We start from the raw sequence: 287,732 nt of genomic DNA on the forward strand, positions 1-287,732 counted from the left end.
TTTTTGTTATTAAGCGCGACGCTACACAGTGGTTCACCTGTGTTCTGCTGATTCTGGATATCGAAATCCGAATTTTTAGCGTTATATATCCTCAAATTTACCACTGAAGCACCAAGGGGCTTTATGAATTAATCTTTAAGTATTAAACGAAAATATCAATCACAATAAAGATGTCCAAAGATGAGTTCAAGAATTACATAATCAGGATTAATTCTTTTGTTAATAAATCAGTAAAAACAATGAAATGAAAACAAAACGTTATGAAGACCAGGATACGTAGAAGGAGCTGCTTTACATTTTATGTTAGTAACAAAATTTACTTTAATTTCAGGCGTTTATAGTAAATAGAGGGCAAATTACATGGATGTCAAATAATAGGTCATTTGAGAAAAATAATATCATAAATAAGAAAGCAATAAATTTCGTAAATGTTTTAAACAAAATGCTTAATAATGTATATATATATATTTTTTTAAAAACACAAAGCTTGATTCTGATTCTAAATTTGTACAGTTGTGTTGCGATTTTCTGATGATGAGCCAAGTTCCAATACGTCGACAGTTATTTTAGTTTCTAAGCTTGCGTTAAGTAGTGATTCAGAGTCGACTTCGCCATCTAGCAAACTATTTTACTCAGCGACTTCTAGTTGCAATTATGTTACTAAAATAAAATACAGTGTTAAAATTGCATGGATTTAAAGCCAAAGTCAGAAAACTATTAAATACCATCTATTAAGGTAAAATAAGAATGACAAAGTTATAACAAAAAACAGATAGCTTGCTGTGAGATACAGTGTGTAATGGACATCTAATATATCTCTTTTTTTAAACTTTTATAGTTTTTGTTATAACCGCAAGGGGACGTGACAATGAAACAAACTTATCTTTACTAATTACCCAAACTTGTAGCTCTAGATAATACTGCAAGAGGGCGCAATAATCAAACATAAAGCTATCTATTCTTACTAATTAACCCACACGCAATGTGTCTACCGTGGTCTCGTAGCGAATGAAAACGTGGTGGCTGTGATCTGTGCTGGTGATTGCGACCATGACGGATCGTTACGAATAAACCAATCTACTTTTGAATAGAAAGTGGTAAACCCTTCGAATCTGTGAAACCAGGTGATAGTGTGGGACCATCGCCTGTTACAGCAACCTTGTAGGAAGGATCGGAAGTGGTAGGTGATCTTTGATTGACAAAATATTGTGCAGTGTTAGCTAAGGGCTTCTGATCAGATGAGAGCCATTAGAAGTACTTAATATTATAAAGTAATACTTCGGATGTCTAAGATTTTTGTTGTTGCATTACTTCCATTTATTCAAGGTTGTGTGTTATTTGTATTACAGTCGAAGACTATCATTGAATTGTTTTATGTAAAGTTAGTAATTCTTCAAGTTCGTGTTGATCCTATGATTGGAATTGTATACTATTTGATATATAGCTACTGAGCAGATAACTATAGATTTAGATCATGTCTACATCATGTTTCAATTCAGATTAAAGAATTACAATAACTGTATAAAACTCGTACTCTACATATAATAATAATTTCTCAACTTCATTTGTTTTGAAAAACATCATCTTCAGGTTTTGGGAAGAGAGGAAATGCTACAAATAATATTTGTTACTTTGTATTTAAAACTAGTGTGTAGAAATCTTAAAAGAAAAAAAAAGTTTGCAAATAAGTCCGAGAGCTTTGTGACTTAGAGGCCGAGCGTGACCGAGTGTACTGTGATTGTGAATGCGATGTGTCTAAGGTTCGCGTCCCGTTACTGCAAAATCACACCCCTCACTTTGTGGCCAACAAATTCTACTATTTGATTTCAGTAGCCCAAGGATTTTCAGTAGATGATGTTTACTAGCTACCTTCCTTCTGTCTTTTAGTTCAAAATTAAAGACGGGTAGCTCATATAGCCCTTGTGTCGTATTGCACGGATTTCAGGAAGAAATAATATTCGATTTCATAAACCCAGAAATAAATAAATAACCATTATACACACATAAGTAAAAGAATCTAAATGTAAAGTTAATTCTAAAATTTTTCGCGTATTTAATTTACTTGTTTGTTTGTTTGTTTGTTTTGGAATTTCGCACAAAGCTACTCGAGGACTATCTGTGCTAGCCGTCCCTAATTTAGTAGTGTAAGACTAGAGGGAAGGCAGCTAGTCATCACCACCCACCGCCAACTCTTGGGCTACTCTTTTACCAACGAATAGTGGGATTGACCGTCACATTATAACGCCCCCACGAGGGCGAGCATGTTTGGCGCGACGTGGGCGCGAACCCGCGACCCTCGGATTACGAGTCGCACGCCTTACGCGCTTGGCCATGCCAGGCCCATTTAATTTACTATTCATGGCTTTGTCTCAAACAGGTAAAAGTCATATTTTGTAATGGTCTGTATAAGCCAAGTTCAGAGGATTTGGAGATTACGACAAAACACAACTTAACTTTTAAGTTAATTGTTCCTATAACTCTTGAATAGCGCAGATAGCCTTCGTGTAGCTTTGTGCGAAAGTCAAAAAAAAAAAAAACTCTTGAAAATCGTCAAGACACCAAACAGGGTTTTTATTTTTTATGTGTTTTCGCCCACAAAGTTCTAACTATGTACTTGTAATACATAATCACAGTTACAAATTTTTCAGGAGAGGTCTATCGATCGATGCTAGTGTCACAACATATATATTGCACTTTAAAGGCTTGTCTAGGCAGCAAGAGAATATTGTCCTCTTCGCGATTGGATGAGATTTATACTCGGGATAATGTGCGTAAATCAGCAACTTCGAGAGACAAATACTTACAGGTAACAGAAGAAACCAAACGTTAATTCTTTGATAGACTGTTTAGATTGTTTCATGATGAAACTTTCTAGAATGAACGGCAACTGCCTGTTGTGGAGACACAAATGTAGAAGACGACGTTTCGAGAGTCTTCCGCCTTTCGTTTTCAGTTTGTTTGTTTATTTGTTTGTTTTGGAATTTCGCACAAAGCTACTCGAGGACTATCTGTGCTAGCCGTCCCTAATTTAGTAGTGTAAGACTAGAGGGAAGGCAGCTAGTCATCACCACCCACCGCCCCAACTCTTGGGCTACTCTTTTACCAACGAATAGTGGGATTGACCGTAACATTATACGCTCCCACGGCTGGGAGGGCGAGCATGTTTTGGCGCGACTCGGGAGGGAACCCGCGACCCTCAGGTATTTTGTTTTCTATATGCTAATCGCTCGCTATTTTGTTATCTTTTATTAATTAACAAGTAGTTCGCCAATTTGATTGTATATGTCATTAATTTGTTTGAAAGTACACTGAAACAAAAGTCCCATAGTTGCTAACTATTTTACTCACAGACGTCTTTCATAATTCATTTTAAATAACGAAGTACGGGTATGTTTACTTATAATGCTTAATAAATAATAATGAATAATATGCTTTCGTTAATGGATTTTATAAATGCATGGACTGAGGGTTCACAATTTACGTAAAGAATACCCGTTATACGTGGTTTTCGATGACTTGAAAATTCAAGCGGATTTTCGGAAAATGTTATCGTTAATGAATAGTTTTGACATTCTATATAATAGTGGTTGTGTATGTGCTATACACTTGTTTGAAAGTACAAACCTACACAATCAGCTGTTTGCGCTGTATACTCTGTAGAAAATTGAACTTCGAATCATAGAGTTGTGAACCTTGAGAGTACCTTGAATTTCTTGTGATTGTATACAACAGTAATATCTAGAAATAACTTCTGTTTGATGTTTCCTTCTTAGTCTTTTACTTCAAAATGTTAAATAAAAGTGTTACCAGAAACATTCAGAGAGAAATTCAGTTATGTTTTATGAATGAACACGATATTTAAAAAAAAATTCGTTACGAGCAAATATATATATATATGTATGTATGATTTTTGCTGTAGGTTGCTGTAACAACCACAAAATTGATCCTAATTTTGCTCTTTTATGTCTTACGAGATCTTAGAAAAATGTTACATGAATCGAAACTAGTACATAAACTTATAATCTGAATGTTTTCAGAAGGTAGACTTTTCTTCGTCAAGCATAATCAAACGTAAAGTCCAATGCTTATTGATGAAGGATACCCACTTGTTGTGTGTTATTAATGATGTTTTTAAAAGAACAGAAGAGTTGGACTGCTCGAGTCCTACACGAACACTAGTAGTAACTCAAGGCAAAAACATGTTTAATATCCTTTCTTGGTACTATCAAAAGTTTTACTTCTGTAGCTACTTATAGCTCTCTCATTCTGTAACAGTTAATATATCGTACATTTTGCGCATGCTCTGTTTAACTGTCGACCGACTATTTTAAACAATGTATACGCATTTAGTGAACTATACGACAATGGAAAGGAGAGTTTGCCTTTGCCAACAGGGAGTTATAATGGCGTCATGTAACTTTTAAAATAAACTTCAGATAAAAGAGCAATTCCATTTTTGAAGATCACTGAGTAGTTTTCGTAGAAACTTATCCAGAACACAGCGAAATATTTTCGTTGATGAATAATTTTAATTTTCTCTCAAGCAAACTTACTGAATTTAACTAATCAAAACGGTGTCTGACGTTTTAATGATGCGATTTAGGTTCTTTGTGAGTGGCTTTCCTATTTCATCACAAACTAATTATTATCAAACGAATGTTCGACTGAGGCTAGCAAACAGCACAAAACCAAAACCTTTGATTTGATCAGAAGCTAAAAGTTTCTTTTGTACAAAAAAATATTATAATTTATTATACATATCATAAAGTGCTCCCTGCTACCGTGTTTTTTCCGATAATAAGACCTACCCATAAAATAAGACCTAGTGTGATTTTTGGGGATAGTTTTAATATAAGCCCTACCCTTAAAATAAGCCCTAGTTAAGAGTGGCAGGAAGAGGAAAGAAATAAAAAAAATTAATTTATTAATTAGTTTAATAGTTAGTTAATTAGTTTGTTTAAGTATTAATCAGTTAGTTTAATAATAGTTTATTTTAAATGGTTAGTTTAATAGTTTTACTTTGTAACTTCATTTTTTTAATATATCAAAATAAGACATCCCCCGAAAATAAGCCCTAGTGTCATATTTTGGAGTGAAAATTAATATAAGCCCTGTCTTATTTTCGGAGAAACACGGTAGTACAGCGATAAGTCTACGGATTTACAACGCTAAAATCATGGGTTCGATTCCCCTCGATGGGCTCAGCAGATAGCCCGATGTGGCTTTGCCATAAGAAAACACACATTATAAGGCATTAGTATTAGGCGTATCGCATTTTTAACATTAAATTATTTATTTACGCATTTAGTGTGCTTTTTTATTATCGTTTTTTTTTTCTACTTCAAGAAAAAGAATGTACAATCTTATTTCAACCATATTATGTCCGCCATATTTAATGCCGACGACACGTTTCGTTCAACCCAAAGCTCATCGGTATTGGTCGAACGAAATATTATTTGTATAAAACACAAACTGAGACACCCGTCCTACATTTGGGAATATAAGGATTGAATGTAAAGCTTGAAGTAATAAATTAAAAATCCGTATTTATATGTAAAATTTACTTTACAACTATTTTATTTCACACCTACATTATTCCACATTACATAAATGGTGTTATAATTCTTGTCCTGTGGTAACTTTATCACTTTTACTTACACCTCTCTACAGTCTCAGTGTTTGTTGATACTCTAACTCAAGGGTTCCCAACCTTTTGGCACTCGCGACCCCTTACCTAAAAGTTTGAAACCCATGTGACCCCCTACTTAGGGCTTACTATCAGCAGCTTAATTTTTCTTTTATTTTCTGTGAAGGAGAGGGAAAGAAACATCTAAAAAATATTTTAAAATTCTGTAATTATTTATTAGCAAATTAAATCACATTGGTCCAACCTGAATTCACAAAAAGAACATATATTTCTTAAAATAATATTAACATAGGTTTGAACAGCTATCCAACCCAGCTAGTGAGATGCCTGATGTTGCATTTCAGCAGCAAGCTTTGAAATTCGTGGCCGAGCGTTTGTTAGAGCCAGTCTCATGTCATCTCCAACATCCAATCTGTTCTTATTCTTTGTTTTTATATTGACAAGAGTGGAAAATCCTGCCTCACACAAGTAGGTAGAAGCAAATGGAACAATGACACGTAAAGCTATCATGCTGACTTTGGAGTATGACTGATACATAGCGCACCAGAACTGAGTCACGGATTTCACCTTGAAGAAATCACGAGCTGAAGAGTCGTTCCTTAGATCCAGAAATTCATCTTGGATCTCATCTGGGATGCTGGATACATCAAGTTCAGTACAAAATGGGTTCCTTACCAGGGCCTCCTGTTCCTGTGATAGCTTAGGGGAAGTAACGCTCGACTTCCTTTTCTGGAGACTGAAGATGCTCGGTAATCTCATCCTTGAAGAACTGATCCAGTTGGATCTGAGACTCATCCGTCACTCCACAAAGTTTTTCAAACATAGCGATGTTTCCAAGATTGGTTTTCCGACGCCAGTTCTGCAGTTTGGAAACAAAGGCCCGAAGACTATCTTGAAAAAGGAGAACATGTGTTTCCCTTCCTTGAAGCTTCAAATTGAGCTTGTTCAGCTGGTCAAAAATTTCGGCTAGGTACGCAACCCTTTTATCCCATGCTTCATCTTCGAAGTGAGCTACAAGATCTTTCCTTTCTTGAGTCTCCAGGAATAGCTTTATTTCATCTTTCATTTCAAAGACACGATTAATAACGTTTCCTTTCGACAACCAACGTATTGCTGTGTAGAAGAGAAGGACTTCGTGGTCAGCATTCATGTCTTTGCATAGTTCTTTGAATAGGCGAGTGTTGAGTGCTTGAGTCTTCACATAATTTACAATTTTGATTACAGATTCAAGCACTTCCTGCAGAGAGGCAGGGGAGAGTCTTACTGGCGAGAGCATATCGGTGAATCATGCAGTGGATGCCCTTTGCTTGAGGTGCTAGCTTCTTCACTCTCGACTGGAATCCTGATTTCGATCCCAGCATAGCCGTTGCCCCATCCGTACAAACCCCACACACGTTTTCCCATTGAAGATCTTCGTCTTGAAAAAAAGTTGAAACTTTTTCCATGACATCATCAGCTTTTGTTGTGGTTTCAAGTGCACTGCAGAATAAGAATTCGTCTTTGATGTCACCTGAATTAATGTATCTCACGAAGACAAGCAACTGAGAACATGAACTTACATCTGTTGACTCGTCAAGCTGAAAGGAGAACAAAGGGGAACCTTTGATTTCAGTCAAAACCTATTCATTCACATCCATAGACATTTTAGAAATGAGCCTCTGTATAGTATTATTTGACAGGGATACTTGCTGCATCTTCTTTGCACTGGCTTCTCCAAGAATAAGATTTACTGCTTTCATCATGCAGGGTTTAAGAAGTGTTTCTCCAATCGTGTGAGGCTTTTTTTGTTTAGCAATTTCGAATGCAATCTCATATGAAGCTTCCACCACGGCTGCACTGCTGCTGAAACGACCCACTTCTATCGATTCTTTGGCTTTTAAGACACCGTTCATGCCGTTTGAAGAAATCCAACCCTTCTTTGCGTGTTCTGGATGTTTTGTCTCGAGATGACGCTTGAGTTTTGATGGTTTCATTGACTATGCACTCAGGACAGCATGGCACAAAACACACTGTGCTTTCTCGATGCCGTCGTTGGCGAGCACAGTGGTGAAGCCAATGTTGAGGTAGCATTCTGAGTATCTGCGCCGTTTAGCCATGGACACAACTCACCTCTACTGCTTACTTATCGCCTTGTTAAAATAAAATAAAAATGTTGAATAATGAACTCTTTGGCAACTGTAGATCTTACACTGACTACTTGTGGGGGTGCAGGTAGAGTAATGATGGGGTAAGTATTGGGAGGGAAGGGAGCGTGGCCAGTCGCGCGATTCGTCATCCACCAATCAGCAACGGACATGTGACTCACGTGTCGACAGCGAGCACACACACACTTAATCACAGCTGAACAGACACACAAGCATACGTACATGCGCGTGCACTCACATACTCGCTACTCACTAGTACACACATACATATAGTTGCAGACACATACATATTCACACAGGCACATTCACTCACAGGCACGCATACATACACCCATAATATCACCTAATGACATTGAACTAAAGTAGCACACGTTTTGCTTTGCACCGAAACAAAAAAAAAAAAAAAAGTAAGAGCATGAAAATGTAATTGATGAAATAAAATTAATGTTATCCTAAGCTACTTCTAACAAGGCTACGCGACTCCCCTGCCAAGGCTTTGCGACCCCAAGGGGGTCGCGACCCACCGGTTGGGAACCCCTGCTCTAACTGCTTCTTGATAGATTATATTATAAATTCTTCCCTTTCTGGTCCAAAATAAAAATATTTCTTGATAATCCTACTCTTGAACACCTAACATAGGTCCCCAAGGGAGATGCAGAAAGCCTACGGATTTACAACGTTAGGGGTTCGATTACCCTTTGTGGACACAGAAGATAGCCCGATGTGGCTTTACTATAAGCAAAAACACACGTCCAATATAGAAATGGCCACCTGAAAAGCAAGGTATTTCAGATGTCGTCCTGTCACTTTGTGGATCTGAGCTTGTTCTTTGGTTGCCATTATTTTTCCGTGTCGAAAATGAGAACATTTGATATCTTCATTGTACAAACTCAAATTTGTCAAATAACAAAAACAAACTCAAAATCTTCTAGGAATAAGAATTGGTCCAGGATTGTAGAGTCATTAGCTAAACAAACATAGTTTTGCTGTGGGTGGGGCTGGGTAACAACTGTCCTATGACAAGCTTCTTGGTCTAATATATCAACCTCTCTATTTTTGTTGAGATTGATTCAACGACCACGGATTAGTTAGTGGATAAAAACACACAAACAATTTTGTTTTCTTTTCTACTTTTATAAGTGTAGATTTGTTATAATAACAGCTGTTATGATTCAAACGAAATGGATATGCTGACATAATCTGGTTTAAATAATACTGTATGCTATGTATGTAAAAACGACTGGTATAGGTAGAGAAAATTCTATGTAGAGGAGCGAACAACGTTTCGATCTTCTTCGGTCGTCGTCAGGTTCACAAAGAAAGAAAGAAGTAACTGACCGATAGCTGACCACGCATCACCGATTAATATTGTGCGCTCTTTTTGAAAACATCAACAAACGTGACTGGGCAAATAATATGGTGTTAAAAATATAACGGTCTAATAGTGTGTATTATTACAAGTATATTGAATTATAATAATTCTTCGTCAAGTTGTAAAGGCGTTCACATCATATTCTGTATGTGTTAACGTTTATAAAATAATTTCTATGTGTAATCTTGAAGGCAATAAATTAGTGTTTTAATATGATAAAAGCTGACATTTACTAATTATTTTTCATTCAAAGAGAAATGGTCTCTTTTGTTAATAACAGTATAGTCTAATATACTGACTATAATCTGAAAAGTAAAGAAAAGAGAAAAAGAAGAACAAAATCATCCATAAACAACGTTGGTATTCGTTCTTACGTTAGTACTGTTTCAATTACTTACCTGATACGTGTCTCAACGATAGGTTACAGTTCTAAAATCCTAAGTTCGTTTCCTTATGGTGGACACAGCAGATAGCTCATTGTGACTTTACTGTGAAACAAACGTAACTACTTGTTGTAAGCAAAAGTGCTGAAATAAACACTCGTTAAATAAGGCGGGAAGAGATTAAATCTCTGCCCGTGTTTCAACATTTTGTATAAAGTGAATAATTTGTCGTAATAGTAGGTTTTCAGTGCGCAATAAAACAGTTGTTTAGTACTAAAGACATAAATTGCACTGTAGAAATTCGTTCCCTCTCATTTGAACAAAATTTCTTACAAGTTTCATATTATGGGAGTAACTTTTTAGTAACTTTATAAAGTATTAATTGTAGCGCAAAATAATTGAATCTTAGATTTCAGAGGTACAATTTTCGACGTGAATTGCGACAGTACTTTTATGAAATATAGAAGTATATTGTTAGTGAATTGTTCTTACTTTTCATATGATTACATATTACGTTATATATTTTGCATTTTCAGCATGGAAGAACAATTAAATTTTAGTGCACATATAAAACAGTTTGTCTTGAATCATGTAACTTACCACAATTGCCATTTAAAATTAACTTAAGTTCTAATTGATCTACCTTTTTTGCTTTAACACTTTTTTTCGGATAAATGCATTCACAACCACCGCTTGCAATTTAATGATTTTGGAAAGTTTGTTTGTTTGGAATTAAGCATAAAGCTACACAATCGACTATCTATGCTCTGCCCACCACGGATATCGAAACCCGGTTTCTAGTGGTTTGAGTCCGGAGACATGCCGCTGTGTCATTGGGGGGCATATTGGAAATAATATGAATGATTGGCTTCATATATTATCGTTAGTCAGTATCAGTTTCTATTCATTATCAATTTTACTTCTGACAAATTTAAATTTTTTTAAAAATTGCTTACATATGTCAGAATCAAGATTAACACAGTGAATAATGTAGCTAATTTAATACACCAGTTTTACTAGAGCACGCAATGTCATATACATAATTAATAAAATAAAAGAACAGTAGTTAGTGGTGGGTAATTATATTATTATAATATAAACAGATTGTCAACAGCACGAATGTAAATAATAATAAATATATTTCTTAGTTTGAATTGTTTCTAGTGTAACATTAGGCTTGATGTTATCAAAGTCTAATAACAAGTGGTATGATGAAAATGTAAATATTGTCAATAATTATCATAAGAACACAAACATAAAGCATATTTAAACATAAAGGCAAGAGGTCAGCATTTCTCCCTTCAAGGTCATTCTTTCATATGCGGAAACAAGTTTTGAATCAGAATACTTTATGATTGAGGAAAGTTTTCGTTGGTATACCATCTAACTAAAAGTTGAAACTAACAACACACACTCAGGAAAAAACACTTGACACTTTTATAATTAACGTTAAACAAAGAATAACTGTTGGATAAACTTGATCAGTAGGTGCTAGGCTTATAGTTGTAAATGTTTGTAACATGTTTCAATATCCATCATTATAATTTGATCATGCAAAGAGATATCCCAAACTTACTTACGTAAGTTCCTAAAAATTTTAAACAGAAATGAACCTGCACCTGTTTTTGTTTTTCTTATACTCTAGAGAAGATAAAATTAAAGTAATTTATTCATGATTAATATTTTTAATAGGTGTCTTTCTTTTCTATTCTTTTCTATAATAAGTGGACTTTGTAATTAATACTTCTAAGGGTCTGAAACAGAGGAAAGGCAATCCTATACTAGAGCTTGGATCCAGAATTTCCAGTTCCTTTTATATGATTTAGAGATTTATTGTTAATCAACAGTTGCAAAAGGTGACACTAGCTCTGATTGGTTACTGTTAATTGGTTAATTTACCTAGTAGATGAGAGGTAATCTTGATAGACTCAATAGCCTTCAGTCATTCTGCCTATTTTTTATGTCTTTACATATATATATGTGTGTGTATTTCATTTGAATTCAGTTGAGGAAGAACCATAAAATGTGCATTTTTTTGTGTAATTAGGCATGATTAACCTGTAAATGTTAAACCAGTTCTTTATGTAAACTGATTGAGTTTATGTGATGTTTAACATTGTTATTTTTCAAAATTCTTTTAGTATTTTAAAAATATTTAATACCTTTCTTTACATCCAGTTACTTGGAATATATTTATATATAAAAAAAAGATGTTGAGTTCTCACCAAAGATTATTTAATAGTATTTGTATTTATTATATTTTTTTGCTTCTTAGGTACACACGGGTCAGATTTGTTCCTGGTGCCACACTAAATTTTGTATAGTTCTTAGGGTGTCATTGCACTGAATAATCCTTTCCTCTGTGTTCTTAAGTGTTAACTGTCCATAAAGTAAACTAGTGAGTAATGGAGTTGGCACATATGAAAACATGGCAAGAAGTTGTAGATCATTTCAATGCTGATCCTGAAAGAGGTCTCTCGGAAGATCAGTGCCAGAAATACCTTGATAAATATGGGCCTAATGGTGAGTTATTACTTAATGCTTTTATACATTCTGTATATGCTCACAAAGAATGTGCATGGATGTTATAATAACATAAGAATAAGCATGATAAGAGAAAACTAATTAGCTATTCAGTGAAACATCTTGCCCATGAAAATATCTACTGGTTGGAGATAAATGTTGTATACAACATTTAAACAGAGTTAACATTATAATACTGGCATCTAAATTACTTGATGGTTGCCAGAAAACATAACAGAAATCAGGTTTTGGTACTTACAGTAAGCAAAGCACAGACCAACTATTGTGTAGCTTGTGCTTTACAACAAATAAAACTATAATAATGGATTTTTTTTGTTTGTTTGTTTACAAGGTGTCATATTCTACTTCCTTTTGAGGAAGGATCTATATACATGTGGCTTACATGAGAAATATGTAAATATTTATTATTAGGTACACTTTATTTAAGTTAGTGTGACTGAACTCACTTTCAGTGCTGAATGTTTATAATGAATTGTGTATCTATCTTTCTTCATTCATTTTTTTTTTTTTTTAAAGTGATATATATAGAATATCTAATCTGTACAAGTTTTGGATGAATTTCCTTTTCAAGAAAAATTAAAGTCAACAAAAATGAAGAAATTTGAAAGTATGTTACTTGTATTTTCAACTATTAAACAAACCAATACTAATTTTTTTTAACTTATTAACATAACATATACATAAAAAAAATGCCAATAGGTCTTTAAAGGCTATTTGGCTATCCTTGCACATTAACTTTAGAGAACAGAAAAAAGTAAGTCCTCTCTTTATTTTCCACGAAAGCATTGGTTTTTTTCCTTTTAAAATCACATTGGTGATAGAAACTTATTCCATCAATCAGTCATCCTGTTAGAAAATTAAATCTCTTTTATCAGGAGCTTAACCTGTTTGTTTTTTTCAAACCTTAAAGTGGTGTCTTCTTGTCCTGTAATCTTGAGAATACTGTGCAAAGAATAATAAAGTTTAATAAAGTAGAAAGCTATACAACCTATATAATATCAATATTATTAATTTTGTCTTGCAGCAAAACCAGTCTCCCCCCCCCCTTTTTTTTTGCTGCTGCATTTGTTCAGCAAGATCATGGAAAAGAATAAGTTATGCTCATACTTGTTATCTCTGACAAAAACAAAATTATTTGATCTGTTAATTATACGTAATATGGTGACTTATGTACTGAAATTTGAACTTAAAGTTCATGAATAAATTGACTAAATTCTTCTTGTTAGGTACTGATGTCCTCTAAGGTGCTTCAACTAGCATCTGTCCTTTAAGATATTCTCTTATCAGTTTCTAGTTCCTGTTATAGACATCCTGGGCACAAAGAAGTACTTGTTAATCACAATACTGATCTTGTAGGCTGTTATATTTCTGTCAGGATTTGGACTAGCTGCTGCGATGATTCTTACACCACTATATATGATTGTGAACTGAAGGAAAGTAAATGGGTTCAAATTTTGAGTCAGACACATGTCAGGTTTACTTACATGAATATGTGCACAGCAGATGTTACTGAAACAGTGCATGGTTTAGACTGAAATACTTATCATTGTGTACAGTTTTAAATTAACAAAAATTAAGTACATATATTTCACATACATATGTGTTTCACAAAAAATTATCCACAAAATTAAGGTCATAATCCTTACAGGGAAACTGATCTATTACTAACTATTAAAACAAAACTTACAATAATGAGCTTCATTTCAGCAGTTGTTCTGCTTGACCCTTAAGTAGAACCAATACAGTTAAGTTTGTTAAAAATTCTGAGTAATTATTTAAACAAAAATAATTTAGATGAATTAGCTTGATGCTGCAGTTTTATTGTATCATCATATTGCAAAATTTTTTATGTGAATATTAAATAATTCTAACTTGATTCAGAAATTAATAAAACCTAAACATTGAAGCTTTGTTTTGCATCATACAAAGAATATACAAATTAACATAAAAGTTGTACAGGTTTTATCAAATGGCTTTGTCTTAAAAATACCAAAATTAGCAAAAGCTAAAGAACAGGCTTTAAAGATGAACCTTTTACATCATTATCAGTGTTTCTAATATGTAGATACTTAAATATATAATATAAAGCCCAAAATTATTCTGTTGTAGAAATGAATAATATCTATTTTTTCCTGTGAGTTACTAACAGACAAAACTTATTTTATTCAAATTATTGAAAAAAATTTGTTTCTTTATGATAACTTTTAAGAACTTTTTTATGTAAATATTGCAATAGTAGTGTTTATAGTTTTGCTTTATAATTATGTTGTTTTGAAATCATTAAATCAGATTATAAAACTACCCCAATTGGTCTTTTACCTCATCCTTTTGAATGGCATTGTAATGATCCTTGATAAGATTTATAGCCCATAAAGTTTATCTTTTTATTTCATAATATAAGAAAAATCCTTGATTGGTCATTTAACTTACAATATCACTTAAACATAATGCTATAAAACATCCTTGATTAGGCTTAGCCTGTAAAGCTTAGCCTTTTATATCATGCTGTAAAAATTATCTTTGATCAGTTGCTTGGTTCATGAAGTTAATTTGTTATATTGTAAGAACAATCTTTGATCAATCATTTAGTTTGTGTAGAGTACATTCAATTATGCAATGTACCCATCTGTCAGAAGAAAGACACATTTATAATCAAGTAAAAACCTTAAAACAGTTTAAATACCATCTCACTAAGCATATGTAGAGGAGATAAAAAAGATAATGGCATGTGATAAAGAAAACAATTACTTTTATAATAGGAACAAGTAACAAATGAGTTTTGATAGACTGATTATAAAAAAAGAACTATGGAAAGTGCCAATTATAAACACTTAAGCACAGTACAGAGTTGTTCTTGTACATTTATCATTTTACTTAGGTGTATTGTTAAAAAGCTAATACATAAATGGGGTAATAATCAGTGAATCATTAAACAAGTTTCATGTGGCTGGTAATAAGATGAGTTAATATTATGGGAATGCATGCATGTAATATGTGATAATAATTTGCATAATACTACTGAATTATGAAACTTTAATTTGGGTTCTGAACATTAAGAGTACTTTTGGGTTAACACTATGTGATGTAGGTTCATTATTTACATTTGTTCTTCTTATTTTTAATATCAATGAGAATAATATCCTGTAAAAACTCATGTTTCCTTAGCAAAATGGTTTTTGCTATCTAATGATTAAATTGTAAACTATTTTCTGTTAAACAGCTTGTTTAACCTATTGTGTACTGAGAGCAAGTCAAACACTAATTTTGACTTGGTTTTGGTATCCACACTCAGCTTCACTAAAGATCACTCATACATGATTTAAACAGAATGTTAATAAAACTTGGAGTCTTCTATTATACCTAACAGTTGAATATATATTTGTGAATCATGAAATAGAATGCACTTTTATTGATATGCATTTTGTCTGTTTTTTATTTCTTATTATATCAAGAGGGGTAAATTGAATTGGTTCTTAGGCAGACAGATAAAATGCAAGTCCTTATTTGTATAGTTTATGGATTTCAAAGATCAAACAGTAGGTTTTCACTTAATACAACAGATTATTTTTCCATACTTTGTGTGCATTTTAATATTTTATGGTTTATCATTATTTTTCTAACTATGAAAATCAATCAGAGAAAATTGAACATAATTATCCTTCAAGTTCACAGTACCAATCAACTTCCCATAATTTAAAAATTTCAAACTTTGTAAAAATAAATTAAAGAATTTTAAAGATATAACCAAGAAGTCCAGTCTAGCCACTGATATACAACAGTTCTTCAATAAATCTATCTCAAAATAACCAGTTAAAAGGAAACATGCAGGTTTTCAATATACACCAGTTATTAAGGGAACTACCCAAAAGAAAAATCAACTGATAGAGAAGTTACAAAAGCTCACACCATAAACACATATACACCAGTTATTCCCAAAATATTCAACCAAAACAGAAGCTACAAAAGTCCAGACTGTATATATATATATATATGTGTGTGTGAGTATTAGTTTGTTATAACCCGAAACAGGCCAAAACAAAAATAAAAAAAATGCTGCACTAATTGAAAGGATCCCAGGTTACAAACTATAATGTGGGATATAAAATGTACCCTAGGTTTTGGAGGTGACTGAAGAAATTGGACCTATATTGTAGTGGGGATACACCATCTATCAGTCTTAACCTCCATTTGCTAGTCTCATATAAATAAAAAATAAAGGAATAGCAAAGGAATTAATAGATATAGAAATTGGGAGAGCAAGATGTGAGTGCTCAAGCCCAGAACATCCCATATCTATATCACCCTTCACTGCCTGCAGACAGTTGTGGGAAGGTGATTGCTCTCCAAAGTAAAGGAGAAGAAAAATATTAATTGAAAAATAATAATAAGAAAAATAAGGTACTACCATTTGGGGGAAAATAAATTAAATAAACATACATCTTGGAATCAGCATTCCAACCCCCATTATGGTAGAAAGGCACTAATTGGTAATCCAGTGAACAAATTATACTAGCATGAAAGGTCCCATCCAGTTTTCTAAATTAACTAGTATAACTCCCAACCACCACCCATGCTTGAACATACTGTTAAGCCTAATGACGAGTATGAGCATCAAACTGCTTCAAAATATAATAATAAGTACTTAATGTTTGCCTAGTATACATATGCAAACTTTTAAAATCAGTCTGATGGGAGATCCATTCAACAGTTTAACCTAATAGCTCAGAAATGTAGGAGTTAGATTGAAATCATCATAGTGGTTAGTCTTTTAAGTATTTTCATATTGTTTTTATTCTATGTAAAATCAACTAGTCTCAAGAGTCTTTAGTTTTTAGTTACAATAGGAAAGGGTATTTGGATACTCTTTATATTTTATCAAAAAAATCCTGAAGGACTGTAGCATTAACATTTCTTCCTTTTCTTTATTAATTATTGATGTTTGGATGAGAAATAGTAATTTATCATTAAAATAGTTTCCAAAAATATACTATTCAAAAAAAGAAACGCAAAAGGCAAAATTTGAGACATTGTTAACAAGTTTATTCCGGGTAGTTCTGTATGACATATGTGAAACTTTGCACATTCACTACTGAACATTTAAAGTCTGCAAAGGCGAAGTCCACGCTCACTAGTTGAAGTTTAACGTCACTCAACGTCAATAACGAGTATGCCCCCCGCGAGCATCAATAACTGCTTGGCATTTCCTGCCCATGGAAGCGATGAGATGACGAATCACATTCTGTGGAATGGCTGTCCACTCAGCCTGCAAAGCTGCTGCAAGCTGAGGTAGAGTCTGCGGTTGAGGTTGTTGCCGTCGCAGACGTCGGTCCAACTCGTCCCAAAGATGTTCGATGGGGTTTAAATCTGGTGATCTGGAGGGCCAGGGAAGAACGTTGATGTTGTGGTCTCTCAAGAAGACAGTGGTGAGTCAGGCTGTGTGAGGACGGGCGTTGTCATGTTGAAAAACGTCGTTGACGTTCACCATGATGGGTTGCACATGGGGCCTAAGAATCTCGTCGACGGTTGCGTACGGTCTGATCGGAAATCCTATGCAGCCCTGGTATGGTTGAGGCAGTAGACATCGCAGTGGTGGTCCTATTCCGAAGGTGATGTAACCGAATGTAGCGATCTTGTGCGGGCGTGGTCACACAAGGTCTGCCAGATCGTGGACGGTCACGAGTTGATCCATGTTGTTGGTGACGATTCCATAGCCTTGTGATGGTGCTTGGGTGGACATTCACAGCTCTGGCAACATCCGATCGAGATTCGCCTGCTTCCAATCGACCAATGGCGTTGTTGCGTTGTGCTTCAGTCAGTCTTGGCGTAACTGTATTGCGTGTCGGTGGCTTAACACTGAGCTATGGAAACCGAGAACCCGTCACTTTTATAGGGATTTTGCACATGTTGCACTTGCAGAACATGCAGATCTCTCAAACAAATTTATTGGACACGAATGCGTTTTGGCGAAAAATCCGATGTTTTCCTCCGTTTTCAAAGTGCACAACTTTTATTGTCCTTTTGGTCTGACAGTCAGTGCCTTAACACGTGTAACATCACATACTCTGAGCTTGTAACATTATTACATACATTTCTCTTTAAAATAACAAAAATATCCCTTTTGTGTTTCTTTTTTTTGAAGAGTATATTTGTACAATAGCATATATATCTGATATCACCAGTTATGTCACTTCCTTCATTGCCCAACATTCATTAGCAATTTAAAGAAATAACTCATCTTTTAATATGAAATTAGATTAGAACATCAATAGATTGAATGTTAATACGATACTCATATGAGTCAAATGGTTGAATGGATACATTGTTATGTGTAAGCATATGCTTTCTCTGTGTGTTTACATTTCTTTTATATGTACATAGACAGTATAATAAAATCCTGTTGATTTTAGGTGTTGTGTGTGTGCAGAGATATCCTGTTTTTTTTTAGTATAAATGCATGCATAATGTAGTGTTCTGTTTGTTTTTCTTAACTGGTATAGATTTGTTTTAATTCTATATTATATTTCTAATTCCAGAATTACCTGCAGAAGAAGGTAGGAGTCACATTTTCTGGCTTTAGATGTATAGTAAATAATTACTTGTTTATTTTGTTTTAATTTAAATTAATATTTGAGTATTAACATGTGAAGAGCTTACAATAACGGTGTTTTAAAATCTGTAATATTTTTATTGTATATATATTAACATTATCGAATTAGGCAATAAATATTTTACTGTTGCATATGGAGCATGTAACCATCTACATTAATTATCATGTTTTAATTTATTTAAAAAGAATCATTTTTGGATACCTTTACTGGATTAGTACTGTGAATTTTGTAATAAAAATATACATGTAGTATCTATCAAAAAGTATACTAAAATTAAATCTATATTTGAAATTTAAAATAGTAGAAACAAAAATGCAGACTTTTGTTTTGTAAACCTACAAATTAACCAGAGAAAGAATTTTAATGCATGATGAATTTATACAAATTTTTATTTTTTAAAAAGAAAACTTTTTACAGATTATTTCATTTGCATAACTGTTTTACAGTTTCTTTGACAAATATATGTTGATGGATTTTTTGTCTTCCAGAATAATGTTCAAATTTTTTTCTATTTGAAATAAGAAAAACATATTATCTCTATATAGAATTTGAATCATATGTTATTATTTTCCAAACAATTATTGATTGCAACATTATCTGTTATACAATACTTTTTATCATGTCAGTACTAGTGAAGGAAACTTAAACAAATTTTGATTAGATAGTAAACTTAGGTTTATTTCACATTTGATTAAGTAATATTAAAATCTTTTTTAAAGTGTTGAAAAACAAGTTTTCATATTTAATTACTGTTGTGAACTGTAAAGAAATAAAAAAACATTAATTTTTCAATAGTATACAATAGTTTTACATACTTGGAAAAGGAAGCACATTATGGTAATGTAATAAGCAGGCAAACAATGACTTATAAGCATGATGATAAAGTGATTTATTTATGGTGGAACATACTACATGTTTCAACAGACAAATTTTCTGTCAAAAGCTGTAGTTAGTATGTTCTGCAATGAATAAATCATTTCATTATTCTTATAAATCGTTTTTGCTCAATTATTACTATTAATTAATAATGATGTATTAAATCTAAGGTCAACAGCAATTTTATTATTTGCATACTTAAGAGAATATTTCCACATAGGTGTGTTAAAAAAAGATGTTCCTTCATTATACAGGGAATGCTGAAAAAGTGTAGGGATTTTATATAGTTATATATTCTAAAGTATTAATGAAAAACATTGTATGTTTTATTTCAAATGAAGATTAAGAGTTCAGATTTTAATGATGAACAGATGGACAGTCCAACAACGTTCTCCTATTATTGAGTTTTATTTCAAAAATGTATGCTCCATCATTGCTGCTCAAAGGGCATACCATTAAGAAGTTGATGTTGATGTTGCTATTTCTGAACATGCCACCAATGGGAAGTTTGATTTCAATAAGATGAAGCAACAGCATGAGAAACAATGGCAGTGTTGTATGAACTATTCCCAAACAGGATAATTTGTTGGCAGCAGACTTCCTTTTGTGGAGTCACTTAAAGGGCCAAGTGTATATTAACAAACCATGGACACTACAGGATTTGAAAGATAACATAAAAATAGAAATTAATGATCTTACTTGTTATTCTTTGACCTGTGCAATAGAAGGTGTCACTCTTACAGTATGCATGCCAGTATATAGCAGTTCATGGTGTGCACCTACTAAACATTATTTTTCATATTTAATGGTTATGTGAAATCTTGTTGAGCTATAGTTTCATAAATAACACACAAATTATACCAACATATGTTGTTGTTATTATAGCACTTTTAAATTCCTACACTTCTTTTGGAAGACACTCTGTTCAATGGATTTACATAATTATAAGAAAAATTATCCCATTGAGCTTTTCCTCTTTTTAAATTAATATTTAATTATGTGTGAAAAAATTATTTATCTTCTGCTATTTTGTATAATTTAGTTTAAGATTATCCTTTTCTAGTTTTGTGCTACTTTTACATAATAAGAATTGGGTGTAAATTGTTACTTATTTCATAATTTAAGACATTTCAAGATAAATTTACAGCCTAATGATTTTTTTTTACAGGTAAACCATTATGGCAGCTTATTTTGGAACAGTTTGATGATCTTTTAGTAAAGATTTTACTTCTTGCTGCAGTGATATCTTTTGTAAGTGTCTTCTATTTTAATTTTGATGTTAGTTTAACCACCATCACCACTGTTGAAAATAAGCTGTGATTCTGTTACTGAGCTTTATGAAGTGCATCTATTTTGTATGTACAGCTGAATATATTTAGTTTATTCTAGATATATTATAACTGACTAATATAAGCATGTAAATTTATCAAAAACTAAAGCTGAATACAATAAATGAAAAAAATTAGCAAGTTTCACACAATTTATTGAAACTTGCTTGTCTTATAATATATGACAAGCACTGAAAAATCATGTTTACTAAAAAGTTATAATAATGAAAATAAGGAAACTATGAAATTATTTAAAATTACTGTTTTTAGCAAGGTAACTGCTTCCATAATTTGTTGTTGTTGTTGTGTTTTTTTACAGTACTTATCTGTGTCACTAATGCTATGTCATGCCAGAGTCTTGTACATATATTTCCAACATATTTGTTTCACACCTTAATTTAAAGTTTTCCTATCTACTTGAACAGAACCCTACATAAGTGTGTTAAATTTGTTTGAGAACTTGTTTTGTTTTTTTTTGTTTTTTTAAACTGTCAGACTGGTGTACATTAAACATTTATTAATCTTGATGAATGTGTTTCACAAACATGTTGTACTACTAGTAAAGTGTGTATATGAGTTTTGACATCATACAACAGGAAAAGAATGTTTGGGTGGATGACTGAAAGCTGGGAGATTACAGTGAAAGTCATGGGCATCGTTAACAGTACATGCATACTTGTGAGCTTTACAAGCAATGCAAAGAATAGTTGATTTCAGTAGTTTCATCTTCAGTGCAGGGTCCCGATAGTCTTCAGTTCATTGACATCAGGAGCATGCACAGGAATTAAATATTATTAGTGATACAGTAGTTGGCATCATCACTCTAAGAAAAGGATCTTAACATTTTATTAGTGCTATGCAAGAGTTGGAATCAGCTGTTCAAAACATAGATCTCAATTTTTTTAGTGCTATGCAGCAGTTGGCATCAAGAATCTGAGACAGGGATCTCAGTTTTATTTGTGATATGCAATGGTCAGCACTAGCCACATTTTAGCTTATTTTCCTATTGAGTGTGTTAGAATATCACTGGATTTGTACATTAACCCAGTGAAAAACAAAATTCATGTTCATGAAGGAATGAATATAGTCAAAGAAATAACTTATGTTCTTTCTGTTGTTACTATTTAAAGATGTAAATACACTTCATTGACAAGCTAAAATGTTTTCATTCTTTTCTATTGTACATTCACCTGATCATAAGTGTTTAAATTATATCATGCTTCAGTTTTACTGAAATAATTTCTTTTTACTTTTTATATTAGTTTATAGAAAATAATTTTTTCATCTTCTGTTTCATTATTCTTGTTATTATCATAGTCAAAATGAGATGGAAAGGGATGAAACTGAGAAAGACTGTTTGAGTGCAAGTTTATCTTGAAACTACAGGTGAAGGTCTAACCAGAATAACTAAAGTAGTTACTACAATGTATGTGTACGACATATAGCTCCATATTCTTACTGAACCACTGAACTCCTTTTGATGAACGTTATCTCGATATATCAATGTGATCTCCTTTTTCAAATTATAAAAATATAAATTTTCAGAAATTTGCTCTATTTTCAGCTCTGAGTCATTACATTTACAGTATGATATGAAATATTTATCTTGCTACTAAAAATTAATGTGCACAAAATTCATGTACAGACAGAATTTGGTTTCATGGAGGGGATCAGTGTTTGTGATTAGAAGAGGAGTAATATTCAAGTTTTCCTTGTTTCTTGTTATATCAGTTTAAAAGCAGTTTGCTGTAGTGATAAAATTTTTTTTCATCAAATAATTACATTTTATTGTAATATAAATATTAAAGATAACTTAACTACCAGTTATTTTATAACATTATGCTAATTAAAAATTTTAAAAAGTTACATAATTTTCCATTATTTTGATCTGAATAATTAAAGTTTAATGAATTGCTTGTTAATAAAAGGCTAAACTTCACATTAGTGATAAATCAAGAATAAAATTTAAAACAAAATTAAAAAACAGGTGTGTTGATGAGTGAAAACAGTAAGAAAAAACAATAGCATACTTAGAACAAATAAATATATGTTAACTAAAATATTTTTTGATGTTTTTATAGTATTATTTCATTTTTTTATTCATTTAACATGCATTTGTGGTCAACTTTATGTTTTTAATTTAATTTAGTTATTTAATGGGCTAGACACAAACCAGTGGTTTATATTTGAAACTATGAACTTGAGGATCCTTGGTTTATGTCCTATTACCACAAAGACTGTGCTTCTTACTTTGAGGCTGTGGACACGTTTTAAAACAAATGATCAAATATCACTATTCAGTCAGAGTTGGTAGTGGATGCTGTTTTACTACCTGCCTACTTGCTAGTCTATCATTTCAAAATTAGGGATGTGTAGCACAGATAGACTGTTTAGCGTATAGCAAATATACAAACAATGCTTCCATCTACTTGTCAATCTATTATCAGCAGTTTGTATTATTAGAGATGTCTCACAGTGTCTCTTCTTACAAGAATCTTGTGTTGTGAAGTGTGTTTTTCTCTGTCTTATTAACAGCAGTATGTATTTTTAGAAGTGTATTTTTACAGTGTCCAACATTACCAGCTGTCTGTGGTAGAGGAGAAACAAAACATTAAAATAATAAGATAGAATGAAGAAGCAAATCATTCATTGTATCTTGCTTCAGGTTATATATAACCCATATATAAATATGTATATTTCTTTGTACTATAAAATTAGTTATTCTTTAGTAGGCTTAAAAGTTTATTGACGCTTGTACGTGTACCTTATTTTAGAATAAAGTACGGGCGTTCTATTAGATATCAAAAATATGAATAATCTTGCCTGTCTTGTCATTTCTGTGTTTTGTAAGTCTTCCTATTTAAGAAGTGCCTTGAAAATTGATATCTGTCACTGAAGTAGTTTTAATCTTATTAATATAGTTGTTTACTTCGCAACTAAAGTACACCTGCTTGAGTTTGTTAATTTTATGAACTTTTGTGTTAGAGTCCTAACCAAAGATGCCATAATGTTCAGCATGCTAATTACAGTAATTAATTAATTGATATTTTTTAAAAATTTAGAATAAGCTTTAAATTTCACTGTTTGTTTATTTATTTATTTACAGTTTAGAATTTGTTTACTTTTAAGGTATCATTGCTAGACAGCGTTTGTAATACGGGAATTCGATTCCATCTAGTAACTAAATCAAACAGGAAAAACAATAATACGTTTAAACCTCGTCGTTTTATTGTCCTCTAGCCACGAAATCCAACAGGAAAATGCCCCCTCCCCTCCTAATGGCATAACGGTAAGTCTGTGGACTTATAACGCTAAAAACCGGATTTCGATACCCATAGTGGGCATAGCAGAGATAACCTATTATGTAACTTTATGCTTAATTGTAAACAAATAAAACAACACAAGAAAAAACGTTTTATACCTTAATATCATCATTCTCTTGCAAACATTTCTGTATAAATAACAATGTGCGTTTTATTAACTTACGCGAAGAGAATAGTTCAGTGTTCGATGAAAGCTCATTGTGCAACTTTAATTAATACAAACAACAACAATGTATTTAATTATTAAATAGTAAAGAGGTCTGCGCATTGCCCAGGAAAACATATAAAACGGTGAAAAATTCGCCATTTGCCGAGTGACTACATTCTACATTGAAAAGTGTATTGTATTGTATATAATGTTTATTTTCTGCTTATTTGGTTTTACAACAATGAATTGTTCGTTTCTAGTCTTAACTCGTCGACTAAGCCTATTATTTGTGTGATTCGAGATTACAGTGTATTCGGCAGTAGTCAGTGAGAACCTACATGTAAGCCTAAGTGTGTAATTATTTACCAGGGTCCATATATATATACCTGAGCGACCCAGTCTTTTCAATTCAATCCTCTTTCAATGTCAAAAGCTATTTAGACTGAATAGGTAAATATCCCCTCCCCTCTTTTTGTGGAACTTGTTACAAAGTAAGTATAGAAAAGTCAAATTATGTGAAAGTATTTGTCTAAACAGATTAGCCTCCTTAGTGGTAAGTCTGTGTGTATTTTTAATTTCTTTGTGAATTATTTGAACAATCCGTGAAAAATGTAAATATAAGTAAATGGCATGATAAACATAAATAGCATGTTGTGCAGTTTTAGATTATTATCAGGCCTTAAGTATTTGAATGGGAAGATACGTATTATGTTTGGTGTACATAACTTTTTATATTTAAACATGTATGTATATATATATATATGTTTCAACCTCGTTATCAAGGTTTTAATTAATATGTCATTATGTTATATTGATTAGACTGGTACAACCTAAACTGCTCCGTTAAAAAAACATAAAACTACTTTGAGTCGTAGTTACTGGTGTACTTTTCTGTGTTGGTTTCCTTTCAAACTTCCGGCCTTCCCTTCCGTTAACCCCAAGTTGTTTTACAGCTGGAGTCCGAGGGAAGAGTGATTAAGACTTAATTGTATGTATATTAACACAGCTCAACATATAAATAAAACAGGAAAACATTCATATATAAAAAAGAATATTATAGAAAATATGGTAGTGATATACGTGCTTGATGTGTGGTTTATTATTACTGGCCCTATACAACTCCATATATAAATTTCGTATCTAAATCTATAAAATACTGACATAACATAAATTTTCGAAGAGACACATACACGAGTGTTTACTTGGATATTATTACAGGTTTGTAATACACGCGATGTTGTTCTAGTATTCTGAGACTTCAAGGTCAATGGTTTATTAAAATACGTCGTGTAATAGAGAAGTTTGCTATTTACTGAGAATTTCTGTTAAAAAACTGTTCTTTTTCTCACAGTACAATGGGCTATCTGTAGACGTATCTTCACGAATCTAATTTACGGACTTCACATTATTTGGGCCTGGCATGGCCAGGTGGTTAAGGCAGTTGGCTCGTAATCCGAGGGTCGCGGGTTCGAATCCCCGTCACACGAAATATGCTCGCCCTTTCAGCCACGGGAGCGTCATAATGTGACGGTCAATCCCACTAATCGTTGGTGAAAGAGTAGCCCAAGAGTTAGCGGTGGTTGGTGATGACAAGCTGCATTCCCTCTAGCCTTACACTGCTAAATTAGGGACGGTTAGCGCAGATAGCCCTCATGTAGCTTTGCGCGAAATTAAAAAAACAAACAAAAAACACATTATTTGTTTGAAAACATACAGACGGAATAATTTCCAGAAGTCGAATATTTTACATGCGAGCTTCATATTTCTTGTTTTGTCGTCTGCCATATTCACTATGTAATCTTTCTTTACGCAAACAAAGTTGAAACTTATCAAGAGATACAAGAAATATTTATTATAGTTGTCATCTCGTATTACTGATTGCAGGTGGAAATTACTTAACATGTATTAGTAACTACAAGTTACATTTCATTTGTGTATTATGCACTTGTATGTAAGCAGTAGATAGAAAATGATCAATGTTCCCTCTAAGTTTTTCAATCCATGTGTGGAATAAATTTTTTGCATACTCGTATTAAGGCAATCTGTGGATGTGCGTCACTAGATTTTTTTTAAGGGTGGGTATTTTTAAACCATTGACCCTATGGGATCAACAGACTATTCTGCAATACTACCAGTTGGTTATTTGGGCATTAGGCCTATCGACTGAGCAGGTCATTAAGGCTGTAAACTGTTGCGACCCTTAACATTTACTGAGGATGTGTACGGCTATGGTTAGAACTTGGTATCTTGTATATTGTTGTTGTTTTTTTAAAGTCACACGTTATAGTTTGAACTTAATGTATTGCATGTTGTATTTTTTTATAGAAGTTCAAGCTATGAATTGATATATTGTATGTTTTTGTTTAACACAGGCATTAGCTTTATTTGAAGAAAATGATGGCCAGATCACAGCCTTTGTTGAACCATTCGTCATTCTCCTTATTCTTATTGCCAACGCAGTCGTCGGTGTGTGGCAGGTATGTGAATCATGTATATTCTTGGTGACGAGAATCATATATATGTCCAGAAAATTAAAATATATATATAATGATACCTGATTTTACAAAGAAAGCAATAGATCGCATGAGCACGTATGATCAAGTGGTTAGGTCGCTCGACTCGTAATCTGTGGGTCGTAGTTTCGAATTTCATCACAGAATAAAATTTCCTTTCAGTAGTAGGGACATTATAAAAGACAGTCCATCCCACTTTTTGTTACTAAAGAGTAACTCAAGAGTTGACAGTGGGTGATGTTGATTAGTTGCCTCTGTCTCTTATAAATTAGGGCTGGCTAGCGCAGATAACTCTCGAGTAGTTTTGTGCAGGACTTAATAAACAAACAAATACATGAGCAAGCTGCACATTTTATTAAAACAAGTTATTTATGATGAGTTATTCGTAACTCAAAAAACATTGAATTCCCAAAAGCATTTTTTTCTTTGACGGGAATTCACTTTTGTGTAACGTACCATAATTTTTATGTGACTCTTTTCGTTTCTTGTGTGTTGTTTGTTCTTTAACAAAGAGTGGTCAAAGAAATAAATGTAACCGCTTGTCAAATTAGTTGATTTAGTTATTTATCTTTAGCTGTTTAAGCTTCTGTTGTATTAAGATAAAATATTGTCACACAAAAAGTTAAAAGGAAAAAGGCTTTGGAAATATTGTACATGGAATAATCTAAAAGACAGATAACGAAGAAGAAACATGTTTACAAATACACGTAAAAAATATTTATTCATATAACTAATACTCCTTGAGTCCTTACTTATACTGGTCATCTTCTTTGTTAGAGACTAAGTGCAGTTGGGTATTGAAGCAGATTATAAGCACATCTCCACATAACAACAATCAGAATCATAATGAATAAATAATAATTATAAAAATAAATCATTAGTGTTAAATTGATAAATAATATTGTGTTATTCATCCTTAACTTAATTCTGGTATCTGAATAACTCGTATAAAATGTATAATAATAAAACTTCACCAGTTCTAGTTATTTTGCACTGTCCAGTTATTATTCATAAAATTTGATAACATAAGTAGCGTTTCAACTAATACAGTATTTCGTATTCCAGATGACCTTATGAGTCCTAGTACTCGGAGAAAGGTCTTGACACTGGATATAGCATATATGGTGTGGTTGACGTATTGCTATACATTTTTTACTTTCACTTTTAAAATCTTAGGTATGACACATAGTCAAATTAGAACAAAACCCTAGTGTGGTATCCAACAATGTCAGAATACCTTCACCAATAAATATTCCTATTATGTTTATTGCTAGGAAATAAAAGTAAATTGATACTAGTTTGTAAATATTCCTTTATCACTCCAGGAGAGCATGACTGTGAAAGAAGGCTGGTCAACAGTAAGTCCTTAAGAACAATCTTTGTGGTATGTAATCTTTACCTAAGTAAGAGGATTAACGTTTACAAAGAAATCACTAATTACAAGCAGAACACTAAGAAATTTTGGAAAAATTCCAGATTGTACATGATTAAAGATTTGTCGTTTACTAACTATGAAAAGGTTTCTTTTTTATTATTATTCTGACGTCACACACTAACTAGTCATTAGCCCAAAGAAAATAAAGTTACCCTTTTCCTTTAAGTGGGGAAGTGTGGCTTCATGCTTTTAACTTGGAATCAGATGGTCGCATGCTCAAGGCTGGTTCGCATCGTGCTGTTGTGTACTTGAGGAAGACATGCCGTATAAATCTATCCAGCTCTAGCTGTTAGCTGGGGATTAAACTATGATGGACTAGCAACCCATTCAGAAGGAATATATCACCATTCTCGTCCGCTTGTGCCAATTAAGCTGGAGTTTAACACCTCATTCTCTGTGCCATCTTGGCATTTTACCTTCACCCTTGACTTACTATATTGTACATAAAGGGGTACTATTCTGGGAAGCTGATGCACTGACTGTCGATAATACTTGACCTAGTTATGGACTGGTATATCACTAAGCACAATAATGGTTCATAATAGGGATTATAAGGAATTACACAAAAACCTAACAGAACATTCAGCAAAAAGCATCATAAGCAGTGAAAATTCAGCTAAAATAACACTTTAAAATCTTTACTATTGACTAATAAGGCTGTACACATTTTAAAATGTATGAAAAATACACATTAGATTTACAAGGAAAATCTGCTCAAAACGGCCCTTTTGTAATTATTGTTGTTATCACTTTATTGTTCTCGTAAATGTGGTGTTTTTTTTATCTTGATTTGTTTGCCAATAATTAATGTATTTGCGTTGCGTAAATCTGAAACATTGTATTAATAATAGGTTGAGGGATACATATAAATGGCGTTTCAACCAGAGTTTAAGTTAGGTTTCTCATGGATTAATGCCTATTGATTACATTTTAAAGAACAAAAAAAAATGCACCTCCATACCTAAGAAAATATTTATTTTTATCTGTGATATGTACAATATTAGCTCATTTCTGATCAATATATCGGTAATCTGTTACGATTTTAGTACATATTATTACACTATTAGCACTGTTTATTATAATAATATATCTAGATTTTCTGTCGAGTTAAAAGTGAACCATGGTTTCAGTGGCACTAGATAAGAGATTGGCATGTACTATGCACGAGTTGGTTGTAAGGCATTTGTAAAGACCCCCTATGTACATGGGTAACGTCCGTTTTTTTAAATAGTACAGTCGTTCACAAGAAGATTATGAAACACTTGATTTACTTGAACACGTGGCTTCTATTTCCCGCGGTCTGTCATGGCCTAGCGCGTTAAGGCGTGTGCTTCGCAATCTGAGGGTCGCAGGTTCGCGCTCGAGTCGCGCCAAACATGTTCGCCCTCCCAACCGTGGGGGCGTTATAATGTTACGGTCAATCCCACTATTCGTTGGTGAAAGAGTAGCCCAAGAGTTGGCGGTGGGTGGTGATGACTAGCTGCCTTCCCTCTAGTCTTACCTTACTAAATTAGGGACGGCTAGCACAGATAGCCCTCGAGTAGCTTTGTGCGAAATTCCAAAACAAACAAACAAACAAACAATCTATTTCTCCCTGATAGTTATGCTTGAGTTCTGAACAGTAACATATCTTCGAAAGGACGGAGCATGCGGTGAAGATGATGACATGGAATGATCACGTTTTGGAAGGCAATCCAGATAACTGGGACTTGGAAATCAGATTCCACGTACTTTGATCTTTTGTCTCTCTCTCTCTTCATGCATGTGTGTAAAAGGGGTCTAGCATCTCTGTAGTACATGAGTTTGAGAAGATTTACACTGTAAGTTGCTATGGAGAGTTATGAATTTAAATCAATTCTCATCGGTAACGGTATTTAAGTTAATAACCACGTTCTTTTCTAGTTTTCTTCTGCAATATACGTTTTAAAAAGGTACAATATCAGCCCCTGACTGCACAACAGTTAGTGTAAATTAGCAGTTTCGTTGACGTATTAACCAAGTTCTCAATTGTCGCTAAACCGGTGTTTATTATGGCTTGATTTATACAGATATACGCAATTTCTGTCCGATATGACGGAGTTCTAACAACATACAACTTTAGCCTCTGTGTGTATTATGTATTATAACGTGTATGCGGTTTCACTTGAGAATTCCTCTTATAATTTATTTGTTTTATATTAAGCATAAAACTACACAATGGGCTATCTATGTTTTGCCCACTATAAGTATAAAACCCAGATTTTTAGCGTTATAAGCGTTCAAATTTATCGTTGAGTCATCAAGGGGAGTTGTCTTATAAAGGAACCTCACTTTATTTATTCAATTTAAACATCACTATACAGGGCTACTGTTCTCATGCCACCATGCCTCTCTCTGGTTTTACACTTGCTCATCATTTCACGTTGTTTTTACAACAAATGAATATTACAATGATCATGTTAATGAGTCGATTGATCAGAATACCTATAATATCTCATAGAATGGATTAGTTTCGAATCAGACATTTCAAACAAGAACCAGACCGCTCATTGGTTTGCTTTAAACACTTTAGAAATCACATCACATGAAAGTAAAACTCTTAAGAACTTCTAATACATCTCAGAACGGCTGGTATGGGTATTAACAGTTTTATTGATAAGGAGAAAACAATGTTTCGACCTTCCTAGGTCATCTTCAGTTACCATTACCTAGGAAGGTCCAAAATTGTTCTCTCCTTACCAATAAAAGTGTTAATACCCATACCAGCCGTTCTGGAGATATATTTTTATTTCAAGTAGGTTTCTCCTTATCAAGAACGTCTAATTTTATCAAATTCTGTCTGTGGGGATGACTCACTGCGCCATCTATGGAGCCCGATATCACGTTTAAACAAAGCCAAAATTGCTAACCCTCCGGAAATAAACCCCTATTCTTCAATATAAGGTGTCAGGTGCATGCGGTGAGAACAATCAACCCCCACCTATCAAGCTATTCACCAAATGCCATGAAGTGTCTTTAATTTTGAATAGAGGTTCAAACAGTTTATATATTTATGGAGCATGTAACCTACCGAACGTTACATTATTTGTTTTACAAATGTGCCCATCGTATTATGCAGATAAAATTTAGAAGTATTGGTAATCAACTGGTGAACTTTGGCCGTATGGGATAGCATGTACAGATATCAAATTATGTGATATCAATTTAGATATTTGAGTAGATATTACATATTGCACAGCCTTCTGCCCAGACATTTTATTACTGTAAATAACAATTCATTTGATTTTGTAAAATATGGGAAACATCCTTATAAAACGAAAACAATGTAGTTCTATCAACGTTATTAGTGATATACACATAGCCTTTCAGTTTGGACATCAAAATACTTCTAGTGCTCCGCTGATACAGCAGTAAGTCTACGGAGTTACAACGCTAAAATCAGGGGCTCGCTTCCCCTCGGTGGACTCAGCAGACAGCCTGATGTGGCTTTACTATAAGAAAAAACACATAAAATACTTCTAATAAATAATTAAACTGCATTCATGCAGATTTGTGATTGACGATACGTCTTTGTTTTATTGTGTTCTATGGAGTATCAACAGTTAAGTTTACAGACTGAAAACACAAAAATTCAGGAAATGATTACCCTGCGATGAAAAGAGCTCAGATAGCTCATTATATAGCTTTAGGCTAAATCAACAATAAAAACATCGTTTTAACGATAGTTTTCTGTAAAACTTCTTGATTTATACTCGTGTGTGTGTGTGTGTGGGGGGGTTCTAACTTCAAGTTAAAGGATTTGAAAGGAAAATTATCGTAAATAAATGAATTACAAATGAGTGTTCAATGTTTCGGCCAAATGGTCAATAATGGTGAACAAAGAGAAATAATTTTTCAACAATTCGACTAAATTATCATGTTTTATTTTCCTTTTTAGATAATTTTCTTAAATATTTTGCAAAATATTATGTTTTTTTTTAAATTTAATAACTATAATGTAAAGTACTTACACTTGAATTTATTTCCAAAACATGCAAATTCATGTGCAACATGACGTTCTTTAAATTAATTATATGCTTATTTCACAGCAACATACCTTTGCCTACGTTCTTTAAATTAATTATATGGCAGATTAATCTATTTTGTACAGAACAACAAAGACTAAAACAAAGTTTCTATAGTATGGCCTCTAGATATTTCCGTGGTAATGAAAGCTAAACTCCCCCATTTTGTGTTGAAGTGTTTTCGGGATAATATCATGCATACAATAACATTCTGTAATAGTAAGCACGCTACTTTACTGTATAGCTAAGCCACTTTCAGGTATTTGTACTGAGAGTGTGTTTGTATAAATATATATATAAATACGTATTTAAACGCACTTGGTGAAATATGCGATAAGCGTAAATACAGTGCTCACTGGTCAGCGTTCCGGACTGTGGACCGAGATTTCATGGTTTGCATCCCACTAGCGCCCAAAAATCTCCAAAAGGCGATTTTAAGGTCGTAGGTGCGTTATAACTGTGAATAAAATCCACTATTTGATTGAAGTAGTTAGCGATAGAATGTGCTGTTGACTAGCTGCTGTCCCTGCAGGCTAGCACTTAAAAATTGGGGACAACTGGTGCAGATAACCCTCGAGTAGGTTTGTGCAAAATTCATGCAAATAAACCATGCAGAGGATTGTTATGTGATAGCTTTTGTGCAAGATTAAAATCACAAATATACCGTAAGATTTTAAAAAGAGATACTTGAGTGAAACATTAGTTCAAAGTTAGGAACGACCGCTGGGGTAGATATCCCTTTTATAGCTTTTTACGATTCTCAGAAAACAAACTAAAATTACGTTCTACCAATTCTGCAGGATAAAATTAATTTGAAACAAGCTTGTAAAATACATTAGAAACCCTAAGAGAAGGCGCATTTTTACGTGAATTATCGATTTATTAACCAGGTTTTCCCTCTTCTTTTGTAGATTAAAAAACAACAGCTTTGAATATAACCCCACCATCTGGTTGTGAAAGAATGTTGTAATTCATTTATTTACTCAGTAGTACTTCGAGCTGTAAAATATCATTGTTGCAAAAGTCTACTTATATAACTATACTTGCGTTAAGCGTAAAGAAAACTTATTATTCCAGGTTTAGCTACTATTTGTAGGAGCTAAGCATGATAAAGGGCATACTCCCGAAACGTAGCAAATAAATCATGTTTTAGTTATAGACATGTATTCTAAGTTTTTTTTATATATTTTAATATTTTTCCACATCTTAAACACAGTTAGCTGTGAGGCTCCATAACAATATTTCGCGAGTGGACATCGTCAACAGGTATGGCTATCGCTTCTTCTTTGTGGGTATTTGGGTATGTTGAATTTTTAAATACCCAGGAGGGTCGGGTGCACAAGACCTCTTCCACCATCCCTAGCTTTCATGTCGGCTACTATTATGTTGCTGTTGTAGTGCTTTTGGGCCAGAGTATCCCACAATACTCCGGCCCTTTTCAGGGCAATGTCCATGTATTGTTTTGATTTGTCTTTTTATCATCTATTTATTCTTTTTTCCTCTTTTATTCCATTTTCTTTTCTTTTTTTAACTTTTATTCTTATAAACGCATATATATATATACCGTAAATATAAATAACAGTTGAACAAACCAAATCAATTGGCAATTCTTAACAACTTCAACTGTCACAGTCACCAACAAGATCCATTAATTAAACATCAGTTTTTCTTTTGTTAATTTCAGTTTTTACTGATCTCGAGTACAGAATTTGAACCTAGGACCACTTTGCACTGCATGTGATTATTGTTTCAAATATCTGTTAGTCTGATTTTGCACAAAACTACTAGCCATTTATAATCCTAAAGTAATGGACGAGAGTGAAGACAGCTAATCAACACCACCTACCAACTTTTGCCACGAAATACAGAACTTAAGGGCAACAGTTCTGCAAGCTAGCCACTGAGGCGCGCTTGGCCCCTGCCCGCACGTAATTCTTCGGACGCTTGTGGATGTTGTGCTGGACCTTTTCCATTCGTTCTCCGTCTTCTCTCCGGCTCGTCGGCCCACTTCTCAGCTGTTTCCCGACGCTCCTCAATTAGGTACATAAAACTGTCAACTTCAAGGTCATTAGTGACCATTGCTCTTGATTAACAACCAACATGCCACTCCAATTCAATTAATTATTTTCGTGATCAGGTGACTAATTTATTCTTGCCTCGTGTGGGATGAAGAGAAACAATAGTTTCTGACCGCCCCTGGTTATTTTTCGTTCACCTTTGGGGAACGAAATTATAAATTAACCTAAATACCTATCCAGTATTTTCCTTTCCTTCCCTCTGTCAACTAAATGAAGGGCGAACACTTAACGCTCTCAAGTAGTCTGGTGCTTTGCAAGAAGTCAACTACCACACAGTTATCTTGGAGACAAGACTAATGATCGAAAATTGCAGGTGATGAATAGACGGCTTTTTTTTTTTATTATTATTTAGAAGGAAAAGGTGTAACAGATTTAAAGCTTACTGAAAACTTTCTGTGATAGCGTTTTCGTGTGTTAACAAAATTCTTCATAAAATGATAATTATGTTTGAACATTTTAACCTTTAGTTTGATTTACAACACCGTTTGTTGACAGTAGTTACAAGCTTTACTTACGCTACATTTTAAAACATCAAAATAACGGCACGTAGCAATGGAAAGTTTATTTGAACCACAGATGCATTATTTCTTTCCCTAAGATAAAACTTTAGCATTCCAGATTGTCATTCTGTATTTCCAACGTGTTGTTTTTAAAACTTTCCTTATATATACAAGTGTGCGTGTGTGTGTGTTTATATATATCCAGTTTCTATTTGGCACGATGATTAAGTCTTCAGCATTATCCAGTTGTTTTACAAATACCTTCCTTTTTTATTGACCTTTTCTTAGATTACACCTGGAAGAATACCTTGACCATATTTAGTGCCAAAACGCTTGAAGAGAAGCAATTTTTTAAGCTTGGCTTGACAACGATGCTATTTTTGCTCAATACCTCTGTTACTTGAATTAAACTCGGAACAGTCGCTTTTGTATAAAGATAATAGATAGTGCCCGTTTAGTCGTGATTGTCATTATAAATAATTAAAAAAAACAACAAGTTTTACAGTTTTAATGTTATGAAATAAATAACACATAAAAGTTAAAAACAGTAAAACTTGTTTATTATTGTTGTCTGCAATAGAGACGCCTGAGTGGTTTAGCTAGAAACTTTATAGCTTATAACACACGACAGTAGACACAGAACAGTTGCAGATTTGTACATAAAAGAATAAAAAATATATAGGATAGGCACAGCCACATTTTATTTGATACCTAAATTAAGAAAGAAAAACAGTGCTCGGGCTGTTGTCGTGACTTTAGTCAGTTTGAAAGTCAACTAGCAAACTATAGTATTTGTGTTTTACCATTTTGTGCCTATCCATTAAGAGTCGTTCCAAGGGTGGTACGAGTTATGCGCTCGCACAAAGCACTGATCCGTAAGAGGCAATAATTTGTCGACGCCGATTAGATTTTTCGAGGAGGGGCAGAATTTATATCTCGCACACGGCGCAATTAACAATCTATATGGCCCTTTCTCCATTTTTAAAGATTTATCGCACGATCTTTAAGGCGCTGGGTTCAAACAATTTAATAATATTAAGAATGTAATATATCAAGCAAAAACGTATATACAGCAATGAAGGTAGATAATACTGTTGGTTATTGATGAACAGTACCATTGAAATAATATTAAGGATATAAGTCTAATAAGATATAGAATTGCGAATATTATTCCACTGTTAACATGAATTCTTTATCGCGATTGGTTGAAAGTGTATCACGTAGTAAGAATCATTTTTTCTTTTTTTTTCTTTCAATGTTGCTTTTAAAGATGTGAAACAAATCACATCAGTATTACCCGATTGTCAAGGCTGTTGTCATGTGTATGCACGTCGTTGCATAACTTTTCAGACGACAGTTCTTTCACCTCAGTAAACCTCATTTAAACTTGACTGCAAACAATTTGCTCAAGTCCGTAAAGTGAATGTGAACGCACCTAAGGGTTAAGATTTCAGTTGCTCAGGGGTGGAGGGCTTCAAAGTCATTTAGGCAACAGAATTTTGTGTGCACTGAAAACATACTGATTCTTTTAGGCTTAATTTACACATAATATCGGAAATCTCATCATCATTTTAGGCCAATTTTGTTAAGTTAGACATGTATAAACATTATGTTTATTTACATGACGACATTCTGGTAGGCATTTGATAAATAAATAATTTCTAAATGTTAAACTTTAAGATTTATATGTAGGGTGTGGGCTAAATATACTCAGTAATTGCTAATTATTTTAGTAAAACTGAAAATAGAAGGGTAGAGCAGGAGAAAAAAATTACTGACAAGTGTTTTCTAGCAACAGATAATTTGTTATCCTTACAATCAAATCAGTAATTGGTCAATATAGTGCAACTACAAACGGGATAATATTATTGCTTAATAGAGAACAAGAATATTTGAATAAAGTTAGAAAAAAATAAACGTTCTTTACTCTGCAGATAACAATAAAATCAAGACACGTGCGGTCAAAATAACCTGAAGGATACTGTTATTAAAAGGAGTTATAGATTACCGATTTTCTATCTTCTGTAGCTACGATAATGGTAAAACAAGTTATCAGATATTTTTAGTGTATATGCTAGACTGGAATTTTATCTCCTATACCAAACTGCAAGACAGTCTATTAGAAAATGTACGAGATATAAAATCTCCAATTTTGATTGAATTTTTTCCTTTTTTTTTCGCAACGAAAGTACGGAAACTTTTGATGAAAAAACATACTTATGGATTTTTTTTTTAAATTTGATATACAGATCTTTACGACTTACAATTTGGTATCAAATATGGTCTAAATATAACCTATATGTGCAAAATTATTTAACATAAACCGCTGACATTTGACCAAACGTTTTGCGAACGCCTATGCTTAACGTCACGTGAACAATTGGTCTGAAATTTTTACTATAGTTTCACCTATGAGTAAAAGTGGACCGTTTCTAGATTTTGTCACTCGGATTAATAGGCTGATTTGGATTAGTAAAATTATAGGGTAGGGGTTCCTAAATTTTGCCAACCGGCGGAGACCATCTACTTCTTTACTGCATTAGCAAACCACCTGTCGTTAAAAATAATTCTTATGTGTGACTGATGTATCATATGCACCCCTGGATTAAAGCACGGGCATACCGGACTGAAACCCAGGGCCTCACACTAATTAGGGGAACTCAAACTATGATTATAAATGTATTGCACGTAGAGGTTCTGTATCGAGAGGGCCTCTATAAGTTGAAAAGCCTTAAACCAGTAAAACCCTTAATTCGGCCTTGATCATATGCGTATTTTATTACTTTTACAGCTTGATTCTAATTTTACGAAAAGTATAATGAAAATATATTTAACTATAGAAAATTAAAAAAACAAACAAATCTTACGATACTTTAGAGTGAAGGGTAATACTGCTTTACTGAAGCAATCTTGCGAATTTCTTGGTCATTGTGTGATAGTTTCAACGAAGATCCGGCTCCACGTTCATCTTATTTCTATACTTCGGATTTAAAAAAATTGTATTGTAGTATCATCGATTTTAACCCTCTCTCTCTTTTAGTTTTAAGAAATACTTTTTTGTTTCTCTCACATATCAATTGTAAACAATAATAGTTGTAAGTACTTACCTTGAGATGGTTTCTTAAATTTGAAGTGGAGTCTTTGGAAGCAAAAAGCGTTTATCCTCGTGGCAAACAGTTTGCATTGCACTTTTACATTTTCCCCTTCTTTTGTACCCCGCTGGTAGAGCGGTAAGTCTACGGATTTACAACGCTAAAATCAGGGGCCCGATTTCCCTCGGTGGACTCAGCAGGTAGCCCGAAGTGATTTTGCTATAAGAAAACGCACACACACATCCCCCCTCCCTTCTTTCAAAATAAGTAAACCGTTAAACTTCCACGACATGAAAGCCAATCTTGTGGGCTGTCTTTGTTGTGCCTACTGACCTAATAAAACTGAATTATTCACCCTTTATATCAGTGGTTCTTAACCTGGGGGTCGCTTGAAGTTTCTCGGGGTCACGGAAGGTTTGGGAATTATTGGGGAAATGACGGAGCACATTATAGTTTTGCCTGTAACTGCCCACCAATGAGAAACACGCTGAAGTGCGACAGTTGAACCGTGTCGAGATACTTGCTGCGCAACCACCTATCGAATTTTGAGTAAACATTTTTAAATATTACAACGTTTAGTTTTGTTTGTTTGTTTGTTTTGGAATTTCACACAAAGCTACTCGAGGGCTATCTGTGGTAGCCGTCCCTAATTTAGCACTGTAAGACTAGAGGGAAGGCAGCTAGTCATCACCACCCACCGCCAACTCTTGGGTTACTCTTTACCAACGAATAGTGGGATTGACCGTAACATTATACACCCCCACGGCTGGGAGGGCGAGCATGTTTAGCGCGACGCGGGCGCGAACCCGCGACCCTCGGATTACGAGTCGCACGCCTTACGCGCTAACAACGTTTAGAATTGCCTAAATTTTTAAAACTAGGTTTTGTTTGATGTTCAGTAATTCCATGGATTTTGCATTTGTTTAGCACTTGTAGCATTTATCAAGGTCATTTATTTGTAACATTTTTAATAAATTAGGATCTTTATATAGTTTTGTTTTATTATACTTTTACCCAAAGTTCACCATTACAAAAATTATTATAGGGGTCACGGTAATACCCTGGAGAGTCTCAGGGGATAAGACGATGAAAAAGGTTAAGAACCACTGCTTTATATAGACTGCATCAGTCCTTCGCTAGTACAACGATAAGACTACGGATTCACAACGCTAAAATCAGGGGTTCGATTCCCCTCGGTGGGTACAGCAGATGGCCCGATGTGGCTTTGCTATAAGAAAAACACACACAGTAGACTGCTTGAGGAGAGAGCTGGATACAATATTGCAAAGCACAACCTGTGAGCTCAAACAGATCCTCGCAGTTTCCAGCTACACCTGTTCTTTGTAAATTTTTTTATTTGTGCACATTTTTTTATATAAATTATCTAGAGGTAATCCTTAAAGTAAACTATAACTTTTGAAAAATATTAATAATCAGAATATACTTCTGACACAAGTAACCATAACGTATTCCGTGGTGATATATATTCCGTTACTTTCCAATGCCAATAGCAACTGTCACACAGCCGTGTAAAATTGGTTATAAACGAGAAAGGATTACAACATTATGAAATGATTATGTAAAAGCTGTATATTTATAATTTAAGGAACTTGTGAGTTAAGTTTACAAAGTATCGAACTCAGCTTTCGTAGTGGTATATCACAATATTAAGTCGAATAGTCGATTCCATTTTGGCCCGGCATGGCCAGGTGTATAAGGCACTCGACTCGTAATCTGAGGGACGCGGGTTCGAATCCCCGTCACATCAACTATGCTCGCCCTTTCAAAGGTGGGGGCATTATAATGGTACGATTAATGCCACTATTTGTTGGTAAAAGAGTAGCCCAAGAGTTGGCAATGAGTGGTGATGACTAGCTGCCTTCCCTCTAGTCCAGTGGTTTCCACCTAGGGGCGCGAGAGAGCGTTCCAGGATGTGCGAGATAACATTTGTTTTGACCACCTTCACCTTTATTCTTAAATAAATAATTACTGTGAGGGGTGCGAGAACATATTAAAAATTTTTAGGGGTGCGGGGCATAAAAAATGTTGGGAACCACTGCTCTAGTCTTGCACTACTAAATTAGGAACGGCTAGTGCAGATAGCCCTCCTGTAGTTTTACGCGAAATTCAAAACAAACACAAACAAACAAACAGAGTGTTTGTAAATATTGGAATTATTTCTCTTGTTCAGTTTGAGATGTATTTTGATTCAAACCGCCAGGTAATGTACCACGGAACGAATATAAACTTTTATATATGTAAATTTATGAAAAACATCATAGTGTTGGAAGTGGATCTTTTTACCTTGCATTGCCCCCCAGTCGCACAGTCGATTTGCAACGATTTTATCTGGGTTTCGATACATGTGATGGGCAAAGCACAGATATCCCATTGTGTAGCTTTGTGCTTAATTACAAACATCACCTTGCATATGTTATTAGAAGGTTCTAAGGTGCGTTATCTAGCGATTTGGTCAACGAACATCTCTAATTGATCGAAGAAAATCATTCCAGTATTGAAACACTCAATCCAGTAACGATACATTGCGATAAATATTTCAGTAATCTGCCTAGCAGAGAACGAAACAACGTCGAGAATCAAAGAGATTGTTGATTAGGTATTTAAAGCCAGTCATTAACGATACTTCTAAGTCCTTTCAGATGTGCTTAAATTTCGCCTCACTAGACATGTTTCATAGAAACCACTTACTAGGGGGCCTAGAGCCTCAAATAACTTTTTTGGTTGTAATTCCGGTTCCGAAAAACCAGTGGAATTTATCTGGGGGTCAGAATGGCCTAAGGTGAATAATATTAAATAAGAAGGAAACTGTTAATGTACATCAAATAATGAAGCTACACAAACTATATGATTTATATTTGCAGCTTAGAACTAGTGTTTACATTTAAATGAGCGTATTTATGTTAGGACGTAGCAGGAGGTAATTTGAGTTTTATTTATTTGTTTTATATCTAGTGTGTTTTAGTCATAACAACACAGAAACCACTGTACAAGATCTTATTCCAACTTTCTTTGTGTAAAACCTGAATGAAAAGGGTCCCGATCTTTTACTACTGATTAAGGAGGTACAGCCTTGTAGTTTATTTGTAAAAAAAAAAAAAAGTGATTGCTGTTTGATTTATGAGCTACTCCATTGTTAATAATCAGCAACTATTTACTGAAAGTGTTTCTTTGACAGTTTGAAAATAAAAGTTGATTAACATATAACTGTGTTGAAGTCATGTAAGAAACGTATTTTTACCCTAAATTATCTTATTTGAAACTATACAATTAAAAAGGATATTTTTGAACAAAAACTACTCAAGTAGCATTTTGAATAATCGAAGGTATTCGAAGTCCTGGGGATATTTGTTTACGTGACGAGATACTGGTTTTAAGTAAGTAGAAAAGCTTGTAGATTATCCGTTTATACTATAGCTAGTTACTCGTTCTAGTGTTTGTGTTTAGCCTCTGGGGGTTTATGAATAGAGCCTAACCAACCTTTACTCACTGAATCTTTTTAAAAGACGGTTTCGGTAGGAAGTGTTTGTCGACGTGAAATCTGTAGGCTTGTGTATAATAGCACAATGTTACAACCCTAATAATTCCCCTGTGTATATTCTCAATCATGACCATAATTCAGCTTCTTTCCATAAACAGGAAATTGAGTTTGGTGAAACTACACGTTTGTTTGTACAAGCCTACCATTATGATTATGTTTTCAGTTTAATCCTACTGAAATGTTTTCTTATGAATAAACGTAACATGTGCAGCGACCGTAGTCTCCATAATTTAAAGCAAGCATTATAAATAATAGGAAAACAAGACTTACAAAGGTTGTAAAGACAAATACAAATTTTTGCCTTTCTGATGCGTTATGAAAATTTCTCTTTGTTCAATGATTATTTTTAAATGCAAGTAACTGAATCTGCATAATTTCGTTATAGACGTTAATGTTATTATCCAAGATATGCTTTTATATATATACTTGTTTTGGTGGGCTGCTATCTGTAAATCATTTTGACTAGGATTACTATAGATGTTTCATGCTGTTTGTAACAATTTTGAGGCACTGTTTCAGGCTTCATACTGAGTCCTTTATCCTTTGTGAAATGGCAGGAGAAATATGTAACCTTTTTTTCTTTAACATTAACTAACAAGTTTCAGAGATAACTGTTGTTATCAACATGTAACTGGTTCTGAATTTAAAATTTATTAGAATAAGGTTTCTGAGTTTGTATCAGGTTTTAGAACTAATCATTTGGTTTTTAACCATGAAGGAAAGGAATGCTGAAAGTGCCATCGAAGCTCTTAAAGAATATGAACCTGAAATGGGCAAGGTCGTGCGAAGCAACAAGCAAGGTGTGCAGAAGATTCGGGCGAGAGACATTGTTCCTGGTGATATTGTAGAAATTTCAGGTGAGAATGATATTAGCACTGGGATGAAATATCTACACTTCTAGTTGTGCTGAATTGAGTATGATGGACATGGATTTGCTAAAGAATTAAAGTTCCATGCATTATAAGGTGTTTATTTTAAAATATATTACTAAATAGTTTTAGTATGTCATAATGCTTATATTAGTGTGTGAGATTTCAGGTTTCATTTGATGTTTTTGTTATGATGTGATTTTTAAAGGGTGAAACATATATCTGAAGAAAAAACTTTTTTATTTGCGGCATTATGGAAAAGGTTTTTATATCATCTCTTGCAGTTTGTTATGCCTTCTTTGGAAGGCTAAAAATTGTTGCACAGGCAAGTAATATGTGTTAGAGAATGGGGAGCATGGAAAAATATTGCATTTTTTATTAGCCTTTTGCTGATGATTAGAAAACAAATTGTACTTGCTAGATATTAGCATAAGCAGCAAATGTATTTTGGAGCTCAAGTGGCATCTTTTGCATTTTTACTTATTTGTCAAAAAGAAATGCCAAATTTAATAAAACCATAAACAATGTTAGTAGTTACAATCTCCCTTACATTTTTAGGCTGTACATGTTGTTTTACCAACTTTGGTTTTATTTTTTGAAGAACGACACTTTAATACTTTGTAAAAACAAAAACAAATGGGCACATGTCTCGAGTGACTCCTAGTTCTATCACCTGTGAATATGAGAATAGAAATGTTGATTTAGTAATTTATAGAAAAATATAATGTAAAAAGTCTCTTATATTTGTATTGTTATTTATGTATGTAAGCTCAAACCTCATCAATTATTGAATATAAACATTTGTTTATGTAAACATGTATGCGTGTATACAGAATGAGTCAAAAGCCTTGATTTTCCTATTTCAATTCAGATATGAAATATCAAAAAAACTCATTTTACCTCATACTGATAGTTTCCTATATAAAATTTAATTTATCTTGATTTGACCTTTATATTATAAAATTGCATCAGGTAACAAATGACGTTAATATACTTAATCATCCTAGTCGAGCAGATTTTAAATATTTCACAATTTCTTTGCAACAATAGGAAAAATCAGAACTTCTGACTCAACTGGTATATGTTTACTAGATGTGTCCAGTAATGAGTTATATATAATAAACATTTAATTTATAGAGATGTTATTTTTTATTTTTGAAATGGGAATATTTTGGGTACAGGTAAGTATCTAATTGTATTTTTCTAATTTAAATAATAATCACTCACTGAATCATTACTAAGTGTAGATGGTGTTCATGACATTCATAGGTGTTCTAACACCAGAACCATCCACAGAAGAGAACAAAGTTTGGGAACAGTCACACTAGTGTACTTCACCATCAAATGTCTTACATGAGTTAGATGGAAATTGTAATGCAGAACACGTATGAATAAATGAGAGTTAATGTCTCTCTCTTGCAAATTCTTATTGTAGTAGTGAAATATTTACTCTGTCTGTTCCCAGGGTTTTATTATCATACCGTATCCTGTTTTGTTGTCCAAACACCTGGCAACCAATATAAAATTACTCTGTATTTATTATTAATAGATTGTAAAGAAAATAGTTGAGTAAACTGTAGCAGTTATGTATACTTTTCTTTTCTCTCTCTTAACTGTACCAAAACTTATTGTAACAAATTTGTGAAGACATTCAACTTCTGTTTTTAATTTTTTTACTGTTTGTACATGTTTAGTTGGTGACAAAGTCCCAGCAGACATTAGGCTAATGAAGATCTTCTCAACAACTATACGGGTAGACCAGTCCATTTTGACAGGTAAATACATTAGGATTTGAGTGTCCAGAATGGCATTTAAAAATGTTTGCCTTTTGATAGAGTTTGATATGTAGTGCAGTTATTGCTAAAGTTTACTGGCCATTTAATCATAAAGAAATGTGGATTCAAGGTGAATGGGAACCTAGCAGCAAACATGATAAAAGTTATTTTAGCACAAAAGTTGTGTCTAAAGTGAAATTAAAAATGGAAAAATCATCCCTTTTCATTGAAACCTGATTTATTTCACCATGCAAATATATTTTATAGCCTTACAGATCATCTAACACAAGTTATCAATGTATTGAAAACCACTGGTTATATCATCATTTTAAGCTTTCTCTTTAATTGGCAGCTCTTCATTAAGCAGTGGTTGCATTATATTTTTTGTCAATGTCTTTTAAAATGTACATGCCAAAAGATGTTGATCTCATCTTCCAGGAGTTGAGTTCAAATATTTAATTACCATTTGTTTGCACAAAATGAAGTAATTTTGCTAAGATAAAATGCTTTTAATCACATACACATGACTGCATGTAACCTCATAACCTTTCAGGTTGAATCTGATAGTTGTCAAAATGTGGTTGCTCTGAACCATATATCAGTAAAGATTTATTCTTTGTCATGTATCTTAAGATATGTTATACCAGTAGTTAATTTATTGTGAAGTTTGAGACAATGAGCAGTCAATAAGTGTGTGTGCATGTTTTTTACTAATTTCCATTCAACCCAGAAGGCATAGAATTATTGTTTACTGATTTTATAAAAAATTGACTTGCTGTTTTGACTTATTTTCATATATATATGAAACACCTGTTCATTGATCATGAATATTCACCAGTTGTCTAAATAGATACAGACTTGGGACTAGATCTCACTTAAAAGTAATATGTCATATTAAAAATCAGTAACAAAGTAAAAAAAACAAAGCCAAGAAGGAAAAAAATGTTATTGTACACTTTAAAAAACATTAATAATATGTGTCTCAAATGGAGTTACACAAATCTAAAGTCAGAAGTTACAACACTCTGCAGTAGCAAAGATTTCAGTCAAACATCTGTAGTTCAAATGTTTGACATCAAGCCTTACTTTGAAAGAATCATAAAAGTTTTCTCTTTTTCTGCACTAACACTTTCTCAGTCTTGAAAGATTTAAAATGTACTTGACTTTATTATTGCATTTTTTTGACATCCAACTTACTTATTTTGCATCCAGGATGCAGACTTTTTTATTAATAAGATCATGGTATTGTACTGATTTCTTTTTGCAATAATACAGTTATTTGTAGCTTCAGCAGTTGAGTTTTCTGTGTCTCTGTAATTCTTTCTAAACAAATTAATTACAGATTGTTTGATTTATTTTATTTCATACACATAGGTTGTTTATTTTCACAATAATCAATTTTTTTTTTTGATTTGGTGGAGCCACAGTCAGTTCTCAGTTGTTTTATTAAAGTATTTTTTGCCACTAAAATTTGTTAAAAAACTAAAAGAGGTTTAGTATTTTTTTATACATTTACTTTTTTACTTTTTGCCAAAAATTTTATTGATTTTATTTTTAGTCCACTTTATTCCCTATAATATTATGAATTTATTGTATTTCTGTATAATTGTGTTTTTGTAATAATGGTTTTATGTATTTTATGTCCCATGCATGAACTAAAACTTGAACAATTATTGAACCTTAAAGAACCCAGTGCTGTGTTTGAAAAAACTTCTGTTTTCCAAAGATTTGTTAAATGTTTTGAGCTGTGTTATTTTTCTTGTATCTGAAATTTTTGTTTAAAAATTAACAATCCTAAGTTATACAATGATATCTTAGACAAGGTTAAGATTTGATTAGTTTGTCAGTTTACCTAAATGTCATTAGACCTGTAATGTATATCATTGAAAAAAATGAACAAAACTGTTAATGTATAGACAATACATATTACATATAACATTTCTATGAATAAGTTGTTTTTGTTTTTGCGGTTCTTGAATTGTGTGTATAAAATCATTTAAATGCTACATTCATTATTTGGTCCTTTAGGATTTTTTCAAGAAAGAGAGTGTATAATAATGATATTTTAACTATGTATGTAACCAGATGCTTATGTAAATAGCAGAGTTTCAACCAGTACTTTGTTTGTTTTATTGCAGCAAGCCTGGGCAAAATACATTGTCAGCAAAGGATATGGCAGATATTGTGTGTTTGAAATATTATATACCCTTGGAAAAACCTTAAAGTACACACACACACACACACAAGAATGTACTGTTTAAAAATTCAATAAGCTTAATACTGTTGTGTTATGATAACTATAATTTAAAATAATCATGCTTCACTGACTTAAAATAGCATTCACATCATATCAAGTTGTTATATTCAGTATGAACATTTGCACTGGTTAATAAACTTGTATTTTTATAACACTTTTGTGTGAAGATATTTTTTATGACACTTTCTCTCTTAATAGGTGAATCTGTGTCTGTGATTAAACATACAGAAGTTGTTCCAGACCCAAGGGCTGTTAACCAAGATAAGAAAAACATTCTTTTTTCAGTAAGTAACATTTTGATTTCTCCACTGCCTCATGATCATTTAATTTTCTAGTTATGTCACTTGCTGAAAGCTTTCATTTTTATAAGCATCTGTTAGAAATATTGGTAAGGTTCTTAATCATAGTGATTGTAAATTTAGTAATAATTTTGGTTTGAAACAGTTTTTTGTTTGTACTAATATCTTAATTAAATCTCTTGCAGGGTACTAATATTGCATCAGGAAAAGCTCGTGGAATTGTCATTGGAACTGGATTGGAAACTGCTATTGGTAAGTTTTTCAACTTGTTTATTAGCTTGTACAATAATAAATACAACACAAAGTGGAAAATTAAAATCTCTAATTTGTACTATCTAAAAGTATTTTGCAAATTTATAACCAATCTAAAATGTCTTACTAGAGGATTTAATAAAGTTATTTGGCATTTAGATTTTCTGTAGATTAAAGGAAGTTTACTTCCATTCATTTATTTTGGCCATGTACAGTGTAAATGATAATATAGTGTTTTCCATACATTAATGTTTCCATGCTATCTGATCACTTGCATTTGGATTACTGTATGTCCTCTAATTAATGCCCTCCTGGTTGCAGAGATCAACAGTCAGTACTGGTAATTGATTTTTTTCAACTGAACAATTATTTTTAACTTCACCAATTTTTAATACATCATGCCTTATTATGCCCTAATATATATATATAGGGCCAGTAACAAATGACAAATATTCATGTAAGTAGATCTGTTTATTAACTCTGGAATGAAATTGTATAATATTTAATTTTTTTTTTCATATTTGTCTACTTGAAATTACTTATATGGGTCAATTTTCAACTGCACACTAGGAAAACCTTTGATTCATGGTTGGATAATATAGTGCTTTCCACACATTAATGTCTCTATGCTGTCTTGTCAGGGACAGTTGGATAATATTGTTTTCTGTTCATTAGAGTTTTCATAGCTGGATAATATAGTGGCATTTATACATTAATACCTTCTTGCTACTTTGTCATTTATTTGGTCAAGGAGTAATTTATAAAAAGAAAAGAAGTGTTGTTTGAAAACCTTTGGACACCTGAATTTGTATGTGTGTTTGCAAGTTACTGGATAATCTACTTGTATACATTTAACCTATGATATCAGTACACTTGTCTAGTTTAGGTCTTCCACAAATGATGTAGTTTTTGTGAATATTACATGGTCTTTCTACTAAATTTCATTTTAGTGTACAAAAGGAATGATGAGTAAGTGAAGTGTTCATAGATACACACACACACACCAATCATCATATAATCAAAGAGTAAAGTTGTGTTATAGTAATTTTTTATAATTAAGCTCTGCAAGTGAACCATATCTGAAGCTATAAAGTGTGTGAATTTTGTTTTGTATTGATTCAAAGGATTGAGAGAAGTTCCTATTTTTTAATCATTGGATTTCTTTCTTGTTCATTCATATTCTAATTAGCTCTCTTTGTTATGTTTGGTTTCATACTGATATTCTTTATTTGTTACAGGTAAGATCAGAACAGAAATGTCTGAGACAGAAGAAGTAAAAACACCCTTGCAGCAGAAACTTGATGAATTTGGTGAACAGTTGTCCAAAGTGATCTCTGTAATCTGTGTTGCTGTGTGGGCTATTAATATTGGCCACTTCAATGATCCAGCTCATGGTGGATCATGGATCAAGGTAAGCTGCTAGTGGATCATTATTTCAACTACATATGACAACTGTTATGCTTCAGCATGATATAAGTAACCTTTGTTTACAATCTGTGACTTCTGAATGATTTGCTGATTTAACATTTATCTTTATTAGAATATTTATGTATGTTTGCTTTTAAATACTGTATAAATAAATTGCATTTTCTACCAGTCTGCTATTGATGCAACTGAAGATAATAAGTTTGAATGATAATCTCTATTTTGACTTTTTAGTGGTGTTCAAGTTTATCATGATAATGATGGGTAAGAAAATTTGAATTGTAGCTAAACTTTACCTGTTTTCTTACATTTACATTTTGCAACATCAGTATAACAGATGAGTATTATTTCAGTATTACCTTTATTTCAATTTGTGAAGTTAGTATTTAGGCAAAATGATTAAGTTTAAGATGTTAAAGTATTTTATATTAGGTTTTATTTTGAGATTATTACATTTTGGCTAGGCTTATTGAGATTCCAGTATTTCACTGTTTGTTAATTTTGAGAATCAAAATGTTTGAACAAGAACGTCACAGTGGAGGTTATCCAAAGCTACTGCAAAATACAGTTGCTTAAATGTTCTCATAATTGGCCTGATGCTATGATACCAGTGTAGTGTCACACACACACACACACACACACAATAAGTATATATAAGTGAATGTTACTTTAGCATATTTATACTGATTGAATCTGTTAACTCTTTTGCAACAGGCTCAGTATAACATACAGAAGTTTAGATACAGATTTGTACAAGTTAAGTATTTACCCTATAACTATTGATACAGTATGTGTACCTTCACAAAATTTGGCAGACATTTATTAAGGATTAGAAGTTTTTGTACACAAGAAATCAGACTTTTTAATGAAACATTTTTACTAAATATTTCTTTATGAAAATATCAAGTCTGTTTGGTTATTAGTACGAAGCTTCAAGCAGACTAAAGAAATAACCTATCTCCTTGAAATCTTAAATCAAAAGAATGTGCTATCCTTTTCACAGATTAAAATGACTGAGAAAATCACTAGGGGGACATTCTGAGCTCTCCATTAGTTATTCACATGTCATATATTGTAGTAAGAGTATATTTGGGACTATTTCTAAAATGGAAAGAGGTGAATGGGGTGACTGTGTTTGATTCAGTATATAAGCAATATCTTAGCAAAATAAAAATATATGGGGTTCTTATCTTATACTCTAGCTTGTTAGTATTAGTAATTTGAGCTCCTTATTTGTACGAAACTAGAGACTTGTTATTTTGACATCACAAACATCTAATTTTAACCAGTGCTGTATTCAACATACTACATGACTCACTAAAATCTATATTTAGGTGGGTTCTCTTAATATTTACTTTTAAAATAAGAAATCAACTCATATGTAATATTAAAGTTTGAATTATGTCTACAGTTTTATTCCAAACTTATTGATATAAATTCATAAAATAGTAGTTCAATAAAATTTTGACAACAAGTGAACAAACAAAATGACATGGCCTATGACTAGTGACCCATTGAAAAAGGGTTAAAGTGTAGTTTATGTAAGCTTTAGTTCATGATTTGTTTTTCATGTTAATTCAAAAGACTGTGTGATTAACTCTTTCAGAATGAGTGTCATTTTGTGTGCATGTCAGGACATTTTAGTGAGTTATATTCAAAATTTAATAAAACTACATTTTTGTCATGGAATATAAATAAACTTGGCATAAAACATAGATAATAATCCAACTTTTCACATTATATAACTTTTATAAGGCAATATAAAATTCCTCAATTTGTACCTTGTTTGAGAGTTGTGACATTTGCACTCAAGGTAACCTTTCTTCTCTAATTTATTTACTACCCTTCAATAAGTATGAAATTTAATCTAAGTTACTCATTATAATGTCATTGCTTAGGAAAAGAAGAATTTTTATGGCCTTCAATCTTATTTCATTACAAAACAATCAAATAGAAAATCAGACCCCTCTTGCCAGGTCTACCCATCACATTCTCTTTTTCAGAAATTGCCAATAGTTCTTTCTGATGTTTGATACTATATTATTTATAACCAATAGGCAGCTACGATTTTAATTTATTAAATTACATATTCTATTGTTTTCTGTAGAGAGAAATGTCTATTTTGCTCTCAGTTCAAACTATTTCTGTGAGAAACACACTGATGAATTTAACTGAAATTTTTGATGGTTATTGTCACAAAGATATAAAGCTAGAGCACTGTGATAATTATGGTACATTATCTGCTTTTAGCATGTTATTATTCTGTGTTCTTTGGTGTATTACATTATTAAATAAAACTTTATTTAGTACAGTAGTACCATAAGTATATTAAAAAAAATTAGTGTTAAGATGTTATTGACAATAGATGGTTAAAAAAATAAAAAGACCCAGATAAGTATTGTATTTCTTGGTTTTCATGTGTATTCTGTATTTATTATTATTATTATTATAATTAAATAGTAAAAATTGAAACCTTTTTAATCTAGACTGAAATAAAGAAATAACAATAATTTTTCTTGAGGTATCCTTATAAGTAGCCCTTGCATTATTTAAATTGATGAAGTGACATTAGCTGCAAGTTTGCCAACTGATTTTCAAAATTAATGGTGGGAATATTAATTTAGACACATTTCTATGAACAATAATACAAAATTTAAGTTCAAACTGATGCATATATTTACAAGTTTACAACTATTTAGGATAAACAGATATAGTTTCATGTTACAATTTATAGCTGTTCTAGCAATAAAAAATAGTATCCTAAATTTATTTTGATTTTTTATGGTCATTATGAGGTCAGTCAAATTGATGAACCTGATACGTACAGTTAGGGCAGAGAAAATAACTGATGAAATATAAAGTTTTATTGAAAAATGACATTTTATAGTTGTTCAGGAAGTTGTAGAGATTACACAGATGAAATTCGAAAATTTTCAGATGAAAAAAGTATTTTATAAGTAACCTGAAAATCATTTTTTCACATGACTAGTAAACAAAACTGCTCAATATATTTACAGAAAAATTTTTATTTAAAATGTTTAATGGAGAAATCTAATTGTTTTGTAATGTTTGCTGAAAGCTTGCCAAATTTTTCTGAAGATACACATATTGTATTAAAAGTTACAGTAGAGAAATTGTAATGAGTACAAAATGTTTGTGAACTCAGTTTATGTGACCAAACCTGCACAAAAAGAGTTTATCAATACATTCCTCTTTCATTTTTTTTCTATTTGATGTATTTCCATAAAACAATTCACATAGACATTGTTATTGCTTTTGGTTTATTTTTGTTTAGTAATTTTTTGGAAGGCATGAGTATAACCTGATGCTCTTATATTTTCTATTTAATTACAGGGGGCCATTTACTATTTCAAGATTGCTGTTGCTTTAGCTGTAGCTGCCATTCCAGAAGGTCTGCCTGCTGTTATTACAACATGTTTAGCATTAGGTAAGTGTTTTTCAGGAATAGCAGGCTCCTATACCATCATGGCATTAGTATGCTTTACACAGTATGGGTGATCTTTTATTCTCGCAAATTAGAACCCTGTATTTTAAACATTATGTATATAAGCCTGGATAAAGTAATGCATTAAATAATACATTATTAGTACATTCTGTTTCTTCTGTATGTATGTATTATTATTGAATTATCTTGAAGTTTCAAAGTCAGCAGTTATCAGCTAACTGTGATTAACTTCACCAGTAGCTTACAGACAAGTTTGTATCTCTAAGTTAACTTGTTTAAGATACTTTTAGTATAAAAAGTGTCATTCATATGCTTAAGCCCTAAAACCTTGGTTTTTGTTGTTTTAAGTAATTTATAGTTATGTGTTATGACAGGTCTTTTAAAGTTTTTGTGTATTTACTTTGGTACAAACTAAAGTCATGTGATAACAGGTTCATTACCTAACGATGTGGTAATTTACTTGTTTTAGTGCGAGCCGAGATCATGATATAACAGGCTTATTACCTGAAGATGTGATGATTTCTTTGTTTATTGCAAACCGAGGTCATAAGACAACAGACTTATTACCTAAAGATATGAGGATTTATTTTTTTGTTGTGGTGAAAAGTAGTGTTATGTTGTAACGGGTTTATATCTTTTTCTTTAAGATGTTGGCAAAATTTCATCTGGTAACAGACTTATTACCAGAATACTTTATTTTTCTGTTGTTAATGTTACAGATGTAGCACATTTGGATTAAAGTAACTTTTTTTTTATTTCTTCAGGTACACGAAGAATGGCCAAGAAGAATGCTATAGTGAGGTCACTGCCGTCTGTGGAGACCTTAGGTTGCACATCAGTCATTTGTTCAGACAAAACTGGAACATTAACTACAAACCAAATGTCAGTTAGTAGGGTGAGTTCACTAGAACTTCTGTGCTAGATTACTACTTTAACATAGAAGAATATTTTAAGATATTAGAACTTATTCTAAATGATATGTTCAACATAGATCATTTGGTATAAAATTTAATTTTTCTAAACACTTTACAAATATCAATAAAAAAGCTACCTCATTCAAAAATATAATTTTACCATTCATCTAAGATATTCCTTTTCTTAAAGACTAAGCTTTATTTCTACTGGGTTGTAAATAAATGTATAAATCTGTACTTACTGTTAATTTGGTGACATTCCAATTGGAAATCTGCCCTTCATTCTTGTTATAAGCTATGTCATTAAACCTGAAACTGCTGCTTAAAATCACAGCTTTTACTTTGGAAATGGGTATGACTTATCTGGAACTGAAAGAATATTTGTAACATTTTGCTTAGACACAAGTTCTTGGAACTTGATTCAAGTGACTCATAAACAAGCTATATATACATGTACTTTAAACATCAGCCAAAACACATCTACATTACACACGCTTGTTTCTTCATTATTGGCTGTAAAATTCAGGTATTGGTTTTGAGGTTTCTTTTGAAATAAAGGAATAAAACTTCAGATAATATAAAATTTTCTGTTATAAAATACTTGATAAAAGTAGATTCATTAAAATACAGTGATATTAAGTAGTTTAATTAAATTTTGAATGTAACTCTGTAATATATACAGAAAGGGTTTTAAAAGTGGTGTTGGTGCTAATTATAGGGTTGACACTTTTCTCTAACAATTAGAAAGATGGATTTTATACAACTGATCTATTGTTAGGATATCATATTGTCCCTAGTTAATGTTCCTGGGACATTGCAAATTGTAAGGGAGGTATGCTATTTATTGTATTCTTGCAGCTTCAGGTTCAATTTTTTTACAAGTTATTTGTTGATTTCAGTGCTAATAAGTGTGTGTTTGTTAATTTTTTTCTCAAATCAAAATTATGGTAATAAAAGTGGATTATATTTTGGATTACTATTGCTGTTTCACAAGGTAAGCTTTTTGTATTGCAGATAAAATGGGTATGGGCATTAAAACTTTAATGAAAATAAAGTACAAGAACAATGTTTTGATCTTCTTAGGTCATCTTCAGGTTAACAAAGACAGTTTGAAACTGACTGTTACTGAGCATGTGTCTTGGAACAAAAGTGTGAATGGGTACGAGATTGTAGGGGTATATCAGTTAGATGTTAGGTGATTAATATAGGTATAAAGGTGTTCTTTCAGGTTGGTTCAATTTTGGTTTGAGTTCTTGTATAAGTAGGGTTTCTTTGATTTTGCATTTGTTTCTTCCTCTAATTAATATTTTGGTATTTTCTATGATTATATTTTGTGTATTTGTTTTGGAGTTTGAATTTGGTTTTAATGGTAGTGAATTCCTCAAAACAGTATTTTAAAGAATTCTTACACGAACCCACCATCATATTTTCACAGAAAAGAAAACTAAAAGAACAATCTTACACAGAAAGATATTAAGTCTATAAACAACCTAAAACAAGACAACAATATTAAAATTCTAAAAGTAGATAAAAGCAACGCCATTTTAATAATGACAAAAAATCAGTACATTCATAAAATGAATAACATCCTATTAAATACAAACAAATTGAAACTAATACTCACAAATCCAACAAAAAAATACATGAAAAACTAACTAAATAAAATGCTATTACAATTGAAAAAATAACAACAAAATGTCAGAGAAACTTTATTCCTACCACAAGACCAACTCTCACGTGCCATAACTATATGACACCCTCAAACCTAGAAACCTGATTATCTACTACAACTCATAATGTTGTTCTATGAATTGTTCAATTACAATATTGGTAACACATAGTGTGAGCATTTTTCACATATGTAACATTATCTGACTCCTTTTTTTAAAGAATCTTCCAACTTTGAATGCATTCTGAATCAACTAAACTATAAAATTTTAATGGCCAGTTTTGGCGTAATATCACTTTTCAGTGAAGTCCCAACTTGCAAAGCGTGTAAAATAGCTTCAGAACTTTATATTCAAGACCTCAAACTATTAACACATATCCCAGTAGCCAGTTAGCAACCCTTTACTAAACTTTACTAACACCAAAACCTGTTTCATGTACAAGAACCAAAATTACATACAAATAAATGGTTAAGTATGGGCAGTCCAGTGTTCCTAGTTGTACCCAACATTTTCATGACGCAGATTGAATCTCAAGTGATCAATTCAGCCTTACACCCACCGCTATACTGGTACAGGTATGTTGACGATACATCTACTGGATTCACATCTACAAAACACACTTCTATAATCTCATACTCCTTCACACTCTTGTCCCCAAGTCAGTAATGGTTGGTTTCAAATTTTTTTGTTAACCTGAAGATGGCCTAAGATGGTAAGAATGTTGTTCTTGTACTTTAATTTAAATTTTTAAATCCCATACCAGGTGTTTCTGCAATACATTTTTGCTTTAAGTGGGTTTCTTGTCATCATGAAGATAACTTTTATAAAAGTACCAGGGGGAGGCAATAATTAGAAAGGGAGTATTAATTAGGGGCAAGATGGTATTTAAGTTTTTACCTCTTTCTATTCCTCAACAGTTCTTTATCATTAAAAATGCAGAAGATGAAAGTGTTAGCTTGCATGAATTTGAAGCAACAGGATCCACCTATGAACCCATTGGAGAAATGTGAGTTATAGATTGCAAATACTGTTTAACTGTCTGAGGTTTTAGCATACTAGATAAACTGGTAATAAAGTCAACCCTTTAACATTTCATGCTTCAATGCAGATTAATAAGAGCCTCATGAATATGGAATTTAAGCCAACTAATAGCTATTTAAAGTATTTACAGATATGTTTCACAAAATATGTATTAAATAAAGTTGGATGTAACATGATTCATATCATAATAGACATATAATGGGTACAAAAATCTAAATAACCACTATGGCATGTTCTTGTATTGGCTTACAAATATGTTATATACTATATATTATATTTCCATGGATTGAATTCCTCCTTTAAGTAGTTTAAATGAGACTGGAAAATAAAATGAAGGTAATACTAGATAAGACTATAATTGTTGGCACTATTACTATTAACTAAACATTGCTGTTGTTAAGTTGCTTTCTTACTTGATTCTTGGTTTCAGATCTCTTTGGTCAATTATGGTCCCAACTTCAATTTTAGTTTGTCAGAGATTGTCTTACTACTAAAGCTTGCTTGTTAAGAAACATAATTTATAACAAGGGCTGAGTATGTTACTATAAATTGATTTTGAATGTAAGAATAAGCATTTCACATGACAACCATACATAGTTCATATAAAGTCATTTTGGAAACTACATGTTTGAGAACTACACTTTGAATTATTTGTTGTAGTGTGATGGTACTGAAAACTGATCTCTTTTGGGAAGACTGTATAATAACCTTTTCCTCTGCAATATATTTATATACTCAGTTCATATGTTCAAGCTGGAGCTTTAGAAATTATAAGACGGATATCGCTTTTACTTAACAGCATTGGAAAACAAAGGAGTATAGATCAACTATGGGAACAAAGACCATCTAGAGAGAGACCTACAATAAGTACCACCCTGGCTTTGGTAAAAAAAATTGTTGCACTCTGTATTAGGTGAGAATCCATGAATACAAATGTCTATGGCAAAAGTTGTCCACATGCTCCAGGTAACAGTATGCAATGCAATCAAGTAGGATCTTCATCTGGAAAATTGATTGAAGTCATGTATAAAAAAGCTGTTTCCACATCATGTATATTCAGCCATTTCAACTGGAGAATGATATTGTTATACACACTATTTTATTTGAAAACAGGCTGGTTAAATTTCCAGATGCGAAACCCATATATTTTTGCAGGGTCAAGCTGTTGAAACAGTTATATAGTAACTGGATTGTGGAAATCAAGCAGAGAGCAGTAGCATGCCTTTGATGGGACATTATAACCTTATGATGAAACCTTTCAGAATAGAAGCTATACTGTAGGGCTGTTGTAAAGATGCAACTGTTTGTACAGACAGCATTAATGTTATCAGTCTGTGATATTTTCTATGCATTTGTATCATTTGCAAAATTGTTTATTGTGTGTCTCTTGTTTGCAATAATAAATATTCTTTTCCTGAAGAAAATATTTCTCATAGGTTGTGCTGTGTAGGCATTTAGGACGGACTAGCTTATATGGTAGTTCACAAAACTTAGCCACTGCTATAATAAACTGTGCTAGTAAAGCTTATACCCAATTGGATGAACTATCTAAATTAAGTAATATTCCTCTCTCTCCACAGTTTCAAAGATGGAAGTAAAGTTTGTTGCAGTGACTATGATGCTTTGTATGAGTTAGCTACTATTTGCACAATGTGCAATGACTCCAGTATAGACTTTAATGAGGTAAGAACATAAAGATTTTTGTTTTACTTTTATCTTGTACACACACATCATTATAGTTTATTATGTGACTTTAGTGTGTTTTTGTGAGATTATATAAATGAATTACTTTTTAAAACACAATTTTACAAAGTACAAATGATAAATTTTCTTTTTCATTATTTGTTTTGTTGTAAAATGTAGATGTAAAACTGATGTGGCTATGATCAGCTATGCAAATTAAATCTTATGTTAATCTCACTTACATACCTTAACAAAGACAATTTTCAAACACTTTTTATCCATCAGAATTTCATGATAGTGGAAGTACTTGTTGATAAAAAGAAAAAAAGAAAGAAATAACACTTCAGTATGTCAGTAGAGTAAAAAGCCTTTACTCCTTTGACAAGTTCATCCTCTAACTTGATAACTCTTTAATTTCCATTTAGTATTTTTCATTATTTTTTTCTTTTTTATTCCCCACTTACAGTACAAGCAGATGTTTGAAAAGGTGGGTGAAGCTACAGAGACAGCACTTGTCGTTCTTTCTGAAAAAATGAACCCCTTTAACTTTGAAAAGACAGGCCGAACTAAGAGAGATGCTGCTTTAGTTGTAAACCATGGTATCCAAGCTATGTGGAAGAAAGAATTTACTCTTGAGTTTTCTCGTGATCGCAAGTCGATGAGCTCATATTGCATCCCAGTCAAACCTGTTCGTCTTGGAGCAGGCTCTAAGATGTTCTGCAAGGTAGAGAAAAAAAATAATGACTTTTTCTTTTGCCACATTTGTTTTGAATCCAATCTGGTTCTTTAATGGTTTTGCACGAGAAAGTGCTATAACAATTTTGGTGGAGGATGTACAGTTCTTTTTTTTTTGATATCTAAATGTAGATACTAAAATGTTTTTAAAACACTGGGTTAAGATGGAAGTAGAATAAATTTTATGTATTTAGTTAACTATGATGAATTTATAACACTGTTTTATCCATATCGATACACTTGTTTTTTTGCCATGACAATTGAGGAGGGACCTTAAAGCCAGCAAATGAATCTTCTGAGACCAGTGTTTTAGTTGGATGTAATAAGTTATTTTAATATTTTATTAACTGGACAGACAGTCCAGTTATATAATTATCAAAGTTGGCCATTGCTTATATCATACATTTCTGGGTGATGTTAGTTGAAAACAACTTATTTACTTTTATAGGGTGCACCAGAAGGAGTGCTTGATAGATGTCATTTTGTGAGAATTGGAAGTAGTAAGATTCCTATGACCAGTGCCATCAAAAATAAAATTTTGGAACGCACTCGCCACTATGGTACTGGAAGAGATACTCTTCGTTGCCTGGCCTTAGCTACTATTGATGAGCCATGTAAACCAGAGGAAATGGATCTGGCAGACTCGACTAAGTTCTTCACATATGAGGTAATGTTTTTCCTTACACCTTTTGTATTGATATTTTTAGTTAGTTGTTACTCATTGTAAATGTTTTAGGTTTTGCAGGTACAAGCAGTGACATGTCCTCACCAATGAACTATGTTAAAGAGAGCTTTTTCTTGTACTTTTAAATTATAGATGTAGCAGTGAAATCCACTGTGTTGTTAGTCATTTTGATTTGGTACCTTACCTCCTTTCACATAAGTAGCTATTCTTGTTCAGTGCTGCCCTTTACATGAAAACATTTTTTGTGCTTGCCACAAGCCTTGAAGTTCCCACTCATCTGGATTTCACTGATTCCAATTAATTTTGTATGCAAATCATCATGCATACACCAGTAAGAGTGCGACAGACTGTTTTAACTCGTGACTCTCTCTATTCAGTTCTACCAAACTATCACTTCTCATTCGGCAGTACTCATGTTGTAACCTTTAGTTTGTACTCTTTTTAAGGGTTTTTTTTTCATATCTTTGTATTAATTTCTCTCAACAAGTTTACTATTTATTATACAATAGCAATATTTGTAGTTTCATGAGTTATTCCAAAGTAGAATTATTTTATATTTCTCCCAACTTATGGAATGTGTTACTTCATTACAAAAAAAACGTATTTATTTCTGCCAACACTGTCATGTTATTCATTTTGCATTACATATTCTATGTTACCACTTCAGAGGTTATATATTCTATCAGCACATTTACACAGGCCTCAGGTTGTGGTACTCCATGGAAAAACTTTTGGATTTACTTTTTCAATATGTTGATTGTCCAACAATCTGACCTTTCTTGGGCCTTACCTTGAGTTTGGTGGCCCACACATGTTGATGTATGGCCTGCCAGCTTTGGAAAGATAAGTCATTATAATTTTATGCATTTTGAATACTTTCAATATTATTAGCTGGGGTTCACACAAATTCCTTTTCTCAATATTTTAAATATTTATTGTTAGGTTAAGATTTTCATTATAGAGCTCAGTGATATCATTTGTCTTTCCCTGTTTGATTAGTCTTAAAATGTGTGTGTTATTTTTGGTTTACCTGTAGTTCTACTTATGGGTTAATTGCTAATTAAGTTTAGTATCTTGTTAGCTTATTATCTGCTCTTTTAACTTAGGTTTGCCTGTGGTTATACTTTCAAGTTAATTGATAGTTAGATTGTTTTCTTTTTTTTGCAAGACATAACACGTTTTACATATGCTTATTTCACTACACAATTTCTTACCATTAATTTAATTTATAATTTATATTTCTTACCCTTAATTTCCTTTCTGTGGGTCCTAAAGGGCTGGGATCTACCCTACATGCTCCCAATATTGCTTGCCATCCTTTTTATAACAGCTGAACCTATTTCAGATGGCCCAGATTTTGCCACTTTTCCTCCATCTTATCTTGGAGTGCATTCCAGACCACTACTGCAGAATCTGCTAGGTCTATCCAAGTTTTTTGTTTATTTGCAGTTCACACTATATTTTCCTTTTCTTCACATTGTTTTATGATGTTCCTTTTGCCTCTTGTAAGAGTGGGTACTTGCAAGTCTCACCTTTTACAGGCTTTACTTCTTTTTTGCTTTAGCTTATCATCAGACAGATTTTCTCCTTGATTTTATATCCTTCGGATCTTTATTAATCTTCTCCATTTTCTCCCTTACCTAGTTTTTCAGCTTCATGTTATTTTTCTATTCTCTTGCAGGTAAGTTTATCTTCCACTTACTTTCTTAGGTGTTTCACCTATATTTAAGAACTTTTGTGTGATATTTCCTTCTTCCTTCCATATTGGGCCATTTACCATTTTCAGTTCTTTTCCTCTACATATAATTTCTTTATTTTTTGGATCTTCATGTGTACAACACTGCTGTTTATTTAACATCCATTGCTAATAGGGACATAAGGTCAGATTGTTTTCTCCACAGGTTTATTTTTTATTTGCTATGCTCTGTTGAACTTTTTTTTTTAGTTACTGTAGTTGATTTTTGAGATGCTTTATTTTTTTACATCTCCAGCAACTTCCCATTCGTTAGTTGTCTTACCTACAGGTTTACTCAATTTGTCTTGTATACTCAATGCTGATTGAGGTTCTGGATCAATCAGCCCTGCCTCAATCAATTCTTGGGTTCTCTCCATTTTCTTATGTACATTTGGGCAGGCTGTTTCTGTATGTTTGGGGATGCCCTCGGAACATGTTCTTTTTTCCTCTTTCTTTAGATGCTATCTCAGATTTATTTCACCATGTGATTTGGTCCCAATTTCATGCCATGCCTTTTGGACTTGTGTCAATTGCATATGTTTTTGTGGAATGGTCTGCATTTTGAGAAATGGATATTTTTAAATGCCTCTCTATCTGGACCATCAATTTTCTTTCTTGAATTAATTCAAAGGAGTTTTCTGTTAGCCTTTCATTTATTTTCCTCTTACTTTTCATCCCTTCCTCTTTGCCTGTATGTGTTGATAGATGATCATATCCCCTACAACATTGGATTTACTGGTTCCTTTCACCTCTTCTGGATTACTTTTTTCCTGGATGCTCATTTCCAGAGGTTTAGTTATTCAAGAATAGATTTAAAGTTAAAAAGAGTCTTTGAAAAAGAGCCAGCTGATGTTACATATTTCAAAAATGCCCACGCCATGTATTTACCAAGATTGTAGTTGAATGATTCATAGGTTGACATTATGGGTCGTAGTGGACAATCGGATTTGTTATTTTAATTAAAGTTTTAATACCCATACCAGCCATCTTGAGAATACATTTTGGACTGTAATATTCATTGTTGGCAACAACCTGATCTCTGGTACTACTTTTTCACAATATTTTACTTATGTTTGAATTTTCTTATTTTAATCTGACAATGAAAGTATTAACCCTTACATGACGGGCCACAGGTCAAAGGCCATGTCATCATGTTTGTTGACTTACATTCAAAATTTTAATAAACTACTATTTTATGCATTTATGTAAGTAAGTTTGGAATCAAATTGTATATTATAATTCAAACTTTAATATTATATATGAGTTAATTTCTTAATTTAAAAGTAAATATTGAACAAACAAAACTAAATGTTGATTTTAATGAGACACATGGTATGTTGAATGCAGCACTGTTTAAAATTAGATGTTTGTAATGTAAACATACTAAGTTTTCAGTTTCATACAAGTTATGAAAAATTACTAATATCAAAAATCTAGAATATAAGATAAGAATGTCATATCTTTTTTTATTTAACTTAAATATGGCTTGTGTACTAAATCAAACACAGTAACCCTATTCACTTCTTTCCGTTTTTGAAACAGTCTCTTAAATGCACTTATTTCAGTACATGATATGTCAATAACAAATCAACAGCTTAAAACGTCCACCTAAAGGTTTTCTTATTTATTTTAATCTTTAAAAAGGTTATCACATTCTTTCAAACAAAGAATTCTAGAAGGTAAGTTGTGTTTTTAGTTTGCTCAAAGTTTCATATTTTTTAAAATCTAATTACATTTTAATTACTAAGCATAATAAATTGTAATGGAATTCTATGGTATCAGTTTAGTTATTTGTGATTTTTTGGTTATTCAACTGTACATATAGAAAAATTTGTTTGATATCCTCCACATGCAACATTTTAAAATGCTTAGTATCTTGTGTCCAGGAGCAACCAGATGCAAAGGTCATGGCGAGAAGAGATAATTGTTTGCTTTACTTCTTTATTTATTGTTCTGTATTTTAAGGAAATGAAGTTTAATAATTTATTTCTAAATAATAATAATCTATGTACATTTATAATGTATAATAATTGAAATGTGACTGTATATTACGAAATACTGGTGCACTAAAACAAGGCCAAGATAAGGAAGACTAAAGGTCAGTTTTATGTTATTGGATAGGAAACATGAGTGGACATGCACTATATCAATGCAAGTTACGTAATGTTAGCTAGACATCACTGGAAGGTCAATATAATAAAAAAAATAAAATAAATGTAGCATTATGAGACTTAAGCTACTTGGACTAAATGTGTAATTTTGTGTTTTAGTATGTAATAATTCTAGGATGAAAAATGTAAAAGTATTAATAAAACTTTTTTTTTGATCAGATGGATTTTGAAGTTTGTCTCAAACATGAACTTCATCTAATATCAGTCAGAAATCTTGTTTTAAGTTTTACTCATTTTGTAAGGCAGGAATTGTCTTGTTACCAAGTTAACAATTCATATGAATACTATAAACACTTTAATGTGTTGTGAGACTTACAAAATTCATTTTGTTTCCAGACTAACATGACATTTGTTGGAGTTGTAGGAATGTTGGATCCACCAAGGAAAGAAGTTTTTGATTCCATTGTTCGGTGTGCAAATGCTGGTATTCGAGTAATTGTTATTACTGGTGACAACAAGGTATGATTTTGTGTGTATGACACTTGTTTGTTTTTATAAGTGTTAATTGTTTTCAGTGTGTTGTATTCATTTCTTAAATGAAAATTGATATTTTGAAGTTATGTGGTAGCCATTTTTTGTTGTTGTAAAGTACAACAAATATTCAATAAAAAACAGATTTTCAGTGATGTTTGGAAGCAAAATCTTTGTAAAATACTGCTAAAAACTGTTTACCTGGTTAAGTGTTACTAGATACAGTTGTTTTGCTCATTATTTAATATATCATGTAATTATTTTTCTATTGTGTATTTTGATTTGCTTTTTTAAAGAGGATTCAGTATTGAGTTACAGAAGAGTAACATGTACAACAACAATACTCTCTTATATAATTTTTACCTATTTCCTGATCTTTGAAAAGGCTACAGCAGAAGCCATCTGTCGTAGAATTGGAGTGTTTGGTGAAAATGAAGACACTTCTGGCCTCTCTTACTCAGGTCGTGAGTTTGATGATCTTTCTCCTAATGAACAGCGACTAGCCTGTGCTCGAGCCAGACTTTTCTCCCGTGTGGAGCCAGCTCACAAAAGTAAAATCGTAGAGTTTCTTCAGGCAGATGGAGAGATCTCAGCTATGGTACACTAATACATGTTTTTTTTCTTTTTTTATAATTTGTACATTACATTTTAATTATCATAGAATGTATGGCTCATATAGCTGTACAGACTCGTTCAATTCATCACCAAAGTTGTATCAAAATTTATTATCCTCAAAGGCTTCATAAGTAAGAATTGATTTTACCAACAATAGTTTTATATACAATAGTCACAGGGTTATAAATGAAAAATATCTGTACTTAGACACAATTCATCATGTAATATTTGGAAAAGGCTAAGTTTAATAATTGTATGATTCCAGTGGGTTTGCCATTTGTAATTTTTACTAGTTAATCTGGTATTTTTATAGACTGGTGATGGTGTAAATGATGCCCCTGCCCTAAAGAAAGCTGAAATTGGTATTGCTATGGGTTCAGGAACTGCAGTTGCCAAATCAGCTGCAGAAATGGTATTGGCTGATGATAATTTTTCCACTATTGTAGCAGCTGTTGAAGAAGGAAGAGCCATTTATAACAACATGAAACAATTTATCCGTTACTTGATTTCATCAAACATTGGTGAAGTAGTGAGGTAAAAAGTTAACTGTACAAATGTCCCTGTCATAGTTAGGTAAAGTGCTAACTATCAATATATTTCTCTAATAATTTTACATTAATTGAAAGTAAAAAATGTCATAATGTTTCTCTGATAATTATGATGTAACAAAAAGTGTAAACTTATAATAAAGTTTTATGATAGTTTTCCAGTTTCATAGTATTATTAAAATATGTACTGTAAATATTTGTATTTTTTATGATTTCAAGTTTTGTATAGAAATTTTACTTGACTATGTCAGATAAATTATTTGTGAAAAAAAATTAATTACAGGAAAGAGTTCAATATTTTCTGAGTATGACTGACTGGAGGGGGTTTTAATATTTAACCAACCAAAATACATTACTGGTTAAAAATGTGTAAGCTGTTACTTTTCTATATTGATCAAATTTATATACAACAAAATTGTTATCTGTGTAATGCAATGAAAGAAATGCCTGTGAACTGTAGTAAACTTATATGTGCTTATGTTAGTAAGATGAGAATCATTTTCTTTACTAAAGTTGCTTCTTTGGGTACATGAAACTATATAAGAAAATTACTTATTTTTCAGACATTTTTTATTTTCTATTTATTTGTAATTGAATTAAATGACTGATAGTAAAACAATATCTATTATGTGTGTGTGTATGCATACACACACACACACACACACACACACATTTTAGTTATATCATTAGCACTGAAGAGACATATAAAGATTGCATTCTTTTGAGATTATAAACATATTAAACTGGTAATTTTTGGTTTTAGTATTTTCCTCACAGCTGCTTTGGGCCTACCCGAGGCTTTAATTCCTGTCCAACTACTCTGGGTGAACTTAGTTACTGATGGCCTTCCAGCCACAGCCCTTGGCTTCAACCCTCCCGATCTTGATATCATGGATCGTCCTCCTCGCAAGGCAGATGAAGGACTAATCTCTGGATGGCTATTTTTCCGTTACATGGCTATTGGAGGTAGATTGTTTTGTATTATTAATGTCTTGATTTGTTTAGCAACTTAATGTCAATTATAGTCAATATTAGAGTATTTTATGACAAAAGTCATACATGATATTCACATTTTTGTATGCTGCAAATTGAGTTTTGTTTAATTATTTCTGTACTTGGTTGTAGATAATTTCATCAACATAATGTGTAAAAATTATAGTAGTAGATTTAAAGGTGCTGTTAAAATTGTCAATACACAAGGCTCTTGTTAAAAAAATTTGTAATAATATTAAAAGGACCAGTGATAGTTTAAGATACATACAAAGTAATATCTAAACTTCTGTGAAGCATTGCATGGCATAAAAATTCTTGAGAATAAGGAAATGAAAGAGTTAAGCCTATCATTGTAGAATCCTAAATATACATCACGTAATAGAGAATGAAGTAGCATTTACTTCATATGAGAGATAGATGGTGTATCCTTATCTCTATTTTATTTCCCACTTCCACAAATAAGAAATAGTATAACTCTACCCTTGTTTTGTTCTTAATTATACAGCTTACATAGAGTGTATTCCTATGTCTCTTCATTTCTTAATATGTTTTCTGAATTTTGGGCATTTTAAATTATAACAGGTTTGTAGGTGTGATTTGTTAAGTTAAGGTGTATGGTGTTGACTTGTGTGATTATTAGAGGTGAAGATTTAAAATCTTTGTATTATCAATGATTTTAAAACACCTTTTGACTTAAGAATTGTTTTGAAAAATTTTGTCACTAGTGAACTAGCAGGATGTTAGAGAGATCAAATAAGAAACTTGTGAATAACTAATTAACAACTCAGAATGTCTCTCAGCCATTTTAATATGTGAAAAGGCTACCATATTCTTTTGATCCATGTGCTCAAGAAGGTAGGTTGTGTCTTTAGTCTGCTCAAAGTTTCATATTTTATAAAATATAAATACATCTTAGTTACTAAGTTTAATAAATTATAATGAAATTCTGTAGTATCAGTGTAGTTATTTATGCTTTTTTGATAATTCAACTGTAGAAACATATAACCTAAAAAAATTGTGTTTGATATCCTCCACATCTAAATTTTAAAAGTCTTAGCATCTTATGTCAAGCAACAACTAAGTATAAAAGTCATAGTGAGAAGAAATAATTATTTGCTTTACTTATTCATTTATTGTTCTTTATTTTAAGAAAAATCAGTTTAATAATTTTTTTCCAAATAATAATAATCTATATACATATATAATGTATGATAATTGAAATGTGACTGTATATTACAAAATACTAGTCCACTAAAACACAGCCAAGGCAGGGAAGACTAAAGGTCAGTTTTGTATTACTGGATATGTCACATGAGTGCACATGCACCACATAAATGCAAGTTATGTAATGCTAGCTATGCATGACTGGAAGGGTCTATGTAGTAAAAATAATAAATATATGTATAAATATACAGCATTATGAGCTACTTAGACTAAACATTTATATTTTCATGTTGTAATGTATAGTAATTCTATTACAAAAAATAATAATTTATACTTTTTCTAATTTTTCTCTTTGTGATGGTTACAAGGTTGGTTAAGTGACAGACCTCATATAGATAGAGTATAGAAAATAACAAAAAGAAACTTAATGAGAACAAACCTTTAATATGTATTTACAAGGTTTTAGAAATAATGCAAATAATATTTGAGATTTTTGGGATGAAGAATTTTTTTTTTAATCATAACATGAAAATACTTTGCACTCAGAGTAGTGACAAAATAAGTTTTATTTTCACTAATAAATCTTTAGCAAAAATATTTCATTAAAAAGTCTGTTTTTGTGTACACATAATACTTGTAATCTATGCTAAAAGTCTACCAATTTTGTGATGATACATGTGTTGTATGAAAAGCTATGGTGCAAATACTTAACGTGCAAATGTGTAGACAAACTTGTGTATATTATACCAAGCCCACAGCGAAAGGGTTAAACCACTGTTCTTATTTTTAGTTACCCAGTTTTGTATTGTGAATCATTCTGTTTATCTTGTCAACTGAGATATTTCCTTTAAATCACTGTTATTTGTAGTTATATGGTTGTTGAGTATTCTGTATGTATCTTTGTTGTTCATTTACACGTCACTGCTTAACCTTAGTTACAAGTGTTGACCTAGCAAATTGTATGAAGAAAGTATCATAAACACAACTCATTACATATGAGCTCTGAACCTTTTCATCCTGGTGGTGGATATTTTGTAAAACTTTGTAATTGGTACAAGATTTCACTCAACACTGTGATTCTGACCTCAGTGTTATTTCTAAAGTTAACCTCAAATAGTGTAAAACCAAGAATTAAACACACTATTATAACAGCCACTGAAACTTCAATTTAAATAGCTACAAAACAGGAACAAACAGATAAACAGTGGAAAATAGAATATGAATATATTATCTGTTAGCTGTGAAATTAAATGCTAAACAAGAATAGGAGTACATTGTGTTTCAGCTTTTAAATTACAAACTTGAAATGAGAAGGGATACATCATTTATCAGTTATGGAATTAGGAACTTGAAAAGGAGAACTATTCACTATCATTTATGGAGTTTGAAAATAAACAGGGATAGGGATGCACCATTTGGTAGATGTAAAATTGGAAATAAATAGAAGTCCATTTGTCATTGAAGAATTAAGAACTGGCTAAGGGTAGGCCATCTCAATGTAAAACTTGAAACTTGATACAGATAGCCCATCTATTAAAAGTGGAAGTAGGAAATTAATAGGGGTAGGCCATTTGTCATTGTTTATTTAGGAACTAGACAGGGAGAGCTAACTTATCATTGTAAAAGACAGCAGCCTATCTTTGTAAAAGGCTTCATTGAAATTCTGTCTAGTCAAAAGCACACCAGTGCTCTCTAATGTACAAAGATGATGGATTCTTAACACCCATTTCAACAGTGTTATTCCACATAAATCCATGTGTGTTACATCTAGCAATTTCACTAGTGTGCCTTCATTTTGTTCTCAATTTGCTTGAGGTATGCAGTAGTTCACAGGGTCCTTACTCTGTTGGAAAATGAAGGAGAATTAAAAGAAAAATTTAAACCAATCTAACATACTTGTTAATAATAGCACATATACACTGATTGAAAACAGTGGGAGGGCATATACCTATTCTGCTTTGTGCATTAAATGCCTATGCAACAGTTGAAAGGGACATATGACTGGAAACCAAATTTTTTGTTGGTTTCATTTTCAAATAGAAATATTTGTTGATTATGGTATGTATTGTTGTCTGTGGCATTTGGATGGTTTTTACCATTGATCTTTGTGTATCTTGACTCTCACCTGCTACAAGATGCTGAACTTGCTTACCACAGCTGGGTTATGACATGTTGCAAGTCATGGTTCTGGCTTCTCAAGTTGATCCATGCTACTTTGTTTTCATATTCCATTAGTACAAAAGATATTAACATTTTAGAAATTTTAAATTATCAATCTGCGTACATCTTTATGATCTGAGTGTATGAGTATTTGGCATCAGAAATATATGCTACACATCCTTCCCAAAAACAATCATTTTTTAGTAACATCATGCTACCTACAAAATGTCAAACAATGTGGAAAAGTATTTCTATTATATGCCATTTTGCCAGGAATTTGTATTGGCTGAGGTTGAAATGTAACTTGATTATTTGAATCTTGAAAGTTTTTTCAATATAATATACTCATTCCTCTGTACAACTCTGGCATTCATCAAAATTGTACAGACTACAAACTGATATTATTATCCCAGTGTTTTGAGTGACGTTCAACATCATCTGATGAATTTGAACATAAATACTTAGTCAAATATTTGCTTATTTCCATTGTGAAAAAGGTTGTAAAATAGACAAGTTTAAGTAGTAAAAGCTGTTTTAAATTGATAAATATAATGTTATAGAGCATATGTTTTAAATGAGGCACATGTTTAACTTTAAAAATGATTGAATGGTAGTATTCTTTACAATAATTATTTTGATAATTTGTTTATGTTAAAAAAAGTGGGTGAATGAATGGGTGGAGAGAAAACAAAGGGTGATGAATTATACATAAAGAAAGATGATTGAGTGAAATTAAATTTAAAAAGGTATGTGATTGGATGTAAAGAAAACAGAATGGTTGAGTTATTGATTTGAGAGAAAACAAAGTGAGTGGTTTGTTAGGTGGAGAAAAGACAAAGAGGGTTAGAAGACAAGTAGACAGAAAACATATGAAGCATATATAAAAGTTATTGAGTGTCAATAAAAGCTTGAAACTAGAAAAGTAGGGGTGCAGAAAAATTAATATCTTTGATTTATTGTAATTAAATTCACTGGATTTTAAAAGATAATAGATAACTTTTGCCATTCTCAGCTTATGTTGGTGCTGGGACAGTTGGTGCTGCTGCTTGGTGGTTTATGGTGGCTCATAATGGACCTCACATGAATTATTACCAACTGACTCACCATCTGAGCTGCCCTGGTAACCCAGAAAACTTTAAAGGAGTGGACTGTAATGTTTTCAATGACCCTCACCCTATGACCATGGCCTTATCTGTTTTGGTAACAATTGAAATGTTGAATGCTCTCAACAGGTAATAATATAGTTTCAAGAAGCATTAAACATTTGTAAGTGACTCATGCTGATCATTAATTGCATGATATACATATTTGTTTATTTAGTGAGTTATGTGTGATAATAAATTTCTGGAATAATCAATATTGATTATTAAATTATATTATCTTTTTGTCATAAATGCATAAACTGCATATTTTTACTAGACCAGTGACTTTAGAAAAATATTTTAATTATGGTTAGTAAGGATTATTTTATTTTTATATGCAAATATTGTGTACAGACAGCAGCTGTTTGACAATGCTTAATGAAGAAGATGTTTTAAATTACATATTGAGTCTTTATTATGATATTTTGTGACTACGTGTTCTGAATAATAACCAACAAATTGGTATGGTGAGTTGGATATTATTGGTGTTTGGCTGTAACAGATAGTTTTAATTTATTAGTTTATTATCTTAATGTTTCACGTGCTGTTGAGTTCAAGGTCTTTACTATTATTCAGATCAAATTTGTTTATCCTTCATCAAATCTGATTACCCAGAGTGGCAAAAGAGTTAGCAATGGATGCTAGCCTGTCAGTTGAAAATTAAAAACTACCATCTATAAATATTGTTTCTGTATTTACTTAATTTTCTGTACATTTCTTGAAGCTAATTCTTCTTTTTTGTTAATATTTTTTGAATAAAAGTAAGAATCTATTATTCAAGGAAAATTCTAGTTTTTATCAGGTAGAAATAATAATTAAATTTTATTTTTAATAAACAGTCTCTCAGAAAACCAGTCTCTTATTGCCATGCCTCCTTGGACCAACTTGTGGTTAGTGTCAGCAATTGCACTTTCCATGACCTTACACTTCATGATCTTATACATTGAAATCCTTTCAGTAAGTGCTGTCTTATTTTATGATCTTGTAAATTAACATCATTTTGGTAAGTGCCTTTATACTTCATGACTTTATATGTCAATTTCATTTTAGTATTAAAATACCTTCTTTATCCTTAACTTTACACTTCATGTCTTTATGCACTGGTACCCTTTCACTATTAAAATACCTTCTCCTCTAATGACACTTAATAATCTAATGCATTCACTACTGATATCATTTCACTATTAAAATGCATTCTCCCATCATTACTTTATTACTACTCCTTGATCATGTATATTGGTTTTCTCTTAGTAAATAAATTTTTCCATAGTTTCCTTCTTTTGTGATTGATTATGACACAAATCTGTAAAAAGTTAGTTGTTTTTTCTTCTAGTGAAAGATAATAGTTATTTCTGATATAAACTTAATATTCAAGACTTGTTATTAGATTATCTAGACAAAATTAGACTTGAATGAAAGAAAAAGGCAATAGCTAAGAAGTCTGATTCTTCTATTTATTTTACAATGAAAAAAGGCTGAAAGTTAGTATCATTTTATATTTTATTATTGTGGTGGTTTAATTGAGAATAACCTACACAAGTTATGAGCAATTTATTGAAAATATCATCTTTCTCATAGCTTTTACAACTGCAGAGCAAGTATCTTAACATCCTGAATCAGTGCACTATTTTACTTATTATTTTTAAACATATAGTTTATTTGTATGTTGTGTTTAGTTCAAAATTTTAACAACAAATCGTTTAACAATAATTTATTTAAACTTCACATAATACCTGGTATGGTAAATTATATTTTACCATTAATTATTTTATGTTGTTGTTAGCATAAAAGCAAACAACAGTTCTCCTAATTAATACATATTTGTACTGCAGACTTTCTGTTTACCAGTTTATATAAACCTTGTTTTACTTTCATGCTGTTTTTAATGAACTTCTTATCAACAGACCGTGTTCTCTGTGTGTCCACTGACAGTTGAAGAGTGGATGGCTGTCATGAAGATCTCTCTTCCTGTTGTTATCTTAGACGAGACAATGAAGTTTGTTGCTCGCAACTATATTGATGGTACAAAACCTTACTCTGAACTGCATTGGATTATTGCTTCTTGGGCATTGTTTGCTGCTGCCATGATCTACTCTCCTTTCTAACAATCCAAAGTGCCTCAAACCTTGACCCCTCTAAACTGCTGTGTTATCCATAGCTGAAAACTGCAAGATACACAATCCTGGTTTCAATTTTGAGCTACTACCTCAATTCCTTTTCCTCAAGAATGATGTCATCTTTTAACACCTACAATATCTATAGCTGAAACCTTAAACCTGCAAGAAAAACAAACTTGGTTTCAGTTCTCTTTTTGTAGCTACAACCCCAATTCTTTCTTCTCAAGACTGTTATTGAAAACTACAAGACATACAACCCTGGTTTAAATTTTGTTCTTCAGGCTTTTCTCTCAGTTCCTTTTCCTCAAGACTGTGATACTTCCTAACACATCCAATCTCTGTATCTGAAAATGACAAGACAGACAATCCTGGTCTCAGTTTTGCCTTGTTAACTACTGCTTCAGTTTCTTTATCTACAATGATATCTTTTCTTAACATCTACAATATCTGTAGTATAAAATACAAGATATAAAATCCTGGTTTCAGTTTTATCCTACCAGCAACTGCCTCAGTTCTTTTACCTTAAGACTGTGATAGCTCCTATTTAATACCTACAGTACCTGTAACTGAAAACTCTTAAATAAGTTACTTCAATTTTGTTTTGCCAGTATCTCTCTCATTTCCTCTACCCAAGTCTATGACATATTTTCTTTACATCTAAAGTACATGTAGCTGAAAACTACATGATGTAAAACTGTCTAATTTTGATTTTGAGTGTGATTTTATTTGTTGTTATATTATACATTTCAGTATATAAAATGGCTAATGAATCATTGTATTCCCTCTATATTGGCCATATTCCTGCTTGTATGTAGCAGACTTACTACACAATGCTTGTTGTCTGTTGTTTTCAGTCTTTGCTAATTTAAGTTCAATGCTTATGAGACTGAAAGTCTTGTATAAAATTCCCTGATTGTGCATTTATTTTCCTACTTTTTATACCAATTGTTTTCTCCTCTGTATTTACCTTTATTTTGTTTTCTATATTAATAGTTTTTCTGATATCCTATTGAAGATTGATAGTTTTATAGCACTTGTTTAAACAAGAACAGATTCCATGGCATGATTGATTGTGAGTTTTAGTGATTGATTTTGAAATAAGTTAAGCTCAAATTTCAGGATTTTTCTGTAGTTTCTGTAATAGATGAAAGATGTCTGAACATGGAAACAGATTTAAACCTTGATGCTCAAATTATCAGGAGGGGATTTTCTGTAAACTATATAATTTAAACATTTTTTACTGCATCCTAGTTTATTGCTGGGTATTGGTAACATTGTATGTTTTCAGCTATTTTTGTCTCGCTAACATAATAAAAAAAAATTGGAATCACTTTATTAGTTTTACAGTATATAACAAATTAAGTATTTCAAAACATTCTCATGTTGCCAGTATTACTCACAGATGCCATCATTTTTTATTCAGTATGTGTAATGGTACAATCAGTTATTTTTACTGGTAGAGCCTTGAAGAAAAACAACAGTAGCAAGAGTTACATTTCTCAATATACTGGATAACTATAGAACAGTGAAGTTGATTTCCCATGTAAATTTATATTATTAATTGCAGTAAGGATTGTTATTTACCTATAACAAAAATGTAAAACTTTACTTTTATCTCTGAAAAATTTCTTTCTGATTTTGGGAAATAATCATATTGACTTTCATTTTATACCTTTCTATTTTATGGAGTAATTTAAGTTAAACAGTATGAGTAAAGAGTTTGGTTAGTTCTCAGTATGAGTAAAGGTTTTGGTTATTTCTGTCCTCAGCAAGTTCTCCAAAAGACTCCTGTACTTGTTGTAACAAAATAATATGCTTTGAAGAAACCATGTTTTATTTTATAAATTTGCTATAGTCAATGATTTCATTTTATATTTCTGCTAATATTATTGTAGTGGCTATTAATATATTTTGTTATATTAACAGATGGAATAGTTCATTTGAAAATACCTTGCTGTTACTAGATATTCTTTTTAGGCTCACAAACAAAATGTCAGACTTTAGTCTAAGTATAATCAAAACATTCAAAGTTTCACTGTACACAGGGTATTGCAAAAAAAAATAAACAGAAAGAAACGCATGTCATTAGGAGATGGAGAAAAAACAGTTTGTTTCCTTTTGCTCAAAGGAATCTCTGTCGAAATAGAAAGGTGTTGTATAGTTTTTACCAATTGGACAAGTAACAGCAACTATTCTATGGCTAAGTAACATCATTTATTGCATTTTAATGAAAATTCAGGGTGTAATTTTGAAAATGTTTGTATTTCAGCAATTCTGGGTAGTGGTCATTATAGGTTCAATAACAGTTTGTTTTTTTTAACATTAAAGATAGGATATTAAGTATTTAGAATATAAAATAAATTACTTATGTTTGGGCAGAAGTTTGTTTTCATGCCCACAAGGAAGCTAAATATTAAGATTGACTATATGCTGAGAGAGGGAAAAATACTTTGATGTTTTATATAATTTCATGAGTTTAAGCAGCAACATAAAGTAATCACTACAGGGCCAAATAATATTATTTGCCTTTGTTGTTGTATTTTTGGAAAGAACTTAAATGTGTAGGTTTAAACTAACTTTTCACATTTAATCTTCTTATGTTTCAAGTATAGTCTGGCATTGGTTTCTATAATGATATGATGCAATTAAATACAACATTGAATTTATTATAATGAGTATTTACATTCATATCTGGTATTTAACAAAGAAAAGTAAAACCTATACAAAGAAAAACATATTTGATAATTTCAAGGCTATTTCAGTTTGTAGGAAATTGCATTAGATTATTATGATCCAGAACTTGCACATTATGCCAGGTAAGTCATATCAAAAGGTAGTGACCAAAAATTACTTTTTTTCTCTTTTAACATATATTTAGTGTTTTTTGTTTTTTAAAGAAAATTTTGTTGTTTGAAAAGCAAGAATGACCACGAAAGTGGAGGGGAATTTAATTTCTTTGGTTCTAAAAGGAAAAATTAATTTAAAGATTTTAAGAATGTGTTTGAGCAATTAACTGGAAGTAGTTTTATAGCACCAAAAGCATTGAAGAAAGAAAGCAAAGATAATTATATCTTTCACATACTTCATTTATTAACAACTATGGTTTTATTAACAAAAGCATCATCAAATACAGACTGAAATTGTTTGTTTTCAGGTCTATATATACATATTTATAAACCATTTCAGTCTGTACCTGATGATGCCTTTACTGGTGAAACCATGGTTTTTAATAAATGAAGTTTTTATGAGACATACAATTGTCTTTTCTTCTCTACTCAATTCTGTAATGGAATTTCACAAAATACTGATGGTTTCAAGTATCAGTTACACAAAAGTGAATTATTAGTAGCAAAATGTATTCATCACCTTCAATGTCATGTAGAGCATATGTGGTGTGCATATTTATTATAGATGAATTGCAATGACAAAACTCTAAAGCCTCTAGTTTCATTTAGCATTTCAAAATGTGGTGAACGTTCTCTATGATATTTTTTTCAGCATAGTAGATTTATAAGTTTAAAAGATGTATGTTTTAAATCTTATTTTGGCAATAATTTCTTTGACATTTTTGCTAGTATTGCTAAGAATGAACAAAATAAAATTTATCTGCTTTTAACTGACATTGTAAAACAGGTTGTAATACAAGTTTTAATGATATTGTAACAAATAAACTTTATAATTTTTAGGTATTTTAACCCTTAATTTCTTAAAGTAGTAATGGAACTTGTGAGATGTTGATAGTAATTAAGTATTTGAAACAGATATATCATCAGTATGTTAATCAGTATTTACATCAAAAGTAAAACAATGGAATAACTTTCTTTCCTAAAGAAACAAATGATGCTGTTGTAATTGTATACTTTAATGTTTCTGTAATATTTAGTATAATGTTGAAGCTTAGTAGTGGAATAATGTAATGTAACTATAAAGAGATAAACGGTACAAATAACTGAAAACTTTGAAATAATTATTATTGTTTTCAATAAAACATATTTTGTTGTTCTTTTTCAGTTGAAAAATATTATCAAGGATTAGATAGACAAAATATTAGTTGTATGTTCAAAGTTGAGTACACTTTCTAAAGGGAAGCTATTTTTCCTTAAACTGTATGTTTCTTAGTGTAACTGACTCATACTAATAGTTAACGTTTTGTTTTTTTAAGGTTACTGTGGATTAATTGATTATCTAAACTACTTTTAAACATCTTGCATGCTTGTTATAAATATATATCCTTACTAGAACTTTGAAAATTATTACTCCAAACAATCTAATTTCGTGCAGTTTTCTTTGTATCACATATGCTACTAGTTGAATAAGTCATACATTTCTTCATCTTCCTGTAGAATGAGAATCAATTATAGATACATACTTGTGTATGTGTATTCATTCGTTCTTTACATTTTTAATTAAATTATTGCTAGACAAATATTTTGTAAGTTTGAATGAAGGGTTCATCAAACTTGCTGTGCTTAGAGCTTATTGAATGTTTTATACTTGGTGTTTATATTTTATGAAAACCAATTCATAACTTCTAATATTAAACTTACACTTTAAATTTTGAAATGAACAAGCATTGGAAACCAAGAGGCCTAACAGTTGTGATAAAAATTGCATAAACAGCTGATAATTTTCACAAACGTTACTACTTTTTATCAAGTACTTGAAGTTTTAAATTAAATGAATATAAATAATATTGACTTAAATGCTTTTCTCTCAAAGTTCTGTTAAGAGTTTGTGCTAAGTGTTGAGTTCTAGATCTTAACATTTAGTTTGTCAGGTTTAAATGCAGTAGAGACTTTGTTTTGACTAAGTGCAGTAGAGATTTTGTTTTAACTAAGTGGAGTAGAGATTTTGTTCTAACTAAGTGCAGTAGAGATTTTGTTCTAACTAAGTGCAGTAGAGATTTTGTTCTAACTAAGTGAAGTAGAGATTTTGTTTTAACTAAGTGAAGTAGAGATTTTGTTTGAACTAGGTGCTAAATGAATTTTTTACTCTTTTTTTTTATTAGTTCTTAACATAAGTGCATGGCTTTATTGTCAAAAGGTTTTGAAGCAGCTTTTATTTTGTTAACTTTTAGTATTTCACTTTTGTTTCAGTTTCTCCTGCAGTTATATCAAAGAAAAAACACTAAAGATTGCTGTTGACACAGAAGCTCTACACCCTGTAACTATTCACAAGTAGGAAAACCAAAGTATGCTGCTGGTCTCTTACTTAGGGTGTATAGCCTTTCTTTCTGCTAATCTGTGGTGTTGTTTGTTCGTGTCGTCTATGTTTCCAGGGTCTTGGTGTCACCAACAAAAATTGGCCTTCACACGAACAACCGTACACCAGAAAAAAATCTTCATGTGAAAGCATAAAGAGAACAAAAAAAAGCAATATACCTATATACTAATTATGTAAACATGTTAGTTTAATTTACAATTACCATTACTTCCCATCCTGTACAAACTTTTCTGAAGAAACGTATAATTGTTGTTTTGTTAATATTTTTATTTTTTCTAGTGATTAGAAAATTCCTCAAATTAATAACTCTTCCAATGTGGCCTTCATTTCCCACAAAGATGGAATGTGATAGTTTATTGTCTTGCAGTTATTTACTGCACTCAACAGTGTTACCTCCCAAGATGCCAGTTCATTAAATAAATGGCCATTTTTCTCATTTTACTTTTGTCTTTTCTTATTTTGATGAGTGTACTCTGGTCAGTGAGAGAGTTTAGCTTGTTTATCTGTGAGTGTTTTTCTCATAATCTTTATAGTTAGATTTTTCTTTTTTCTGCGAGGATTGACTTGTTGTCTCTTTTGCTTTTGATGTGTAATAATTTCTCTAAAGCCCTTTTAATAAAAATAAGAAATGAGGGTTAATTTTAATAATGGTAGATATAGTAAGATTGTTTTCAGGTATTTCAATTACAAAGGTATAGAAATGCATTATCTCTGAGACTTTAGAGATCATTTGTTGTTTGTTTTTCTTCATAACCCATCCTTTCAAGTGATAGTGTGTTCATATTGTTCTTTTCAGTTTTAACTTATTTTTTAAACATTCAGTTGACCACTTACATGATGATGATCAGACACCAGCTTCTCATCAAAGAGACTGGTGGTTCAGTGCAATAAAGAAAAGACCCAAACATTAGTGTTTACTTGTTTTTCATTTCTAAAGATCAGAATTGAAAGGAATGTTGGTCATCATAGGTGTAAGCTGTGAGAGTGAAACTCATGCTTTTATCATGGACAGAAAACTGAATTAACAGATTCTGTGTTTTAGTGCCATTTTTGTTCCTAATATTTTATTGTCTTGTTATTGTATCAGATGCCTGATCAATTTTTGTACACTGACTTCCCCTGTACAGTAGGCAAAAGTGGAATAAAGCCAAATTTTATTATCATACACTTTTGTTTTATTCTGGTTTCATTAGTTATTTTTACAGTTGAGCAATACAGTTGAAATATGAACTTACACTTAGGTTACCAGTTTGATTGCAGACTGCAAACTATTATATTTTATAATTAAGTTTAGAGACAAAGCTTTAAAGAATTGTTTTAGTTTAGTAGTGTGTACATACACAGAACACTTCTCCATTAATGGCAGATTATAATAAGAATTGATCAATTTTCAAAATTATAAACAACTACAAAATCAATTATGGCCTCATCTTGCAGATAATAAAAATTATGATAAAAGGACAAAATATCTCATTCTGTGCACTCCAGGATCTTCTTTATTTGTGGTCCAATGAAGACACCAGCTTTGACCTTCACATCAGACAGCTTAGGAAAGAAGTCTCAAAGGTACTTGAAGACTGCAGACTTCTTATCAAGAGCTGTGACAGATTGTTTTATAAGACCTAATTTTATGTGCAGTGGTGGGAACAACACCTTTTGGAGGTCCACTAATGGCTCACACTTGACGTTGTGCCTCCCCACAGAGAACTCGGTCCGTTGTGGCCAGTGCTTCCTGTTGTAGTGTGCTGCGGTGTCCCTACTGTCCAAAAGGCAAAGATAACAGCAAAACTTAGTTAAGCATCCTTGGTAACCCATCACGAATGCCACCATTTTGAAGTCTCCGATAATCTCCCAGTCATACTCATCATACTTCAAAACTTCTAGCAAGGTCTTGACGCTGTTGTATTCCTCTTTGAGATGCACCAAAAGATATTTAAATTTTAAAAGGTCTGAAATTTGTATAATATAAAATCTTACTATTCAAGCAAGCAAAAATTGTCCGTCTTACCTTGTACAGTTTTTTTTTTTTTTTTTTTTGCAGTGCTCGTGGGTAAATTGATGTGTTTAGGGTTTGTTTTGATTCCCAATAGTCATGCAGAAATATGTCTTGTAGGCTTCACACATTTTAGCAGATGCTGTCACAGAGTACTTTTCCGCTCTTGTCTTGATAATTTGGCCACGTACATAGCAGAATGCATTCTCCAGACGCATTGTGGTCTAATGCCATCTCTGATAAAATCAGTTAGGTCTGTGTTCACTTAGGCAGCTAGAACTAAACTGAAGTGGTGAGTGTATATATATATATATATATATATATATTACTATGGAAAGTTCTAGAAAATTCTAAAAGGTTCTTAAATTCTCGTAAGTTATACAACATTCTAGAAAGTTCTTGAAAATTCTTGTAAGTTCGAGAAAATTCTCTATCAACTACTCAGCACTGAATGTACCTGGAATGTTCTGGAAAATGAATAAATTTGAAAATTTCATTACCCAGGTCAGAAAAGCAAAATGTGAAGATGAAAATAGGTATTTTCCATTTACTTCAGACATAAGCAATTGGGAAATAACACTTTTGCCCAGGAACAAGAAAAAGTAAAATTTTTGCTATATAGTGTAATTAATGGATTAACTAGTCATTCTGGCGTAGTTATTATAATGCGATTGTAATTAATTCGCCATAAAAGGACGAAACAGTAATTCAAACGTAATCAATCAAGTATTTTCAATCACATGAAATATTTATTGCAACCTGATCACAACATACACTTTTCTAGGCACATAGTACATGTCTGTAGGTTTAAATCAATATCGTGCGATGATTAAGACTTTTTCTAATTTGACGTTATACAATAATTTACATCACCAATAAAACGTGCATTATGCAATAACTACTTTACTAATTTGACTTTATGAAGCAAAATATTTTTCACGTGTTACTTTATCTCATGTTATACCAAGGCAGAGTCCCAAACGTTTCTGGTAACTAATTTAGTTGTGAATAAGATCATTTAAACAGCTCGGCAGTACTTTATGAGAACAAACAACTTATCGCTTATAAAGGGTTATTTAGAGTCTCAAATTTGGTAGTTAATGTAAACGTAATAGCTGGTGGTTGAGTGTTATACAAGACAGTTTATATAACTAGTTGGGACCCTTCATTCTGGTACAATTTGTCTACTTGGCTATTAATTAGTACTTTAACATCATAATAGAAGCTGGAATGCCAACTTCAGAAGGTAAACTTAATACTGGTAATACATTATTATTGTTATCTATTTAATTTTTCTTTCTTTCTTCTTCATTACTTTTTGTGAACCTGACGATGACCGAAGAAGGTCGAAACGTTGTTCGCTCCTCTACATAAAAATTTCTCAATCCATACCAGCAGTTTTTAAGTATATATTTTTATCTTCATTACTTTGGAAAACATTTACCTTCCTACAGCTAGCAGGCAGTAAAGAGTGATATAGGTGTGGCATGTTGTGGGCTTGAGCACCCACATCCTGCTTTCCTAATTTCTATTCCTTTGATAATTTTATTATTTAATTTATCTTCATGTAAGACTGGTAAACGGCGGTTAAGACCAATAGAAGGTATATTCTCACCGCAATGTGGGTCTTATTTCTTGAATCATCTCTGGGGTTACTTTTAATTTATGCAGCGTTTTTTTTTTTTGGGGGGGGTGTTTCTGTTTATAACAAACTACAATATTTTTAATATGGGAAAATGTTATTAAAATAAAAGTCAGTGGCTATGTAATTGCAATGAACTCAAAATATTTACAAAAATGCATACATATAGTGATACATATCAGTTAAATACAACTTTTGTATTTAATTAAACTGTACATTTGTAAAATGTAATAATCAGTGATAAAATATCAATAATGACATGCCATACTGTCAGACTGTATTGAACACGTGGGACAATAATTAGTTTAGCAAATACAATGTTTTTGAAATAATGAACGCAGACATAATGCTATACAGAACAAGGCACTGGCATGCATAACAAATATCACTTTTGAGATGACACTGTATTACGCAGTACACAGTCGAACTGTGTTACTACACCACACATAATTAGTTGTCAATCAGTCCACAATCACTTTGAATTCAACATTCATGCAGTTATTACATTTAATAGTTCTAATAGAGACAACTGTGGTCAACTTAATTAATGTAGAGACTCCTTTGTAGGAAAAATTAATTTTACAAGACTTATATAACATAAAAGAAATTCAAGTCTGTAGATTTTACATGGGCTAATAAGTATAGTGAATATCCTGTTGGACACCAAACAGTTATAATGACAGAATTTTCTACTTTTAATAACTATTTTGGATTCAGTAATTGTAAAGTTTTATACCCGAGGAAACTTTATCATCCAGTATTACCTCTGACAAGTAAGGGGAAATTGACTTTTTGGAACTGCGTAAAACGTGTGTCGATTCAAGAATATCGCTATCGTGTGATCACTTGGATGATAAAAAGAGCTTTTATCAGCACGTGGGTTACAGAAGAGGTGAAAAAGTAATCCAGTGTAACCATAAGATAATCCAAATTTATGAAATTTATCATTTCACTGAAAGATCCACACATCTTTTTAAAAAATAATATGGATAAATTTCTAAAGATTTAAAATTTACTGTTTATCAGTTGTAATTTGTTCTCAGACATGCCTTAACGACCTCGGAAAGAGTTAAGACAAAGTTTTGCAACAGACCTACATAACTTCTATTACAAAATATTATTAATTAATGCAGTATAACACCAAAATTATAATAGATATTACTTTAATTAATGAAGAAGCTTTAGCTTTTCATTGTTACTTGAATATTGTATACAAACACAGGACTAGCGTATTGAAATATTATTTCACAGGAATTCCACGTAACGTTTGTGTATAATTCACTTAAAATTTGTTCATCACGTCTGATGTAGACTAAGAAATCAATATGTCTTTAATATCCATATCAATTTTTGAGAATTATATTAAAGTATAAATGTAGAAAGTTTAATATTTTAAAACGTAAGGTTACGTGATGATAGGCTACGTTTTCTAAAAGCTCGATGTTGTAGCTTTAGAGTTCTAACGATTTCTGTCTGAGAGGACTAAATGATTGTAAGGACTGAACTATCGGATGATTTAAATAATCTGTGCGTTACAAAAAAATGTGAACTTAATTACATCTTTTTATAGCATCTTGACTTTGGTTATATATTTTTTATTGCTTCACGATAAATGATTTCGTCATGTAGCGGATTTACCTTTACACGATTATTTCGATACCTACGCTTGTTTCAATATAGTATTCTTTTTCTCGTGCAACGAATATTTTTGACTGTGCATTGCACAAGTTCCGCCTGTTCTCGAACTTTGTAGAAGACTCTTGAGAGTAAGAATCAACAATATTTGTTTTAAGAAAACGTTGGCGCGTTTACGAACATTGCTGAAACATCGAGAAACTCGTCTGATTCGCACGAAAGCCGAGAGACAGTAATAGAAGATTATTATTGTCAGCTACAGTCAGTGTGCTATACGTCTCGGAAGCTACAATTGTGATTAATGCCTATTCGTCTGAAAAAACAAAACAAAATTGGACCAGAAACGTTTATAGATTTCAAACATTACAAACACTTCAACTTCAGTGAACTTCTTAGTATTTATACGACATTAGATGGCCCGGCATGGCCAGGTGGGTTAAGGCGTCCGACTCCTAATCTCAGGGTTGCGGGTCCGAATCCTCGTTGCACCAAACATGCTTGCCCTTTCAGCTGTGGGTACGTTATAATGTGACAATCAATCCTATTATTCATTGGTAAAAGAGTAGCCCAAGAGTTGGCGGTGGGTGGTGGTGACTAGCTTCCTTCCCTCTAGTATTACAGTGCTAAATTAGGGACGGTGACCGCAGATAGCCCTGGAGTAGCTTTGCGCGAAATTAAAAAACAAAACAAAAACGACATTAGATATTGTCGTTGGTGAAACGTACGAGTTCTTCACGTTTATTCAGCCGTCGAAAGAAGTGTACAGATGTATCAACCTACAATTACTTGGCTCTCCGTGAACGTCGATTAAGATTCAGTTTCAGACCAGATTTAAGACTCAGTATTGTTTGTGTGTTTGTAAAATTCTGGTATATAAATCATCATTTGTAATAATTATTAGTAGTAGCCGTTATTATAAATTGTATTTTTGTATATTAAAATATTTTTATGTTAAAAAAGAAAATTGTATGAATAATTTGTGTTGGCAAATAATATAAAATTAATACATATTAACACTTAATTAACTTCTAAATTCAAAAAATTCAAATTTTGGGTTATTTAAGTTAGTAATACATAACGTATGTAACATTATAAATTGGAGACTAGCCCGAAATAAATTATAATACGTGACAGTCATCTAAGGTATTGCATGTTAAGAAAATTATTTGTTTGTAAAATATATTTATATATATTTCTGCACATCATTTCATCCATATCGTGGATATATAATCACTAGATATTTAAGGACGATATCATCTTATTTGTTACTTTCTATAACGATATGGGATGAAGACTGCAGTGATCAGTGTGCTGGACTACGATTCCACAGGTTTTTGTCTATGTCCGGTCATAGAGAACAGAAAAACCAATAAACTTCACATTTTCGGAGGTCTGGTGCGTTATAAGGGTGACGGTCAAGTCCTAGTATTCAGTCAGGCAAAAGTAGTAGTGCTGTTGACTAACATCCTTCCCCCTAGTCTATCAGTTCAGAATTAGGGATAGTTATCACAGCTAGGTCTTGAGTAATTTTGCTTGAATATCTAAAAGTGAACAAAATTATTACAATCACTTTCAATGAAAAAATATAACAATAACTATTACCAAAACGAAATAATTTTAAATAAATCATACCATATATTTTCACAAGATTAAAAGTTTGACACACAGTTTATGTAATAAATGAAATAATTTGTAGTTTGAGGAGGAGAGAGTGTACACCTCCAGACTTGCGATCACATCTATTTCATTGTTCTGATGTTCGGACTCGGAATCATTGTTCACTTGGATAATGGTATACATATGTTTGGTTCTGTGCTTATTATATTTATTTTTTTTGTAAATTTTCTTATAAGTTCTCGTTTAAATTTTGCATACTCTTCTTTCTAACCATATTTCGTTTCCACATGCAAAGAAACAAGCACAATTCTAAAAGCATGAAAACAAGCACTCAGATGCCAGTTTCTTCCTTCGCTTATCTCGCTGTTGAAGCCTCCCAGGTTAACTCTGTATTCGCTTAATTACTGAAGAGCACAGTGACACAAAATTGTTGAATCAACATTATGTTCGAGCAGTGTTATTCACTTACATATGCAGGAAGAAAAAAAATGTATGGCAAAAGTACAGGTTCAGCAACTTAATTATTATTGAAAAGTCTTTGGGTTTTTTGTAAATACTAAAAATACGGAATTTTACGTTTTACTACCATCCGCGCAAAATACAAAATTAAATGTTAGGCGACGATGACATACAAGTTGTCATTTTTAATTGTAATGAAAGTTTCTCAGAAAACATTCTTAACAGATACGGTGCTGTTAGACTAGTATTTAAATAATATATTTTGGCTTTTTTAACTTTATGAAACGAATATAAAATTACACAAGAAAAATAACAATTCACGGCTTGTGTTAATTTTAGCTCATTTGAAAAAAATATACATTTGCAACTGCATTTCGGAACAACAAGTCTCTAGTAAATTCTGCACTTTTGAAAAAAAAAACTGCGTTTGTGTTTTATGAATTTGTACGTAATTCACATATGGTCAAGACAGCTGAAACAGTGTCGCACGCGAAAAATTCTACTTATATTTACTCATACCACGCATGTCATTAACCCAATAACTTCTTCAAACGTCAGTCTCATGTTTATATCATAGAATATGATCCTCCAACAAAAGAAATTTAAAAACTAGTTTTTACGTTTACGTAAATAAAACCATCATAATAATCTGTCTTCTTTTCAATAGCCTAGAAAAAGTAATTACCGAATTTATCTACTTCGGTTTGCTGCTTAGAGTCCATGGAAATCGAGAACGCAATTAATAGCAGTGTGAACTTCAATGAAGACATCTTCCAACGATGTCTAAAGCATTTTTCTGCGCTAACTTCTTTTTGTGTGTTTGTGTGGCTTACACAGTTTTTTTCTTTATTGGTGTCTTAGGAAATATATTAACGATTGCTATTGTATTACGTTCTCCAAAAATGATAACTATTACAAATATATTCATTGTCAATCTGGGTCACTATGGTTACTATCTTGGTGATAGTGTTCTACTTACCGAAAACTTTGTAATTAGCAACGTCTTTGTGCGTAAGTTGTGATTTTTTTTCTCTTTTCGTTGTAGTATCATCCAGGCCCGACATGGCCAAGTGTATTAAGGCGTTCGACTCGTAATTCGAAGGTCGCGGGTTCGAATCCCGGTCGCACCAAACATGCTCGCCCTTTCAGCCGTGTGGGCGTTATAAATGTGACGGTCAATCCCACTATTCGTTGGTAAAAGAGTAGCCCAAGAGTTGGCGGTGGGTGGTGATGAGTAGCTGCCTCCTCTCTAGTCTTACACTGCGAAATTAGGAACGCCTAGCACAGATAGCCCTTGAGTAGCTTTGCGCGAAATTCAAAACAAACAAACAAACAAACAATCATCCTACAAATTACTTGTGTTATGTTATATCGCAATATTGACGCTGTTTCAGAAGATATAAACTGTAAAGCTTATATTCAATTTGAAATTACTCAGTATTTCACTAGTGTTTAGTTAGAGTCGAAACATTTTGTACGACGCAAGCGGTAGATCAGTTTTCTTTTAATTTTCTATTATGTACGAAACTAAAATATGCATTGGAAACATATTTGAGCGTTTATACGGCGTCTGTGATGTAAATCCCGTTTCATACCGAATGGATATATATACAGAAGAGAGTTGGCTGTTCTCAACACTTTGTAATGAAAAATACTCGTACTAATAACCAAATGCATGTATATATATAATACGTTTAATATCAGTGCCGCCGTATTTGTTTTGTCATTTTAGTTTAGTATATTATTTGTCCGTATATGATAAATTAGAAAAAAATATATTCCTGGACAAAATAAGTTATGATCCTAGTACTTTGCCACAAATTCTATATTCTCATTTAAATAAGTTGGTTGAAGCAAACCAAATATTTTCTTTAAATCATTTTTCTTGTTAGATACATACGAATAAAACAGAAATAGGCAGCTGATCATACTGACTACATATTGATCACTGCATTAGTGTTTCTTTTGTTTTTGCAACCTTATGACATCCTACGACCTAAAGCTACTTTATGAACTAGCAACATCGATTATACAGTACATAATAACAGAAATGGCAAAGTATGAAACCTTTTTACTAAAAGATATAAATATAATATTTAATAAATTTACATGACAATTAAAATTTAAACTCAATTGAATTAATATTTTCAATAACGTTTCACAAGAAACTTACTCGCTCTGGTAATTACCAAAATTACAAAAAAGAATCGTAAACAGCAGCTAAAAACAAATAGTTTAATTGAACTGTAAACGCACTATGTTGCTGAAAAGCCAAATAAATTTCACGTGATATTGTATAACTAATTATTCTTGTAAACTCTTATACTGGCCAACCTAAATGTTAATTTATGTATTTTTGTGAAATCGGTAAAGGAAGTTGTAATTTTTAAGCAAAAGGAGTAAGGTATTGTTCGATAAATTAAAAGAGCCAGTTTGTTTGTTTGTTTTGAATTTCGCGCAAAGCAACACGAGAGCTCTCTGCGCTAGTCGTCCCTAGTTTAGCAGCGTAAGACTAGAGGGAAGGCAGCTAATCATCACCACCCACTGCTAACTTGTGAGCTACTATTTTACCAACGAATAGTGGGATTGACTGTTACATTATAACACCTCCACGGCTGAAATGGTATGTTTGGTGTGACGGGGATTCCAACCTGTAACCATTAGATGACGAGTCGAACGTCTTAGCCACCCATGCTGGACAAGTCAATTTGAAATCATCTTAATGCTGCAAAAAGTCTTTAACAGATTTGAAAGTAAGTCTTGGAGATCCATGACTTTTTTGGTCCCAGCGTTTCTAATAGTATGTAAGTCAGTAGAAAAATGTAAAAATAAATAGCTTAAATGTTATAATTAACTCTACTAGTTATTGCGGAGCTGAGGTCTCCCACGTGTCTGATTAGAAAATAAATGATTCCCCAAACATCTTATTAAATTCGTCACTCTGAGTGTTACGATGGGGAAAAAGGTGAAACTACTCTATAGATACAACATATGGATCCAAACTGTGATGTAAGAGTTAAGTTAAATCACTCAGGCATAGCATTGGGGCTGAAAGTGTAAAATCTATTGTTTGTGATGTATTAATTGACTTTGTAGTTTACATAGGGTCTTTAGCTCAAACTCGAAACTTGGAAGGTCAAAAACAAGTTTGAATGCCAAATAAACAGATTATGAAGAAAGTTATCCACATGAGCCAATAACATGAAATATTAGCTTATAATCGAAAGTCAATAATTTCTGTTGATTAATGAAACCAAAGTTTATTTATTAACAAATGTTCAGTATTATTTTTTTAAAGTGTCTGTCTGTCCAGATAAAAACAACTTCTTTTATTTCAACATAATTATGAAAAGTTATTTAACCTGATTTGGTTAAAATGCACTCACTTCGGCCATCCCATAAATTTGTTAAGGTTTACGATTTTTCTTAACTTTAATCGTGCCTGTCGCCAACATCTAAAAAAAACGAATGTTCTGATTTTAAAATCTAGGTGCATCCTGGGGCTTTCTAACAATCTGTGACCAAACAATTCATCAGGAAAAAATATGTGCTTTCATACAGTTTATTTCCAGCTTCAGAAAGCATTTTCAAACATAACATTAAATGGAGAAAAATCACACGTTCAAAATATTGCCACTAACAGCGTTAAACTTCGAAAAACATTTCAAACATAAATTACACTAATGTATAATTTCTTGATTACGAGAAACCCTCTTGAAATAAAAATGTACATGATACATGTCTCAACATGAATATAATTAATCAGTAATTTGATTGTTATTTAACTCATTTATAATTAAATTTTCCTAAAATAAAAATAAATTACAATACACTATTAGTATCTATGTATTTACAATATATTTAAAACAGATGGCTCATTTTACAAAACAGTAAATATGTAGCGACGAATGTCACTTAAATACAATTATTGTACTTAAACTACACATTTCTAATATGTAATTATCAATGCTAAAACATTGTCACTTACCTGCGTAAGTTAATTATATAGTGATACAAAACATTAACTGTATATTGTCATATCTGATGGATTAGCACACAATTATAGCACACTATGCCCAACATACAGCAAATGGTCAAACTGTATCAGTCTGCTTAGAATAGTTTTTCAAAATGAAAGATCGATTCTACTTATATATGGGAGAGTTCATTATTGCTTTAATTATCTCATGCTTCAAAACACATTCTTAAGTGGTTGTCACGTAATCACTAACACAACAGTTGAAGGTAAATTTAGCCTTGGGCTTGTCTAATATCTGCTGTATATATTTGTTTTGTTACATTATTAGTGACATAGAAAAAGCAATAGCTACAAGTGAAAGTTCTGTGATTTTCTTGTATGAAACTCACTCCTCATCATAGACTAATATACTATCTTTAATATATTTAAAAATAAAATTTCGGACTTAAGTATCACGCATATTGAAACATTTGTCAACAAAACCTCAAAATACACTAGGATAGTAATTATAAAAATTTCGTAGTTTATAAATAAATACCAAGCTTAGTTTTTTATGGATAAATTACATACTGTGAATATTAGTTTCTAACACATCTCTCTTTGATACAGAAAACTCAAGTTTTGTCATAACCCAATATAAAATTGTTAATATATGTATGTATAATCAAATATTTAATAAGGATATTGAAACATTTATGAAAAAAATCTAGATATACTAATATACTATCTATGAAAACTTCTTAGTTTATAAAATATTGGCATACACCTCAACATAACAAAATGCCTATCGTATCTACTTGTTCAAGTATATTAATAGTTATTATAAATGAAACATTAGGGACAATTCATTAAAGTTGTTTTAATTTTGAAAACTATACAAAACATTTCTTACATTTCAAAATTAAACTGTCTGTCCCCGATTGTGCTGGTCTTCACATATAATTAACCTGTAGCATAAAACTAGCGTGTTATCTTCAATATATGTAATTAAAACTTGTATCACTTATGTATCACATATACATAAGTTTACTTATAACAGTATTCTTCAGTTTCAACTTTGAAGCGAACACCGCTAAATTATGATCAGAATCTTCGTCTGCTTGTGGATAGGTGTAAGCGTTTAGTTTGCTCTGTCGGTATTTTTTTTTACTATAATATAATTTAGCTGGAATATTCAGGAACAACTTAGTTTCTTTCCAATATATAATCTCCTCTTTTGACGCTGCAGCAAAGAAGTTGTTGTGCAGAGTTTCCTCAATCTGTAGAATTCAACCATTTTTGACATATTTTTATTTCTAGTTCCAAGACTCTAACCACCCCTCTTTTTATCATTGCTTCCTCCTCCTACAGCTCTATTCCAATCATCAAAATGGCTACATAATCACTTTCATTTTTTGCATTAGTCATCTCTTGTATATGTTCTTAGACTGCATCTGTCTCTTCTTCATTATGGGGCCTAGGGTGGCCAAGTGGTTACGGGGTTCGACTCGTAATCTGAGGGTCGCGAGTTCGCATCCCCGTCGCGCCAAACATGCTCGCCCTTTCAGCCGTGGGGGCGATATAATATTACGGTAAATCCCACTATTCGTTGGTAAAAGAGTAGTCCAAGAGTTGGCGGTGGGTGGTGATGACTAGCTGCCTTCCCACTAGTCTTACACTGCTACATTAGGGACGGCTAGCGCAGATAGCCCTCGAGTAGCTTTGCACGAAATTCAAACCAGACCTTTTCATATTTATTATGAAAACTAAAAAGGTAAGAATATAAATAAATTAAAGTGTACATGATGAAGTGACTAGAAATACCGTAAAAACTGAGTGGAACGATCACAACGCAATCAATCATCCTTAGACTCGATAACTTAGGGGCCAACAACATGAATACTGCTTGACGTTAAGTGTCAATACAGTGACACTAGCCAATGATCAATTCATCTTATTATAGAGACCAGTGGTCTGATACTGTGGCTCGAATAATTTAGCGTTTTCTATAGTACAGGTTAGACCCCAAGAGCTCATCTGTAAGTCTGAAGTCTATAATCCTAAAAACCGAGTTTTGATATCAATGACGAGAACAGCACAGGTAGCTCATTGTGCAGTTTTAAAGTTAAACACCAAACAAACAAAACGTCTGGATAAGGTAGCGATCGTAGATATGTAGAATATAACGACTTGGTTATGTTCGTTATTAATGCTGTGGGCTCAACGGAGAAAGAAGTTTTAAGTTTAGTCTGGAACAAATTTCACATTTCCGCTTTCGACAAGCTACGAGGTTTAATATAATTATGTTTCTTTACCACTACAAACATTCCCTTTGGATTTGGAAATGCCACTGGGAGGTCAGTGGGATTATTATTCTAAACGTTCGGTTTCAATACCGTGATGGATAAAGCGCAGATAACTCAATGGATAACTGTATGCTTTACGACAAACAAACAAAATCCTTTGTAAAATACTTAATTAAGGAAAATAAGAACAAGTTAATATGAAAATATTTTAAAGAGTTGCTGTTATACTATAATAAATACGTATAATTAGTTACATTATCAGAACAACTAAAGACTTAAACATTTTAATAGCAAATGTATGAGACAGTGACTAGCAAAAAAAAAAGAGAATTGCATTTTGTACTTTTAAAATTAATAGTGATAACAAGTTAATTTTGCACAAAAGTTTACCTAGAGAACTTATTACTTGCCTGTTGAGTCACTATTAAAATACTTTTGGAGGTTTGTTTTGGAATTTCGCGCAAAGCTACACAAGGGCTATATGCGCTAACCGTTCCTAACTTATCACTGTAAGACTAGAGGAAAGGCAGCTAGTCATCACCACCCACCGCCAACTCTTGGGTTACTCTTTTACCAACGAATAATGTGAGTGACCGTTATATTATAACGCCCCCACGGTTGAAAGGGCGAGCATATTTGGTGCGACGGGGATTCGAACCCGCAATTCTCAGATTACGAGTCGAACGCCTTAACCCACCTGGCCACGCCGGGCCCAGATTTTTTTAGAGGACACTATGATCACGTATTCTCTTTGTTTCGATACGCTACTGACAGAGAACACTAAACACATACTTATTCCACAACTGTCAGAAAACAATTTGTGCTTCACTGGTTCACCTTATTTAGTTTAGCATTATTCGAATATTACATCTATGTGGCTGATTAAATAAAGGCATTAAACAATAATCTCTTCATATTCAGATGTTGATTTTTTATAAATTCTTTTCTTACTGACATATGTGCAATAGCTTTATTTTTCTCACGTATAAAGGCAGATGCTACACAAGACTTTTTCAACCACTTAAGACATTTTTATTGTCTGAAACTGATGTTGCCTTATATATATATGTATATACTTCAATTTTTTAATATATCATTATCTTTGTTTTTATTTTCCCCTGTGAATTTAAAAACAACAGTTATCTAATGGTTAATCGTTTGTTTTATATACTGATATTAGAAATGTTAATATTTAAATACGTCTCAGTCCTCTCAAAATACCATATTCTAGGTAACAACAGATCTATAATGCAAAATTCAGAAAGTACCAAGCCATAAACAATACACGTTGTAAAATGTCACATACTACTCTCTTCTGTATAGTTATATACAAAAAGTAGCGTCAAAATAAATGAATACTGAACTTGTTTATTAGTGTCTTGATACACTTACAAATATCTTTACTCATAACACAAGCTGTAGTATCTTGCTGTTTGTTTTAACCTTACACTTCATCTCAATAAATTAATAAGTAAACAAAAAAATAAAGTTTCAAAAGCCTCATTAGCTGAAGTTCATTCAACACAACATTCATATCCGCTTCGTTACGTTAATTTGCAAATCGTTGTTTATCAAGTTATCATTATATTAGCACAATATGCTTCTATATACAAGTATCTATAAAATTATTGGTAATGAAATTTTGGTCTTAATTGAAGATAGTGATAATGACAAAAGAAAGGTAATACTTCATTTTCCTAGAAATTAAAATATTAATTAAGATTGTTAAAAAACACTTTATTATTTGTTATCATAAATAACTTCTGCAAAGAAGAATTGTTTGAAATCTTACAGCATCTGATTTTAATCACACTTAAGTTATCAGCTTAATAAAACTATGATCTAAAATATTTGTATAACCAGTTTAACGGACCTATGATCTAAAAATATTTTGCAGAATCTCCAAGGTAGTCAATACTTATGTTGCGCTACTCTGTAATCATTTTCGTTTCTGGATAAGCAATAAAATGCTTTGAAAGAATTTTTACGATTTTTACGAGTGCATGATTGTATCTGTGAACTTTCAAGTTTTAAGTAACTTATTTTTATTTAATATTTCGGTTGTAAGTACTAATTATTTATGCTGTTACATTTTTAACTGCATTACATAAATATTATCTGAACAGAAACTCAAATTTTGTTTATCATGCACCTTCCAACCATTGTTACTTTACTTTGTTATTTTATTTTAAATATGAACATTGAAAAAAATCAGAATGTAGCTTAATTTTATTTTAAGAACAAAATCTAAGCTCAGTTTGGTGTTAATTTCTGTTAACTACTTTAATTATAATATGTGTACTGGTCTGTAAGAGCTAGTTAAAACGGATTAGAGTACATGCTATCGTGGGTGGCATGCCTGTGTTGTTATGTATTTTGTTAGATTTGAAAAGTGGACTTCGGCTGTTTGTCCTATGTACCACTACCACCGAAGATGTTTTCCTGTTTGTTTTCTGTATGGGCCATAAAAGTACGCAATGAACATTATGTTCAACTTAATATCTTACGTTTTCAAAATTTAAACAGTAAAGTTAGTGGAGTAAGTTTTCTTTATCTATTTTAAATGAATTATTTTATAATTTGTCATAAAAGTTCTCTGATGGTAATTGTTTGTTTTGGAATTTCGCACAAAGCTACTCGAGGGCTATCTCTGATAGCCGTCCCTAATTTAGCAGTGTAAGACTAGAGGGAAGGCAGCTAGTCATCACCACCCACCGCCAACTCTTGGGCTACTCTTGTACCAACTAATAGTGGGATTGACCGTCACATTATAACGCCCCTACGGCTGGGAGGGCGAACATGTTAGTGCGAGGCGGGCACGAACCCGCGACCCTCGGATTACGAGTCTCAGGCCTTACGCGCTCGGCCATGCCAGGCCTGATGGTAATACTCGTGTGTTACATCTTTAGGACTCCTTCTGCATTGAGTGTAAAATAAAGATACATAGTTCATATTAAACATCTGGTTCGAGAATACCATGGTTGTTGAGGAAGCCGTGAATTTTTTCCGGGATGTGTTACAAGTTGTTCATTAGTATCCTAGTTCTGAGTTATAATTTTAAAACCAGGTGGGCGCAGTTCAAAACATTCCCACTGTGTAGCTTTGTACTTCTGCAAGTGTAAATTTATTGAATATAAAAAAATCACTGTTTATTTAAAAAGCACTAATACTATTTATAAGCACTTTATTTCTTCAAAATCACGTTATGAAAACATATCTCATAAATTAGAACTGTTTTATTTCATACTTTTAAGAATTATGTAGCAATATGAATAAATAATGTTTTTTATATTCAATAAATTTACATTTTTATTGTAATTATGCCTTAAGCATCTTATCAAAAATATATTTAAGTATTGAAAATATTTATCATGTTAAGACCCAACTGCATTTGTCATAAACATAAAGTTAACTTGAAACTTGTAAAAACTGTATTTCTTAAATGTCCAACAATTTATAAAAACATGAAGTAAAGCATAAATTGATATAAACATGAAAACCGTTTTACCAAACAAACTACACTTAATCCTTTTGTTTTTCTACACTTTAATTACATATATTTATCTTCATTTTGTCTTTATAACTTTATCTATCTTTTCACACGAAAACCTATAAAAATGTATTCTTAAGTAAAATATATTCATTACTCTGTAATGTCTTCGTTAAAAGAAATAACAATTAGTAACACTGATTAATTTGACAAAAAGAACAAAATTATTATATAACAATTTTTTTGTTGATTAGTTGTTATCACAGATATGTACAATGAATTAATCTATAATAGTCCACCGCAAATATCGAACTCCAAAATTTAACGTTATAAGCCTTTAAGCTTGCCTCAAAACTAACGGAGATAATATAAAGCGTAAAAAATTATAAATCACATTTCTATTTTTGTATGCTCATTATGGGAACATTACTTTTTAAAACATTTAGAACACATTCGCAAGTACTTAAGATAAAGTCAATTTTAGCTTCGGTAATTATTCCTTTAATCTGTTTATGTGTAGCTTTAGGTAATGTACTCTTGATATTGTTTAGTACTAAGTGTCATGATGAATAAATGAAAAGAGCCTATGAATATAACATATAAGAACTGTATATTGATACATCCATTTAAATATCACATCAACTTTCTTTCCACTACAGTGATTATAATTGTTAATATGAAATGGACATAACAGAGTATATTTTGGAAGTTGGTCAGCCTGGGGCATCCAAACAATTCAGATTGTAACGACGAATTTTCAGCAGACGTGTAATTATCTGTTTTCTCTTTCCCCTTTGTATAAACGATTGTAAAGTTCTTTCTCAACAATTTAGCCACACTCTACAAGTACGGATAGCACTATGTAACACACATTTTGTTCCTGGATAATACATGTTATTTCTTAATTGCTTATGTTGTAAAAGTACAGAAAATGATCATTATTTCCTTCAAACTTTGCTTTTGTGACATGGATAATGAAATTTATAAATTAACCTATTTTCTATGTAAAAACAGCCAAATTTGCACCTTTTCATTTACATAAGGTCTGAATTAAACAACATATGAATCAAGATTTACAGTATTTATACTAAAGTTATACAAAAATGAAGAAAAATGTTTAGAAGTGAGTAGTTTTTCAAGATTTGACACTGTAAGGTAAATAACTTTTACGTATCAAACCCCAAATATAGTTTTCCGTCATGTTTTCGTTTACGTTCCTTGGTAACGGCGTTCAAAGTCTAGCTTATCTTGGTGGAAGCGCTCGCCTTGCTTCTCTGAGTACGTTCTTCTTGAATTTATCAAGATGAGCGTCAAGGATATAGACTTTCAGGGACATCCTGCAGCCCATTTTGCTGTAGTTCTTCACCAGAGCTTCAACCAGTTCCACATATTCTTTGATAGATTGTTTAGGCAGAGTATTCATGACGAAACTTTGTAGGATGGACGGCAACTACTTGTTGTGGAGACACAAGTGTAGAGGACGACCTTTCAAATGTCTTCTGCCTTTCATCTTCAAGTTCTCTACACTTGTGTCTCCACAACAGGTTGTTGCTGTTCATTCTACAAAGTTTCATCAGCCCCACGTAATTTTCGGCCTTGTGATTGCCCAAGAAGCCCCAAACCACTGCAACAAAGCTGCCCCAAGCTTTTTTTTTCCTTCCTACTGAGCTTCTTGGGGAATTCTGTGCACTCCAGGATCTTCTTTATTTGTGGTCCAATGAAGACACTAGCTTTGACCTTCGCATCAGACAGCTGAGGGAAGAAGTCTTGAAGGTACTTGAAGACTGCAGACTCCTTATCAAGAGCTGTGACAAATTGTTTCATAAGACCTAATTTTATGTGCAATAGTGGGAACAACACCTTTTGGAGGTCCACTCATACTTGACATTGTGCCTCCCCACAGAGAACTCGGTCCGTTGTGGCCAGTGCTTTCTGTTGTAGTGTGCTGCGGTGTCCTGCTGTCCCAAAGGCAAAGATAGCAGAGAAACTTGGTAAAGCCTCCTTGGAGACCTATCAGGAATGCCACCATTTGAAGTCTCCGTTAACCTGCCAGCCATACTCATCGTACTTCAAGGCTTCTAACAAGGTCTTGACGATGTCGTATTCCTCTTTGAGGTGCACCGAAAGATATGTAAATTGTAAAAGGTCTAAAATTTGTATAATATAAAATTTTACTCTTCAAGCAAGCCCAATTTGTCAGTTTTACCTTATAGAGTTCTTGCAGTTTTCGCAGGTAAAATGAGGAGCCTATGATTTGTCTTGATCTCCGACAGACATGCCAAAATATGCCTTGTAGGCTTCACACATTTTAGCAGATGCTGTCAGAGTACTTTTTCGTTCTTGTATTGATAAATTGGCCATATACATAGCAGAATGCGTCTGGAGAATGCTTGAAGCATCTTGATTTTATCTCTGATAAAATCAGATTGGTCTATGTGTTCCCTTAAGCAGCTAGAACTAAACTGAAGTGGTGAGTGGTGAGCCCCTGTATCTATATTACCAAGGAAAACTTTAGAAAATTCTAAAAGGTTCTTCAAAATTCTCGTAAGTTCTACAACATTTTAGAAAGTTCTTGAAAATTCTTGTAAGTTCGAGAAAATTCTCTATCAGTTACTTAGCACTGAATCTACCTGGAATGTTCTGGAAAATGGGTAAATTTGAAAATTTCATTACCCAGGTCATAAAAGCAAAGTTTGAAGAGAAAAAAATAGGTCTTTTCCATTTACTTTAGGCATAAGCAATTGGGAAATAGCACTTTCTGCCCAGTAACAAGAAAAAGTAAAAATTTTGTTACATAACGTAGTTGATATTAGTAATTTTCTATATACTGTTGTTATGTATGTGCCGCGTCACCCAATTACACTGACGATGATTAACATTTGAAAGATATTTATTTAAAAAATTGTTGTTTAAACAAATACGTCTTTAAATATATATCTAGTGACTAAGTATTTAAATGCAGGTTCCTTATTTACATATGGCTTATTTTTCATATAAATCCATGACGATTAGAAAGCCCACTTGTAGAGAAAATTATACATTTAAAAACGGCTGGTATAGATAGAGAAAGCACAAGTAGAGGAGCGAACAACGTTTTGACCTTCTTCAGTCATCGTCAGGTTCACAAAGAAAGAAAGAGGTAGCTGACTGATAGCTGACCACGTTTGAAGGCGGTTGTGTAATTGAGTGCAGGAATGTAGAGGGCGTGCGTAGACATTTGATTATATATTAATATAGGAATGAAGGTGTTCCTTTGTATTGGTTTATTTTGGACTTGAGTTGTTGCATAAATAAGGCTTCTTTAATTTTGTGTTTGTTTCTTTTTTTAGTATTTGGGTGTTTTTATGGTTTTGTTGTGTTTATTTGATTCGCAGTGTTTGAAAACATGTGAAGGTGACTTTTTGTGTTATTTGAATCTGGTTTCCATTTTTCTACTTTTTCTCCAATATAGAAGTCGTGGCAATTATCACATTGTATTTTATAAATAATGTTGGTGTAGTATTTGTCAGTGTAGTTTTCACATAGCATAGACCTTAGTTTCGTGCCTAGTTTTTGAATAAATTTGGTATTAACTGGAATGTCGTATTTTGTTGCTAGTTTTTGCCCAATGTTGGTTATTTTTCTGTTGATATGAGCTAAAGGTTTGCACTTGGAAATAAAAAAACAAACAAACAAACTGAAATCCATTCTATGAATGACTATGTTGTGGTTAAAATCTCTTCACGAATTTCAAGGACTGCGGGAATTCTGAAAGACACCGTCCATCAAACTTAAGGAGAATGTATTTTAAACCTCAACTTGAAAGACCAAAAAAATATCCTTTTTTCAGATATCTTCCGTCAATTTTGTGTATGGAAACTGTATAAAAAGATGTGTTACGTGTTATACTTTATTTCTGACGAGTTTCCGAGTTATAATGTTACTTACGTTAACGTATTACTATTTCAAATAACCGAAAATTTGAATTTGAACTTAGAAGTTAATAAAAATGTTAATATGTATCAAATCTATAATTATTTACAGAGAGGATTGATACACATAATTTCTTTTTTTAAACACAAATACACAAACATAAAAACAATACAATTTATAATCACGGTTACTACTAAAAGTTACTACAAATGATGTTTCATATATAACAGTTTATAAACATACAGACATTGCTGAGTCTTATAACTGGTCTAGAACTAAATATTTTATCGATAATCCAGGTCCACGATAAGTAAATTAATTCTGAGTGGATATTGTTGTACTTTGTTTAAGCTTGCTAGTTTAAGCTCACACCGTTTACACGTTTACTTCTTACCGATGAAGATATTTAATGTCCTCATGGAATTAATAATCCAAAGTTATTCACTGAAAGTTGTTCGAAATCTACAAACGTTCTTGGTCCATTTATGTAGTTTTTCGATTAATAGACGTTAATTACAATTATAGCTTCCTTGGTCTGTAACACACTGACTGTAGCTGTCCAATAATAATAATACTCCCGTCGATTTTTACATATCAATCACACGAGATTCTAGAACATTCACCAAAACTTGCGACAATAATGTCAATCATTAGTATTACGTATACACCTTGTACATTTATTGATTCTTAGGCATACGGATGTTCTACAAATTCCAAGAACAAGCGGGACTTGCGCAATACACAGTCAAGTATATCTGTCACGTGCAAAAATGAAAACTATATAGAAACAAGCGAAAGCATAATAAACATACAACGGTAAATTTGTTACAGATGATATAGGTTATTGTTAAAGAAAATGACTAAATGTATAGTAAGCGCGATCACCAAATCATAGTTAAACTGCTAAGAAACATTTTAAAAAGATGATTTACTTTGTGTCGTATAAATTTTCGATTTATAAAACAGTGCGTCTTCTGTTGTAACATTTTTACGTGTTTATGTAAGAATTTGAAATGTCTGTAACGGAATCTCGTCTTTCCCGATGAACACTAAACCTAACAACACTAAAATACGGTGTTCTATTCCCTCTGATGGACAGAGTAAATAGCCCGGTGTGGATTTGCTATAAAACAAATAAACATCTAAAAGTGTAAGAAAGATAATAATAGAAAAAAAGAAGAAATAACATAATATTTCTGCTATATTAAGTGTTGACGAGATCTTTCGTCTAGTATCATAGTTTATCAAGTTGGCTAAGAAACCACAGATACCGTATTGGCTGAGACTGTATTTATAATGTCATGAGCAATAATTCTTATGATGTGAGCTATATAAAGATGCTGAAGTGTAATTTTTATCAATATTAAAGCATTAATTTACAAGTCAGAATTACGGTAAGGATTAATAACCCACTATTACTTATTCATTTTAATGCCTGTTAAAAATTATTTTATTTCCATTTGAATCGAATTTACTCAGCACTGCTGAGCCAGAAACATCAAGTGCATATTAAGAATTGTATATTTCTGTAAATGCACATGACTTGTAGCAGGGACTCCTTGCGAAAATATGATTTGTAAAAATCAATTTTTGGGGCAACATCAGTTCATAGCAGTTGATAGCAGGTGATCTTTACGAAAGTATTATAGATACGAATCAACATTTTGGGTCACGTCACTGCATATTATTTAAATTATAGAACTGGTGGTTATCAGAGGTTCCTTGTGAGAATATGGCTTGTGAGAATCAACCTCAAGGGCCACATCAGCTCATGGAGTTCAGATTATAGACCTGACTGGTAGTGTGGACTGCAAGCGAGATTACATAACTTGTCAGAATAAACTTTTAGGTTCATATCTGTTCATGAAATTTAGGATATAGATCTGGCTGTTAGCAAGGGCTCATTTTAAAACTGTGACTTGGAAAAGTAGATTTGTAGTGTCAGATAGTTGAAATACAAACAGCTTCAAATAATATAGTTTAGATATTTAAAAAATAAGCCCCATAGCATGTTACCAAGTGATGTTTTGAAACCCATTATGGCTCCAGTAGTTTATTCTTTGATCAATATACCATTGACTGATAGACGGATTTAGTATTATATATATGTATACCTCCCAGTGGCACAACGGTATGTCTTATTTGTGGGTTTTTTTGTACAAAAGCAGATATTTTCTCCAAACGAAACTCGCTATCAATGGTGGGTACTAATTTTTTTTCAATTAAATGTAATGAAATAATTGAAATATTTTCAATTTCTTGGTTGATAATACTTTCGCCCCCCGCTAGTACAGCGGTATGTCTCCGGATTTACAACGCTAAAATCAGGGGTTCGATTCCCCTCGGTGGGCTGAGCAGATACCCCTTGTGACTTTGCTATACGAAAAACACACAGATAATACTTTTCTCCATAAAATTTCTTTTATTAATTTTCGACAGTTTATTTTATTTCTTTATTAAGTAGTTTAGACGATCTTGCATTCTATTTCATTAAAGGTAGTAATTTGAAGTTGTTTTAGCTTTATTATGAATAATTTGTAATGATCAATTTTTAATCCTAGAATTTTTCAATTCAATGTAGTACATTTCTGTAAAAATAACATGCTTTTACACAGATCCTTAAGTTATAGTTGAATAAAATTAAATAAGTCCAACTTTCTGACGACAGTGTTAAGTATCACTGTTTATTTAAGTGCACTAGTAACCAAAGAATTAACTTAATTAATCATTACTCTTCTATGGGAAAATAGTATAACCTTTACATAGCTAAATTATATTTTAAAAGTAGGTTTGTTTATTATTGGTCTATGAGTCACTTTGTAATACTGTTCATTCATACATTTTCTCAAAGTTCTTATACTTTAAAGAACCTGAAGAGACTGAAAAATAGAACGCAGTACAATGACTTAAGCCAGTTGTTATATAAATCTTAAATCCAAGATTTACTTTACCATTTGCGCTTGTTACAGGTTGCATCGTATTATTGCAGTGTTATTTCACACTTATTCACATGATTACTTCAGGATATAACTAATAAAAATTAGCTTTTAAAATGGCTGTTTTGTATTTATATGTTTCAAAGCTTTCCATTTTTGCGTGCACTTTGCTAACATTATAATTAGAAAATACAAGTATATAATTTGTATAAAATGCATATTAATCATTTTAGATTATTTAGCCAAACTTCCAAAGGGAACGTATTTGCAAGATTAGAAGTCATAAACCATAATGAAAGCATTTATAACTCACATTTTAGCTTTACATGAAACACCACAGTAGCTATTAACACATAGAGGTACGAATTTCGTTTAAAAATAATGAAATAAATATGTGAATTATTAGATGTAAAAAAAAACAAAAAACTAACTGTATATCACTCAGTTTCTAAAGGATTAGTAGCAAAATTCAACTAAGCATTATTAAACACATTGTCACAATATTACAAATCTGATCATAAAACGTGAGACAAGCAGGTTCTATTAATATACACACAGGAAACGAATCACATTTAAGAAAGTCATTTCTTCTTATTGCATGATGGAGATGGAATGTTGTTAAAGCAGAAATTATTATCTCCAAGGAAAGTTAATTATGTTACCAAGATACATTCAAAATTTAATTAAACCATTTTACTTTCAATTTATTTTAATAAAATTAGCGTTGTCAAATAGATTACAGCTCAACATTTTATAACATAAAAGTTATTATTCTTTACTGTGAAACAAAGAATTAAATCTTCAATGTTGAGGTCACGTGATATACATATTATTGATAAACTTTAGGTTTGATTACTTACAGCTCTCTCTCTGTACGTCTATCACTGTCTAGTCGAAGTTCTATGTGGAAAAGGTCAAGTTTCACCTAATAATTTGGAATCTTAATTGCTAGAATTCTTAGAAAATGCATTTATCCCTTTCCTCATCTGTCGCATGCAGGCTTACATTCCAAAGTAGTCTCTTGCTAAGAGACAGTTTTTATTCTGTTCTTGAATGAGATTTATGTAACCTATAGAAAGAAAACAGTTCACCACTAGTCTTTCTAGGTTGAAAAGTGACAGATTATTTTTCAAATGGCAAGCGCATTTCTGCTGGTGTTCATTGATAGTACTAGTGAGCCTAGTACTTGGCTATTGCCTCACACCTTATATATATAAATATATTAGTTTGATACATCGTTAAATGATATTTAGGTTTTACTTTTACATCTTAGTTAATTATGTATGAATTGTTTTTAAAAAATCACATTTGAAAAGTTTAATGAAGTTTATAAGTTTATTTAATCTTCTGGTATCTCGTAAAATCTAAACATACAACATGTGCAAAACATTTTGCTCTCGAGTTAACGAATCTTCCACAAACAGTTGTAGAAGGGCTCTCTAGCCGTCGTAAGACGTTTTGTCATAAAAAATAAAACACAAAGCATGGAATGAGAAATTAAAAATAAACTATAAGGGAATTTATGGTTGTAAGACAAAGAATCCTTCCAGTGAATTTGTAAAAAGATTTGAAAGGTTATGTACATATTTTTATTAGTTAATCTTAAACATTTCATTGCTCTTTATGTTGATGATAATAGCTAGATTTAATAGTGATATAGTAGAGAAAATGGGAAATATAATATAAACATTTACCTCAAAGAACTTTTGATAGTCAATATAATGTTAGAATAGCAAGATAAAAATAATATTTATATACTTCATGTAAAAGAACAACTTGTAGGTGAACTATTCAGTAATTCAAAGTCTAGTTGTGTTGTGTATGATAATTGTTAACTTTACTTACATAATTTATTTTGGGCTAGAACAAAACGTGAATTTTGTATAATTGTTTGTTTAGATTTAAGCACAAAACCACACAAAGAGCATCTGTGCTCTGCTCACCATGTGTAACGAAACCCGGTTTTTAGCGATGTGAGTCTGCAGGCATACCGTTGTGCCGTTGGGGGGCGAGTTTTATATAAGAAAATCGCAGAAAATTTAATTGTATTTGAGTGCAAATACCTACATTAAAAAACGAATTTGTTATTAGAAATAGTGGGAAAAAAACAAACTAAATATGTTATTTTTCCTGAAAATACATGCTTTTAGAAAATTTCTTGTCAAATTTCAGGTAATTTCATACACTAGTTTTAGGATAGCAATGTTAAGTTTTTACAGTTTAAAGCCCATCGGGTCATAGTATATTAGTGTACATGAAATACGTATGGTACTTGTTAATTTACTTACATGAGAGCATATTCTGCTATGACGAAGCATGAGTTTTACATAAGAAAATAAAATCACAGAACACTCAATTGTACAATTTAAATGAAAAGATAATCTATGTTACCGAAACACTGTTTCAAAATCTTTGTGAGGAGAATGTCAGTGAAATAATTAAATAATAATCACTTGATTATGACTAAAGGTCATTTTACGTTTATGCTCATTTGTGAAAAATATATTAGATGCTTGAGAAAATTAATAAATTTAAATTTACATAAAATATGTAGAAACAAAAGCATCACATGCATTAAACTTAGGCGACACAAAAGAAGTATTATTTTTCTAATCTTGTCATCAGTTGTTATGCTTCAGTCATAAGACCAGGTGGGTTAAGGCATTCGATTCGTAATCCGAAGGTCGCCGGTTCGAATCTCCGTCGCACCAAACATGCCCGCCAATTCAGCCGTGAGGACGTTATAATGTGACGGTCAATCCCACTATGCGTTGGTAAAAGAGTAGCCCAAGCGTTGGCGGTGAGTGGTGATGACTAGCTGCCTTCCTTCTAGCCTTACATTGCTAAATTAAGGACGGCTAGCGTAGGTAGCCCTCGTGTAGCTTTCCGCGAAATTCAAAAAACAAAACAAGCGTCAGTCATATATTGAAATTGTTCACACTATTTACATGTGAGACCACGGAAAGACTTGTATATTTCCTAGCAAAAAAATGGTCTTAACTTCAGGAAAAGGTTTATCTCAATGTTTATTGAGGAAGAATATATTTTAAAACTATAAAATGTTATGAATTTTAATTGTATAGTAGTTAAAGTGGATGGTAATCAATGCTATTTTAAATAGTTTCTTTAATGATTGGTGAAATAGTAAGTTATTCACTTATTGTATTTAGCTGTAGCCAAAGAACGTTCCGATAAAAACGCCTCTCGGCAATAGTTGTTGTTTGTTTTGTTTTTGAATTTCGTGTAAAGCTACTCGAAGGTTATCTGCGCTAACTGTCCCTAATTTAGCAGTACAAGAATAGAGGGAAGGCAGCTAGTCATCACAACTCACTGCCAATGCTTAGACTATGCATTGGTAAAAGAGTAGTCTAAGCATTGGCAGTGGTGCGACAGGGATTCGAACCCGCGACCCTTGGATTACGAGTCAAACACCTTAACCCACCTGGCCATGCTGGGTCACTCGGCAATAGTAATCCTTTAAACATTAGTGATTTATAAAGTGATTATAAAAATATGAAATACGTATCTTGGAAGGACCAATAGATGTTAGTTACATAAATAAAAAACGTAAGGAAACGCTAAAATTTCGATTAGATGTAGAATCAAAAACTATAATCAGTACTTTAAATTACAATAATCTGTTTTCATTAATTATAAAATATTTAGGTTTGATAAAATTATTTCATGTCATATAATTATGCTCTCTAATATTTGCCTTGTTCAAATGATGTGCGATAAAACTGACATGTAACAGTATCATAATAGATACCTTGTTAAAAGATTAGTTTTACTTAGGAAACATAGTTAATTCTACACATTAATGATGTAATTGCATATTGATACGCAATGATGACACTATCATGGTGGCCTAGCAATGCTCTCTCTGGTTCCACTGCGTGACATTGTTTCTGGACATCTTTTGCCTGCCTTGGCACTAGCACCCCGTGGTTCCACTTCGTGAGACTATGATGCCACAAATAGCAACTCGTTCTCTGTCTTCCATTTGTCATGACGTCCAAAAGATGCCATTTGGTGACACTTAATAGAACTATGATGTTATCATCTCTGATGTTTATGACATGATCGTTTCTACCTCCTCCCCTCCTACTGGCTGATGTGGACATATTTTCTCTGTTTGCGTGTCATGCAACAGTTCCGATAACTACTTGTGTATGTTCTTATTGAATGCACAAAGCCAAAAAAGTCGAAACAAATGAAACAAAAAATTAAAGAATGATTTGGAGTTTATGGTAATTTAATTTATTTAGTAATTGTATTACCCTAAATTATGAGGCTTTGCATACAAAATTATCCAGTTAGAAACCTGAAAAAAGAAAACATATATTTATTATTTCATTTAGAATGACTTTCAGGTGCCGAAACAATCTAAATATAAGATAAAGAAAACAAGTTAGATTTTTAAGTATGGTTTGCAGACTGTTAAAACAACACAATCACAGATTAACTGTAAGTAAAATATGTAAGTAATAAATACAGGAGGATAATTTCTACAATATCTAACAACGGAAAACTGCACAATAAAGAATAGTTTTATAAAATTTGATATTTTTTGCCTCATTTCTTTCTTTTAAACAAAATTCAAGTTCAAAATGTAATCTTAGTATGGAGTCCAAATATATTATTTGACATCCCGTACACTGAGATGTATACTGCAGGTTCTTCTCTTCAAGTTTGGGTCAGTGACCCCCCCCCAAAAAAAAAAAAAAAAAAAACAACAAACACTAAGGCCCATTATGATGATGATGTATCTATAGAGCTATTTTATAACGTGCGAAAAGGTTAAAACTCTATAAGTATAATACAGTTCTGATGTTAGTGACTAGAACTATTTCTTGGGTAGATGTAAAAATCTTACATTTATTTATCATTTAAAGTTTTATTTTACCTGTGCTTTCATTAGTGTTACCATAAGAAAGTTGTTTTATCAAAAAGATAAACAGTTACGTTAAATGTTCCCCTAAAACTCGATGTTATAAGAAATTTGAGTTAAAGTAGTCCTTAAAAATTATAAACTAACTTATTTATGATCTATTTAGTCAATCTCGTATACTATTTAGCTCCTGGGAATAATCAGTTTCTGTGTTTCGTAGAGTTATATTCTCTGCTTGTCAGGCTATTCTATGTGTTGTTTTTGAGGCAAATATAATTTGACTTCAGTTCTTAATCGGGACCCGGCATGGCCTAGCGCGTTAAGGCGTGCGCTTCGTAATCTGAGGGTCGCGGGTTCGCGCCCGAGTCGCGCCAAACACGCTCGCCCTATCAGCCGTGGGGGCGTTATTATGTGACGGTCAATCCCACTTTTCGTTGGTAAAAGAGTAGCCTAAGAGTTGGTGGTGATGACTGGCTGCCTTCCCTCTAGTCTTACACTGCTACATTAGGGACAGATAGCCCGCGAGTAACTGTGTGCGAAATTCAAAAACAAACAAACAAAAGTTCTCAATTTTTCATAATATATTACTTTTCTTTCTTGGATAATATTTGTTTCATTAGTGATCAGGAATGACTTTGAACATAATATCTGTAAAAAGTAATATTTAAATTCAACAAAAAGAAATTGATTTTTACTTTTGCGATTCCTCTATAGTTATTGTGAATATATAACTAGGATGTATACTATAATCTTAATCTGTACATAACAAATACCAGAATGACAACACTATGCACATGTTTGGACGTAAACTTTGTTTTCATAGTTAATATTTTTGACTGATATCTCTGTTAAACTTTTACTTACTTACTTACAACAATATTCTTAACTATACCAATGTTACAGTGGCCAGAAGCCCCTTCTTGTCGTTAGAGCTAATGTCATCACATCTGTTCATGCTCTTTGTCATAGCTGTACATTTTGAAAATAGCAATGCAATATAGTTTTCGTTGTGAAATGCCTCGTCGTAAATCTTTCGTGTCAAAAGCACACCGCTGCTTCTTGAAGATTTTTTCTAAACCATCTAAGGTATGAGGAAACAAGGTTTCCAATACCAATTTTATTAGTCAAAAAACAGTTACGTTAAATGTTCCTCTAAAACTATAAAAAATGTTGAGTGACGTCTCCTTATCAAAATGAAAACAGATTGCTTAATATGTTATTTTGTGAAACTATTTCAAATCTGACGTCACATTCTCTATAATATCTTAACATTTTTTATCACACAGTTAGGAAACTTTGATGACATGATATTTCTGAAAACTTTTAATACATTAACTCTCATACAACTGATACAAGCAAGACAGTTTTCTTTCACTTTATAAGAAATAAAAATGATTCCAAAATGTATGGAAAAATTAAAAACATTTTGCTTAATAAAAAACAAACAAAAAACAACAGGGGCAAAATACAATAGTAGAAAATCTATTTCACCCATTTGTCTGTTCTGAAGCCATAATGCATGTAGGTGCAAATGTGTTTTCTGAATGATGCAACACTGTCTAATTACTACATCAGCAGCATTATACGCTATCTGGACATTGGACACGCCATTTCTGGCTATAACTACATGTTCTTACTGAGAGTCAGTTTAGAAGCTAATCTGCTACAATGTAGGTGTACTGCTACCGTGGCCAAAGGTTGTGAGGTAACTCCATGGGGAAAAAAAAAGGAAGTATTTATTTCTTTGAACAAAGAGGGACTTTCTAAAAGACAGGATGCTAGAAGAATTATATTTAACTAGTGTATCGTGACCTGCTGGACGCAATGATATAGAGAGACTGACTGTATAAACTGGCAGAATGAATGAAGTAGGAAGAAAGCTTCTATGCCAGCTGATGATTGTGTTCTTAAATATATGAGCTTAAAGGCCTTAAAAGATCTTGGCAGAAAACTTTAAGGTGTTTAGATGGTCTCACAACAAGACAGCCAAGAAGAAATACTTTATACTAACAAGATGAGTAAGATACACTAAATTGAGCCAAAGAGTATTCTCTCTGAACTAAACTAATGTGGAGCAATGTAATCTTCTCAGATGTTGCACAACATTAATATTTGGAAGAGTTTCGTCCAATATGCTTAAATGCAACTGTAAAGCATCCACAAGGTCAAGTGTGATATGAGAACCTATCTATCAGTGGAGTGCAGGATGCCTGTTTACTGAAAGGTGATGTCAATGCCGGGAAATACATCAAAATGCCCGAATTCTGGTTAAAGTAAAAAAATAAAGAACCGATTCAATGGAATTGACCTGTACACATTCTAGAATGATTCTTTTCTATCTATGTCATAGCATTAAGAAGATTGGTTAATATTCATGTATTCTATACAGTAAACATGAAATAAAGGGGAAATTTCACTCTGCTTGTTTTGAAAGCACGCCTTAAGCTTTATTTCATTGCTTGAGGTGAAGAACCATTTTTAAAAAGAGAGGATGAAAACACTATATTGATTAGGCAACAGCTTAGATCTCAACCATATCAAAAACTAGTGGAATGTAATGGGCAACAAATGCAAGAGAAGTACCTTGGAACTGCAGGAAGCCTTGATCTACGTGTACTTATCCCTGCCTACATTCAATTCCTCGAGAACTCTATGGCGGCCATGTCAAGCAGGCATCAAGGCCAGAGGGGACACATTCATGAACAAAAAGTATAAATAAACACTATGACAATTTTTTCAACGACATCAATGTTATTATTTTTAAGATCGATATTTTCTCTCTTGGAGAACATTTTTGTATTTTTCAAGTATTTGTTAATCAATTTGCTTTAATACGATTGTCGCAGTCATTTTGTGAATAAATATGCATATATATATTTGGATGACTGGATTATAAATACATTAATACAGAGGTCATAACTGATTTACATTAGTTCTGACATTTCCACAATGCGCAATCTCATAAAAATAACCAAAGAAAGTGTGCAAAACTGGGGTGAAGCAATAATTTTTTCCATCACTTTAGAAAATACCACTAGTTTTTAGCAAGAAAGGGTAGAAATATATTATTTTGTACAAATACGTCATATTTGAAAATCTATTATTTTGATTTCAAAGAAAAAATATTAGTCTATGCACTTTTTCATACAATTAAAAGTTGTTGCACAATCTAAATATTCTGATATGCAACATTGACAGTTCTGAGATGTATTGTATGGCAGGGAGTATCTAAAAGATGTAACCGTATTTAACAATGTGACTTTTAACGACTAACAATTTCTGAGTTAGTGTTTCTGTTTTACCTAAGTAAGGTATATTACGTTGTATATTGATTGATACTAGAATTAACAATAATGGATGTACTGTTTAGTATGTTTAATTTCGTTACTTCTAAATTTTATTTATTTTTACTACTATATTTTTACTGTGAAGATCATTTTGCAAAATCATCTTAATATGTGTATTTCGGAACAATCTAATTTGCTACGTTGGCCAAATCTCGAGAGATATCACTGGGATTACAGCTATAAATATCATCAACAGTGAAAGTACTCAACTGTCGAAACAATGCTTTCAAAATTTTATAAGTATGTTTTATAAGGTGTACTTAATTTAATTAGAATATACACATCTCTTACGATGCCATTTCTAGATAAGGTCTGGCTGATGAAACATATGTGTCCAATAGCAGGTTCTTATATGTCAATATATGACAATATCAAACCGTACCTATAATATTTTTATTAAAATGGTTGACAATGAAAGTTTTAAAGATATATATTAACTTTTGAAAGGCTATTTTAAGGCGATTTATATCATTCTATTAGTGTTCTTTCAATGTAATAAGCAGGAAAGACTGTAGTAACAATTTTTTTTATTTGAAGGTGTATCTAGTTTTATTATCTTTACGTATGAACTACATGTTGCTATTTTAGGAAAGCTCGTAACGTTGTTTGCTTTTCTCCACCTGTGTTTATAAGCTCCAACTGACATAGTAATTCTTCACCGGGAGACAGTGTGCTTGTTTGGATTTCACCTTGTAATGAACTGGTAAGTACGTTTTTGTTGACTTAAATACAATGATGACTTTTGGCAATTTTCATTAAGTAAAAAAAAAAAAAAAAAGGACAGAAGGTTAAGATGATCTTGCAAGATGTTTTATGTAGACATGATAAAGGTCTTAAAACTGTACATGTTGACAATGGCTTGTTCAGAAAACGTCTTTTTTAGTTTTAGTCTTAAGAAATGTTTGTAACAAGTAAGATGCCACTGTCATTATATATTTTCTATCACAATAGATTGTAGCTAGTTTCAATAATTTTAATTTTTGTTTTGGTATTCTCGTGGAATTGAGGTTTTACGCCTCACTTAAAACGTAGAGGATTAACTAGTTTTGGGGGGTAAAAAAGTAGAGATGAAGAAGTAATATTTATATTTACTCGAAAGGTACACGAATAAAAAGCAAGTACATGACACTCACACACACACACGTATATATATGTATATATATATTGTAGTGAAATTAATTACATCTAAATGAAGCCAAATGAGTAAATAAAATCATGAGGAAGGACTGCGTTAAAAAGAGCAAATCCCAACCTATGATTAATTGTATCATAACTATAAAGTTTTAAGCCATGAACAAAACACTTTGAAATTAAACTAAATACGCTGCATATTTTTTTTATAAAAAAAATTCTAGGGTACAAGCTACAACGTGGATTATAAAATGTATCCTAGGTTGTGTAGGTGACTACAGGAAGTAAGACGAACATTGCGGTGGGAATACACCGTCTATCAGTCTTAACCTCCAATTCTCTAGTTTCACATACAAATATTAGAAATTTAGAAATTAGGAGAGCGAGATACGAGTGCTCAAGCTCACAGTGTCCCACATCTATATCACTCTTCACTGTCTGCAGACACTTGTTGGAAGGTGACTACTCTCTCAAGTTAAAATAAGAATAAGAAAAATATAAACAAAAAAGATGAAAAATAAATAGAAAATGAAAAATAAGGTACTACCATTTGGAGGTAAGTATGATAAAACTTACCTATTGCAGTTAGCATTCCTACTCCCAATTTTGAATTTATTATACACCATATCAGTACAAAAAACAGCAACAAAAACACTAAGTATATACAAAAATGTACAACAATGATATGAAATAACAAAAAACAACAACAAATAAATATATAATATATACAACTTTGTACATGTACATGAACATGAGAAATACAAAAGGAGAAATTAAAAAAATATACAAACCAAATATTAAATTTACAAAACTGAATCGGTACATAAAGTAACAACAGTATATATAGGTATGAACAAGTAATTAAATCAAAATAATAAACAAAAAAATTAAAGTAGAAAATTACAAATGATTAAATAGAATTACAAAAAATAAGTAAAATACAAAGTTTAAAGAAAATTTTAAAAAAATCAAAAATTATCAAGGATTTAATTACCACAAAACTAACAAATGAACATGACATGCAATATACAATGTGTAGGAAAAGGAAATAAGATAAATTATAGGATACACAAAATAAATATTACAAACAAAATAGATAAACACAAAAAATGAAAATACAAATAAACAATAATTACATAAAATACAGAGAGTCCAGAAAATCAGCCTGATCCCGATACTCTTAATCGTGCAGAAAGGCGAGACGTCCTGGCGCCAATGATGATAAACGTCCCTCAGACTCAGTAACTGATAGTTCACCTCAAAGTGGAATAAAAGTTTGTACCTGGACTTAGCCAGTATCTTTAAGTACGACACTGGAGCCTGGTTAAAAACGAATATTATGTACTTAAACACCAATAGGGTGTAGTGGAACCTAAAGACCAGGTGATTGGGAACGGGGACTGGCACGTGATACAATATGGTGAGCCACCTTTTCCCATACCTCATCCAATGTCAGACAAAGGACCAACATGTGAAGGACATACTCCACCAAATGACACAATGGACATAACTTGGTGACACTGATACTGGAGAGATATAAGTATTCTCTCACCATTAAGATGTTATGAATGATGTGCTAGTTATGAGCTTCAAGGTAACTATCAACATGGCACATCAATATCCCGACCCCAAACAACGTTCCACAGAGGAGTGGGTTGGTGTTACTCTATCATGTGAGTACAGTCTGGGGAAAGCAGATGGTAGAGAAAACTGGAGTTCACTGGAATATCAAATGACATGGTATGACAACGCCTAATTGCCACAACAAGTGGGAGGATCAAAAATCATTGGTTTACTCAGGCTAGATGAGGCACTAAAATGCCTGAGCTCTATGCCAATCAGGAAACGAGCCAGTTGGCTACAGGAATGTACCTCCCAAGACAGACAGCGAATAGTCGTGGACAGAAGAAAAAGAAAGACATTTGGTCTGGACACATGGGATGCCAAGTCCTTCCGTATGGGGGAGCTTAACTAAAGGCAACTGAGACACTGCCTCAATCTTACCACTCCAAAGACAGACAGTGAATAGTGGTGGACAGGAAAAGAGAAAGACACTTTGTCTGGACACACCGAATGCCCAGTCCTCCCTTGTGGGACAGCTTAACTAAAGACACTGCCTCAGTCTTACCACTCTACAGCAGTCATTCAGAGGAAGAATGGCACGAAGTTACTACATCAAGGAGAGAATCCTAATCTTCACTACCTCTGCCTTGCAAAATAAGTTAGCAGGGCTATAACGATAATCTTAAACTGTGGAACTGACATGTTCCACAACCTCTCCCTTGCAGCCTCAGGACTCGCAAGGAAGTGAATCCCAAAACATTTGGCTTGAGAGGAAGAACACTTGTAGAAAGTTCTAACTTAGTGCACAAAAACTGGAGGAAAACCATACCTCTACAGAATGTACTACAAAAATGTATGGTGGCCTCGATCAAAGGCCTTACTCTGATCGAGCGACACAAAAATTGCAGGGATGTTCCTGTCTGTAATGTAATGGAACAGGTCACTTAGAAGCACCAAGTTTTGTTGGATACTACTACCCTACACTCCACATGTTTAAATGGCCCGCCTTTTCCATGTCCCTCCGCTCTCGGCTAGGACCATATTATATCACGCACTGGTCCCTGTTCCCAATCATTTGGCCTTTTAGTTCCAGTATACATTAACTGTCTTCAAATACGTCATCTAACTTGTTCAAAATCACTTTGTTTTGCGGACAGGCACCAGTGTCAATCTTTAAGATTCTGGGTAAGGCCAGGTATAAGCTGTTACTCTATTTTCAGGCAGACTGTTGGCTGCTTAACCCTAGGGACTTTTACCATTGATGGTAGCTGGATATTTTGCCTTTTTGTGAACTGGTGGAGTATCAGGTTGAGCTTGGGTTCTGAGCCGCCGTATCTTCACTTCTGTTTATGTTGCACTGTATCTTGTAAACATTAATAATTTGGTATATATTTGTAAATATTAAATTCTTATGACTTTGTTTCTATTTGTCTTTTAATTATTAATAAACTTGTATATATCTCATACGTATGTATTGTAAATGTTATTTATTGTTCTTATTTCTCTAACGGTTCTTAACTTTCTATCTATTTGTTTCGTTAACTCTGTGTATGTGTATATATACAGTCACGTGAAAAAGTGTTGACACCCTATGAAAGCCTGTGTATTTTTGTAACATTTTTGGACATATAGATATTTAATCTCAATTTCAACAATATTGAGAGATTATAAGAATATAACTAAGCAATTAAAACTGAAGAAACGACTTTTCAAGATCTTCTGTAAATGTAATTCTACAAAAATGCATATTCTAACTGAGGAAAAGTTTGGAAACCCTAACCCCTAATAGTTAGTGTTACCCCCTTTGGCAGAATATAACTACAGTGAGACGCTTCTTGTAGCCATCTACCAGTCTCTGATATCGGTCTCAAAAAAAGTTTGCCCCACTCCTCAATGCAGAATTCTTTCAGCTGTGAGATGTTTGAGGGGTTTCTTGCATGTACAGCACGTTTCAACTCACCCCACAGCATCTCAATGAGATTACGAGCTGGGCTTTGACTCGGCCATTCCAGGACTCTCCATTTCTTAGTTTTCAGCCAGTCCTTGGTGAATTTACAGGTACATTTTGGGTCATTGTCGTGTTGCAGGGTCCAGTTCCGCTTCAGCTTTAATTTTCTTACAGATGGACTCGCATGTTCCTCAAGCACTCTCTGATATACAGTAGAATTCATTGTGGATTCTATGATTGTGAGCTGTCCAGGTCCTGCTGCAGCAAAGCAGCCCGAAACCATGACATTTCCACCTCCATGATTCACATTTGGTATGAGGTTCTTTTCCTGGAATGCTGTATTTGGTTTATGCCAAACATGTCCTCTGTTCTGGTGTCCAAATAATTCAATTTTGGACTTATCTGTCCAAAGAACATTATTCCAAAAGTTCTGGTCTTTGTCTACATTCTCTCTGGCAAACTTCAGTCTGGCCTTGATGTTTCTCTTAAAGAGCAAAGGTTTTCTCCTTGCACACCTCCCATGCAATTTAAACTTGTGCAGTCTCTTTCTGATTGTAGAGGCATGCACTTTCACATCAACAGTAGCCAGAGCCTGCTGTAGGTCCCGTGATGACATGTTAGGGTGTTTGGAGACCTCTTTTAGCATCTTGCGGTCTGCTCTCGGGGTGAACTTGCTTGGACGACCAGACCTGGGCATGTTGGCAGTTATTTTGAAAGCCCTCCACTTGTTGACTATATTCCGGACAGTGGAACGGCTGATTTCAAAATCTTTTGGGATCTTTTTCAATCCCTTGCCAGACTCATAAGCTGCTACAATTTTCTTTCTGAAGGCCTCAGACAGCTCTTTTGCTCTCAACATGGTGCTCACTCTCACTTCAACAGTCAGGAGCACACCAAACTAAATTTCTGAGGTTTAAATAGGGCAAGTCTCATTCAAAATGCTGAGTAAAGATCTTCTAATCATGTGCACCTGGTGTGATACACCTGTGTTTGAGTTGAGCAATTTTAAGTGGGAATAAATGAGAGGGTGTCTTAACTTCTTCCTCGGTTAGATTATGCATTTTTGTAAAATTACATTTACAGAAGATCTTGAAAAGTCTTTTCTTTAGTTTTAATTGTTTAGTTATATTCATATAATCTCTCAGTATTGTTAAAATTGAGATTAAATATCTATATATCAAAAAAATGTTACAAAAATAGACAGGCTTTCATAGGGTGTCCTAACGTTTTCACATTACTGTATATATTATACTTTTCTTTATTTGTTTCGTATATTTTTTCCTTCTTATATTTCATTATATTTTATTATTTTCTTTTGCATCATTTCATTTTGTTGTTATTATCCTTACTATTGTTTTTTTATTTGTTATGCGGTGTATATATGTATCGTGTTTTTTAATTTAAGGATTTTTATGTATTTGTATATATGTATATGTTTTAGCATTATTTGATCATTACCTATAAATATATGCTCAACGTTTTTTGAAAATTATCTTGATCACTTGTATTGATTTTTTTTGTAAATAAGTTCAAAATTAATTGTGCGTGTGTTTTATTGTGTAATTTATATTTCAAGTTTTTAGTTATTTTGAATTTTGTTTTTGTTCGTGTGTTGTTATACTCCATTATTGTCTAGACTTTGTTATTTGTAGTCGTGTATTTTGTGTTTGTTTGTAATACGTTTCGGCCCTAGCCGTGTCAAATCTCACGAGTTAGTTTTTTAACATATTTTAGTACAGACTTTACATTCCAAATTGGTCAATATGGCTGTAGCCATCGGGCCCTCTTCTGTTCAGCACAATCGATCCGTTTTGTGGTCCCTGCAGACTCACTGCTGTCAGCGGTTATTGACGCTGCGAGTGGTCAAATCTGAGGTAATGTCCTCGAATGTTTTCAACACTTTGATGGTGGATGTTATGTAGCGTCACTGTCTTCCCCCGCCGTTGCCCCAAAACTATTGATCAAAGGTGGCTTTACTTTTAACGGCACCTCCTTCCCTGTTGAGTTGGCGGGACAAAACATTATTTGAGTTGATTTTACGTTCCATAATTGTATCAGGTTGGCTCAGCATGGCCAGGTAGGTTAAGGCGTTCGACTCATAATCTGAGGGTCGCGGGTTCGAATCCCGGTAGCACCAAACATGTTCGCCCTTTCAGCCGTGGGGGCGTTATAAAGTTTCGGTCAATTCCACTATTCAGTGGTAAAAGAGTAGCGCAAAAGTTGGCGATGGGTGGTGATGACTAGCTGCCTTTCCTCTAGTCTTACACTGCTAAATCAAGGATCGCTAGCACAGATAGCTCTCGAGTAGCTGTGTGCGAAATTCAAAAACAAAACAATTGCATCAGGACTGCGACAGTATGGTGTGGTTCTCAAAATCGAGCACAAGTGCTACCAGACTCGCCTGGGGGTAGGTACTGGTAACAGGAGGGTGTGCTTCAACATGAAACATCCTGTGCCAAACTTTCTTAAGATCAATGGCTTTACTATCATAGTGAACTACCCTGGCATCCACTGCAACTCAGGGAATCTTTGAAAATTCAGGAGGAGGCCTAGGACCTTTTTGGGTGGTATATTGTCCCAGCACTCTCATCCTTTTCTGAGTTTGCCAGGTTCATTGAGGGAGGAAGAGGACACTGTCTCAATGCACATCCTCAATCTTCTTGACTTAAGTCTGGGGGATACAAAAGTAATGTGGTGGTTATCCTTATCAGATGACTATCCTGTAGTTCCTGTTATTGAGCAGACAAGTCTTAAGAGAGGCCATGATACTTTACTGCCGGATGTAACACCAAAGCAATAGTGGAAGTAAACTGATTCTTCCAGAGCCTTTGATGGGTTTATCCTGCCTCACTGTTAGTATCCAGGGAATATGTAGCCATGTCTTCAACTGCTTTTGGGTTGATGTGATATTTCTGCAGAATACTCATTTCACTTCTAGGAGGGATCACTTCTCCTTTGTAACTCGTTTTCTTGTTCCTGCTTTCTAGTCCTTTGGTTCGACACATGCACAAGGTGTAGGAATTCTCCTCAACCCAACTTATCAGGAAGTATCCTTGCGTCACATAGTGATGCTGAAGGACGGGTTGTGTACATTGTTGTCGTTACTCAGGCTCATAAAGTCTGGCTTGTTAATATCTATGCACAGGAGAGGAAATTGAAGATATTCTTTTCTTCCTCTGACAGGTTCTTGATAACACAAGCTAATATTGTCCTTGGTGGGACTTCATCTGTGTGTTGGATCCCCATCTCGATAAGACTGGGGGAGATCCACTTTCTGGTGATCAGCATGCATGACCTCTGCATTCAGTGTTGTCAGACTTTGACTTCCACGATATTTGGCGCGCACTTTACAGGGATGCTTTTGTTGCCACTTGGACTGGTCAGTGCATATCTTGTCACCTGGACTATTTCTATGTGACAGCTGGCCTGAAGCAGTACCTAGCTAGAGCTGTGGTCTATCGGGTTGGTGATGTTTCGTTTTACATCAACCCTTTTTTACTGCATTTCAGGATTTGACCCCTGTTTTTCAGGGTCCTGGAGTGTGGAGACTCAATGTCTCCCTCTACTCTGAGTACGAAGTAGGGGATGAATTGATAGTATTTGTTTGGGGCCTCTTTTCTGTTGACGTCATTAATGAGATTTGGTTGGTGTGTTTCAAGGAAGTCTGTACTTCCTTGCTGAGGCAGGCATGCATGCAGCATTAGGAAACTCGCCGTTTTGCCATTGCAATAAGCAAGACACCTTAGTGGCCTTGCTTCGGGGCAGATCAATGGACCTGTGGATACTTCTGGACATTGACAAGCTCAAAAAGGACATAGACTTGGAATATGCTAAATTATTCCGAGCTGCGTGTGTTTCCAGTCTGATGGAGTCACTTGATCCCAGAAATGTTACTTGGATTCCATTAAGTAAGGCAGGGAGATGTCTAAATATAAGCACATCTCCAGTCCTCGACACATGCCTTAAACTACTGTAGCTGACTGTATTTTGCTTCACCAATGGTTGAGGATATTTGGCAAGAGATCACTTAGTTCTTTCCAACCTTCGATCCGTCATGGTCTGACGATCTTTTGAAGTCCATTAAACTGGGTGAATTTTTGGTGGCTATCCAGTACATTCCACTTGTTAAGTCTCTGGGTCCAGATGGCTCACCAGTGGAATTCTATCGCCATGTATGGCACGTTATCAGACCCCTCTTTGTTAGACTTTTTAACAACTGTATGACCCGCGGGTCCATGCCTCGGAGTATACTGGATGGGTTAATTACGCTAATCTGTAAGGATTCCACCCAGTCTGAAGATCTTTCCTTGTGGCGTCCTGTATGGCTCCTGAATGTGGATGCAAAGATCGTTTCCAAGGTCCTGTGTGATCGTTTGAGTGTTGTTATGCCTGATCTCATCCTTGGCACTCAAACGTGTGGTGTGTGGGGTAGATGTATCCAACAGAATTTGGTGCTTTTATATGACGTGTTCCATTACATTATTGACAGGAACATCCCTGCAGTTTTTGTGTCGCTTAATCAGAGCAAGGCCTTTGATTGAGCCCACCACACATTTTTGTGGTACGTTCTGGAGAGGTATGGTCTTTACTCTGGTTATTGTGCACTATGTTTGAACTTTCTATACATCTTTGAGCAGACTATTAGTAAATGGATACTTGATGGCCCCTTTAACATATGTCAGGGTGTTCATCAAGGATGTCCATTATCACCATCTCTTTATACGTTAATGATCAGGTGCCTGCTTTCTTATCTGTATCACTCAGTATCAGTGCGTGGCCTTCATTTGCCGGGTGGGGTGTCTATCAAGTATGTTAGTCATGCAGATGATGTGAACATATTTCCATAAGACCAAACATCCTTGGGTTTAGCTCTGGTGATTGTCAACAAGTATTCTCAGGCCAGTGCAGCCTAGCTCAACTACACTAAGTCTAGGGCTCGGAGGTTGGGCAAGTGGGCCTCATCTGTGGACACTCCATTTGGTTCGGCATGGACTTCCTCTCAAATAAGATGGTTTGGGATTTGCTTCCTTGCGAGTCCTGAGACTGCTTGAGGGGAGGTTGTGCAACATGTCAGTTCGGCAGTTCAAGATTATCGTTAAAGCCTTGATAACTTGTTTGGCTGGGCAGAGGTAATGAAGAGGAGGATTCTCCTCTTGATATGGTATCTTGGTGTAATTCTTTCTCTGAACAACCACTGAGCGTGAACTGTCGAGCAGCATGTCTACACCTTCCTATGGAGTGGTAAGACTGAGGCAGTGTTTCAGTTGTCTTTAGTTAAGCCACCCCACAAGGGAGGACTGGGCATCCCATGTGTCTGGACCAAATGTCTTTTTCTTTTCATTTTCACCACTATTTGCTGTATCTCTTGGGAGGATCATTCCTGTAGCCAACTGGCTTATTTCCTGATTGGCACAGGGCTCGGGCATTTTGGTGTTTCAGCAGGCCTGAATAAACCAATGTGTTTTGATCTTCCCATTTCATATGCTGATGCTGTCACGTGATGGGCCATGTTGATAGTTACCTTCAGGCACATCATTAACAACGTCTTAACGGTGAGAGAACGCTTACATCTATCCAGTATCAGTGTCACCAAGTAATGCCCATTGTGTCATACTCAGGTAAAGTCTTCCTTTATATGTTGGTCCTTTGTCAAACATCACATGGGATAGGAGAAAAGGTGGCTTGCCTTTTCCATATGCCATTGATCTCGGCTGAGACCATTTTGTATCACGTGCTGGTCCCTGTTCCCAGTCACCTGGCCTTTATGTTCCACTACAACCTATCGGTGTTTAAGTACATCATCTGGCTTACCCGTAATCAATTTGTTTTTGAGCGGGCTCCAGTGTCGTACTTTAAGATACTGGCTAAGGCGGGTACAAACTGTTATTCCGACTTGAGGCGGACTATTCGTTATTGAGATCGAAAGACTTTTATCATAGTTGACGCTTGGACATCTCGCCGGTGTGCACGCTTTAGGGTAGCGGGGTCAAGCTGATTTTCCAGATTGTCTGTGTTCTATGTAATTGTTTATTTGTATTTTCGTTTTTTGTTTTTAATATTCATTTATGTATTTTTTTGTGTCCAATGTCCAATGATTTATATATTTTAATTTTTTTGTACGTATCTCACGTGTAATGCTCATTTGTATAGTTGTTTTTATAATTAAATCCTTGATAATCTTTTGTTTTTTTTAAATCCTTGTATTTTATTTCTTTTTGTAATTCTCTTTAATCATTTATAATTTTCTACTTTCATTTTTGTAGTTGGTTTTTGAATTTAATTATTTGTACATACCTGTATATATTTTTATTTTATGTAATGATTCATATTATATATGTATATATATATTTTAATTTCTCATTTTGTAGTTCTCATATTCAGTTACCTAGTTGTATATTTAATTGTGTTTGCTATTTCGTTCACTATCGTTGTTGCACATTTTTGTATATACTCAGTGTTTTGTTCTTTATACTGTTATCGTGTATAATAGATTCTAAATTGGGAGTAGGAATGCTAACTTCAAAAGGTAAGTTTTATATTACTTACCCCCAAATGGTAGTACCTTATTTTTTTATTTTTTTATTTCATTTATATATTTTTTTCTTTTTATGTTTATCTTATTCTTATTTGAACTTGAGAGAGCAGTTACCATTCTACAACTGTTTGCAGACAGTAAAGGGTGATATAGACGTGAAACGTTGTAGGCTTTAGTAAACACATCTCGCTTTCCTAATTTCTACTCTTCTTTTGTGAGACTAGAGAATTGGAGGTTAAGACTGATAGACGGTGTATACCCACCGCAATGTGAGTCCTACTTAGGAGTCACTTCCAAAACCTAGAATACTTTTGATAATCCTATGTTGTAGCTTGTACCCTATGATTTTCTTTTTAAATATGCAGCATATTTTGTTTAATTTTAACGTGTTTTGTTTTATGGTTTAAAATTATGGTTTTATATATATGTCATGATTATTAAAATCATTGTAATGGAAACAGGTTCTTGTGATACAAAACGTTTTATTAAGGAATCTTACGAGCATAAAGAAGAAGAAAAAAGAGAAAATAATATTATATTAATAATGATGCATAAATTAGAGATATGATTATTAAAGTAATAATATTATAGTCGAGCTCGTGGAAATGAACTTCAGGACATTTTGATCTTCAGTAATGCAAATACTAATGGCGTTGGAACCTAAACTAAGATAGATAACTACTAGAACTTTAAAAAGAGGATAGCAGTTAACATTTTAAAAATGGTAATGATTACCGCTTTTATAAAGATAGCGACATATAATTTAAAATAAGAATAGCGATTAATTGACTAAAACAAGAACAGATGCTAATGCTTGAAACAAGGATAACAGCTAATATTTGAAACAAGGATTACGACTAATAATTTAAAAAAGGACAGCAACTAATGATATAAAACAAAGGTAGAAACTAATGCTTTAAAAAGGATAGTAACTAATTTTTAATAATTCCTGTAATGACTTCATTTTTGAAAAGCCTAATATTCGAACAAATCTATTCCTCAAGATAATACTTTCTTACTATATCATTTAGTTAGAACTGAATCATTTTTTGACGAAATCATCGGAATTGCCTGAAAATTATTAATTTGGTTTTTGTGGAAATTTAAGGTATCTTTGAATTTGTTGATAACATTAATGAGTTAAATTTTATCATGATTTTGTAATTACTAGTTTTGATGTACAATAATTATTTAATGCTTAACACGGGATGATTTTTGTTTAGTATTAAGTACAAAGCCTATCTATTCTTTGCCCACCACGAGTATCGAAACCCGGTTTTTAGCAGTGTGAGTCCGCAGACGTGCCGCTGTGTCACTGGGGGAGAGGGGGGTAACTGGTTGAAACGTTTAAATTATGTGTAACAAATTAATATACAATAAAAAAGGGCCCGGCATGGCCTAGCGCGTTAAGGCGTGCGCTTCGTAATCTGAGGGTCGCGGGTTCGCGCCCGAGTCGCGCCAAACATGCTCTCCCTCCCAGCCGTGGGGGCGTTATAATGTGACGGTCAATCCCACTTTTCGTTGGTAAAAGAGTAGCCCAAGAGTTGGCGGTGGGTGGTGATGACTAGCTGCCTTCCCTATAGTCTTACCCTACTAAATTAGGGACGGCTAGCACAGATAGCCCGCGAGTAGCTTTGTGCGAAATTCCCAAACAAACAAACAATACAATAAGGAAGGTAATTTTGATGGTATATCCAAAAACGTATTTCAGAAATCACGTGAAATATTAGTACTTTATTAAGATTTTGTTTGTACTATTATGAAATGATTTGATTAGAAAATTGTCTTAAGAATTTAAACCATTAAGGTATAGGAGGTAATACGTGGATGATGCATTTACTGTATTTGAGAAAGAACAGGCAAACGTATTGTTTAATTAGTTAAACAGACAACACGAAAGTATTAAAGTTACTGGGGAAAAGGAAATGACTATTGCACCGTTATTGGACACCCAAATTATCAAATAGGGTGGGAGGTCTGAAACGGGAGTCTATCATAAAATTACGTTTTCAGGTTTATATTTCAATTATGAGAGTTTTATCAAAACGAAATTCAAAGAAAATATTATTACAGTTTTGGTATACAATACCTGTAAACTTAACGGATGTTAGACGACCAAACAACAATAGTAGGCTTCGTCTGGAAGCGTTTAATGCGATGTTGCTCATCCTAAAACGACTGCCAGCTAGATTTAAAGTAAATACAAGTGACAGGTGAGGCTGTTACAACGACAAAGCAAATGGATTTTAGCTGCAGTGCCGGCAAGCTCGTGTCCATGAATAACAACATGACTAGTAATCTATAAAAATTGAACAGAGATGAACGATAAAGTGAAATGAGCCAGTCTTTTGTCTTTTCTGAATGTTTAGGAGAAATGGATGAAAAGTCACATTACGCGATTTGAGGGTCTTTATGGAACGAAGTAAATGCGTATAAATCATACAGTTGGTGTGCTTCGTAGCCTCAATATGATCCAAAGCAACTTTAATTTCTTTTACATTAAAACTCAAATCTAGTCTCCTGTTATGCAGTCCATCAAGAAAAATACTAAGCTACACACAACTCATGCGTTGGAGGATGGATGGCCTTCTCCAAACAGATATTTAGTTTTGCTTATATAAGCAACCAGTTCAGAATAGGTGTGGTCTATGTTGTGGTGAAAGGCGTTTTTTTGTATTTTTTAATAAAGATCAGCAGGATATTGAATCATAGCAAGAGTTCTAGCTTTTAAACCCATTTTGGAATAAGGATTGAAAGTTTTAATTTCTAAGTAGTGTATGAAAGCAGTATCAGAGACAATTTTTTTTTTGTTAAGAAATGAGTGACCAATGATACTTTCTCTTTGTGCTACTACAAATTATAATACGAGCCCAAGTATTTTATTATTGACAGTAAATTGTTTTGTTTGTTTGTTCTTAAGCATAAGGCTACACAAAGATTTCTATCAGTGTAAGTCCGCAAATTGGGGGGAGGGGGCGAAAGTAAATAGTCAGTAGGCCATGTTTCATCCTGGTGTATGTTTCTAGGTTCATAAATAAGTAAAATAATGTTGTAATTCTGCTCTAGCCAGTACCACTGCATAGATAAATGTCTCCCTCATTTTACAAAGTAAAATTGCCCCTGTAGACAATTTATTTCTCCACTCTCCAGTTTGCCATTAAATATAGGTAACTTTTAAGATTAGAAAACATTTGTCTTGTTACTCACAGGCACAACCCAAAAGTGTTATTTTTTAATCTGAAAATGTGAAATATATTAAACAGTAGTTGAATACGAACACTTCGACTAACTGGAAGTTCCCACACTTCTTACTCGAGGTTTCAGAATAACATACTCTTTCTTGATTATTTGATAGGTTATTTAGTATTTATTGCTTTTTGCTGAAGTACAACCGTCTGTATGATATACAAATATTCATCTCACTTTAAACGTAAAAGCACTTAAAGAAACAGGTACCTCACAACCACAACAACTCTCTATGAAACGTGGTTTATCACTTACAAGCTTGAAATTAATTTATAGAAGCTTTGAATCTGAACAAAACATTATGTTCTCACTTAATTTGCAAGTCAATAGATATCTCATATTTTCATGAAGTCTTAATATGGAGCAAATTTTGTCACGACTGAAAATAAGTACCAAATTGAAGAACGAAAGAAAATGTTTAGAGGTCAGTTTGTTTGTTTGGTTTGTTTTGAATTTCGCGCAAAGCTACTCGAGGGCCATCTGCACTAGCCGTCCCTAATTTAGCAGTGTAAGACTAGAGGAAAGCTAGCTAGTCATCACCACCCACCGTCAACTCTTGGGCTACTCTTTTACCAACGAATAGTGGGATTGAATGTAACATTATAATGCCTTCATGGTTGCAAGGGCGAGCATGTTTGGTGAGACGGGAATTCGAACTCGTGACCCTTGGTTTACGAGTCGAGTGCCTTAACTAGCTAAGTTACAGCGCCTTATGATAACAAGTTGTGGTAAAATCGTGACTGATTACGTCAATAACCACATCGACAGCATACCGGGTCATCTCGCGGAGATTATTAGAGCGTGGACCAACCAAATACCGAATGATTATTATGAAATGATATAAGGTTACAGACGGAACTTATAATAATTTGATGTTATATTTTGTCATTATATATATATTTTGGTAAGGTTTTATTGTGTTAGATGAAAAGCTGAATTTCACATCTATCTACATGTATCTGATAATAGTGAATGGAACACAGAGACATTTAGCGCTGTCAAACTGCGAAATGCATGTTATAATAAACATCTACATTTGTAACATTTATAACAAGACAGGTTCCCAGAACATCATGAACAGTTTATTAGAACATGCATTTCGTAGTTTGACAGCGCAAAATGTGTCTGTATTCCATTTTAATAATGATGATTTTGTTTGTAATAAAATGTGTAGTTATTTCAGCCAACACTATTTTTCGTCCAAACGTTTACGTAATCATTCGTAGAAAGCAGTTATAGTAGTACCTTGGTTTTAGAAAATATGCCAATTCCTACCAGGCATAGGTTACAAATTTTTTGTTTGTTTAATTGGAATTAAACACAAAGATACACAACGGGCTATCTGTTCTCTACCACGACAGGTAATGAAACTCGGTTTTCAGCGCTGTGTCACGGGGGAGTGGGGGTTATACACCCCTAATTAAGAACTGTATAATGTCTAAACTATATAGTAAAGGACTTGTTCATGTCAAGCAACAACTCTGGGTCTTTAATTTTGTGAACGGTACTTTATTTCTCCGAGTTTTTCAAATAAACATAATATTTTGCTCGTTTATTACAGATTATTGTTTTTCAAAACTTTGAAGATAAATGATACTGGTGAAATGCTTCCACAAAGAAGAATTAATTAGTAAGTTTCTTTTTCTGATTGGAAGACAATAATGAATCTAAAGTGGTATTAAAAATGTACTTGCTTCTTTATACATGATAGTTTCTTGAAGACAACGTTGGTGAAGTATTTTGGGATATTGAATTTAAATAGAATTAAAAAGAATGCTTCTAGTTTTCGTGAATATTATTAAACTTGTTTAAACGGAACCAAGAATATGAGTTACAAAAACAAGAACAAATAAAGCATTAATTTTTAAACAAAAGACTAATTTTTTATTAACATAGCCTATAAATATCCAAAAATAGATCTAATAACTTCAACTTTCAAAGCTAGCAAAAGTCATTAATGAAAAGAAATGTATATGTTTGACAGGTTTTATAAATGGTTAACGTACACTGATTAGCAGTGTAGTGTATAATTAGGACTAATATGCTTGTGTTCTTGCTTGTCACTGTTCAGCTATAAACCACTTAACGTTTCAACACTTACTTATCAATTACCTTATTCTTTAAAGTCGCAACAATATTAAACCTAAATAACCTGACAAATATTTTAAACGACATGGTTTATATGCTAAAAGTAAGCAAAGCATTTGAAACCAATAGTCTTAACATTTGGGATAAAAATCGAGTAAAGTACAAATGGTTTATTTAATACTCGTTTCTCTTAATTTGCCCACTTCGGGTTTCATATCGTAGGTGTGTAAAATATTCAGAGTTCTTTGTTCTTCCAGAAGTAATTGCCCAGGATTCATCAGACGGTGTTTGTGGGGTGATTAATCTAAATCTGCAGTTGACGTAAATTTTAGAGCAATTGTTAAACACTTTGCAAGGTTTTCTAAATCTCTGCTTTTCTAACATTCTTACGTTTTGTTTTTCAAACATCATACACACTATTTTTTTTTAAATGGTCTTTCAAGTTAAGGCGTACAACTATAAAACTTATATCACCTTGTTGATAATGTTTTTAAAAGCAAAATGTTCGACACTTTGTTATATTAGTTTTTATATACCTTCAGATGTTACAGCACATTTTTAGTGAGATACAGTGAAGTGTACAAGTGTTTGCATTTGAAGGTTTAGTATCTGTAGTTATTGCTTATTACATTATAGCCCCATATAATTATATTTTCCAGCTATTTGTCTCTTTAAAACATATGATGTATATTTCCAGCGTGCTTAACCGGGCGATCTTAGCCAGTCCATTTTTCCTGTTTCCATTGTTTCTTCTTAACTTTCCAGAGCAACTGGGTGAGTGAACATTGAATTATCTCAGTTATTTCTTTATTTCTAATAGCACAGTATAATAAAGTTACAACTGAGTTAACCATCATAATATCAAAGCATACTCTGAAACAATTTTGACTTTAACAAAGGAGAAACGTAGAACCTATTTTTAAACTCACCATACTTCATTTATCTATTATGTTACGTAAACTACAGAAAACATCACTTAAAAATGAAAAACTAGGGACGTAAAAGATTAAAATTTGATCTCATCTCCGATTCCACTGAAATTTGCTTAATATCAATTTGTCATTATTTGCTAGTTAACTTCAGAATTTATTTTAAGGTCCAATGCAGCTATGCTCAGACTATATCACATATTTTATTATCATTTAACGCAGTAGAATATACAGAAACACATGGCTAATTAATGTAAGTTTGTGAGACAAAGGAAATTTACTGCATAATATGCGAAAAATAATTTTGACAGTTCCAAAAGTCGTGCCCCCCGCTAGCACAGCGGTATGTTTCTGGATTTACAACGCTAAAATCATGGGTTCGATTCCCCTCGGTGGGCTGAGCAGATAGCCCTTTGTGGCTTTGCTATACGAAAAACACACCCAAAAGTGTAACAAATTTACCGTTGTACATTTATTTTAGTGCCTACGCTTCTTTCAGTACAGTTTTCGTTTTTGAAAAGACGTATTTTTTGATTGTGTATTGCGCAAGTCCTGCCTCTTCTCGAGAACTGTTTAAAGCGAGAAGCAACAATATTTGATTACGAAGATGCGTTAGATCATTATTGCCAAGATAACTTTCGAGAAACTCGCGTGATTGTTATTAAAAGGCGGCTATCCCAGAGACGGGATAGTGAATGTTATTGGACAGTTACAGTGAATCTGCTGTAAGCCTAAGAAGCTATAATTGCGATTAACGTTTATCAGTCGAAAAACTATAGAACTAGACCAGGAACATTTATAGATTTGAATATTACAAACTGCTCAACTTGGGTGAATTATTTCGAACGTTATTGTTTCTACGAGAAAATTAAATGTATACATCAGTAAGAAGTGAACTTGTAAACGGTCCGAATCCAATCAACCGAACTAATTAAAGCAAAATGCAACAATATCAACTCAGAAGTAATTTTCTCGGCATGGAGTCATCGATAAAATATTTCGTTCTAGACTGGATATAAAACTCGTTGATGTCTGTAATTTTGTAAAAAAAATTTTATGTAAACCCTAATTTGTAATTACTATTAGTAATAACCGTTACTATAAACAATATTGCTTTTATGTTTGTATATTAATATGTTTGTGTTAAAGGAAAATGTGTGTATTAATCCTGCTGCCAATTAACATAGATTTATTTATCTATTAACATTTTATTAACTTCTAGATTCAAATTCAGGTTTCCGGTTGAGATGATAATACGTTAACATATGTAATAAACCTGAGACTCGTCCGAGGGCTCCCACATGGCCATGTGGGTTAAGGCGTTCGACTCGTAATCCTAGGGTCCCGTGTTCAAATCCCCGTCGCACCAAACATGCTCGCCATTTCAGCCGTGAGGGCGTTATACCGTGGCGGTCAATCCCACTATTCGTTGGTAAAAAAGTAGCCCAAGAGTTGGTGGTGGGTAGTGATGACTAGGTGCCTTTTATCTAGACTTACACTGCTTAATAAGGTACGGCTAGCACAGATAGCCCTCGAGTAGCTTTGCGCGAAATTCAAAAACAGCAAACAGATTCGTCCGAAGTATAATACGTAACAAAAGAAATTATTATGTTCTAATTGAGATTTATCCAATTTCGTACATTTTCAGTGGAAGAAAATTGTCTTTAATGTTTGTTACGTATTATGTTGATTATTCCTATTGCCTCGTTGCAGTTGAGGTCAGTACTATCAGAATTAAGCTGTTGTTACTTGTTTTGAAGTTATAAAATTCACTCTGTGTTGATTTTTACCCAAAAGTGTAAAGAAAATTCATCTTAATTAAATCTACATTAGTGTTATTTATAATATATATTAAGCATTGCTAGCATAATTTCAGGAGACATTTATTGATGAATAACAATATGATTTATTAAAAGCTTTTCTCAATCTATAGGTATGCTACATCATTTGAGCCATGTTTTTAGAAAAAAAAAGTAATTTTACTTGTTGTCAAGTTTCTTTTGAAACTTTCATTTCGGAAGATATGGATAAAAATTGATGAGTAGCCTACCAAGTTCAGTTTTTTAAACAAGACACATAAGATCCTATAAATATACAGAACTGTTTAACACGATGGACGAGCAAATTATCATTTGGCCTTTCAGTGGTGTCTTTGTCAAGCTTAAGACTTGTTAATCCACCTTTTACTTTTCAGGAAACTGTCAATTCCTTTTTTATAGTATTTTAAGTTTCTTGCGCACATTGCTATCGAATATACAGAAAAAAAGCCCAGTAGGTAAGGAACCTATAAATGTCGATGAAAAATCAAACCAGTTCAGAATTTAATGAGGACCAGTAATATATTTTTTTTTAATTTCGTGCAGAGATATACGAGGGCTATCTGCTCTGGCCATCCTTAATTTAGCAGACCAGAAAGAAGGCAACTAGTCATCACCAACCATCGACAACTCTTGGGCTAGTCTTTTACCAAAAAATAGTGGGATTGATCGAAACATTATAACGCACCAACGGCTGAAAGGGCGAGCATGTTAGGTGTGATAAAGATTCGAACCCGCGACACTAAGATTATGAATTGAACTCATAATTGTGAACCAATAATACAGTCACATCGAGATGTGAAAATATGAATAGTGTACTACTTTAAAAAGAAAAAGGTGTATGTTCTTTGGTTCATAAACATCTTGAATAACTCATATTCGTATACTACTATAACACAAATGAAATAAGAAAATCAATTAAGAGTTTAATATTCTAAGCATACACTGCTGGCCAAAATCTTAAGGTCAACGAACATAAAGAAAAATGTGCATTTTGCGTTGTTAAACTCAACCACTCATTTAAGTAGAGTTTCGAAAGATGAAAATAAGAAAAGGGAAAATAAAAATAAAAAACTTTTTTAGCATTTAATAGAGAAAATGTGAACACTATGAAATTAGCCTAAATACTAGCTGGTCAAAAGTTTAAGACCATACCAAAAAGAAATCCTAAACAGGGTAGGAAATGCCCAACAAGAGGCCGTCATTGCGAATAACGGCAAACATTCGCTTTGGCATGGTTGATATAAGCGTTTGCAGAAGGCTGGCTGGAATGTTATTCCTAGTGGTGAACATGACTTCACGAAGATGATACACTGTTTAGAATTGACGTCCATTTCTATAGACTTCCCTTGCCATCCACCCCTAAACATTTTCAATGGGGTTCAATTTGGGCAAAGACGGTGGATGGTCCGAAAGAATCACGTTATTCGCCATGAAAAAGTCCTTTGTCCTGCTGGGATTTTGGATCGCAGCAATGTCCTGCTGAGAGATCCAGTCATTTCCACACAAGTGAGGGCCTTCAGTCAATGAGGATGCTCTCTCCAACATGTCAATGTAGCCAGCTGCTGTTTGATGCCCCTGTATAACCTGAAGCTCCATTGTTCCATGGAAGGAGAAAGCACTCCAGATCATGATGGAACCTCCTCCACTTTATCGTGTAGAAAATGTCTCCAGTGGGATATCCTTATCTTGCCAGTAACGTTGGAAGCCATCTGGACCATCTAGGTTAATTTTATTTTCTCATCAGGGAACTAAACCTTCGTCCCATTTTCTACATCCCATGTTTGGTACTTCTTAGTAAAGTTTAACCGAGCTGTTTCATGATGTGGAAAGAGGCGTGGCCTTTGAAGACGTTTACAGTTTCTAAAGCCTTTCTCTCGTAGATGCTGTCTTATTGTTTTTAAGCTGCATTCCGCGTGGGTTGGTCTCTTGGCGGCTCAGGGTTTTTGTCAGTACCATTGTTCGTCGTGCCCGTTCCGGGAGTTTGTGTTGTTTGTTACCGTGTACCGTATCGTATTCGGCTTCCACTGTATTTCTTGGTCGTGTGTTGTGTAGTTTCTGTGCTGTTTAGCAGTCTTTTCGTGTGTGTGTGTATGTGTATAGGTCGGTATGGTTACGGACAGATGGCCATACTCTGTGCAGTCTATCTGCTTTGTGGTGTCCACGGCCACGCTACCCTCAGCGTCATAGACGCCGTGAACGCTGCTGTCAGGGGTAGCCATACTGAATGCTTGCAACATTTTGGCAACGAGCGTTATGTGGCGACGCTGGCATCGACCGCTCACGCCCGTCGCCTGCTTGACCAGGGGGACTTTCCCTTGGGCGACCAGAATGTGTCTGTGGAGCCGGCCGGGATGAACATTAAGTGGGTGACTCTCCGGTTGGCCTCTTTTGAGATGTCCCATAACGTCGTCAAGGACGTGTTGTTGGCGTATGGGTCAGTGAGAAAAATTGAACACGAGGCACAACAGTCGTATCCAAATGTGTGCACAGGAAATCGGTGTGTCTGTATGGACATGAGGACAGTGATTCCAAACTTTATATCAGTAAACGGTTTCCAGGTAATGTGGCATTACCCGGGTATGTGCCAGCTGTGTCGCTGCTGTGGCCTCAAAGGCCACCTACTGGCTGAGTGCCAAACCCTGCAGTGCGGGATATGTCTGGCATACGGACATGTGGACGGTTGGTGTACCATTACTTGCAATATTTGTAGTGGTAGCCACACGCCCTCGGTTACGTGGCCCGAAAGGGCGAAATGGACGGGGGCGGTAGCTCTTCTTCCCGCGTCGTCTGCAGTGGCTGTGGGTGGGGTCCCCGAGGGGGTGCCTGTCCCAGCGGCTGCCATCTCAGGGGAGGAGAGTCTCGGTTCCCTGAGGGGGGCTACGTCTCGCCCACCCTAGTCGTGGAGGCTGCATCCTCTGGGGTGGAGGGTGGCGCTTTAGGTGCCGTTCTAGTGGGGGCCTCTGAGGTGACTTTGGCCCGTCATTTAGGCTCTGGTTTGGATGGGGCCCCTGTGATGGTTCAGGTCGGACCAGGTGCTCCTGCGGCATCCCTTGTCTCCCTTTTGGCTCAGGCCTTCCTGTCAGGTGGTATGGGGGTTGGGGGCTGTGTGGGTGCTCACGATCCTGCCACCCCTTTACATGTTGGGGTGGGTCCTGCTGAGGAGGGTCCTGCCCCTGTTTGGGATTGGTCAGCAGTGGTTGATGGGGACTCTGTGGGGCCCCTGGCTTCCCCTGCTAGCGTCGCAGCAGCAGGGGGTTCCGTGGGACCCTCAGCGCAGGCTCTGGGGTTGGTGGATGTTCCGGCTCCCTCCCCCGAGGCCGTGCAGGCGCCGAACCCAACACTGGACGAGCTGCCGTCACCTGGACGTTTGGACTTTTCCAGTCTTCCCTGTCTCTCCAGACTGAGTGAGAATGGTGTGGAGGTGCAGGGGTCTAATAGCCCCATTTTGTTGCCAGACTTGGGTCCAGATTTCCCTGTTGTGCAGTGGCAGTGGTCAGATGTCAGCGGCTGCTGCTGCAAAGAGGGGTGGGGTCGGGTGGCCTCAAGAGGCCGCACGGCCCCCTGCCTCTGTCTACTCAGTCAAAGCAGCAGCATCACTGATTTCTCCCCTCTGATTGGTTGATGGAATTTTCTTGCATCTCTTTAAGCATCCAGGGGATGTGTAACATTGCTGAGCAATTTTATGCATTCTCCCTGTTCAACCGCTTTGTGGTTGGTGCCATATTTTTTGCAAGAAACCCATTTTGCCTCTCGGAGGGACCATTTTTCCTTTTCTTCACATTACCCTGTCTGTGCCTTTTGGTCGTTTGGTACTACACGTTAGCGTGGGGTGAGAATTCTCTTTCACCCGCATTTTACCGGGACCATGCTGAGGGATGGGTGGGTGGTGTACGTTGATGTCGCTGGGGGTTGTAAGATTCGGCTTGTCAATGTCTATGCACCTGCCCGGTCTGGGGAGCGGAAGGCCTTCTTTTCGGGCTTGGACAGGTTCATGGTTACATTGGCCGATATCGTCCTTGATGGCGACTTCAACTGTGTCTTGGATATTCACCTCGACAAGATTGGGGGTGATCCTCTTTCTGGTGATCAGTTTATATGGTCTTTGTGTGCAATGCTGTCAGATTTCCCCTTTTCCGATCTCTGGTGTGTGCTGCATTGGTCTGTTTTTGTGGCAACCTGGACTGGTCGGGACGTTTTTTGTTGCCTTGACAGGTTCTATGTGACACCTAGCCTTCAACAGAGCCTCAGTGGGGCTGCGGTTCAGCGGGTTGGGGATGTCTTGTTTCATGTGTCTGACCATTAGGCTCTTCTCTCCATATGCCGGGATTTTGTCCCCGTTTTTCGGGGCCCCAGTGTGTGGAGGCTCAACGTCTCCCTTCTTGCTGAGGATGAGGTTGGGGCCGATTTGCTTGTCCTTGTTCGAGAGCTCTGTTCGGTCGAGTCTGTCACTGGGTCTTGGTTGGCGGGTCTCAAGGAAGCCTGTGCCTCCTTGCTGCAGCAAGCTGGCATTTGCAGGCCCGCTGCCCTGCCTTGCTGGGCAAGCAGGACACCTTGGGTGCCTTGCTTGGCGGCAGACCAATGGATCAATGCGTCCTCTCAAACATTGAGACACTCCATAGGAAATGATTTGGACTGTTTGAAACTGTTTTATGCTGTGAGCATCTCTAGTCTGATCGAATCACTCGATCCCAGAACTTTCACTAGGGTTCTGCTGTGCAAGGCACGGGAGATGGCTAAGATCAAACACATCTCCAGTCTGGTGTTGGAGAATGGTCAATCATCATCTGACATCTCTGACATTCTAGACGCGTGCCTCGGCAAAGCTTTCCATCGAGTTCACCATGGATTTCTGTGGTTCGTTCTGGGGAGGTATAGCCTTTCTCCAGTTTTTGTCCAGTATGTGCAAGCCATGTACGCGACTGCTTCAAGCAGGTTCTTGGTTAATGGGTACCTGATGTCTTCTTTTCCCATCTCAGGGCTGCCTGTTGTCCACATCGCTTTATGCTTTGGTTATCGAGTGTCTGCTCTCTCATCTGTACCACTCGGTCCCGGTGCGTGGCCTCCAGATGCCAGTGGGTTTGAGCGTGACTTACGTTGAGCATGCAGACGATGTGAACCTATTTCTTGAGAACTTCACATTGTTAGGTTCTGCGCTGTCCTTTGTCCATTGATATTCGCGGCCTAGTGCTGCTCCAGCTGAATATTCCCAAGTCTCGTGCGCGGGGTTTGGCAAATGGGCCTCGTCTCCCGACTCCCCATTTGGTCTGGATTGAACCCCCTCCCCATCATTTGCTTTGGGGTTCGTTTTCTCGCAGCCCCTGGGGCTGCTTGGGAGGGGGTGGTTCAGCGTGTTGGTTCAGCAGTGCACAATTATTGCTACTGTCCTGTTAACCTGTTTGATAATGCAGAGGTGGTGAGGAGGATGATCCTCTCTTTGGTCCGTCTTGAGGCGGACTTTCGGCGGCTAGGTTTCGGGGAATTTTTCCTTCTCTGGCGGCCGGACGTCTCGACACTTTGCGCATTGGCGGGGGTAGGGTGGAGATTGGATTCTGAGCCGCCCTGCCTCCACACTTGCTTCATTGTTTTCTCTTGTATATATTTAATGGTTTTTGTATATATTTATTGTTTTTGTTTGTATATATTTAGTGTTTTCTTGTATATACTTCATGTTTTTTTCCACTTGTATATATTTCATGTTATTTGTTGTTTTTGTTTGGATCTATTTAATGTTTTTTGTATATATTTAATGTTTTTGTTATATATATTTAATGTTTTTTTCTCTTGTCATGCCTTTTGTACTGTTCCATTTGTAAATAAATTCAAAATTTATTCTCAACGCCAGCGAAATTTTCTTGGGCCGACTACTTGAAATTCTCGTTCCGTATCCCTCAGGGTTTTTTAGAAATTTGCAACACCAGTTTTACTATGCCCAATCTCACCAGCGATGGCACGTTGAGAGAGACCTTGCCTTTGCAGCTCGACAATTCTGCCACATTCAAACTCTGTCAAATATTTAGCCTTTATCATGTTTTTACCAAATGTAACACAGAAGATGTCAGTGGGAGATGTTGACAACGCTAATGCTTGAACATAAATGACTTAATTTCGTTGTAGCCCCCCGCTGGTACAGCGGTAAGTCTATGGATTCACAACGCTACAATTAGGGGTTCGATTCCCCTCGGTGGGCTCAGCAGATAGCCCTTTGTGGCTTTGCTAAAAGAAAAACACACAAACACACTTAATTTCGTTACGTGTTTACCGATTAACGCTTCGTTTCAGTATGGTCTTAAACTTTTGACCCGCTAGTATTTAGGCTAATTTCATAGTGTTCACGTTTTCCTTATTAAATACTACAAAAGTTTTTTGATTTTCCCTTATCTTATTTTCATCTTTCGAAGCTTTACTCAGGTAAATGGTTGAGTATAATAACGCAAAATGCATATTTTTGATTTATGTTCATTGGCCTTAAGATTTTGGCCAGCAGTGTACTATACAACTTAAATTATCTCTGAATAGGATTTAACTTTTTTTTGCAGTAAAAGATATTTACTTATGTGCATTAAAATATCGATTTTTACTTTCGTATATAACAGACTTCCTATTGTGAAGAAATTTCAGCAGCAAATTACTGCAACATGTGAAAGTTATCAGTACTATGGCCAACACCCGTCCCTATGATCAGCCAACATCGGTCTCCCTTAAGTCTACATTGTAGCTCTTTTTTATAGGTGTAAACTGAAATGTGAGGAAAAAATCCTGTCTTAACTGAAATCTTAGGTCGCAGACTTTTATGTATGGTCAAAACGTGATATTCTCATTTTTTACTCCTTACTTATCCTTACTCCTTATGTATTCCATCACTCTACTATATACTGCTTCATGACTTGCTTTGATGTTTAAACATTCTACTGCTTACATATTCTTAAATCTAACGCGTTAGCTTTAATTGTTTTTGTTTCTTATTCGTGGGCCCGGCATGGCCTAGCGCGTTAAGGCGTGCGCTTCGTAATCTGAGGATCGCAGGTTCGCGCCCGAGTCGCGCCAAACATGCTCGCCCTCCCAGCCGTGGGGGCGTTATAATGTTACGGTCAATCCCACTAGTCGTTGGTAAAAGAGTAGCCCAAGAGTTGGCGGTGGGTGGTGATGGCTAGCTGCCTTCCCTCTAGTCTTACACTGCTAAATTAGGGACGGCTAGCACAGATAGCCCTCGAGTAGCTTGTGCGAAATTTCAAAAAACAAATTTTTATTCGTTGTAATAAAGTAAACTTAGCATATAGAAATCAAGTTGAACGCAAATTTGTTTTCCCATATTTATCTTCATTTGTCAATTGTGGTTCAAAATAAGTGGTGTGTAAAAATAGCATTTCAGATATGCACATTGTTACCCATAAACTCATTGCAGTTGGTTTGGACGGTAAGAAGCAAAATTAAATTATATAGTCTTGTTATTGCTTGTTTAGTCCAAACACTAACATTGTTATATTTTATCTCGCTGTTTGCTCGTTTGGAATGGTAACATGAGTATAATCTTCCCTGCTTACTATTCATTCTGAAACTTTATGTTAGAAACTTATTTCATTATAAAGCGTAATATTCAAAATAATATTTCTCCGATTTTTCTATTAACAACGTAATATTAGCGTAGCTTTTCTCTCTCTGTTGATTCGTTTTGAAATTTAACAATAGAATAATGAGTTTCGCTGAATAAAAAAGGGGGCGGTTCATAAAACTCGCCGCATCCCGACTGTTGTTTACGTCTTTTCTTTTCTGCGTGCCATTATTTAACGCTTTCCATCTGCCATTACTATTAACATAGCATGTAGTGGGGTATCATTACATGTACCAAGACAGATGGAGAAAGCTGAGTGTCGTACACAGTTGACTTATTTTTATTTGCATTTATCCATATGTCCATTTCATTGACATATAAATTGGACGTTGAATGCAATTCTGGAAATAACTTGTTTTCTAGATCTGAGTCCATATATCTTAAGTTCTGTGTTTCCTTGTTCTTGTATTGTTTAAAACTAAAATTGGTTAATAACCGTTTGTTTTAGGTTAAACACAAAACTACACAATGGGCTATTTATGCTCTACCCATCACGGGTATTAGAACGCTGTTTCTAGCATCGTAAGTCTGCAGACAGACTGCTGTGCCACTCGGAGGCAGATAACTGCTCAAACATTTCTTAGTATTATTACCAATATTCATTTTTCAAAATATTAGAAACACTCCACTACAAATCAGCTAACTGTAATTTTAAAATCAGTGTTATATTTGGAAATACGATAAACTGTACTAGGATATCCTGTTGTTTATTAAACATCTCGCTCCTGTAGAAAGCTTAGATAATTTAACCAAAAGCTTGTGCATTAATTTAAAGAAAAACACTATAAAAAGTGGTGATAGTCCAAATAAATTACTTAATACTATAATAAAGTTGGTAAAAAGATCGTCAGAAACCTCTTTAATGAGGAAAACCCCATTAATCAGGTAAATAAACACTGGATGGATACCCTAAAAGTAGAGATACCCTACTTTTTAGGATTTGAAGAAAAAATAAAAATAATAATGAGCGTAAGAATCAACAATGTACCACGTGTGTATGTAAAATAATAGTGATTGCCAGTATTGTTGCCAACTGAAATTTCGAGAACATTGCCTTGAAACTTATAAATCGACGTGCCAAGGGACAATAACTTTGATACGCTTATCAATTGAAAAACTACAGAATTTATCCAGAAAAGTTATAGGTTTCGAAAATTATAAACCGTACAACTTTAAAAAATTAACTTCAGACGTTAGTATTTCTACAAGGACATTAGATATTGTCGTTAGTAAAAAGTCAGTTTGTAAGTGGTGTTAAACCAGACAAGAACAAAAAACAAAACAAAACTGGGTAGCTTAAAAGAGGTGTAACAATATTAACTCAGAATTAAATTTGGAAATGAAGTGAAATGTATATCTGACAATAGGAAATGCTTATTATATCACTCTAGTTTTATACAAGTGTGAATTAAAAATTACATTTAATAGAAGGACTATGGAAAAGTAAATTATATCGAATTAAACAAGTTATATACTGGCTATCAAAATTAGCATGAACGTTAAAGAAGTGAGTTTGGTCATATAGATTTACACTTCTCTAATTAACTGAAGATAGATTAAAAGAAGTTTAAAAACATTAATAACAATATAAAGTAGCTTTAAAAACGTTTATATGAAATATATGCAGAGCATGCTTACCCTCTCATAGAAAACGAGAAGAAATAAAACAGTAATGTATGCAAAACTGACAATCTTTGCTGAGTTCACAATACTTATGTGTCTTTCAATAACGATAAAGAATGCTGGTTATAACTGTGGTCAGTGGTGACTAAAGTGGAAATTTTGTGAAAGACTTAGTGCGATGCACTATTTGTTGCTATTGGATTTCGAGACAAACGTAACAAAGACGGATTTACTCAGAACTAATTTTCAGATGTTTTTGGCATATCCCTTATACTTGGTGACACGAGATGTGCATGTGTGCAAGTCAGGTGATATTTGGTAGATAAGTTCAAGAACTTGCACAACGCAATTAGTGGACATATTATGTAGATAATGAAAAGCAATTAATCCAGCGAAGGTAAAACAAATAATGCAAACGAATAAATAAATATTTTTATTCAGTAATGCAGTGTATAGTTATGAATTGTCACTTACTGACTAACTGTGAACATTATACGTGATGGGTTACTAGGGCCTATAAATACTAGGTTAGGTCAACAGAAATTCCTATTAAACATATTCAAGAGAGATAATTACCTAATTTATATTAACTGTCTATATACACAATAGATACAGGAAATTTAAGAAACAATTACCTGAGTAAAGTTAAATTATTTTACTAGTTATGGAAGGGCAATATATAATATTGCATATGAAAGAGGAAAAATATATTTCTAATCCTGTATTATGAGAAAGTATTTATTATTATGTTTATATATTTGTATATTTGGGAAGTATGGCATAGGTAAACTCCCCAACAGTATTGTCTGATGTAGATGTATATTGGTATTACCCGAATAAAGTTCGATAGTGTTCATATGAGTAACACAATTATATAAGGTGTTATTACCAAATACCGAAGAGTATCAGCTAACCACTAAATTGACACTACAATAGCTGAATTATTTTAAATATTTCTCCAAGACTGTAAGTATGGTTATAACAATGTATTGGTACTTCTAAAACGTATTATCAGCAGAAAATTCTAATTATTCTGAGACATTACATTATATTAATTTCATGTATAGTTAGATGTGCGGGCTCGGCATGGCCAGGTGATTAAAGCAATCGACTCGTAATCGGAGGGTCGCGGGTTCGAATCCCCGTCACACCAAACATGCTCGTATTTTCAGCCGTGGGGGCGTTATAATGTGACGGTTAACACCACTATTCGTTGGTAAAAGAGTAGTCCAAGAGTTAGCGGTGTGTGGTGATGACTAGCTGCCTTTCTTCTAGTCTTACACTGCTAAAGTAGGAACGGCTAATGCAGATAGCCCTCGTGTAGCTTTGCGCGAAATTCAAAACAAACCAAACTTATATGTGTATTTAAAAAACACCTCAGAAGGTGTGAAGACGATGGGAGGGCTGATTTTAATTTTTTAAAGAGAAAAAATATATCAAAAGTAAACCCTACATCAGTAAATTTCTGTTTTTCCATGAGAAAATATTAAGAACAACAAGTGTATTTGGGATAACATGAAATGTGTATGAAGTCTAAGGCTTGGTCTATACAAAACAGCTGTTACCTTACGTAAGTTTTTCGACATGAGACATATATTGGACAGTAGTGAACAGTACATGTTTTTACACGAGATACGGAGGACGGCGTTGACTAGTTCTTAATCTGTATGGGACAGAGATTAAGGGCATATATTTGTTTCAACATAAAATTGTGATAAATCAATAATTGATTTTATAAAAGTGTATCCAAGATGAGATGTTTGTAGGATAATAACGTTTTTGTTACAACTCGCCCTAAGTGACAGTGGTATAAACCAAGTTTGCTTCTTGTTATATATATTATACGTTTACAGAACTTAATGTTTTTGTTGTAAACATTACGTCTTTATGTGTTAACCTCTATATTTGAACTTGGTTTTCAAACGTGAGATGTTTTGGTCACATATATTTTATATCAGAACAGTTAAGACTTGAAATGAATTTAAATGCATTAAATTATCACTTGGATGTCTTCGTTGTTAGACCTAACATGATCTGGAGATTAGAGCGCTTGACTCACAATCTGCTGGTCACGGATTCAAATCCAAGTCACCGAATATGCTCGCCCTTTCAGCTATGGCAACATTATAACGTGATGATTAACTTCACTATTTTTTTTGGTAAAAGAGTATTCCAAACGATGGTGGTCGGTGGTATTAAGTAGTTGAATTGCCCTCGAGTAGCTTTAAGCGAAATTCAAACCAAGCCTTCGTTCTTAACAGTAATATATAAAATGATCTAACGTGTTAGAGTGTTTTCTAAAGCAGTTTCTGATAAGATTCCAGTAATATTACCAGGTATACAAGCATGAAAATAAAGCAGTAATAACGAAGAATAATTACCTAATGCTAAAAACTTCTTTAAGATAATAACATAACATGTTCGTCTTAAATTTTCTCTGGAATAAATTTCAAAATAGATGATCACTAACCCTGTTTTAAAATGTAATCTAACAAGAATGTTTTCATAGTTGATCTCTAATCTCCATTCCAAAAATTCTATGCATAAGGAAGTAAAATAACTTGATTTGGAGATTTTCCTGAATTTTCTTAAAAGAACTTTGAAACTGCTTGATATGTAAATTGAGAATTACGTTTGTAAGAATCAGAGTTTAAAATAAAATTGAAATGTTTGATTTGAAAGTTTTCTTGTATAAACTTTATGTGATGGATTTGAAATTACTTCTGTTTTTTTTTCAGATACGGATTGGAAAACTTTGATATTGCTATAAAAATAAATATCATTGTGAGAATTACAAATCCGTAAACTTTATTCTAAGCGAAATTTGTTTGCTTATTAGATTGATGAGTTGATAAATGAAAAATCTTCCACATCTTTTCCAGACACCAGTGTAACATATACTTACAGAAGTAGAGCTTGGAGGAATGAAGCGACTACTAGTGGTGAACCTGTCAAAACGATCCCCATAATCTATGCCATTACTGCTACGTACAGTAGACCCACTCAGATTGCAGAAATGACTAGACTTGCTCAGACTTTAATGCATGTATCAAAACTCCTGTGGATAGTAGTTGAACAAGGAACTGAAAGATCTCGCAGTCTAAATAATTTACTAAGAAAGTCTGGTATATCTTTTGTCCATCTCACAGCGCAAGAGAACCCCACAGCTATACAAGTATGCTATCCTAAGAAACCGTTTGGTAGTGTTCATTCACGCTACGCAGCGTTAGAGTGGATTCGACAACATGCTGAATCAGATGGGGTTGTTTATATGTTGGATGACGATAACTGTTACGACCTGAAGCTATTTGAAGAGGTAGGCCATTTGTGTGTATGTATGTTTGTACCACTATCAATTTAAACAGAGTTTAAGAGGAAATTAATTAAGTATATTTTATGCTATTTATACATGGTTAAATCACTGTTTAAAAGTACACATTCTATTTATTAATGCAATGTTACCACAGAAAATGAGTGTTGTTACCACAGGCTACAAATGCACTACCTGTAAGTGTAGTTGAAAGTAAACCTTTTATTATTCTACGTAAAATCCCATCATGAGTTTAATACGTTATTCTAATGCTAGAAGTGTAAGAAATAATATGGATGACTTTAACGCGCTGCTCACAACAGAATAATTCGATATAAAGGGAACAACTAAAACCTGGCTAAATATAGACAATTTTGATGACAGAAGTTCATTTGAAATGGTGTCTATACCCTAATAGACTTTGGATCCAGTCAGGGATTTTAGGTCTGATATTGCACGTACATCTACCCCACGGGGTACACGCAACCATCTTTTTATTCCTGGCAGTCTTCCTCCTTTCATGAATTTTCACCTTCTCCCTTACAAATTGGGTCTGCTTTTTGGTCAGTTTGCACTATTCCTCAGCTCATACCTTATTCAATATTGCCACCCATTCACTCCATCTTCTCACATTTTCCCTCACTTATCGTCTTCATCGTCCATTCATATCCCACAATTTTCATCGCCTCGCCTTTTTCTTGATGTCGAGATTTGGTCTTCCATCTGTGGCCTTGCAACATACTTTGATGCAACTTTAACTGGTAAGGGGCTTTTCTCTATCCTTTTATTACGTGGATTCTGCTCATTGGTGAGTTGTGCACGACTAGGCATTTTCTAACTTCAAATGTGCACTGTGAGTCATGTAGACTTGTGCTCTGTCATTCGTGGCTTTGCACACTTACTGTAGAGAAGGAGTGTTCCATAAGATCACTGAATCACTGAAAGGCTATCTGTCTCGCGATAATTGCTTTATAAACATGTCCATTCTATACGGTACCACCCATGGACTGCATTGGTAAAACAGAAGAGGATAGCTGCCCTTCCATGTCATGCCTTGAATGAATAAGTCAGTATGGTCTGCTTTTTAAAACAGGATTTTGTGGTCACTAATTGCACTGTATCTGGTGATAACGTTCCTTTGGTATATCTGATTTATTCTTACTGTTCTTCTTCGAGTGGAGTGTGGGAGTCTTTACCAAGCTGCTGAAGTGGTTGACTATGGAGGTACCCTCCTGATTGGTTTCCACACTAAAGTTGGCTGTAACCATTCAGTTGAGAATATGGCAGTGGTGTTTTGCTATTGTAGATGTGACATGGCCTCCACAAAAGTAGGTTTATTTTATCACTGGTTGACATGATCTTCTAATATTAATTTACGCACACAGTTGAACTCATTTGTTACATTATTGCTTAGTGTGTTCCCTGTTACACATTCCATACCAACCTGAGTTGGTGTGTTGCAAATGCAGTTCACTCCTTTTGATCGGAAACCTTCATAGTACCTTCACATGGATGTTGGTTCTTAATGTTGAGGTGTTGGATTCGAGTGAAGCAGCCAACAAAGATCATAACACAAGTTAAATTCATCTTCTCAATGCTGGATAATCAGTCTCAGATTGCTGTATCGTGTTGATCCTTGTGTAGTACCCAGCAATTGGAGTAGGTCTTAATTCTAAATTATTGAATTAAGTGTAAAGATGGTATGATCCTCTTTCTACCTTCATGTGGATGTCGGTACCACGTAGAAGAGGTTTAAGATGTAGTTTATTTACCTGGTATGGTATGATGTGCTGTGATCACTCTTCACCTCATGATTTCTGCCTTTGTGATTTACGAATTATACACATAAGTGAAGAATATACCTGGCTCACAAATGACGTGGTTCCCCTCCTATGATTTACAGGTCTAGGTCTCTTTTTCTCATGGTCAGAAGTATCATTCAGTCGCTTTTGGGATGCTTCTGTTATTCCCTCCTTCTCAATGTGGGATTCTAAGTATTCTTTTGAGAAGAGAGTATTGAATGTTATAATTTTCCTATACCGTGAATGTATTTCCAATAGGTACTTACCTTCTCACACTTCCCAACCTTTGGTGCTCACACATTATGCCAAACTTCGTAGTGAAGATTCAGTAGAGAAGTGTAGTGAGCATGCTGCACTACTATTGGTTGGCTAGTGATGCATAATGATTTGCATGAGAGACATGTTGAAATACACTAATTCCAATTAGAGGGGAGCTTGTGCGGTAGAGAAAACGTCCGCATACAGAAGGCAACACTGAACGAGAATAACTAATCTTGTGAGAAGAGTTAGTACCTATCAGAAATAGATTCTCAGTATTGGAGAATTATAACTTTGTGAAGTAATTTAACATAGTATAAAATTTTATGGGATAGTCAGGATTGTCTCGCTAGAGGAAAATCTTGACTTGCTAATCTTTTAAGATTGTTTTAAGAAATTGCTACTTATGTACACAAGAAATCAAAACTTCTTAAAATATTCTCTGTGGTATGTGGGATAGGTTCACTCATTGGATGGAAAAATTGTCTAGGAAAAGCAAGCTCAGTCAAACTTCATTAAAGTCCCTAGTGTGGTGTCTCAAGGCTTAGCGCTCAGAGCTTTGTTTTTGTTTTTTGTATTACATCAACGACACAGATGAAATAATGATCAGTAAATTGTTTAAATGCATTAATGACATTATAAGTGTAATTGTAATAGTAATAACCTTAGCAGTGTTTCAGAAAGAGAAAGATATTCGTATTCTGGTTTCTCAGTTTAAACCATCTAAGGCAGTGTGCTGTTGTTAGTGGCAGGACAAAATGGACTTTAAGTTTGAATCAACAAAAATATTCAATAAAAGTTAACGAGGCTATAATGTTGATGTTGCTGTTTGGTTTAATTGTGCTGGGACTATCTGTGCAAAATGTCATTAGTAGGAAAAGTAAAAGAACAAATATAATGTAAAAATAAAAGAATAAATTAATGCAAGTCAGATTCATTTTAATGCAATAAGTTAAAACTTGAATAATCCTATAATATTAAGTCAGTGGCCTGTAAATAGCTAAAAATATGATTAATCTGGATAATTTCACTGTCGTTAATGGCACTGTTTAATGACAGAAATAAATTCCAAAACATGACTAGAATGATTCCATCAGTGGTAATCGTAGTAATGGTACGGAAGCAAAAGGGTAGCAATTGTGACTTCAGTGTCTCATATACTTGTAGATCAGTTTCTTGCAAAAGAAAACAGCTTATGAAACTGTGTCCAATTCCTAGCCTAAACAAGACAACTTCCTCTCTCCGCTTCTTAAAGAAATTAGATGTTCGAACAACAACATCGGGCTTTGTTTAGAAAAGTCTGTTATTACATTGCTTACTCCAGTTCGACTGCCAGTTGGTGTAAAGTATTTCATTGACGATAGGCAAAAATTCTACAAAAGATACATGTGCAAGAGTAGATGGATTTAGTTGTTGTGTTTATTCTTAAAAATACTGACATCGCTGGAAATCTAGAAAAACTTAGTTTAAATGGACGACAAAGAGATGTGAACTAGTTGTTTCTGAGTATGGGTTTCTGAGAAAAATGGGTGAAAACTTACATTAATTCATTTCAGAGCCATCACAAAGCTACACAAGTCAGTATGTGTATTATATAGTACAGGTGGGGCATTTCTGCGTGATTCAAGGAAAATGAAATTGCATACAACTCGACAGCGACTACAGAATATATAAAGATGATCCTATGAGCAACCTCTGAGCCACAGTAAACTATAACAGATCGCACACAGTCTCCAGATATTAAATCATTCATAAAAACGAAAACATAAGAATGGTTTGTAAAATGTTCAGCAAAAGAAGATAGTACATCCAATCAAGAGTATCTGACCTCTCCAAATTACTCAAATAAAGGTTACATGTTGGGATGGTAACAAGCTATGACAGTGTTGGGGGATAACCAGATAGAGAAATATTTTTCCAAGTAATTTAATTGTGTGTAGAAATTAAAGTTGGTATATAAGAATAGAAGACAGTCTATTAGCAAAATTTACAATTGACTAAGTGTTGAAGAAACAGCGTCATGTGGGGCACTGTGATAAGGTTTGTAGCTTTGCAGCATATATAAGGAAAGTTGCAAATATCTGAGATGGAGTGGACGTTCATAAAATTCACTGTAGAAATTCCGGACTGAAGATGTGTGTAAAACCCCTGTGCAGAGTCTTCAAAGCAGAGTCGCAAGCCAAAGTAGAGGCCACAAATCCGTTGCCCAGATTTGATTAAATGAGAGCATGATACATCTTCAACTTAAGCAACATTTAAATTACTGTGTCTCGCCTTGATCTTCTTATTTTAGAAAAAAACAACAATAAAACATTCCGTTGTTTGAAGGACTTCAGAGGAGGGCTAGTAGAGAGGTTCCAGGGATGGAGGGATTGTCATATAAGGATAGATCAAGATCTTTGAGTTTTTTTATTTCTGAAAAAGAAATGTTGGAGGAGATCTAATTGAAGCTCTTAAGATTAAGGAATTCATAGTGTTGATGCATTATCTTTCCTTGTATTTAATGGTGCGAACAGCAAGAATAAAGGATACAAGTATAAGTGCTGGTAGGGTATAAATCATCTTGAGATAAAGCAGATTTATTTTTATAATAGTGTCGGTGGCATTTGGAGCGGATTTTGTTTGTATGTGATGTGGAGGGTGCAGTTAATCGAAGGGAGGGCTAAAGAAATATTTTAATAATAATACCTGAATTTGATTTCAGTAGTGGTTAGTTTCATTTTGTAGATAGGTTGGCCTAGGGGGAACAGAAATTCGCCTGTTTTCCTTTAATGTTGTTATATGATTGGAGAATTAACGAATTATACTTGCATAACGAGATTGTTAAATTAACTGAAAAAGTAAAGTACCCAACATTTGAAACAAAGAAGACTTCATTGCCTTCAAAGGAAGCATAACATTCTCCCAGTAGAGCTTTAAGACAAAAATATACTTCAGAATCCACACACTAAATCAGTGCAATGTAGTATTCTCATCCTCAAAATGAAGATTGTGATTACGAAATAGAACTCTTCAACAAAACGTCATTGTGATGGGCCCGGCATGGCCAAGCGCGTTAAGGTGTGCGACTCGTAATCTGAGGGTCGCGGGTTCGCATCCCGGTCGCGCCAAACATGCTCGACCTTTCAGCCGTGGGGGCGTTATAATGTGACGGTCAATCCCACTATTAGTTGGTGAAAGAGTAGCCCAAGAGTTGGCGGTGGGTGGTGATGACTAGCTGCCTTCCCTCTAGTCTTACACTGCAAAATTAGGGACGGCTAGCACAGATAGCCCTCGAGTAGCTTTGTGCGAAATTTAAAAAAAAAAAACAAAAACAAACAAGTCATTGTGATGAAAACTAGAATATATTTCTAGTAGTTAACAAAATAATAAACAAATGTTTGAAGTTGACAAGTTCTCAAGCTAAAAGTTCACAAGATTCTATCCATGTCTGATACTTAACTGCTATTCTTGTGAGAAATATGGCCAAATAAACTATAATTATTGCAAGAAAATTGAACTATATACTTGTATTATTCCCCATTGTATTGGAATTTTGTGTCTTTGAATTGTAGACAAGAAACATCTGTGCAAAGTGGAGTATCTGTGGAAAGTATGTCAAAGTGTGAAACCTAGGATCGCACATGCTGCCCTTTGCATGTGTATTTTGTATTAAAAGTAGCAATATCTGTGAATACAATAACCCTAGTATCAGAATGAGCATAATTGAAGAAGATGAAAACATTTACAATGGCAACACAGGCTGTGGAACCTTTCTCTTTTACTTAAATTAACTCTCAATATGATATGATAAATTATGTTAAATGTAAGTAAAATAAACGACGTTTTACAATACATCGCAATAAACAATTAAAATGTCACAAGAAAAATACATAAGATAAAACAAAGAAGATCTATAAAGGGAAAAGAGAGAAACGTTTAAAGTTCAAGAGATGCATGTACTGAACAAAAGATGATTAAATATTTTAGATGCAAGAAAATCTTGTAAGAGAATCAACTACAATTTACCTATTCAAACAGGGTCAAATTTCTCAGAGTGCATTTGTTGCCCACATCATCTGGTAAATTCTACTATAAAACAGGAATGATGGATTCTCCTAGCACTTCTAAACTTGCGGTATGTCTGCGGACTTCCACCACTAAAAACTGAGTATCGATATCTGAGTCCATTGTGTAACTTTGTGCTTAATTCCAGTTGAAAAAATAAATAAACTTCTACACAACCGATAGAGTATAGAAATAGTTAGTGCATGCCTAAATAATTATCCAGATAAACTCAGCAGACACGAAGGCTCAAAACTGAAACTTTTGAGAATGTGCAACTTACACACATACACACAGAAAGATTAAAATATGTTAAAATATCGCCTTTTTTTTAGTAAACATAAATGAAACTAAAAAAAAGGCGATATGTTACATATACCTCACTTCTTTTTCCTTTGACTTTAAAGCTACCGCTGTATTCCCTAACATTACATTTTAAATCCAGTGTCATGATAAAACATAAAATTGCAGAGCAGTGGTGTTTATTTGGTAACTCATACTTATGCCACACACTATAACAAGTAGACAAGCAATGTCCTTTAACAAAGATTAGATAATTTACCACATTAGAACTTAAGAGGAAACACCCTTTGGTGCAGAAATACGTTATATTACAATACAAACTGTAAATAAATAAATCTTTTAACAACAACGAGTAAAACACATAAAACAAAACCTATGTTAAAACTTCTATAAATGTGTACCATCTTTACTTCTACAAAACCTTGAATATTAATCGCATTTCAAAATTACACAAGATGTATTTAAAACTTAAATTATATAATTTATGGAGAATATATTTCAAATTCCTATTATGTGTAAAATTCTTTCACTTTTATAAACTTACAAACGAATTATGCTTAACATCGTTATACAAATATTTATGTATGTAAAATAAATTTATATTGACAACACTTCAATGATGAATCGATCTTGAAGTAAATATCACATGTAAAACAATTTCGGTTCTACAATATTCTGGTCATAAATTGCTTGAAATTTATAAAATATTTTCTTGGAACCCCACTCAAAATTCAGTATTATTGCATTTCAAATAGTAGCCTCTCCATGGTGAACAGAGATGCATTGATGGGTGTCATTGTTTTTTTGACTTTCTTTCTTTTTGCCAGATCCTAGGTTTAAATCAGCTCTACACGAACTTGTAGAATCTTTCGAACCGGGTTCAAATTCCTTTCATACCAAACATACTCGCCCTTTTACCCGTGGAAGTATTATAATGTGACGATCAATCCAACTATTCGTTGGTAGAAGAGTAGCTCATGAGTTGGCGGTGGGCGGTGATGACTAACTGCCTTCCGTCTAGTCTTTACACTGCTAAATTAGGGACGGCTAGCGCAAATAGCCCTCGAGTAGCTCTGCGCGAAATTCAAAATAAACAAACAAACTTTCTCATATGAATGTGCCGATTTTCATTTATGTATATTACTATCTTAGAAATAGTAGTTTTAGAAATATATATCTCCTGGAATTTACATCTCTTTCCTATTTGCTACGAAAGCTAAATGTAGAAATATTACACCATTACAAGAGTGGTAGTAGGACGTTATGATAAAAATATTAAAACCAGAATGTTGGGACGTTGCTATATTTCATCTATGAGTAGAGATACACTGAACACCTGAAACATCTTGCCTGGAAAAACAGTTGAGAATATCTGAATTGGACATGGTAAGTAAATGTTTTTCTATGACCACTTCTCTTGACGAATCCAATGTAGCATGGGGAGTAACTACAATAGACTTTGATTTCAAGAAGAATTTGCTGTCTCGTGATTAAGATGTTTCAACTAAGACTTCCCCAAATCATAGCTTCTTAACAGGCTTAGTGGACGTACCACCAAGCCCCTCTAATCCTTTCTGGATTGGGAAAAGGAGGCATCTGCCCTAAAGGTTACTCAAATAATAAATGAAGAATCAGAAACCGAGTTATAGTTGGAGATTGTGACTTTAAACACAGTTTCCAAGCATGGTCACTTTCCAAAATTATTATATATTTTTTGATTATCCACGAGAAAAAAAGACTCAATATTCACTGGTCTCACGTACCACAGAATCTTACATGAGGATGTTCTATACTGCCAAACTGAGACAGTGCAGCTACCCAAAGAATGAGAATGTCAAATGCTGGAACTGAATTGAACAAAGCCAAACCAGCTGACTGGCTCTGGCAGGGATTTCAGAGTCATCCGCCTACAGAAGCTAAAAGTAAAAGTGGTAGCTGTGTCTTAACAACAGGGGTTTAAAATGTAATAGGTCTTATACCATTGAATTATGACAAGTATAATTAAAATTACGCTTTCCAACTTTTAAAAAACCTTCACACTGTACTAGTTGTTGTTCTTGCAAGAAATTATTTATATAAATAGTGTTCCGACCACTAGTGTGTTCGTTTTATTCCATTCAGCCTGAAAATTTTTGAATTGAGCAAAAATCGTCATCGGCAATGGATATAGTGAAGATACTGTGCTTGGAATACACTAATCTAATCCTTGAGAATTCAAAGGGGAAGATAAAGTATGTAGTATTTCAGATATAATGACCTAATGTTTATGGTTAAGTTCTGTTTAATTAATTGTGTAGTAATTTAATTAACTTAGTTGTATGGATTACCGCATGGAAGGCTTTGCGCCAAATTTTTGAAGAAGTATTATACAATGGACTAACTGATTCTTGATATTACTTTTCTTTTCTTGAGATTACTAAATGGTGAGATGGACATAGCACTCCATAAATATCATATACACACCATTATTATAAGGTTTTTCTGTATTTATATGGTTTATTGACCCAAGCTGTGCTAATGAGTCTTGAATAAGCAAAAATACAGTCAACAGCAGAGGGCACAGCGAATCAAAAAATATAATGATGTTAGTAAAGCAAAAAAAAGGGAAAAGTAAATCTTTAATATCATTTACGATTATTGATATACCAGACATGTCAGTGTTGTCGTACATGTTCATAAGCGTGTTTATGAGAGGAGGTTAATAATTTAGATTTAATGTTTTTAATTTTGCTTAACTGAATAAATACTGCAAATGTGCAAATCAGGTATTAACAAACTATGTGAGAAGCAGTAGGAGACTCGGCCCTCTCTGGGTGAACTGGCAAAGCACACTATTGGTGACCTGATAATTTGTGAGAAGTATATCAAATTGCAATACATATTCTATTTACATATTATCAGACAACACGTGAGGAATGCAAAACTTGCAAATAAAAAATATAACCCATGCCAGAATAATTTTGAATTTATTCTAAAAACAATCCTTATCTCGTAAATTAAAATAATAAGCACTTATGATATTAGCATATTTAGTAGTATACAAAACACATGTAAAAGTATATTTCCTCCTAAAGATCTGGTGTGTATAAAAATAAAAATATATGTATATTTTATATATTATTATGTGTCCAATCGGTATACACATAGCATATGAAATAATGCATGTGAGTGTGTAATGTGTGCGTGCATCTCAAAATCTGAATTCAATACATCGACAGACACTAAACTTCATTGGGTTAGTTTGAGAGTACCTCTATGATTTGATTGTGAGGTGTCTGAGGTAGAATACTGATTTTACTGCTTATGAGCATGAGGGCTTCGAAATTCTTAGGTGTCAACAGCCTTCGTAGTCTCGTTTTTATCTTTAGCTTTCAAAAATATCTTTAACAGTGAAAGATATTACGTAAGTTATTCGGGCTCTTAAACACAGTTTGAATGTTTCAGTATCAGTGACAGCAGTTTATATGCAAACGCGAATAATCAGTTTATGAAGACTAATCGAATAGAATTTATATACATCTACTATTAAAGATGAAATTGGAACAGAAAAGAACTTTGAGATCAACAAAAGAGATAGAACACAGCACAGTATTAAATGCTTTAGCTGCAATAAGTTAATTTAACGTACATCGAAATGTTACGATATATGTGCACAGACGCATCAGCAAAAATACATTTTGATCAAGAGATAACTTCAATAATGAAAATAGAGAGAGTGGTGAGACAGGGTGGTCCAATATCTTCGAAACTGTTTACATCAATTTTGCAAGAAGAATTTAGACAAACTGGATTAGACATTGGAGGTATAAAAATAGATAGCGAGACATTAACAGATCTAAGGTTTGCAAATGTTCACCTCTTTACAAATTAAACAAAAGGATGGAAGTCCTATTTAACAGTTTGTATTCCAGTAGTAAAAAATAGCAGTATAAGAAAGGAAAAAAACAAATATATGACCAACTATGATGACACAGATATCTTTAAAACTGATAATGAAAAAATATCAGGATGAAAATGTTCAGGACAAACCCTCAAAATGGAAAACACAGCAAGGGAAAAAATATAGTAAGATTAAATGCAACATGGTCATGTTTTGGATGTTATAAAGAAATTCTAGAGGAATAAGATATCCCCATTACTTTGAAAAAAAAATCATGGATTAGTGTGAATTACTAACCTTAAAATATGGCAGCCAAACATGGACACTAACAAAAAGAGATGAGGAAAGAGATAGAAACCAAACAAAGAGCTACGGAGAGAAAAATACTTCATATAACACTAGAAGACAGATGGTGGAATAACAGAATAAGAACTACAGCAAATATGATAGACGCATTCTAAGAGCTAAATGAGCTGAGCATGTAACAAGCTGATAATAGGTGAAAATTAAGAACAATGGAATGACAACTTACGATAGGGAAATTTTCTAAGTGAAGGCAAAAATGAGATGTAGGGGCGATATAAAACAAGAATCAAATGAACATGGTTTTCTGACAATATGAAATATTGGACTGGTTTGACAGAGAGCTACATTTAAAGAGGGGTGACTGCCGCTTAGACAGATGGAAATAAATAGAAAGTACGCAAGAATTATATGCTAATTGAAATGTCTTGTCAGATATCGTGGATACATAAGTAATGTTTTGTATAATTATGTAAAGCGAAAAAAATTATGTTTATTGACTTTGAAAAATCAGTCTAGTTAAAGTATGGCGAACATTAAATTTATGCAGAAAAGATAGGGTAATGTAGAAGTTGAACCATTTATTTTCAAAATATTAAGTATGATGTAAATACAAAAATAATAACAAAGTATTATACTTGTCTTTAAGTAAAAACGTGAGATAAAGAAAAGCAGTATCTGTTTCAGAGAACATGAAAGGTCTAAAGCTTTCTAAACTTTCACATCATGCTCTGTATACTTCGTAAAAATTATTGAATAGGCTGGAAGAGACCAAGATGTATAGCTATACGTAATGTAATGGATCTACTATCACATATTTATTTTAATATCGATGTTTGTTTTAATTATATAATTAGAAATGGAGGTAACTTACACTGTTAAATGTGTACTTCGAAATTCCCGCCCACTCACTAAATTTGTAGAAAGTTCACGAGTGTAAGAATCAATAATATATATTTCACGAAAGCACTAGCGTATTGTCAAGTCATGGTGCCAACTGAAATTTTGAGAATCTTGCATAAAGTTTGTAAATCGACACGCCAAGAAACAATAAATGCTACATTTGGTATATTATAAACCTCGTAAGCTATAACTAATGGTTCTTTAAAAAAAAAATTTAAAAGCCCTGTAACATGTGAAACTTACGAAACTAAACGTAAAAATAAGCGTCCTGTTTAAGATGTATTGATGTTAGTTATAGAAATTAGATGCGTCAGGAAATGCAAATACCGACTCTTAGCCCTCACCATTTGTATGTGCGACCACGTGATGACTTTTTACTTACTATTAAGTTGCGATCTTGACATTACACTGAAATTTATCTTCGTATCTATTGTGAAGAAAGTAAAACCACAAAGTTTTATGAATTTTAATTATTTGGAACTGTTGCTATTTCATCTAGATTCTATAATAGTAAAATGACTGGATAAACAGTAAATCATTAATTTATTATTTTTACATCTAGGAAAATAACCTTCATTTTCATGCCCTTCTTATGCAGATTGGTCGAGGATTCAATCCCGTTTATGTATTTTTTCTATACTGTTTTTCAGTAGTGAAATAATTTTAGTAAATACATATTACGCGAAGCACAAGCTTATTCCTTGGTATTAATTAAAATTCTTCATGAAGTACCAAGCAGAAACAAGACTGAAACAATGGTTGATATTTCATTTGTATACTTTCGATATACAAAATTAAATCAACTAAATCAAAAGAAAGTGACTGAAGTAATAAAATGATAGTCATCTTTAGGAGTAGGACAACAAAACAGTGAGGTATATAGTCTGTCAGAGTTTATTTAAATTTCCATGGCTTAACTAAGTATAAATTGGTAGTGTTTACAATCTACTGCAACTGGTTATTCATGAAGTTTGTTTTTGGAATTTCGCACAAAGCTACTCGAGGGCTATCTGTGCTAGCCGTCCCTAATTTAGCAGTGTAAGACTAGAGGGAAGGCAGCTAGTCATCACCACCCACCGCCAACTCTTGGGCTACTCTTTTACCAACGAATAGTGGGATTGACCGTCACATTATACACCCCCACGGCTGGGAGGGCGAGCATGTTTAGCGCGACGCGGGCGCGAACCCGCGACCCTCGGATTACGAGTCGCACGCCTTACGCGCTTGGCCATGCCAGGCCTTTATTCATGAAGAAGAAAACCAACAATTCGAAAGTGTTTGAGTTTTTGGGTTTAAATCTACTTGTGGTGTTTTGATGATAATTTATACTAATTATTTCACTAATATATTATACACATTATATCATTATATCGCTGATTAAATTCACCAAATAATTTCACAAGTGCATTCAATGTTGAGCCCAAATCACTTTTGGTAAGTACTTCTTCCAACAATAGTCATCATACTGGGATGCCATTGTCTGCAATACACGAAAATAAATGATATGTTCAGAAGTAATTTAAACTTTTATCGTTGAAATCAGACAGTATAATGTCATAAGCCTGCTTTGCCCGTGTTTTTTTATAAACCATCTAGTTTGGGAATAATCTGATGTTACAGAAATATATAGGGGTTATATCCAACTACTTGACCAATGCGTCTTTGTATGAAAGGAATAGCATGAATACACATTCTCCAGCTGCGCTTTGTAATGTAATGGCTGAATGGTGAGGGAATGGATGAATTATTTTGCCGTGTATGTTTTTTTACCTGTCAGCAATCAGCCTGCTACAGAAATTAGGTATGCTACATTAAAACTATTTTGAACCTTACCACATCATTACAGACCACATCGCCATATTTGGTCATGCTCTGTCTAACGATTGTGCACCTTCACAACAGCTATTCAAGAAAGTGTTGCATTTAGAAACCTTTCATTAAATATTTGTATAACAGGATATCAACGTGTCTACAAATATTTCAGATTATTATGGTTGATGTATAACATGTTTCATTGTGGCTAGTAAAGTTTTTTTAATTTGTTTGTCTGAAATCAAGGTTTTCAGGAAAATCACATAAACTAAAACTTGAAATGTAAATGATATTGTCCTTAGTGGCACAATGGTATATCTGTAGAGTTAGTTATAAGATTAAAAAATCAAGTCTCAATATCCGTGGTGGGGATACAGCTGGTATGAAGCTTTGTGCTTAGTGGCAAAAACAATGATGTCATGCTAAATATGTACATTGTTAACAAAAATGTTTATCGTTCGTACTGATATATATGTATATATTTCTTATTTTAACTCAAAAACAAGCCGAAACAAAAACAAATTAAACAAACAACGCTGCATCAACTGGAAACCATAGGTTTTAGAGGTGACTGAGAAGTAGGACCCACATAACGTTAGGGATACACCGTCTATAAGTCTTAACCTCCATTCACCAGTCTCACATGAGAAGTAAAGAATAGCAATAGATATTAGAAATAGAAATTGAAATAGAAATTAGGAGAGAGAGATGTGGGTGCTCAAGCCCACGGTGCCCCACATCTATATCATCCTTCACTGCCTGCAGACAGTTGTGGGAAGGTGACTGCTCTCCAAAGTAAAGAATTAATTAAAATAAAAATAAAAACTAAAGAAATAAGGTACTACCATTTGGGGGTAAGTAAGATAAAAATTACCTTTTGATGTTAGGAGTCCAGCCCCCAATATAGTAGAAAGGCAATAATTGACAGCACAGCAAACGAACTATACCGGCATTAAGTGTTCCATCCAGCTATTCAAACTAGTATAATTTTAAATTTATTTAAACAAAATCAGTATAAAGGAAAATGTACAAAAGATCTCAAATATATACAAGCAACAATATGAACATTGGATTTACAGGTGAAAATTACGATCATATATACAAATTGAAAATTAAATATGTACATCTACATACAATGACATATAAAAATTGAAAATTAAAGACAAGAAATATATACAAATATGTACAAAAATGGTAATTGTATTTACAAAACTTTAATACAATTAAGTATACAAAAATAATGAAAAAGAAAATACATGTACAAAACACAATAACAAAAATGAAAATACAAGGATAAAAAGAAATACGTTAATGCACAATATAAAACATTAACTGATCTTTTCCACTGTTGACGCTAACAATGATAAAAGTCCCTCGGTCCCGGTAAGTAACTGACAGTCTGCCTCCAGGCGGAGTAATAGCTTGTATCTGGCCTTAGCCAGTATTTTATAGTACGTCACTGCAGTCTTCACAAAAACATATTGGTTGCGGGCAAGCCAGGTGGCGTACTTAAACATCATGGTGAAATGAAATGAAAAGGCCAAGTGCCTAGGAACGGGAACGTAGAAAACACGAGCCACCTTTTTCTATATCCTATCCGATACTGGGCAGAGGACCAACGTGTGCAGGACAGACTCCACCCAAGCATGACAATGACCCAAGTATGACTCGATAGTACCGATGTTTTAGAGGTAGAAATATTATCTCACTGGTAATATATTATAAACGACGTGATGGTTGAAAGTCTATAAGTAACTATCAATATGGCCCGAAATAATGTCCCACGGAAGAGCACGATGGTGTTGATATATCCTGTGAATACATTCTATGCCAGTAAATGGTAGAAAGAACCTGAGTTCGTAGTCAACGAAAAATCACATGACTGGACTCGACAACGTCTAATCACCACAACAGCGTCAGTATACCATTTAGGAGGATCACAACACATTGTTTAGTCAGGCTTGGTGAACTACTAAACTGGCTGAGCCCTGTACAAATCAAGAAACGTGCAAGTTGGCTACAGGTATAATCTTCCTATGACAGCAAATAATATTAGACAGGAAAAGGGAAAGACTCTTGGTCTGGATACATGGGATGCTCAACCCTCCCTTGTGGGGTGACTTTATTAAAGACAATCGAGACACTGCCTCGGTATTATCGCTCCACACTCGACAGTTCATGCACTACGGTTGTGCAAAGGAAGAACCACTCCAATATATCACATCAAGGGGAGTATTCTCGTTTTAATCACTTCTGCCCTACCAAACAAGTTAGCGCCTATAGCGATAATCATAAGCTGCCGAATTTACACGTTGCACAACCTTCTCCCCAAGCATCCTTGGATTCTGCAAGGAAGCGAGTCCTAAAACATTTGACTGTAGGGGAAATCCATGCCAATCCAAATTTGATGTCTGGAGATGAGGCCTAATCACCGAGCCTTAGGCCTTAGACTTAGAGCAGTTAAGCTGGGCCTCACTGGCTCGAGAATATTTGTTAACGATTTCTAGTGTTGAACCTAAAGATGTTTGGTTTGTTAGGAAAAGGTTTACATCATCACTATAGCTGACATATTTGATAGACATTCCTCTGGGCAATAAAATGCCATGCACTGAAACCGAGTGATACAGATAGGAAAGCAGGCACTCTATCAGTAATGTATATAGAGATGGTGACAGTGGACATCCTTGATGGACATCCTGACAGATGTCAAAGGGAGCCATCAGGTATCCATTCACTAAGTAGACGTGTAGAAGTTTCTTACATGATGCACAAAAACTTGAGGAAACCATAACTCTCCACAACGTACCACAAAAATTTGTGGCAGACTCGATCAAAAGCCTTACTCTGATCGAGTGACACAAAAATTGCAGGGACGTTCCTGTATGTGGTGTAGTGTAAAAAGTCATATAGAAACACCAAACTTTATTGGATACTTCTACCTGCACACAACACATTTGAGTGCTGAGGACAAGATTGGGCATAACAGCACTCAAACATGTACACAGGACTTTAGACACAATTTTTGCATTAACATTTACGAATAATGTGGGATGCCACGAGGAAAGACCTTCTTACTGGGTTGGATCCTTACAGATTAAAGTAACTAATCCGTCCAGCGTGACTGGAGGCATGGATCCACGGGTCAGACAGTCATTGAAAAAGGCTAACAAAGAGAGGTCAGATAACATGTCAAACGTGGTGATAGACTGGTAGACCATCTGGTCCCTCACACTTACCAAGTGACATGGACCGAATAGTAACCCAACATTCACTCACAGTAATGGGTTTCACAAGGTTATCAACTTGTGGAGGATTAAGGGTTGTCAAAAACTAAGTGAAGCCGAATATAATTTGCTATAACAGTTAAGACACTTGTTGAAGGTATCAGTAATGTCTGAGGACACCTGACTGTCTTTCCTCAACACGCTGGAGATGTGCTTGTTTTTAGATATCTCCCGTGCCTTACATAGTGGAACTGTAGTAACATTTCTGGGATCTAGTGACTCCATAAGACTGGAAATGCTCACTGCTCGGAACAATTTGGCATATTTCAAGTCTGTGCCTTTCTGAGCCTTTCAGTGTCTGCAAGTATCCATTGCTCCATTGGTTTACTCCTGAGCAAAGCTGATAAGGTGTCCTGACTGCTACTCAGGGCAAGACAGCATTTTTGCAAATGCCTCATGCCTGCCCGTCTCAGCAAGGAGGCACAGGCTTCCTTAAAACCCACCCATAAGGCCTCATTGATGGTGTCAATGTAACACAGGTCCTGGACAAAGGTACGCAATTTATACCCCACCTTATTGAGAAGGGAGACGTTGAGTTTCCACACTCCTCGATCCTGAAAAACAGAGATAAATTCTTGGAATGTGGTAAAAAGGCTCGATTGTCGAACACGTGAAACGAAACATTACCTATCCGATAGACTGCTGATCTAACTAGGCACTGCTTCAGGCCAACTGTTACATAGAAACACTGAGTGATCCAAGGGGTGACAAAGGCAGCACTGTAACGTGTATGCCAGACATCATGGAAGTCGAAGTCTAACAACACCAAATGCAGAAGCTGCATATTATGATCACCAAAAAGTGGATCTCCCCCAATTTTATCGAGGTGGTGATCCAGCACATAGTTGAAGTCCCTACCAAGGACGATATCAGCCTGTGTTATCATGAACTTGTCGAAGGAGGAAATGAAAGCTTACAGTTATTTCCCTTGAATAGGCACATAGACATAAACCAGCTGTATCTTACGACCCTGAGTGATGACATCAACGTATACAACCCGTCCTTCAGCATCATTATGTGATGCGAGAATACTTCATAAGTTGGTGTTGAAGAGGATTCCCACCCGTCTTAGTGATCCCTCTTAGAGGCAAAATGAGTCTCCTGCAAAAATATAGTCAACCTTGAAATGGCTGAAAAGAGAAAATACATAGAATTGCTTTGGACAGCTATGCATTTCCTGGATATTTAGTGTAATGCAAGATATACCCATCAATGCCTCTCGAGGGAGCAACTTACATTGTTGCTTAGGTGTTACATCTGTTAGGGAAGGATCATGCACCCTTTTCAGACTGTAATGAGACAAAGACTTCTAAGGGTGGTCATCTCATTGAGATAACCATTCTAAAACATTATTTTCTCCCAGACTTGCTCTGAAAGACTGGGTATGCCGTGATGACTTGATCTCCTTGCCCTTTCCCACGACTTTGGCTGAATACATTGTTACGTGTGTCAGGCAAAGCGACGACTTATGGTTGCCATTACATATGAGGCATGTTACTACATGTGTCACTTGTGTGTCCAAATACTTGGAACTTTTGACACTGGGAAGTTTCACAATTTACTGACAGATGGCTCTCAAGGCTGCAACGACGATACATGCATAGCATGCCAGGATATTTCGCCATTACATCAAAACCCTTGATTTTGAAAAAAAATTCAGCACCAGTGTATTCATGTTTAGACACACCCTTGTGTTTCCTGTGCATGCATTAGGGTGTGTCTGATAACATTTATGTTCAATCTTGATCATCGACCAATATTTCTGCTGTTCTATCGCTATTGCATAATGCGGCAGTTCAAATGGCGATCATCTTAAAGCTAGCCATTTAAAATTCTGGACAGCTAGTTGAATGCAAATTGTTCTTCCATTAAAGGTAAAGTCGCCTTTATTCAAGAGTTTTTTGGCGATGGTGGACGACGACAACGTCGCCACGTATTGCCCATTGCCAAAGTATTGAAGGCACTCAAGGACGTTCCTGCCCAAGTGATCACAAATAGCATCTATTATTGCTGATGGGATCAAGTCTGTAGGAACCATGAACCTGATCGATTGTGGTCAGACGGCATATGGCCAGATGGCCGTATCCATGCCGACCACCCCTTAAGTTTACTGGTTTGCTAAACTAATACATAAAAAAACAGGACGTAAGAAACGTTATACTTCACTGTGCAGAAAAAAAAACCGAATTAAACAAAAACACTACAATAATCTATTAATTGAAAAGAAAAAGAATCCAACAAGCACTTTTCAAGTACACTTATTCAGAAAGAAACAAAAAATCTAGTCACCTAAATAAATTAATATAAATCCCAACTGCCACACATTCACTAAGTCTGCTGTGATTATCGTGCTCTAAACAAGCCTTTATTATGCAGCAAGGTGTACATTCGCATAAAGTAGTGCCAAGTTTTTAAATGACCTTATTCGTATTTAAAAATAGTTATTAGATATTTTAATTAAAATTTATCTATTTTTTTATTTATTTATAATTATTTAATATGTTTTTTACTGCATAATAATTTAATAATTTTATTTAAAGTTTTTTATGAAATCCATTAGATATTAATATCTATGTATCTGAATTATTTCAGAATGTTTCTTTGTTTGTTTTGAATTTTGCGCAAAGCTACTTGAGGGCTATCTGCGCTAGCCATCCCTAATTTAGCAGTGTAAGACTAGATGGAAGGCAGCTAGTCATCACCACCCACTGCTGACTCTTAGGCTACTCTTTTACCAATGAATAGGGGGATTGACTGTCACATTGTAATGCCCCCACGGCTGAAAAAGCGAGCATGTTTGGTGCAATGGGGATACGAACCCGCGACCCTCGGATTACGAGTCGCATGCCTTAACCCACCTGGCCATGCTGGGCCCATATTTCAGAAACATCAATTTATATGATAATAAAATTAAAGATATGTACATCAAATAAAAATACTGAACAGCTTGGCTTTTACTCATATACCTAGCTACATTTTATCACGTAATATAAAAGTAAAAATATTTTCTTCTATTACATGCATTTAAACTGAACTTATTGAGTCAGTTACAGTCATGTAAAAAAATTAGGACATCCTCTGAAAGTCTGTGTATGTTTGTAACAATTTTGGATAAATGGATGTTTAATCTCAATTGTAACAATACTGAGAGATTAAAGCAATATAACTAAACAATTAAAACTGAAGAAAAGACTTTTCAAGATCTTCTGTAAATGTAATTTTACAAAAATGCATAATCTAACTGAGGAAGAAGTTAAGACACCCTCTCATTTATTCCCACTTAAAATGGCTCAACTCACACACAGGTGTATCACACCAGGTGCACATGATAAGAAGATCGTTACTCAGCATTTTGAATGAGGTTTGCCCTATTTAAACCTCAGACATTTAGTTTGGTGTGCTCCTGATTGTTGAAGTGCTTACTCGCGCCACTTCACATTTCTGGGATTGTGCGTGGATTGGCATGTCGTTCTTTGTGCCCGTTACAGGTGTTTGTTGTGTATATTACCGTGTACTGTATCGGGTCCGGCTCTTTTTGTATGACTTAGCCGTGTGTTATGTCGTGTGTGCGTGCGTGAACAGTATTGTGTAGGTCATACGGCCATACTCTGTTGTCGGCCGGGGTTTATCCACTACGTGGGGTCCGCGGCCTTCCTACCCTCGGCGGTTATAGACGCCTGGAACCCTGCTGGTGTGGGTAGCCACACCGAGTGCATCCAGCATTGTGGCGGCGGGTGCTACGTAGCGACGCTGGCGTCGGGCTCTCATGCTCGTCGCTTGCTGGACCAGGGAGATTTTCCCTTGGGGGACCAACGTGTGCCTGTGGAGCTGGTCGGGCAGAACATTAAGTGGATTATCCTCCAGTCGGCCCCTTTGAAATGTCCCATGACGTCATCAAGGACGTATTGACAGCGTATGGGACAGTGCGAAAGATAGAACATGAGGTACAACAGCCGTACCCGAATGTGTGCACAGGGAACCGACGTGTCTGCATGGACATGAGGATGCTGGTTCCGAACTTCATTGTGATGAAAGGGGTCTGGGTAATGTGTAATTACCCGGGAATGAATGCGTCGCCTGTGTCGCCGTTGTGGCCCAGAGGGCCACCTGTTGGCCGAATGCAAGACCCCGCAGTGCAGAACTTGTCAGGCATTTGGACATGTGGACAGTGCCTGCACTATTACGTGCTCAGTGTGTGGTTGTGGCCACGCGCCCTTGCACTGCCCGAGGCATATGGCGATGTATCCCTTGGTGGCTGCATGACCGCCGACAGTTATGCAGCCCAAGAAGGCAAAGACAAAGAGGGCGGGGATGGCAGCTCCTCCTCCTGCATTGTCTGTAGCTGTAGGTGGAGTCCCCGACGGCGCCTGTCCCGGTGGCTTTGACATCTGGGGAGGATGTGTCACAGTCCTCTGAGGGGGGGGGCAGGTCTTGCCCACCCAGTTTGTGGAGGCAGTGTCCTCTGAGGTTGTGGGTGGCGCTTCGAGTGCCGTTCGGGTGAAGGGGGCCTCTGAGGAGGCTTTGGCCCATCCTTCGGACCCGGGTTTGGACAGGGTCGGGCTTTTGAGGGACCCTCGGCGCTGGCTCTGGGTTTGGTGGTTGTTCTGGCCCCTTCCCTGAGGTGCAGACCCCGACTTTGGACGAGCTGCTATCGCCAAGCTTGTTCTTCAGTATGTTGGACTTACCCTGTCTCTCCGGATTCAGTGGGGAGGTGCAGCGGACTTGCAGCCCCATTGTGTTGCTGGGCTTCGGACCAGATGTTCCTCACGTGCAGCGGCAGAGGTCGGATGTGGGCGGCTGCTGCTGCGAAGAGGGGGTGGGGTTGGGTGGCCTAAAGAGGCCTCATGCTCCCCTGCCTCTGCCAACTTTGTCGAAGCAGCAGCGTCACTGAGTCCTCCCCTCTGATTGCTTGATAGGTTTTTCCTGCCTTATGCTCAACATCTGGGGGATGTGTGGCGTTGCTAAGCAATTTTACGCATTCTCCCTGTTGAACTGTTTTATGGTTGACGCAATTTTCTTGCAGAAGACCCATTTTGACTCTCGGAGGGAGTATTTTTCGTTTTCTTCTCGTTACCCTGTCCGTGTTTTCTGGTCGTTTGGCACTACACGTTCGCGGGGGTGGGGATCCTTTTCCACCCGCATTATCTTGGGACCATCCTCGCGTCGCAAAGCGATGCTGAGGGGCGAGTGGTATACGTTGACGTTGTCACTGGGGTTCGTAAGATTCGGCTTGTCAATGTCTATGTGCCTATCCGGACATGGGGTGCAGGCTCTTTGGTATTCCTTTGAGCCTGCAGACACCTATGTGTTTTGACCCTCCTCACTGGTATATCGATGCTGCTGCTGCGTTACAGCAGTGTCGTACCATGTCTGCCGATGTACCGACAGACTCCCGTTCTCTTTACTGGCTGCTGGTCCCTGCATGTACCCACAGGATTGAGCAATAACATCCTGCTCTACCGTGGGACATTGTTTAAGGCCGCGTTGCGCTGCACCATGTTGATCGTTACCTCCAGGCTTTCAACTGGCGTGTGATGCATAACATTCTGCCGGTGAGGGACCATACCTACCTGTGGAACTCGTGTCCAACTGAGTTATGTCCCGTGTGTCACGCCCAGGTGGAGTGTGTCTCGCACAGATTAGTTTTCTGTCCGACGTCTGCGGACATCTGGGAAAGGGTTGCGGGCCTTTTTCGGGTCCTGTCCATCTCGGCAGAGACCATCCTGTACCTGTCCCTGTTCCAAGCCACCTGGCCTTTACCTTTCAGTATACTATTACCATCTTTAAGTACGTCATCTGGCTTGCTTGGAACAACTTGGTTTTCAAGCAGGCACCGGTGTCGTACTTTTCGTTACTGGGAAGACCAGATATAGACTGTTACTCCGCCTTCAGGCGGACTGTCAACGCCTGGGTTTCGGGACGTCTTACCAATTCTGGCGGCCGGACGTCTCGCCACTTTGTGTGTTGGTGGGGGTTGGGTGGAGATCGGATTCTGAGCTTCCCTGCCTCTGCTCCCCTCTCGCTCCATGTGTTTTGTATTTATGAATATTTTGTTTCCCTTATATATATATATATATATATTCACATTTGTGTGTATTTAATTTTTTTCATTTGTATATATTTAATGTTTTTCCATTTGTATATGTTCATGTTTTTCGCTTCTATATATTTCATATCTTGCCTTTTGTACTGTTTTTTATTTGTTTTACATAAATTCAAAATTAGCGCAAAAGAGCTGTCTGAGGCCTTTAGAAAGAAAATTGTAGCAGCTTTATGAGTCTGGTAAGGGATTTAAAAAGATTTCAAAAGATTTTGAAATCAGCCATTCCACTGTCCAGAAAATGAACAAGTGGAGGGCTTTCAAAATAACTGCCAACATGCCCAGGTCTGGTTGTCCAAGCAAGTTCACTCCGAGAGCAGACTGCAAGATGCTAAAAGAGGTCTCCAAAAACCCTAACATGTCATCACGGGATCTACAGCAGGCTCTGGCTACTGTTGATGTGAAAGTGCATGCCTCTACAATCAGAAAGAGACTGCACAAGTTTAAGTTGCATGGATGGTGTGCAAAGAGAAAACCTTTGCTCTTTAAGAGAAACATCAAGGCCAGACTGAAGTTTGCCAGAGAGAATGTAGACAAAGACCTGGACTTCTGGAATAATGTTCTTTGGACAGATGAGTCAAAAATTGAATTATTTGGACACCAGAACAGAGGACATGTTTGGCATTAACCAAATACAGCATTTCAGGAAAAGAACCTCATAACAACTATGAAGCATGGAGGTGGAAGTGTCATGGTTTGGGGGGTTGCTTTGCTGCAGCAGGACCTGGACGGCTCACAATCATAGAATCCACCATGAATTCTACTGTGTATCAGAGAGTGCTTGAGGATCATGTGAGACCATTTGTAAGAAAATTGAAACTGAAGTGGAACTGGACCCTGCAACACGACAGTGACCCAAAACATACCAATAAATCCACCAAGGACTAGCTGAAAACTAAGAAATGGAGAGTCCTGGAATGGCCGAGTCAGAGCCTAAATCTTAATCCCATTGAGATGCTATGGGGTGAGTTGAGACGGGCTGCACATGCAAGAAACCCCTCAAACATCTCACAGCTGAAAGAATTCTGTATTGAGGAGTGGGACAAACTTTTTTCAGACCGATGTTAGAGACTGGTAGATGGCTACAAGAAGCGTCTCACTGCAGTTATTTCTGCCAAAGGGGGTAACACTAGCTATTAGGGGGTAGGGTGTCCTAACTTTTTGCTCAGTTAGAATATGCATTTTTGTAGAATTACATTTACATAATATCTTGGAAGTCTTTTCTTCAGTTTTAATTGTTTAGTTATATTCCTATAATCATTCAGTATTGTTAAAATTGAGATTAAATATCTATATATCCAAAATTGTTACAAAAATACACAGACTTTCATAGGGTGTCCTAATTTTTTCACATGACTGTACATAATAAATGCTCAACTCTAAAATAATTTGAAAATAGTCATTGAGTTTATATTAAAGTATCTTTTGCTCTTCTTTGTAGAAGAATTGGAAAGTGAATAGGTTTGTTGTTAACTTGTACCTTTTAAACTTACTAAACTAAAACGACGTATCTGATAAAAACATATGTTTACAATTATGAAGCGTTACTTACATGGTTATATATGGAGTTAAGTGATTAAATTTGTATGACTAAAGTCTAAATTATTGATATTAATTAACACTATTCAATAAATGTGAACAGAAATGCACGTACTTTTAATGTTATAAAAGGCTCTTTGATTTGAAACATTCTGACTTATAGAAATTAATATAAAATTTTAGGTTGTAATATAAGTAAAGTTCTTAATTTCTAGTAATTTTTCAGTGTTTATTATGTAACTGACTCAATACGTTCAGTTTAAATGCATGTAATAGAACAAAACATTTTTACTTTTATATTACGTGATAAAATATAGCTAAATATATGAGCAAAAGCTAAGCTGTTCAGTATTTTTATTTGATGTACATCTCTAATTTAACTATCATATAAATTGATGTTTCTGAAATAATTCAGATACTTGGATATTTATATTGTGTCCTATTTGTTATCATAATCATGTTATGGCAAATGTATGGGCAATCAAATTCACTTTATTTATTCTGTTTTCAGATGCGATTCACAAAAAAAGTGTCTATGTGGCCTGTTGGTTTGGTAGGTAAATACGGCATCTCCAGCCCTGTTATTAAGAATGGCAAGCTTATAGGTTTCCACGACTTTCGTATGAAATACCGGAGATTTCCTGTAGATTACGCATCTTTCGCTGTATCAGTCAGTCTGATTCGCGAAAAGCAAAACATTAACTTAGGTTGTCAGAAGGGATCGAATGAGGATTCTTATCTTAACAGCTTGGATTTATCACTGGATGACTTGGAACCGAAAGCTGATAACTGTACTAAGGTAAGTATTTCACTTAACAATTTCGAAATTTCAACCATTCCATATGGTACAAAACATTTAAATTTACAAGTGTTATTTTTAAAATTATTGGATAACTGATATTATTACATAGTTTTCTTTAAAAGCGTAGATATTTCTTGTATTTATATTCAGTTGTAGATTCGTATTAGTTTATGTATTTCTTCATTGAAGTAGATGTTATAAGGGTTAAATATTTTACTGCATTAGTTTTGGATTCATGTCAAGACTCCGTCAGCTCAATTTTAGTGTTTGGATTAATTTGTTATTCCAGCAAAACAATAAGGCCAGTATTGTCTTCGATGCTTCACGTGTTAATGGTTTTGAGCAGATGACCTACAGATATCATTAGTGAACTTGTCTGATTTCACGAATTACTTTACCGTGTATGTTTTCTTGCCAGTCAGCCTGTTAGAGAAGGTTAGATATGTTGTATTAAAATTATTATGAGCCTCACCACGTCGTTACAGGCCATATCACCATGTTCAGACTTGTCTCTGTCTGATGATTGTTTACCTTCACAATAGCTGTTCAGTTTAGTTTCTATTACAAAAGACTCTGTCATCTCCATGTTTTTTTAATAATCTATTTCGTATATGAAACCTGATCTTACAGAAATCCGTATGGCTTGTATCCAATAATTTGGTTAAAGTGTCTTCTTATGGAATGACATGAATAAACATTTTCCATCTGCGCTATAGTATGCAATGAATGAATAGTGATGGTGAGAGGGGGGATGACTTGAAAACCTATCGCGGCGAAGCCATATTCTGTTAGCTTCGTTTCCAGAATAATCTTGACAATGTGTGAACATTTCGAGAAACAATCAGAACAAAGTATGTGATTTGACTGTGCGTTGAACACAAATGTGTGTAAATGTGAAAATTGTTTTTAGAAATTTTGTAAACTAAAATGCTTCACTTTTCTAAGCTAAAAGAAAACACGATATTTTGCAAGTATCGCATAGAAAGTAAATGTTGCAGAAGTATACCATGTATCACATTTAACGTGTATTCAAACAATTCACATGGTTAAATAAAATTAAAGTATATCAAAGTTAAGGTGCAAATATGGTACATAATCCTCATATAAAGTTCATATTCACTATTGTTCTCCAGGAAACATAAGTGTCTCTTGTATTTCTTAAGGCAACATTTACAAAAAAAAATACATGTTTGTGATAAGTGAAACTAATCACCAAAATTGGAAATCTAGCCAATAGAAATTATTTATAGATTTTGAGTATTATTAATGATATAGAAACCAGTAAACAAATACATGGAAGAATATCAACATTACTTAACCGTATTCAGACAAAAAAGCACCTCTGACATGTTAATATTTAAATAAATATAAAATTTCTAACTGCTGTTTATTAGTTTTGACTAAAAAGTATCTTAGAAAAAATATTTTCAATTTGCAACATGTCTCTAGTTTGATTTGTAAAGAAAAAAGAAATAAAATGTTTATACGTACATTTCTGCACAGCTCCAACGAGTATTGTTTGTAAACAACAAATTTGTTGATTTATTTTCCAACTTGTCTGCGAATTCAAAAGAATAGGTTTATATTTCATAACAAACTATCTGTAGTACATACTTATCCTCCTTAATAGTAGGTAAATACAGTAAGATATTTTATGAACTGTTAGGCAACAAACAAATTTATATTCATACACGTTTGTGATTATTCTAGAATAGTAGATTCAAATGTCCTTCCATGGTTCTGTTACCTATGCCTGTCAGTTGTGAACATTGATAGTATAAGTTTGGGTATCAGATGTTTCGAGATGCTGCTCAATACGCTGCCAAGCATTGAAATGAATCGATAGAGTGACTATTTTTCATAATAGTTTTACCAGTATTTATCGTATTTTTAACATGATTATTTGGTACCGTCAAAGTGTGCCTCTTCTTCAGTTTATTTTCCGATGTTCGTGATATCAATAAACCCACTTGAACTAAAAATGTATTCTCTAGACCAGTGGTGAACAAATTCCGGCCCGCGACGGGTCGCCGAGTGGCCCGCGATGTCCAACAAGAAAGTCATACATAGAGAATTCGCGCCTGCGCGATGATTAAACACTATAAAAGAATATGCATTAGATTAGATACTGGATGGTTCCATATTTGTGTTGAGCAATAAAGAAAATTTAATAAGCAAATCTCGTTAATGCATAGGCATTTAATCATTGGCGCAATGGCGTAATATTTCCGTAATTACTAAATCTCACGTGTTCAAATTGTTCTTCGAGAATTACTTACGAGCCCTATTTTGATATTATTTCGTAACAAAAATGGCAGCTAATCGTAAAAGAAAAGTTGACGTCGAAAACTGTCAGTTTCATGGTGATTGGACTGTGCAATACTGTTTTGTTCAACAACATAAGAACGTGATTTGTCTGCTGTGTCATTCGACAGTAGCAGTGGCGAAGGTATTCAATATAAAGCGTCATTATGAGTAGAAGCATAAAGATTTCCACAACGTTGTTGGTGATGAACGAATAGCTCGAATTGAATCTCTGCGGCGGTCGCTGAATCACCAGCAGAACGTTTTCTCAAAGCAGTCGACAGATTTAGGTGCAGCATGTGAAGTCACTCACGATATTTCGTTGATGATAGCGAAATCTGGCCGTCAAAATCACCGTAAGTTGTGAAGTCTTCTTGAAGAAATTGATTCAGACTATGGTGACCTTGTGTATCACTGTGAAGTACACTGGCTAAGTCGAGGGAAGATGCTCAGAAGATTCTGAGAGTTGATTGATGAGGTGATAGAATTCCTCAGAAGCAAGAACAAAGACACAGAAGTGACTTCCATGACTGATCAAGCATGGCAAGCTGATTTGACCTTTCTGGTCGACATGACACAACACTTGAAAGATCTGAATTTGAAGTTGCAAGGCAAAAATCAGCTTGTCTGTCAGCTTGCAAATCATTTCCCAGTCTTCAGGGCAAAGTTGCAGTTGTTCTGGCAGCAAGCAGCATCAGGCAACTTTGTGCATTTTCCCACTTTTCAGTCGCAGCTACAGAAGAATCAGGACATTGACACAAAAGTTTATGTTGGGAAGCTAGATACCTTGATTCAATCCTTCAACTCATGATTTAATGACTTTGACTAATACAGATTGTTGATGAAACTTTTTGCTGATCCGTTCAGTGTGTCTTTGTTCAGTGTGCGTGCTATTTACCGAGAAAACAATTTGCTTGACTTCTACAAAACGTTGCCTGATACATTTGCTAATCTGAAAGAGAACACTTGTCCACACCAGCATGTTTGGCAGCACGTACTGCTGCGAACAGGCTTTCTCGCATAAGAAACTGAACAAAAACAACACTCGCAATTAGCTGACTGATTACCTGGAAGCAGTCTTGTATCTTTCAACGTCAAACATCAAGCCAGACATTTCTAAGCTCGTAGATGACATGAAGCGCCATCCATTGCACTGACTTTGTAACAGTTGACGTATCATAACATTTCTTAAAATAATGTGAAACTCTTTGATGTAATCGTTATTTGTGTGTTCTTAAATATGATGTCCATCTTGTGTGAAATAACTGGGAAGATTTTAATCTTCACTTTTTTTGTGGCCCCCAACGGTTACGAGAAGTCTGTTTGTGGCCCCTGACTCAAAAAGTTTGTGCACCACTGCTCTGGACAGCTGGTATGTGTATTAAGATTTTAATTAAAATAAAGTATGGAACAACCTTTCGACCTTCTTAGGTCATCTTACAAACTTAATCCTTACTGCCATTTTTAGTTTTTTTAACGCAACGTCATTGCAGTCTAAATATGTTATTCTTATATTACTTTAATTGTTGCCATAGTTTCAAATTTACTTCCATTGCTAAACAGACACTTTATTGTTAATCGCAATCAAAAATGTTTAAGTGTAATTAATGTAATTAAACATTTTGTTCAAGCTTATCTACAAACACATTTTGTCATAAGTATTGTTATCTTTGTAAGGTTTTATTAACAAAACATATTACATTTTGATGTTTAACAGTAGATACTGCTTATATTTGTTTGGAAAGTTGTGTTCTAAACATGCAATAATCATATCGTTTGTTGCATATGTTACTCTACAATATTATATTCACTAAATGCATTCATTAAATACTTGCACCATGTACACAATTTTTACTTTTTCTTGTTCCTGGGCAGAAAGTGTTATTTCCCAATAAAGAATTTTCTGGAACTTGCAAGAATTTTCAAGAGCTTTCTTTAATACTGTAGAACTTACGAGAATTTTTAAAAACATTTTAGAATTTTCCAGAACTTTTCATAGTAATATATATATACAGGGACTCTCCACTCACCACTTCAATTTAGTTCTAGCTGCCTAAGTGAACACCTAGATCAGGGGTGTGCAACAGGCGGCCCGCGGGCCACAACCCGGCCCGCCAAGCCATTTAGTGTGGCCCTAGTTGTTGTAATCTAACCATGTGGCCTGATCTGTAATCCAACGCAAATGGAATATTTTTAAAAGCATCGATCCTACGGGATTCCCAGGCTTCGACTCGACAAACTTCTAAAATTATCTTTGCTAGAGAGGAGCAGGCCGAATTCGATTGGTCGGCCTCCTTAGGGCATGAATAGGTGACGTGCACTAGCACTATTGTCTACGACTCAACGTCATGTCCTGAACCTCGCCTTCGCCCGCTGGCGACAATTTTCCCTAACCTCTGCTGTCCGTCATTCATTATTGGTGAAAATTTTATTACCTTTTACAGTTACTACAAGAGATTGAAGGTAAATTGATTATTATTTAGCATATTGTTGTGACTTTACTGAATTTATTAAAATTTTGCTTTCAGATGCATCTGATTCTATGTACAGTGTGACCTCGTTATTCGCGGGGTTACGTTCTTTAACCTCCGCGAATAGCGAAAAACCGCGAATATTGGAGGCAGTTTTAAAACGTATATGTATGCGATTATATACTATATGAAATGCTTCCCAAACACTAATGATACTTATACTCATTGATGCAGTAATAATGTAGCAATATTGCATACTGTTATGTATTTCACTAAATTGTACCGTGCGTTACCGGGCTGTGCTTTGCCGTTTGCGTTGTTGGGGAAGCTGAGGCAGTCAGCCAATAGCAGTCAATCTTGTTTGGTGAAGACGACAATTGATAAAACGGCTTGATTGAGTAAATACAACAGAAATCTCCTCGAAAAGCCCTTTCAGTCTCTGTGACCTACAAAACGCAGTTCGCGCATAACCCGCGAATATGCGGGGCCGCGAATGGCGAACCGCGAATAGGCGAGGTCACACTGTATTTTGCTATTCTCAATTAATTTAAGTACCGGAAGGCTATGATCGGGATGCCAATTTAGAAACATGTGTTTCTGTCCATAAGAGGTTCCATGTGTAAATAAATTCTATGTTTTTTTCTACTTTGCTATTTTCGTGAGAATAATTTTTGTTTTGATTTCAGGGCTAGTAAAATGTCAGCAGTTAAGAAACGAAAAATTGATGATGAGGAAGGTTATTCAACAGTGAATGGTGCACAAAATATCTTGTTGTCCCACATAATCAAGGTGTTGTCTGCCTCGTCTGTCAAACTACAATTGCAGTCATGAAAGAGTACAATATTAAGCGACATTACGCAACTAAGCACTCCTCCCAGTTTGAAATTGTTGGTCAGGCACGAAAGGACAAAATTGAACATTTAAAAACATCCATTGAAAAGCAACAAGGTGTTTTTACCACTTTCAAGAAAAATTCAGAACTGGTGACAAAACTGAGTTTTAAGCTTTGTGAATGTATGGCAGAAAAGGGAAAGCCTTTCAGTGATGGAGAATTTATTAAAATTGTTTAACAATATTCACAGAATATGCATGTCCAGAGAAAAATATTTGGTGGAGCAAACTAGCCTTTCCCGCTTTACTGTCTCACGCAGGACAAAAGATCTTTCAGAGGACATCAAAGAAACTTTGAAAGAGATTGAATTCGTGTGAAGCTTTCAGTCTGGCTTTGGATGAAAGCACTGATATCAATGACACATCCCAACTTGTCATTTTCATCAGGGCTGTTACTGCAGGCTTTGATGTTTTCGAAGAGTTTTTAGATATGGCAAGCCTTTCCTCCACAACCACAGGACAGGATATTTGTGAACAAGTGCTTAAGGTTGTAGAAAAGTTTGAACTGAATCCTTATAAATTATGTGGTGTTACAACAATTGGTGCTCCTTCCATGACAGGTAGGACAAATGGATTCACCAAGAAATTTCTAACTGCAATTGGAGCACAAGACGTAGTTGTAAGCCATTGCATTATTCACCAAGAGAGCTTGTGCACCAAAGTTCTGGATTCTGCAGAAGTCATGAAAAATGTCGTCCAATGCGTAAATTATATTCGAACACGAGGATTAAATCATCGACAATTTAAAACTTTTTTAGATGAGCTGGACAGTGAGTATTCAGATGTTTTGTACTTCTCTGCTGTACGTTAGCTTAGTAGAGCTGCTACTTTGAAGATATTCTGGAATCTGCGAAAGGAGATTAAGTTCTTCATGGAGAGCAAACGTCAGAATGTGGACTTCTTGAGCAATGAGAACTGGCTGAATGACTTAGCATTCCTCACAGACATTACACAGCATCTGTCTGATTTAAACTTAAAACTACAAGGGAAAAGTCAACTTGTGAATAAGTTGTTTGAGCATATTTGTGCTTTTGAGAAGAAATTGGAACTTTTCAGGTTCAGTTGAGAAGAGCCATATTGACCCATTTTACATGTCTTGCAACCAGGAAACTGGAATTTCCTAATCTGGATTGCACCAAATATGGAACCAGTGTACAAAAGCTGCGTGATGAGTTTGCAAACAGATTTCCAGATTTCAGACAAACTGAAATTAGATTGAAATTGTTCGCTCAACCTTTTGATTTGGCAGTGGAAGACAGTCCTGATGATTGCCAAATGGAACTCATTGAACTGCAGGCTGACATGGACACTAAAAGGAAATTCTCTGAAAACAGTTTGCTAGACTTTTACAAACTCTGTGTACGTGAAAAGTTTCCCAATTTGTCCCGTCATGCACAAAGAATTGCCTCCCTTTTTGGTAGCACCTACTGCTGTGAGCAATTTTTCTCCAAAATGCAGCTCATCAAAACCAAATGTAGAAATCAGCTGACTGATGAACATTTGACCAGTCAGTTAAGAGTGGGATCCACTTCTGTCAAAGCTGATATTGACAAGCTCTGCAAGGACTCTAAATTTCAAGTGTCGCACTAAAATGATCACTCATGCAAAAATATAAAATATTATTGCTTGCATTTTGAGAATCTTTTTTAATTTATTGTGCATGTACACGAATAAGCTTGTTTTTTAAGTGGCCCCGCTTGATTGATGAAGTTGGTTATATGGCCCACCGACGAAAAATGTTGCACACCCCTGACCTAGACCTATCTGATTTTATCAGAGATGGCATCAAGAAGCTGCAAGCATTCTCCAGATGCATTCTGCTATGTATGTGGCCAATTTATCTCAACGGACCGAGTTCTCTATGGTGAGGCACAATGTCAAGTGTGAGCCACTAGTGGACCTTCAGAAGGTGTTGTTCTCACCATTGTGCATAAAATTGGGTCTTATGAAACAATTTATCACAGCTCTTGATAAGGAGTCTGCAGCCTTCAAGTACCTTCGAGACTTCCCTAAGCTGTCTGAGGCAAAGGTTAAAGCTGGTGTCTTTGTTGGACCACAAATAAAGAAGATCCTGGAGTACACATAATTCCCCAAGAAGCTCAATAGGAAAGAAGAAAAGCAGTGGTTCGGGGTTTCTTGGGCTATCACAAGACCGAAAATTATGTGAAATTGATTGAGGCTCTGGAGAAGAACTACAGTAAAATGGGCTACAGGATGTCCCCGAAAGTCCATATCCTTGACACTCATCTTGATAAATTCAAGGAGAACGTGGGAGCATACTCAGAAAAGCAAAGTGAGCGCTTCTACCAATATATAGTGGACTTTGAACGCTGCTACCAAGAAGCATATAACGAAAACATGATGGGAGACTATATTTAGGGCTGATACGTGAAAGTGATTTAAATTATAGTCTCAAATCTGGAAAAAAAACTACTCACTTTTAAACATTTTGTTCATTTTTGTGTAACTTTATTATAAATACATATAAATCTTGGTTCATATGTTGTTTTATTCAGACCTTATGTCAATTAAAATGTGCAAATTTACCTGTTTTTACATAGAAAATAGGTTAATTTCTATATTTCATTATCCAGGTCACAAAAACAAAGTTTGAAGGGAATAATGGCCATTTTCTGTACTTTTAAAACATAAGCAATTAAGAAATAACACATACTATCCAGGAACAAAATTTTTGTTACATAGTGTACTTATTGTATGTAGTTATCATGTTTATTATCTAGTTTATTTTTTATTAAGTTGTAAAGTATTACTACCATTGCATTAGTGAAATATTTGTTTTAAACTAAGTAGATGTGCAACAATTGAATCTATTAATGCGAGTTTGATGTTAAAGAATCGAAAATGCTGATCGCGTATGACGATAAAATGGTTTGTTTTCCAAACACGCTTGGGGTATACGGCTATAACGAACATATTTTAGAAATATTGAACAATATACATGTTTAATAACATTTTAAGTAAAATAAAACACTTAAAAATAAACATGCACATCACTAACTTAGTTCAAGGCTGGGCCTTAACTCCATAAATCTGATTTTCCCTTTACAGGTTCTTGTGTGGCACACGAAAACACAGAAAGCACCTCCGATTCAGAAGAAGAATTTATTAAGAGCAAAAGGAATTCGGAAACGTATTCGAGCAGTTGGACAAACCAATTTACCACGATTATATGATAATCTTTTAAAAAGTGATAGTTGATGAATTTACCTTTGTGAGAAAATACTAGAACGTCTCTTTCCTTTCCAGGAATAATAAATAGATCTGCAATGGTGATTCATATAAAGTAATGTTTTATTTTTAAAAACAACATTAAAATTTCTTAAACCATACATTTATTGTTACTTCTTATTCGATAGTTAGGGTCATTTATAAATATTACTTTTTAATTCAACGAAAGAACTGAAGTTTAAAATAAAGTGACTTGTCTCCCACTGGTACAGCGGTAAGTCTTCGGATTTACAATGCTACAAGCAGCAAGTTCGATTCTCTACGGTGGACTTTGTAGATTGCCTGATGCAGCTTGGCTCTGAGAAAACACACACAAAAGTGATTTAATATTTAGTAATTGAAATAAGGAAAGGCTGTGAAGTAGAGCTGTTGAATATTTTAAAGGAAATAATTCTTCGATCAAAAAATTTAGATTAAAGATGATATTTTAAGAGTATGAACTATTAAATAAACCAGTTTATTTAAGAAAATATATATTTCAATTTTCAACAGGATGAAAACGTTTAGAATCATTTTTACACATTAATACCGTAATACAGGCAGTCTAGAAACCTCTTTGTACCATAAAATATTTCCATTTATAGTTATTCTTACAAATATGTTTGCAAAATGAACTTATTATAAATAAAGCGATTGTGCGAAATCAAAAAGTGTACGTAATTTTCTTTGTTAGTAACATCACTCTATAACACTATGTAACAACATTTTTACTTTTTCTTGTTCCTGCGCTGAAAGTGTTATTTCCCAATTGCTTATGCTTAAAGTAAATGGAAAAGATTTATTGTTTTCTTCAAACTTTGCTTTTGTGACCTAGGTAATGAAATTTTCAAATTTACCCATTTTCTAGATAGATTCAATGCTGAGTAGCTAGCTGATACAGAATTTTCAAAACTTTCTAGCATGTTGTAGAACTAATGAGAATTTTCTAGAACTTTCCATAGTAATATATAAATAAAGGGGCTCATCACTCACCACTTCAGTTTAGTTCTAACCGCCTAAGTGAACACATAGACCTATCTGATTTTATTAGAGATGGCATCAAGAAGCTGCAAGCATTCTCCAGATGCATTCTGCTTTGTATGTGGCCAATTTATCAAGACGAGCGAAAAGGTACTCTGTGACAGCATCTGCTAATATGTGTGAAGCCTACAAGGCATATTTCAGCATGCCTGTCATGGATCAAGACAAATCCTGGGCACCTCATTTTACCTGCAATTGCTACTTTTGCATGGAGGACCGTTCCAAACGTCGGGCTGGCAAGCATGCACCTGGTGTCATGTATTCGGACCTTCCATCATCCAATGCCCCAGTGCCACACTGCCCTGAGCTCCCTGTACGTGAAAGTGATTTACATTACAGTCGCAAATTTCGAAAAACTAATCGCTTCTAAACATTTGTGTATAACTTTTGTATAAATACATATAAATCTTGATTCATATGTTGTTTTATTCAGACCTTATGTAAATGAAAATGTGCAAATTTGCCCGTTTTTACATAAACAAAATAGGTTGATTTCTAAATTTCATTATCAAGGTCACAAAAGCAAAGCTTGAAGGGAATAATGGTCATTTTCTGTACATTTACAACATAAGCAATTAAGAAATAACACGTACTATCCAGGAACAAAATTTGTGTGATATTCTGTAAAGTAGTGATATCTCCGTGATTGTATATTCATGGTCATTGATGCAAGTGATTAAATTTATAAGCTACATTGTGTTACACATTATTATTTTCCACTACAAATTTCTGTTTTGTGGGGTTCAGGTAGTGTATATATAAATATATATATTGCTACACTGCTAAATTAGGGACGACTAGCGCAGATAGCCCTCGAGTAGCTTTGCGCGAAATTCTAAAACAAACAAAGAAATGAAATGCTATATAAGTCATGTGACATTTACTCTTATCAAAACAACTTGAACATCAGGCTATAAAACTTAATTAATGTGATATTATGTCAGAATGAACAAATGAATAATTATTTTAATGAAGTATTTTTTCTTTTGCTAGTCCTACACAAGTTTCCAGCAAGAAGAGTGTATCCAATAAGCCAATTTTTCTGATAAAAATAACTTAGACTATATATTTGTGTGTGTATTTCTGCTATATTATTAATTTGTCCATTTTATGATCATTGCAAACGTGAAATATGTAAAAATAACGTTTTGGATCTATATTCTGTCTCTGGCCCGGTATGGCCAGGTGGTTAGGACGCTTGACTGAGGGTCGCGGGTTCGAATCCCCGTCACACAAAACATGCTTGCCCTTTCAGCCGTAAGAGTGTTATAATGTAACAGTCAATCCTATTATTCGTTGTTAAAAGAGTGCCCCAAAAGATTGCGGTGGTTGATGCTTACTAGCTACGTACAAATGCAGAAACTCAGACAGTATAAGTAAACCACCCATCACTTTCTTGACTTCATGAAACATTGTTACCTTGTTTTCTGTATTTTTCTATTGAATTGCTCTTTGCCATCATATCACTAGTTTAGTAAATAAACTTTATCGTAATTTTCTTGTGATATGTTCTCGAGTCATGGGCTTTTTGAAATAAACGAAATAACTTTATAATAACTTTGCATAATATGTACATAAAAATGAATTTTTCTACATTGTGTTTACTATATCTACATGTTTGTTTTTTTTCATTATGCAGTATTACACTCGTTAAGAGCGTATAACCTGCATACATGGTTTGGTTTATTTTGAATTTCACGCAACGCTACGCAAAGGCTATTTGCTCTAGCCGTACCTAATTTAGTTATGACAGAATAAAGGAAAAGCAGTTAGTTAACACCTACACCAACAAATCTTGAACTACTCTTTTACCAATGAATAGTAACATTGATTGTTGAGCTACAATGACCCTACTCCTCTAAAATTTCAACAATGACTCCACAGCTGAAAGAGCAATTATGTTTGGTGAAGGGAACTCGAATCCATCGAAAGTGTACATCACCTTTAATTAAAGCAGATATTGGTACAATGATCCTAGTAAACTGGTTTTAGCCAAGAAATATCGACAAAAAAAAAAAAAGAAAGTGAAAAATTTTAATTTTGTCAGTGGCTGAGGCAAGTCTCGAACTTTTGTGATCATTATAGGCTGTGAAAGAGATACCTTCTCTCTTCTCACTTGTTGACCAATAAATTTAATCTCTGTATCATTAATACACAGTATCTTGGATTCAACTTTACTCATGCCATTCTTATCTGCTTCAGTACCACAGATAATGTTTTGATAACAGGCTCAAACATGACTCTATTTCCAAGATTTAATCAACATGAACCAGACATCTCTTCTATTGAAGCTCTTAACATTAAGGTCCATTATCTTCTTGAAAGTGACAGGAGCATTACACAGTCCAAATAGCTTGACTCGGGAATTGTTGAAATCATTTCAAATGACGCAAGAATTTTGACTTTGCCATCGTAATCCAGTTCCAATTGTTAGTATCAAGATAACAAGCCTAGAGTATTGAACCGTTACCCACAAGGGTTCTTCACTCCTTTGTGAACCAGGAACACTACCTTCTACTCACAGGTCTTGATAGGCACATCTCAAGCTTCATCTATCTCTGTGAGAGCTGGGCTTATCAAATCATTTTAAAACGCAAGCTGTGTGCTTCACTTCCGCTAATCAATACCCAGACCTAACTCAAGATTCATTAATTTTCCAGTGCTGTAACTACCTAGCAAGATATGAACAGTTCACTTTTGCCATCCATTCTTGAGTGAAGTTCAGGTGGAAACCAGCAGCATTGGCTAAGGAACAAACATCATGAAAGGCTCAGTGTATCACTGTCAATTACCTAGAAAACTTTTAGTTAATTAGGCTGCAGTGGTGGTACCTATCAGCTGATGGCTTACTCCAAGTGAAGCCAGAATCAGTGAAAGGTATGCACTTCAGCATGATTATGTGCGTTGGATACAGTCTATCTTGCAAGTTGTTTGAAGTCACCACTTCAAAACTTATTTCCACAGAAACTACCTCTGTTAACCCTTTCACTACTAACTCAGTGTATAACATTAATCACATTACCTCAATGTGACAATGGGAATTTCTAAACTATAAGTTTTAAAATGTTTTGTGTATCTTTACAAATTTTTTCAAACTTTAAATAAACATTTCAAATATTTTGCAGTGATAAAGATTAGAATTTTTAGTATTTTCACTAAAACGTTGTCTTTGAATATACTGAGTCAGCTTTTCAAGTTTCATTTGTATAATCTCTAAAATTTCCTAAATAAATATGAAACTCATCAGTAAAACTTTATATTTTATCTGTTATTTTCGCTACCCTAACTATACGGAAGTGGTAGATTGTATCAAATTCATAACGGCCATAACAATTTTAAGGGTGAAAAATGGGAAATAACGTTAGTGGTATTACTCAATTCTCTTCAGTATTGATTATGAATTTTCAAAGTATTTCCCCAGAGTTTTTGCTTCTAAACTTTTTATATATATTTCACATGTTGAATTAGCGATTGAAGCAGAAACCTGTCGATCATAAAGTAATGGATTTTACTGATCCTGCCATTGGACTGTTTATGTGACACCATAATATGACACAGTTGGTGGGAAATAAGCTCGTGTGGTACAGTTATCAGAGTTTATCGTAACCACGGCTCACAGAACAATGGGAGATAATTTACTGACTTGTTTATAGTACAGTTGGAGAGGATTTATTATTTGTAGTACAGTGGTTGAAATATGAATTGTCTAATAACAAAACAGCGATAAAATTAGGTGGTCGGAATTTAGTACTGGTTGTTTTGAAGGTTGTTGCGTATCAAGCCACCATAAACACGCCAGTCTGAGACAATAGAGAACGTTGAAATCGATGACACGAATAACTCATGGTGATAATCATAGTTCCATACCATAAGACCTGTTACTATAGGCGAATTGTGTTACTAAAGTTTATAGGTAATCATTGATGTTTAACTTCTATATATGGATACTGTTTCTATAAGTAGATCTTGTTACTGAGATTTTTATAGCCATTACTAGACGGATTATGTATATTTTATAAAGGCAGACAGTCTCATATGATTGTATATAGACTTCAGCCTATTTTTATTATTTATAGCATTATGTTTTACAAGGATAGATAATGTTACAAAAGATAGTGTTTATGCATACATTTTGCAAAGGCGAAAAGTGTTCCATAGGATTGCATACAGATTTAAAACTTACACTTATATATTTCATTTACCTATGTCTTACAAAGGCTGATAGTGTTTAACAGGATTACATACAGATTTACACTTACATTTAATTGCGTACATTATACATAGGTGTTTCTATACTTATGTGGGACAGTATGCAGGTTCAACATGTCTAATTTCATTTCTCATTTACTTGCGTTTCATTATGATGATAGCGTTACTAACACATTTGTCTTACAGCTGAAGGCGTGGCATGGCCAGGTGGTTAAGGCACTCGACTCGTAATCTGAGGGTCGCAAGTTCGAATCTCCTTCACACCAAACATTCTCGCCCTTTCAGCCGTGGGGGCGTTATAATGTGACGGTAAATCCCACTATTCGTTGGTAAAAAAGTAGTCCAAGAGTTGGCGGTGGGTGGTGATGACTAGCTGCTCTCCCTCAAGTCTTACATTGCTAAATTAGGGACGGTTAGCGCAGATAGTCCTCGTGTAGCTTTGCGTGAATTTAACAAAAACAAACTCACATCTGAAAGCCCCCTAATGGCACACTGGTATGTTTGCGGATTTATATTAAAAAAACCAGCTGTCGATATCCGTAGTGGGCGGATTACAGACATTCCTTTGTGCTTAATAACAATCAACGACTACAGATGAAATTTTTTATCACACCTAATGTTTTTATGAATATTGAACAAAGCTACCTAAGAAGCTATCTGTGTTCTGCCCACCACGAGTACTATTACGTTATTTTAATTTTATTTCGGATGAGTCTCAGATTTATTATATTACTTACGTAAACGTATTACCATTTTAGGTAACCGGAAATTTGAATTTTAGCTTAATACTTAATTAAATGTTGATATGTATTGAATTTATATTATTTGCCAACAAAATTGATACACACAATTTCCTTTTTAACACAAATATATTTTAACATACAAACATCAAAAAGTCGAATTTATAATAATGGTTATTATTAATAGTTATTACAAATGATGGTTTATATACAAATTTTACAAACTTACACTGAGTCTTATATCAGGTCTAGAACTAAATATTTTATCGACGATCCAGGTCTACGAGGAACAAATTAATTCTGAGTTGATATTGTCACCTCTCCGTTAAGCTAGCTAGATACCGTTTATTGATTAGCCTCAAAATCCATAGTTTTCCGATTAATAGACGTTTATCACAATTATACCATCCTAGGCCTATAGCGTACTGACGGTAGCTGTTTGTTCAATGGCTGGCTGTTTTTTTTACATAAATTACGCGCTTTTCTTGAAAGTTCACTCGGCAACAATAATCTGACGCATTTTCGTAAACAATTGGCCTGGCATGGCCAAGCGCGTAAGGCGTGCGACTCGTAATCCGAGGGTCGCGGGTTCGCGCCCGCGTCGCGCTAAACATGCTCTCCCTCCCAGCCGTGGGGGTGTATAATGTCACGGTCAATCTCACTATTCGTTGGTAAAAGAGTAGCCCAAGAGTTGGCGGTGGGTGGTGATGACTAGCTGCCTTCCCTCTAGTCTTACACTGCTAAATTAGGAACGGCTAGCACATATAGCCCTCGAGTAGCTTTGTGCGAAATTCCAAAACAAAACTCGTAAACAATTATTGTTGTTTTTCATTTTCAAGAATTCGCTACAAGTTTCGAGAACAAGCGAAACTTGCGCAATACATAGTCAAGAATATACGTCACGTGTAAAAAAGAAAACTATAATATAAAAGGGTAGTTACAAAAATAGATGTACAATAGAAAAACTGTTACAGTATCGAAACACAGATTCTAGCGTTGTAAGTCCGCAGACATACCGCTGTGCCACTGGAGGTCTATTAAACAAGACAGCTGATTTTAATAGACTGATTTTTAGTTTCCGCAACTGAGCATTACTTACAATTACTGTCATGAAAATATGCTTATTTTAATATCGTGCACTTTCACTAATTTGTCTTTATGCTACCCATATAATTGATTTTTATTATTCTTGACAAGATACGTCATTTCACTTTTGTTCTTTTTACAATGTTCTTATGGGCCGAAAATGTTATCATAATTAAGGATAATGTTACGTTGGGCAGACAGTGGCCCATAAGACAATTGCTGCTTCACTTTCACAAGTCAACAAGATAACTATTATAACACATACTTTCATCACCCATAAAAGGAATTTTATTCAACGTACTATATATGGTTTCATTCTACGACAGTTAAATATGTTAAATGAATAATTTATTGTTTACTATTATTTAAAATCGCCACACTTAACCATTCACTTAATGTTCTATGCATAAAAACCTAGTAACACTGATATCAAGAATGCCGTTTGTTAGGAAATACAACGGTTGTCACGTGGTCACTCATAAAAATCGGTGGGTTATCTGCACACGCTACTGATGCTTGTTTGTTATTGAATTTCGCACAAAGCTACTCGAGGGCTATCTGTGCTAGCCGTCCCTAATTTAGCAGTGTAAGACTAGAGGGAAGGCAGGTAGTCATCACCACCCACCGCCAACTCTTGGGCTACTCTTTTACCAACGAATAGTGGGATTGACCGAAACATTATAACTCTCCCACGGCTGAAAGGGCGAGCATGTTTGGCGCGACGGGGATGCGAAACCTCTTTTCTTGGATTGCAACCCTTTTCCTTCCTTAATAACGTGAATTAATACAAGTACAATAATGGAATAATCAAAGTAGTCTGAGCTTTAAATATATTTTCTTTTCAGATTACGAGTCGCACGCCTTAACACTCTTGGGCATGCCGGGCCGCTAATGATGTATAACATCTCATGGCAGTAACGGAGTGCCTTCAGAAAGCAGCGAAGAAAACAATACCGAAACAACAACATAAAACAACAAACAACACATGGAAACCCAATACAGAAATAATCACCCCAATCAAGAAACAAAGACAATTAAGAAGACAGTATATGATAACAAGAGACAGAGAAACAAAAGCGCAAATAAACAATATAAGAAATCACATCAGAACACAAATAAAACAACTAAAATAAGATAAATGGGGCAACTTCTGCTCAAAACTAAATGATAAAACTGACCCGAAAAAATTCTGGACACACTTTAAAATACTCATCAACGATAATACAGTCGCTAAGAAATATCCTGCACTTGAACACAATAATACAACAGCACACACAAATAAGGAAAAAGCCGAAGCTTTCAAAGCTCAACTTCAAAATACATTTAAAACTCACTCTGATCCAGATATGAATACATATTTCTACAATAAAGTCACCAACCATATACTAAACAATAAAAAACAATTTGAACCAATTTTTCCAATAAACACAACTGAGACAAACACAAGACCTATCACAAACTATGAAAACACAATACTAACCAAAGAAATATTACTACAAGAACCACTCGAAGCAATAAAACCAAAAAACAAATCTCCAGGTGAAGATGTAATACAAGCTACCCTTCTAAAAAGGGCACTCCGAAATTGTTTGACCACCTAAAAACACTTTTTAATCTATCTCTATCCTCAGGATACATCCCAGTTTCTTGGAAGCTCGCTAATATATTAATCTTCCATACGGAAAGAAAGCCAGCAAATAAACCTAATAGCTACCGACCAATCAGCCTGACCAGCTGTGTAGGCAAAATTCTCGAAAGAATAATCAGTAATAGACTCTCCACGTTCTTGGAGGTAATATCAAAATTACCAAAAGAACAAAATGGATTCAGGAAATTTAGACAAACGGCAGATCATTTAAATAGATAAACCGAAACTATAATAAACAGCTTCAATAAAAAAGAATGCATTGTCGCTTGCTTCCTTGATATCAAGAAAGCATTCGACACTGTATGGCATGATGGTTCCGAATGACTGAAATGGGACTATCGCGTAGAATTATTCGCTGGCTATTCAACTTCTTGGAAAATAGAAAGTGTAGAGTGAATGTTGAGGGTACATTTTCTGAGTACTTTACTCCAGAAGCTGGTGTCCCTCAGGGAGGGGTGGTTAACCCTATACTCTTCATCATGTATGTAAACAATATACCACTGAAGGATCCAAATCATGGATTCTCTTCACAGTTCGCAGATGATGTGGCAGTCTGGAAAAGTGCCGCAACACCCACGATAGCAGCCACTAACATACAACCGCAACTAAATAGAATAAGTGAATACTGTCAAAAATATAGAATAAAAATAAACACAGCAAAAACACAACTCGTAGTCTTTGCGAAATTGACAAAACATAAAAAACAACAGCCAGAATTATATATGAATGAAACACTACTCCAGACTGCCCCATCGGCAAAATTTTTAGGTCTAACCTATGTTTCAAAATTAACTTGGATTAATCATGTCAACGAAATTAAAAATAAAGTCTGGAGAAGAACTAACTATGCTAGGAGTTTAACTGACAAAAATAGTGGATTATCTACAGACAACATACTAAAAATCTACAAAGCATATATTAGACTAGTAATAGATTATGCAGCTCCAGCATAGATAACTGTAAGCGATAAAATAATTAAAACCAAACTACAAACAATCCAAAACACACTTCTTACAACAGCATACAGAGTTCCAAGAACTACATCATCTCAATTCATACTCAAATATTCGAACATATCAGATAGACTCCTACATAGTACAATAACGTACTTTGATAAGAATTGGATGAAAAATGAATTACTATGTGAATTAGATAGGTACTTTATACATGATGAAGTTAGTCCTAAACATCTCTCCCCAGTCAATTTGTATTTTAAACATAAAAATAAAAAAATAAAATTAATATAAATTTATTAAAAAAAGTGCCACCATCAAACCTGACATTCTGATGATAGGGCAAAATAACAACTATATATGAACCAAAATACGTGGACATTGCCCTGAAAAGGACCAAAATAATAAAATAATATTCAGTCTAAATTCTACTACTGCAAGATTTTTGGTAAAATAAATTACATAATTCATTGTTCTTATATAAACCTTATGTTTCATCATACCCAATATTCCACCATGGATATTAAAAAAAGCGACTTTAGGCACTATCAATATCATAGTTTATAATGTTATTGGATTAGCTTTCATTCAGATTATACTCATTCCAAATCAGTAAGTTAGAATAAATATATAGTTCATAAATAATAGCGAACAAAAGCTAAGTTTACTTCTCTCATGTTATAACTTTCATAGACTTAGCAAATATAGTTAGCGGATATCAAACAATGTTACGGTAACAATCAAAATCGTTGCTCTATATCAAATGAATAATTGCATAACAATAGAACGGGTCGTCAACATACATATGACTAATGAATAAAGGTTAGTTTTGAAGTGTCGCTATCCCTGTATTATCATTACACTCAGTATTGAAATTTAATGGATCAAACTCTATATACTCATATATTTCGTATATAAATTTATCGTGTTCATCATGATTTAAATGAAGTTTTTATATGTTGTTTCTAATTTCTGTTGTTAAGATTGATTTCAAGTTCATACAAATCCTAATTTTTAATATCTGTCTATCTTGGTAACTTTTATGACTCTTTCATCACCAATGATCAGACTGATGAAGCTCTACCACATTGAAGAAAAAATGAATAACCAGTCTTTAAACATAAGTGTATTGTTACATATATTTCTCTGCTTCTCTCCCCCAGTGGCACAACGGTATATCTGTGGAGTTACAACGCCAGAAACCACTTGTTGGAATGATCATTGGTATGTTAAGTGAATGGAAAATAATTAATCCTAGTAGTAACGCTTTGGTTACATTATTGTGGTGCATGTGAAAGTTAATACGCGCATACCAACATAACTGAGACGGATAGTTGAAGAATGTGCAGACAATGTAAATGCAATGCAGTGACAACAACTCAGTGACTTGGTGGTATAAGCCAGTTTATTTTTTTGGACTGTATGACTGTTTGTATCAATCTGCAGTCACACAATATGCATATCTGATTAAATAAACAGTTCACAGGCTTCTATGGAGAACTAAAGCATTTGCCAGTATTGAAATACAGAAGATATTAAAGGATGGAATCATGTTGCCTTCACAGAGCGCTTGGTCATCTTTGGCAATGATTATCAAACAATGAAGGTATGGCAAGGTTCTGAACTGATTTTAATGTATGAAAACAATAACTCAAATGTTTTAGAAAGGGTTCATTAGCTAAACACTTTATACCTGGCAATTTAACAGAATGGCAAGAGCAAACCAAATATTGCCTTAACCATAAGAAATGGCTTGCTTGGGTTTTCTACCATGTAGCTTGGCCTGTGTTACATGCCTGTTACTCTAGAGGTGTTAATGGAGCTTAAACTAAAATAATTGAAATGAGAGAAGTGAATGATCGATGTTCACAACGTCTGTAGGTAAAATTATATTCCAGTGTATAGAAATGGCGGATTTGAAACTAAAACCAATTAAATTTGCACCCATGCATATGGAAGTAGAAATTCTCAGTTATATTGTGAGTTGAAAAAGAATCCCTACAAATCCTGTCTAAGTAGCAATGGTGTGAAATAGATTGGTTCCAACCTATGATGAAATAAAAAGTCTGCAATAATCTTAGTTTTGTGTAGTATTACCAAAGCTATGTGGCCAATGTCCTTAAGATTTCATCACTATTATTATCTCTCACTAAAGCAATAAAACACTTCAGATAGTTTGAAGAATGAAAACAAGTATTTCCGCCCTAGAAATGTGTTTTTATTGTAGCCTCAATACTGGCAGATCCACACTAGGATTGTAAATCCCTGCGCGACTCTGACGTAAATGATAATGTAATTGCAGAAGATAACAATGTTATCACAACTTTTAGACGGAGTAGAATAAGTAATAATATATGCTAATCGATTACCTATAGTTCCTGAGCGTAAATCGCGTATGACAGGGAAAATATTGCTTTCAGTTGTTATCTTTGTAAAATATTTGATTGTAGAAGGAATTATGGCACACTGAATAATAGCATTGCGTAAGTATAATTTAATTATACATTGTCACTCAGGATTCTAATGCAAAAATGGAGATGGATTATTCTGTCAGATGGTGACATCTTGCCGTTTCATTAAATGTCTGAATTTTGGACACTGTGTGAAAGTTAAGACAATTTCTGCTATATCAGTGATAAGCTATAAAATAAAGGATTTTGTTAGTTTATGGATACTATGATTAACATTTCAGAAGCTAGGGAAGCTGAAGTGAAGGAAACAATTCAATAATTAGTGCTTTAGGCCATATAGTAAAGTAAATTATTTCTATCTCAGACTTAAAAATAAAACATGGATGCATGTAATATACAGCACTGTTACAATTATCTGTGAATGCAAGAAGGTTTGCTATAATATTGTTATCGACCAACGGTTTTCAATTGATATTACGACGTATGACTCCCACAGTTATAAGGATTAAATTATCTAGACTTTGAATGACACAACGACTGGAGAGTGCATGCATTTGTGTTAATGTTCGATTGCAATCATCTGCAAGCATTCAAGTCAAGACGTTCAGCACTAGTGTAAATACTGCACAGTGTATACCACCCAGATGAAAAGTCTAACTAAATAATGTGTAAAATCCAGCAAAACATATCGTTGATTTTTGATTTTCCTCTACAGGTAATAATTTTCGATAGTACAAATACACTCCCAGAAACAGAAAGAAATAACCTCTTTAAAACTTCACAAAGTGGGAATACTTTTGAACAATACATGATTGATGCACTAGTTGAGCATTGGATAGTACAGTTTGGAGTACCCAAAGAAATCCACTCAGAGTGTGGAATTAACTTTAACAGCAAAGTGTTCTCTAAAGTATGGAAAATGTTGAGCACATTGAAGACATACACCTTACTTTATCATTCCATTTTAATGATTTAAAGAAAGGAATGATAGAGATTGTCAAGAGCAACCTTGCTGGCTTATATGACCCAAACAAGAGTGACTGGAATGAATACTTATCTTAAATTATCATGACAGCATATTAAGCAAAGATCAACAGGCTGTTCGAAAAATATGCTAAAGTTTGATCAAGAAGTTTTGTTTCCTGTAGATGTGATGTATGACCCTTTACCTCGAACTGGCATTCCAAAATGTACATATGAATTTGTGGAGTTGTTAAGGTCTGCATTAGTTTAAGCGCATAAGTTGTGAACTAACAGCTAGGAAAGGCTGCTGTAGAATGGAAGAGGTACTGCTGTAAGCCAGTGAAGGAATGGATGCACAACAGGGTAGATTTGGTGTAGCTTTGTTATGTTCTAGCAATATCAAAAACTCATTCATCTAACTGGACTAGATCTCACACTGTTAAGTGAGCTGGTCGATTAACAACTCTTTCAGCAATAACACTGGTACATTATACATGTCATGACGTTTTACACGACTACATTTACAATTTAATCAAACCTTATTATCAAATAGTGTTAATAATTTTGGTATTAGAACATATGCATGTTATCATTCAGATTTTTCTGTTATATTTCAATTTTTTTCATTTTCTAAAGGAAATATTTAACAAATCACAATCTTCACTTGTGTTGTAATGTTATGTGCTTCCTCTTATTCTTCTTTTTAATTTCTATAACTTAAATAATGCAGCTTCCAAAGTGTCCGTAAATAATGACCAGGTCAAATGTACAACTTTGACATTCTAGTTTTTCTAGATGTTGAGGTATCCATATATTTTCCTAACCCATGACTGAAACTTTGCCCGTGTATCCTTACTCCCTCGGTGTGACGCTAGTAGGTTGATAGACTTGAAACGCCAATTCCAGATTCAATTTCCCACAGTGTACACAGCAGATAGTCCAATTTAGCTTTGATTTAGAAAGAAAATAAATTTATTCCTGATTTTGAAATCAGTTTTCAAAACCGAGTGTTCTTCTTTGATGCAGCCCACCGCTAGTACAGCGGTATGTCTCCGGATTTACAATGCTAAAATCAGGGGTTTGATTCCCCTCGGTGGGCTGAACAGATAGCTCGATGTGGCTTTGCTATAAGAAAAACACACAAAACACTCTTTTTTGATGCACAAATGTATGACCAATAAGCTTTTTCTGTTTCAGAGGTTGGGATGATCAACTCGCAACATGTTGGTTGCGGGTTCGAATCCCCATCCCTAAACATGTTTGCCCTTTCAGCCATGGGAGAAATTGTAATATGATGGCCATTTCTTCTATTCTTTGATAAAAGAGCAGTTCACGAACTGGCGGTGTTTGATGTTGATTAGTTGCCTTCCGCACTACAGAATGATTTTGTCCGAGTGAAGCACTGGACGCGTTTCCCGAGAATCATTGACCTAATCTAGTAGAGCAGGGGTTCCCAACCTTTTTGCACTCGCGACATGAAAATGTAATTGATGAAATAAAATTAATGTTATCCCAAGCAACTTCTAACAAGGCTACGCGATTCCTCTGCCAAGGCTTCGCGACTCCCCTGCCAAGACTTTGTGACCCCCCTGCCAAGGCTTTGTGACCCCCCTGCCAAGGCTTCGCAACCCCTTGGAGGGTCGCGACCCACCGGTTGGGAACCCCTGTAGTAGAGTAACAAGAGCTTTACGTACAAGTTCACATAATCTTTGATAGATCTTAAACGTATCTCCTATCTAACGTAGTTATTCATTGTAGCGCTAAAATTTATCCACGGTGCTTGAGTGTGCATACAGTCATCATTAAAAAAGAAGATAGAGAATTATAATTATTGACATTGATAACAGTTATATATTATACATAACTTTAATAGAATTATTCAGCAAATGCAAGTTGCCTGTAGAAAATGTTTTGAATTTGGCTCATAAATTGTAAATGAATTATTACTACCAAATTGATAACACATTATTTTAGAAAAATGTCCAATAGCACTTTTAAAGTTTATGAAGTCAAACAATTTTCCTTCTCTAAAAATATTTAATAATAACGGATTATCGACATTGAATCTTAAATCTAAAAAATTTAGCCCGCTATGGCCAGATGGCTAGGACGCTGGACTCGTAATCTGAATGTCACTGGTTCGAATCCCCGTCAGACTAAACATACTCAACCTTTCAACCTTGAGGTTGTTATAATGTTATGGTCAATCTCACTATTTGTTTTAGAAGAGTAGCCCAAGAGTTGGCGATGGGTTGTAATGCTTAGGTGCCTTCCTACTAGTTTTACACTGTTAAATTAGGGATAAGTAGCGCAGATAGCCCTCTTGTAACTTTGCATAAAATTAAAAGAAAAACTAAACCGCTAAAAAGTTGAAAATAGTGACTAATTTGACTGTTAATGCCCATTCAGTGGCACAGTGGTATTTCTGTGAACTTATACTGCTAGAAACCGGGTTTCGATATCTGTAGTGGACAGAGCCCTTTGCTTAGTTTTGCGTATAACAACAAACAAACAAATTGATTGTTAATAATTTCGTGGATTACTAGTTCGTGGTCCTTTAGCAAAAAATCACGCTCCGCTTTGTGACACTGTGGGTTCACTGTATAAGTATCAGATTGGAAAACTCTGTCAGACAAGAGTAGCCCAAGATTTGGCTGTGGTTACAGTTAGATTAGTTAGAAGTTGTTCAGTTTATGTAACTATTTGAGAAAACAAATACATAGTGAAAGTAGATCGAATATTTGATAATCAAAACTATTTTATAAATTGTTTTTTTATAGGTACCTTTCTATTTCATATATTTAAAAGAATGTGGGTAGAGTGTATTTTCTAATCTAAAATGTTAAACGTATTACACTAGGTGGCAACAATCTTGAAAATGGCTTCAAAACAGAGGTGAGTAGTCTAGTACTTCAAGTTAATGTTTTTTGTCTGAGGTGTAGAGTTGACGTTGATCTAAGAGCAGTAATATGGGTGAAGTTGATACAACTAAATGTTTCGATTATTCTTGAATTCTTGGCTTAGTTTGGTATAAATATATGTGAATTAAATTGGTATTGGTAATAATTAACTTGACGTAGCACTACAAATAGTATATCTTTTTCTGTTTACCAGCGTTGTTTGTTAGATTTAACGTATTGTTAAGCTTAAATATTATGTATGTTGCTAATTAAAGACACTAACTTACCAGCATTGCATCCTACTTGCACCTACAACCTGTAGTACAGGCATATACTATATTCAGTAATTCATTACATCACATTCTTTTTCTAGCTTCATCACCATTACTCACTTAACCTTTACACGTCTATTATTTTATGTTACTTCATTTTCCTCTAGTTTCATAAAAGTAGAAGATGAGTTTGTCCTGTTCCAGCTTCTTGTACCTTTCTTTCTTTCTAACTTATCTGTTCTGTGCATGTTATCTGTACTCTCCTTTTCAGGACATCTCCAAGCTCTGCAATTATTTCTGTCATTGTTAATGTTCCTGTGTTATAGCTAGCTATTTGGACCTTCAAAAGCTACACCTGTTCTGAACAACAAGTCGAGTCATTCTTTGTGGAGCTAAAAAAATAATTCTGTGCTTTATTCCTGGAGATACCCTGGGTTTGTTTTTGTTTGTTTGTTTTTTAATCTTATGCAAAGCTACATGAGGGTTATTTGCTCTAGCCATCCCTACTTTTGCAGTGTAAGACTAGAGGGAAGGCAACTAGTCATCACCACCCACCATGAACTCTTGGGCTACTCTTTAACCAACGAATGATTATAAGTTGAGTGCCTTAACCCTGGGTTTGTAATCATATCTTTTTGATACATGTTTTATTACTCTTCAAGATTTGAATTTTATAACTGTTTGCCTGTCTGATATCAACCCTTCTACTTTCCACTCCAGTGGGCAACCATTTCTCCCTCTCCTTTACTCAAGTATATAATTTATTATTACCAATCTCTGACACATTAAATCTCTCATGAGCATTTAGATCTTTTTTTTTTGACAAACAAACTTAACTCTTATTTACATTGCTTGCAGGAAATGAAGATAAATTTTATTATAAAAAACTTACAATACATAATACCAGTGATAACAAATTTTCTAGCAAGAACCAAAGCTTTAATTTTAATAACTTAATACAGACTTCTAGTATTAGTGTGAAAAAAAAATGCAAAAAAACACCTGAACTTTTGAAAAATATATATGTAGAAATGGTTCGTTTGGGTTGAGAAAATTTTTTACGTAAAGGAACGAACAACGTTTCGACCTTGATGATGACCGAAGAAGGTCAAAACGTTGTTTGCTTCTTTACATAAAAAATTTTCTCAACCCAAACAAGCAGTTTCTACATATATATTTTTCTCTATAAGTGGGTTTTCTCGACATCACTAATTGCCTGAACTTTTTGTTTAATCCTAGGCTTACAGTAAAATGACTTGAATCATTTGTCACAAATCTTTTTTTAAACTAAAATAAGCTCCAATATGTAAAAACTAACCACACCCCTAACATGCCTTAGTTTAAACAATCCATGATAAAGTCATTTAATGTTTTTCATAATACTGATTTTTTAACATACTTATTTGGATGTTATTGTGAGGAACAGATGTTCCCCCTACCTTTAAATCTATCCTCAAATTGGTTTAGTTAATTTAATGATTGAGATGAACTTAGAGCCTTGCACTGAAATATTTTTTGTCAATATCAGAAATGAAAATTAATTTTTGATAAAGCTAAATATCACTTTTTCTTTTGAAACTTTGTTGTATATATCTGAATTTGTGAGTTAAAACTTAAGGCCTTCCCTTAGAAACATCTTTTGCTTTGGTTTCATTTGTTGCAGATTTACATATAGTGTTGATCAGTTTTTAGCCTTATATACTCTGTCTATTTTAATATGTTTATGAGGCTGATTTACATATTCATACAATATTAGATTGTAAAAGTGCATTTATTGAACTGTTTCTACGTACAGCCAAAGTAATGTCAAAATAGCATCAGGAGCAGTGATATGTAAAGACTGTGAACTGAAAGGTGATATAACAATTGGTAAGCTGATGATTTCACCTTCATTTTATAACATTTTAAGTATGAGGAGTGATAAACTTGAAATTTGAAAATCTTTGTAATCTTGTTCATTTGTAGAATTTATTATTTTATTTTGCATGGGTCTTAAATTTACATACTGATTATTCTGATAGGTATGATGATGATATGCATTTGATAGGTATGCATTTATGTAAGTAAAGGGCTTGAATTAAATGATTATACAGTGGGAAGGTGACTTCAATGTGTTAAAAATGCCTTCCGTTACTCTACCTATTAATATATACTGCACATATTAAATTGTATTTTCTGTACTGAAGGTGAGGTAACATAGGTTAGAGTGACAAAAGTAAGTGGTATATAGTATAAAACAAATTTTATTAGAAATTAATATGAAGTAAAACAAGTAAAGTATTTCACCTATTAGCTTGTTATTTCAAATCAGGTAGATTTCTCTTGAAATACTAATAGTCTTTCCATGTTGAGTTGCATTCACTCCATCAAAAACCATGCAACTCAAAGTTTAGAACGTTTTAATAAATAATTTTTACTAAAGATTTGTTTTTGAGAATTTACTCAAATAATATTTGAGATTTTTGGGATGAAGAATAGTTTTTTACTGATTATATTAAATAATTTTTACTAAAGATTTGTTTTTGAAAATAGTCTTTCATTACTAGTCTGAATGCAAAATGATTTAATATAATCAGTAAAAAAACTATTCTTCATCCCAAAAATCTCAAATATTATTTGAGTAAATTCTCAAACCTCATAAATACATTTGTTTTCAGCAAAACTTTATATTTTATGTTATTATCTATGTGCTACCTATGTGGGAGCTGTCACTTGACCAATCTCATATCCATCATAAATTAGGAAGTAAATATAAACTCTACTTATTTTGTGTTAGAATGACTACATGTTATAACACAAAAATACAATTGTTTAGTCTAAGTAGCATAAGTCTCATAACACTATACATGAACATATATATTTATTATTTTTTATCATATTGATCTTTCAATCATGCCTACCTAACATTACATAGCTTGCATTGACATGGCGCATGTACTGTCAGGTCAGTATCAAGTAATATAAAAGTGACCTTTCATTTTCCCTCTCTTGACTGTGTTTTAGTGACTACTATTTTGTAATATACAGTCACATTTCAATTATTATACATTATATATGTATATAAAATGTTACTATTTATAAATAAATGATAAAACTTATTTTTCTTAAAATATAGAACAATAAATCAAGAAATAAAGCAAACACTTATATCTTCTCACCGTAACTCTTGTATTCAATTGCTGCTGGACATAGGTTGCTAAGTCTTTTAAAATTTCACTAGTGGAGGATGTCAAAAATTTTGTACATCTTATATATACAGTTGAATAACCAAGAAAAATCATAAATAACTGTACTGATATAGAATTCAACTATTTATTAAGCTTACTAACTCAGATTTATTTAGATTTTAAAAAAATATGAAGTTTCAAGTAGGCTAAAGACAACACTTAAGTCATTGAAATCTTGGAACAAATGAATGTTATAGCATTTTCAAATATTAAAATGGTGGTTTGAAACTACTCTGTGGACATTATAAGCTGTTAATTGTTTATACACATGTCATATACTGTAGTAAGTGTATATAAGGGACTGTTTCCAAAAATGGAAAGTTTAATGGGGCTGCTACGTGTAATTCAGTTTGTAAGCTATATCTCAGCAAAAAAAAAGATGTTTGGTTTGTACTGAATGATTTGTGAAGTATCTGCACTATAACTTTAGATGGACCTCATATCTTATATAATTAAAAATGAGAATTCATTAAAACCTATGTAAAAACTTTCATAATAAACTCATGTATTTCATTTTAAATTTTTATATTCTAGTTTGATAATATTAGTAATTTGAGTTCGTAATTTGTACAAAACTATAAACTTAGTATTTTGACACCAAAAACATCTAATTTTAAACAGTGCCATATTCAACATACCATATGAGCCACTGAAATCTATATTGAAATGTGTTCTTTCAATATTTACTTTTAAATTAAAAAGTAACTCATACATGATATTAAAGTTTGAATTATAATCTATGATTTTATTTCAAATTTACTAACATACATTATAAAATAGTAGTTCAATAAAATATTGAATGCAAATTAACAAACACAATGACTTTGCCTTTGAACCCTGATCCATTGTAAAAGGGTTAATTGTGAGGCAATTTGATCAAAATGCACCTAAATATCAGGGGAGGGAGAGAAAACAAAAAGGGTGTGGATTGATTGATCATGTAGTAAGGAAGAACACAGCTCATAAGAATAGGAGAAAGGAATAAAATGTCACATTTCTGAGAAACAAAATCTAATAAGACCACATTAGGTCTAACTGATTCCTCAAGTGGGAGATAAGAAGGTATGGCAAAATCAGGTTGCAGAAATAGATGATTCATGTCCTTGTCAGTCTGAACAAGTGGAACTGGGGCAAGATCGGAGGACAAAGGCTGGCCCATGTAATGTTTGATCTCCTGATAGATAAACATGGATAAATCCACCATTGGGTCACCCCAACTGGGGCCTGAGAAAGAACACTAGTCACTGGTGTGACCCCCCCAGAAGTTGAATATGAGCTTTGAAATTTATAGTAAAGAAGAGTCCCCCATATTTGACTGGTTAAAAATAATAATGTGACTGGAATAACTGATAAAAATGTGAAGTGAGGGACTATCTGAATGAGAACTAAATAAACTAAAGAAAAACACTTTGTGGGGAAACTTAAACCAAACGTGAATTATTAAACAAGAAGCATGTCTAAATGAAGGGCTGTGTTGAATGAGAAATGATAATTCAGTAGAGGAGTATATTGACGAAGTTAATGTGTGTCACTTTAGCATGTCATGCTACTATTAATTGATAAGGCTTGTGGCACGTATATAGAAAATGTTTGCATATAGTGAACAGTACTGAAGGGAATAGCTAATTTGTGAGAGGAAGTAAATACAGTATTGGAATTCATTCAGTTTATATTTAAAGAAACACATCCATTAAAGAAAGTGCTGAAAACAAGAATCAAGTTAATTTTAACTGAAGTGCTTACAGGTATCTTCTGAACAAAGATGATGTGTCATCTCCCTATCAGTGGAAGGGTAATTATCTATGATAATTACATCATTCATTATTACAATTCATATTATAACATGATTATTTTAGAATTTTTCTGTCCATGCCAAAGCAGTTTCATTTGCAAAGAAACAATAATCCCTTTTGTACACAAGTAACCAAGTTTTGCTTCTCTCATAATTTTACCTCTCTCTGAATAGCTATTATTACAAGCCTCTGTGTATGATACATGTTGTGAAGTAATGATAAGGTGGCAACCACTATGAAGAACAGTTCTGAAAATAGCTACAAGCAAAGTTTAAACACCACTGAATAATCCAGGTTATAAATCATTTACTTCAGCAATGTTAATAAAGTGGTGTAAAAAGTAATTTACAGTTTTGTGAGAAATTGGGTAGATACATATGCTGAAAAGAAGAATAATAGAACTTAGGAACTAACTGCACAAATAAGAATTTTTTTAAAGTTTATATAGACATTATTTAAAATGTTTTTTTATGTTAAATTTTATTTGGTTGAAACTTATGGCAATTTTCTTTGATGACAAGACCTGATAAACATCATAAGGTTTTCAGTATGGTGGTTATGCCAGTGACTTAAATATTAAATATTACTGTTAAGTTTAACTTATTCAAATAACATTCATAAATAAAATAATGTAATTTTTTAAAACAAAGTATACATATTATGTGGAAATTGATTTTGACCAAGAACATTGCTAGCAATAGGACTGTTACTTAAATAGACCTTATACCACTTTGATAGGTAAAAGACTGTATAATAAACGGCAGCAAAGCTGTAGGTGACAAACATTTGACAGTGGCATAGAAGATGTTTCCAAAGAGGAAGTGTAATGAGATTAGCTTGAGATAGAGTACATAATAAATGAAACCACAGTTTTAGCCAGTCATTATGAATCGGATACAAGAACAACCTTTTAATAAACTGATATTTACTATTGCTTAAGGAAGCATATAATAAGGAGAGCAGGCATAACATAAAAAAAGAATATCTCAAAACTGGCTCAATGCATCCACTGCTAGAGAATGGAGATCTAGAACTAAAAACTAGTAATGTGGAATAGAAAATGATAGGTGAAGGTCCACCCTGTAGAGATAAAACCAAAATTTCTGGAAAGAGAATCTGCAAGAATATTCATTACACCTGAAACAAAACAGACTCGTAGATAAGTATGATGTGAAATTGAGATCCTCTCTATTTGTTAATTTATATCTGCTGTAGAAAAGTTTGTGCAGAATAAAACATGGTGGTATAGCAAAGGTAGAAACACTTAGCAAGGACAGTGAACTGATGAAAGATCTAAAAGGTTAATATTCTAACAACTGAGGAAACATTTCTTCCATGACAACATCCTAGCTTTCAAAAAGAGATATTTATGAAGAAGTGCAGATCTGTATGAAGTGAATTAAAAAGGGGAATTTGCAGTGGTAAACTTATAACTGAGCCAAAATGGAATATAATTACAAGGATCAGGAGAGAACTTCCATGAGATAACAAAGCATGAAGAAAGCTAATATTGAGAAGCAACATATCATTGGTGGTGTTTGTGAATTCATCAACCCCAAAACAGAAAGGAATTATGTGAAGATGCGAGTGTATGAATACAAGACTTGCAATTTCAATTGTGATATTGAGAATTCCAAATGTACCCAAATACTGTGCTGGAATTAACTGTGATTTAGAGTTATGGATGAGCCATTCAAGAGATGTAGCCATTTGCATAGTTAAGTGAATGCGAGTTAGAGTCTAAATGGATTAAAAAGTCAGAATAAACCAAATTGTAGCATAAAAGTAAAATTTGATGTGAAGTGAATGAATAAGTATATTGACACTAAATTACACAACAGGAAACACATTGAGCTGAAGCTAAGCTAAAGGGAATAGCATTAGACTGACAAGCTACCCCATGGCAGAAGAACTTTGGATAAATAGGATAAACAATTTATTGTTCTTCTTAAAGAGATCTGCAATTTTTTATCCCAGAGTTTTTGTGTAAGTGTTTTGAAAAGTAGTGGAGAATATTAAAACTAAATTGAAGGAACTGTCAAATCCAAGGATAACAAAGCTAAGGTTTCACTGAATAACACGATCTGAGGCAGTGACTCCAACAAACAAGATTGGAGATTCATATAGAACAGAAGTGAGTCAATGAGTAGGTCTGAGATGACCAACTATGCTCACTATATTAACATATGTTATCATCAAGTTTGACCTCTTGGTAGGATAGAAAACAATGACTCAGCTAATGTTGACAAAATTAGATGGGCATTGTAAGCAGGAAAATGAACATTACCTATTTATTATTTCAAAAGGAATAACTACCAGAAGTAAGTCAAAATACTAAAATTCTAATCAGCTCCTGTTGAGATGAGACAAGTGTTGATGAAAAATAATGCAAAGACAAATGCTGCAGTGAAGAAGCTCACCTGAGACCTAATGAAAAATAGGAAGGCATGGATAAGTGACTTGTAACATAGAGACTGCATAAGTGAGGACATAAGCTAAATACAATAGCAAGATAAAAATCTTTACCCAACTAAATAAAGAGAAAGAATAGTTTATAGTTAATAAATACTTTGAAGAAGAAAATAAAACAAATCATAACTTTTGGAGTAGAAAACTGATGATGGGTCAAAGATGACAACTATAGACCCTACCCATAGAAAAAATGAAAACTTGAAAAAATGAGTACTAAATAGCTAGTAAAATTTAGCTTATTTCTATAAGCATCAGCAATGACTCAAAAATTAGAAGATGGAAAATATAAAGATTCAAGAATTGAATCTAACAACATGAAATCAGAACATTCAGGAATAAAAGTAATATGTTGAAAGTTTAAAATAGAATATTCCTGTGAAAACAAAAGTTATACAAGCAGAAATTTATTTATAATTACCTTAAAATTCCTTAATAAATGAAAAAGTTGAGACAATATCTTTTTATCTTGTATCATCATGAGAAAAGAGTAGGTATTCTGCAAGTAAATATAAACATAAACATAAAATACACCAAGGATAACAGCAGACTATTCAGAATTAATGGCATAAATACCTTGATCAACAATAGCTGGCAATGTACATATGACCTCACTTCTGCAGCCTTATGTTTTTGACATGATCTTGGAAACACTAGAGCCAATGGTGGCATTGGTCCAACAGCAGTCTTCTCTTATCAGTATTGTTGCACATTTGTCTCAGTTGGAGCCCCATTTGCTACATGTTACTGTTTCCAGTTCTTCCCCTTCCCAACCCTTTCTTGTCCCTACTTATTTGGGATGTTTCTTTTTTTCTGTGATGATGCACCTTGTTGCCAACAGTACTGGTGACTTCCCAGTTGGTTCTGGTGTGTTGGTAACTCATCATGCTGATTTTGTTCATTACTGGCATTTTTTCATCAAGAAACAATAGGTTCTTTAAGCTTTATCAGAAGGATTTGTGATACCCTTTCTTTCCCCTTTCCTGTTGCCTTCCCTACTTAGGATCCTGTGACCAGTCAATGTCTGTCATTAGCAGTTCAGGAATTGCTATTTCAGAAATTTTCTCCAGGTTTGTAGATGACCAAACTGGTTTTCATCAATTGTTATCTGTTTCCTTTTGTTTTCTGTCTGGTAGTCTGAGCATTTGTTTGACATCTTCATGCTCTGGGATTGAGTTTTCATTAGTAAATGGATGATTGGCTTCTTCTGGCTCATTCTGAACTATAGTTCGCCAGCCAATTTAGCAGGCCCTTTTAGATTGGCTGCTTATGTGGGCTGGTTAATCAAATTGGAGAAGCTGTTTTTCAGACCTACTCAATACATTGTCTATTTGGTGGTCTTTTTTGACACTCGGATCAATCGTGGCCATCCTTCTCCTTTAAGATTTCGTTCTATGGAATTGTTAGTTTGTCGCACCCTCTCGGTTCCATCAGTTACTGCTTGTGATTTTTTCTTACTTTTGGGGATGTGTTTTTCATTATCATCACTGGTCCCTTTTGGTCATACCCATATGAAATCATTTCAGTTGGATATTCACAATCAGTAGAACCTTCTTTCTGCTCCCATTACCTTTCCTCTTAACCTGCAAGGCAATCTGCTTTAGTGGTTGGTCAAGGGATATAAATCTACCACAAGAACTATTGAGGAAAGTGTTAATCTCTGTATCCTTGTATGCCACATCCAAGAAGAAAAGATTTTGTTATTTATAATGAGACAGCCAGGTGTGAACATTTTTTTCAGTACAATGACAAAATTGAAATTATATGTGGACAGTACTGTTGCTTTCAGTAATCAGCCCATAAACATATGACACTATATAACTGGAAGTAAATATGTACTGACCCTTAGTGAAATCTGTTGTCTCTTCAATAGTATTGTTACCAAATCTACAAGCACAGTTTGATCATGAAAAGTAAGTTTTGATGTCCCAGTATCTAGGTTATTCAACTTCTTTTTTGGAATCTTCAGTAAAGATTTAACACTTATCCATTTTAGTTTCTGGGTTCCATCATGTTGGTGTTACTGACTGAACTCTCATGTTTACCTCAAATAAATTAGTTGCTTACATTGATTTTCAGTGTAGGAGGTGATGGCTAAAGCTTTGATTGGAAATTACCTCCAGCAGTGCTCTAGCTTGTTTCCTGCCATTTCTGATTTATAAGCTGTAGTGTGTGGAAATGCAATGATCATGTTCAGGAAGAAAGCTGGATAAATTGTATGGTGATTTAGATTCACCCAAAAGTTCATCTTTTGAGTCACTATCCATATATGAACTATCACCATCTCTCATACTAGGCAATGTTTATGGTTCAAACCCAGGCAAGCAGGAAGCCTTGAACATATTGGATACATTATTAGATCTCGTATATGACATCTCATTGTTGATGTTGAAGAGATATATTACTTTATTATATTGAGCTGCAATGTTATCAGATGTGTGACACTCCCTTGAAATGCTGATGTGCCAGTATGACTGTTTGCATTTTCCAGTCAAGTGTATTTTTACCAGTAACTCAAGAAAGCTGCATATTTGGCTGCAACTCCAGATATCCACAGTCACATTGATGTTGGGTACAAGTTGCAGTAGAGAGATGACTTTGTGTAGGACTTCATCAGACCTGCTATGGATCAACATTATGGATTGAAGCTTGTGACTAGGAAGAATAAACCAAGAATCTATGGCTACTATTAGATCTTTAATACACTGGTTGCAATGTACCAGCAATAAAATATACGAGTCTTTCAGTAATGTGCTTCTGACAAGAGGGTATAGACTTGTATTTAGTTGATTCTGTACAGTTCACTGCTGTTGTATCGTGGTGGAAGAACCAGAGTCAAGTGTAGACTTTTTTAGTTCTGCCTCATGATTATGTTAGAAATACAAAAGCATATCACATTTATATAATATACAATGTAGATTATAATGACAATAATAAAAAATACATAATAAATAACAATAATGATGAATATAGTTTAAAACATGAGATAGTTTAACTACAGAATATAGTTTATGATGATAAAAATATATCCTAATAAAGAAACATCTGTATCTGTTATATACAGTATAGTTTATAATAAAAATATATATGTACTACTAATTAAATGAAAATAATAACAAATATGGCTTAACATGCATGACAAATTTAGTTTACTTTTGTTGTATAATTAAGTACAGTTCATATTAACAACAATAATATAAAGGCTAACTTTCAGAATCCCAGCAGATTAGAAATGTTTTTTCCCAAAGTGGAAATAGTTCACCTATGCTATTTTCACTTCTATGTGATATGTTTAGATTTATCAGTTGAAAGTATGAAGTGTTCATGTACCACTGAAGACAGTTCAATATCCATTTCAGATTCTCTAAAGTGAGTTGACTAGATTAATAACCATGTAATACAATAACTTTGAAGGTAGTTGGAGAGTACTGACATGATTTAATAACAGTATAGAAATTGTACAAGTATCCAAGTTAACATTTACTATCAGAATATTAAGTATTCACTAAATCACTCAGTGATTACAAGTACTATGCTATTGTATTCAGGTATAAATACTTTAATTTTCCCTACCAAAGTATTTGAACACTATGATGAATACTCCCAAAGTTGTATTCAAATGCATATCAAAACCCTATGTCTGGCACCAAGTTCTACATGTTACTGAAGTGGCAAAATTTAACTTGGTTTCAATTTCAGGATAGATATTTAAGATAAATATTGATATATTATTTTCAGCTTGAAAGAAGACTAATTAATCAACAAACAAGTACATACTGTAGTTATTTAACTTAAACATTACAGAATGTAGTATATATACTTAGTTGTGCTTTTAGAGTGAGGTGGACTTTCTGCATGTTCTGAATATTTATTTTAATATTAACTACACATGCTTAGAAAGTCTTGCTATAATTAATGTGAAAATAATTCTAATGAGTTTTAGAAAGTTTTCGTACAAGTACACTTGTCAGTTTTTCTATGCTATATCTGTTAGTGTTTGTTGAGATGTGTGTTAATATTTAGCTGCTAGTTGTTTGAAATGAGAAAACAGATTTGGGTATGCAGGTGTATAACACATACCAACATTAGGATGAGCACAAAGATTGATAACAAGAGTGTTAAAAAACAATTTAGGCCATTTCTGTATTTTATAGAAAATTATATATTTCAAAGTTGACTATTATCATATGTTTTTTTGAAAGTACAGGTATCACTGATACTGAGCTATATTATAACAACTGTAGAAAATATAAAACAAGTACAAATAATAGGAACTGCATGACCTGTCTTTGTTTGTTTATTAATGTGAATATTAAGTGCTAGTGACCTGTTTTAAACTATGTAAGTGTGCTCCTGTTTATCACTTCTAAAGATGATCTATACCTTTATATGTAAATTATCAGGTAGTCGGACTATAATACATCCTACTGCACGTATTATTGCTGAAGCTGGACCAATTATTATAGGAGAGAATAATCTTGTTGAAGAACAAGTCCAGATATTTAACAGGTAAAGCTCCCATTTAGATTTGGTCCCTCTATAAAAAGTTAGTTTAATGTAAGCTGTAAACCCCCTGAGAAATGTGTTATTTTCCAGTGCTGTTCGTTAATTCTAAGATTGTTAGAGTTATGAAGTTTTTACTTCTTTTACTTTTAAGTTTGTGTGAGCAGCATCTTAAAAGTTTTTATCTGTTGGCCATTCATGCACTGGATAAAGTTTAGTGTTCTTTTGATAATGATTCAGTATCCTACTTTTAATGTGTATATAGTTTTGATACTTCAAAGGTATTTCTCATAATTATGTTGTACTTTATACTTTTGTTATACAACTACTGTAATATTATGTTTGCAGGATATAAAAAAATGTTACATTTTCAAAATATTTTCATAACTTCTTCCTTAATAAAACTATAGTTGTGGAGAACAAACCTGCAAAGTAATTACACACAATATGGAAATCCAGTTGAAAAGTTAACTAGAAATGCAAGTCTTTCACTTTGTGTTAAAAATGATAATACTTTTTGCTGTTATTTAATATCTAGTACACATAATATTAAACGTATTGCAGATTAAAAAATATGAGTTATTTATGAATCATACATTAATCAAAATTAACTGTAGGATCACCCTAAATGTTGCATTATTGAAACTTTTCTTAGTACCAGAGACTTTTGAGCAAAATACATGTATGTTATATACTTGTACTTACAAGAACTGCATTATTGTGTTTTAGCAATGTACAATGAATTTTAAGGTATAAAGTCACACATAGAACATGGTGGTACAATTCAGTCAAAATTGAAAGAGATAGAAAAACATGTACAAGCAACGAATGGTAGGCAATTAACATGTGTTTTAATGTTCAAAACATTTCAGTCTGTAAAATCCTTCCTGTAGTGATTTTAAACTTTGATGAAACAAAAATTTAAGATCACCTCATGAAGGATATTGTTAACTATATTGCCCTCAAGAATATTTGAACAACTATATTTTCACTATATTTTGCCACTGTCCTTTGATCATGCATAAGAAGTTGAAACAGTGTATCCTTTGAAAATTACCATTACAGTGAGTTTTATTGAGTGCATGAATTTAAACTTACTGTGCATTGACTCAAGCTGGGAGTGATAATTGGTAGCAGAGCATGGCTCAAAGTAACAGTTATAAGAATCCACTGTCTTTAAGACAAGATATAGTCTATGGTCCCTGGAAAAATAAATGAAGTAGGGAGGCTAATAACAGACCATAACAAGAAGAAACAGGCTTTCACAGTTACTTTACCACAAACTGACTAGAGAAAAGCCAATGCACTTGAAATTAATGTAAGTGATTGGAATTCAGTAGATGGAATGGATATTTTGATTGAGGCTCTGGATTTGCTGTTTATGAAAAAAAAACATAGATTTAGTCTGTGAGGCATGCTCAACATTTGATTTGTACATTAAACCTGGAGACATATTGATGTCAGAATCTGTCATTGAATATTAATGTCTATACATGAGGAGCAAAAAATATAAATGGAACTTTTGAATCCTGTTTTGCTATTCAAACATTCAGACAATGCAAAATTGACACAGAGACAGAAAACTCATGCTGATAGCAACATTGGACTTAAATTATTGTTCAATGAAGTCCACATTGAAGATAATTTTTTTTGATGGTCACATGACAAGTGAAACCTCTTTAAGCAGTAAGAATAAAAACATAATGATAAAACAAGAAGTAGCTCATGTTACAGAGAGGTTCACTCCAGATTTTGACACAAAATGCAAGTTTCAACAATACCAAAACCTCCAAGAAGCAGAAGAATTAATAGTACACCTAAGGGAATGAACTAATTAGATAGGTATTTTAGATGAACAAGATGTATGATCCATCATTCAGCATTTCATTGGGCCAAGGTTTGATCGCACAAAACTGAAAAGGCTACTTGTGTAGCTGAAGATGACACTGGAAATGAAGGTTATTAATAAAAGAAGAGACATCACATAGTGAAATACTTATGGTAGAGACACTTAGCTGAACTGTATTTGGTAGTGCATATACACTACTGGCCAAAATCTTAAGGCCAATGAACATAAAGAAAAAAGTGCATTTTGCATTGTGAGACTCAACCACTTATTTGAGTAGAGCTTTGAAAGATGAAAATAAGAAAAGGGAAAAAAAAAAAAAACTTTTTTAGCATTTAGTAGAGAAAATGTGAATGCTTTTGCTTTTTTGAAAATTGTCTAATGTGAAACCATTTATCATGTGACAGTTCACATATTTTTGTGGCAGACATTCTAAATAAATACCTTTGGTAGAGTAAAGAAAGACCTGTTTTGAGAGTGCTTGAGGTGTGATGGCTCTGTATTACTTCTTGTTATTGGATATTTCACATTGGTTAATTTTCACTTGCTTTTTATTTTTATCTAGTTATATGATAGTCATAGGTGATCATTTCGAGTTGCATGGTCGATAACATGTTATATTTATGGACAAATTACCTGTATTTTTAGGTGGATAATAATGATCAATGGTTATAATAAACATTAGCAATGGATTAGTTTGCTAAAAAATGATTGGAATTCTAGCCATGTGATCAGCAATACATTTCACACACTTGTTTGGTCAGTGTATCACTACTGAGCTCAATTGTTTTTTGCAACCAGTAACCATACAGTTTGAATTTTGAATCATGTAAAATATATGTGTATATTTTTCAATATATGTACTTTGAGGTTCCAAATAAAATTAGAATATTAATGTTTTTTGTTTTTTGTTTTTAGAAAATGTGCACAATTATTACATTTTAGTTTATGTTCTAATATCTAACCATAGGACTTCCACTGGTGGTTCAGATGAATCAACTCCAGTATTAACAGTTGGAAATAACAATGTGTTTGAAGTTGGTTCTTGTATCCTTTGCAAACTAAGAATTATCTGTTAACAGTAAGGAAAAACGTACATGGTATAAATCATGCAGTTTGAAATTAAATATGGATGTTAACACAGTTTACTCATAATTAATCTGTACCTGTTGTATTTGATGGAAGACTAATTTTGCCAGAAGTAAATGTGGTTGATAAACTTTTATTGCTTTTATAATATAATGGTTTACAATTTTTATAGAAATTACAAAATAGTTATATTTGTGTTATAATTCTAAAGAAAGATTAATATCACTGTATCTCCATGACTGGAATTTGGAATTGTTATTTACATTAAACAACCAAGATGCTGACATGGATCACAATTGGTATGGGTAAATAAAATCAAAACGTAAGTTATATAGTAATATTGTAATATGTTTTATAGTGAAATAGAAACATGTATCTGCAAAAGTGTAAGATCCACACAATAATTAAATTATCTTTGAGTAGAACTTGTTTGTTGAAGTTTCTTATTTCTAGATTCATAATAAATAAAGCTTGTATCCAAATCCCAAGAAAAAACCTTAATAAAAAGATATAAGAAAGCTGTAATTTACAAGCTTAACTCTTTGCAATGTAGATATGTTATATCACCCAACCTTCAATCTTATCCAAGTAAATTGCATTGGTAAATTACTGCTCAAGTAATTAAGCATTACAAGGTGATACAAGCTATAAACCTTATTTTGGGGCTCAGTTCCAATTCTTTAGTGTCCCATTGTGATGTGGCCAGTTGTATACTTCAGTACCTTCCCTTGCTCCTCATTTATCAAGCCTACCTCCTTCACATCTCCTGATCATATTCCTGTTTCTTGTCTTCTTGCTTCCATGTATGCCTTGTTCTTTCTCTTCATCTCATCTTTATCCTTGTTTATTCCTGTGTTCATCAAGAATGTTGACAATGCTATAGGAGATTACACAGTAGAGTCAGGTCATGTGAAGGGGCAGTCTCCACCACTTTGTTGACATTTGGGAGACGTTCACTACTTAACCATGAATTCTGTAGTTTTATCAGAGGATATCTCTATCCAATTCCAGTCACCACCTCCTTTTCTTGTCTCCAGTTCCTTTCCTTACACAATCATCTGTCCAAGACAGTGAGAGATGTTTATGTAAAAACGCCTGGTATGGGTAGAGAAAACTCTATGTAGAAGAGTGAACAACGTTTTGACCTTCTTCAGTCATCGTCAGGTTCACAAAGAAAGAAAGAGGTAACTGACTGACAGCTGACCACATGTTTGAATGAGGTTGTGTAATTGAGTGCAGGAATGTAGAGGGCGTGCATAGACATGTGATTATATATTAATATAGGAATGAAGGTGTTCCTTTGTATTGGTTTATTTTGGGCTTGAGTTGTTGCATAAATAAGGCTTTAATTTTGTGTTTGTTTATGTTTGTTTCTTTATTTAGTATTTGGGTGTTTTTTATGGTTTTGTTGTGTTTATTTGATTTGCAGTGCTTGAAAATGTGTGAAGATTACTTTTTGTGTTATTTGAATCTGGTTTCCATTTCTTTACTTGTTTTTCCAATATAGAAGTTGTGGGAGTTATCACATTGTATTTTATAAATAATGTTGATGTTGTGTCTGTCAATGTAGTTTTTACATAGCATTGACCTTAGTTTTGTGCTTGGTTTTGAATAAATTTGGTATTAACTGGAATGTCATATTTTGTAACCAGTTTTTTTGCCAAATGTTGGTTATTTTTCTGCTGATGTCAGGAATATGTGATATGCAACAGCATATGATTTTTTAAATCGTGGGGTGTATTTACCTTTGTTAGTTGATTTTGCTTTTTGTCTAGGTGTGTGCATGTAATGTTTTCTACGGTTTGTGGAAACACTTATCGATGTTGATGAAGTATTGTTTTAATTTGTCTAATTCATCATTAATTTTATCTGGTAAGCATAGTTTTATGGCTGTGTTTATTTGGTTTCTTAGTATGTCAAGTTTTTGTTTTGTTTCATGTGCTGAGTCCCAAGGAATGTATAGTCCAGTATGGGTGATTTTTCGAAGGATTTCTGTTTCAAATTGTGTGTCGGTTCTTGTAATTTTGAGGTTAAGAAATGATATTTGATTGCTTTCTTCCTGTTCACATGTGGAGTTAATGTTGGGATGTATAGAGTTAATGTGATTGAAAAAATTAAGTGTGTGTTCTGTAGATGTGAATCCCTCAATCATGTCATCTACATATCTGTACCAGTATAGTGGTGGATGTAATGCTGTGTTAATTGCTTCTCTTTCAACTCGTGTCATAAAAATATTGGCTAGAACTGGTGATACTGGATTGCCCATGCTTAGGTCATTTTTTGTATATAGTTGTGATTGTTGAACATGAAGTTTGTCTTCATCATGGTGAATTCTATGAGGGTTGCTAGTTGGTTGTTGGGAATGTCTATTGATGGGTTAGGGTCTCAGATATAGAGTTCTAAGGCTATCTTGCAGGCTTCAGTGGTTGGGACTTCTGTAAAGAGGGATATGATATCAAAACTGGCCATTGAGGCTTTATGATTAAGTTGATTAAGGTTAGACTTGAAGTTAAAAAGAGTCTTTGATGAATGAGCTGGCTGTTGTTACATATAAAAGCAGATAAAGAAAAGCTATAGTCATAATGAATGCGAATGAATACATCCAAAAAATGAAGAACATCCTATCAGACACAAACAAATTTAAACCAATATGAACAAATACAACAAAGACACACAAAACACAACTAAACAAAATACTACTAAAAATGAAAAAAGCCAACATAATTTCAAAAACACTTTATTCCTACCTATGCAAGACCAACTCACTTCAGTTGAGACTCCTCCACTACATCTTTGGGATATGGAGAAGTGGTTAATCAAAACTTTCTTCTCTTTTTCTCTTTTCAGCTCAAAATATTCTATTTGTTGGGAGGGATTTGGGCTTCCTTGAAATCTCTCATACCCCTCAATCATACTCACATATGTTCTGTCCAATAGAAATTTCATGGTTGATGAAATTCACCTTTGATTCCTTGAATCAGTTGGTTGTACTTCTTTTCTCTGAACTAACCTTACCTGATGGTTGGACAGAGATAATACTACATACAGCTAATGTTTCTTTTCCACCTCTTGTCTTGACCTGCATCTTCGTATACCAATGCTTCTCTTTTGGATTGGGGTGCATATTTTGATATCTAGGAGATTTCCATAAGTTGGTCATTGGCCACATATAAACTTCATATCAATGATTTGGAGCACTTAGCTGCTCATTGAGTTATGTTTCTTTGCCTCCATAGCAGTCTCATATATCACCAAGCAAGGGGTACTAAATCCATTCTCTTTTTTTGGGCTCAGGATCTCTTATTCTGGGCCCATGTGCACCAGATAAAGCTTTTAGCTTGCCATATTCCAAGTGCTTTGAATCTTGTTATGGATCATGATCACATTCACACGAAGTAGTTTCATGTTAATGCCCCTTATTCACACTTCTCAGTGCCAAGTTCTCTTTTGCAGCTCCATTTGGTCTGCTTAGTCTTCTTTGTTCTCTCTTCTGAGGTTTACACATTTGTCATCACCTCTGCTACTCTTTTTGTCTCATTTTCTTCCTAACAAGCCTCATTTGGATCTCTTCCATCTCACTCTTTCTATCTTTTTTCTCCTGTTCTGGTACTTTCATATTCTTCATCCTAACTGTGTTTTTCCTCTACCTATTTAGGATTTAAATGTGGTTCTTTTTTATTTTTTCCAACCTCCTTGTATCATCTTTTCCCCTAGACCTATTTCTTTTTTCTCCTGGTTTGTGGTCATCTTAGGTCTGACATTTTTTTTTTTTTGCAATTGATGTGCTTTTTTATCATAGTACATATATTGCACTATACCATACCATTCTTTCCTTTCCAAGACCTGTTTGTGTAGGTGATTCTGTCTTTTCTCCCATCTCCATCTTTTCCATTTCTATTATTTTTTCCAGGTCTGTTCTAGATCACCTCCTGTGTCTTCTGTAGACTCAGTGGTGTTATGTGAGTCTTATGGCTTCTTTTTCTGGTTCCCAGTCCATTTGCTTATTTCCTGGAACTATTCTGTGCCACATGATCTTTCCCCCATCACCCTTAAGGGTTGGGTTTGTCAACTTAATAAGTTGACTTACCATTCCTTTTCCTTGGAAGGACATCATCTTTATTGTGTCTCCTCTTGTCAGATTTATCATAACTAGTAGCTTGTGTTTGTCATTCTCTGGAGGAAGTCATTCAGGCTGAAATGTGGACTACTTCCCATACCTTTGTTGCTAATTACATACACCATCTTGCTGTGTCTTTCTCTAGAGGATATCATCAACCTTTTCTGGCAGTCTTACATGTACTGGTTTGACTCTAATTTGGGTATTTGTAGACTGTTGAGATGGTGTTTTCTACAAATCACTACCAGCTTAACTAGTGGTATTTTTACACTATTTCTCAGCATGTAAAATTTTGATAAATACATGGCAAACTATCACTCATAGACCATAGACTATCATGAATAAAACATCCATGTTGCTCCTATGATTGAATAAATCAGGAGCAGCCTATTTTACAAAATAAGGTTTTGTGGCCACTCATTGTGATATTCGTACAGACGTGTTAATTCCCCCCCCTGCTATTCTCAGTTCCTAACTGCTGGGATGGTGGACCAAGGATGCTTTCTCACGAGTTAAAACACATCATGACAATTTTATCACTACACTCAGTAGAAAAGAGGGCAAAGCTGGAAGCACTCCTGCCCTGGAGATTAAACTCAGGTATGTTTATACAGGTAAGATAGGTAGCATCTTGTTCATATGGTTGAAACTTGTAGATGCTCCATTCTCATGAATTCTGGTTGCAAGATGTTTCATTTCTCTATTTGTACATTTCAGCTCAGGGGCCTTCATCCTCCTCGTAATATCAGTTGTGGGATGTACAATACCCTGTTCCTACAGTTGAGCTTGCATTACACATTCTCCTTATAATGTTGGGTGGACAGTATTTCTCCCATCCTCTTTGGTTGAGTTGGAATAATTCTTTTTTTGTTCAGAATAGCAAGTTCAGGATAATTTCCTGTTCTTATGGTTGAGTTGAGATTTAAACCTAGCCCATTAAGTCTGGGGATTTGGTTTGTCGTATTTCTTGTCTCCTTTGGTTGATTTGAAAATTTTCTGGCAGATGCACTTTCTCATCATAATTTCAGTTGCTTCTAGTATGGCAACCTGTTTACTTAAGGTAGGAGATGGTGTATATATTACTGACAGTCTGCTTGCCTTGGCCACCATACACTATATCCTAGTTTTGATCTTATGTGAGTTCCTCCACCTCATAATACTGAGGATGGGATTTGTCACCTCACCTGTACAGCTGGGGTTGTGTAGATACTTAGCAATATTTAGATGGTTGCCTTAATCTTCTTACTTTTGAGAACTGGTTAGTGCCTGTCTGTTTTTTTCATGTGGATGAGGAATTATCTATCAGTGTTTATTATTTCTTTATACTACTTGTGACTCTTATCCTACCAGAATAGATTTGTTTCTAGTTATCTTTGTGTGTTTGAGGATAGAGTGGAATTCATATTGATGTTTTACACCTGAAATATCTTTTTTGAGGTCTTTCTTTTCCTTGCTTCTAGCTCAGTGACACCCATTTCATTACACAACACTTCTTTGTTGACAAAAGAGCATACCTGTTCCAGTAGGTGTGAAGTCCTCATGTCTTTTATTTAATTAAAAGTCACAGCTGTTTGATTCTCTACAGATGTTTTCAGAATTGGATCTCTGTTTTATCATACCCCAGCCCTTCCAACTAATCAGTGTGAGATCCTAGCTACTATATGAGAGGATGTATGTTCTTCTGTTTCTGTAAGCCTAATTTTGTTAATGTGAGATTCATGTAAAATAGAACAAGGGGAACCACCTCCTCTGGGAGAGTGTTTTGTACTCCTATTGTTGGAGAGTTGTTGTGCACTACATGAACAGCTCAAACTTGTGGGGTATAAAAGGTAGTACATTACACTGAGTAACAAAACTTCTTATTAATGCATGAAAGTGCAGTGGAAAAAAAACAACTATTGTGGAAAATCTGTTGGAAATCTATTTTTAGCATAAGAAAGTGATAACTTTCAGCATTTTGTAGTTCAACTATAGCTGACAGATCTCAAACTTGATTTTGAATGATTAATATATGAAAATTGGTTAATAACACGTATATTTTACATCATTTTAAAAAGGATTTCATATTTTATAACTGTATATGTGTACGTATCTGTATAATACATTTGAATAAATTGATGTTTGAGTTTACAGTAAACCACTTAACAATTTTGCCTTAAAATGTATAGATACAGCTTCTTTGAAAATTGGAGATAACAATATTCTTGAATCAAAAGGTAAGATGTGATACAGAAACAGTATTTCATGGTGGTATTTAAAAATTGTAGTTCATTGGGTAATATCTAACTTTATTACACTATAGGTGTATCTAGTTAATAACATTTGATGCATCACTGTTTTCTGTAGCTGTCAAGATTAAATTTTTTGGTATTTATATCTACATGTAGCTGTTAACATACAGTATGTACATCATAGGTTTGTCTGTCTATTAACCTTTGGTCAGCTATGAGTTTATTTATATGGTTCAAATGTCAAATAACCTCAAAATGTGTATTCTGGTTTTTTTGCAAATATACTTACAGTGCAAATAAAAAAATTTTCATGCACCCAACCCATTGAGATAAAAAATTTAGAGCTGGCTATTTTGAGTCTCTTTAGGGGGTCAAAGCTCACAAAAATACAATAATTTTGGGATTGCTGGTCAATTACTTGGCCATATTTTGACCAACGTACATGGTATTTGGTATAAAGTTATTTTTCTACAAGTCCTATATAATTGATAAAAAAAATGATGGATTTAGGCATTTTTGGTACTTACATAGGGCAGGATGCCTTAAAAAGCATAATTTTAGGGGTTTTTAATGGTTACTCCACTTTGTTTAGACCAATTTACATCCATTTTGGTAGAAATATACCCTTTTTTACAGATACCATACACATACAAACAAAAATGTAGGATATGCCCATTTTGAGTCATTAAAGTGGGTTTAAAGGTTAAATAGACTCATAATTTTGTTGGTTTTTTTTGCATAAATGCTTGCCTGTGTTTTGACTAATTTGCATGAAATTTGGTACAAAGATACTTTTCCACCTCTAAACATATTGACAAACAAAATGTTGGACTTGCATAGGTAGGAATAAAGTGTTTTTGAAATTATGTTGGCTTTTTTCATTTTTAGTATGTTTTTATTAGTTTTGGTGTCAAAATGTTGTAATTGCATTGTAAAAATATGTTACATTTACTGGTAAAATCTGGCCTGTTTTTGCATTATTTGACCCTTTTAGCACAATTTTTCCAGCAGTATGGTTAAAACTATTGTGTACAAGTGATTGCAGGTAATAATGAAATATAAATCACTTATATTGTATGTGTATTTTTCACATCATTCTTAACTTGTCAATGATTAAGATCAATTTTATTGTGAGCCTATGACTTCTAATAATTTTTTAGCTTAAAATTGTTTTTAGTAAAGCCCCTTGTCCAGTCTATCCTGATGCCTTCTGTTTTGAGCCAACTACTGGTTTTATTTTTCTCAAGAAAGTACTACTTTTGAATCCAAATTCTCTTATTTTTTGTCATGGCCATACAGCCAGCTGTTGTATGTATACAAATTAACTTTATTGTCCAATTTCATAAACAAAGGTTTAAGATCCAGCATCAGCCTGCTGACAGTTCTTGTGAACTGTTGGACAGGGGCTTTTCACATCCCTCGTGCATTTTTCAAATGTGAATTATTGCATTTATATAAATACCTGGAAAATATATCAAATTTATTAACATATTTGTTTTTTTGATATTTCTGAAATACCAAGATTACAGTCCAATAACAAATTTAAATAAATATGCTTTCTGAATATTTAGGAAATAGTGTTAGACAGTTTTTTCAATATAATTTCTTAGCTTCCTCTGTAACACAATATTTTGTAAGAAAAGTTGCCAGTGTTCTCCTTTCTAAGAAATATGCTTTTATTCTTATGATAAGGACTGATCATGTTTTCCTAATTATGTTTTAATAGATGTTGTATTTCCTATGTAATTAACATATTGCATATTTTTTGAAAACCCAACATCAGTCTGTAAGTTATATTTAACTGAATCCAGTTGATAAAGTCTAAGGAAAAAGTATATTTTCAAATTTTTTGATGTGGAGAGCTAGTTTGAATATTTTTCTATTGTAATGGTAACTTTCATGGAATTGTAAATATTATAACCTCATTTATTTATGATAAAAATATTAATATGAATAGAATTTTCTGTATGCATTTCAGCTAAACTTGGAAGACATGTTGAATTAACCAGTGGTTGTGTCATTGGGGCCATGTGTGAAATTACAACAAAAGAAGTTATTCCTGAGAATACAGTAATCTTTGGTAAAAAATGTGAACGAAGAATCCAGGCAGAGAAACCAACAGTATGATTATTTTTTATGTTTATAATTAATTTGTTAACAGTTTTTAGATTATTATTTAAGAAATTGAGGTGGGCTGATGGTAATTCAGAAGGACACAAGTTTTATTTGTTTGAGATGTGTATAATGATGCACTTGAGGTATGGAAACTTGGAAAGTATCTACTTGTATGTAAAGGTTATAAGACAATGCTTTTGTTAGTGGAGATTCTGGAATATTATATGTCCAGAATTTTCCTTTGGAATTCAAATATTAAATGTGTGAAAGTCTCCAGGACATCGATGCTGTGATCTCATATACACAAAAAAACTAACTTGGACCTTCACACCTAAGTTTTTATATAGTGCTACATTACATTTAGATTTCATTTTAAAAATGTTTTCTTGAAACTAACAAAGCATTGAACTGTTAATAGATTTATTAATCTATCATTTATTTTTTTATTGATCTGATGCTCTGATGGTTTAACCTAACTTTTGATTAGATTGCCAAGGGAAAAATGTTATTATTACTTTATCATCTTTTCTATTCCTGTAGACACAACAAAAGTAGATATTCCTGTAAAATTAAACAAAATAAATGTTAATAAATAAATGATAATTACTAAAGATGTAGATACTGAGTAATGTTGGAAGGTCAAGTCCTACTATACTTGCATTTCACCATTAGACAAATCAAATTTGAAACGTGAAGTCAGTATGCATGGATTGTCCTATGTAGTTTTAATTTTGAGAAATTGTGTGTGTATATATGTTGGAAGAAACCGGTGGCAATTTTCTTTGCTCTTGGAAATGTGTATCAAATTGTTATTTTAAATTTACATAGACTGAAATGGTACATTACTTTTTTCTCATTTTTTGTTCAGTGATTGCCCTTTCAGCCGTGGAGACATTATAAAGTGGCGGTCAATCCCACTATTCATTGGTAAAAGAGTAGCTGAAGAGTTGGCAGTGGGTGGTGATGACTAGCTGCCTTCCCTCTGGTCTTACACTGTTAAATTAGGGACAGCTAGTGCAGATAGTCCTTGTGTAGCTTTGTGCAAAATTCAAAAAACAAAAACTTGTTTAGTGATGCCCTCTATATGCAAAAACTGTTTGTGTATGCCATAAGCCTTCATTTCCTCACACCTGGAATTGACTGATTCCAGAGTGTCTCATTAGCAAAACATCATGTAACAATCATCCACTAATAAGTATGCAACAAACTTTCTTGACACGTGACTCCCTCTGTTCAATTCTACGAAACTATCTTGTTTAGCAGTACTCTTTTTTAACATTTGTTTGTTCTCTTCAAATGTTTCATTTTAATATTTTCTATATTTTTTGTATTAACTTCTCACATGAAGTTCACTCTTTATTATAAGACAGTGATATTTCTAACTTGTTATGTTATTCCAAAGTGGAATTATTTTGTATTTCTATCTAGTTATGGAACTTATTACTTCATTATAAAAAAAACAACTTTTTTCATTCTCTTTGCAATGAAATTGTGTGTGATTATTCATTTTGCATCATGTTACCACTTAGGAGGTTATATGTTCTAGTTCAGGGGTTCCCAACCGGTGGGTCACGACCCCCATGGGGGTCGCGAAGCCTTGGCAGGGGAGTCGCGTAGCCTTGTTAGAAGTAGCTTGGGATAACATTAATTTTATTTCATCAATTACATTTTCATGTCACGAGTGCCAAAAGGTTGGGAACCCCTGTTCTAGTTGTACATTTACACTGGCTTTATGTCACAGTAATCTATGGGAAGATTTATAGTTTTATTTCACTGAGAAATTGATTGCCTTTGGAAATCTTGAACTTTCCATTTCTTCAACTTAGTGGAAGTGGAGTAGATGCATTGATTAAAAAAATATGCAAGTTTTTATTAAAAACTTAAAGCTTTTGGTTGAATGCTTAGTTGTAGTGTAAAGAGCTAATAAAAATCCTGAGGCCTAATTATGCAAATAATTAAAATGTTAATGACATTATACATAAGACTGTGGTCAGGCTTCATTTAAAACAGTTTTTTTGAACTGACATAAATTTCTACCATTATTATAGAAAGTGAGATTTAGAAGAGAAGTTTAACATCCATATTTTTTATTGTTCACACATATATACAGACCATAGAATTAAGACTTTCAATTCTAGTTACATTCAAAGGATAGTTAGGAAATCAGTCATCCAAAGAAATTTTAATTTCCCAAAATTACATTAGTACTCATCTTTTTTTCTCAACAAGTACATTCGTGTCATCATATCCCAGTCCACCATTCTTCTGCTATACTCACGTCATAAATGTCTGGTTATGCAGAATAGTTGAAGGTTTTTGTTTGTTGTTTTTACTGTTTCACTTTCATGACTGTTAGAGGTCTATATGACTCCAATTTTAAGATCCGTGAATTAAAAAAATATCCTAATATTTCTGTAAAATCCATACCTCAGTTAAAAGTTAATGTGAACATAAAATTTAAGGTCAGAAAAGGGCCTGTGGGTTAATTTAGGCCATCTTATCCACAAAGCTTAAAAACTCAAAGGTGCTTGTTATATTTCAAACCTTTCTGTAATTGCTCTTAAACTTACTGCATCCACCACAACTGAAGACAAATCCATTCCAAACACAAAGTATACCATTAGAAAACTAAAACTGTCTTAGCTGATGATGCTTCCTACCCCATGAAATTTACACTTATGTCCCGTAGTACTAATATTCTCACCATAAGTATGAAAAAGGATAATGTGTCAACACCATTAATTCCTTTAATAATCTTAATCCTTTATCATTTCATGATGGGTTTCTGTCCAGTACAATAAGGGGTATAAAAGTATATGTAGAAATAATGTTTAATGGGTAAAAATATGGGTGGAGATGATAAAATAAACTGATAGGCACCTTAATCAGGTCCATTTTTTCTTTCTTTCTTTTCAAAAGAAAACAATTTTAGATATATGAACTGTGTCTAAGTAGTTAACATTAGCACACAGGATCACCTACAAAAGTTGTAATGCTTTCATACTAGACCTAAAGCTCAAGAACCTTTGAATAGTTCATTGTTCTTCTTCAAGAGAATAAATATATTTGAACTTGTACTTATATGACAATCTCAAGTTCCATCCTAGTAGCCCTTTTTGAATTATTTCCAAATTTCAGTGGCATTCCTAAACTAAGGGGCCAAAGATTGAACACAGTACTCTTTAAAAATATTGCCTTATCAATGAGTTGTTCAGTGAATGCATAACCTCTTTAGATTTATATTCAGTTTTCGTGTATATACAACCTAAAATCCTATTTGTTCTACCACAAGCAACAGCATACTGCTTGAATCAGTTAAGAGACATGAACACCAAGGTCCTTATTTTACATCACACTATTAATGTTATTGCCTTCATATCATCAGAAAATTTAAGTAATTTATTAACCATTTTTTCAAGTACATTATTGATATAAATCTAAAAGAGCAAATGACCAAGCCTTGAACCCTGTGTGATAGTAATGCAGTTTGACTAAATTTCATTTACAACAACCCTTTGCTCTTTTCCTTCCAGCCACTGGTTCATTATATTTTTCCCCCACACTTGTACAAATAATTTTTTTAACAAGTTTGTTATGTGGCACCTTATCAAATAATTTGTGGAAATCAATTTACTCTAAATTGACACCTTTATCTTCATCTACATTTGTATCCTTTTCTGAAAATGTCAGAAGATTGGTAAGCAGCATTTTTCTCTAATGAAACCATGTTGAATATAGTTTGAAATTTATATATTTAAAAATGGCTGGAATGAGTAGAGAAGACACTAATAGAGGAGCAAACAACATTTCGACCTTCACTCCTCTATTAGTGCCTTCTCTACTCATTCTAGCCGTTTTTAAATGTATAATTTTCTATACATGGGGGTTTTCTTGTCATCACAGATTAAAGTTTAAAATTTTGTTAAATAAGTTTGCAAAGTATCTTTGATCAAGACATTTGCAAGGAGAAGTAATTGATCATAACTTCTAAAATGCAGAAAAATGGGATTATCCCACAGTTTTATGTGTTTATGTATATGGGACTGTTAAAAAGTAACTTTGTACCATATCCCTTGTAAATTGCCTGAAAAACAATCAAATAATTGTCAAAAACCACTAAAAGTATGTTGGTTTTTTTCATCTTAACCCTCTGTAATTTCCAAGTATGTGTAAATCTACCATTTTTGTTTGTCAATATGTGGAAACTGTAGAAAAGTATCTTTGTACCAGGTCCCATGTAAGTTGGTTAAAATGTGGCCAAGTAATAGACTATAACCCCCAAAAGTATGATTTTTTGTGAGTTATGACCCTACCCACCCCTAAAAGACTCAAACTGGGTTTGTACAAAGTTTTCCATATATCAGTGCTTTGGGCACATGAAAATTTATAACTGTGCAATTTTTCATCTTTACTGCTGGAAATGTGACTGCAGAGAAACCCAAAATATGTAGTTTTTAGTTGTTTGGCCTTTAACTCTATAAAATTTATAGGACAGCCTCAATAAAAGGAAAAAAAGTGCTTAGATTTATTGCACCAAGGTGTATAACCCTACTAAGTTTCAAGTCAATTTATTGAGAAATCAAGGATTGGAAGTCAGTTGAAAAGCATTTGGAAGGAGAAGAAAAACAATTTAAAAAACAATATGCCCCTCTGCAGAGACTTGCAAAAAGTACAATTTATTAACTCAACCATTTCATAATCACCAGATATAAATCTTCCTTTGGCATCTCTCAAAGGCCATAGTCCTATCCTAACTTCTTGCTTACCCTTAATGTATTTAAAGAAATCAGTAATGCTAAGTTTTATGTTTTCAGCCAACCTTTTGTCAGTTCCCTAATATTCTGTTTGACCATGTTTTTTAATATTCTATAATCGCCATAAGTCTGCTGTCGTAACAGTCAGCTTAAAACTTCTTAAGTTGATAACTTTTCCTTTTATTGTATCTCTTATGCCATTTATAGTGAACTTTAATTTTTACTTGCAGTTACCCTTTTCTTCTGTTATAAATATGTTTGTCTTGCATATATAAACACTTTTTCCACACTCGATCTGTATCTTCAGTTACTTCAGTTGCCATATTCACAACAGCTAATTCTCATTGCACTCCTTCAGAATTTGCCTTTATGAAGTTTGGAATAATAAGAATTTTGTTACAATTGCCCAATTATGTTTGGGCAATGATTATTTTCACACAAATGTTCCCCATTCTCCATCTTCTCAATCATTTTTATATATTAACAATAACCTAAAATAGCATTGTTCCTAGTAGATTTCTGATATAAGAATATATCTTTTTCAGTGTTTGACTCTAATATTTTCCAGTTTGTGTGCCTAAAATTAAAACCACCCATAAGAGGCTCTCTCTCTCTTTTTTTTTTTAATCACTGAATTGAACTCATTAGTCCTTCTAGTCAGTTTACTCGTGATAACTTAAATCTAGCATTCAGCTCTAGTGATCTACTTATAATTTCATCCCCACAATTACGTTTTTGCCAGTTGACATGATACAATTAATTTATGGCTTTTTTTTTTCTGTAAATGCCAAATTTAGTTTACATGTAGCTCAGATATCTAATAAAATTGCACACCTGTTATTCAGTAGAATAAGATTAGCCTGTCTCATGATGGTCTAATCTCTTCTCTCATTCGGCACACGTTATGTATTTCATCAGTACACATCAACTTTAATCGACAGATAAAATATAGTGATCAGTGAGCTTTGCTTAAATAGCTTGATTAAATAGTTGAATGGTTGTTAAACATGTTCTTTCCATGTTCAGTTTATGAGGACAAGATAAGGAAACATTAATAATAGGTTTGAGCTAGAACAACACTTTTGACTAAAAATCGTGCATTTAGTGTATTTCTTGTGTACCTCTCAAACATCTTGTCTACATTTTCTATGTCCTCCACTGGTACAGTGGTAAGTTTACGGATTTACAACACTAAAATCAGGGGTTCGATTTTCCTCAGTGGACTCAGCAGATAGCCTGATGTGGCTTTGCTATAAGAAAAGCACACATTTTGTATGAAAGAGTTCATGAAACAAACATATAGTCAACTAGGAAAACAGTCATTCATATTGAGGTGTGGCAGAAAGTAGCAAGTCTGCTTAATTCAAATTATTGTTTATCATGTTATGTTACCAGGAGATATGTTTAGTTATATTGCATTGTATTTTTTTTTAGTTGGGTGGGTGGGTTCATTCATGGATAAAAGCATTGCTCTGGAATGACTTGTCATGTGGTTTCAGAGCCCACTGCTGCTCAAATTTTGTGCTGGGTAAGTTTTTCTGTTCCATAGGTGCTGTAATCTACAGAGGCATGCCAGTGATTTGACCTATACGTATAATGTTTCGTGATTCACCATATCCACATATGTACAGTGGGATTGATTAGCAAGTGACATATATATGTGATGCTAATTCTTTATGAACTTCAGTTGTACACATTACTGATTCTTGGGATATTTATTCAAGAAAGTAGTTATCGAAATAATACATATATGTATAAACTCGTATGTATTGTCAAGTATTATAATTCATCCCACGTAAGTTTGCAGTTTATAATGTTATGTATTAAAATTTCATATGAATCAAGATTTATATGTATTTATACTGAAGTTATACAAAAATGTTTAGGAGTGAGTAATTTTTCAAGATTTGCAACTGTAATGTAAATCACTTTCATGTATCTGGTGGAGTGGGTATAGGGAGCTCGGGGCAGTGTGGCACTAGGGCATTGGATGATGGAAGGTCCGAATACATTATAGTAGATGCATTCTTGTCAGCCTGACATTTGGAAGGGTCCACCGTGCAGAAGTAGCAATTGCTTGAGTGGTCAATGGGCTCACGCCAAGTTCTTGGAGTAGCAAACTTCATGACTCTCTTTTCTCCTCTGTACCATCCTGCAAAAGAGCAAAATAAAATTGTTATTATGAAGAATAAATTAATTTTATCCACAACTAATGTGTAAGAGGTTCATGCAAAATATTTTGTGACATTTTTTCTATACTATTGGAAGTTAAAAAAAAATATTTAAATTTTAAAGGTCCAAAATTTGTATAATATAAAGTTTTACTATTCAAGCAAGCGAAAATTATCCGTTTTACTTTCTAGAATTTTTTTGCAGTGCTTGCAGGTAAAATGAGGTGCCCATCATTTGTCTTGATCCCTGACAGGCAAGCCGAAATATGCCTTGTAGGCTTCACACATTTTAGCAGATACTGTGACAGAGTACTTTTTCGCTTGTCATGATAAATTGGCCACATATATAGCAGAATGCATCTGGAGAATGCTTGCAGCTTCTTGATGCCATCTCTAATAAAATCAGATAGGTCTATGTGTTTACTTAGGCAGCTAGAACTAAGCTGAATTGGTGAGTGGTGAGCCCCTTTATATATATTACTATGGAGAGTTCTTGAAAATTCTCGTAAGTTCTACAACATTCTAGAAAATTCTTGTAAGTTCTACAACATTTTAGAAAGGTCTTGAAAATTCTCTATCAGCTACTCAACACTAAATCTACCTGAAATGTTCTGGAAAATGGGTAAATTTGAAAATTTCATTACCTAGGTCACAAAAACAAAGTTTGAAGAGAAAAATAGGTCTTTTCCATTCACTTTAGGCATGAGCAATTGGGAAATAACACTTTCTGCCAAGGAACAAGAAAAAGTAAAAACTTTGTTACATAGTGTAATTATGTGAATAAGTGTTACAAACTTACAAACAATACTGAGTCTTTTATGTGGTCTGGAACTGAATGTTTGAACAATTGTTCACAAGAAGTAAATTCTGTGTTGATATTGTTAAATGGCTAGCCTTTTACAAGCTGACTTTTCTCTGATGAAGACACCTGATGTCCTCATGGAAGTACTGACATCCAAAATTGATTCACTGAAGTTAAATGGTTTGTAATGTTTGAAGTCTATAAACATTTTTGGTCAAATATTTCTAGTTTTCTTATTAATAAGAGTTTATCACAATTATAGCTTCCAAGGCTCACAGCTTTTGAGGTTTGTAGCAAACCAACAATATTATTAATCAGTCTTCCTGTATGTTGCATTGGTTACATTTTATAAGATTGAGAGGAGATTTTTTAAAAATTTCAGCTAGGGCAACACTACTGGTATTTTGCACATGCACATTATATGTTGTTGATTCTTATACCCAAAAATCTTTTGCAGAGTTAGACAACATGTAGGACTTTTGCAATACACATTTAACAATAAGTTACATACATTTCTAAGCATATATTTAACCAACATAAATATTAACATGAAAATAAATATATAATAAAAATTCCTTTGCAGTACATACATACGTATAAGATTTTACGAGAAATAAAAGTATTGATTAAATGCATTAGAACATTTTGGAAAGGGAAAGTCAATAATGTATTTTCAGCATAAATGTGACATTTTTTTTATTTGAGATGTTTTTAAGTCAAGTAAGTCAAACTTTGTGATGAATGTTTACTTATAAAAGCCACCATTAAAAGTTAATCCTCTACTTACCTTTCTACATTATAAGAAAAGAAAAGAATTGCAATGTCATCCAGTTAGTTTAAAAGAACTTGGAGAAATGTTGCTTGGTAATAAGTTTAGAAGTGCTAGAGCTATATTGTTAACATAAATCAACCCTTTCTAGAAAGGTTGCTAGTTATAAAAGTGTTAAGTGCTTTATCAGTAAACTGACTTGACAAACCTACATAGATTGCCACTTTTTCACAGTCTTCTATTATGGAAGTACACATATATAACATATTTTGATAATGTATAAATACAACTACATGTCAAATAAACGTGTGATTGGTACAACACTTTTAATTAGATATGTAAATTTTATTCATAATTCATGATATTTAACATTTGTAGACATTTTATTATTTACAAATATAAACATCCATGTCATAAGAATGGATGTGCATAAACATGTTTGGCTTTGTACTATGAAATATTATTTTATTAACACTTTTTAAATTATAACAAGGTAATTTTTCAGAATAAAAAAATTATTCATATGCTCTGCTGTCACTACTAAAACTGTAATATATTCATATCTTTAAAATCATTTGAAAGTTGAATGGGAAGTATTAACTATCATGACTTAAATATTTTTCTTTCTTTTTGTACTTTAGCCTCAGACTCTGCAATTAGATTTCCTTACAAAAGTTCTCCCAAATTACCACCATCTCAGAAAACCAACGAAAGTCGAAAGTAGGCAGAGTTAGAAGCTGAAGAGCTTTGAATATTCACCAGCAGAAGTTGCTTGAATATGTAAATTAAGCTTGAATGTTGGGTGTGTGTATATATATATATATATATATATATTAATGAACAAACCAGACCTGAACAAAAATGAACTTAAAATGCTGCATAAGTTAAAAAGATCTCCAGGGTACAGGATATAATGTGGTATGTAAAATGTGCACTGGGTTTTGGAGATAACAGCAGAAGGTAGATTCGTGTTATGGAAGGGATATCAGCTTTAACTTCCATTTGTCAGTCTCACATATTGAAAAAAATAAATGTAAAAACATCCAAATAATCAAAAATATATGTTTATTTGGATCTGTTTTGTTCATTAAAATATTGTCAATCACAAGTTTGGATTTGTTGCTTTTATCACATTCTTCCTTTTAATGTTACTTTTTGCTAAATTTTTAAGTACTAATTTTCTATACATATATGTGTGTATGTATATATATATTTTCATTCTGTTAGTGATTTAATACCACTGCTTTTCTTGGTGTTTGTACTATTAATTATGCAGTTGAGGATGGATAATAAAAACATATAATGAAAACAGTATTTTATCTATAATTTTAATTTAGTGTACAGCAGTTAATACAGAAACTTGAGCCAATGAAATTTCAAATTAAGTAGAATTGAAACACAGTCTTACTTGTTAGATGTTGTTTTTGGTTTTTTTGTCTTATCCTTCAATTCTCAGGTACTGTTACATTGAGATTCCTCATACATTGCTTACAATAACAATGAAAATTCCAAAACTTTCTCTTGCATGGACAAATTAAGAGGAGTGTCAAAAGAAGAATTCACAAGTCTTGCATTATTTTTATCACAAATGTTAAAAACAATTTATTTCCATTACATTGGTAAATTTGAACAATCAATCCAAAAGAGTAGGAACTTGTTGAAACCGTAAATGCTCACAAAGTGTTTAAACAAAAGGAAGTATCCTTCTGGGGGTTCTGCGAATGCGTGGTAATTCAATAGGCGCTAGATCTATGGAAGTTACCTTTTTCTCAGCTTCATCAAATATCTTGTAATTTTCATATGTTTGCAATACCCGCAATTGCTCAACTGTCATTGCAGATGCTTCAATCATTCCAGATACTGTCGCTGATTTTGCTTGGAATGCAGGTTTAGTTCCTCTAATGCAGCTAATGGATGCTGAGCCATCAACAATCCTAAAACTGTCTTTCCTTTGTCAGATCTGTCTAGCAGACCTAGTGCTTTCACTGCTACATCTGATTTTTCATTTGTTAATTCAGACAAAGAATCAACAATGTCACTGTAGTGATCATTAGCACATGTAATTGCAGATAGGCGGCACAACCAGCGTATTGGATACAGTGGGCGGATGTATTTAACTGGACCATTGAGGCTGTCTTACGATACAATATTTTAAAAAGTTATCTTATATTTTCCTGACCTCTGAAACAAGACACCAAATGGACAGAATCTCGAACACATTCACAAGCTTCAACTGCGTTTTGCATTATTAAATTAGCCTTGTGTGCTCCACAGTGAAAAACAAAGTTGACGGTTGCTTCTCTTTTATTTTTGCCTGTCATCCACTGTACGTACAACTCATGTCAGCGGCTCCATCATAAGATTGTGCTCTTAATCCTGACAGTGGTAAATTGAATCTTGTCAGTACATCAAGTATAGTCGAGGATATTGTTTCACCAGTTGTATTGGAAACACTGTATAAACCAAGAAATGTCTCATGGAAATTAAAGTTCTCAACTACATATTGTACACATATTGTTTCCTGTTCGGCACCTGTAACATCTTGAGTAACATCAACCATTAATGCAAATATTTTCCTTTGCTGCACTTCGTGTGCTATGTTCCTCAGTATTTGATGGCTGAACATATCTTTTTATTTTATTCTGAGCCTGGGGTGATGTGAATGTGGTTTTCTTTGACAAGTAGGCTGTCAACTCAGGATCTTCCTCTTCCATGAGCTTCATTAACTGCAGGAAGTTCCCCTCCATATCAGTATGTCCACGTAATGCTAAACCTTGACGCAGTAAGAAACGTAAACTTCTGAATATTTTGACTAGACTTCTTTTGCATTCTTCCTGCTGCTTCTTTTTCCATCATGTAGCTGGACAGTCACTGGAGTTACATCAAGTGAACTCTCTGGAGATATAGCGAATCTGTGCTGAGAGGAGGACTGGTGTTCGTTGAATTTCTGTTTTGCCTTTTTCCAGTTGCAAAAACCGGTGGATATAAAGGTATACTCCACTGGCCTCTCCAATTTCCCTGTAAAAAGGCCTCTATTTTCTGCCTTGGCACAATGAAATCATATATTTTTTAGGTCTGATTATCGAAGTGCAGCCATGGGAATTCATCAAACCACTTGCCCTGGATGTTGATATTTTGAGATTTCTCTTTCTGTCGTGGTATTAGTTGTGCGTCTGGATGATATGGCTTTCCACACTGTATCTGTTGGTGTGTCAGATTTTTCATTACTGCACAACCTTGTTTCACAACTATCTGGTGGTTCATGATGTACAATAGTTGCACAAGCATTTTCAGACTCGTCCCCTGATGAACACGGTATTTCCTCTGTATGGCAAGTTTCTATTCCTTTACTTGAGGTTGTTGGATTATCTGCATCTGCATTGTCACTTGTAGTACTAGTAACTGGCTTGCAAAGTTTCAGACGCTTGCTTGTCATAGTTGCAATCTGTTTCCCAGATGACTCAACAGGCTAAACTACAGTCTTTATTGAAAAACTAACGTACAATGAACGAAGATAGAACAGAATGGAAGTAGGACTGAACTGTACAATGTATTTAAGTCGAACGCGCGAACCTTACAGTAACTACCGAACCGACTGACCGCCTGGGCATCGCTGGGACAATAATGTGTGCTAGTTACAACACAAGTGATTGCAAGTTTCTCGAAAAATACTTAAACAATCACAAATATATTATATTCCTGTTAAAGCTCATCAAAAGGCAAACACGATATAATGTCTATAAGCACGTCTATTAAATAAAAACACCTGAACAAAAACTAGTAATACAATTCAAGTAGAGGCTTCAGGCTGTTGAAATCGCTCCTTTTGTGTTCTAATTATACAAAAAAATACAATATTTTTACAATCTATGATAAGAGAATATATTGTTCTTTTACCATAAAGCACCAGCACTTTTTTAGAGGGCGGTGATAATGTGAAATTTCATGGATTAATGAGGACCACAAACACAGGTCAAATGAACCCTGTTGTAAAATCGAGGCTCAGACTAAAGGGAGCGGAGGGGGGGGGTGTAGGGCACGTCTGGATCTGAGCGGCCCGAACCTGTCGTTAACTGTACACTATGGTCAGCGGATTCGGCAGCTAAGGAGAGTAAGGAGTTCGATAATAAAACCGGCTAGAAATGCATGAAAACAAATGGCGTAGGAAAACCACACAATATACACATAAGATTGATGCAGCTACAAGCTACAAATGGCCTGCCAGGTCTAGATCACAGGAGTTTACGCTTGGGAGTAATATTTTCGAATTTCATGATCTGTTCTATCTGTTGTGATGAAAAGTTTACTTAATCTTACACTACGTACAGGACGTAGGTAGATTCTGTGATTCTGCATGTATACTTAGGCCTACTGACTGATACGAACTATCGCTTAGATCGAAAAGCTTAGAAGCACGCCTATATTAAAGATGTACATTTCGGCTACTGAAAAAGCCTACATCTAGGCCTAATTATGTAATTCGATTGGTAAGAACACGAGAATCACAAGTACAAACACACAATTTGTAGGCCTGTGATGCAATAAAACAATTCAACAGACCAAACTGTAGGGAAGATGATTGTATGCAACATACCCCCCACCTAAAATGAAAGGGGGATGTATCCCCATCCCCCCAGGATCTACGCCCCTGCCTTAATGATAATTGTAACTAATCAGATGAAAGCTGAGAACGAAGTGTTTAATTACTGTAAAGCTGAAACAGTTTTGTACTGAAAGACATAACTTAAGTTCTTCCTATGTTTGCTGTTCTTTTATCAGATACTAAAAAATGTGTTTTAATTTAAGTTAACCCTAGAAAAGTAGAAATACGAATATGTATTGGAGTTACCCTTGAAGGCTCTGGAAGAACAAATTCTAGCATGTCTTATCCTATCTGCTGTAGTGTAGAAAATCAAGCATACAGAGAGTACTTTTAGTCTCTCTTTTGACTTTGTGGGATCATTGCTATTGTCTAACAGAATGAAAGGGAAGAGGTTGGGATTATTTATAAGATCTTATTGGTTATCAAAAGGAATAAGAAGTTCAAAGGAAATGCACAATTGTATGAAGAAGCTAGCAATAGGTGTGGGACATTTCTTGAGTCAAAGTTACTATAATAATTTTATTGGGCTCTTTGTATGCCAATTGCATTATTATCCCTCTGACTACTGGAAAATCATTTACAAACTACAGTAGCTAGAATAAAGAGAATTTTTAAATAGGTCCATCTTAATGTATAGATGAAAAAGTTCCTGTATAGAAAGAGAGTTATCTTCAAAATTGTTTCGTGATTGAACTGTATAATGCTTAAATGTATTTGAAAGTGAAGATTAAGAGCATGTTGCCTATTAAACAAACTTTCTTTTTTTCTTCTTAAAGTAAGCATTCAGTAAAAATGTTGGAGAGTTAACTACACCTTACAAGAATGTTATATATGTAAAAATGGCTGGTATGGATAGAGAAAGCACTATGTAGAGGAGCTAACGACGTTTCGACCTTTTTCGGTCATTGTCAGGTTCATAAAAAAAGAGGTAATTGATCGATAGCTTACCACATGTTTGAAGGAGGTTGTGTAATTGAATGTAGGAATGTAGAGGGCGTGCTTAGACGTTTGATTATATATTAATATAGGTATAAAGGTGTTCCTTTGTATTGGTTTATTTTGGGCTTGAGTTGTTATATAAGTAAGGCTTCTTTAGTTTTGCATTTTTTTGTGTTTGTTTCTTTATTTACTATTTGGGTGTTTTCTATGGTTTTGTTGTGTTTATTTGATTTCCAGTGTTCGAAAACGTGTGAAGATTACTTTTTTGTGTTTTTTGAATCTGGTTTTAATATTCTACTTGATTCTCCAATATAGAAGTCGTGGCAGTTATCACATTGTATTTTATGAATAATGTTGGTGTGGTGTTTGTCAGTGTAGTTTTTACATAGTATAGACCTTAGTTTTGTGCCTGGTTTTTGAATAAATTTGGTATTAACTGGAATATCATATTTTTTACTAGTTTTTTTGCCAAATGTTGGTTATTTTTTTGCTGATGTCGGGAATATGTGATATGCAGCAGCATATGGTTTCGTGATTTTTTAAATCGTGGGGTGTATTTACTTTTGTTAGTTGATTTTGCTTTTTGTCTAGGTGTGTGCACATAATGTTTTCTACAGTTTATGGATAAACTGGGATTACATTTGATTATTTGTAAAATCGCCTAATGCAACCCTAACGGGTATTTGTGGATATGTTCTACTTAAATTTAGCCTTGAAAGTGATGTCCATATGCAGTGGAGATTCTTTGGAAAGCTTGTAGATATTTTGTTTGTGTTTGACTTTTCCTTCCTTTGCAGAAAATTGTTATGATGGAAATCGCAGTGTCAGGAAATAGTGTCTAATCATGTTGACCATGTATTCAGCATGTTTGGCGATGGAGAAATCAGTTCCAAAGGAAGCGGGGAATCTTAAACATTATTATTGTAAATTACATAATGAAAACGTTATTGCATCATCCAATTTTTTTACATATTTCTTGATTCCTGTATTTTTTTATTAAATTCCTCATTATGAAACTGTCAAAACTATAAAATGGCTATAGACATTGTGTGGTGTAAATCATACTTCAGATATCGAAACACACATATGCATCTTTATTAATAAATTACTGGTTTCAATACCCAGATAGCCCATTGTGTAGCTTTGTGCTCAACTTCAAACAAATCAAGAATGAAAAATACGAAAATTATCTATAAGTATGAAAACCTATTTTTAAAGGATAATATCACTAATGTAATGGTCATAGAGTCTGTTTCTTTTTTTTCAGTTTGGTTGTGCACCCTATGGCTTTGATAATTGTTTGACATTGCTGTGGCATAAATTCCACAAAGAAATGAATATAAGCAGGTATGTTTTCATGACACCACATGTATATTAGGGCTTCTTGCAGTTCCAAGGTGCTTTTGGATTCTTTTCTACCATTTTGTTACCCATTACCTTCCAGCAGATTCTGTAGGGTTGAGATCTGGGCTGTTACTCAACCAGCATAGGATCTTCGTCTTTTCTCTTTGAAAACAGTTCACCAAAAGCAACTAAGTAAAACCTAAGATGTCTTTTCAGTTCACATGGAGTGAAATTTCCTCTTTATTTCACAAGTACCGTACAGAGTGTGTGAATGTTACTAATCTTTTTAGTTCTATGGCATGCAACAGAGTCATCTTAGAATGTGTATTGGTCAGCTCTACCAAAATGATCCACGATTGTTGGATTTAAATGGGGTTCGATGAACTAAATATACTTGTACAAACTCACAGTACCTTTCACAAAATACAGACATCCCCTACCCTGGCCAGAGATACGCTGCGTATCATGTGACCCCCTAGATGCGTTTTAGTTACATTGAAAGATGCTAGTGAAACTTCTCCACATTGATGTCGCACAAAGTACTTCGCATCAACGCTGTGTTAATTGAACTTTGATTCGGGTGAGAAGATTATTTTGCTCTGTATTTCTGCAGTCTAGTCAGCATACTATTTAGGTCAGTTGAGCCTCATCAAATAAGGCTCAACTGTACCAACAAGTATGCTGACTTGTTAGTAAGGGAAAGTTACTTTCTCGACCATTTAACTCGCATCCCTTGATAATGGTAACTTCATAAGTATTTTGTAACAGATAAGCTTTTAAACTGACTTTTAGTAACAATCTCTTTTTATAGCCAAAAACAGCTGATGCAATAATTGAATAATTTTACACTATCCATGAAATACATTTGCGTATAAATACATTAGGGCTTCAAAGTGGATGATGATTTCGAAGTGTGAAAAAAAAGTGATGCATTGCGTTTTCCATCACTGTAACTTTCAGTAAATAAATATTTTAATTGTTTGAAATAATATTATGTTCACAATTGTGTGCTTAAATATTTCTGCCAAAGTAGTTTCTTTAAAGAAAATAGCTAGTTTAAGCTAAAATATCGTATTTAAGTTTCTTCACTGAAATCTGTGATTTATTTGTTTTTAAATTTCGCGCAAAGATACACGAAAGCTATCTGCGCTAGCCGTCCCTAATTTAGCAGTGTAAGACTAGAGGGAAAACAGCTAGTCATCACCACCCACCGTCATCTCTTGGGCTACTCTTTTACCAACGAATAGTGTGATTGATCGTAACGTTATAACGTCTTCACGGCTGAAAGGGCGAGCATGCTTGGTGTGACGGGGATTCGAAAACTGTTGTAACAAAATGAATACAAAGAAATATTTAGAGATGGGTTCATTTTTTCTTTTATAACGATAAAATCTGAGGTTCGATTCTCCGTGATGATTAGAGCGTAGGAGTAGTAACGGAGGGATTATCGCCCCCGAAGGATGTCGGTTCACTCTTTTAGCTGCCTTAGAGGAGGGAGAGAGGGGGTTATATCATGAAAGTTGACGAGGTCATAGTTCCAAATAGCATTATTACTGATTATTACGTTGCAAATTAGAGAACGGGTTTTAGGATGTCTTGACAGGTGGAGATAACTCATATAATATCTGTCTTAAGAAAAAGTACAGTATATTGTTCAAGTAATTAGAAATTTTAGCAACATTGTTATAATAAAAAATTTGGACATGGTAATTGGATTTTATATTTTATTTTCTACAATAAAAGTTTTGCAATCTGATTTACATAAAAAGGCATATTTATTAAGGATGTATTTACATGAAAACGTTTTGCAACAAAATCACTAACAAACATATCATTATTATTTTTATGAGATCCAAATTTAGATAGAAGTTTTCATCTTGATATATGTCCACAATGATAATAAACATAGCATATACAATGTTGTCCATATAGAAATGAATAAGGTCTTTGCAGTACTTTTACGTTGTCAATCCACTTTCGACAATTTTTCTGGATATATTTCCTTATATCAAGATTATGTAGAGGTAGTCCTAATGAATCAAAATATTTTCTTTCTTTTTTTCATTTCAACGAAAATAAATACAGACCCTGTGGCTATCAGATTTTGACTAGGATCCGAATTAATGATATATGACATGTACAGGTAGTTGATCACTGGCCATTTTTTTCTCATACACAAATCGTGCGAAAGTATTGAATAATTTTTAATGTATTCATATGTTGTTAAATATCTGATTGAAATTCTGTATATGCTAGAACATTTATAGTGTTAGGTAAAGCACTACCAAAATGAGTATTAATCTCCAGTAGATGGGTTTTGTGTAAGATCAAACACAAAGAGTGCATATCTTCTCGAGTATTCATCATACTCTTGATGGTGAAAGTGTTTTCCAATATCGCTAAATAATGTTTCATTGCTTCGTGCATACAGCTTAGTTTCAAAATCTGGCTGTAAATGTGGAGTGACAATCTGTTTTCCATCCATGTTGACTGCCACGAAATTGATATTGTAATGCTTGAAATGATATGCATCGTTATCAACACATCCTATAACAAGACAACTGATCCATGTTAAATAACAAGAAATACAGTTAAACATAATATTTTTATGAAAGCAAACAGTTGAGATCTCTCTGAGGAATCAAATTATTAAATTTTCAGGATATCCTTTCCATTTTATAAAATATTGTTTGTTTCTGCCTTTTCCTCATTATCAGGAGATATTATAATTCTTTGTAGTTAAGTTCACAAAATGTTCCATTTAATTTTTCTACTAGATAGTCTTATGGTTTTTAAAGTGATAGATTTCTCCCTATTCTCCGGTAAATCGTAAATATTTCAACGGTCCATCCAGACATATAATATTTCTTAAATTGACGCTTCACTTTACTAATATGTACTTAATCGTCTACTTTGAACTGAAAATTTACTTTAGTGAGTGGTTTGTAAAGCGATTTCCACACTGCCGACCTATTAGTGATCAATTGGTCTCATTTTAATGTTTCGATGATACAACTGATTATAGATATTGACCAGATCTTTCATTACAGTGATATGTTTATAAATTTCACGACAAGTAAAGACATTTTAATTATAGAGTGCAATCAAATTTTTCTGCTATAGATGGTTTTGTTTCGTTATGTATAGTAAAGAAGTGAATGTCTTGTTCCTTGAAATATCCTTGAAAGAGACAAATAATAAACGCTTTTCCCAGTATCAGTTTGAAACTTACAAGGTTTTCAATCCGCTTTTAGAAATACGTTCAAACGACATTACAGGTGTTGCACCTTTTTTATCCTTAAGTGGAACAACCCATGCATATTTAGAAAACACATCGATAGACGTGAGTAAATACTTAAGTTGATTATTATATTGACTTGAGCTAGAGAGATTTATCAAATCAGTCTGCTATTGCTTGGTTTCTCAAAAAAAAATATTTTATTGGTTTGTGTATATATCTTTTCGCCTAATCAGTCTTTAACCTGATTTACCTAGCGCTTCTACAGAGCTAACTTAAGGTTGACCAGAAGGTTAAGGTACTCAACTCGTAATCCGAATGTCGTGGGTTCAAATTTTAGTCACCCCAAACAAGCTCGTTCTTTCAGTCAGTTTAGGTCTTTTTATCATGTGTATCACGTTTCAGATATTTCCATCTGTCTATAATTACAACAGCTTCTTGGGGAATATTCATATCTGATAATCGCTCAACAACTTCTTTCCAGGCAGTAGAGTTTAAATTATTTCCTTTTCGTAGCATATCGTTGATTATGTCGATTTTGTTACTGTTTGAGATGGATTATCTTCACAGTCTTTCCACGTTAGATCTCCACTGTAATGCATAAAGTTAGTAGAATTTCAACTTCCTTTTTTTTGTACTTTTGCGTAAAACTGTCGACGAGTTTTAAATTTTCACGAGTCGTCGATTCATTTCTAATTTTAATCGGTTCAATGGCTCGTGAATGAAAGCTCTGATGACGTTGTTGTAGTTGATTCATCATCTATGCTTTATTATCTAAGAGTAATGTATCATTTTGCTTGACTGACTTGATATCATTATCTATAGAGTTCAATATTTTATGTCAGGCCGTTCATAATTCATGGATTGACAGAGAGAGTGTACCAGTTCTTTAGTAACGAGAACCACTCGTTTTGCCATATTTTTAGATTTCAGCAAGTTTATCAAAAGCCCGTCCTGCCAAACCACCAGATAATGAATGTATTGGTGATTCGAGCAACATTAAAAATCCTCCTTTCTGTATTATCAAGTTTCTTTTATGTTTAATTGGTGTTTTCTTGTCAGCCAACTTTTTCAATAATGAATTGTATTGTCTAAATTTCTGCTTTTGTACGTTCGTAATGGGAACAGTATCCTTTAAAACATTTAAAGCACATTCAAAAATACTCAAGATAAAGTTATATTTAGCTCTGGCAATTATTTCTTAATCTATTTACATGTAGCTTTGGGTAATGCACAGAGCAACTCTTGACTTTGTTTAATTCTAAGCATAATAATGAATAAATGAAAAAAGATTGCAGTGCAATCAATAAAAACTTTATTTATACATGCATTGAAATATAACTTTTTTTTTTTACACTACAGTAATAACAGTTGTTCATATGAAATGGGCATGACAGGGTAGATCTCGGGAGAATATCAATCTTGAAGAATTCAAACAATTCCAGATTGTAAGAAAAAAATTTCAGTAGACTTCTCGGTATCTCGACTTTCTCTCTCTCTCTTTGTGAAAACGATTGTAAAGTTCTATCTCAACAATTTAGCCACACTCCACAGGTAGGATGGTGGATATTACCAGACTTCCATGGAATGTTATAAATGTGCCGCGTCACCCAATTACACTGTCTTCGATCAACATCTGAACGCTATTTGCTTGATAGTATACTGCAACATTATGTTCAGGAAACTGTTTGGTCCTCAGACAGGTCTGCTCAGATATGATTGTATCATTCATTGCATCTTAATAAGTTTCTTCAAAATAGTTGATATGTGATTTGTCTTGCTAAAACATTCAGTGGAGATTTATCTTTGATATTTTTGGACAAAATTATATATTAAAGACTCAAATTAATATTTAGAATTTCCGTAACCTGATGAAATAGATTCTGTACAATAAAAAACTGATAAGTTCAAATGGTGACTTATAACTGTACAGAAATTGAGACACTCGTTTATTTTCTCCATTTTTACTCATAAGATCGTCGGTGCTAAAAGTATTTGGTTTATTAGACTATAAATAATCATGAAATTTTTATGTAAGCCTTTGACAGATTAAATGCTGGGAGCGTTTTGCATTATTTTTGTCTAAAACAGTTGAAATACCGCATAAAGCCATACAATATTTTCAAGAATAGAATAAATTACTTCAGAATGATATATGGCCCGGCATGGCCAAGCGTGTTAAGGCGGGCGACTTGTAATCTGAGGGTTGCGAGTTCGCATCCCCGTCGCGCCACACATGCTCGCCCTTTCACCCGTGTGGGCGTTATAATGTGACGGTCAATCCCACTATTCGTTGGTAAAAGAGTAGCCCAAGAGTTGGCGGTGGGTGGTGATGACTAGCTGCCTTCCCTCTAGTCTTACACTACTAAATTAGGGACGGCTAGCACAGATAGCCCTCTAGTAGCTTTGTGCGAAATTCAAAAACAAACAGAATGATATGTTTAAACTCTGCTTACAAACTGTGATTTATCACTTCCTGTTGGACCTGGCACTAAACACGTAAAAGGGTTTAGTAGACAGATATCCATCTCTCTCAAAAAATTGTAATGCGAATCTACTTATATTTATCATGTTTTGGTACATTGTGATCCATTTTCAAGATTTTGCATGTGCACTGTTTTTGGTTTATAGACGATGGCGAGGGGTTAGTTCCATGGGATGCAAAGATAAATCAGTATTCATATAAAAGGGTGTTAAAGTCTGGAAGGACGTGTCGTTTGATGTAAATTGGAGAATAATTCTACTTTTCTTCTTTGTTGTGAATGGTCTGCATATTTAAGTTTCTGCAGTCTTTTTCATGATTAGTCACAGTTATAGAAGACTGAAAAGGACTGAATATATAAGTTATAAGTTATTAAAGCTTTACTTTTTCCCTGATGATAAAATTGAGGCTAAACCCTCTTATCTTACATCATGATTTTCTATCGTTGTATAAATAACTGGGCTTTGGATCAGTATTGATTCACGATATTATATAGTGTCTGTCCAGGTCGTCTGTAAACTCTCCAAGACAATCTCCTAAAGGTGGATGATTAGATCTGTCTGAAATGTGGACAATAGTGTCTGTATCATAACACAAAACAGACGGCCCTAACTACTCTAATGTATCATATAATTTCAAATGAGTATGTGCTGTTGTGAACGATACCAGAAAGATTGTGGTTTCATCTTTCTGGGGCAGATATTCATGTTTATGTTTCGAATGAAGAGCTATAACTTCTTCATTAATTAAAGTTACATCTGTTACAAGTTTACTGTTATTATTCATTAATGAATGATATTCTTTATCAGAAGTTACATAGATCAATTGTAATTTGTCCTTAGACATACCTTCACGACCTCTATAACAAAGTCACATCTAGCTATCTGCTATGTGCACAAACGGGAATCGAATCCCTGTTTTTAGCGTTGTAAAGCAGTAGGCTTACCGCTGTCTCAGCAGGGATCCCTGTAAGAGATAAGATAAGTTTTTCAAATGACCGTCTGTCTGGAATAAATTACATCTTTTCATGGGGACAGTTGCACTTCTTTCTTTTCAGCATATGATTCAATTTGCTTTCATTCTGCTTCTGATATGATGCAGTGAGAAAGCCAACTTGAATTTTCCTATTATATTTTTAGAAATTTGTCTATATAATTTTTAACATCTGTGTGAATTTTTCAGTAAAATGTTAAATTTTATAGTTATCTTATAGTTACACACCACTGCGTTTTTCACCTCCTCTGTAACCTATGTACTGAGAAATCTCTCATCGTCTGAATGATTACATGATGATGATATTCTTAAATCGACACACATTTTGCATAGAGGGAAAGTCAGTTTCTCGTTACTTTTCAGAGGTAATATTGGATGATAAAGTTTCCCAGGTGCGAAAAATTTACATTTAATAAATCCAAAACAGTTGTTTAAAGCATAAAATTTTGTCGTTATAATTGTTAAATGTCCAACAGGATATCCAGAATATTTATTACTTCACGGATATAAATATGTGAGATATATATGATTTTTATCCTTCTTTTAAATTGCGTAAAAGTCTTGTAACATTAACTCTTCCTACATAGGAGTTCCGTACATCCAGGCAGGGAAGTACTGTGTGGTCCCTAAGGAAATCGGCCCGGCATGGCCAAGCATGTTAAGGCGTTCGATTCGTAATCCGAGGGTCGCGGGTTTGAATCCCGGTCGCACAAAACATGCTCCTCCTTTCAGCCGTGGGGGCGTTATAATGTGACGGTGAATTCCACTATTCGTTGGTAAAAGAGTAGCACAAGAGTTGGCGGTGGGTGGTTATGACTAGCTGCCTTTCCTCTAGTCTTCCACTGCTAAATTAGGGACGGCTAGCGCAGATAGACCTCGAGTAGCTTTGTGCGAAATTCAAAATAAACCCTAAAGAAATTCATTAAATCAGTGTCATTCGTTTCTTTTTCTTGAATTCGTGCTTCCATATTGTAACAGCTTTGTGTCTTGTACAAATTCTTATAAACCACATGGGTCTATATAAAACTATATTTTTTTGTAAGACAGTTTTAACATTTTTCACAACCATGAATAATAGTGTTCGTAAAACTCATAGATCGTGTTGTTCCATACAGAAATCGTCTATCCTATAATTCAAAAATTATTCCACACTTCCATTAAATTCACGTTGAATTCTTACTATTTCAGATTTTTGTATAACCATTGAATGCTTACTTGACTATAGTCGCTGTTTGTAAAATATTCATGGTTAGTTATTATAGCTATGGGCCATGGTGATATAAAGTTACTTCTGTAAACAGACATGTATAATTATTGTATACCAAAATGGGTCTACATTACAGAAAATTTATCCCTGAACTGGAAACAACATCGTCCGAATATATTTTCAGCTCGACAGTATTTCATGAAAAAATAAATAAATGATGATAAATATTACAAATATAACATTCAACAAGAACAAAACAATTAATAAGATTTAATAATAAGAGTGTTTGTTTTCTACAAAATATGTTCATGAGAACAACAAAAACACAATTAATAAGAATGAACAATGACATTATTTTTTCTTACCTGTAGATCTCTTCTTGAAAATCAAAGATGTACTCTTTTCTTGCCATTGAAAGTGCCAATCTAGAACCTTTTGTCTTATGGATGCTGACATGGTATTGGGAGGGTAAAACTGGTGTCCAGGATAGGTTTTGGATATTCTTGATTGACAGGATGCCACAAAGATGAGAGGAAATCCCTTCTGCAGTTATTCTTATCCAAATGTTTTTGGATACAATAAAAAAGGGCATGGATATAAAATTATAGCTGTAAATTATCCTTATTCCGAGACTTTTGATATTCATGATCATAATTTTTCTACCATTTAAAATAATATCAGGTTTTATCCCTTAACGAATAAGATAATCTAATATAAAGTGACTGTCAAAACCTTTTATATTATGTGCTATTACTGTATAAATCTTATGTTCTTTCAAAAATAAGAATTTAGAGAATTCGTCACATGAATTATATCCTTCGAAAACTGTTTCTTTACCGTTAAAATTACGGACTACATAGTACTTTACCTTGTGAATTACTATTTCTTAATCCGTCCCAAAATAAAAAAATAGATATTAATATACATATATGTCACATTTTTGTCCCGGAAAAAACAACATAGATGATTGTTTAGGACTTGTGATTTATATCCTATATAAATGCATCCATCAGAATAAAAATTTTATTACACGATGATTTTATTTGTATACTATTCATTGATTTATGTCAATTGTAACATTCTATACACTTACACATTTTATTACAAGCAAAACAGACAACAGATTGACCTTTCAGATATTCATTACTATAACAAACGTTACAGTGCTCTAAGCAATGATATTTATTTAAACTATCGAATTTTTTATTGACTGAAGAACAATAACGTTACCGCAAGGAAACCTTTCATTAACGTTATAATGTCGAAATAGCGGTCGTGATATCATAAATCAATTTTCTCTGAGCGTGAAGAGCTTTTGTATATTACACTATTAAAGCTTTCTAATGAAACTACATGTATTTGACAATGAAAATAACACACAGATTGACTAGTATTTTCAATGCCACATGGTCCTTCTGGAATATTAGCCGAAGTATGCAAGTCTTAGCCATGTGTGACAGCAGAGGTGTTCGTTGATCTCTAATATAATTATAATTTGGATCATTTCTGAGATATGCTAAGGCTAATATTATTGCTTTAGCATAGCTATAACTGATTTTTTTTCATAAACCAATCATCAGTGATGTTTAATAATTTGTGTTTGGTGCTACCTACTGGTAATTTTAATATTGTAACTTCAATTTTATATAAGTCATTTAGTGATAAATTTATGTTAATCAGTATAAATGCTATGAAATAAACTTATAATAGTCAGAGCTTCAGTATCTTTAGCAATTAGAGGCCGGCCACAGAAGGAAGTGTGTGTTTTGAGTGTGTTTTTTTTATAGCAAAGCCACATCGGGCTATCTGCTCAGCCCACCGAGGGCAATCGAACCCCTGATTTTAGCGTTGTAAATCCGGAGACATACCGCTGTACTAGCGGGGGGCAGAAGGAAGTAAATTCCTCTTAGTTGTTGGTACACATTTCTCTCTAATTCGCCGAGATCGTCCTACATAAATATAAGTTTATTTTTGTGACAGTATTTGTGTAGTCTAGCGATATACGCTTCATTATTTCAGAAATATCTTCCAAATAAATGTATAACAGTATTAGTTTAAAAGTATATTGAAATTCACATTTACATCAATTGACTACATCAAATCATCTGCTTTATGTCTGCGTTCACTGTTTCAAAACATTATATTTGTTATAATAATTATTGTCACACATGCTGAACACAATTTCCATTTTGTTCTAAGTCGATAGTATGTTGGGCACTGTATGCTATAACTCATGTTTATCATTGATAATTACATTTTAGCAAATGTACAGTTTAATTAAATACAAAATTGGATTTAACTGATACATGTCACTACATATTTACAGTGAATAATTTATTCTAAACATGTTGTAAAAACATAGAGAGCGACAGTATACTATAATTTACTTTTATATTAATAAAAGTTTTCCCGTAAGCATATTGTAACCACGCAGCTAGTAACAATGTATATAATTAAATTTTATTTCAACAAAAGTTTTCCGTAAATATAAATGCCGCAGATTTAAGTAGAACTTTGATTGTTTTCGTAATCAACTACGCTGAGTAATAAATTAATCATTTAAATGTTATGTAACGAAATTTCAGTTATAAGTATAATGTACATATGTAGAGGTTTGATTTTATTAAATTTATTGTGTATTATAATTACGGTCTAATTGGTTATATTTAGCAATTTGTAAAAGTGGATATTAATTATTATAGTTACTAATATTAAGTATGTATACGACAAACACTGAATTGTTACCAAAAACTTTTAATCTTTAGTTCTTGATCTAGCTCGCCAGTTATTCAAAATAGACTTGATAAGCCTAATCATATGGTTTTTCTAATTATGAATAATTTCTTAACCAAGACGGTCTGTGGCCTGGAAAATCAAACATTTAAACTCTGCTCTACTTCTGCTTGCAAGAAAATACTTACATAGTCGTAGTCTAGTTAAGTTTAAATGCACATAAGGTTTTAAAAGATGTAGAAAGGAACATGTGATATTATTTTCAATATGATTAATAAGCAAAGGTCATCGACTGGTTAAGTTACACTGTAGGCCATCCTCGAAACAAACTTGTCAGTTTCCACAATGATTGTGTCTGATCTTTGTAATTCTTAAACTTATATATTTCCAGATTTTATGCAATGCGTGCGATTTTCTATTAGAATCTCAACTTTAGACAATTTGAAAATTGTAAATAATAGCCTTGATAATCTGTGTGCATATGTTGGTGACCTCAACATCTTCAAGCTTCACAATTGATTACCAGCTGTTACGAATAACTGTGTATATCGTAGACATCGGTTTGTTTTGTTTGTTTGTTTGTTTTTAAATTTCGCACAAAGCTACTCGAGGGCTATCTGTGATAGCCGTCCCTAATTTAGGAGTATAAGACTAAAGGGAAGGCACCTAGTCATCACCACCCACCGCCGACTCTTGGGCTACTCTTTTAACAACGAATAGCTGGATTACCGTCACATTATAACGCCCCCACGGCTGGGAGGGCAAGCATGTTTGGCGCGACCGGGATGCGAACTCGCGACCCTTGGATTACGAGTCGCACGCCTTAACACGCTTGGCCATGCCGGGCCCGTAGACATCGGATATGAGTTCGTTAGCATTATGAACTTAGAAATGACATGTAGAAATTTGTATGTGCGTTTCGTGACAGACAGTCTGAAAATTGTTGTATTATAAACATAAGTAATCAGAACTCGTTCATGATCATTGGTTATGTGAAACAGTGTTCTACAGAACATTGAAATTAGCTATGAACAATTTAGAAATGTATTGTATATTTTCTCAAGTTTTATGAGCGTTTGGAGAACAATGATTATTTGTAAAATGGACGAATACAGTAAGTTAATAGTTTATTATTTTTATTACAGATAATGATTTTTAGCATAATGAAATCTAGACGCTGATGAATTGTATTGTCACAGTATATTTCTTAAAATCTTATGGTACTACAAATGAAGTGTATGTGAAAATCCGCCTTTGTAAAACGTGCAAAGTATCAGGTCATCCTTTAAGTAATGTCTGATTTTAGGTTCAGAAGAAGAGAAACGATTTCAAACGCTTTTAATGTTATTTAATCAATAATAAATGTTCCATTATTATTAATTATTTCCTTCCAATGAATCACAAGCTTCTATAAAATTCTTGAGGTTTGGAGGAAAAGAATGTAGAGAGGGTAGTAGTTTTGACATCATCATGTGTTCCAAGCTCTTTTCCATCAAGATAGTTCTGCAAACTTTGGAATAGATGATAATCAGATGGGACAAGGTCTGGAGAATAAGGAGGATGTGAAAGTTTTTCCCAGTCTAGCTATTCAATCTTTGCAGATGTGATCCTTGCTGTATGAGGCTGTGCATTATCCTGATGTAACACACCTTTACGATTGATCAAAGCAGGCCTCTTTTCTTTCAGTGCAACATTCAAGCACTCTAACTGTTGACGATAGAAGTTTGATGTAATCTTTACATTGAGTGGCAGCAACTCAAAGTGGATCACACCAACAATATCCCACCAAACACTTAATAAGACTCTCCTAGGGTGGAGGTCCATTTTGGGCTGTGGTTCAGCCAGCTTACCTGGACTGAGCCATTGTCTGTAGGACTTAACATTTTTATAAGATTTCCACTTTTCATCTCCATTCACTAACCTGTCCAAAAAAGGTGAGTTATGTTCACGAGAGTGCAGAGAAGTGCAAATGCCCACTCTTACCATAAGGTTGGCTTCTGTCATATCATGAGGGACCCATTTTCCAAGTTTTGACATTTTTCCAAGCTATTGCAGATGACGGTGAATGGGTTGAATTAAGCTTCTGTGCTAGTTCTTTAACCCTCATACACACGGTGGGGGTCAAAAATGGGCCCACTTGTGTTTAAGTTGTTATAGAAATATCAAAGGTGTGACTTTCGGGCCTAAAAATGTACCAAATTTAATCTATACTAATAACATACTATACTAATACGTTTAACATGTATTTTATGCAAATGGGGTATTACACCCCTTGTCTAATGTCGAAATTCACGTTTTCCACATTGGGGTCATTTTTTACCCCCGTTTAAAAAACTCAATTACATTTCTGGTAAACAATCAATTAATATACTGATATGAAATTTTGTGTTCTAGAACATTCTAGAACACTCTATAAATGTTCTCGAGCATTCTAGAATATTCTTATCTACGTTGCATAGAGAGCCCTCAATCGATGATGAATCAGGAAAACCTGAGATAATATCATACTATAACTCCACCAAAAGAGGAGTCGATACACTAGACCAAATAGTTAGATTCTTTTCCACAAAAAGAAAGACCAGAAGGTGGCCAATGGCACTATTTTATAACATTCTTGATGCTGCCGCATACAATGCTTACCTTCTCTATCGCCAGCGCCATCCAGAAATCGCATCAAAGTACAAAAAAAGAGCAAGACGTGAATTTCTGAAGTTGCTTACTGATGAATTACTGCCTGAAGAAGATACAAATGAAGTGATCCCTCCACAAAAAGACAAAAAGTTCCTGAAAAGAACGTTAGGAAATGGTGTCAAATATGCGCACGTGATTCAAGGAAAAAAATTTCTTCAAAGTGTATCAAATGTAGTAAAATGGCTTGCAATGACCATAAAGTTACCCAGAGAGTATGCATAAATTGTATAGAATAAATATTTTGTCCAAATTTATACTTGGCTTATGTGAAAATAATTTTTTTTTAAATATTTTTGGTGGGGGTCGAAAATGACCCCCAGTGTGGGCAACGTAATTTTTTTGAGTGTGTGTACTAGGGTTAACTGTTACAGCACAATCTTCATCAGGTACAGCCAGCAGCAAGTCATCATTAAACTCAACGAGACGATTTGAACATGACGTATCCCGCAATCACCTGATCTGAACTTCTGAAACCATTTTCGACATTTTATTTCATTGAGAGACTCCGCGCCATAAACACCTTGAATGTTTCGTGTAGTTTCTGCTGCACTATTGCCTTTTTTAAACACATAAAACATTATATGCCTAATGTGCTTCTCAGACGCATTCATTTTCATAAGGGCTTATTAGATTAATGATCTGAAAAAGTGGAGTTGGGTTAGTTTTTTTATTTGTCTAAACATTTTTATACACGTTCTACTAGCCGTTTTTTGCATATAAATTTATAATAATGCTTCTCTTTCAGCCACTAGAGCCTCCTAGTGGCACAACGGTATATCTGCAGACTCGCACCACTAGAAACCGCGTTTCAGGACCTGTGCTGAGCAAAGAACAAATAGTCCATTGTGTAGTCTTGTGCTTAATTCTAAACAAACAAACAAATCAGCCACTAGAAATCAAGTTTCAGATTTGCACATGAAAATCTGACATTTCATAGGTAACAGCCTGATATATTCTAAACTTTGCTTCACTCCACATTGTTATGCCAGTACAAAAAACTATGCTGGAGACTAATATATCTCTTGGTGATAATACCGTTATATCACCCATGAGCACTTATTAATGTCTATCGACATAAAAAAAAATAATTGAGCAGAAGAGGAAAGGAAAATATAACATTAAAAATAAGGTCCAAAAGTAAAGACGTGATGTTACCCATATTATCTAAAGAGGATATTTTATGAATCGCAAATTACTCTCCATTTCTTAAGTAGTAACAGATTTATATATGTAAAGTATATGTTGTACAGCAATCAATTAGTTTCATCAACCACGTTAGTAAATCGGGTAGAAACAATTAACATTTTCTATTTATCCCAGTAACATTTTATTTGCTGATTTCAAATATTCGCACAAAATTTGTTTTTGAATTTCGCGCAAAGCTATACGAAGGTTATCTGCGTTAGCCATCCTTAATTTAACATTGTAAGACAAGAGTGAAGACAGCTAGTCATCTCTACCGACCGCCAACTCATTAACTACTGTTTTACCAACAAATAGTGGGATTGATTATAACGCTCCACGGCTAAAAGGGGCGAGCATGTTTTGGGGTGAGGAGAATTCGAACCCGGGATCCTCGGATTAAGAGTTAAGCAGCCCAATCACCTGACTGTACTGGGCCTATTATTCAATGAAGAGAAAAACGAATGTATATATTTACATTTCTTTCCACTGTGCATTGATGATAACTACAGTTAGTGATATGGTAAAGAAAATGGAAAATAAAATAAATTACTTTAAAAAAATCTTTTGATGTTCATTTAGGAGGTTCTAGAGATTATCCAAATAAAATGTTAAAATGTAAGATTAAAAATACTGATCTTATACTTAACATGAAAATCACCTTGCAGTTGAAGAATTCAAAGTCCGAGTGCAATTAACGAGATTAAATAACCATTGCTAGCAGAGATGGTAAAAAAGTTAAATTTAAAGTACTATATATTTTAACTAGATACGTAATGTCTTAAGTTATAAAGAAGCTGGCTTCTGTAAGGAGCACAATACCATGAGCTTTACAGGTACTGTTAATATGTTAAAAACCGCAAAATTTAAAGTATTATTTATAATTCGATAATCCGATATTTTTTATGGAATTGTATAAATATATGGCCGTTAATCAAATCCGCTCTCTAATAGAAATCACTTCAGTTTCTGAATTAATAGTGAGCATATCATATTGACATGGCGGCCCGCATGTAACATGGAAAGACTAAATTTTACAGGGAAAGGCGAACCATCGCAATGCATTGGTTGTTTGTGTTAAAACGGCACTTGTCAATTGTATCTGAATAGTCTATACATTAATATTATAATGATCACGCAATGGCCCGGATGAGGCTCCTCGGCGGAGCTGTTGGCGACTTCAGCTTTTCAGTCACAAAGGTTTAAGCCGCGGACCACTTAAGCCGTGGTTAATCAGGTTGACCCCCCAAATACCGCGGCTTAACGGCGCTCCACTGTATTACGACTCCGAAAATGAGTACATGTTAACGAAGTTAAATAAGCAAAATCACAAGTAAGGACTGCGTTAAAAACAGCAAATCCATACCTCTAACTAATTATATTAGTCATAACTTAAAACAAACCAAAACAAAAATAAATTGAACAAAAAGCGCTGCAGTCACCTCCAAAACCTACTGTACATTTTATAATCCCAAATTATAGCTTATATTCTGGGATGTTTTCAATTAATGCATGCTTTACATGTTTTTTCATCTTGAAAAGGATGCTTATTGAATTATCTATATAATTTAACATACAGTTTCTCTTTATAAGTATGCATTTACATATAACGGAGGTTTCGCTTGTTATAATGTCTGGTATTCATGATTTCATTCATATCATATTGCTACAACGAAATATAATAAATGAACAACTTATTGCCAATCATTTTACTATTACAGAATTAATTTAAAATTGCTTGAAGCTCTGTACAATTAATGTTCATTGAACTTTGTGGTTTTACTTTTATTCTTCAGTAGAAATTGAGATAAACCTCTGTCAGACAACAAGACTGCTGTTTGTTAGGAAACAAAGTTTGTCACTCATATATAAACGGCGTGGGTTGATTCCACATATTACTAATTCATAAATTAGTAAGAAGAAAATTTGAAAGTTTGACGTTGTGTTTGCCTAAACGAGAAGGTATATTTCATTATCTTTCAAAACTTCGTTATATGTATCTTGAAATTTATTTTTCCAAATACATTTTTCACAAATTAACATAATCATGAAAGGTCGTTTAGTTATATATAAAGTGATATGTTCCTTGCGTGGATTTCGAAATTGTCATGGTATCTTTCACTTCATAGAAAGATCGTAAGATGATACCAATGTTCTTATTTAAAACTGATGTTTCGTTATAGTTTAATATGATATTATGTAAGTTAAATTAGCAAGTATTATGCATACACGAAAAACCTTGAACTAATATTGAAATAAACATAACATTTTAGTTTATAAATTACTGGATTACTTTTCACACGCGGTATGCCTATATCATGTTTGTTTATTCCATGTCATTATGTAGGATTTTATACCATTTTTGAAAGACAATGAACAATTCAAAACACACACACACAAACAAGTGTGCTACTTTTTTTTGTAATGAAAAACAATTCATTTCTATTTTTGATATTTACTTAGCTATTTGAATGGGTCTGGCATGGCCTGATGGTTAGGGCGCTCGACTCGTAATAAAAGAATCGCAGGCTCAAATCCCCATCAAATCCTCGCTATTCAGCTGTGGGGGCATTACACGTGATGGTCGATCTCACTATTTGTTGGTAAAATAGTAGCCCAGGAGTTGGCGGTAGGTGGTGATGACTAGCTGGCTTTTCTGAGTTTTATACTGCTAAATTAGGGACAGCTAGCGCAGATAGTCCTTGTGTAGCTTTGCGCGAAATTCACAACAAACAAACAGATATGTGAAATGTATAACATTTTATTACAAAATGAACGATAACTTTCCAGATTATGCAGTTCCTGATGTTTTTATTTCCATAACTAACATCTAGTACCACTAACTCTTTGTCTAAAGCTTGTTTTTTATTAACTGCATGTTGTGTGTGCGTTTGCTTGGTATTTTTCAACCTATTCTTGACACGAGTCACATGCTCAATATTTAAGACTACTGACTGACTCGATAAACGTTGGTTTTATGAAGTATACAGGGCAGGATGTCAAGTTTAGAAAACATTTGACCGTTTGTGTTTACTAAAACAGATAATACTTCCATTTGAATGTTTTACTAATAGCGATCACTGTGGCAGAACAGTTTTTTTATGAAAAAAAGTCTTAAAAGAAAATTATGATACATTGTCACTATTTATGTATTTACATTGTACTTAGTATTGAAAATAAATTGTTCGAACTTTATATAATCGTATATATTCTACAGACATTTGAGGTTCACCATACGGTAACTTGAGCTTTTGTATTGTACTGAATTTAAAAGTCAGAAAATATAGTTCCTTCACATTATAGTGTTATATAAAGCACTAATTGTGTATTCACGATATTCCATTTCTCAATACTAGACGGTGTATTTTCTATATTTTTCTGTGCTCGAGAAACTGCAGTCACTCAAGAGTTAACTTAGTGTCATTTGGCTGAAAATATATTTCAAAATAAAAGATCGATTCAGTTCTACTTTTAATATTTACGATATCTACTTAGACTTAAAACCTACATCGACATGTGAAAATTTTGACATTTACGATTTCATTTTTATGTACTTGAATGGCAACTTAAACACTGTAGTTCATGATGAAGAGAAACTGAATTATCAGATTAAATCAATATTTATTAACTTATAAGCTAAACCAGTGCTCCTTATTTTACAAGTACTGAAGAACGAACAGTGTGAAGCAGGTCAAATTGACTATCTTTGTCAAAATTAATATTACCGTGATGAATGTGTATGGTTATATTTGTGATTTACATTGGCAAAGGTAAATAAATTATTCAAGGAGTAACATAGTTAAATTTCTCGGATCCTATCAATGAAACTTTATGGGATACTGTAGAGAAAGACGACCTTAAGCAAGATTTATAAAAAATAATGTGAATGTTTAATCATTTTGCAGGTTACTTGAAATAAGAAGAATCTAAGAAACTACAGCAGGTACACAACACTTTTCATGAGAATATGTAACTAAAATTATGAAAATTTCAAGCATTTACGAAAGCCAGTGTTAAAATTAGGACATGAGATCAAATTTGAAGATCATTGAATTTGAATTGTAGATCTAATAAAAGATGTAACAAATTAACAACATTTACAAGGACCCAGTTTAAATATATTTAATTAATGTTCTGACAGTCTTAGGTCTTAATAAGTTTTAAATAATATTGCTTGAAATTAGGCAATTTTGCTGTACATAAATTTTATAAAAAGAAAAAAAGGACCCAAATATATAATATGAATAAAGAAATAAATGAATAGGTTACAATTTTTTAAATATATTTCTTTCTGGAAGATGGTGTTTTGAGCTATTGCTGTTCAAATATCTAAACTTACGTTTCCTGATTGACATTAATCGCATTGTACCTAAACATAAATCATAGTAATAAAATTATTTGTTTCCTATTAGCCACTGCAAACTGTTGTTCAATGTGTGCATTTATTATTATTCCTATTTTAGGAATATCCTGACTGTTTAATAACATTGTAACATTTATCAGTTGTCGGTATTATTATGTTTTTAGATTTAAGAACAAAATGCTTATAAAGATTTAAATGTTTTTCTTTTATCTGCTCCATTGAAAATGTGAATTGTATGGCGTTATTCGAAATATCCCTGTTCAGCTAAACTTTCATATTTTACTCTACTGTGAGTCAGACGTGGACTAGTAGTTAGTGTGCCCAACTTTAAATGTGAGAGTACACTTTTCCCGTCTGTTTATCGCTAAATCGTGCTTTCACTTAGGAGCTGCGAATGCGTTATAAGATTGGTGATCAAATCCTATTATTAAATTGTAATAGTTCAAGAGTTGGTGACTGATGCTGTTGACTAACTTCTCCATCTCGTTTATTCATTCAAAATTAGTGACAACTAACACAGGTAACCATTAAGTAGCTTTGTGTGAGGCCCGGCATGGCCAGATGATTTAGGTGCTCAACTTGTAATATGAGGATCGCAGGTTCGAATTCCCGTCACACCAAAATATGCTCGCCCCATTTTGGCCGTAGTGGCGTTATAATGTGACAGTCAATCCAACTATTCGTTACTAAAAGAGTAGCCCAAGAGTTGGTGGTCGATGGAGATGACTAACTGCCTTCCTTCTAGTTTTACACTGATAAATTAAGGATGGCTAGTGCAAATAGCTTTCGTATAGTTTTGCACGAAATTAAAAAAAAACATTTTGCGAATATCTGAAACGAACATATAAAATGTTACTGGGACAAATATAAAATGCCTTTTTCTTACCTGATTTAGTAAAGTGATTGATGAAAAGCATTGATTACTGTACATCATATACTTTACATATAAAAATATTTTAGAGCTTAAGAAGTGGAGAGTAATTTGCCTATTCATAAAAAAACACTAGATGTTCCAGCGCAAATACCTGTTCTCTTGGCAAAATTCCTAAAGATTGATCAGATTATTATTGCTGGTATATAGCCCTTTATCAGAGACATTTTTAATTGATTATCATATTTTTAATGCCATAACCACTAAGCGAGTGAAATTCTCATTATCATCAAAACTGAAACTATGTAACCCTCCATGTTGTAAAATATTTTGAATACAAAACTCAGCAAGTCACGTGACAACCATAGCTGATAAAAAGTCTCTGTAGAATGGCACGTATGAGAGCTACATATTGAGTTTGGCGTTATGTAGGTAGTGTGATCCTATCGAAAACTGATCTCTTTGGGGAAGTGTATGTACCAGATCTTTTCAACGTGAAATACGCAACAACTGAAATCATAAGAGTGCATTCAAATCGGTGACTTATAATTTTCAAGATTTAGACCTCTCCTGTTCTTAATGGAGTTGGGAAACAAAGGAAGTGGATAAATTTGGATACCGGGACCATCCAGAAATTGAATTTCACTAAGTAGAACTCCAGCCGTAGTAAACTTAAATATAGTTGCTGTTTGTTATTTTGTTGCAGGTGAGAACCTATGAACATAAATGTCAGTGGCAAAAGGTGTTCACATGTTCCAGGCAATAATATGTACATAATTAAAAGGAATATTCGTCTGTAAACGAGATTAAGAGGAGAATGAGTTCACTTACACTGATACGTATCATTCAATCATCACATAAAACCTCAAGCACATTGAGAGTGAAAATGAGTATTTATAATATTTCATACGAAAACATATTGGATCATTTTGAAATGTTAGGACAATTCAGAACGCGACAGGTAAAATGTCATATTCCCGTCACGGTACACAGAGCGTAACATCTTGTAACAAGTAAGGCTTCACAAATATCTATGTCAGTGGCAAAAGTTGTCATAATGCCTAAGACAACAGCACACAACATAATCAAGAAAGATTTACATCGCATGTACAGAAGTTTATTACATGACATATCCGTATTTCATTTAGATGCAAAATAAAAGTGATATCCATGCTATTCAATATGATTACATATCGGTCACCTCATTAAATGTAGTGTCTGGGGATTACTCTACATTTGAACTGTTTATAGGGGCACATGAAAATAGCCATCCTTGCATAGTAGTTGACTTATAAAAAAGAAGACAACAATGCGTTTTGATCATTACAGCCTTACAACTGATCTTTTACGAATGGAAACTAAATTGCAAGACCATTGCCAAGATATACATGTAGCAGACAGCCTGGAATGGCCAAGAGGTGTTGGCACTTGGCTCGCAATATGAAGGTCGTGGGTTCGAATCCCCATTCCACCAAACATGCATGTCTTTTCTGCCGTTGTGGTGCTATAATGTGGTAGTCAATTTCATTATTCATCGGCAAAAGAGTAGTTCATTATTTGACGGAGGTGGATGATGAGTAGCTTCCTTCCTTCTAGTCTTTCACTACTAAACTAAGAACGGCTACTTCGCGAAATTCAAACCAAACGAAAATCTGTCAAATACAACATGGTCAGATAATACAACATTGTGTATAATGACATAGAACGTCATCAAATCCGATTTAATATAATCTTCAATGACGGTATTAATCTACGTAAAAAGAATGCTTTTAATATCTCTAGGCCCGACATGGCCAGGTGGTTAGGGACTTAACTCGCAATCTGAGCGATTAAAGATATACCTGATGTCCAGTATAATTATTGTACGTGAATAAATTTGTTTCATCAAAGCTGAGAATTTTGAATTGGAATGAAGGGCTTAAAAGTTAAGCCAGAGCGAAGCAAGTAAGAAAGGAAGTATAGCATGTCTTTACTATTAGTTGTATCCTTTTTCTTATAAATAAGATTAATTTTTATTCAAATATTTTAGACACACTTTTCAAACTTTTAGTACAGAGTTTCTGTTTTTAGCTAGACATTCTAGGTGTCCAACTTATTTGATGTTCATAAGCAATTAGACTACAACATATGGCTAGGATAGTACAGGTATCACAATAGTCTATTTCAGCATGTTTTCATTAAGAAACATGTCTTTATTTACAAAGGAAAATCTTCTTTTCGTTCCTTTGATAGTGGAAATAGTTTCCTTGGCCCAAAGCAGATAATATGTCCTTCTTTAAAATACCAATAAGCCTTGGTCTTGAGCATAACTATACACCAAATAGGATTCAAATAGACCCTGTGATTATCGTCAGTGGTCACTTAGAGCTGTTTAGCTCTCATTTATTATTAAGAAGAGAAGTTGGTAAAATTAAAATAAAACTCATATAATCAATTTTGTTATTTTATTCATTAATAAAGTTTGTTCTCTCTCCAGTTTCTATTCCTTTTAAACAAGTCCGATTTAATTAGTCAAATTATGCAGACATTTCTTTATAATTAAAAAAAAACTTACTTATTGGTTTCACTTTACTTAAAGGAAACCTAAGATTAATGAGCATTTAAGGTGATTAACAATCTTAGAATGCTTACCCTATGAACTGTGACTGCTATTAACGAAAATCTATCTATCGATTTCATTTATTTCTACATTGAAATTATTGATATCGTTTACTGTATCTTTTTATTTAAGAATAATAATATTAAGTTTTTGATGCCGATTTTTGTGTGCAACCACAAGTTGCTATATGGCTTGTTGTTAGACCTCTGATTGTGTATTTGTTGCAAATTGTTTTCGTTATATCATCAAATTAAAGTTGTTTTACTTTCATTTTCATCACAGTCATATGTGGTCCTAACACAGGTGTTCTTGATTCATTTGCCATTTTCTTTACATGAGGTTATTTGACATGTGTGTTGTAAGTGAAAACAGTACTACAACACAGTTGGTAGAATTAGAAAATAAATAAATGTATATTGGAAACACGTTAATATGCGAGTTACCAGTATGAAACAAATTTCGAGTAAAATTGGCTTTGAAGTTTCTAACGATAAAAAAGTAAAGCAAAACACATATTTATCTAGCAAAATAATTAAACCCCGGATATAGAGTGTCTTAGAAAATAAAATAAGTTCAAATAGATTAATATCCGAGATTTTCATGTAAAACAAACTTTGGGTGTTTTAGAAATTAAATTTATATTTTTTGTGTAAAATATAATTATTTAAAAGTATGTTTATTGCATAAGAATGCTTTTTTATTTAATGTTTAAATTAATTTTAAACAAAATATTGCGCTCTTAGAAATATACTTCCAATAAAACTTAAATCAAAATTATTAATAATTTATATCAGGGACCCCAGTGGCACAGCAGTATGTCTAACATACATAGCTATAAACCGGATTTCGATACTCCTGTTGGATACACAGCTAGTCCAAACAACAGTTATTTATAAAAGTAGAGATGACGATAAGAAGTACGCTCTCAACCTCTTTGTGACACTACGAAGCCATGCTAAACTTACACACTATCATGCTTTTTCTAAGTCCTACTCTTCTAGTATTTTGAAATGTGGACTTGATAACACATTAAAATGTAACATGATCATTTTCAAACGCTGTTGCAAGGTAAATGATACTCAAGTAATACTATATAAGAAAAAAAAGTCCGTTTATTTATTTTTAAGCATACAGTTATAGTAAGTCACTGGACTTAATAAAGAAATGTAAATAGTGTAACATCAACATGAATAAGAAAAATCTTAATATTTGAAATATAGAGTCATCATGGTGGTGAGTGACTTTTGTATTTCCTTTTATTAGGCAAACGTTTATTAGTTATTTGTGTTACAAGTATTTGAAATTGCGTTCTATAAGCTGTAAGTAGAAAGATTCCAAATGTCATTTATAAAAAGAAAACCTCAAACTTCTCAGGCTAAAATCACGTTTATATACCAAAAATGCTTGTGTTTTTTTTTCGTTTTTAAATTAATGTACCAACCTCTTTGGTTTTACATGCCTTTTAACATTAGCCCCTTGAGGTGGATTCCTGTACGTGGTGAGGGAATCTCCCAGAGAAAGTTCTTTACTTTCAGCTTACCTTCTCTGGGATCTGAACATCCACCCACACGTTTGCTTGCATGGTGATTCGTGAAGGGGTCTTGGTGTTCCCCCAGAGTCAATTGGTTGGTTCTGTCGGACTAGAGTCGACTGAGTACTAGTGCTGGATGTTCTCAGCGAGTGCTATGGACATTGTGTCTGATTCTGGTGTTTGGGTATAGTGTTCACAAAACACTGGCATTGCTGCAATTTCCTTGTTTGACATTGTAGTGCGTCCCCTCGTAGAACTCCATGGGTTAGCAAGCATTCAAACTTTATTCTTTCGTTATGTATCACCCAAATCATCTTGAATTCGAAAGCCAATGGCTATATACTCAACAAGGTTACATCCCATGCTACTTTAAATTTCTCACAAGGAGTTAATGTTGAGAATGATCCGAGTCAGAGATCCAAGGAGTTTCTGCAGTGAGGCATATTTCCACTCGCAAGGACGCAATTATGCTGCAAACCAATGTTCTAATTTTGACATTTAAATTACTATTGCCACCTGCTCCTGTAAAGTTACCTGAACTGTAAATGGTAAATGATTGGAATTATTTTTATCGGTCTCTTACATCAAAAACAATTTTTTTTCAATAATTTTAGCAACCTTTGGTTCAGCAATCAATGGTAATTGCTTCAATTTTAGTCTTATATACTAGAACATGAAATAACATTTGTAACTGTCAGTTGAATATTGATTTTTAAATGTTCATACATTAAATTTTGAAAACTGAAAACGTCAAAAAATGTTTACTTTTAGCATACCTTGTCAAAGTCATGATGAATGCTGCAATAAGAGAAAAGAAAAATGAATATAGCACTAAAGCAGGAAGACAATCGCTCTTTAGATCTCGTATTTTACTCATAACTATACATTGACTCACAAAATGCACTGCACCCGCACCGTAGCCACAAGCTAAAATAATTTTGCCAACTAGTACATTTTTATAGTTATCTACCAACGAAAAATGGACTGCATGTCAGGACAATATTGTCTAAGTGTGAAGAATTGACACTACTAACACAATTTTACTAATTATGTAAGACTGGATGAATGTCAAAAGATTAATTTCTAGACTTAAGTACTGGAAACTTCAGATGTATTGCAGAACCAGTAAACAAATACAAAACTGCATAATATTTTACTTATTTATTACAAATATACACACACAACTATTATCTTACGGAGAATTTAATATGTAGGGTAAAATGAATAATTCATAATCTGAAATCAAATACATAATATCATGAAGAATGGTGCTCTGTAAAGAGTTTTTGGAATGTACCCTTTGAACCCCACTCGTGTATTTAGGTTTAACACAAATTGATGTATTTGTATTTTGCAGCTTCAAAGTAAACATCAGAGATGCGAAAATTACCACGGAAGAATTGCTCAGCTTATTTTCTGCTTCCAGTCAGAACTCAAGTGCACTTACACTCTAAGTGTATGGGCAACCAGTTTTGTAAAGAAACCCCACCACTGGCTCGGGACAACTACCACTACTCTGATAAGAGTGGTTATCTTGACAATTAAAGATTGCTGAAGCACTGAGAGAACAAAGGATTGCAACACCTTTTCAGGTGTTTATCTTTGCATCAAATAATCATTGTAACTAATACGTTCTTCGCCGAAATGTTTGCATATTATTAAAATGGAATACAAATATATTAGCTCCGTGAAACTGAAAAACACATGTTATATTAAACATCTACATATGTGAAATGTATTAATGAGACAGATTCTGTGGATATAGTTAATAAAACTGTTTGCTCTTTTAATAAATTATTTAACATCTATACAAAAATGTGTAAGGCACCATATCACCTATCATCTATTATTATATAATAGAATATAATATCAAATAATTATAAATAGCATCTGTAACCTTATATCAATTCATATTAAATATTTTATACTTGGTTCAATCTTGTACTTTGATCACTTTTGCAAGGCCACATAGTATTCTGTGAATGAGATTATTGATGCAATCCGCAGTAATTTCATCCAAATTTGTTATTACAAGGCGCTGCCAATCAGCTAAAGTTGCTTATTTAAGGTCATGAACAAAAATATTCTGGCTCAGTTTTATCAGACAGTTCTCAGTGGAAAAACAATTTAGAGACTTTTCTGACCATAGCAATATCATAATCTCCATCTGATTGAAATGATGCAGTACAATACACACACTGTGGCAGTGTACTGTCATCCTGGAAAACAAAGTTGTTGCCAAATCTTGCTTTAGAAGATGGCTGAAATATTGTCTGTAGAAAATTTCATTGATGCTTCCCTATAGAATATGAAGGGCAACTTTTCTACCATAAACATGTTCTTCGTCACCTCCTGTGTGTTCCATGTGGGTAAAGTGGTCTTCAGAGAAACAACGAACACAAATCCTATCATCAACTTTAAGAAGCCCGAAGCATAACTAATCTTAAAAGATGGCATGTGACCACTGTCATAACTGTAAGTTAACATATTTTCTTGTCTTGAGTAACCTTGTGACGGCAATGAATTCTGGTGAATTTCTGTTTGTAGATAGCCTCTTTTTTAAAATAACTTACTTGGCCAGTCTCCTATTCACTGTTCTTCTGGATAGCCTAGAATGTTTGTATTCTTGCCATTCTTACAACAAGGCGTTGCAAGACTTCTTTCAACATTGATGAGTTAACCTGATTGAAACACAGTCATCTTTGGCAGTGGTTTTTCAGCATTTACCAGCAGGCTTTCTTAGAATAACATTTCCTGTCGTCCTATGATGTTTCAAAACATTGAGGTACCTTACTATTCTGACAATGTTTCTCTTCAAATGTAATGTACTTCCAGAATTGAGAATGTTAATTTCGAACCTCATATTATAAATGAATATACCATCTTTTGTTCTGAACTTCTGTTCATCGTTGGGAGTTAAGATCTTAAACAAATTTTAATGAATTACAACGTCACATTCGCCTAGGATGTGGTCAAGTATACTTGACTTAGTTGGTGATCTTAGGTTAGCGTGTTCCTTTGTACGTGTTAGTACTTTTCTTTTGGTAGACCACAAGAGCCTTTCTGACAGTACGGACACATACATTTGCAATCTAAAGAAAAATAGTTCAAAAAATGAATTTGATTCTTAACTCTAAATAAAAATCTCAGTTGACAATTAGCTTTGAAAATAAATCTTAGTTGTATTTGAGGGTATAACATTTTCAGTTAATTCTTAACAGTATAAGAATATTTACCCATATAAGACAAAGCAATAAAAATATTTAGGCACATCAGTCACACACAATATATTAACGTTTCACGTATTTAAATAACTACAAAGTAGTCTATTAATCACATAGTCTGGAAAATGTTTTTGTATACAAAAGTATTTGATATCCGCAAATTATGTAAATAATATTTTTTGAAATATTTGGAGTAAAAAAATCTGTTAACATTTTTTCTGTGTGATTTATTTCACATTTGAATTGTCCACTATTATTAATGATTAAAGTGTCCAGAAATTGAAATTTGTGATCCTTCTTATGTCCAATGTAAAATTCATATAACTATATCAGAACAAGTTTCCAAATTTCTACAATATTTTAAAGCTTGCTTCGAATTCTTGAATATGATAAAAGTAACATCAACGTACCTGTTGTAGTAGTACAGTTTAAACTACTGTAGGCAATTTTCCAACCATTGTTTTTCGTGAAAATATAAAACAGATTGATAAAAGATGGGTGTAAGTATCATTGTTAGATACTATAGGTCACAAGGAGCATTATGTTTTGTGATTTTTTTTGTAATACAAAAACAAAATAAATAACTAAATGATCCAATACTCAAATATTGTTTTTCATTTAAAATGCTGTCCTTAATTAGTTTTTTTAAAAATCACTGCAATTTTGCTCCCCCTTTACGAGTAAAATATGTTAGTAGAGTCACTAATAAAAAATTTATCGTTTTTATAAGTAATTAATTTATCTAAAATTTTAATTCTATTTTCTTTGTCGAACTTAAAACTGACAAAAGTATTGTGTATAATCTATGTCTGCCTTAATATTTTGACTTTCATCATGGAAGACCTATCTGCTGCCTCATATTGCAGCTTGAGTTTGCATAATTCATCCATCAACTGTATCTCTGTTGTTACTGTTTGAGTGGTTACATGGCTTTCGTATCAAAAAATCTTCTATCCAGCTTACTGAGCAACATCCTCATTAGCAAAACATTGATTAAGTAACTTCTGTTGGTAGTTATACAGCACCAATAGCACCTTACTAATGAGACTCGAATTATTAGTAACCATTTCTTTGCTTGGGAAAATCTTCACACCATTCCCAACTTTCCTTCTTATCCCATTTGGTAAGATAGTGCATGTTGTCTCACATGTTTATGAAATGGCTCACATTGCTAATTTTTGCCAGCCAAAGGGTTTGCTGTCCCACCTCATATTGGCAATTTTTCACCATCACTAATACTACTCCCGTGAATTTTAGCTGCTTTCTTTTGTGGAGAAACTCTACACATTATACTGACAGTCACTAGTATCAATCACCAATGCTCAACATCTTAACTGGTGGTGAAACAATTTATGCTGGCGAAGCTCGTCTATGAGTAGAATTTCATGCCTTCTTTCTTTAGGCATCCTCGACCAGAGCTGAGGTTGTACTTTTCTGGTCAGTTATAAACTTTTATTATAAGTCAATTATAATCTTCAATAGACTACCCTATTTGATCTCAGACACCTTCTGTTTTAAAACAACTGATTTTTCACACTTAGGTTTCCATGTTGCTTGGTCTTAACCTCAAGAAGTTTGAGAAGTATTATGTTTACCCCAGACGCTTTCAGGTTGAGAAACATTTGCAGCTTTGGCAAAGCTCTTAGATCCAGAAGAAGACTTACATCTAATTTAACTACTCTTCCTGTAACCTTTAACCTCCAGCATCAGCTTCTTCTTTAATATTATACACCCTTTGCATCTTAGTGAAAGCAACTTCATATAAGACAACTAGATTACTCACTAGAACAATTACAAACGTATCTGCTAAGTTCTTTCAGTTGGTTGGTTGGCGTTTATTGGCGCAAAACAACTATGGTATTTGAGTCTTACAACCAGTAAAAAATAAAAGTAAAATTATTTAAACATGTAAAAAGGAATTACAGTAAAACAAAACAATTGTCAAATTTTGAATTAAAATACTTGAATAAAATTGAAAAGGTCAAAGGCCTTTAACAATTTATAAACACAAGTGAGGTGGAGAGTGTCACCGTCGCCAATGACATTGTCCAACGTCATAGGTAAACCCATGCTAAAAATGTGTGTAAAATGGTGACGTTGTTCAGAGTCGTAACGACAGCATGACAGTAAAACGTGGGCTTTTGTGACATGAAAGTTACAAAGGCCACACATTGGTGCATCAGTCTCAGGTAAAGGAAAACGATGAAGATGACCTAATGAAGTCATAACGTTGTTCTGTCTTTATTTTTTTTTAAAAATTTAATACTTATAACAGCCATCTTTAGAATACAGATCAAAATGTTGTTGCTCAATGAGAGAGCAGTAAGTCTATGGACTAACAACGCTAAAATGTGGAGTTCGATTCTCTACAGAAAACACAGCACAGAGTTAAATGTGGCTTTCTTTTAAAGCGCAAACAATGTTGTTACTTTTCTTTGTTTTCAATGAAAGTTTTTAATACCAATTTTAGCCATCTATAACATATCCTTCTTCACAACGAATAAGTTAACCACGACCCTTATACAATTTACTGACAGGAAAGATTGATTCCTATTTATCGACACTATACACTGTCTTTTCAGAAAAAAAAAAAAGGTTAACCTTTAGTTAGTGAGACCATAGAGAAAGTTATCATGTTTATTTTTGAACCACTATCTGTGTTTATTTGGAGAACTCAGAAAAAGCAATATAATTTACTAAAATATTATATTGTAAGCAGGCTTTAAAAATTAGGACTAAAATTGTGAAGGATGTCGTTCACAAATATTTTTTCATCTAGCCATGTGTCACCAAACTAAACTCTCGTCACTTCTTTCCTATTTGTATGTAAATCACTGCTGGATTTAAAGCCAAAATGGCTTTCATAATAGAAAAAACAACAACAAACTTTCCTTCCATGTTTAGGTCATTAGCCTACGACTTCTTGAACCTGAGAGATACAGTCTTGGCCAAAATATTTGCTTACTGTTGTATACCAGTATGATTGTCTACATACATGGAGTAGTTAATGAGTAAATGCGCGAGTAAATAACAAAGAAAGTAGAGTATGATATACCAAATATATACGAGTTGTTATTCTGGTCTGTATACGTTTTGGGGGCATTTCTTCGTCGAAACACATATGTACACCTGTTTTGTATAAAAAAAAATGTGCTTTTAGTATAATTTTTTAGAAACAGATTAACGTTTTTGTATTTGGGTAGAATCATGAATCATGCCTTATCACGCCCAAAAGATACAGGGTATCAAAGTATTTGATTTCCCAGAAGTGCTGTGAAGCAAATGGAGATTGTTAGAACACTAGAGTGTACTGTAACTAGAATCCTGAAATGCCAAATTAAAGGAAAGCCTACTAGCAAGTGCAGAAAAACTACTGCCTTAAATGACTGTTCTGATCAGGTAACATGTCAAAAGTCGAAATAAGTTTCACAGCATCTTACAGCAGAAACAATATGGAACTAGATTTTTACACCTTTCAGAAACTGAGCTAAGTCCAAATCTTTCCTTCTGTACTCTATTACTGACGTGTCACTTCAAACCTGTTTGATCAGGCAGCCACAAATGTTTCATGGTTGTTACTCCTTTCAGATGGAAGACTGCTTAATGTTTTTTAAGGTTATTCGTTTACGTAACCTACTAACAACGTTCGCGTATCGTTTCAGTAGGGTTAATGATAAAAGTTATAAACTATATGGCAGAATTTTTCTGCTTGAGAAAAATGGATTTTTGAATCCAATTCATGGCATAAAAATAGAAAGTGAAATAGAACAAAAAATCTTTCCTCTTGCTGCCCATTTTAAGTGTATACTTCTAATAAGTAAGCATCATGGCTTAGAATGAAACCTAATATATGTTCTATAAATTAAAAGTTCGAATTTATCTTCCAACAAATTACATTTATACAGGTTATTTTTTAAAACACTTTTTTTCAAAATTTATTAACCATGTTAAATAAAATACTTTATAAATATTTGCAAAGAATATTATTTGAAACAGTTTGTACCATAAGTGGAATATTTCAACTTCATCTTCTCGAAGTCTAAAAAAGGAGAAACTAGTTGAAGTATGTTCATTCATGTATTTGTTATCGCCATTTGTCAGAACAAAGTTTGCGTTGGAGTGATGGTTTTCCTTGGAGTGTTTGATATACCATGATATCTAACAGCATCCTGACTGTTCTTGCGCAAACATAGAACTCTATCTGTTACCAATGTAATCTGACAGGTACACCCAGTCGTTCGATTTAGTACTGAGAGAGCTAAATGACCAGTAAACTGTCTGGTACACAATATCTGCTATACTCTACCAAGTCAATGGCCAGGCTCAAATTGAGTGCTCAAAGCCAGAAATTGTTAGCTTTTCAAAATAAATATCAAATGCATATGAACACTAGTTTCAACACTTCATGTAGCCTCTTCTATGCTGGTGCTACATCACCACAATGATCCTCAGTTATCCATGCTTCTCTTGATCCTCATGGAAAAAATGTGAACAATAGCTGTTCTGGTACATTAGATATAAGCAGCTCTTCTTTCTGAGTCATCAGCTGCAGGAAGATATAAGATATAGATCTTTGCAACACTATCAAAAGTCCATTATTCAAGATTCTTCTTCTAGGCTGACAATTGTCATCAGACTACATAATTTAAATTCAGCGTTAATCAAAACAACATTGTAAACATATGAACGTATTTTACACTATCAAACAGTCATAATCATCATGTTCACTAAGACTTAAATATGTTTCAAAGCATATTCAAAAATGTGGTGATGTGTGCTTTATCTACTTTCATCAGTAATTCGTTTTCTCAATTATGTAAGAGAAATTATACAGGTTTTCTGCTACTGATATCATTGAGCTTAATTTTTATTTTCAAAAAAGCGAACAGATTACATAGTTGTTTCAATTAGTTTTTCCTTTTTCAATAAGTTTGGTGGAGAGTATTGGCGATTTACCTCTTTCTATTCCAAATTTAGGCTTACTTCAGGTAGGCTTCTTTCTCTACTTGCTTCGTACCGAGAATTTCAGAAAATTTATGAAACGAACAAGTCCTTTTCTTCATGTTTGTCATCCGTCGCTAATTATTGTATGATATGATATCTATTTCACGTTTGGTATTATATAACAAAATAAGACTGTTGAGAGTCCAACATTACTTTTATACAGCTCAAACATAGCAATTTTCTTTATATAAACTATGCATACCTCATTTACCAACTTATAGTCCTCAGGCAGGTCAGTGTTAAGTCTTCCGAGTTGCTTTGTTTGTTTGTTTGTTTTGAATTTCGCGCAAAGCTACTCAAGAGCTATCTGCGCTAGCAGTCCCTAATTTAACAGTGTAAGACCAGAGAGAAGGCAGCTAGTCATCACCACCCACTACTGGGCTACTCTTTTACCACCGAATAGTGGGATTGACCGTCACATTATAACGCCCCTACAGCTTAAAGGGCGAGCATGTTTGGTGCGACGGGGATTCGAACTCGCGACCCTCAGATTACGAGTCTAATGCCTTTACCCACCTGGCTATGCCAGGCCCATCCGATTTGCAACGCTATAAACTGGAATCAAGGGTTCTATTCCTCTCAGTGGACACAGCAAATAGCCTCATGTGACTTTGCTATAAAAAGCCTTGCATACCACACACACGCTTATGATTTGAAAAAAATTATTATTGGAATTTCGCGCCCATATATTTATCACTATATAGCTATACCGACGGATAATGCTAATTGTACTAAAACAATTATTGTAGATGATCTTTTCTAATATTATTATTTATGTCTTTCTAGCATTAACTTTTATTTAATTCATTATATGAATGGAATTAGTACGTGTATATCTAAATATTTTTATTATTCAAACTATTAAACACATTTTCTATGACGTTTAAAACCATATGTTTTTTGGTATGAAACGAAGATTTTGTAATATTTGCTCACATTTTATTTTTTCTTCTCTTGAAGGTTTTTTAACCGGTTCACCAACGCAGGGTGGAGAAATCGAACGAGGTCGAATTGAGGTAACGCTGAGAACGCCTATACAATAACATGCTGTTGTCGCCCCCTCTAATTCTAGCCGGTTGATGTCAACTCCTACCTGTTAGGTGGTATTTAGTTAGTGGCAAAGGAGATCATATTTAAAAATTGCTGTTTAACAGAAAACTAAAATTTTACTAAGAAGGAGACACATTTTGTTATCATTAAAAACTAGGTCAAAGTGAAAAGACCAGTTGAAATCACCCTTGACCCCATCAGATCTATAACCTCGATAACGATCCTTTCGAAAAGCTATAAGGAGATCAATTTTCGGAGGATTGTTTGTTTTGGAATTTCGCACAAAGCTACTCGAGGGCTATCTGTGCTAACCGTCCCTAATTTAGTAGTGTAAGACTAGAGTGAAGGCAGCTAGTCATCACCACCCACCGCCAACTCTTGGGCTACTCTTTTAACAACGAACAGCTGGATTACCGTCACATTATAACGCCCCCACGGCTGGGAGGGCAAGCATGTTTGGCGCGACCGGGATGCGAAACCGCGACCCTCAGATTACGAGTCGCACGCCTTAACACGCTTGGCCATACCGGGCCTATTTTCGGAGGAAATCAAACGACGCACTTTTTATTTTAGGTTGTAAATATTAAAGTTTCCTTTATATAGCCATCAGTAAAAAGATTGTACTATTCAAAAAATCTTACAAGCAACACTTTCCAGTGATCTAAATTGCACGTCCCTGAAAAATGGAATACAGTTACAACAGAAAGTGTTTGTACGCCTGCGTCCCGAGTGGTTTTTGCTAATAAATTAAAAAGTATTACGATTAGGCTGATAGAAGTATAGTATATTATAAATATTATATTAACACACATCTACATAAATTTTTATGTAAATTAAACGACAAATAAACTGTTCGTACAGTTCAAAACGTATGAAAAAATTGATATTCCCAAAAAAACTTTTTTTAGTTTGGCGAATAAACTACATTATACCATTCCAGAACTAAACGCTTGGTTTATAATTATTGGAATTTAGCCAGCAAAAAATATATTTTCGGCAAGTTAGCGCCGTCTCTGTCATTATCTGCTTGGTCATCATGGCGAACAAAAAACTGTCCAGTGATTTAAAAAACCGAATTATTGTAAAATACAAGTCTCGTGTGTCTCTTTTCGGTGTTGCTACACAACTTAATGTGCCGAAAACTACGGTTTAAATCATAATTGCCAGTTTAAGCTTACAGGATCAACTGCTAACCTCCCTCGTTCCGGACGCCCCACCAAAATTCCAGAAAGAATCAAGAGAAAGGTTCTCAGAGAAGTTAGTAGGAACCCTCGTTTAACACGTAATGATATACAGAAACTGGTAAGGGGAAACTGGGATTAAAGTAAGCACCTCTACAGTTACAAACGTGTTACGCTCTTATGGGTACAAAGTATGCCGTCCTCGCAGAACTCCATATTTAAAGCCTGTTCATTTAGAAGCACAATTGAGGTATGCAAGAAAGCGTGTAGATAAACCCTTTATCTATTGGAAGAGTAATCTTTAATCAGACGAGACTCAAATCGAGCTTTTCGGCCACAATGATGTTCGCTATATTTTCCGTGAGAAGGGTGATCGAAATCTTCCAAAGAACACCGTCCCTACAGTTAAACACGGAGGTGGCTCGATCATGCTATGGGGTTCCTTTAGCTCTTCTGGTGTAGGCAGCCTTCACTGCGTCAACGGAATCATGAAAAAAGAAGAGTACGTTGATATATTAGGCACTTATATCAAGAATGATACTCGGAACGTGCGGCTTGGGCGTCGTTGGATCTTCCAGCACGACAATGACCCTAAGCACACATCGAAATATGTGTAATCCTGGTTGCAGAGGAACCATATAAGCGTTCTGGAATGGCCATCGCAGTCACCCGATCTCAACCCAATTGAAAACGTTTGGCTTGAGTTGAAGACCAGGGTGTCCCTCGCTAGTACAGCGGTAAGTCTACGGATTTACAACGCTAAAATCAGGGGTTCGATTACCCCGTGAAGCTCAGCAGATAGCCCGATGTGGCTTTGCTATAAAAAAAACACACACACACAAACACACACGAAGACCAGGGTTCATAAGCGTCATCCGAGAAACTTGCAAGAGTTGGAGGCCTTCTGTAAAGAAAAATGAATAAAATACCAGTCGACTACTGTCAAACGATCATGGAGGGCTATGAGAAGAGATTGCGCAAAATAATTCACCTGAAAGGCTACACAACTGACCATTAAAGTAGACGCACGAACGATTTCTGCCCTCCTATGTTTGGTTATTTGCTTATAAACAGTTTATTTGTCGTTCAATTTATATAAAAATTTTGTAGATGTGTGTTAGTATAATATTTATAATATACTATACTTTCATTATCCTAATCGTGATACTTTTGAAGTTATGAGGAAAAACTACTCACGACGCAGTATATCAGTATAAAAAGATAAATTTATACGTTAGTTCATGTTATATAAGCTGTAAAGGGTTAACAACCTCGATTTGTTTTAAGTAGTTTTACGAAAAGTTTTTCAATTCATTAATTTATGTCCGATTTTAAATTATTTTGAGTGTATATGAATATATTAAGCTAGTTCTTATGTTTACAATTAATCTAATTACAATTTAGGTCAGTAATAATACTTACTTTCTGTTAGTGATATTTAAACAAATATTTCAATTGTAGTAGACAATTTATCTGCAACACTTGTGACAGGCCCGGCATGGCCAAGCATGGTAAGGGGTGCGACTCGTAATCTGAGGGTCGCGGGTTCGCATCCCCGTCGCGCCAAACATGCTGGCCCTCTCAGCCGTGGGGGCGTTATAATGTGACCGTCAATCCCACTATCCGTTGGTAACAAGAGTAGCCCAAGAGTTGGCGGTTGTTGGTGATGACTAGCTGCCTTCCCTCTAGTCTTACACTGGTAAATTAGGGACGGCTAGCACAGATAGCCCTCAAGTAGCTTTGTGCGAAATTAAAAAAAAAAAACACTTGTGATTTTGAAGTGTATGTTCATATATATCTGTATTACGATAATTATTGAATGTTATGAAAAGGTTTGGGAGCAATTTAAACACGAGGAGTAGTCGTTACGGTGGTCTTAGAAATTAACATTAGTAAAACATGCCTAAAAACAAATGAATAACTTCTCATAGATAGTAGGTCATTCAAGTACAATTTCTGAAATTATTAGGATACACATTGGTTTAATATACATAATTTTATTGCAAAGAAACGAACATAAAATAGAACCAATGAAAAACGACACATTGCAATCTTAAAGCCCGATGAAAGAGGTAAGTCTACGCATTTACAATGCTAAAATCAGGGGTTCGATTCCCCTCGGTGGACTCAGCAGATAGCCCGATATGGTTTTGCTATGAGAAAACACAAACCTATGAGAGAGATCTTCATATATCCAACAACAGACTTTTAGGAACCAGAAACTAAAGATCAATTAACTCTCAAATAGATTTTGTTTTTGTAATATCGTTTATTTCTTGTGCTTGTCTGTATGAATTCTACGCATTTATACGAGATAAATTACTGTTATTGTTTGTTATTAAGCACAAAGCTATATAAAGGGTTATCTATGCTCTGCTCATCACATATATTGAAACCTGATTTCTAGTAATATAAGTTCGCAGACATTCCACAATGCCACTGGAGGCTGAGAAATTACACTATGTATATTTCCTGTATATTGTTTTTTTTTGTTTTTTATATTAATGATTAGATCACTATCGAATGATATTTAACATTACGTAGGTTTAAAAGTTGATTTGAAAATTAGAAAATAAGAGTGGTATAAAAATGAAATAAAAGACATTAATAACCTAAACAAAAGTCGTGTTCAAGCATTATGGGTCACATAACACATTGGAATGGTCTTTAAACACAAGTTTTATCACTTCTAAAGTAATATCTGCATTATTGTTTATTTTTAGAGGGTAAAAGTTGCAGCAAATAAGCTTTCTTATAATGCTAGTCCTTCATTTTCAGTTGGTATTGAATTTTGTTGCATTTACTCATCATCTGTATCATGTTGTCGAATGAGTTGTTTTGTTAGCATCTACTGGAAAATATGTCTGTTATGTGACCTTTCTCTACAAAATCGAAATCAAGACGAATTCGCAAAACAAAAGCTTTTAGGGATAAATATAACATTTTGTAGTAAACATAAAAATTAACTTTTTAGTTCAGTATTTCATTAGTATTTGCAGTAGTGTTTACTCCACATTTTCTATACCTGTTACCAAGGGTTACTTTTGGTTTTCAGACTGTTTTAGTGCTACCAATTTCCAGCTCGTCATGCATAGTTAAATTTACTTTTCTCTTCTTAAGACAGTGTAAAGTGAGGTCAACAATTTCCTTGAAAATACTAAAATACTATTTTTAGTATTGTACCAAGTATTGTAAGTTATAGGTTCAATAAAGTTTTGGTAAACTTCAAATGCCAGACTACCTTGCAATATGTTATTTAAAACAGAAGCTGCCATAGAAGATGATCACTTGCTCATAAATGGTCACAATTTCTCATAGCTCATATTACTATCGAAAAGCAAGTTCCAATTCATTATGGATGATGTTTAAAGGATAAAAAATTATATCTTTCTTTTTGTCTCGTATTTTCTTCGTTCTTCAAAGTGATCAATTGAAAACGTATTAATTATTTAAAAATCTGTTTGTGGAGAAATTGCTATGTCATTGTCCGATTCTTAACAATTCGATTGATTATCACTTTATTTATAAACATCAGTTAACACAACCACTCCAAAACACATTTTCATTTGTTATAATATAAAATTTCCAATTTTAATAGAGCTTTTTTCTTTATCTGATAGTTCAGTATTTCATCTATGGTGCTGTTCTTACGTAATAAATTAAATGCAAGCATCAGGTCATCCCATAAGTAATGTCCGAAAATTTAATACAGAAAGTGCGCCATCATTTCTGTCTTTGTAGAAGGCTTTAATGACTAAAATATGTAGTAGGATGTGTACAAAAAATGTTGAGACAAGTGAAAGAAACTAACCCAACTCCACTTTTTCAGATCATTATCAAATAAGCCCTTATGAAGATGGATGTGTCTGAGGAGCATATTAAGCATATAATAGTTTGAGTTTAAAAAAGGCAATAGTAAAGCAGAAACTACACGAAATATTTAAGGTGTTTATGGTGTGGAGTCTTTCTATGATATAAAATGTCAAAGGTGGTTTCAAAAGTTGAGATCAGGTGACTACAGCTTAAGTCATGCGTCACGGTCAGATCGTCCTATTGAGTTTACTATTGACTTGCTGCTAGCTACACTTGATAAAGATGGTGCTGTAACAGTTGAAGAACTAGAACAGAAGCTTAATTCAACCCATTCGACAGTTCACCGTCATCTGCAACAGCTTTAAAAAGTGTCAAAACTTGGAAAATGGGTCCCTCATGATTTGACAGAAGCCAACCTTAGAGAAACAGTAGACATTTACACTTCCCTGCACTTTTGTGACTGGAGATGAAAAGTGGAAATCTTATAAAAATGTTAAGTTCTACAGACAATGGCTCAGTCCAGGTAAGCTGGCTGAACCACAGCCCAAAATGGACCTCCACCCTAGGAAAGTCTTGTTAAGTGTTTGATGGGATATTGTTGGTGTGACCACTTTGAGTTGCTGCCACTCAATGTAAAGATTACATCAGACTTCTATCGTCAACAGTTAGAGCGCTTGAATGTTGTACTGAAAGGAAAGAGGCCTGCTTTGATCAATCGAAAAGGTGTTGTGTTATACCAGGATAATGCACAGTCTCATACAACAAGGATAACATCTGCAAAGATTGAAGAGCTAGATTGGAAAAAATTTCACATCCTTCTTATGCTCCAGACCTTGTCCCATCTGATTATCATCTATTCCGAAATTTGCACAACTATCTTGATGGAAAACAGCTTGAAACACATGAAGATGTCAAAACTACCCTTTCTACATTCTTTTTCTCCAAACCTCAATAATTTTATAGAAGTGGCATTCAGCAGCTTGTGATTCATTGGAAGGAAGGAAGTAATAATAATGGAACATACATTATTGATTAAATAACATTAAAAGCGTTTGAAATCCTTTCTCTATTTCTGAACCTAAAATCAGACATTACTTAAGAGATGACCTGATAATAGTGTAAATTATTTCTTCTTGCATATGTAATTGCATATGACACTTTTTTTTAGAAATGATTGTAGAGGATATTCTCACAGTTGTCTTGGTGAAGAACCACTCAACTTATTTATTATTTGACAAATAAACTTCTATTTTTGATGTAACTTTTATAACCAATATAATTTTTATCTGGATTTATACTGTTAGCATTTATACAAATAAATGAATGATATTCTCCACTTTTGCAACTTTATGCATCTTTATGGGCAAAAATATATTCATGTGCACGGCAAGTGAACCTTCCAGAGAAGGTTCTGTCTGTATAATTTACTTTCTCTGGGGTCCATTGTATTTTATGTGTATAATGATCCGTGAACAGAAGGATAAGATCCTAATGATTCAGTGGCGTCTTGAACAGTGCTTTTTCATGGTCAGTCGGTTGGTCATTTATGACTAGGATCAACTAAATTCCAGTGTCAGAAGTCCTACATTGGTCTTTTGGATATCATGTCTAGTGCTAGCGTTTGGGTATAGTCCTAGTTTGACATTTTACGTGGAGTTAATGAGTACTATGGCCTGGCATGGCCAAGCGCGTAAGGCGTGCGACTCGTAATCCCAGGGTCGCGGGTTCGCGCCCGCGTCGCGCCAAACATGCTCGCCCTCCCACCCGTGGGGGCGTTATAATGTTACGGTCAATCCCACTATTCGTTGGTACAAGAGTAGCCCAAGAGTTGGCGGTGGGTGGTAATGACTAGCTGTCTTCCCTCTAGTCTTACACTGCTAAATTAGGGACGGCTCGGTGCAGTGGGCTAACAACCTACTCACTTAAATACTTGTTGAAGAATCCGCAAGCGATTGCGGCCCTATGTTCCTAGATGGAATCTAATGGTGATAACCATTAGCTCAATGAGCGCTACTGTCAAGAAAAATTTACTGACATCCCTAAGTCAGACTTCTCACTGGTCTCTCCAGTCAAGGAGTGTCAGTTGTGAGGCATATATCTACTCGAAAAAAAAGGATATGTGAGCTAATTAGTTTTCAGGCAGGGTATGTGAATTAATTGAACAGTCCAGCCACGTATTCCAAACTCTGTACTGTTTTCATTGTCAGCGTCTTGGACACTCAATCTTTTCATGGTAACTGATCTTATGCTCATTGTGTTAGTAAGGAACAAAACAGCAAATAGTGCCAGCTTTTGCCATAATTTTTCATCTGCTTTGGTTCTCATTTTTTTATTCTAGATCGAATGCAAAATGAGCTGAGAAGAAAATTGGGCAAATTAAAATGTAAACAAAATCTCTTATCTGAAATATTTCAGATGACCTTCAGTGTGAACCTGACGATGACCGAAGAAGGTCGAAACGTTGTTCGCTCTTGTATGTAAAATATTTTCTCAACCCAAACGAGCCGTTTTTGCATATATAAGTTATATGATAGTTGTGTCCATGAAGGTGTGGCCTGTATAAACTTTCAATGTCTGTTCCACTCACTGATCCCAAGAGGCTATTGCCATCTGTGTTTCCGTTAGTCATACCAATAAAATTTGTTCTCTTTACCTGTCATCAGGAAAATATTGTGATCAGGCAGGCAATGATATTATTTAGAAGTTTTCACCTCCTTTATTTATCCTTGGATAATTTAACCTTTTTTTAATGGGTAGGTGAAAGTGCACATGTCACGACCATTTACAGATTAATATTCAAAATGTAATTAAACAACTCTCCTATCAGTGTATATAAAGAAACCTGGTACGGAAACGCAATTAATAATCTATATTGTATAATATTAAAAGTTTTAAATTTATAAAAAATATTACAAAATTGTTTAAATTTACCCTGGGTATCTGGACTATATATATTTTAACAAGTTATGGTACAGAAATGACAGATAACATGTATTCGTTTAGGAGATTTTAAACGTCTACAAAAGAAATTGGAAATTTTTCAGAGCAAGAAAAGCATTTTTAATCGTAACACGAAAATCACTTTGCACTCAAAGCAATAAACACTTTGATTTGATATATTCACGGACATATTTTTAAAAAAATAATTTATTCAAAAAATGAATTTCTGTTTATAAAGGAGTAATGATGCTCATCAAAAGCTTACCGAGTTTCGTGAAGATAAGCAGTATGTAAAACTATAGTATAGAACCTTTGCTGGATACTTTGTGGTTAGCTACATCAATGGATTGTTTAAGGAAGAGTTAATGGACACTATCTTCTTGATTAATGTCACTTACTGTTATCTGGACAACTTTTGCGTTCATACACAATACACTGCAATTTGTTTATCATGGTTTGGGTAAAGTTTCTTGCAGATCTTTCTGGATAGTCCTGGTTCTTCAAATTTATCCAATCTCCTTTAGTTTTTCTATTCCATTAAGTACAAGAAATATTGCAATGTTGGAATACAATTTCAGGATGTCAATGTGTAAATATTTTGCACATCAGAAAGGACTCTTTCTAAACATGAGTAAGTTTTGGTGGTATCACTCTAAGTATACCGAAATGTAGTTCTGGTACATTCTGTTTCATCGCAACCTTATGTCGGTTAGAAATACCATTCAACTACTGGTTTGCATATTAAAAATATTTTAATACAGCATTCTCAATCCTTTGTATTATATGTATACTATGTTTTGGTCATTAATTATTCCCCTACGAAATTAATTATATTTTGGTGTATAATGATATCTCTAACACCTTATAATTTCTCTGCTCTATATCTAGATCATATTTTGTGTTTTATATTTATATTTAAAGGCATTTTCTTATTCTCCATTTGCCTCATTTGACCATGCCATCTCAGCTGAACTTCCTCAGTTACCATCAGCACATTCTTTACGGCCAGATCTGATCGAATATTATCATTTCACATTCTGTCTCTGAGTTTGACACCTTCAAGTTCGGCTGCTTAGACTTCGTATAACTTAATATTTTAGGTTCAAGTCTCAATCCTTTACAACAGTAGATGCTGGAGTTTGATGGTATAAGTGGTAATCTAAAATTCTGTGGTATGTGTTTATTCCTTAGCAGCAGGTAAAGTATACCTATATTTCTGATGGATTGGCTTATCCTCTCCTTTACTGTATGTTTTTATCTACCCCTTTGTGCTCCTATGTATATAAAGCTTACAGACTACTTTATTGGTGTTCCATTTGTCCCAACAAGTACCTGCTTTGGTATATCTAACAGTATCATTATTTCTATTCTCAAGAGATTTAGATTTAAGTCAAATTCCTCAAAAGTAGATGTAACAATACCAATGTCATTCACATACATCAATCCCTCAGAATCTACAGTTTTACAGTTGGATGAAATGCACACTTCTGCTTCCTTCAGCAGGACGTACATTAGTAGAGAGAGAGTATGCTACTTTGCCATACACCAGTGGGTACGTCAAACCAATATTATTTCCCTTAATGGAGCTTCATTGCATTTAAACAACTGTTACACATATGTTTTGTTGCATGATAAAGCTTGGGAGATATGTTACACTCTCTTTTCTGCACCACTTGTCATAATTTTATTCTAAAGTCTCTCTTCAATAATTTTGGCCCGGCAAGGCCAGATGGGTTAAGGCGTTCGACTCGTAATCCAAGGGTCGCGGGTTCGAATCCCCGTCCCACCAAACTTGCTCGCTTTTTCAGCCGTGGGGGCGTTATAGTGTGACGGCCAATCCCACTATTCGTTGGTAAAAAGTAGCCCAAGAGTTGGCGGTCTAGCGCAGATAGCCCTTGAGTAGCTATTTTTGTTTTCAAATTCTTAAACTCCTAGGCTTCTTTCTAGCATTCTTTCATAGATTTTTGTCAAGTTGAAGCACTAGAGATATGTATCTGTGATTTTTTTACTCCCTGTGATCATTTATCTGCTTGTAGATAAGGTAAATAACTGCTTTGCTTTTGTATACTTTGTCTAGCGCAATGCTCACATACTGCATTGAAGATTTTTTGTAGCAATCACAACATATATTGCCCACCATATTTAAAGATCTTGCAAATTGGATTTGTTGATTTAATTTATTGCACTACCTGATTTACATCCTCTAAGAAGTTAGAATTTTTCTTTTTCATAGTTTAGTAAGGGGCTTTGCTTGTTTCTGTGTCCTTCTCTGACATTTTCTTCCCTAGCATTCAGAAAACATTTATGGTACTTTTAAATATCAAGTCCATTTTAGTGACCAATCTTCTCTCGCTTTATTCACAGTAAGATATTTAGAGATCACAGATTTACACCAAAGCTTCCTTCGTACTATTAACACATTCATATTTATCTCTAGAATAACTATCTAATGATCTCAGTCCTTGGAAAGTGATGAAATGACTTTATAGCATCAGTAAACAATATTTCTGCTGCTCAACACTGAGTCGATCATTGATTTTCCTTGTACCATCCCAACTCCTAGATCCAATGATACCACATCTACTTATGAAACTCTAGATGACAGTAAAAATTATTCGTGTTTGATAGTTAGTTCTTGACACAGAAATTAAATACTCTTTCCCCATTTCTGTTTCTGTCAATAATACCAAAGATCTCTAAAATACCATTACAACCTGTCCAATCTGTTTTAAGGAAGCCATTGAAATTAACCAATACAACAAGCAGTTTTTCTATGAGGCATGTTGTAATAACAAGTTTACAATACTCCATAATTTTTCTTTCTCTTCGTCTGATCTATCTTGTATTCAATCCAGACCCTCTTGTTACCATTTCATCAACCGTGAAATTAAACAGGAAGACCCCAGCACGAAGAGAGTCATTGTCCTTTATGCACCAAGACAAAGTCTTTATACGAGGGCTGTTAAAAAAATACGCGGACTGACGTCATAAAACAAAATGTACTTTATTTGGAAGTTAAAGGTCTGGGACCCCTTCAAAGTACTCTCCTCCCCAACGCACACACTTATCCCAACGGTGTTTCCACTTGTTGAAACAGTCCTGGTACGCTTCTTTTTGTAATGTCCTCCAGCTCCTTCGTCGCATTTACCTTAATCTCGGGAATCGTCTCAAATCTTCTTCCTTTCAAGGGTCTTTTGAGTTTGTGGAACAAGAAAAAATCGCAAGGAGCAAGGTCAGGAGAGTAGGGGGGGGTGGGGAAGAACAGTGATCGAGTGTTTGGCCAAAAACTCACGAGTTCTGAGGCACAAATTTCGCAGCAACGCGGTGCATCTTCAATTTTTCGGTCAAAATCTTGTAACAAGATCCAACTGATATCCCACACTCTTCAGAAAGCTCCCTGACAGTCAAACATCGATTTGCCCGCACCAGGATGTTGATTTTGTCGACGTGTGGGTCGTCAGTTGGCGTGGAAGGATGTCCAGGACGCTCATCATCTTCAATGGACTGTCGACCATCCTTAAAACGTTCATGCCACTTGAAACATGCCGTACGCTTCATAGCAACATCACCGTAAGCCGTGTTAAGCATAGCAAAAGTTTCAGTCGCAGATTTTCCAAGTTTAACACAAAATTTCACAGCAAGTCGTTGCTCCTTCAGGTCATTCATTCTGAAATCCGCCAAACGAAACTCTCGCACTTCACTTAAAATCGTGTAGCTAATACACAAATGAAGATATCTGCAATCGGGAAATGGCGTCGTAATCAGCTGATATGTGCGAACCTAGCGACACCAAGCGGAGTCCCCTGGAACCAACTGGAGGCGCGCAATTCAAACAGTCCGCGTATTTTTTGAACAGACCTCGTAGATATATTTTCAGCTTTCCTTCATCCTTGAGTCTTTTATTTTCAGAAATACCAACTATTTCGAGACGTCTTTCCTTCATTAGATCTACCAGTTGTTGGATCGTATCTCTTAATTTTCATGTGTGTGTAAGTGTAATTCTTAGTCTTTTTCCAATTTTGGTCCCTGTCTGTCTTCTTAGAAGCTGTCTTGTTCAAGGCTTTCTGTGAATATTTTTAGCAATAAATGTAATAGACATCGACTTACTAAGCCTGTTGTGACTTTACCAAGGTCCTATTAGGTATTCTATTTCAAGGCTCTTAACAGGGTTTCTTGGTTACCATAATGGCCAAGGAGCTCAAAGTCCCCATTGTATTGCATCCTATCAGGTTAATCGTCTACTTGAACCGTTACCATGATCAACGACGAAAAAGAAGGAATGGAGTTCAGAGCACTAATGTTCTACTAAAAACGGAATTGAACCTGGCTTCAAATAACTGCATAGTGATATGTTTATAAAGAAATATAATGAAAGTGATTTCAAATAGCTGGCCCAACATGACCAGATCGTTAGAACACTTGACTCGTAATATGAGGGTCACACCAAACATGCTCGTCCTTTCAGCTGTGAGGTGATATAATGTGATATTCAATTATACTATTTATTAGTAAAAGAGTAACCTAAAAATTGGCGGTTGGTGACGATGACTAGCTGCCTTTCCTCTAGTCTTACACTGCTAAATTGGGACGACTAGCATAGATAGTCCTCATGTAGCTTTGCGCGAAATTTAAAAACAAAACATCGGTTATTAATATGCCACCTGAAGAAAAAAATATGCGCTAATGTACAAGAATCTTCTTAACGGTGTTATCTGAACCTGTAACTAATTGTTCGTTAATGTGTTTTTACGCAATGTTAAGTGATATTTTCCGGCTGGTAAGCGTTTTAATATATGCCGTTTCTAGTACCCTCCAAGAACCTGGCCATCAATTTGTTCTGTCAGAACCGTAATTAAACGTAGCTTGAAAGACTGTCATGTACATGTTCTCTACGATATAGAATTTATATGATCTGATATTTCTGTATTTAGATATCTGCTTTTACCAGTATTTAGAATGTTTACAAATAATTACTTATTCGTGTGCTGCCTAAGGAAGAGAAATTATCAAATTTGACTAATGTATAGACTTTCTCTGAATAAGGACTGATCATAATAATTGTGTTTTCTACACAACCAAGATAATAATATTCAAAGTAAAGTTGTAGCGACCAGATTTCGGTCATTGTCATGAGTAATATCCTGTACAATAAACTAAGTCTAATTATTGATGAATTATTAGTTTTATTCCATGCTAGAATATTTACTAGTAAAGATTGGAAACTATTTAATAATTGGTCTTAGGAGAGTATAGGTTACTGATAATGACAATAAACAGAAATAATCGATTCGTTGTTCATATATTATTTGAAATATGTACGATACTGGAAATAACTATCTAACTACACAGATGATACACATGAGTCACAAATTATGAGTAACTGGAATTAAATTATCAAACATCAGGAAGAATAACTTGATCAGTATAGGCTATTTTATAATCTATTCTGTAAGATAACGTGGTGATATTATTGTTTCTCTTGAAATTCTAAATAGAAAATATTACATGGTCAGACTAAGGGTTATCTCCTAATTTAATCTTTAATCTAAATTAAACACTACAGCTTGAAGAAAGGTTTCCGAGAAACTGTTCATATAAACAGAAAAAATGATTTGATTAAATTGAATTTTAATCAATAATCTACCTTTTATACACAGAAAGAAAAATGTATTCAGGTAAAGTTTAATAGAAATATAGTGTTCAGACTAAAGTATTTCAGTAGTACATCTTGAATACAGAAGGAAAACACTAAGGGCTAAAGACTCTATCAATACACCTTTTAAAAGTATCTAATGATAGTGATCAGACTAAAAAGAAGTGTGTAGAAGGAAAGCAATGCCAGACTAAAGTTTTTGTTCAGAAATACATCTTCGGTGTGAAAAGAAAACATTACAAAATAAAATATGTTTAGTAACCTACACTTTTAACAAGTAGAATATTGTGTTCAGACTAAAGATTCTCATAAATAAATCTTCTTTTCACACATATTATACACATGCACAGATAATTGTTTTGTAGGTGGTTTCGGTTATCGATTCTAGAAATAACGATAAATAAATATCTAACTTAACTTTTCTAACTCACCTGACATCTCAGCAATAGATATGATAGTAGCTAAAATTTCTATAGAAGAAACGTTTTCTAGCAAACAAAAGCACAAAGTCAGGTGTTTTTAAAATGTATGCATACTTCTTCATAAGTCTTTAACGTTAGATAACAACGTTTTCCTCATATAGGCTGATAGTGGATGTATTTTATTATTGATATTGAAAAGGAGATACTCTAAACTCTAAAGCAAATGTCTGGAAGTTTTAAATGTTGTTTCTTAAAATATATTGTTGAAACTTTAAAGATTTGAATTACAAGATATTTTGGATAAAGTAGATGCGGATGAGGAAGTATAATAAATGTTAAAGACCTTTTCAAACTCCCACAAATATCCAATACATCTGTATACATTAACCGTCTTTTGTTGGCAAGCTCATGCTTCTAATTACATTCGATTCTACTTCTATATCCTCTTGAATAGCCTGTTCTATGTGATTTTTCTCGTTGAGATTATACAGCGTAGGACGTGTTTGGGTGCGGAAGTCTGAAAACGTCACCACTACCCACAATAACTTTGACTAGAACTGGTCTCCTCTACGCACGTGAAAACGAACAGGTAGGCTCAAGCCTTCTGGTCTCTACGCATGCTCAGTACAGTTCTGCTTAATATGGGGCAGTGCAGAATTGTAATGACTTTACTGCCCTGACTCTTTGCTGTGCGGTAGGACTAAAATCTCAAGCCTGAGTAGAACAAGAGGGCTGGTAGCAGACGACGTCGTTTAACTCTGCAGAAATTGTATTTACATAATTTATAATATAAATATCTTATTTTCACATAACTTTAACCTATCTTTGATATTCAAACCCAGTAAATAGCATCGTGTGAGCCACCTTGATAAAATGCCTAACAAGTCATTAACATGTTTAGCTGGATTGATATTACTTTTACAGTTTCTACTGGCGTTTGCTCAAGGTAAGCATGATAAGCTGTTTAGATAGAATGGTTTAAGTGTGCATGTAACGGTACTTTTGTCACGAACTGTCCGATAGCTCTTACTGGAACCTAATTTCGTACAGTAAGATACACTAAGCAAATAAAATGTGAGCAATATCTAACACACACGTACATGTAAGGAATCGAGTCGATATTTTGTAAACAAATAGTTGGTTACTTAACCAATAAATTTTAACTTAATGAAGTCACTGCAACATTGAAAAGTTCTTATGTATAATTGCCAGTTTATGTAAATATTTGTTACTATTTATATAAGTATTTAATTTTAATTGGTTTATGCTTATATTTATTTTAATGCAGTGTATTTATTACTTGTAACCTAGTAATAATGCTACTTACTTGGGAAATGATTGAATGAATATTAGCTTCGCACTGCACTTAGATTGCTTCTCGCTAATACAGCGGTAAGTCTACGTATTTACAACGCTAAAATCAGGAGTGCGATTCCCCTCGGTCGTGTCAGCAGATAGCCCGATGTGGGTTTGTTATAAGGAAAAAACACACATACATTTAAATGACACTATAGCCTAGTGTTTAAACATTCAAAATAATAAACTTATATTTAATAAAATATTTACTCACATAAATGCTGTGTAAACAAAGCAAGCATAAACAAGCTATAAAAATGGCTTGAAGACTGTCTGAGAATTTTCAGAAGAATAAAACGATAGTGTGAAACCATATATAATAAAACCACCTTGTGAAGAAATGCATACAAGAGCTTCAGTTTGACTGTACGATAATATTACAATCATTTTTTTATAATAAATAAATGGCTATAAACTACCTTGTGTAATAACAAATCCATAAAAATAACCATTACGTTTCAGTTAATTGGAAAAAGTGAAGCAATATTGATGCAGCAAATTAAGTTGTAAGTCTTGTGTAATTATATATACACTTAACAATAAGTACATCATTACAGTCGTAAATAAAATATTTTCAACTGGTCAAATTAAACCTGAGCATAATATTTTCAGCTAGTGATAATATGAAAATTTAACTATTTATTAAAGTAACAGGAATATATTAAAAGCTTTATGGAAGACCTAAAAAAGAGTCCAAAAGTTTAACAGAATCATATATTTTATATCCTCTACAATGACAACAGTAACGAACCAGTCGCAACTGTTAAATGCATTGTTGCGATAGTGACTTAACCTTCAAACAGTCTAATATTAAACTTGGTAACTAAACACGATGTTAGGATAAAAATCTTATCCATTCATCTTTTTCGGCAATTTCAAGGCTCTGTGAAATATCTCCACTTGTCAGCATTATTGATGTCCAATAGTTTTCATGCTGCAGAATTTGTAAGAATACCATATTTAGAGTATTAAAGTTTTGAGTTATTTTAGTTCGTTCAGAACAAGAAACGTTTCATTCCCTGAATGCTGAAAACAAATTTGCAAGATAACTTTGTGATTGACGAAGACTTTTTTTTCATTTATGAAAAAGAAATTCAGTCATTCACAATGTTAAAACACTGTATGTGCTTTGTCAGTAAGAAAGTTGTATTTAGTATATGATATCGTAATTTTCTTCTAATTTAATATAATACAAAGCCTAGCATTTAAACGCAACGATCTATTTCACTGAGACATTCTAGAGTGTCCAAAGGTCTCTTATCGAGTTATTTCACTGGGAGATTTTAGAATTTCTAAAGGACTCCTAACGAGTTGTTTCATTTGGGCATTCTAGAATATTTAAATGACTGAACAGTTTGTATTTAATCTTTCTTATTATAAATGGAGACTAAACAAAACCTAACTTTTCATTCAAATATGAAACATGCTCTGATACATTGGTTTATTTTTGGAAGGTAAAGATGACCAAGCTACCAAGAAATGAACATATATTGGGAGGAAGATATTTAGTTTCGAACAGTTGCACGAACATATTTCGAACTTCAAATTAACAGGTTGCATCGTACACGCCGCTGATGAAACCTATTCACTTGAGTAATTGTCTAATACTTTTGTTATATGAGACCTTAGGAGTTCAGTAATTATCTAATTAAAATATATAATTATACATATAATTATAGAAAATATATAATAAATTATATAATTATCTAATTCTTTTATAATATGGACCTAATGGTTTAAGTAAATGTTCTATGCTTTTTATAATATAGGAACTAACGCTTTAAGGTATAAAACAGTTGTTTTTTAGAGATGAGTTGCCTAGCTAGTGCTCCGTTGTTTAGCTTGAGGAGTTTGATAAACTCTTACATGTCATGAAAAAGTTAATGGCCTTATTGCAAATATGAGTATATACTATTTACATAAGTTAAAACAATAAAATGGTAAGAAAAGTAAAAAAATAGTTTAAAAGACTGAGAAGTGGTATGAAAATAAATTAAAACCTACTGCTTGTTACAAGAAATCAAAACTCCCAAAACTGAAGTATAAAATAAAAAAGGTTATTATATTTGTTTCTAAAGACATAATGACTTTTGCAACTTATTCAAAATGAAATAGAGTCGTAAAGTGGCACTAGTTTATACCCATAGTAAGTTCAGTTTATATATACAAGGCGAAAGTTTTCACATGGCGCAACGTGTTTCTTGTTTATAACACATTTAAGATACCATAGTTACAGCTTACGTCGTTTATAAAAGTATTAAAAATATCATACGTCTGCAGAGTTGTTTTTCTTAATGTGTAATAATATGAAAAGTGTCATATAACGTAATTTAAAACAAGATTAAATCATAAGCTTGTCGCAGTTCTTGTCTGGTAAATAACAGGAAAAATAAGTTAATAGTGGCTTTTTTCTAGTTTATAATAGATGAAATATATATTCACTCTTTGTGGTTTAAGAAAGGATGAAAAACATAACTGCATTTGATATTTAATCTTTAAAGAGTGAAAAATACTTTTATATTCTCAGTTTGCTTTTAATTTATACCAAAATTAAGGAATCACAGTTGTAACTTGTTTCTAGTTTATACCTATATTAGAAAATCATAGCTTTTTTATCTGTTTTATAACTGGATGAAAGAATATCTCATGGTAGTAATCGTTTCTGTACTTTACGAAAGTATGAGTAATATCAAATGAAAGATGTATTAATGTCACGTTGTTATCTGTAATTATAGCAGATAGCCCGATGTGGCTTTGATATAAAATGAACACACAGACACATAATGTCTGTCAAAGTGTATTGAAATTTTGAATGTGACTTTAGACCACCTCGGAATATAAATAATGAAAAAAGTGTTTCTGAAAAAAATCGCTAGACAATCTCGAACAATCTGAGTAAAAGAGGGTTCTTGGGTTTAAATAAACTGGTGTATTTGCAAGGATGATTGAAAAGATGAGTAAACAGAAGATATCTAACTCATGAAGAGAGGAAGTAAACTATTTCTATACAATTTATATTTAACCTTTATTATTATATGGAGTGGTTAAACAAAACCTTATGACATGAGTGAGTAAATGCTTGATGCTTTTATAATATGGAAATTAGAGACATGAGAAAATGTTTGATGCTCTTATATTGTGGGAACCAATTACCTGAGCAAAATGCTTAATGCTTTTATAACATAGGAACATATGACTTAACAACTAAATCGTTTTACCTCTTAATTCTAAAATAGATTTTCTTGGCATCCATATTTCAATCTTTCTTCAGTCGATATTGCTTAGGAAGTTTGATATGTCATAATGTAAAGTTTGATAACAATGTTTTTTTGTTATGTTAAAAAATTAGTTTGAACAGTTAAACTTACAGATTCAAGTTGTATTTCACAGAAAAACATAAGAAAATAAACGTTTTGGCGTTTCTGGTCAATGCGATAAAAGCGACAAGATGACGGAAGAAAGTGCTGTTGTAATTAAAAATAATTTTTTACATCTCCAAATAAGATGATTATAAATAAAGTAGGAAATGTTCTGTATGAATACTATTGATTTTTGACTGTATTAGTTCTGAAAAATCAAAATATGGTACCAACTACTGAAAAAGTGTCAGAATTACCTCATAATTTTCCGTAATGCCAAATTCACAGGTTTGAGTTTTTAAACTCATTTCTTAAAAGAAAAATATTACCATACAGAATGACATGAAATATCTAAATATCTCAGCAGAACAGATAGGGAGAGATTGGAATATAGTGGGCTGATATCAAGTAACGTATGGGAATATAATAGACCAAAATAAGCTAATACTGCAAATAAGATATAGGAGATGAATTTTTATTACATGAGTTTGTTTTATTTTTATTGCGTGTTCTACAATGGACGGAATGACTTTCATTTCACTCAAGGATAATTTTATGATAATAAAGTCACTGCGAGTAGTTTTAGTTTCAGATTAAGAATAAAGCTATGTAATATGCTATCTGTCCTATGTTCACCACGGGTATCGAAACCCAGGTTTGTAGAGGTTGAAGGCTGCAGACATACTGCTATGGCATTAGGGAGGCTTCACTTTCAATGATCAGTTTCAATAGGATCAGGACAAGCGCAGATATTGAGCTTGTCTTCATCCTATGTTTACTTGCTTTTTAATATTTCTTGTGATCATAAATAGGATAAAATAAATCTATATTTATCTTGTTTATACTCAAATAATAGAAATATTTTAAAATATTCAAATAGAATAATTTTATACTAATCTTTTTGCATATACAAATCCTTTTTGTATAGGACGGCACATTCTCCAGACAGAAATATAAATTTATGCCATTTTATTCCTATTGCTTTTATTGATATAAAATAGGTGTATAAAATTCATTTATTTCAATGATTGTGGGTTTACTTATAGCAACGTTATATCGGACAATCTGCTGTGTTTATTGAGGGGAATCGAGTCCCTGATTTTTAGTGTTGAAACTTTCAACTGACTCTGATATTGAACTTTAGTCACTAATCCCACCAGTTCTGCTGTCGTTCAAAGATAACAATATAAATCAAAATCCTGGAAAGATAATTTTCCCGTTTTCCAAATTGGATTCATGAATTTGTAGAATACTGGGAAGGTCTTACATAGGATATTTTAAAATAATAATCTGCGTTTTCTTATTTTAGAAATTTTGGACTTGTTATTAGGATATCAGAAGGTTTTGAGTGATCTGAAGATTGTTCATACTTTTTTACTTGAAACTAAGAATAATGTATAAACGATCATTCTAAAACAAGACGCAGACACGGATACCAAATCTTTTGCGTATCGGATGCTTCCCTGGAATTACATTAAGTAATAGTATCCCTGGTCTTAACTCTTACTGATTATGTTTGCTTCTTTTGTTTTGTTTTCACGTCAAACTCGTTCTTTAATTTAAATAAACTATTTTCTGTTGTTATGACAGATTATGGTCTAGGATGGCCTGGTACTCAGGACGTTCGATTTGCTATCTACGTGTTGTGGCTTCGAAGCCCCGTCACAAAACATTTCAGTCCAAATGTGACAGCCAGTCCTACTGTTCATTGGTAAAAAAGTAGCCCATGAATTCGTGGTGGATGGTGCTAACTAGATGCTAGCGCTTCTAAACTAGGGTTTGTTAGCGCAGATATTATAGCTCTCGTATTAATAGCTTTGCGCGAAATTCAGACCATACCAGTGACGAATTAAGTTTTCTTTTTGTACTTGGATTCTAGGTGACATTGTTTGTTGATTATAAAGCAGAAAACTACATAGGAGTTATTTGTTCTTCTCATTGCGGGTTTCGAAACCCAGTTATTAGAGTTATAAGCACACATTTACTATTAAGTCAGAGATACAAGTGCCATAGAAACGAGTTAATAGTTTTAATTTTCATTGTACAGATTATTACTTTTGTAAAAAGTAAAGAAAATTTCAAAAGGTTTAGATTTTAATTTGAAAAGCTTCACCTATTTTTAGCTTTAGATTAATCTGCCAAATTTTAATTATTTCTTTAATGAATGTTTATAATGACCTCAAAGATAATTATAATTAGGGTATTCAATGCAACCTGTGATACGTCACTAATACATTGAAAATAATATGTCAGCCTAGAGTTTACACTCTAAACGGTTGTGAGAGGTCGACATCACGATAAGGCTATTTTCAACACTCAGTTGGCAACTACGGCTGCAGATGAAAACACTGTCAAAATGGTTTCTCAACGTCTTGATATTTTAGGCTAAATTATTTTTTCCGCTCCTCCTTTGTCATTGGCCCAGCATGGCCAGATGGATGAGACACTCGACTCGTAATCCGAGGATTGCGGGTTCGAATCCCTGTCACACCAAACATGCTCGCCCTTTCAGTCATGGGGGCATTAAAATGTGAGGGTCAATCCCACTATTCGTTGGTAAAAGAGTAGCCCAAGAGGTGGCGGTGGGTGGTGATGACTAGGTGCCTTTCCTTTAGTCTTACACTGCTAAATAAGGGACGGCTAACGCAGATAGCCCTCGTGTAACTTTGCGCGAAATTCATAAATAAGCAAGCCTTTGTCATTACTCGATAATGTCTTTTTCTCGCTAAAACGCAATTATTTTCATTCTTTTGTAACAACAGTGTCTGAAAATAGCCACATTATGCTTATATTAACTGTTAAAATCTAAGTTATATCTCAAAAATACAATAGCACGGATTTGAAAGCCAGTTTGTGGAAGCAATGCTGTTTTTATATTTTATTTCAAGAATAACATTAATCTAATTTTGTACATATTAACTTTACCATCTTGTTTATATTTTTCTTAAATTAACTTGCCACTTAAAATTATTATAATTTGTACAGTGCTTTAATAAAACTCGTAATTGTGTTATAGAAATGTTTTAATTTAATTAATTAGGTACATGTAAACGAGTATTGGCTTTTTACAAAACGATTTGGTCGGTTTAATGTAAGTAGATTTAAATTTACAAAAATAAAAGAGAAAAATTATCTAATCATAAATATTAATTTATAATTTACTGAGATGAGGAAATATATATCTTAAAAACACATTAAATTATAATTTACTATAAATATTTTCATAGATAGGTTCAATATGAACAAATGTACACTAAATGTGATTATAGGTGGGTCCTATGTGAACAGATGCATTCAATATGGTAATTGTAGGTTTCTAGAAAGTTTTTTTTTTCTTAAGGTAAGCAGAAACAAATATATATTGATTATGAAAATCAATGATAAAGGTTTTGTATAAATAAGTCCAAGTTTAGAAAAAGACAGATTTATAAATATACCTGATGATTAAGCTGCAAACTTGATGGCTTATATTGCTAAAATTCGACTCTTGCAGTGAGCCCAGAGCAAATAACGCTTTGCATATAGATTTTGCTTAACAAAAGTAAAACGATGTATTCTTAGCTTAAAATTCTAAGTCTAGTTAGGGTAAGCAAAAATAAATGTAGTTTGAAAACGTAGTTTTAATACTGATAAGGATATAATTATTTTCTGAACAATATCGTTATTTTGCACTGTCTTTTTATTACAGAAGCTATAATTCGTATTTAGCATGTAATATTCGCAGACAGTTTAGCTCGTTTGTCTTGAATTTTGCGCAGTTACTTGAGAGTTATCTATAATTTAGAAGTAATAGAGGGAAAGCAGCTATGAATACCATCCACCGCCATCTCTTTAACTACTACTTTGCCAACCAATAGTGGAATTGACTATCTCATTCTGATCATGTTCAGCGACGGAGATTCGAACCCGCAGCTCTGAGATTACAAGTGGAGAGTCGTAGCGTCCCAGGTTAGATGAACATAATACGAATCAGTTCTTTCTTCATTCATAACTAAAACTGTTATTATCAACGTGAGATTTCGAAATAATTAACAGCACTACAATTGCTAGCAAATATTAAAGTCGTTGTATATTTTCCCTAGTCTTCTTTGCTCAGTTTACCTATATTTATCTATATTCCACTAACTATATACTAATACTTAAATACTAACTGATAACATTATTAGCAAACCCATACATTTACATTTCTAAAATTATTGTCATGCATTTGATGACATGCTATAGATGTTGTCATGTCTCAGTACGTCTGCAAGACAATGCTAAAACCAAGAATATCTTCAAGTTCGAAATGTACATAGTTGGAGCTAGACTAGTAAGTAGGAATAATGAGACAAAAATCGCTCCTGCGAGAGACTTTTTATAGAAATCTCCTATAATATTCTATAAATTGTGGCAATATAAAATACACACATCTAACACTAGAAAAAATATGACTGGCACCCGCTGTTTACAGACGGTAAAATGAGTAGACTGTTTTCTAAAATGCAAAAGACGTTAGACCCTGTTCTAATTGACCAATTCCTTTAGACACTTGTTAGAAATCGACAGGAATTGACAGATGAACTTATAGAACTACTGACAACACATTCGAAAACATCTTACTGTAGATGCAGAAAAGAATGGTGGAATCAGTAAGAACGTAACCTGTAGAGAACGTATGAATCTGGCAATCCATGTTTTGCCCTTGTTTGTACAGACGGTAGAAATAATTCTAAAGAAAGCTATCTAGAAAATTGAAACTGCTTGGAATACTGTGACAGTGAAAGTTGTTGGAAGTAGTGTGTTAGTGAGGGAGTTACCGTTTCCATGGCAAGATCTGTATCTTTTGATTCTCTTGAGTTTGGTATGCAATCATTAGGCGATCAAGTTATGTATTCACTTCCACCCGTATCCTATTTGGTTCTTTTCTTTTTAAAGTTCAGCAGCCAGCCGTATAGTGCTTTTCTAATTAGCAATAAGTATTTTTATACTTCTATTTAATCGTGGTACGTAGAATATCTATACAAAATATGAAGTTAACAGCGAATTAGATGTATGAAGTAGATAAGTGAATTCAGAAGATAAACACACCCATCAGGTTTATTTCTAAATTCATTTCATATGGCAATTCAAACCATCTATTTTGTAGATTCATTATAAATTAGGTTGTAACTGACCTTTTTAACATTATCTTTGTTGAACAGGATGTAAAAGACCACTTGAATCATGTTTCAGAAATATTCATAGGTAGTAACTTTTATATAAGTTGCATCTTGATAACTGTAAACAATAAAGCGAATTAGAGAATTATCTGAAGAATTTTAAAGAAATCAGTTAAAATTTCATTTCAAAATTAATTCGTGATGACCTAAAGATGGCCAAAGAAGGTCTAAACGTTGTTCTCTGCTTTATTAGTAAAAGTGTTAATACCCATACTAGCCGTCCTGAGACACATATTCAAAATTAAATTACGAAATATTTGTCTTGAACTCATCAGTATTTCTGAACGTTAGTTTATTAGAATATTTCTATTACTTGAATTCGTACACAATCATATTTTCATCTAGAATATACAAGTATATGAAGTAAAGTACTCTCGGAGATAAACATAGAAATAAAGACAAAACAATCACTCTCGGAGATAAACATAGAAATAAAGACAAAAGAATCATGAAAAAATATATCGATAATTTTGTTTTCTACAATAATAAAATATATAAGTGAACGAAGCAGTAAAGATCCAAAGAAATTAATGAATTGCGGTAATTATGAAGTTTGCTAGGTCCTAAAATTTTACATTTCTACAACGTTGACGAACTATATTTAATAAGATAAACGTGAGCTGTTTTAAATCTGACTGTAATATAGGGATCTATTGATAACCACACAATCTGCCAGAAACAGTCTTTCTTTATGTTCTTTTTATTCGTCAAAGATTTCAGAAAAGCATG

The 287,732-nt window shown here is 33.8% G+C and overlaps 4 protein-coding genes across 7 annotated transcripts in view; 3 read left to right on the forward strand and 1 right to left on the reverse strand.

Moving 5' to 3' along the window:
• Nucleotides 1-590: 590 nt before the first annotated feature.
• Nucleotides 591-78,168, forward strand: LOC143244743 (calcium-transporting ATPase sarcoplasmic/endoplasmic reticulum type-like). Its single transcript, XM_076489959.1, has 24 exons — nucleotides 591-1,180; nucleotides 11,822-12,069; nucleotides 18,624-18,641; nucleotides 20,743-20,825; nucleotides 26,746-26,850; nucleotides 42,312-42,450; nucleotides 44,157-44,237; nucleotides 46,693-46,778; nucleotides 46,979-47,045; nucleotides 48,284-48,456; nucleotides 51,825-51,918; nucleotides 52,701-52,831; nucleotides 55,438-55,526; nucleotides 57,142-57,244; nucleotides 57,711-57,968; nucleotides 58,428-58,646; nucleotides 62,907-63,029; nucleotides 63,427-63,639; nucleotides 63,970-64,190; nucleotides 64,968-65,170; nucleotides 69,534-69,753; nucleotides 70,503-70,620; nucleotides 71,568-71,685; nucleotides 76,877-78,168. The coding sequence occupies exons 2-24, from the start codon at nucleotides 11,952-11,954 to the stop codon at nucleotides 76,909-76,911; spliced, it is 3,015 nt and encodes a 1,004-aa protein (XP_076346074.1). The 5' UTR covers nucleotides 591-1,180; nucleotides 11,822-11,951; the 3' UTR covers nucleotides 76,912-78,168.
• A 31,621-nt stretch (nucleotides 78,169-109,789) lies between these two features.
• LOC143244745 (galactosylgalactosylxylosylprotein 3-beta-glucuronosyltransferase 2-like) lies at nucleotides 109,790-224,331 on the forward strand. 4 transcript variants are annotated; one of them, XM_076489961.1, is made up of 12 exons: nucleotides 109,803-109,892; nucleotides 125,174-125,242; nucleotides 126,398-126,474; nucleotides 140,564-140,997; nucleotides 165,731-166,018; nucleotides 190,827-190,861; nucleotides 192,934-193,007; nucleotides 203,031-203,136; nucleotides 205,947-206,023; nucleotides 212,357-212,398; nucleotides 214,392-214,534; nucleotides 223,666-224,331. In XM_076489961.1, exons 2-12 carry the CDS (start codon nucleotides 125,217-125,219, stop codon nucleotides 223,756-223,758), a joined length of 1,395 nt encoding a protein of 464 aa, XP_076346076.1. In that variant the 5' UTR covers nucleotides 109,803-109,892; nucleotides 125,174-125,216; the 3' UTR covers nucleotides 223,759-224,331. The 4 variants fall into 4 exon arrangements, with proteins under 4 accessions (XP_076346078.1, XP_076346076.1, XP_076346075.1 ...); XM_076489960.1 differs by having other exon boundaries at nucleotides 109,809-109,892; nucleotides 212,351-212,398; XM_076489962.1 differs by lacking the exon at nucleotides 125,174-125,242 and having other exon boundaries at nucleotides 109,870-109,892; nucleotides 212,351-212,398.
• On the reverse strand, nucleotides 221,060-238,832 carry LOC143244746 (uncharacterized). The gene is made up of 2 exons (XM_076489965.1): nucleotides 238,196-238,832; nucleotides 221,060-221,434 (listed from the first exon to the last, which is right to left on the reverse strand). Exons 1-2 carry the CDS (start codon nucleotides 238,284-238,286, stop codon nucleotides 221,214-221,216), a joined length of 312 nt encoding a protein of 103 aa, XP_076346080.1. The 5' UTR covers nucleotides 238,287-238,832; the 3' UTR covers nucleotides 221,060-221,213.
• A 38,881-nt stretch (nucleotides 238,833-277,713) lies between these two features.
• LOC143244748 (uncharacterized) overlaps nucleotides 277,714-287,732 on the forward strand; it is a 54,013-nt gene continuing 43,994 nt past the window's right edge. The window contains exon 1 of the mRNA XM_076489974.1: nucleotides 277,714-278,033. Within this exon, the coding sequence (XP_076346089.1) occupies nucleotides 277,961-278,033 (73 nt within the window). The 5' untranslated portion in view covers nucleotides 277,714-277,960. The remainder of the gene's footprint in view (nucleotides 278,034-287,732) is intronic.

This window comes from Tachypleus tridentatus, chromosome 2 (assembly GCF_004210375.1).
Source record: "Tachypleus tridentatus isolate NWPU-2018 chromosome 2, ASM421037v1, whole genome shotgun sequence".
NCBI lineage: Eukaryota > Metazoa > Arthropoda > Merostomata > Xiphosura > Limulidae > Tachypleus > Tachypleus tridentatus.

Bases quoted from the DNA above. Each gene is read 5' to 3' on its own strand.
- LOC143244746 (XM_076489965.1), bottom strand. From the start codon at position 238,286: ATGTCAGCATCCATAAGACAAAAGGTTCTAGATTGGCACTTTCAATGG. The intron at 221,435-238,195 runs GTAAGAAAAAAT...GCTCTTTTGCAG, and splicing joins TTTCAAGAAGAGATCTACAG to GATGGTACAGAGGAGAAAAG.
- LOC143244745 (XM_076489960.1), top strand. From the start codon at position 125,217: ATGCTTCCACAAAGAAGAATTAATTA. The intron at 140,998-165,730 runs GTAGGCCATTTG...TTCTGTTTTCAG, and splicing joins ACCTGAAGCTATTTGAAGAG to ATGCGATTCACAAAAAAAGT. The intron at 203,137-205,946 runs GTAAAGCTCCCA...ATCTAACCATAG, and splicing joins CAAGTCCAGATATTTAACAG to GACTTCCACTGGTGGTTCAG.
- LOC143244743 (XM_076489959.1), top strand. From the start codon at position 11,952: ATGGAGTTGGCACATATGAAAACATGGCAAGAAGTTGTAGATCATTTC. The intron at 46,779-46,978 runs GTAAGTAACATT...AATCTCTTGCAG, and splicing joins AGAAAAACATTCTTTTTTCA to GGTACTAATATTGCATCAGG. The intron at 47,046-48,283 runs GTAAGTTTTTCA...TATTTGTTACAG, and splicing joins TGGATTGGAAACTGCTATTG to GTAAGATCAGAACAGAAATG.